This window comes from Lissotriton vulgaris, chromosome 11 (assembly GCF_964263255.1).
Source record: "Lissotriton vulgaris chromosome 11, aLisVul1.2, whole genome shotgun sequence".
In the NCBI taxonomy this organism is placed as follows: Eukaryota; Metazoa; Chordata; class Amphibia; order Caudata; family Salamandridae; genus Lissotriton; species Lissotriton vulgaris.
The window spans coordinates 120,406,425-120,650,484 of NC_141699.1; the positions used below are offsets into that span (position 1 = coordinate 120,406,425).

The following is a 244,060-nucleotide window of genomic DNA, read 5'->3' on the forward strand; positions in this document are numbered from 1 at the left end:
TTTCCTGCCGATAAAAGCGGCGATAATATATCGCCTGTCCTTGATAATATGCCCCTAAGTTAGGCAAGTGTTGAGCAAGGTAGTTATTTAGCTCTGGAATATTGGGTGCGGTAGCGATATTGTGGCATCCAGTTAGGTTAGTTCGGACCGCTGGCTGCAGGCTGAAATCTTGTAAGGACTTCTCCCTTAATAGATACAGTGAGTCTTCAATTTCTATAAGTCCTTGGTTTATGATTTCATTGTTGATAGCAGCCCGTGCCGACGTTGTCCGGGTATGAATTGCTGCTGGCCAGTAGTATATTGTTTTGTAGGATTTCGTTTTGATAGCATTTCTTATCTGTGACAGGCCTGTGAAACGCTCCGATTCATAGTGCACTGCTGATGCACTTAAGAGTGCGCGTTCAGTAGTGTGTGAACTCGAGTTTCCCTACTTTATATTTCTTTGCAATATTATATAGCGCAAACTCGACAACATGGCATGAGCACAATTTACATTACAGAAGAACACATTCATTTGTGGTAGGCACGGGGAGACAAAGCGATTTGCCTGGAATCACAGGATGTTGAGCTGATGCCGAGATTCGAACGTAGCTCCCCAGCTCTAAAGTTCGCAATTCTAGAACTTGTGGCGGGAGGTGTGTCTAAAAGTGTATGTTGGCGCTGGCCATCAATGAGAGAGACCTGTGCATTTTTCAAATGGGTGGTGAAAAAATATGAGTATGTTGCTGGAGATGTGGGCCGGCGTGCCACCAATGTACTTACCGGGGGAGGGTAAACACCGATTATTCCGCAACTTTATTTCCGCATACCATCACTCCGCATACTTTCATTACGAAAGTACCATGACTCCGCAATGCCATTATAACGCATGGCATTACATTTTATATGCTTTTACTACGCATACATTTACAACGAAATTCGTTGTAAATGCATGAATGGTAAAAGCATGTTTTTTTTAAATGTTTGGATAAGGTAAGTATGGGTATAGGGGTATATGTTTTGGGGTACTGAGGTATATGTTTTGGGGTGTTTGGGTATTTTAAGGGTTCAGATATAGTTTTGGGTTTTGGGGTACAGAGGTAGTTTTAGGGTTTAGGGATAGGTATGGGTTTTGGGGTACAGGGGTATTTTAAGGGTTCAGGGCTAGGTTTGGGTTTTGGGGTACAGGGGTATTTTTAGGGTTCAGGGCTAGGTTTGGGTTTTGGGGTACAGGGGTATTTAAGGGTTCAGATATAGTTTGGGGTTTTGGGGTATAGGGGCTTTTTTAGGGTTCAGGGGTAGGTTTGGTTTTGGGGTACAGGGGTATTTTAAGGGTTCAGGGCTAGGTTTGGGTTTTGGGGTACAGGGGTATTTTTAGGGTTCAGGGATAGGTTTGGGTTTTGGGGTACAGAGGTATTTTAGGGTTCATGGGTAGGTGTGGGTTTTGGGGTATTTTTGGGGTTCAGGGCTAGGTTTGGGTTTTGGGGTACAGGGGTATTTTTAGGGTGCAGGGGTAGGTTTGGGTTTTGGGGTACAGGGGTATTTTAAGGGTTCAGGGCTAGGTTTGTGTTTTGGTGTACAGGGGTATTTTAGGGTTCAGGGGTAGGTTTTGGTTTTGGGGTACAGTGGTATTTTTAGGGTTCAGGGCTAGGTTTGGGTATTGGGGTACAGGGGTATTTTTAGGGTTCAGGGGTGGGTTTGGGTTTTGAGGTACAGGGGTATTTATAGGGTTCAGGGCTAGGTTTATGTTTTGGGGTATTGGGGTATTATTAGGGTTTAGGGATAGGTTTGGGTTTTGGGGTACAGTGGTATTTTTAGGGTTCAGGGCTAGGTTTGGGTATTGGGGTACAGGGGTATTTTTAGGGTTCAGGGGTAGGTTTGGGTTTTGAGGTACAGGGGTATTTATAGGGTTCAGGGCTAGGTTTATGTTTTGGGGTATTGGGGTATTATTAGGTTTTAGGGCTAGGTTTGTGTTTTGGTGTACAGGGGTATTTTAGGGTTCAGGGGTAGGTTTGGGTTTTGGGGTACAGTGGTATTTCTAGGGTTCAGGGCTAGGTTTGGGTATTGGGGTACAGGGGTATTTTTAGGGTTCAGGGGTGGGTTTGGGTTTTGAGGTACAGGGGTATTTATAGGGTTCAGGGCTAGGTTTATGTTTTGGGGTATTGGGGTATTATTAGGGTTTAGGGATAGGTTTGGGTTTTGGGGTACAGTGGTATTTTTAGGGTTCAGGGCTAGGTTTGGGTATTGGGGTACAGGGGTATTTTTAGGGTTCAGGGGTAGGTTTGGGTTTTGAGGTACAGGGGTATTTATAGGGTTCAGGGCTAGGTTTATGTTTTGGGGTATTGGGGTATTATTAGGTTTTAGGGATAGGTTTGGGTTTTGGGGTACGGGGTATATTTATAGGGTTAAGATGGGTTAGTGTTTAAGGGTGTTGGGGTATTTTAAGGAGTAAGGGTGGGTTATGATCAAGGGGTGCAGTGGTATTTAAAGGGAGCAGGGTGGGATTAGCACACAATATGAGACATGGCATGAAGGATGGAACGTACCACACGCCCCCAGTGTTTGTCACGCACCCAGCACATGCCCACAGCACAACGCAGACACGCCCACAAGGGACTACTTTGCTGGCATGGTTCTTTTACCTTTTAAATGTATATGGTGGGCGTCTGTATTGCCTATGTCCTTCTGCTGCAACTGCCCTTTCGAACGCTGTATTGGGTGTTGTGATTGGTGCTGTGGTTCCTGAGATTACCCGCCTCAAAGGTTTGGGTCTCTCTTTATATTATTAGTACTAGCGGCCCGTCCCGACGTTGTCCCGGTAAACAAAGGCTAGGCAGCAATAGTTTTCGTATCATTGTACATTCGTCCCACATGAGAAGAGACACATTTTGAAGCAGTGTCCCCAAAGGTCCATTTTTCCGAATAGAGCATATTGAATCCCTTTCAAGGGAAACTGTTAGAGGCAGTTCAAAGGTAGGATGTGCTGTTTTCCCAGCTGTTAGCAAAGTGGCAGCTATTCCAGATGAAGCAACAGCTAGAACCGAATTCCCAGAAGATCGAACTTTGGCAAGTATGAGGTTGATTAGGTAAGTCTTTCCTGTGCCACCGGGGGCGTCTATGAACAATAGTTTGCCTTGCTTCTTTTCAACACTATCAACTATGGTGTTGTAGGCGAGTTGTTGATCGGGAACTAAGGGGCATATTATCAAGCCTGTGCGCTAAAATTATCGCCGCTTTATCGGCCGAAAACGGCCGATAAAGCGGCGATAATGGGCTTGATAATATGCTCTATGGAATTCCAATCTAAGCACATGTTAGATGTGAAGACATCTAACATGGGCTTCGATTGGAATTCCACAGAGCATATTATCAAGCCCATTATCGCCGCTTTATCGGCCGTTTTCGGGCGATAATTTTAGCGCTCAGGCTTGATAATATGCCCCTAGGTTAGGCAAGTGTTGAGCAAGGTAGTTATTTAGCTCTGGAATATTGTGTGCGGTAGCGATATTGTGGTATCCAGTTAGGTTAGTTCGGACCGCTGGCGGCAGGCTGAAATCTTGTAAGGACTTCTCGCTTAATAGATACAGTGAGTCTTCAATTTCTATAAGTCCTTGGTTTATGATTTCATTGTTGATAGCAGCCCGTGCCGACGTTGTCCGGGTATGAATTGCTGCAGGCCAGTAGTATAATGTTTTGTAGGATTTCGTTTTGATAGCATTTCTTATCTGTGACAGGCCTGTGAAACGCTTCAATTCACAGTGCACTGCTGATGCACTTAAGAGTACGCGTTCAGTAGTGTGTGAACTCGAGTTTCCCTACTTTATATTTCTTTGCAATATTATATAGCGCAAACTCGACAACATGGCATGAGCACAATTTACATTACAGAAGAACACATTCATTTGTGGTAGGCATGGGGAGACAAAGCGATTTGCCTGGAATCACAGGATGTTGAGCTGATGCCGAGATTCGAACGTAGCTCCCCAGCTCTAAAGTTCGCAATTCTAGAACTTGTGGCGGGAGGTGTGTCTAAAAGTGTATGTTGGTGCTGGCCATCAATGAGAAAGACCTGTGCATTTTTCAAATGGGTGGTGAAAAAATATGAGTATGCTGCTGGAGATGTGGGCCGCCGTGCCACCAATGTACTTGTTGGGGGAGGGTAAACACCGATTATTCCGCAACTTTCTTTCCGCATACCATCACTCCGCATACTTTCATTACGAAAGTACCATGACTCCGCAATGCCATTATAACGCATGGCATTACATTTTACATGCTTTTACTACGCATACATTTACAACGAAATTCATTGTAAATGCATGAATGGTAAAAGCATGTTTTTTTTAATGTTTGGATAAGGTAAGTATGGGTATAGGGGTATATGTTTTGGGGTACTGAGGTATATGTTTTGGGGTGTTTGGGTATTTTAAGGGTTCAGATATAGTTTTGGGTTATGGGGTACAGGGGTAGATTCAGGGTTTAGGGATAGGTATGAGTTTTGGGGTACAGGAGTATTTTTAGGGTTCAGGGGTAGGTTTGGGTTTTGGGGTACAGGGATATTTTAAGGGTTCAGGGGTAGGTTTGGGTTTTGGGGTACAGGGGTATTTTTAGGGTTCAGGGCTAGGTTTGGGTTTTGGGGTACAGGGGTATTTTAAGGGTTCAGATATAGTTTTGGGTTTTGGGGTATAGGGCTATTTTTAGGGTTCAGGGGTAGGTTTGGGTTTTGAGGTATGGGGGTATTTTAAGGGTTCAGGGCTAGGTTTGGGTTTTGGGGTACAGGGGTATTTTTAGGGTTCAGGGCTAGGTTTGGGTTTTGGGGTACAGGGGTATTTTAGGGTTCAGGGTAGGTTTTGGTTTTGGGGTACAGGGGTATTTTTAGGGTTCAGGGGTAAGTTTGGGTTTTGGGGTACAGGGGTATTTTAAGGGTTCAGGGCTAGGTTTGTGTTTTGGGGTACAGGGGTATTTTAGGGTTCAGGGGTAGGTTTGTGTATTGGGGTACAGTGGTATTTTTTTAGGGTTCAGGGCTAGGTTTGGGTTTTGGGGTACAGGGGTATTTTTAGGGTTCAGGGCTAGGTTTGGGTTTTGAGGTACAGGGGTATTTATAGGGTTTAGGGATAGGTTTGGGTTTTGAGGTACAGGGTATATTTATAGGGTTAAGATGGGTTAGTGTTTAAGGGTGTTGGGGTATTTTAAGGAGTAACAGCCTGATTCATGTAGGCAATAGCGCTCGGAAAAGGGCCAGATTCTGAGAATCTGCAGCCTGATTCATGAAGTGAAATTGCGCCCGCAATCGCTGCGAAAACGCAAATGCGGGCGCAATTTCCGTAATCGGCATTCAACAACAAAATAGCGAATTCGCTAACACATATTTGCGAAGTCGCTAATATAATCGCAGAATCCCTGCTGCTGAGCATTAGCGATTCGGAAATTGCGACACACCACGGAATCTGCGAAAATAATAGCGAATTCGCAATAGAAAATTGCTATCGGCATTCAAGAACAATCGCAATGTGCGAAAAACCCAAACATCGCTATTTGCACGGCGCAAAATAAGGACAACTCAAAGCAGGTGGTAACCATGAAAGGCATTGAAATTTTTTTTCAAAAAACCGTTGACCTATCACCAACAGGGCCAGGCCTGACCAATCACACATAAGGACATTCAGCAGCAGCATTAGGCTTTCCACAATGCCAGGGATGTACATGGTGGTGAGGCGGCGAAGGCTACAGCGAGCAGCACGGAGGAGACGCATGAGGCAGGCAAGGATTTACCGGCTGCGGGTCACCTTGCTGGGCCAAACCAGAGAACAGATTTATGCTAAATACAGGCTGAATGGGGAAATGATCACCTGGCTGATACAAGAACTCGACCCCATCATGCAGCACCCAACAAGGCGAAACAATTCTGTGCCCACACATGTGCAGGTATTGTGCAGCCTGCACCTCCTGGCCTCCGGCAGTTTCCAGGGCATAGTAGCCGCTGCTGGGGGGATATCCCAGCCCACCATGTCACGCTGCCTCCACACTTTTGTTGACGCCATGCTCAGCCAGCTCCACCGGTACATCACATTTCCCACGAGCCAACAGGAATTGGACCTCACTAAACTACAATTTTATAATGTTGCCCATTTACCCCATGTCCTCAGCTGCATAGACTGTACCCACGTCGCCATCTGCCCACCAGCTGGCACGGAGTATATGTACCGCAACAGAAAGTGCTACCACTCCCTCAACATACAGATGGTCTGCAATGCCAAGAGCATCATCACTGACATTGTGGCCCAGTACCCAGGGAGTACCCATGACTCCTTCATCTTCAGGCACAGCGGACTCCACACACGACTGATCAGGGGAGAGTTTGGGGAAGGACACCTACTTGGTAAGTACACTTTGCCGACAATGTCACATTGCTATGAAGTAACTGCGCTGCACAGGCAATCAACATCTGCTCCTCTCATTCAGGTGACAGTGGCTACGCCCTACGGGAATACCTCCTGACCCCTTACCTCAACCCTGCCACACCTCAGCAACGGCGCTACAATGTTGCGCACATCCGGACAAGGAACTGTATTGAAAGGACATTTGGCCTGCTCAAGAGCAGGTTCCGTATACTGCACAAGACAGGTGGGGCCATGTATTACAGTCCTGCAGCGTGCTGCCGCATTGTGGCTGTCTGTGCAATGCTTCATAACATTGCTACCAAGCGGCGGATACCAGTTGACATCTCAGGCAGTGAATCTGAGGGGGACGACCGGCCACCAGCAAATGCGCACCATGCACGCGGGGAGAACCCAGCTGAAGGCCACAGACGTCGCAACCACATCACAGATAACTATTTCTAGCCCACCCCCTTCCCCCACCCCACATATCACAATTGCATGCTAAATATAATGATAACACAAGGCAAATGTATGCTTCAAAATAAATGTATTTCTTTGATTCACAACAGAAAAGGGACATGGAAATAACTATTTACAAAAAAAAGTACAGTATTCCAGCATACTGCATGTTATTTTGCTTGGCAGGCTTATCCTCAGCCTGTGCCTGTGTCCCTGACACAATGTCAATGCTGCTTCCTGCGCACATTTCCCAGCCGCCTTTGTGGCTCCTCATCCTCATCCTGGGCAGATGGACCAGGCGTAGCCCTGGTGCTGCGCCTAGGTGGGGGGGCCTGCGTGGCAGAGTTGCTGCTCACGCTGGAGGCAGCCTCACTCCCATCGTCTCCCCCAACGACAGCCGGTACCACAGGTTGGAGCAGTGGGACCACGGCGGTGGTCAGGTGCTCCAGCACTCGGGTGATCTCTTCGCAGCACTGGACCAGCTGGTGCTGCTGGGTCATTGAGCGTCGGGAGAGCTGTGTGGTGGCATTGGCTGCCACATAATTGGAGCGACTATAGGTTGCCATCTGGCTCACCAGATGGTGGTGGCGCCTGCGTGCAGCACTGCGCTGCTTCCCCAGCGCAGCAGTGTTGGCCTCCATAGCCACCGCCATGCGCTCAATGGCCGCCGTCATGCGGTCCACCCGCTGGCCCACTCCTGCCACATTGCGGCCGATCTTCTGCAGCTGGAGCTGGATGGCTCCTTGCTGCTGCGACTGCCTCTGGTGGAGACGGAGCATTCGCCTCTCCACGGACATGCAGGCATGGAGATGCCCTTTGCCCCTCCTGCTCTTTTGCCGCTGTGCTGCGGATGTGGCTGGGCCAGATCTTGGAGGACGAGCTGCAGGTGTTGTGGCAGCTGGCGTCGCAGGTGCGGCAGGCACTGGAGGCACATTGGTGGGGGGCCTGACCTTGGCTGGCGGTGGTCCTGCAGATTTTGCTGCAGGTAAGGTGGTGGGCCTGGCTGCTGGTGTTGCCGCAGCGGCAGGGGATGGTGGCAGGGTGGCGGGTAGGGATACCTCCTCCTGGGCCTCCTCGACGATCACCAGCCTCTCACTGTCACTGCTATCGTCTGCACCTGTGAGGGTAAGTGGATACTCATTAGGTGCATGTGACTGTCAGACGTGCAGATGTTACATGCATGCTGGGTGACATTCCCTGGATGGCTGTGGATATGTGCGCTTAGGAACCTTTCAGGCCGCATAGTGGTACAACTACATTGTGGACATACTACGGGGCAGATTTATGAAGGGCTTGCGCCACGTTTACGCCGCTGTTGCGTGACGCAACGGCACGGAAACGTGGCGCATCCCTGCGCCCTATTTACAACGTGACGCATCTAGGAGATGCGTCACGTTGTACAGCACTGCGCCATGAGGAGGCGTTCCTGCGCAGGGGGGGCGTTCCTGCGCAGGAACGTCTCCTGAAAGTGGCTGAGTGAAATCTATAAGATTTCACTCAGTCACTTTCAGGGCAATGCTGCGTCAAAACCCTGCGCCTGCTTGAAGCAGGCGTAAGGCTTGAGGCAGCATTGAAAGAATAGGCCCCCCCAGAGCATTGCTGGAGCTGCGTCGCGCTTGCGACGCAACTCCAGCAATGCGCCACATTTCCGGCACAGATGCGTCACGCATCTGTGCCGTTTTTGCCCCATGGTGCGCCGCATCATAAATGCGGCGCACCATGGGTGGCGTAGCTGTGGCGCACTGTGGCGCATGTTAACTGGCGCATCCCTCGGGATGCGCCAGTTAACATAAATCTGCCCCTACGTCTCCCACAATGCACAACATAGGCATGATTAAGGGCCAATGAGTGAGCCTATTTGGGCAGGGACGGTCATAAGGGACAGGGTCGCAGTCGCATGCCACTTACCTTGGGTGTTGTGGGTTGGGCGGGAGGAGTCCAGGGTGGTCACACCAACACAGGCCTCCGTCTCAAGGGTGTCCTCAATCCTGTCCTCCAGGGGGGTGTTGGGTGGGACAGTCGGTCCACCACCTCCGGTGCCTGAAGACTCTCCGAGACGCGCCGCCACCTTCTCCTTGGCACGCCCTCGGAGGTCGTACCAGCGCTTCTTTATCTCTTCCACCGACCTTGCCGCAACGCCAACTGCGTTCACGCTGGAGGCAATCCCGACCCAGATCCTCCTCTTCTCTTGTTCGGGGACCCTCCTTGAGTTTGCACCGAACAGCTGGGCGTGGTGGGCCACCACCCCTTCAATGAGATTCTCCAACTCCGACTCGGAGAATTTCAGCTTGCGCTTTCGGCTAGCGCTGTTGCTGGGGCCGGGCAGTGGTTCTTCAGCCATGGCGGGCGCAATTTCTGCCGGGTCGGGAGTCGCTATCGGCGGTTTGGCGGCTGCTTTCCGTCGTGTCGAGTCGGATGTTTGCGTCACTGTGGTGTTTGCAGGTGGGATTTGGCAGCTTCCTGGTTGTGATGTCATCACGGTGCTCGGAATGCGTAATCCCGTATTTCCAGATCCCGCGATAATGCGACACGCAATCCCGATCGCACGGGATTGCGAGTCGCTATCCCGTGCGATCGGGATTGCGTGTCGCAATCCCGATCGCTGGTGGGCGGAAATTGCGATTTTTCTGCGTTTTTTGTAGGTCGCTAACGGCTTTTGCGCCCGCGTGCGAGTCGCTATTTTTTCCCAGAAAAATACATGAATGCCGCTTTGCGTTTTCTCAATAGCGAGTCGCTATTATTCGCTATTAGGGACACGCAAAACGGCCCGTACATGAATCAGGCTGCTGGCCCTTTGCGAGTGCGATTTTTGCATTTGGTATTCATGATACCAAATGCAAAAATCGCTATTTAAGAAGTCGCAAATATGCGAGGAATAGCATTTAAGGAATCTCTATTAGAGATTCCTCAAATGCTATTCATGACACATCCTGAAATTGCGATTTAGCACTTTTGGGGCCGCTATTTACCGAGAGGTCAGACCTGTCGGTAAATAGCAGAAACTCAGAAAAATGCTTTTAAAAGCATTTTTCTAAGTTGCATGTTGCACACACACATGTCCTTTGGACATGTGTGTGCGCAACACCTGTCCAAATGTGCATTTTAGGGGTGCTACAGGGCGTCCTTTGGACACCCCTGGCACCCTTTCAGTCGCTATCTCATTTGCGAGTAGCAAATTGCTACTCGCAAATAAGGGATACTCCCCATTCATTCCTATGGGCCTCTTGGCCCATAGGAATGAATGGGGAGTATTTGCGAGTAGCAAATTGCTACTCGCAAATAAAGAACATGTAGGAATCGCTATTTTATTAGCAATTCCTACATGAATGCCGTTTTGCGTGTCCTCAATAGCGAGTCGCTATGATTCGCTATTAGGGACACGCAAAACGGATTGTACATGAATCAGGCTGTAAGGGTGGGTTATGATCATGGGGTGCAGGGGTATTTAAAGGGAGTAGGGTGGGATTAGCACACAATATGAGACATGGCATGAAGGGTGGAACGTACCACACGCCCCCAGTGTTTGTCACGCCCCCAGCACACGCCCACAGCACAACGCAGACAAGCCCACTAGTGGCTACTTTGCTGGAACAGTTCTTTTACCTTTTAAATGTATATGGTGGGCATCTGTATAGCCTATGTCCTTCTGCTGCAACTGCCCTTTCCAACGCTGTATTGTGTGTTGTGATTGGTGCTGTGGTTCCTGAGATTACCCGCCTCAAAGGTTTGGGCTCTCTCTTTATATTATTAGTATGGATGGATACAGTGCTTCATGGTGCAAGGATTAACAGATCTATCAGAAATTCTGACACATGTGTTGGCACAAAAGTGACGCATTGCTGGAGTTGCTCATGAAAGTGAAGCAAAAAGCCATGAGTCATTCCAAACGCTTGGTCTGTGCAGGCATAGGGATTTTGCCGCAGTGAAGGCTTAAAGTGACGCATCGAAATCTTGTATATTTCAGTGCGTGAGTTCTACAAGGTTTTTTTTCGTGGAATCGCCCACCCTGCATACATTATGCCTGACACAAGTATAATGTGATGCAGGGCTTTATAATGTGACGCATCTCCCTATATGCGTCACATTGTAAAAGGGCCGCAACATTTACGCCGCAGCTGCGTCACAATACGGATTTTTATATGTGCCCTGTAACTGGCTGTGTGTACGTTGCGTGTCTCCGTCTGCATGCAGCATACAAATTTTCCCGGATCATATAGCCCAGTTGGGCTGATGCAGCCACGCAAGAGCTCTTTGCGTGACCTCATTGTCACCGATTCAAATCAGGGAGGATCCACGCAGCCTTTCATGGCTCTCAGGTGAAAAAATGGGCCCTAGGGCAAGGAAGGAAATAGGACCCCTTATTCATGTTTGAAATATAAAATACCGCAATAATCGGGGTTCAGTGGGTCCAGCAGGTCTGTGGGCGCCAGTGCCACTGCACCTGCTGCAACAATGGAAGCTACGCCCCTGTCATACAGCTGGGTAACATCAATTACTCAGTGACACAAAGAGCATTAAAAAACTACACTTTACATAATGTTAAACGACAAAAACAACAGCTTTGTCAGTTCTTGTTCTGTTTCAAGCACTCCATACAATCTGTATGAACCCTCTCTGTATTTCCCTACTGATAACAAATGCCTTTGCTTCCAGAAATAAACTTTCTAGATGGTTTGTGTACATTTGAATGGGAGATGAGACCTCGAAAGAGCCCTGCTCTGCGCCGGACTGCGAGTCACGTCAGAGAGCGAAACAAAGCCTGTACTATGGCCTGTACCTACCCGGGGGAACTCGGGGAGCGAAGGTGAGAGCAAAGAGGAAGAAATACAAGAATTATGAAAACTGATCAAGGAGAAAAAATCCCTAAATTACTGCCGTATTTAAAAAGCTGAGAAAACAAAATGAACGTAAAGAGTAAACTGAAGCCAAATAAAGCCACAGTTTTTCCTTGTCACAGAGAACAATTATGCAAATAAATCATATTGAAAAATAAACTATCCTATTTTTTTATTACATATTCTCCAGTCTCCAAAAAGACTTTAAAAAATTGTCATTTCAACTATATTTTAAGTCTCTATGACAGGGTATTGGGAAAAGTTTTCAACAAACAATAATTGCACCAGGGTTCAACCTCATTGGCTACGATACTGCCACTACGCAAAGATAAACAATTTAGTCTGAATTTCATGCCCACTCGCCCTACTACCTCATGTTACAAAGAACATGAACCCTTTTCAAAAGATTTTATCTGTTTATGCATAACTACACCTCCACTGCTTCTGACAGGCAATGTAAGACATATGTTGGCGTTGTTTTACTAATTTCCATCAGCTCTCTGCCCCAAACCGTCACTAGCAACAGGCAGAGAATTCTGGGAAATCGTATGCTAAATAGCTCTTCAGGTAAGCAGCACCCTCCCTAGTTATGGATTTGATGCTCAGACAGATATCCCTTCACACAAAGATGAGATCTAGGCTGCTAGCCATGGGTTGTGGAAAATATAAGAAGCACAAATTCATAATAGAATCCTCATAGGGCCCACTGTCTTCAAATGTTTACTAGAGGAGGAACAGCAATAATTTAAAGGAAAATAAATTATAGCTACATTTTTCCATTTTCCATACTGCAAGTCTGCCATTTCATGGCACTACATAGTTGCATTTGCTGCATTTCATTTTTAGCTTTAGGAGGTACAATATACTGGTTTCCTGGTTTTCAAAACATTTTAGGGGAAGATTCACAAGGATCTGACGCATCTGCATAGATGCATACTTTTCCTTGAGTCAGTGCTGAATATCCTTGTGCCACTATGGATGTGCTGTATTTACAATACAGTGCTCCATGGTGCAAGGATTAACAGATGCATCAGAAATTCTGACACATGTGTTGGTACAAAAGTGGCGCATTGCTGAAGTTGATCATGAAAGTGAAGCAAAAAGCCATGAGTCATTCCAAACGCTTGGTCTGTGCAGGCGTAGGGATTTTGCCGCAGTGAAGGCATAAAGTGACGCAGTGAAATCTTGTAGATTTCAGTGCGTGAGTTCTACAAGGCTTTTTTCGTGGAATCGCCCACCCTGCATACATTATGCCTGACGCAGGTATAATGTGATGCAGGGCTTTATAATGTGACGCATCTCCCTAGATGCGTCATATTGTAAAAGGGCCGCAACATTTACGCCGCAGCTGCGTCACAATAAAGATTTTTAAATGTGCCCTGTAAATGGCTGTGTGTACGTTGTGTGTCTCCGTCTGCATGCAGCATACAAATTTTCCCGGATCATGTAGCCCAGTTGGGCTGATGCAGCCACGCAAGAGCTCTTTGCGTGACCTCATTGTCACTGATTCAAATCAGGGAGGATCACGCAGCCTTTCATGGGTCTCAGGTGAAAAAATGGGCCCTAGTGCGAGGAAGGAAATAGGCCCCCTTTTTCATGTTTGAAATAAAAATAGCGCAATAATCGGAGTTCAGTGGGTCCCGGAGGTCTGTGGGCACCAGTGCCACTGCACCTGCTGCAACAATGGAAGCTACGCCCCTGTCATACAGCTGGGTAACATCAATTACTCAGTGACACAAAGAGCATTAAAAAATACACTTTACATAATGTTAAATGACAAAAACAACGGCTTTGTCAGTTCTTGTTCTTTTTTAAGCACACCATACAATCTGTATGAACACTCTCCGCATTTTCCTACTGATAACAAATGCCTTTGCTCCCAGAAGTAAACTTTCTAGGTGGTTTGTGTAAATTTGAATCGGAGATGAGACCTCGAAAGAGCCCAGCCCTGCGCCGGACTGCAAGTCACCTCAAGGAGCGGAAACAAAGCCCGTACTCTGGCCATCACCTACCCGAGCGAATCCGGGGAGCGAAGGTGAGAACAAAGAGGAAGAAATACGAGAATTATGAAAACTGATCAAGGAGAAAAAATCCCTAAATTACTGCCGTATTTAAAAGCTGAGAAAACAAAAAGAACGTAAAGACTAAACTGAAGCCAAATAAAGTCACAGTTCTCTCCTTGTCAAAGATAACAATTATGCAAGTAAATCGTATTGAAAAATAGACTATCTTATTTTTTTATTACATATTCTCCAGTCTCAGAAGAGACTGTCAAAAACTGTCATTTCAACTATATTTCAAGTCTCCATGACAGGGTATTGTGAAAAGTTTTCAATAAACAATAATCACGCCTGGGTTCAACCTCATTGGCTACAATACTGCCACTGCGCTAAGCTAAACAATTTAGTGTGAATTTCATGCCCACTTGCCCTAGTACCTCATGTTACAAAGAACATGAACCCTTTTCAAAAGATTTTATCTGTTTATGCATAACTACACCTCCACTGCTTCTGACAGGCAATGTAAGACACATGTTGGCGTTGTTTTACTAATTTCCATCAGCTCTCTGCCCCAAACTGTCGCTAGCAACAGGCAGAGAATTCTGGGAAATCGTATGCTAAATAGCTCTTCAGGTAAGCAGCACCCTCCCTAGTTATGGATTTGATGCTCAGACAGATATCCCTTCACACAAAGATGAGATCTAGGCTGCTAGCCATGGGTTGTGGAAAATATAAGAAGCACAAATTCATAATAGCATCCTCATAGGGCCCACTGTCTTCAAATGTTTACTAGAGGAGGAACAGCAATATTTTAAAGGAAAATAAATCATAGCTACATTTTTCCATTTTCCATACTGCAAGTCTGCCATTTCATTGCACTACATAGTTGCATTTGCTGCATTTCATTTTTAGCTTTAGGGGGTACAATATACTGGTTTCCTGGTTTTCAAAACATTCTAGGGGAAGATTCACAAGGATCTGACGCATCTGCATAGATGCATACTTTTCCTTCCGTCAGTGCTGAATGTCCTTGTGCCACTATGGATGTGCTATATTTACAATACAGTGCTCCATGGTGCAAGGATTAACAGATGCACCAGAAATTCTGACACATGTGTTGGCACAAAAGTGACGCATTGCTGAAGTTGATCATGAAAGTGAAGCAAAAAGCCATGAGTCATTCCAAACGCTTGGTCTGTGCAGGCGTAGGGATTTTGCTGCAGTAAAGGCGTAAAGTGACGCAGTGAAATCTTGTAGATTTCAGTGCGTGAGTTCTACAAGGCTTTTTTTCGTGGAAACGCCCACCCTGCATACATTATGCCTGACGCAGGTATAATGTGATGCAGGGCTTTATAATGTGACGCATCTCCCTAGATGCGTCACATTGTAAAAGGGGCGCAACATTTACGCCGCAGCTGCGCCACAATACAGATTTTTATATGTGCCCTGTAAATGGCTGTGTGTACGTTGTGTGTCTCCGCCGGCATGCAGCATACAAATTTTCCCGGATCATGTAGCCCAGTTGGGCTGATGCAGCCACGCAAGAGCTCTTTGCGTGACCTCATTGTCACCGATTCAAATCAGGGAGGATCCACGCAGCCTTTCATGGCTCTCAGGTGAAAAAATGGGCCCTAGGGCAAGGAAGGAAATAGGACCCCTTATTCATGTTTGAAATATAAAATATCGCAATAATTGGGGTTCAGTGGGTCCCGCAGGTTTGTGGGCGCCAGTGCCACTGCACCTGCTGCAACAATGGAAGCTACGCCCCTGTCATACAGCTGGGTAACATCAATTACTCAGTGACACAAAGAGCATTAAAAAATACACTTTACATAATGTTAAATGACAAAAACAACAGCTTTGTCAGTTCTTGTTCTGTTTCAAGCACTCCATACAATCTATATGAACCCTCTCCGCATTTTCCTACTGATAACAAATGCCTTTGCTCCCAGAAATAAACTTTCTAGGTGGTTTGTGTACATTTGAATGGGAGATGAGACCTCGAAAGAGCCCAGCTCTGCGACGGACTGCGAGTCAACTCAGAGAGCGGAAACAAAGCCCGTACTCTGGCCATCAACTACCCGAGCGAATCCGGGGATCGAAGGTGAGAACAAAGAGGAAGAAATACAAGAATTATGAAAACTGATCAAGGAGAAAAAATCCCTAAGTTACTGCCGTATTTAAAAAGCTGAGAAAACGAAAAGAATGTAAAGAGTAAACTGAAGCAAAATAAAGTCACAGTTTTCTCCTTGTCACAGATAACAATTATGCAAGTAAATCACATTGAAAAATAAACTATCTTATTTTTTTATTACATATTCTCCAGTCTCCGAAAAGACTGTCAAAAATTATCATTTCAACTATATTTCAAGTCTCCATGACGGGGTATTGGGTAAAGTTTTCAATAAGCAATAATCGCGCCTCGGTTAAACCTCATTGGCTACAATACTGCCACTGCGCAAAGCAAACCAACTATAGTGTGAATTTCATGCCCACTCGCCCTAGTACCTCATGTTACAAAGAACATGAACCCTTTTCAAAAGATTTTATCTGTTTATGCATAACTACACCTCCACTGCTTCTGACAGGCAATGTAAGACATATGTTGGCGTTGTTTTATTAATTTCCATCAGCTCTCTGCCCCAAACCGTCGCTAGCCACACGCAGAGAATTCTGGGAAATTGTACGCTAAATAGCTCTTCAGGTAAGCAGCACCCTCCCTAGTTATAGATTTGATGCTCAGACAGATATCCCTTCACACAAAGATGAGATCTAGGCTGCTAGCCATGGGTTGTGGAAAATATAAGAAGCACAAATTCATAATAGCATCCTCATAGGGCCCACTGTCTTCAAATGTTTACTAGAGGAGGAACAGCAATAATTTAAAGGAAAATAAATCATAGCTACATTTTTCCATTTTCCATACTGCAAGTCTGCCATTTCAATGCACTACATAGTTGCATTTGCTGCATTTCATTTTTAGCTTTAGGGGGTACAATATACTGGTTTCCTGGTTTTCAAAACATTCTAGGGGAAGATTCACAAGGATCTGACGCATCTGCATAGATGCATACTTTTCCTTGCGTCAGTGCTGAATGTCCTTGTGCCACTGTGGATGTGCTGTATTTACAATACAGTGCTCCATGGTGCTAGGATTAACAGATGCATCAGAAATTCTGACACATGTGTTGGCACAAAAGTGACGCATTGCTGAAGTTGATCATGAAAGTGAAGAAAAAAGCCATGAGTCATTCCAAACGCTTGGTCTGTGCAGGCGTAGGGATTTTGCCGCAGTGAAGGCGTAAAGTGACGCAGTAAAATCTTGTAGATTTCAGTGCGTGAGTTCTACAAGGCTTTTTTTCGTGGAAACGCCCACCCTGCATACATTATGCCTGACGCAGGTATAATGTGATGCAGGGCTTTATAATGTGACGCATCTCCCTAGATGCGTCACATTGTAAAAGGGCCGCAACATTTACGACGCAGCTGCGCCGCAATACAGATGTTTTATATGTGCCCTGTAAATGGCTGTGTGTACGTTGTGTGTCTCCGTCGGCATGCAGCATACAAATTTTCCCGGATCATGTAGCCCAGTTGGGCTGATGCAGCCACGCAAGAGCTCTTTGCGTGACCTCATTGTCACCTATTCAAATCAGGGAGGATCCACGCAGCCTTTCATGGCTCTCAGGTGAAAAAATGGGCCCCAGGGCAAGGAAGGAAATAGGACCCCTTATTCATGTTTGAAATATAAAATACCGCAATAATCGGGGTTCAGTGGGTCCCGCAGGTCTGTGGGCGCCAGTGCCACTGCACCTGCTGCAACAATGGAAGCTACGCCCCTGTCATACAGCTGGGTAACATCAATTACTCAGTGACACAAAGAGCATTAAAAAATACACTTTACATAATGTTAAATGACAAAAACAACAGCTTTGTCAGTTCTTGTTCTGTTTCAAGCACTCCATACAATCTGTATGAACCCTCTCCGCATTTTCCTACTGATAACAAATGCCTTTGCTCCCAGAAATAAACTTTCTAGGTGGTTTGTGTACATTTGAATGGGAGATGAGACCTCGAAAGAGCCCAGCTCTGCGACGGACTGCGAGTCAACTCAGAGAGCGGAAACGAAGCCCGTACTCTGGCCATCAACTACCCGAGCGAATCCGGGGATCAAAGGTGAGAACAAAGAGGAAGAAATACAAGAATTATGAAAACTGATCAAGGAGAAAAAATCCCTAAGTTACTGCCGTATTTAAAAAGCTGAGAAAACAAAAGGAACGTAAAGAGTAAACTGAAGCCAAATAAAGTCACAGTTTTCTCCTTGTCACAGATAACAATTATGCAAGTAAATCGCATTGAAAAATAAACTATCTTATTTTTTTATTACATATTCTCCAGTCTCCGAAGAGACTGTCAAAAATTGTCATTTCAACTATATTTCAAATCTCCATAACGGGGTATTGGGTAAAGTTTTCAATAAGCAATAATCACGCCTCGGTTAAACCTCATTGGCTACGATACTGCCACTGCGCAAAGCTAACCAATTATAGTGTGAATTTCATGCCCACTCGCCCTAGTACCTCATGTTACAAAGAACATGAACCCTTTTCAAAAGATTTTATCTGTTTATGCATAACTACACCTCCACTGCTTCTGACAGGCAATGTAAAACATATGTTGGCGTTGTTTTACTAATTTCCATCAGCTCTCTGCCCCAAACTGTCGCTAGCCACACACAGAGAATTCTGGGAAATTGTATGCTAAATAGCTCTTCAGGTAAGCAGCACCCTCCCTAGTTATGGATTTGATGCTCAGACAGATATCCCTTCACACAAAGATGAGATCTAGGCTGCTAGCCATGGGTTGTGGAAAATATAAGAAGCACAAATTCATAATAGCATCCCCATAGGGCCCACTGTCTTCAAATGTTTACTAGAGGAGGAACAGCAATAATTTAAAGAAAAATAAATCATAGCTACATTTTTCCATTTTCCATACTGCAAGTCTGCCATTTCATTGCACTATATAGTTGCATTTGCTGCATTTCATTTTTAGCTTTAGGGGGTACAATATACTGGTTTCCTGGTTTTCAAAACATTCTAGGGGAAGATTCACAAGGATCTGACGCATCTGCATAGATGCATACTTTTCCTTGCGTCAGTGCTGAATGTCCTTGTGCCACTATGGATGTGCTGTATTTACAATACAGTGCTCCATGGTGCAAGGATTAACAGATGCATCCAAAATTCTGACACATGTGTTGGCACAAAAGTGACGCATTGCTGAAGTTGATCATGAAAGTGAAGCAAAAAGCCATGAGTCATTCCAAACGCTTGGTCTGTGCAGGCGTAGGGATTTTGCCGCAGTGAAGGCGTAAAGTGACGCAGTGAAATCTTGTAGATTTCAGTGCGTGAGTTCTACAAGGCTTTTTTTCGTGGAAACGCCCACCCTGCATACATTATGCCTGACGCAGTATAATGTGATGCAGGGCTTTATAATGTGACGCATCTCCCTAGATGCGTCACATTGTAAAAGGGCCGCAACATTTACGCCGCAGCTGCGCCACAATACAGATTTTTATATGTGCCCTGTAAATGGCTGTGTGTACGTTGTGTGTCTCCGTCGGCATGCAGCATACAAATTTTCCCGGATGATGTAGCCCAGTTGGGCTGATGCAGCCACGCAAGAGCTCTTTGCGTGACCTCATTGTCACCGATTCAAATCAGGGAGGATCCACGCAGCCTTTCATGGCTCTCAGGTGAAAAAATGGGCCCTAGGGCAAGGAAGGAAATAGGACCCCTTATTCATGTTTGAAATATAAAATACCGCAATAATCGGGGTTCAGTGGGTCCCGCAGGTCTGTGGGCGCCAGTGCCACTGCACCTGCTGCAACAATGGAAGCTACGCCCCTGTCATACAGCTGGGTAACATCAATTACTCAGTGACACAAAGAGCATTAAAAAATACACTTTACATAATGTTAAATGACAAAAACAACAGCTTTGTCAGTTCTTGTTCTGTTTCAAGCACTCCATACAATCTGTATGAACCCTCTCCGCATTTTCTTACTGATAACAAACGCCTTTGCTCCCAGAAATAAACTTTCTAGGTGGTTTGTGTACATTTGAATGGGAGATGAGACCTCGAAAGAGCCCATCCCTGCGCCGGACTGCGAGTCACCTCAGAGAGCGGAAACAAAGCCCGTACTCTGGCCATCACCTACCCGAGCGAATCCGGGGAGCGAAGGTGAGAACAAAGAGGAAGAAATACAAGAATTATGAAAACTGATCAAGGAGAAAAAATCCCTAAGTTACTGCCGTATTTAAAAAGCTGAGAAAACAAAAAGAACGTAAAGAGTAAACTGAAGCCAAATAAAGTCACAGTTTTCTCCTTGTCACAGATAACAATTATGCAAGTAAATCGCATTGAAAAATAAACTATCTTATTTTTTTATTACACATTCTCCACTCTCCGAAGAGACTGTCAAAAATTGTCATTTCAACTATATTTCAAGTCTCCATGACGGGGTATTGGGTAAAGTTTTCAATAAGCAATAATCGTGCCTCGGTTAAACCTCATTGGCTACGATACTGCCACTGCGCAAAGCTAACCAATTATAGTGTGAATTTCATGCCCACTCACCCTAGTACCTCATGTTACAAAGAACATGAACCCTTTTCAAAAGATTTTATCTATTTATGCATAACTACACCTCCACTGCTTCTGACAGGCAATGTAAGACATATGTTGGCGTTGTTTTACTAATTTCCATCAGCTCTCTGCCCCAAACCGTCGCTAGCCACACGCAGAGAATTCTGGGAAATTGTATGCTAAATAGCTCTTCAGGTAAGCAGCACCCTCCCTAGTTATGGATTTGATGCTCAGACAGATATCCCTTCACACAAAGATGAGATCTAGGCTGCTAGCCATGGGTTGTGGAAAATATAAGAAGCACAAATTCATAATAGCATCCTCATAGGGCCCACTGTCTTCAAATGTTTACTAGAGGAGGAACAGCAATAATTTAAAGGAAAATAAATCATAGCTACATTTTTCCATTTTCCATACTGCAAGTCTGCCATTTCATTGCACTATATAGTTGCATTTGCTGCATTTCATTTTTAGCTTTAGGGGGTACAATATACTGGTTTCCTGGTTTTCAAAACATTCTAGGGGAAGATTCACAAGGATCTGACGCATCTGCATAGATGCATACTTTTCCTTGCGTCAGTGCTGAATGTCCTTGTGCCACTATGGATGTGCTGTATTTACAATACAGTGCTCCATGGTGCAAGGATTAACAGATGCATCCAAAATTCTGACACATGTGTTGGCACAAAAGTGACGCATTGCTGAAGTTGATCATGAAAGTGAAGCAAAAAGCCATGAGTCATTCCAAACGCTTGGTCTGTGCAGGCGTAGGGATTTTGCCGCAGTGAAGGCGTAAAGTGACGCAGTGAAATCTTGTAGATTTCAGTGCGTGAGTTCTACAAGGCTTTTTTTCGTGGAAACGCCCACCCTGCATACATTATGCCTGACGCAGTATAATGTGATGCAGGGCTTTATAATGTGACGCATCTCCCTAGATGCGTCACATTGTAAAAGGGCCGCAACATTTACGCCGCAGCTGCGCCACAATACAGATTTTTATATGTGCCCTGTAAATGGCTGTGTGTACGTTGTGTGTCTCCGTCGGCATGCAGCATACAAATTTTCCCGGATGATGTAGCCCAGTTGGGCTGATGCAGCCACGCAAGAGCTCTTTGCGTGACCTCATTGTCACCGATTCAAATCAGGGAGGATCCACGCAGCCTTTCATGGCTCTCAGGTGAAAAAATGGGCCCTAGGGCAAGGAAGGAAATAGGACCCCTTATTCATGTTTGAAATATAAAATACCGCAATAATCGGGGTTCAGTGGGTCCCGCAGGTCTGTGGGCGCCAGTGCCACTGCACCTGCTGCAACAATGGAAGCTACGCCCCTGTCATACAGCTGGGTAACATCAATTACTCAGTGACACAAAGAGCATTAAAAAATACACTTTACATAATGTTAAATGACAAAAACAACAGCTTTGTCAGTTCTTGTTCTGTTTCAAGCACTCCATACAATCTGTATGAACCCTCTCCGCATTTTCTTACTGATAACAAACGCCTTTGCTCCCAGAAAAAAACTTTCTAGGTGGTTTGTGTACATTTGAATGGGAGATGAGACCTCGAAAGAGCCCATCCCTGCCCTGGACTGCGAGTCACCTCAGAGAGCGGAAACAAAGCCCGTACTCTGGCCATCACCTACCCGAGCGAATCCGGGGAGCGAAGGTGAGAACAAAGAGGAAGAAATACAAGAATTATGAAAACTGATCAAGGAGAAAAAATCCCTAAGTTACTGCCGTATTTAAAAAGCTGAGAAAACAAAAAGAACGTAAAGAGTAAACTGAAGCCAAATAAAGTCACAGTTTTCTCCTTGTCACAGATATTAATTATGCAAGTAAATCACATTGAAAAATAAACTATCTTATTTTTTTATTACATATTCTCCAGTCTCCGAAGAGACTATCAAAAATTGTCATTTCAACTATATTTCAAGTCTCCATGACGGGGTATTGGGTAAAGTTTTCAATAAGCAATAATGGCGCCTCGGTTAAACCTCATTGGCTACGATACAGCCACTGCGCAAAGCTAGCCAATTATAGTGTGAATTTCATGCCCACTCGCCCTAGTACCTCATGTTACAAAGAACATGAAACCTTTTCAAAAGATTTTATCTATTTATGCATAACTACACCTCCACTGCTTCTGACAGGCAATGTAAGACATATGTTGGCGTTGTTTTACTAATTTCCATCAGCTCTCTGCCCCAAACCGTCGCTAGCCACACGCAGAGAATTCTGGGAAATTGTATGCTAAATAGCTCTTCAGGTAAGCAGCACCCTCCCTAGGTATGGATTTGATGCTCAGACAGATATCCCTTCACACAAAGATGAGATCTAGGCTGCTAGCCATGGGTTGTGGAAAATATAAGAAGTACAAATTCATGATAGCATCCTCATAGGGCCCACTGTCTTCAAATGTTTACTAGAGGAGGAACAGCAATAATTTAAAGGAAAATAAATCATAGCTACATTTTTCCATTTTCCATACTGCAAGTCTGCCATTTCATTGCACTACATAGTTGCATTTGCTGCATTTCATTTTTATCTTTAGGGGGTACAATATACTGGTTTCCTGGTTTTCAAAACATTCTAGGGGAAGATTCACAAGGATCTGACGCATCTGCATAGATGCATGCTTTTCCTTGCGTCAGTGCTGAATGTCCTTGTGCCACTATGGATGTGCTGTATTTACAATACAGTGCTCCATGGTGCAAGGATTAACAGATGCATCAAAAATTCTGACACATGTGTTGGCACAAAAGTGACGCATTGCTGAAGTTGATCATGAAAGTGAAGCAAAAAGCCATGAGTCATTCCAAACGCTTGGTCTGTGCAGGCGTAGGGATTTTGCCGCAGTGAAGGCGTAAAGTGACGCATTGAAATCTTGTAGATTTCAGTGCGTGAGTTCTACAAGGCTTTTTTTCGTGGAAACGCCCACCCTGCATACATTATGCCTGACGCAGGTATAATGTGATGCAGGGCTTTATAATGTGACGCATCTCACTAGATGTGTCACATTGTAAAAGGGCCGCAACATTTACGCCGCAGCTGCGCCACAATACAGATTTTTATATGTGCCCTGTAAATGGCTGTGTGTACGTTGTGTGTCTCCGTCGGCATGCAGCATACAAATTTTCCCGGATCATGTAGCCCAGTTGGGCTGATGCAGCCACGCAAGAGCTCTTTGCGTGACCTCATTGTCACCGATTCAAATCAGGGAGGATCCACGCCGCCTTTCATGGCTCTCAAGTGAAAAAATGGGCCCTAGGGCAAGGAAGAAAATAGGACCCCTTAATCATGTTTGAAATATAAAATACCGCAATAATCGGGGTTCAGTGGGTCCCGCAGGTCTGTGGGCGCCAGTGCCACTGCACCTGCTGCAACAATGGAAGCTACGCCCCTGTCATACAGCTGGGTAACATCAATTACTCAGTGACACAAAGAGCATTAAAAAATACACTTTACATAATGTTAAATGACAAAAACAACAGCTTTGTCAGTTCTTGTTCTGTTTCAAGCACTCCATACAATCTGTATGAACCCTCTCCGCATTTTCCTACTGATAACAAACGCCTTTGCTCCCAGAAATAAACTTTCTAGGTGGTTTGTGTACATTTGAATGGGAGATGAGACCTCGAAAGAGCCCAGCCCTGCAACGGACTGCGAGTCAACTCAGAGAGCGGAAACAAAGCCCGTACTCTGGCCATCAACTACCCGAGCGAATCCGGGGATCGAAGGTGAGAACAAAGAGGAAGAAATACAAGAATTATGAAAACTGATCAAGGAGAAAAAATCCCTAAGTTACTGCCGTATTTAAAAAGCTGAGAAAACAAAAAGAACGTAAAGAGTAAACTGAAGCCAAATAAAGTCACAGTTTTCTCCTTGTCACAGATAACAATTATGCAAGTAAATCGCATTGAAAAATAAACTATCTTATTTTTTTATTACACATTCTCCACTCTCCGAAAAGACTGTCAAAAATTGTCATTTCAACTATATTTCAAGTCTCCATGACGGGGTATTGGGTAAAGTTTTCAATAAGCAATAATCCCGCCTCAGTTAAACCTCATTGGCTACGATACTGCCACTGCGCAAAGCTAACCGATTATAGTGTGAATTTCATGCCCACTCACCCTAGTACCTCATGTTACAAAGAACATGAACCCTTTTCAAAAGATTTTATCTATTTATGCATAACTACACCTCCACTGCTTCTGACAGGCAATGTAAGACATATGTTGGCGTTGTTTTACTAATTTCCATCAGCTCTCTGCCCCAAACCGTCGCTAGCCACACGCAGAGAATTCTGGGAAATTGTATGCTAAATAGCTCTTCAGGTAAACAGCACCCTCCCTAGTTATGGATTTGATGCTCAGACAGATATCCCTTCACACAAAGATGAGATCTAGGCTGCTAGCCATGGGTTGTGGAAAATATAAGAAGCACAAATTCATAATAGCATCCTCATAGGGCCCACTGTCTTCAAATGTTTACTAGAGGAGGAACAGCAATAATTTAAAGGAAAATAAATCATAGCTACATTTTTCCATTTTCCATACTGCAAGTCTGCCATTTCATTGCACTACATAGTTGCATTTGCTGCATTTCATTTTTATCTTTAGGGGGTACAATATACTGGTTTCCTGGTTTTCAAAACATTCTAGGGGAAGATTCACAAGGATCTGACGCATCTGCATAGATGCATGCTTTTCCTTGCGTCAGTGCTGAATGTCCTTGTGCCACTATGGATGTGCTGTATTTACAATACAGTGCTCCATGGTGCAAGGATTAACAGATGCATCAAAAATTCTGACACATGTATTGGCACAAAAGTGACGCATTGCTGAAGTTGATCATGAAAGTGAAGCAAAAAGCCATGAGTCATTCCAAACGCTTGGTCTGTGCAGGCGTAGGGATTTTGCCACAGTGAAGGCGTAAAGTGACGCATTGAAATCTTGTAGATTTCAGTGCGTGAGTTCTACAAGGCTTTTTTTCGTGGAAACGCCAACCCTGCATACATTATGCCTGACACAGGTATAATGTGATGCAGGGCTTTATAATGTGACGCATCTCCCTAGATGCGTCACATTGTAAAAGGGCCGCAACATTTACGCCGCAGCTGCGCCACAATACAGATTTTTCTATGTGCCCTGTAAATGGCTGTGTGTACGTTGTGTGTCTCCGTCGGCATGCAGTATACAAATTTTCCCGGATCATGTAGCCCAGTTGGGCTGAGGCAGCCACGCAAGAGCTCTTTGCGTGACCTCATTGTCACCGATTCAAATCAGGGAGGATCCACGCAGCCTTTCATGGCTCTCAGGTGAAAAAATGGGCCCTAGGGCAAGGAAGGAAATAGGACCCCTTATTCATGTTTGAAATATAAAATACCGCAATAATCGGGGTTCAGTGGGTCCCGCAGGTCTATGGGTGCCAGTGCCACTGCACCTGCTGCAACAATGGAAGCTACGCCCCTGTCATACAGCTGGGTAACATCAATTACTCAGTGACACAAAGAGCATTAAAAAATACACTTTACATAATGTTAAATGACAAAAACAACAGCTTTGTCAGTTCTTGTTCTGTTTCAAGCACTCCATACAATCTGTATGAACCCTCTCCGCATTTTCCTACTGATAACAAACGCCTTTGCTCCCAGAAATAAACTTTCTAGGTGGTTTGTGTACATTTGAATGGGAGATGAGACCTCGAAAGAGCCCAGCTCTGCAACGGACTGCGAGTCAACTCAGAGAGCGGAAACAAAGCCCGTACTCTGGCCATCAACTACCCGAGCGAATCCGGGGATCGAAGCTGAGAACAAAGAGGAAGAAATACAAGAATTATGAAAACTGATCAAGGAGAAAAAATCCCTAAATTACTGCCGTATTTAAAAAGCTGAGAAAACAAAAAGAACGTAAAGAGTAAACTGAAGCCAAATAAAGTCACAGTTTTTTCCTTGTCACAGATAACAATTATGCAAGTAAATCGCATTGAAAAATAAACTATCTTATTTTTTTATTACATATTCTCCAGTCTCCGAAGAGACTGTCAAAAATTGTCATTTCAACTATATTTCAAGTCTCCATGACGGGGTATTGGGTAAAGTTTTCAATAAGCAATAATCGCTCCTCGGTTAAACCTCATTGGCTACGATACTGCCACTGCGCAAAGCTAACCAATTATAGTGTGAATTTCATGCCCACTCGCCCTAGTACCTCATGTTACAAAGAATTTGAACCCTTTTCAAAAGATTTTATCTGTTTATGCATAACTACACCTCCACTGCTTCTGACAGGCAATGTAAGACATATGTTGGCGTTGTTTTACTAATTTCCATCAGCTCTCTGCCCCAAACCGTCGCTAGCCACACGCAGAGAATTCTGGGAAATTGTATGCTAAATAGCTCTTCAGGTAAGCAGCACCCTCCCTAGTTATGGATTTGATGCTCAGACAGATATCCCTTCAGACAAAGATGAGATCTAGGCTGCTAGCCATGGGTTGTGGAAAATATAAGAAGCACAAATTCATAATAGCATCCTCATAGGGCCCACTGTCTTCAAATGTATACTAGAGGAGGACCAGCAATAATTTAAAGGAAAATAAATCATAGCTACATTTTTCCATTTTCCATACTGCAAGTCTGCCATTTCATTGCACTATATAGTTGCATTTGCTGCATTTCATTTTTAGCTTTAGGGGGTACAATATACTGGTTTCCTGGTTTTCAAAACATTCTAGGTAAAGATTCACAAGGATCTGACGCATCTGCATAGATGCATACTTTTCCTTGCGTCAGTGCTGAATGTCCTTGTGCCACTATGGATGTGCTGTATTTACAATACAGTGCTCCATGGTGCAAGGATTAACAGATGCATCCAAAATTCTGACACATGTTTTGGCACAAAAGTGACGCATTGCTGAAGTTGATCATGAAAGTGAAGCAAAAAGCCATGAGTCATTCCAAACGCTTGGTCTGTGCAGGCGTAGGGATTTTGCCGCAGTGAAGGCGTAAAGTGACGCAGTGAAATCTTGTAGATTTCAGTGCGTGAGTTCTACAAGGCTTTTTTTCGTGGAAACGCCCACCCTGCATACATTATGCCTGACGCAGGTATAATGTGATGCAGGGCTTTATAATGTGACGCATCTCTCTAGATGCGTCACATTGTAAAAGGGCCGCAACATTTACGACGCAGCTGCGCCGCAATACAGATGTTTTATATGTGCCCTGTAAATGGCTGTGTGTACGTTGTGTGTCTCCGTCGGCATGCAGCATACAAATTTTCCCGGATGATGTAGCCCAGTTGGGCTGATGCAGCCACGCAAGAGCTCTTTGCGTGACCTCATTGTCACCGATTCAAATCAGGGAGGATCCACGCAGCCTTTCATGGCTCTCAGGTGAAAAAATGGGCCCTAGGGCAAGGAAGGAAATAGGACCCCTTATTCATGTTTGAAATATAAAATACCGCAATAATCGGGGTTCAGTGGGTCCCGCAGGTCTGTGGGCGCCAGTGCCACTGCACCTGCTGCAACAATGGAAGCTACGCCCCTGTCATACAGCTGGGTAACATCAATTACTCAGTGACACAAGGAGCATTAAAAAACTACACTTTACATAATGTTTAATGACAAAAACAACAGCTTTGTCAGTTCTTGTTCTGTTTCAAGCACTCCATACAATCTGTATGAACCCTCTCGGCATTTTCTTACTCATAACAGACGCCTTTGCTCCCAGAAATAAACTTTCTAGGTGGTTTGTGTACATTTGAATGGGAGATGAGACCTCGAAAGAGCCCAGCTCTGCAACGGACTGCGAGTCAACTCAGAGAGCGGAAACAAAGCCCGTAATCTGGCCATCAACTACCCGAGCTAAACCTGGGATCGAAGGTGAGAACAAAGAGGAAGAAATACAAGAATTATGAAAACTGATCAAGAAGAAAAAATCCCTAAGTTACTGCCGTATTTAAAAAGCTGACGAAACAAAAAGAACATAAAGAGTAAACTGAAGCCAAATAAAGTCACAGTTTTCTCCTTGTCACAGATAACAATTATGCAAGTAAATCGCATTGAAAAATAAACTATCTTATTTTTTTATTACATATTCTCCAGTCTCCGAAGAGACTGTCAAAAATTGTCATTTCAACTATATTTCAAGTCTCCATGACGGGGTATTGGGTAAAGTTTTCAATAAGCAATAATCACACCTGGGTTAAACCTCATTGGCTACAATACTGCCACTGCGCAAAGCTAACCAATTATAGTGTGAATTTCATGCCCACTCGCCCTAGTACCTCATGTTACAAAGAACATGAACCCTTTTCAAAAGATTTTATCTATTTATGCATAACTACACCTCCACTGCTTCTGACAGGCAATGTAAGACATATGTTGGCGTTGTTTTACTAATTTCCATCAGCTCTCTGCCCCAAACCGTCGCTAGCCACACGCAGAGAATTCTGGGAAATTGTATGCTAAATAGGTCTTCAGGTAAGCAGCACCCTCCCTAGGTATGGATTTGATGCTCAGACAGATATCCCTCCACACAAAGATGAGATCTAGGCTGCTAGCCATGGGTTGTGGAAAATATAAGAAGCACAAATTCATAATAGCATCCTCATAGGGCCCACTGTCTTCAAATGTTTACTAGAGGAAGAACAGCAATAATTTAAAGGAAAATAAATCATAGCTACATTTCTCCATTTTCCATACTGCAAGTCTGCCATTTCATTGCACTACATAGTTGCATTTGCTGCATTTCATTTTTAGCTTTAGGGGGTACAATATACTGGTTTCGTGGTTTTCAAAACATTCTAGGGGAAGATTCACAAGGATCTGACGCATCTGCATAGATGCATATTTTTCCTTGCGTCAGTGCTGAATGTCCTTGTGCCACTATGGATGTGCTGTATTTACAATACAGTGCTCCATGGTGCAAGGATTAACAGATGCATCAGAAATTCTGACACATGTGTTGGCACAAAAGTGACGCATTGCTGAAGTTGATCATGAAAGTGAAGCAAAAAGCCATGAGTCATTCCAAACGCTTGGTCTGTGCAGGCGTAGGGATTTTGCCGCAGTGAAGGCGTAAAGTGACGCACTGAAATCTTGTAGATTTCAGTGCGTGAGTTCTACAAGGCTTTTTTTCGTGGAAACGCCCACCCTGCATACATTATGCCTGACGCAGGTATAATGTGATGCAGGGCTTTATAATGTGACGCATCTCCCTAGATGCGTCACATTGTAAAAGGGCCGCAACATTTACGCCGCAGCTGCGCCACAATACAGATTTTTATATGTGCCCTGTAAATGGCTGTGTGTACGTTGTGTGTCTCCGTCGGCATGCAGCATACAAATTTTCCCGGATCATGTAGCCCAGTTGGGCTGATGCAGCCACGCAAGAGCTCTTTGCGTGACCTCACTGTCACCGATTCAAATCAGGGAGGATCCACGCAGCCTTTCATGGCTCTCAGGTGAAAAAATGGGCCCTAGGGCAAGGAAGGAAATAGGACCCCTTATTCATGTTTGAAATATAAAATACCGCAATAATCGGGGTTCAGTGGGTCCCGCAGGTCTGTGGGCGCCAGTGCCACTGCACCGCTGCAACAATGGAAGCTACGCCCCTGTCATACAGCTGGGTAACATCAATTACTCAGTGACACAAAGAGCATTAAAAATACACTTTACATAATGTTAAATGACAAAAACAACAGCTTTGTCACTTCTTGTTCTGTTTCAAGCACTCCATACAATCTGTATGAACCCTCTCCGCATTTTCCTACTGATAACAAACGCCTTTGCTCCCAGAAATAAACTTTCTAGGTGGTTTGTGTACATTTGAATGGGAGATGAGACCTCGAAAGAGCCCAGCTCTGCAACAGACTGCGAGTCAACTCAGAGAGCGGAAACAAAGCCCGTACTCTGGCCATCAACTACCCGAGCGAATCCGGGGATCGAAGGTGAGAACAAAGAGGAAGAAATACAAGAATTATGAAAACTGATCAAGTAGAAAAAATCCCTAAGTTACTGCCGTATTTAAAAAGCTGAGAAAACAAAAAGAACGTAAAGAGTAAACTGAAGCCAAATAAAGTCACAGTTTTCTCCTTGTCACAGATAACAATTATGCAAGTAAATCGCATTGAAAAATAATCTATCTTACTTTTTTATTACAAATTCTCCAGTCTCCGAAGAGACTGTCAAAAATTGTCATTTCAACTATATTTCAAGTCTCCATGACGGGGTATTGGGTAAAGTTTTTAATAAGCAATAATCGCGCCTCGGTTAAACCTCATTGGCTACAATACTGCCACTGCGCAAAGCTAACCAAGTATAGTGTGAATTTCATGCCCACTCGCCCTAGTACCTCATGTTACAAAGAACATGAACCCTTTTCAAAAGATTTTATCTGTTTATGCATAACTACACCTCCACTGCTTCTGACAGGCAATGTAAGACATATGTTGGCGTTGTTTTACTAATTTCCATCAGGTCTCTGCCCCAAACCGTCGCTAGCCACACGCAGAGAATTCTGGGAAATTGTATGCTAAATAGCTCTTCAGGTAAGCAGCACCCTCCCTAGGTATGGATTTGATGCTCAGACAGATATCCCTTCACACAAAGATGAGATCTAGGCTGCTAGCCATGGGTTGTGGAAAATATAAGAAGTACAAATTCATAATAGCATCCTTATAGGCCCCACTGTCTTCAAATGTTTACTAGAGGAGGAACAGCAATAATTTAAAGGAAAATAAATCATAGCTACATTTTTCCATTTTCCATACTGCAAGTCTGCCATTTCATTGCACTACATAGTTGCATTTGCTGCATTTCATTTTTAGCTTTAGGGGGAACAATATACTGGTTTTCTGGTTTTCAAAACATTCTAGGGGAAGATTCACAAGGATCTGACGCATCTGCATAGATGCATGCTTTTCCTTGCGTCAGTGCTGAATGTCCTTGTGCCACTATGGATGTGCTGTATTTACAATACAGTGCTCCATGGTGCAAGGATTAACAGATGCATCAAAAATTCTGATACATGTGTTGGCACAAAAGTGACGCATTGCTGAAGTTGATCATGAAAGTGAAGCAAAAAGCCATGAGTCATTCCAAACGCTTGGTCTGTGCAGGCGTAGGGATTTTGCCGCAGTGAAGGCGTAAAGTGACGCATTGAAATCTTGTAGATTTCAGTGCGTGAGTTCTACAAGGCTTTTTTTCGTGGAAACGCCCACCCTGCATACATTATGCCTGACGCAGGTATAATGTGATGCAGGGCTTTATAATGTGACGCATCTCCCTAGATGCGTCACATTGTAAAAGGGCCGCAACATTTACGCCGCAGCTGCGCCACAATACAGATTTTTATATGTGCCCTGTAAATGGCTGTGTGTACGTTGTGTGTCTCCGTCGGCATGCAGCATACAAATTTTCCCGGATCATGTAGCCCAGTTGGGCAGATGCAGCCACGCAAGAGCTCTTTGCGTGACCTCATTGTCACCGATTCAAATCAGGGAGGATCCACGCAGCCTTTCATGGCTCTCAGGTGAAAAAATGGGCCCTAGGGCAAGGAAGGAAATAGGACCCCTTATTCATGTTTGAAATATAAAATACCGCAATAATCGGGGTTCAGTGGGTCCCGCAGGTCTGTGGGCGCCAGTGCCACTGCACCTGCTGCAACAATGGAAGCTACGCCCCTGTCATACAGCTGGGTAACATCAATTACTCAGTGACAAAAAGAGCATTAAAAATACACTTTACATAATGTTAAATGACAAAAACAACAGCTTTGTCAGTTCTTGTTCTGTTTCAAGCACTCCATACAATCTGTATGAACCCTCTCCACATTTTCCTACTGATAACAAACGCCTTTGCTCCCAGAAATAAACTTTCTAGGTGGTTTGTGTACATTTGAATGGGAGATGAGACCTCGAAGGAGCCCAGCCCTGCAACGGACAGCGATTCAACTCAGAGAGCAGAAACAAAGCCCGTACTCTGGCCATCAACTACCCGAGCGAATCCGGGGATCGAAGGTGAGAACAAAGAGGAAGAAATACAAGAATTATGAAAACTGATCAAGGAGAAAAAATCCCTAAGTTACTGCCGTATTTAAAAAGCTGAGAAAACAAAAAGAACGTAAAGAGTAAACTGAAGCCAAATAAAGTCACAGTTTTCTCCTTGTCACAGATAACAATTATGCAAGTAAATCGCATTGAAAAATAAACTATCTTATTTTTTTATTACATATTCTCCAGTCTCCGAAGAGACTGTCAAAAATTGTCATTTCAACTATATTTCAAGTCTCCATGACGGGGTATTGAGTAAAGTTTTCAATAAGCAATAATCGCGCCTTGGTTAAACCTCATTGTCTACGATACTGCCACTGCGCAAAGCTAACCAATTATAGTGTGAATTTCATGCTCACTCGCCCTAGTACCTCATGTTACAAAGAACATGAACCCTTTTCAAAAGATTTTATCTATTTATGCATAACTACACCTCCACTGCTTCTGACAGGCAATGTAAGACATATGTTGGCGTTGTTTTACTAATTTCCATCAGCTTTCTGCCCCAAACCGTCGCTAGCCACACACAGAGAATTCTGGGAAATTGTATGCTAAATAGCTCTTCAGGTAAGCAGCACCCTCCCTAGTTATGGATTTGATGCTCAGACAGATATCCCTTCACACAAAGATGAGATCTAGGCTGCTAGCCATGGGTTGTGGAAAATATAAGAAGCACAAATTCATAATAGCATCCTCATAGGGCCCACTGTCTTCAAATGTTTACTAGAGGAGGAACAGCAATAATTTAAAGGAAAATAAATCATAGCTACATTTTTCCATTTTCCATACTGCAAGTCTGCCATTTCATTGCACTATATAGTTGCATTTGCTGCATTTCATTTTTAGCTTTAGGGGGTACAATATACTGGTTTCCTGGTTTTCAAAACATTCTAGGGGAAGATTCACAAGGATCTGACGCATCTGCATAGATGCATGCTTTTCCTTGCGTCAGTGCTGAATGTCCTTGTGCCACTATGGATGTGCTGTATTTACAATACAGTGCTCCATGGTGCAAGGATTAACAGATGCATCAAAAATTCTGACACATGTGTTGGCACAAAAGTGACGCATTGCTGAAGTTGATCATGAAAGTGAAGCAAAAAGCCATGAGTCATTCCAAACGCTTGGTCTGTGCAGGCGTAGGGATTTTGCCGCAGTGAAGGCGTAAAGTGACGCATTGAAATCTTGTAGATTTCAGTGCGTGAGTTCTACAAGGCTTTTTTTCGTGGAAACGCCCACCCTGCATACATTATGCCTGACGCAGGTATAATGTGATGCAGGGCTTTATAATGTGACGCATCTCCCTAGATGCGTCACATTGTAAAAGGGCCGCAACATTTACGCCGCAGCTGCGCCACAATACAGATTTTTATATGTGCCCTGTAAATGGCTGTGTGTACGTTGTGTGTCTCCGTCGGCATGCAGCTTACAAATTTTCCCGGATCATGTAGCCCAGTTGGGCTGAGGCAGCCACGCAAGAGCTCTTTGCGTGACCTCATTGTCACCGATTCAAATCAGGGAGGATCCACACAGCCTTTCATGGCTCTCAGGTGAAAAAATGGGCCCTAGGGCAAGGAAGGAAATAGGACCCCTTATTCATGTTTGAAATATAAAATACCGCAATAATCGGGGTTCAGTGGGTCCCGCAGGTCTGTGGGCGCCAGTGCCACTGCACCTGCTGCAACAATGGAAGCTACGCCCCTGTCATACAGCTGGGTAACATCAATTACTCAGTGACACAAAGAGCATTAAAAAATACACTTTACATAATGTTAAATGACAAAAACAACAGCTTTGTCAGTTCTTGTTCTGTTTCAAGCACTCCATACAATCTGTATGAACCCTCTCCGCATTTTCCTACTGATAACAAACGCCTTTGCTCCCAGAAATAAACTTTCTAGGTGGTTTGTGTACATTTGAATGGGAGATGAGACCTCGAAAGAGCCCAGCTCTGCAACGGACTGCGAGTCAACTCAGAGTGCGGAAACAAAGCCCGTACTCTGGCCATCAACTACCCGAGCGAATCCGGGGATCGAAGGTGAGAACAAAGAGGAAGAAATACAAGAATTATGAAAACTGATCAAGAAGAAAAAATCCCTAAGTTACTGCCGTATTTAAAAAGCTGAGAAAACAAAAAGAACGTAAAGAGTAAACTGAAGCCAAATAAAGTCACAGTTTTTTCCTTGTCACAGATAACAATTATGCAAGTAAATCGCATTGAAAAATAAACTATCTTATTTTTTTATTACATATTCTCCAGTCTCCGAAGAGACTGTCAAAAATTGTCATTTCAACTATATTTCAAGTCTCCATGACGGGGTATTGGGTAAAGTTTTCAATAAGCAATAATCGCGCCTCGGTTAAACCTCATTGGCTACGATACTGCCACTGCGCAAAGCTAACCAATTATAGTGTGAATTTCATGCCCACTCGCCCTAGTACCTCATGTTACAAAGAACTTGAACCCTTTTCAAAAGATTTTATCTGTTTATGCATAACTACACCTCCATTGCTTCTGACAGGCAATGTAAGACATATGTTGGCGTTGTTTTACTAATTTCCATCAGCTCTCTGCCCCAAACCGTCGCTAGCCACACGCAGAGAATTCTGGGAAATTGTATGCTAAATAGCTCTTCAGGTAAGCAGCACCCTCCCTAGTTATGGATTTGATGCTCAGACAGATATCCCTTCACACAAAGATGAGATCTAGGCTGCTAGCCATGGGTTGTGAAAAATATAAGAAGCACAAATTCATAATAGCATCCTCATAGGGCCCACTGTCTTCAAATGTATACTAGAGGAGGAACAGCAATAATTTAAAGGAAAATAAATCATAGCTACATTTTTCCATTTTCCATACTGCAAGTCTGCCATTTCATTGCACTATATAGTTGCATTTGCTGCATTTCATTTTTAGCTTTAGGGGGTACAATATACTGGTTTCCTGGTTTTCAAAACATTCTAGGGGAAGATTCACAAGGATCTGACGCATCTGCATAGATGCATACTTTTCCTTGCGTCAGTGCTGAATGTCCTTGTGCCACTATGGATGTGCTGTATTTACAATACAGTGCTCCATGGTGCAAGGATTAACAGATGCATCCAAAATTCTGACACATGTGTTGGCACAAAAGTGACGCATTCCTGAAGTTGATCATGAAAGTGAAGCAAAAAGCCATGAGTCATTCCAAATGCTTGGTCTGTGCAGGCGTAGGGATTTTGCCGCAGTGAAGGCGTAAAGTGACGCAGTGAAATCTTGTAGATTTCAGTGCGTGAGTTCTACAAGGCTTTTTTTCGTGGAAACGCCCACCCTGCATACATTATGCCTGACGCAGGTATAATGTGATGCAGGGCTTTATAATGTGACGCATCTCCCTAGATGCGTCACATTGTAAAAGGGCCGCAACATTTACGCCGCAGCTGCGCCACAATACAGATTTTTATATGTGCCCTGTAAATGGCTGTGTGTACGTTGTGTGTCTCCGTCGGCATGCAGCATACAAATTTTCCCGGATCATGTAGCCCAGTTGGGCTGAGGCAGCCACGCAAGAGCTCTTTGCGTGACCTCATTGTCACCGATTCAAATCAGGGAGGATCCACGCAGCCTTTCATGGCTCTCAGGTGAAAAAATGGGCCCTAGGGCAAGGAAGGACATAGGACCCCTTATTCATGTTTGAAATATAAAATACCGCAATAATCGGGGTTCAGTGGGTCCCGCAGGTCTGTGGGTGCCAGTGCCACTGCACCTGCTGCAACAATGGAAGCTACGCCCCTGTCATACAGCTGGGTAACATCAATTACTCAGTGACACAAAGAGCATTAAAAAATACACTTTACATAATGTTAAATGACAAAAACAACAGCTTTGTCAGTTCTTGTTCTGTTACAAGCACTCCATACAATCTGTATGAACCCTCTCCGCATTTTCCTACTGATAACAAACGCCTTTGCTCCCAGAAATAAACTTTCTAGGTGGTTTGTGTACATTTGAATGGGAGATGAGACCTCGAAAGAGCCCAGCTCTGCAACGGACTGCGAGTCAACTCAGAGTGCGGAAACAAAGCCCGTACTCTGGCCATCAACTACCCGAGCGAATCCGGGGATCGAAGGTGAGAACAAAGAGGAAGAAATACAAGAATTATGAAAACTGATCAAGGAGAAAAAATCCCTAAGTTACTGCCGTATTTAAAAAGCTGAGAAAACAAAAAGAACGTAAAGAGTAAACTGAAGCCAAATAAAGTCACAGTTTTTTCCTTGTCACAGATAACAATTATGCAAGTAAATCGCATTGAAAAATAAACTAACTTATTTTTTTATTACATATTCTCCAGTCTCCGAAGAGACTGTCAAAAATTGTCATTTCAACTATATTTCAAGTCTCCATGACGGGGTATTGGGTAAAGTTTTCAATAAGCAATAATCGCGCCTCGGTTAAACCTCATTGGCTACGATACTGCCACTGCGCAAAGCTAACCAATTATAGTGTGAATTTCATGCCCACTCGCCCTAGTACCTCATGTTACCAAGAACTTGAACCCTTTTCAAAAGATTTTATCTGTTTATGCATAACTACACCTCCACTGCTTCTGACAGGCAATGTAAGACATATGTTGGCGTTGTTTTACTAATTTCCATCAGCTCTCTGCCCCAAACCGTCGCTAGCCACACGCAGAGAATTCTGGGAAATTGTATGCTAAATAGCTCTTCAGGTAAGCAGCACCCTCCCTAGTTATGGATTTGATGCTCAGACAGATATCCCTTCACACAAAGATGAGATCTAGGCTGCTAGCCATGGGTTGGGGAAAATATAAGAAGCACAAATTCACAATAGCATCCTCATAGGGCCCACTGTCTTCAAATGTATACTAGAGGAGGAACAGCAATAATTTAAAGTAAAATAAATCATAGCTACATTTTTCCCTTTTCCATACTGCAAGTCTGCCATTTCATTGCACTATATAGTTGCATTTGCTGCATTTCATTTTTAGCTTTAGGGGGTACAATATACTGGTTTCCCGGTTTTCAAAACATTCTAGGGGAAGATTCACAAGGATCTGACGCATCTGCATAGATGCATACTTTTCCTTGCGTCAGTGCTGATTGTCCTTGTGCCACTATGGATGTGCTGTATTTACAATACAGTGCTCCATGGTGCAAGGATTAACAGATGCATCCAAAATTCTGACACATGTGTTGGCACAAAAGTGACGCATTGCTGAAGTTGATCATGAAAGTGAAGCAAAAAGCCATGAGTCATTCCAAACGCTTGGTCTGTGCAGGCGTAGGGATTTTGCCGCAGTGAAGGCGTAAAGTGACGCAGTGAAATCTTGTAGATTTCAGTGCGTGAGTTCTACAAGGCTTTTTTTCGTGGAAACGCCCACCCTGCATACATTATGCCTGACGCAGGTATAATGTGATGCAGGGCTTTATAATGTGACGCATCTCCCTAGATGCGTCACATTGTAAAAGGGCCGCAACATTTACGCCGCAGCTGCGCCACAATACAGATTGTTATATGTGCCCTGTAAATGGCTGTGTGTACGTTGTGTGTCTCCGTCGGCATGCAGCATACAAATTTTCCCGGATCATGTAGCCCAGTTGGGCTGATGCAGCCACGCAAGAGCTCTTTGCGTGACATCATTGTCACCGATTCAAATCAGGGAGGATCCACGCAGCCTTTCATGGCTCTCAGGTAAAAAAATGGGCCCTAGGGCAAGGAAGGAAATAGGACCCCTTATTCATGTTTGAAATATAAAATACCGCAATAATCGGGGTTCAGTGGGTCCCGCAGGTCTGTGGGCGCCAGTGCCACTGCACCTGCTGCAACAATGGAAGCTACGCCCCTGTCATACAGCTGGGTAACATCAATTACTCAGTGACACAAAGAGCATTAAAAAATACACTTTACATAATGTTAAATGACAAAAACAACAGCTTTGTCAGTTCTTGTTCTGTTTCAAGCACTCCATACAATCTGTATGAACCCTCTCCGCATTTTCTTACTGATAACAAACGCCTTTGCTCCCAGAAATAAACTTTCTAGGTGGTTTGTGTACATTTGAATGGGAGATGAGACCTCGAAAGAGCCCAGCTCTGCAACGGACTGCGAGTCAACTCAGAGAGCGGAAACAAAGCCCGTAATCTGGCCATCAACTACCCGAGCGAAACCGGGGATCGAAGGTGAGAACAAAGAGGAAGAAATACAAGAATTATGAAACCTGATCAAGAAGAAAAAATCCCTAAGTTACTGCCGTATTTAAAAAGCTGACGAAACAAAAAGAACATAAAGAGTAAATTGAAGCCAAATAAAGTCACAGCTTTCTCCTTATCACAGATAACAATTATGCAAGTAAATCGCATTGAAAAATAAACTATCTTAATTTTTTATTACATATTCTCCAGTCTCCGAAGAGACTGTCAAAAATTGTCATTTCAACTATATTTCAAGTCTCCATGACAGGGTATTGGGTAAAGTTTTCAATAAGCAATAATCTCGCCTCGGTTAAACCTCATTGGCTACGATACTGCCACTGCGCAAAGCTAACCAATTATAGTGTGAATTTAATGCCCACTCGCCCTAGTACCTCATGTTACAAAGAACATGAACCCTTTTCAAAAGATTTTATCTATTTATGCATAACTACACCTCCACTGCTTCTGACAGGCAATGTAAGACATATGTTGGCATTGTTTTACTAATTTCCATCAGCTCTCTGCCCCAAACCGTCGCTAGCCACACGCAGAGAATTCTGGGAAATTGTATGCTAAATAGCTCTTCAGGTAAGCAGCACCCTCCATAGGTATGGATTTGATGCTCAGACAGATATCCCTTCACACAAAGATGAGATCTATGCTGCTAGCCATGGGTTGTGGAAAATATAAGAAGCACAAATTCATAATAGCATCCTCATAGGGCCCACTGTCTTCAAATGTTTACTAGAGGAGGAACAGCAATAATTTAAAGGAAAATAAATCATAGCTACATTTTTCCATTTTCCATACTGCAAGTCTGCCATTACATTGCACTACATAGTTGCATTTGCTGCATTTCATTTTTAGCTTTAGGGGGTACAATATACTGGTTTCGTGGTTTTCAAAACATTCTAGGGGAAGATTCACAAGGATCTGACGCATCTGCATAGATGCATATTTTTCCTTGCGTCAGTGCTGAATGTCCTTGTGCCACTATGGATGTGCTGTATTTACAATACAGTGCTCCATGGTGCAAGGATTAACAGATGCATCAGAAATTCTGACACATGTGTTGGCACAAAAGTGACGCATTGCTGAAGTTGATCATGAAAGTGAAGCAAAAAGCCATGAGTCATTCCAAACGCTTGGTCTGTGCAGGCGTAGGGATTTTGCCGCAGTGAAGGCGTAAAGTGACGCACTGAAATCTTGTAGATTTCAGTGCGTGAGTTCTACAAGGCTTTTTTTCGTGGAAACGCCCACCCTGCATACATTATGCCTGACGCAGGTATAATGTGATGCAGGGCTTTATAATGTGACGCATCTCCCTAGATGCGTCACATTGTAAAAGGGCCGCAACATTTACGCTGCAGCTGCGCCACAATACAGATTTTTATATGTGCCCTGTAAATGGCTGTGTGTACGTTGTGTGTCTCCGTCGGCATGCAGCATACAAATTTTCCCGGATCATGTAGCCCAGTTGGGCTGATGCAGCCACGCAAGAGCTCTTTGCGTGACCTCATTGTCACCGATTCAAATCAGGGAGGATCCACGCAGCCTTTCATGGCTCTCAGGTGAAAAAATGGGTCCTAGGGCAAGGAAGGAAATAGGACCCCTTATTCATGTTTGAAATATAAAATACCGCAATAATCGGGGTTCAGTGGGTCCCGCAGGTCTGTCAGCGCCAGTGCCACTGCACCTGCTGCATCAATGGAAGCTACGCCCCTGTCATACAGCTGGGTAACATCAATTACTCAGTGACACAAAGAGCATTAAAAAATACACTTTACATAATGTTAAATGACAAAAACAACAGCTTTGTCAGTTCTTGTTCTGTTTCAAGCACTCCATACAATCTGTATGAACCCTCTCCGCATTTTCCTACTGATAACAAACGCCTTTGCTCCCAGAAATAAACTTTCTAGGTGGTTTGTGTACATTTGAATGGGAGATGAGACCTCGAAAGAGCCCAGCCCTGCAACGGACTGCGAGTCAACTCAGAGAGCGGAAACAAAGCCCGTACTCTGGCCATCAACTACCCGAGCGAATCCGGGGATCGAAGGTGAGAACAAAGAGGAAGAAATACAAGAATTATGAAAACTGATCAAGGAGAAAAAATCCCTAAGTTACTGCCGTATTTAAAAAGCTGAGAAAACAAAAAGAACGTAAAGAGTAAACTGAAGCCGAATAAAGTCACAGTTTTCTCCTTGTCACAGATATTAATTATGCAAGTAAATCGCATTGAAAAAAAAACTATCTTATTTTTTTATTACATATTCTCCAGTCTCTGAAGAGACTATCAAAAATTGTCATTTCAACTATATTTCAAGTCTCCATGACGGGGTATTGGGTAAAGTTTTCAATAAGCAATAATCGCGCCTCGGTTAAACCTCATTGGCTACAATACTGCCACTGCGCAAAGCTAACCAATTATAGTGTGAATTTCATGCCCACTCGCCCTAGTACCTCATGTTACAAAGAACTTGAACCCTTTTCAAAAGATTTTATCTATTTATGCATAACTACACCTCCACTGCTTCTGACAGGCAATGTAAGACATATGTTGGCGTTGTTTTACTAATTTCCATCAGCTCTCTGCCCCAAACCGTCGCTAGCCACACGCAGAGAATTCTGGGAAATTGTATGCTAAATAGCTCTTCAGGTAAGCAGCACCCTCCCTAGGTATGGATTTGATGCTCAGACAGATATCCCTTCACACAAAGATGAGATCTATGCTGCTAGCCATGGGTTGTGGAAAATATAAGAAGCACAAATTCACAATAGCATCCTCATAGGGCCCACTGTCTTCAAATGTATACTAGAGGAGGAACAGCAATAATTTAAAGTAAAATGAATCATAGCTACATTTTTCCATTTTCCATACTGCAAGTCTGCCATTTCATTGCACTATATAGTTGCATTTGCTGCATTTCATTTTTAGCTTTAGGGGGTACAATATACTGGTTTCGTGGTTTTCAAAACATTCTAGGGGAAGATTCACAAGGATCTGACGCATCTGCATAGATGCATATTTTTCCTTGCGTCAGTGCTGAATGTCCTTGTGCCACTATGGATGTGCTGTATTTACAATACAGTGCTCCATGGTGCAAGGATTAACAGATGCATCAGAAATTCTGACACATGTGTTGGCACAAAAGTGACGCATTGCTGAAGTTGATCATGAAAGTGAAGCAAAAAGCCATGAGTCATTCCAAACGCTTGGTCTGTGCAGGCGTAGGGATTTTGCCGCAGTGAAGGCGTAAAGTGACGCACTGAAATCTTGTAGATTTCAGTGCGTGAGTTCTACAAGGCTTTTTTTCGTGGAAACGCCCACCCTGCATACATTATGCCTGACGCAGGTATAATGTGATGCAGGGCTTTATAATGTGACGCATCTCCCTAGATGCGTCACATTGTAAAAGGGCCGCAACATTTACGCCGCAGCTGCGCCACAATACAGATTTTTATATGTGCCCTGTAAATGGCTGTGTGTACGTTGTGTGTCTCCGTCGGCATGCAGCATACAAATTTTCCCGGATCATGTAGCCCCGTTGGGCTGATGCAGCCACGCAAGAGCTCTTTGCGTGACCTCATTGTCACCGATTCAAATCAGGGAGGATCCACGCAGCCTTTCATGGCTCTCAGGTGAAAAAATGGGTCCTAGGGCAAGGAAGGAAATAGGACCCCTTATTCATGTTTGAAATATAAAATACCGCAATAATCGGGGTTCAGTGGGTCCCGCAGGTCTGTCAGCGCCAGTGCCACTGCACCTGCTGCATCAATGGAAGCTACGCCCCTGTCATACAGCTGGGTAACATCAATTACTCAGTGACACAAAGAGCATTAAAACAACCACTTTACATAATGTTAAATGACAAAAACAACAGCTTTGTCAGTTCTTGTTCTGTTTCAAGCACTCCATACAATCTGTATGAACCCTCTCCGCATTTTCCTACTGATAACAAACGCCTTTGCTCCCAGAAATAAACTTTCTAGGTGGTTTGTGTACATTTGAATGGGAGATGAGACCTCGAAAGAGCCCAGCTCTGCAACGGACTGCGAGTCAACTCAGAGAGCGGAAACAAAGCCCGTACTCTGGCCATCAACTACCCGAGCGAATCCGGGGATCGAAGGTGAGAACAAAGAGGAAGAAATACAAGAATTATGAAAACTGATCAAGGAGAAAAAATCCCTAAGTTACTGCCGTATTTAAAAAGCTGAGAAAACAAAAAGAACGTAAAGAGTAAACTGAAGCCAAATAAAGCCACAGTTTTTTCCTTGTCACAGATAACAATTATGCAAGTAAATCGCATTGAAAAATAAACGATCTTATTTTTTTATTACATATTCTCCAGTCTCCGAAGAGACTGTCAAAAATTGTCATTTCAACTATATTTCAAGTCTCCATGACGGGGTATTGGGTAAAGTTTTCAATAAGCAATAATCGCTCCTCGGTTAAACCTCATTGGCTACGATACTGCCACTGCGCAAAGCTAACCAATTATAGTGTGAATTTCATGCCCACTCGCCCTAGTACCTCATGTTACAAAGAACTTGAACCCTTTTCAAAAGATTTTATCTGTTTATGCATAACTACACCTCCACTGCTTCTGACAGGCAATGTAAGACATATGTTGGCGTTGTTTTACTAATTTCCATCAGCTCTCTGCCCCAAACCGTCGCTAGCCACACGCAGAGAATTCTGGGAAATTGTATGCTAAATAGCTCTTCAGGTAAGCAGCACCCTCCCTAGTTATGGATTTGATGCTCAGACAGATATCCCTTCAGACAAAGATGAGATCTAGGCTGCTAGCCATGGGTTGTGGAAAATATAAGAAGCACAAATTCATAATAGCATCCTCATAGGGCCCACTGTCTTCAAATGTATACTAGAGGAGGAACAGCAATAATTTAAAGGAAAATAAATCATAGCTACATTTTTCCATTTTCCATACTGCAAGTCTGCCATTTCATTGCACTACATAGTTGCATTTGCTGCATTTCATTTTTAGCTTTAGGGGGTACAATATACTGGTTTCGTGGTTTTCAAAACATTCTAGGGGAAGATTCACAAGGATCTGACGCATCTGCATAGATGCATATTTTTCCTTGCGTCAGTGCTGAATGTCCTTGTGCCACTATGGATGTGCTGTATTTACAATACAGTGCTCCATGGTGCAAGGATTAACAGATGCATCAGAAATTCTGACACATGTGTTGGCACAAAAGTGACGCATTGCTGAAGTTGATCATGAAAGTGAAGCAAAAAGCCATGAGTCATTCCAAACGCTTGGTCTGTGCAGGCGTAGGGATTTTGCCGCAGTGAAGGCGTAAAGTGACGCACTGAAATCTTGTAGATTTCAGTGCGTGAGTTCTACAAGGCTTTTTTTCGTGGAAACGCCCACCCTGCATACATTATGCCTGACGCAGGTATAATGTGATGCAGGGCTTTATAATGTGACGCATCTCCCTAGATGCGTCACATTGTAAAAGGGCCGCAACATTTACGCCGCAGCTGCGCCACAATACAGATTTTTATATGTGCCCTGTAAATGGCTGTGTGTACGTTGTGTGTCTCCGTCGGCATGCAGCATACAAATTTTCCCGGATCATGTAGCCCAGTTGGGCTGATGCAGCCACGCAAGAGCTCTTTGTGTGACCTCATTGTCACCGATTCAAATCAGGGAGGATCCACGCAGCCTTTCATGGCTCTCAGGTGAAAAAATGGGCCCTAGGGCAAGGAAGGAAATAGGACCCCTTATTCATGTTTGAAATATAAAATACCGCAATAATCGGGGTTCAGTGGGTCCCGCAGGTCTGTGGGCGCCAGTGCCACTGCACCGCTGCAACAATGGAAGCTACGCCCCTGTCATACAGCTGGGTAACATCAATTACTCAGTGACACAAAGAGCATTAAAAATACACTTTACATAATGTTAAATGACAAAAACAACAGCTTTGTCACTTCTTGTTCTGTTTCAAGCACTCCATACAATCTGTATGAACCCTCTCCGCATTTTCCTACTGATAACAAACGCCTTTGCTCCCAGAAATAAACTTTCTAGGTGGTTTGTGTACATTTGAATGGGAGATGAGACCTCGAAAGAGCCCAGCTCTGCAACAGACTGCGAGTCAACTCAGAGAGCGGAAACAAAGCCCGTACTCTGGCCATCAACTACCCGAGCGAATCCGGGGATCGAAGGTGAGAACAAAGAGGAAGAAATACAAGAATTATGAAAACTGATCAAGTAGAAAAAATCCCTAAGTTACTGCCGTATTTAAAAAGCTGAGAAAACAAAAAGAACGTAAAGAGTAAACTGAAGCCAAATAAAGTCACAGTTTTCTCCTTGTCACAGATAACAATTATGCAAGTAAATCACATTGAAAAATAAACTATCTTATTTTTTTATTACATATTCTCCAGTCTCCGAAGAGACTGTCAAAAATTGTCATTTCAACTATATTTCAAGTCTCCATGACGGGGTATTGGGTAAAGTTTTCAATAAGCAATAATCGCGCCTCGGTTAAACCTCATTGGCTACGATACTGCCACTGCGCAAAGCTAACCAAGTATAGTGTGAATTTCATGCCCACTCGCCCTAGTACCTCATGTTACAAAGAACATGAACCCTTTTCAAAAGATTTTATCTGTTTATGCATAACTACACCTCCACTGCTTCTGACAGGCAATGTAAGACATATGTTGGCGTTGTTTTACTAATTTCCATCAGGTCTCTGCCCCAAACCGTCGCTAGCCACACGCAGAGAATTCTGGGAAATTGTATGCTAAATAGCTCTTCAGGTAAGCAGCACCCTCCCTAGGTATGGATTTGATGCTCAGACAGATATCCCTTCACACAAAGATGAGATCTAGGCTGCTAGCCATGGGTTGTGGAAAATATAAGAAGTACAAATTCATAATAGCATCCTTATAGGGCCCACTGTCTTCAAATGTTTACTAGAGGAGGAACAGCAATAATTTAAAGGAAAATAAATCATAGCTACATTTTTCCATTTTCCATACTGCAAGTCTGCCATTTCATTGCACTACATAGTTGCATTTGCTGCATTTCATTTTTAGCTTTAGGGGGTACAATATACTGGTTTTCTGGTTTTCAAAACATTCTAGGGGAAGATTCACAAGGATCTGACGCATCTGCATAGATGCATGCTTTTCCTTGCGTCAGTGCTGAATGTCCTTGTGCCACTATGGATGTGCTGTATTTACAATACAGTGCTCCATGGTGCAAGGATTAACAGATGCATAAAAAATTCTGACACATGTGTTGGCACAAAAGTGACGCATTGCTGAAGTTGATCATGAAAGTGAAGCAAAAAGCCATGCGTCATTCCAAACGCTTGGTCTGTGCAGGCGTAGGGATTTTGCCGCAGTGAAGGCGTAAAGTGACGCATTGAAATCTTGTAGATTTCAGTGCGTGAGTTCTACAAGGCTTTTTTTCGTGGAAACGCCCACCCTGCATACATTATGCCTGACGCAGGTATAATGTGATGCAGGGCTTTATAATGTGACGCATCTCCATAGATGCGTCACATTGTAAAAGGGCCGCAACATTTACGCCGCAGCTGCGCCACAATACAGATTTTTATATGTGCCCTGTAAATGGCTGTGTGTACGTTGTGTGTCTCCGTCGGCATGCAGCATACAAATTTTCCCGGATCATGTAGCCCAGTTGGGCAGATGCAGCCACGCAAGAGCTCTTTGCGTGACCTCATTGTCACCGATTCGAATCAGGGAGGATCCACGCAGCCTTTCATGGCTCTCAGGTGAAAAAATGGGCCCTAGGGCAAGGAAGGAAATAGGACCCCTTATTCATGTTTGAAATATAAAATACCGCAATAATCGGGGTTCAGTGGGTCCCGCAGGTCTGTGGGCGCCAGTGCCACTGCACCTGCTGCAACAATGGAAGCTACGCCCCTGTCATACAGCTGGGTAACATCAATTACTCAGTGACAAAAAGAGCAATAAAAATACACTTTACATAATGTTAAATGACAAAAACAACAGCTTTGTCAGTTCTTGTTCTGTTTCAAGCACTCCATACAATCTGTATGAACCCTCTCCACGTTTTCCTACTGATAACAAACGCCTTTGCTCCCAGAAATAAGCTTTCTAGGTGGTTTGTGTACATTTGAATGGGAGATGAGACCTCGAAGGAGCCCAGCCCTGCAACGGACAGCGATTCAACTCAGAGAGCGGAAACAAAGCCCGTACTCTGGCCATCAACTACCCGAGCGAATCCGGGGATCGAAGGTGAGAACAAAGAGGAAGAAATACAAGAATTATGAAAACTGATCAAGGAGAAAAAATCCCTAAGTTACTGCCGTATTTAAAAAGCTGAGAAAACAAAAAGAACGTAAAGAGTAAACTGAAGCCAAATAAAGTCACAGTTTTCTCCTTGTCACAGATAACAATTATGCAAGTAAATCGCATTGAAAAATAAACTATCTTATTTTTTTATTACATATTCTCCAGTCTCCGAAGAGACTGTCAAAAATTGTCATTTCAACTATATTTCAAGTCTCCATGACGGGGTATTGGGTAAAGTTTTCAATAAGCAATAATCGCGCCTCGGTTAAACCTCATTGGCTACGATACTGCCACTGCGCAAAGCTAACCAATTATAGTGTGAATTTCATGCCCACTCGCCCTAGTACCTCATGTTACAAAGAACATGAACCCTTTTCAAAAGATTTTATCTATTTATGCATAACTACACCTCCACTGCTTCTGACAGGCAATGTAAGACATATGTTTGCGTTGTTTTACTAATTTCCATCAGCTCTCTGCCCCAAACCGTCGCTAGCCACACGCAGAGAATTCTGGGAAATTGTATGCTAAATAGCTCTTCAGGTAAGCAGCACCCTCCCTAGGTATGGATTTGATGCTCAGACAGATATCCCTTCACACAAAGATGAGATCTAGGCTGCTAGCCATGGGTTGTGGAAAATATAAGAAGCACAAATTCATAATAGCATCCTCATAGGGCCCACTGTCTTCAAATGTTTACTAGAGGAGGAACAGCAATAATTTAAAGGAAAATAAATAATAGCTATATTTTTCCATTTTCCATACTGCAAGTCTGCCATTTCATTGCACTACATAGTTGCATTTGCTGCATTTCATTTTTAGCTTTAGGGGGTACAATATACTGGTTTCGTGGTTTTCAAAACATTCTAGGGGAAGATTCACAAGGATCTGACGCATCTGCATAGATGCATATTTTTCCTTGCGTCAGTGCTGAATGTCCTTGTGCCACTATGGATGTGCTGTATTTACAATACAGTGCTCCATGGTGCAAGGATTAACAGATGCATCAGAAATTCTGACACATGTGTTGGCACAAAAGTGACGCATTGCTGAAGTTGATCATGAAAGTGAAGCAAAAAGCCATGCGTCATTCCAAACGCTTGGTCTGTGCAGGCGTAGGGATTTTGCCGCAGTGAAGGCGTAAAGTGACGCATTGAAATCTTGTAGATTTCAGTGCGTGAGTTCTACAAGGCTTTTTTTCGTGGAAACGCCCACCCTGCATACATTATGCCTGACGCAGGTATAATGTGATGCAGGGCTTTATAATGTGACGCATCTCCCTAGATGCGTCACATTGTAAAAGGGCCGCAACATTTACGCCGCAGCTGCGCCACAATACAGATTTTTATATGTGCCCTGTAAATGGCTGTGTGTACGTTGTGTGTCTCCGTCGGCATGCAGCATACAAATTTTCCCAGATCATGTAGCCCAGTTGGGCTGATGCAGCCACGCAAGAGCTCTTTGCGTGACCTCATTGTCACCGATTCAAATCAGGGAGGATCCACGCAGCCTTTCATGGCTCTCAGGTGAAAAAATGGGCCCTAGGGCAAGGAAGGAAATAGGACCCCTTATTCATGTTTGAAATATAAAATACCGCAATAATCAGGGTTCAGTGGGTCCCGCAGGTCTGTGGGCGCCAGTGCCACTGCACCTGCTGCAACAATGGAAGCTACGCCCCTGTCATACAGCTGGGTAACATCAATTACTCAGTGACAAAAAGAGCATTAAAAATACACTTTACATAATGTTAAATGACAAAAACAACAGCTTTGTCAGTTCTTGTTCTGTTTCAAGCACTCCATACAATCTGTATGAACCCTCTCCACATTTTCCTACTGATAACAAACGCCTTTGCTCCCAGAAATAAACTTTCTAGGTGGTTTGTGTACATTTGAATGGGAGATGAGACCTCGAAGGAGCCCAGCCCTGCAACGGACAGCGATTCAACTCAGAGAGCGGAAACAAAGCCCGTACTCTGGCCATCAACTACCCGAGCGAATCCGGGGATCGAAGGTGAGAACAAAGAGGAAGAAATACAAGAATTATGAAAACTGATCAAGGAGAAAAAATCCCTAAGTTACTGCCGTATTTAAAAAGCTGAGAAAACAAAAAGAACGTAAAGAGTAAACTGAAGCCAAATAAAGTCACAGTTTTCTCCTTGTCACAGATAACAATTATACAAGTAAATCGCATTGAAAAATAAACTATCTTATTTTTTTATTACATATTCTCCAGTCTCCGAAGAGACTGTCAAAAATTGTCATTTCAACTATATTTCAAGTCTCCATGACGGGGTATTGGGTAAAGTTTTCAATAAGCAATAATCGCGCCTCGGTTAAACCTCATTGGCTACGATACTGCCACTGCGCAAAGCTAACCAATTATAGTGTGAATTTCATGCCCACTCGCCCTAGTACCTCATGTTACAAAGAACATGAACCCTTTTCAATAGATTTTATCTATTTATGCATAACTACACCTCCACTGCTTCTGACAGGCAATGTAAGACATATGTTTGCGTTGTTTTACTAATTTCCATCAGCTCTCTGCCCCAAACCGTCGCTAGCCACACGCAGAGAATTCTGGGAAATTGTATGCTAAATAGCTCTTCAGGTAAGCAGCACCCTCCCTAGGTATGGATTTGATGCTCAGACAGATATCCCTTCACACAAAGATGAGATCTAGGCTGCTAGCCATGGGTTGTGGAAAATATAAGAAGCACAAATTCATAATAGCATCCTCATAGGGCCCACTGTCTTCAAATGTTTACTAGAAGAGGAACAGCAATAATTTAAAGGAAAATAAATCATAGCTACATTTTTCCATTTTCCATACTGCAAGTCTGCCATTTCATTGCACTATATAGTTGCATTTGCTGCATTTCATTTTTAGCTTTAGGGGGTACAATATACTGGTTTCCTGGTTTTCAAAACATTCTAGGGGAAGATTCACAAGGATCTGATGCATCTGCATAGATGCATACTTTTCCTTGCGTCAGTGCTGAATGTCCTTGTGCCACTATGGATGTGCTGTATTTACAATACAGTGCTCCATGGTGCAAGGATTAACAGATGCATCAGAAATTCTGACACATGTGTTGGCACAAAAGTGACGCATTGCTGAAGTTGATCATGAAAGTGAAGCAAAAAGCCATGAGTCATTCCAAACGCTTGGTCTGTGCAGGCGTAGGGATTTTGCCGCAGTGAAGGCGTAAAGTGACGCACTGAAATCTTGTAGATTTCAGTGTGTGAGTTCTACAAGGCTATTTTTCGTGGAAACGCCCACCCTGCATACATTATGCCTGACGCAGGTATAATGTGATGCAGGGCTTTATAATGTGACGCATCTCCCTAGATGTGTCACATTGTAAAAGGGCCGCAACATTTACGCCGCAGCTGCGCCACAATACAGATTTTTATATGTGCCCTGTAAATGGCTGTGTGTACGTTGTGTGTCTCCGTCGGCATGCAGCATACAAATTTTCCCAGATCATGTAGCCCAGTTGGGCTGATGCAGCCACGCAAGAGCTCTTTGCGTGACCTCATTGTCACCGATTCAAATCAGGGAGGATCCACGCAACCTTTCATGGCTCTCAGGTGAAAAAATGGGCCCTAGGGCAAGGAAGGAAATAGGACCCCTTATTCATGTTTGAAATATAAAATACAGCAATAATCGGGGTTCAGTGGGTCCCGCAGGTCTGTGGGCGCCAGTGCAACTGCACCTGCTGCAACAATGGAAGCTACGCCCCTGTCATACAGCTGGGTAACATCAATTACTCAGTGACACAAAGAGCATTAAAAATACACTTTACATAATGTTAAATGACAAAAACAACAGCTTTGTCACTTCTTGTTCTGTTTCAAGCACTCCATACAATCTGTATGAACCCTCTCCGCATTTTCCTACTGATAACAAACGCCTTTGCTCCCAGAAATTAACTTTCTAGGTGGTTTGTGTACATTTGAATGGGAGATGAGACCTCGAAAGAGCCCAGCTCTGCAACGGACTGCGAGTCAACTCAGAGTGCGGAAACAAAGCCCATACTCTGGCCATCAACTACCCGAGCGAATCCGGGGATCGAAGGTGAGAACAAAGAGGAAGAAATACAAGAATTATGAAAACTGATCAAGGAGAAAAAATCCCTAAGTTACTGCCGTATTTAAAAAGCTGAGAAAACAAAAAGAACGTAAAGAGTAAACTGAAGCCAAATAAAGTCACAGTTTTTTCCTTGTCACAGATAACAATTATGAGAGTAAATCGCATTGAAAAATAAACTATCTTATTTTTTTATTACATATTCTCCAGTCTCCGAAGAGACTGTCAAAAATTGTCATTTCAACTATATTTCAAGTCTCCATGACGGGGTATTGGGTAAAGTTTTCAATAAGCAATAATCGCGCCTCGGTTAAACCTCATTGGCTACGATAATGCCACTGCGCAAAGCTAACCAATTATAGTGTGAATTTCATGCCCACTCGCCCTAGTACCTCATGTTACAAAGAACATGAACCCTTTTCAAAAGATTTTATCTATTTATGCATAACTACACCTCCACTGCTTCTGACAGGCAATGTAAGACATATGTTGGCGTTGTTTTACTAATTTCCATCAGCTCTCTGCCCCAAACCGTCGCTAGCCACACGCAGAGAATTCTGGGAAATTGTATGCTAAATAGCTCTTCAGGTAAGCAGCACCCTCCCTAGGTATGGATTTGATGCTCAGACAGATATCCCTTCACACAAAGATGAGATCTAGGCTGCTAGCCATGGATTGTGGAAAATATAAGAAGCACAAATTCATAATAGCATCCTCATAGGGCCCACTGTCTTCAAATGTTTACTAGAGGAGGAACAGCAATAATTTAAAGGAAAATAAATCATAGCTACATTTTTCCATTTTCCATACTGCAAGTCTGCCATTTCATTGCACTACATAGTTGCATTTGCTGCATTTCATTTTTAGCTTTAGGGGGTACAATATACTGGTTTCGTGGTTTTCAAAACATTCTAGGGGAAGATTCACAAGGATCTGACGCATCTGCATAGATGCATATTTTTCCTTGCGTCAGTGCTGAATGTCCTTGTGCCACTATGGATGTGCTGTATTTACAATACAGTGCTCCATGGTGCAAGGATTAACAGATGCATCAGAAATTCTGACACATGTGTTGGCACAAAAGTGACGCATTGCTGAAGTTGATCATGAAAGTGAAGCAAAAAGCCATGAGTCATTCCAAACGCTTGGTCTGTGCAGGCGTAGGGATTTTGCCGCAGTGAAGGCGTAAAGTGACGCACTGAAATCTTGTAGATTTCAGTGCGTGAGTTCTACAAGGCTTTTTTTCGTGGAAACGCCCACCCTGCATACATTATGCCTGACGCAGGTATAATGTGATGCAGGGCTTTATAATGTGACGCATCTCCCTAGATGCGTCACATTGTAAAAGGGCCGCAACATTTACGCCGCAGCTGCGCCACAATACAGATTTTTATATGTGCCCTGTAAATGGCTGTGTGTACGTTGTGTGTCTCCGTCGGCATGCAGCATACAAATTTTCCCGGATCATGTAGCCCAGTTGGGCTGATGCAGCCACGCAAGAGCTCTTTGCGTGACCTCATTGTCACCGATTCAAATCAGGGAGGATCCACGCAGCCTTTCATGGCTCTCAGGTGAAAAAAATGGGCCCTAGGGCAAGGAAGGAAATAGGACCCCTTATTCATGTTTGAAATATAAAATACCGCAGTAATCGGGGTTCAGTGGGTCCCGCAGGTCTGTGGGCGCCAGTGCCACTGCACCGCTGCAACAATGGAAGCTACGCCCCTGTCATACAGCTGGGTAACATCAATTACTCAGTGACACAAAGAGCATTAAAAATACACTTTACATAATGTTAAATGACAAAAACAACAGCTTTGTCACTTCTTGTTCTGTTTCAAGCACTCCATACAATCTGTATGAACCCTCTCCGCATTTTCCTACTGATAACAAACGCCTTTGCTCCCAGAAATAAACTTTCTAGGTGGTTTGTGTACATTTGAATGGGAGATGAGACCTCGAAAGAGCCCAGCTCTGCAACAGACTGCGAGTCAACTCAGAGAGCGGAAACAAAGCCCGTACTCTGGCCATCAACTACCCGAGCGAATCCGGGGATCGAAGGTGAGAACAAAGAGGAAGAAATACAAGAATTATGAAAACTGATCAAGTAGAATAAATCCCTAAGTTACTGCCGTATTTAAAAAGCTGAGAAAACAAAAAGAACGTAAAGAGTAAACTGAAGCCAAATAAAGTCACAGTTTTCTCCTTGTCACAGATAACAATTATGCAAGTAAATCGCATTGAAATTTAACTATCTTATTTTTTTATTACATATTCTCCAGTCTCCGAAGAGACTGTCCAAAATTGTCATTTCAACTATATTTCAAGTCTCCATGACGGGGTATTGAGTAAAGTTTTCAATAAGCAATAATTGCGCCTCGGTTAAACCTCATTGGCTACGATACTGCCACTGCGCAAAGCTAACCAAGTATAGTGTGAATTTCATGCCCACTCGCCCTAGTACCTCATGTTACAAAGAACATGAACCCTTTTCAAAAGATTTTATCTGTTTATGTATAACTACACCTCCACTGCTTCTGACAGGCAATGTAAGACATATGTTGGCGTTGTTTTACTAATTTTCATCAGGTCTCTGCCCCAAACCGTCGCTAGCCACACGCAGAGAATTCTGGGAAATTGTATGCTAAATAGCTCTTCAGGTAAGCAGCACCCTCCCTAGGTATGGATTTGATGCTCAGACAGATATCCCTTCACACAAAGATGAGATCTAGGCTGCTAGCCATGGGTTGTGGAAAATATAAGAAGTACAAATTCATAATAGCATCCTTATAGGGCCCACTGTCTTCAAATGTTTACTAGAGGAGGAACAGCAATAATTTAAAGGAAAATAAATCATAGCTACATTTTTCCATTTTCCATACTGCAAGTCTGCCATTTCATTGCACTACATAGTTGCATTTGCTGCATTTCATTTTTAGCTTTAGGGGGTACAATATACTGGTTTTCTGGTTTTCAAAACATTCTAGGGGAAGATTCACAAGGATCTGACGCATCTGCATAGATGCATGCTTTTCCTTGCGTCAGTGCTGAATGTCCTTGTGCCACTATGGATGTGCTGTATTTACAATACAGTGCTCCATGGTGCAAGGATTAACAGATGCATCAAAAATTCTGACACATGTGTTGGCACAAAAGTGACGCATTGCTGAAGTTGATCATGAAAGTGAAGCAAAAAGCCATGCGTCATTCCAAACGCTTGGTCTGTGCAGGCGTAGGGATTTTGCCGCAGTGAAGGCGTAAAGTGACGCATTGAAATCTTGTAGATTTCAGTGCGTGAGTTCTACAAGGCTTTTTTTCGTGGAAACGCCCACCCTGCATACATTATGCCTGACGCAGGTATAATGTGATGCAGGGCTTTATAATGTGACGCATCTCCCTAGATGCGTCACATTGTAAAAGGGCCGCAACATTTACGCCGCAGCTGCGCCACAATACAGATTTTTATATGTGCCCTGTAAATGGCTGTGTGTACGTTGTGTGTCTCCGTCGGCATGCAGCATACAATTTTTCCCGGATCATGTAGCCCAGTTGGGCAGATGCAGCCACGCAAGAGCTCTTTGCGTGACCTCATTGTCACCGATTCAAATCAGGGAGGATCCACGCAGCCTTTCATGGCTCTCAGGTGAAAAAATGGGCCCTAGGGCAAGGAAGGAAATAGGACCCCTTATTCATGTTTGAAATATAAAATACCGCAATAATCGGGGTTCAGTGGGTCCCGCAGGTCTGTGGGCGCCAGTGCCACTGCACCTGCTGCAACAATGGAAGCTACGCCCCTGTCATACAGCTGGGTAACATCAATTACTCAGTGACAAAAAGAGCATTAAAAATACACTTTACATAATGTTAAATGACAAAAACAACAGCTTTGTCAGTTCTTGTTCTGTTTCAAGCACTCCATACAATCTGTATGAACCCTCTCCACATTTTCCTACTGATAACAAACGCCTTTGCTCCCAGAAATAAACTTTCTAGGTGGTTTGTGTACATTTGAATGGGAGATGAGACCTCGAAGGAGCCCAGCCCTGCAACGGACAGCGATTCAACTCAGAGAGCGGAAACAAAGCCCGTACTCTGGCAATCAACTACCCGAGCGAATCCGGGGATCGAAGGTGAGAACAAAGAGGAAGAAATACAAGAATTATGAAAACTGATCAAGGAGAAAAAATCCCTAAGTTACTGCCGTATTTAAAAAGCTGAGAAAACAAAAAGAACGTAAAGAGTAAACTGAAGCCAAATAAAGTCACAGTTTTCTCCTTGTCACAGATAACAATTATACAAGTAAATCGCATTGAAAAATAAACTATCTTATTTTTTTATTACATATTCTCCAGTCTCCGAAGAGACTGTCAAAAATTGTCATTTCAACTATATTTCAAGTCTCCATGACGGGGTATTGGGTAAAGTTTTCAATAAGCAATAATTGCACCTCGGTTAAACCTCATTGGCTACGATACTGCCACTGCGCAAAGCTAACCAATTATAGTGTGAATTTCATGCCCACTCGCCCTAGTACCTCATGTTACAAAGACCATGAACCCTTTTCAAAAGATTTTATCTATTTATGCATAACTACACCTCCACTGCTTCTGACAGGCAATGTAAGACACATGTTTGCGTTGTTTTAGTAATTTCCATCAGCTCTCTGCCCCAAACCGTCGCTAGCCACACGCAGAGAATTCTGGGAAATTGTATGCTAAATAGCTCTTCAGGTAAGCAGCACCCTCCCTAGGTATGGATTTGATGCTCAGACAGATATCCCTTCACACAAAGATGAGATCTAGGCTGCTAGCCATGGGTTGTGGAAAATATAAGAAGCACAAATTCATAATAGCATCCTCATAGGGCCCACTGTCTTCAAATGTTTACTAGAGGAGGAACAGCAATAATTTAAAGGAAAATAAATAATAGCTACATTTTTCCATTTTCCATACTGCAAGTCTGCCATTTCATTGCACTACATAGTTGCATTTGCTGCATTTCATTTTTAGCTTTAGGGGGTACAATATACTGGTTTCGTGGTTTTCAAAACATTCTAGGGGAAGATTCACAAGGATCTGACGCATCTGCATAGATGCATATTTTTCCTTGCGTCAGTGCTGAATGTCCTTGTGCCACTATGGATATGCTGTATTTACAATACAGTGCTCCATGGTGCAAGGATTAACAGATGCATCAAAAATTCTGACACATGTGTTGGCACAAAAGTGACGCATTGCTGAAGTTGATCATGAAAGTGAAGCAAAAAGCCATGAGTCATTCCAAACGCTTGGTCTGTGCAGGCGTAGGGATTTTGCCGCAGTGAAGGCGTAAAGTGACGCATTGAAATCTTGTAGATTTCAGTGCGTGAGTTCTACAAGGCTTTTTTTCGTGGAAACGCCCACCCTGCATACATTATGCCTGACGCAGGTATAATGTGATGCAGGGCTTTATAATGTGACGCATCTCCCTAGATGCGTCACATTGTAAAAGGGCCGCAACATTTACGCCGCAGCTGCGCCACAATACAGATTTTTATATGTGCCCTGTAAATGGCTGTGTGTACGTTGTGTGTCTCCGTCGGCATGCAGCATACAAATTTTCCTGGATCATGTAGCCCAGTTGGGCTGAGGCAGCCACGCAAGAGCTCTTTGCGTGACCTCATTGTCACCGATTCAAATCAGGGAGGATCCACGCAGCCTTTCATGGCTCTCAGGTGAAAAAATGGGCCCTAGGGCAAGGAAGGAAATAGGACCCCTTATTCATGTTTGAAATATAAAATACCGCAATAATCGGGGTTCAGTGGGTCCCGCAGGTCTGTGGGCGCCAGTGCCACTGCACCTGCTGCAACAATGGAAGCTATGCCCCTGTCATACAGCTGGGTAACATCAATTACTCAGTGACACAAAGAGCATTAAAAAATACACTTTACATAATGTTAAATGACAAAAACAACAGCTTTGTCAGTTCTTGTTCTGTTTCAAGCACTCCATACAATCTGTATGAACCCTCTCCGCATTTTCCTACTGATAACAAACGCCTTTGCTCCCAGAAATAAACTTTCTAGGTGGTTTGTGTACATTTGAATGGGAGATGAGACCTCGAAAGAGCCCAGCTCTGCAACGGACTGCGAGTCAACTCAGAGTGCGGAAACAAAGCCCGTACTCTGGCCATCAACTACCCGAGCGAATCCGGGGATCGAAGGTGAGAACAAAGAGGAAGAAATACAAGAATTATGAAAACTGATCAAGGAGAAAAAATCCCTAAGTTACTGCCGTATTTAAAAAGCTGAGAAAACAAAAAGAACGTAAAGAGTAAACTGAAGCCAAATAGAGTCACAGTTTTTTCCTTGTCACAGATAACAATTATGCAAGTAAATCGCATTGAAAAATAAACTATCTTATTTTTTTATTACATAATCTCCAGTCTCCGAAGAGACTGTCAAAAATTGTCATTTCAACTATATTTCAAGTCTCCATGACGGGGTATTGAGTAAAGTTTTCAATAAGCAATAATCGCGCCTCGGTTAAACCTCATTGGCTACGATACTGCCACTGCGCAAAGCTAACCAATTATAGTGTGAATTTCATGCCCACTCGCCCTAGTACCTCATGTTACAAAGAACTTGAACCCTTTTCAAAAGATTTTATCTGTTTATGCATAACTACACCTCCATTGCTTCTGACAGGCAATGTAAGACATATGTTGGCGTTGTTTTACTAATTTCCATCAGCTCTCTGCCCCAAACCGTCGCTAGCCACACGCAGAGAATTCTGGGAAATTGTATGCTAAATAGCTCTTCAGGTAAGCAGCACCCTCCCTAGTTATGGATTTGATGCTCAGACAGATATCCCTTCACACAAAGATGAGATCTAGGCTGCTAGCCATGGGTTGTGGAAAATATAAGAAGCACAAATTCATAATAGCATCCTCATAGGGCCCACTGTCTTCAAATGTATACTAGAGGAGGAACAGCAATAATTTAAAGGAAAATAAATCATAGCTACATTTTTCCATTTTCCATACTGCAAGTCTGCCATTTCATTGCACTACATAGTTGCATTTGCTGCATTTCATTTTTAGCTTTAGGGGGTACAATATACTGGTTTCGTGGTTTTCAAAACATTCTAGGGGAAGATTCACAAGGATCTGACGCATCTGCATAGATGCATATTTTTCCTTGCGTCAGTGCTGAATGTCCTTGTGCCACTATGGATGTGCTGTATTTACAATACAGTGCTCCATGGTGCAAGGATTAACAGATGCATCCAAAATTCTGACACATGTGTTGGCACAAAAGTGACGCATTGCTGAAGTTGATCATGAAAGTGAAGCAAAAAGCCATGAGTCATTCCAAACGCTTGGTCTGTGCAGGCGTAGGGATTTTGCCGCAGTGAAGGCGTAAAGTGACGCAGTGAAATCTTGTAGATTTCAGTGCGTGAGTTCTACAAGGCTTTTTTTCGTGGAAACGCCCACCCTGCATACATTATGCTGACGCAGGTATAATGTGATGCAGGGCTTTATAATGTGACGCATCTCCCTAGATGCGTCACATTGTAAAAGGGCCGCAACATTTACGCCGCAGCTGCGCCACAATACAGATTTTTATATGTGCCCTGTAAATGGCTGTGTGTACGTTGTGTGTCTCCGTCGGCATGCAGCATACAAATTTTCCCGGATCATGTAGCCCAGTTGGGCTGAGGCAGCCACGCAAGAGCTCTTTGAGTGACCTCATTGTCACCGATTCAAATCAGGGAGGATCCACGCAGCCTTTCATGGCTCTCAGGTGAAAAAATGGGCCCTAGGGCAAGGAAGGAAATAGGACCCCTTATTCATGTTTGAAATATAAAATACCGCAATAATCGGGGTTCAGTGGGTCCCGCAGGTCTGTGGGCGCCAGTGCCACTGCACCTGCTGCAACAATGGAAGCTACGCCCCTGTCATACAGCTGGGTAACATCAATTACTCAGTGACACAAAGAGCATTAAAAAATACACTTTACATAATGTTAAATGACAAAAACAACAGCTTTGTCAGTTCTTGTTCTGTTACAAGCACTCCATACAATCTGTATGAACCCTCTCCGCATTTTCCTACTGATAACAAACGCCTTTGCTCCCAGAAATAAACTTTCTAGATGGTTTGTGTACATTTGAATGGGAGATGAGACCTCGAAAGAGCCCAGCTCTGCAACGGACTGCGAGTCAACTCAGAGTGCGGAACCAAAGCCCGTACTCTGGCCATCAACTACCCGAGCGAATCCGGGGATCGAAGGTGAGAACAAAGAGGAAGAAATACAAGAATTATGAAAACTGATCAAGGAGAAAAAATCCCTAAGTTACTGCCGTATTTAAAAAGCTGAGAAAACAAAAAGAACGTAAAGAGTAAACTGAAGCCAAATAAAGTCACAGTTTTTTCCTTGTCACAGATAACAATTATGCAAGTAAATCACATTGAAAAATAAACTATCTTATTTTTTTATTACATATTCTCCAGTCTCCGAAGAGACTGTCAAAAATTGTCATTTCAACTATATTTCAAGTCTCCATGACGGGGTATTGGGTAAAGTTTTCAATAAGCAATAATCGCGCCTCGGTTAAACCTCATTGGCTACGATACTGCCACTGCGCAAAGCTAACCAATTATAGTGTGAATTTCATGCCCACTCGCCCTAGTACCTCATGTTACAAAGAACATGAACCCTTTTCAAAAGATTTTATCTATTTATGCATAACTACACCTCCACTGCTTCTGACAGGCAATGTAAGACATATGTTGGCGTTGTTTTACTAATTTCCATCAGCTCTCTGCCCCAAACCGTCGCTAGCCACACGCAGAGAATTCTGGGAAATTGTATGCTAAATAGCTCTTCAGGTAAGCAGCACCCTCCCTAGGGCCCTCATTTATGAAGGCCTTGCGCCACTGGTGCGTCACTTTTTCCCATTATAAAAGTGACGCACCGGCGGCGCAAGACCTTCATAAATAAGGCCCTAGGTATGGATTTGATGCTCAGACAGATATCCCTTCACACAAAGATGAGATCTAGGCTGCTAGCCATGGGTTGTGGAAAATATAAGAAGTACAAATTCATAATAGCATCCTTATAGGGCCCACTGTCTTCAAATGTTTACTAGAGGAGGAACAGCAATAATTTAAAGGAAAATAAATCATAGCTACATTTTTCCATTTTCCATACTGCAAGTCTGCCATTTCATTGCACTACATAGTTGCATTTGCTGCATTTCATTTTTAGCTTTAGGGGGTACAATATACTGGTTTTCTGGTTTTCAAAACATTCTAGGGGAAGATTCACAAGGATCTGACGCATCTGCATAGATGCATGCTTTTCCTTGCGTCAGTGCTGAATGTCCTTGTGCCACTATGGATGTGCTGTATTTACAATACAGTGCTCCATGGTGCAAGGATTAACAGATGCATCAAAAATTCTGACACATGTGTTGGCACAAAAGTGACGCATTGCTGAAGTTGATCATGAAAGTGAAGCAAAAAGCCATGAGTCATTCCAAACGCTTGGTCTGTGCAGGCGTAGGGATTTTGCCGCAGTGAAGGCGTAAAGTGACGCATTGAAATCTTGTAGATTTCAGTGCGTGAGTTCTACAAGGCTTTTTTTCATGGAAACGCCCACCCTGCATACATTATGCCTGACGCAGGTATAATGTGATGCAGGGCTTTATAATGTGACGCATCTCCCTAGATGCGTCACATTGTAAAAGGGCCGCAACATTTACGCCGCAGCTGCGCCACAATACAGATTTTTATATGTGCCCTGTAAATGGCTGTGTGTACGTTGTGTGTCTCCGTCGGCATGCAGCATACAAATTTTCCCGGATCATGTAGCCCAGTTGGGCAGATGCAGCCACGCAAGAGCTCTTTGCGTGACCTCATTGTCACCGATTCAAATCAGGGAGGATCCACGCAGCCTTTCATGGCTCTCAGGCGAAAAAATGGGCCCTAGGGCAAGGAAGGAAATAGGACCCCTTATTCATGTTTGAAATATAAAATACCGCAATAATCGGGGTTCAGTGGGTCCCGCAGGTCTGTGGGCGCCAGTGCCACTGCACCTGCTGCAACAATGGAAGCTACGCCCCTGTCATACAGCTGGGTAACATCAATTACTCAGTGACACGAAGAGCATTAAAAATACACTTTACATAATGTTAAATGACAAAAACAACAGCTTTGTCAGTTCTTGTTCTGTTTCAAGCACTCCATACAATCTGTATGAACCCTCTCCGCATTTTCCTACTGATAACAAACGCCTTTGCTCCCAGAAATAAACTTTCTAGGTGGTTTGTGTACATTTGAATGGGAGATGAGACCTCGAAAGAGCCCAGCCCTGCAACGGACTGCGAGTCAACTCAGAGAGCGGAAGCAAAGCCCGTACTCTGGCCATCAACTACCCGAGCGAATCCGGGGATCGAAGGTGAGAACAAAGAGGAAGAAATACAAGAATTATGAAAACTGATCAAGGAGAAAAAATCACTAAGTTACTGCCGTATTTAAAAAGCTGAGAAAACAAAAAGAACGTAAAGAGTAAACTGAAGCCAAATAAAGTCACAGTTTTCTTCTTGTCACAGATAACAATTATGCAAGTAAATCGCATTAAAAAATAAACTATCTTATTTTTTTATTACACATTCTCCAGTCTCCGAAGAGACTGTCAAAAATTGTCATTTCAACTATATTTCAAGTCTCCATGACGGGGTATTGGGTAAAGTTTTCAATAAGCAATAATCGCGCCTCGGTTAAACCTCATTGGCTACGATACTGCCACTGCGCAAAGCTAACCAATTATAGTGTGAATTTCATGCCCACTCGCCCTAGTACCTCATGTTACAAAGAACATGAACCCTTTTCAAAAGATTTTATCTATTTATGCATAACTACACCTCCACTGCTTCTGACAGGCAATGTAAGACATATGTTGGCGTTGTTTTACTAATTTCCATCAGCTTTCTGCCCCAAACCGTCGCTAGCCACACGCAGAGAATTCTGGGAAATTGTATGCTAAATAGCTCTTCAGGTAAGCAGCACCCTCCCTAGGTATGGATTTGATGCTCAGACAGATATCCCTTCACACAAAGATGAGATCTAGGCTGCTAGCCATGGGTTGTGGAAAATATAAGAAGCACAAATTCATAATAGCATCCTCATAGGGCCCACTGTCTTCAAATGTTTACTAGAGGAGGAACAGCAATAATTTAAAGGAAAATAAATCATAGCTACATTTTTCCATTTTCCATACTGCAAGTCTGCCATTTCATTGCATTACATAGTTGCATTTGCTGCATTTCATTTTTAGCTTTAGGGGGTACAATATACTGGTTTCCTGGTTTTCAAAACATTCTAGGGGAAGATTCACAAGGATCTGACGCATCTGCATAGATGCATGCTTTTCCTTGCGTCAGTGCTGAATGTCCTTGTGCCACTATGGATGTGCTGTATTTACAATACAGTGCTCCATGGTGCAAGGATTAACAGATGCATCAAAAATTCTGAGACATGTGTTGGCACAAAAGTGACGCATTGCTGAAGTTGATCATGAAAGTGAAGCAAAAAGCCATGAGTCATTCCAAACGCTTGGTCTGTGCAGGCGTAGGGATTTTGCCGCAGTGAAGGCGTAAAGTGACGCATTGAAATCTTGTAGATTTCAGTGCGTGAGTTCTACAAGGCTTTTTTTCGTGGAAACGCCCACCCTGCATACATTATGCCTGACGCAGGTATAATGTGATGCAGGGCTTTATAATGTGACGCATCTCCCTAGATGCGTCACATTGTAAAAGGGCCGCAACATTTACGCCGCAGCTGCGCCACAATACAGATTTTTATATGTGCCCTGTAAAAGGCTGTGTGTACGTTGTGTGTCTCCGTTGGCATGCAGCATACAAATTTTCCCGGATCATGTAGCCCAGTTGGGCTGAGGCAGCCACGCAAGAGCTCTTTGCGTGACCTCATTGTCACCGATTCAAATCAGGGAGGATCCACGCAGCCTTTCATGGCTCTCAGGTGAAAAAATGGGCCCTAGGGCAAGGAAGGAAATAGGACCCCTTATTCATGTTTGAAATATAAAATACCGCAATAATCGGGGTTCAGTGGGTCCCGCAGGTCTGTGGGCGCCAGTGCCACTGCACCTGCTGCAACAATGGAAGCTACGCCCCTGTCATACAGCTGGGTAACATCAATTACTCAGTGACACAAAGAGCATTAAAAAATACACTTTACATATTGTTAAATGACAAAAACAACAGCTTTGTCAGTTCTTGTTCTGTTTCAAGCACTCCATACAATCTGTATGAACCCTCTCCGCATTTTCCTACTGATAACAAACGCCTTTGCTCCCAGAAATAAACTTTCTAGGTGGTTTGTGTACATTTGAATGGGAGATGAGACCTTCAAAGAGTCCAGCTCTGCAACGGACTGCGAGTCAACTCAGAGTGCGGAAACAAAGCCCGTACTGTGGCCATCAACTACCCGAGCGAATCCAGGGATCGAAGGTGAGAACAAAGAGGAAGAAATACAAGAATTATGAAAACTGATCAAGGAGAAAAAATCCCTAAGTTACTGCCGTATTTAAAAAGCTGAGAAAACAAAAAGAACGTAAAGAGTAAACTGAAGCCAAATAAAGTCACAGTTTTTTCCTTGTCACAGATAACAATTATGCAAGTAAATCACATTGAAAAATAAACTATCTTATTTTTTTATTACATATTCTCCAGTCTCCGAAGAGACTGTCAAAAATTGTCATTTCAACTATATTTCAAGTCTCCATGACGGGGTATTGGGTAAAGTTTTCAATTAGCAATAATCGCGCCTCGGTTAAACCTCATTGGCTACGATACTGCCACTGCGCAAAGCTAACCAATTATAGTGTGAATTTCATGCCCACTCGCCCTAGTACCTCATGTTACAAAGAACTTGAACCCTTTTGAAAAGATTTTATCTGTTTATGCATAACTACACCTCCATTGCTTCTGACAGGCAATGTAAGACATATGTTGGCGTTGTTTTACTAATTTCCATCAGCTCTCTGCCCCAAACCGTCGCTAGCCACACGCAGAGAATTCTGGGAAATTGTATGCTAAATAGCTCTTCAGGTAAGCAGCACCCTCCCTAGTTATGGATTTGATGCTCAGACAGATATCCCTTCACACAAAGATGAGATCTAGGCTGCTAGCCATGGGTTGTGGAAAATATAAGAAGCACAAATTCATAATAGCATCCTCATAGGGCCCACTGTCTTCAAATGTATACTAGAGGAGGAACAGCAATAATTTAAAGGAAAATAAATCATAGCTACATTTTTCCATTTTCCATACTGCAAGTCCGCCATTTCATTGCACTATATAGTTGCATTTGCTGCATTTCATTTTTAGCTTTAGGGGGTACAATATACTGGTTTCCTGGTTTTCAAAACATTCTAGGGGAAGATTCACAAGGATCTGACGCATCTGCATAGATGCATACTTTTCCTTGCGTCAGTGCTGAATGTCCTTGTGCCACTATGGATGTGCTGTATTTACAATACAGTGCTCCATGGTGCAAGGATTAACAGATGCATCCAAAATTCTGACACATGTGTTGGCTCAAAAGTGACGCATTGCTGAAGTTGATCATGAAAGTGAAGCAAAAAGCCATGAGTCATTCCAAACGCTTGGTCTGTGCAGGCGTAGGGATTTTGCCGCAGTGAAGGCGTAAAGTGACGCAGTGAAATCTTGTAGATTTCAGTGCGTGAGTTCTACAAGGCTTTTTTTCGTGGAAACGCCCACCCTGCATACATTATGCCTGACGCAGGTATAATGTGATGCAGGGCTTTATAATGTGACGCATCTCCCTAGATGCGTCACATTGTAAAAGGGCCGCAACATTTACGCCGCAGCTGCGCCACAATACAGATTTTTATATGTGCCCTGTAAATGGCTGTGTGTACGTTGTGTGTCTCCGTCGGCATGCAGCATACAAATTTTCCCGGATCATGTAGCCCAGTTGGGCTGAGGCAGCCACGCAAGAGCTCTTTGCGTGACCTCATTGTCACCGATTCAAATCAGGGAGGATCCACGCAGCCTTTCATGGCTCTCAGGTGAAAAAATGGGCCCTAGGGCAAGGAAGGAAATAGGACCCCTTATTCATGTTTGAAATATAAAATACCGCAATAATCGGGGTTCAGTGGGTCCCGCAGGTCTGTGGGCGCCAGTGCCACTGCACCTGCTGCAACAATGGAAGCTACGCCCCTGTCATACAGCTGGGTAACATCAATTACTCAGTGACACAAAGAGCATTAAAAAATACACTTTACATAATGTTAAATGACAAAAACAACAGCTTTGTCAGTTCTTGTTCTGTTTCAAGCACTCCATACAATCTGTATGAACCCTCTCCGCATTTTCCTACTGATAACAAACGCCTTTGCTCCCAGAAATAAACTTTCTAGGTGGTTTGTGTACATTTGAATGGGAGATGAGACCTCGAAAGAGCCCAGCCCTGCAACGGACTGCGAGTCAACTCAGAGAGCGGAAGCAAAGCCCGTACTCTGGCCATCAACGACCCGAGCGAATCCGGGGATCGAAGGTGAGAACAAAGAGGAAGAAATACAAGAATTATGAAAACTGATCAAGGAGAAAAAATCCCTAAGTTACTGCCGTATTTAAAAAGCTGAGAAAACAAAAAGAACGTAAAGAGTAAACTGAAGCCAAATAAAGTCACAGTTTTCTCCTTGTCACAGATAACAATTATGCAAGTAAATCGCATTGAAAAATAAACTATCTTATTTTTTTATTACACATTCTCCAGTCTCCGAAGAGACTGTCAAAAATTGTCATTTCAACTATATTTCAAGTCTCCATGACGGGGTATTGGGTAAAGTTTCCAATAAGCAATAATCGCGCCTCGGTTAAACCTCATTGGCTACGATACTGCCACTGCGCAAAGCTAACCAATTATAGTGTGAATTTCATGCCCACTCGCCCTAGTACCTCATGTTACAAAGAACATGAACCCTTTTCAAAAGATTTTATCTATTTATGCATAACTACACCTCCACTGCTTCTGACAGGCAATGTAAGACATATGTCGGCGTTGTTTTACTAATTTCCATCAGCTTTCTGCCCCAAACCGTCGCTAGCCACACGCAGAGAATTCTGGGAAATTGTATGCTAAATAGCTCTTCAGGTAAGCAGCACCCTCCCTAGGTATGGATTTGATGCTCAGACAGATATCCCTTCACACAAAGATGAGATCTATGCTGCTAGCCATGGGTTGTGGAAAATATAAGAAGCACAAATTCATAATAGCATCCTCATAGGGCCCACTGTCTTCAAATGTTTACTAGAGGAGGAACAGCAATAATTTAAAGGAAAATAAATCATAGCTACATTTTTCCATTTTCCATACTGCAAGTCTGCCATTTCATTGCACTACATAGTTGCATTTGCTGCATTTCATTTTTAGCTTTAGGGGGTACAATATACTGGTTTCGTGGTTTTCAAAACATTCTAGGGGAAGATTCACAAGGATCTGACGCATCTGCATAGATGCATGCTTTTCCTTGCATCAGTGCTGAATGTCCTTGTGCCACTATGGATGTGCTGTATTTACAATACAGTGCTCCATGGTGCAAGGATTAACAGATGCATCCAAAATTCTGACACATGTGTTGGCACAAAATTGACGCATTGCTGAAGTTGATCATGAAAGTGAAGCAAAAAGCCATGAGTCATTCCAAACGCTTGGTCTGTGCAGGCGTAGGGATTTTGCCGCAGTGAAGGCGTAAAGTGACGCACTGAAATCTTGTAGATTTCAGTGCGTGAGTTCTACAAGGCTTTTTTTCGTGGAAACGCCCACCCTGCATACATTATGCCTGACGCAGGTATAATGTGATGCAGGGCTTTATAATGTGACGCATCTCCCTAGATGCGTCACATTGTAAAAGGGCCGCAACATTTACGCCGCAGCTGCGCCACAATACAGATTTTTATATGTGCCCTGTAAATGGCTGTGTGTACGTTGTGTGTCTCCGTCGGCATGCAGCATACAAATTTTCCCGGATCATGTAGCCCAGTTGGGCTGAGGCAGCCACGCAAGAGCTCTTTGAGTGACCTCATTGTCACCGATTCAAATCAGGGAGGATCCACGCAGCCTTTCATGGCTCTCAGGTGAAAAAATGGGCCCTAGGGCAAGGAAGGAAATAGGACCCCTTATTCATGTTTGAAATATAAAATACCGCAATAATCGGGGTTCAGTGGGTCCCGCAGGTCTGTGGGCGCCAGTGCCACTGCACCTGCTGCAACAATGGAAGCTACGCCCCTGTCATACAGCTGGGTAACATCAATTACTCAGTGACACAAAGAGCATTAAAAAATACACTTTACATAATGTTAAATGACAAAAACAACAGCTTTGTCAGTTCTTGTTCTGTTACAAGCACTCCATGCAATCTGTATGAACCCTCTCCGCATTTTCCTACTGATAACAAACGCCTTTGCTCCCAGAAATAAACTTTCTAGGTGGTTTGTGTACATTTGAATGGGAGATGAGACCTCGAAAGAGCCCAGCTCTGCAACGGACTGCGAGTCAACTCAGAGTGCGGAACCAAAGCCCGTACTCTGGCCATCAACTACCCGAGCGAATCCGGGGATCGAAGGTGAGAACAAAGAGAAAGAAATACAAGAATTATGAAAACTGATCAAGGAGAAAAAATCCCTAAGTTACTGCCGTATTTAAAAAGCTGAGAAAACAAAAAGAACGTAAAGAGTAAACTGAAGCCAAATAAAGTCACAGTTTTTTCCTTGTCACAGATAACAATTATGCAAGTAAATCGCATTGAAAAATAAACTATCTTATTTTTTTATTACATATTCTCCAGGCTCCGAAGAGACTGTCAAAAATTGTCATTTCAACTATATTTCAAGTCTCCATGACGGGGTATTGGGTAAAGTTTTCAATAAGCAATAATCGCGCCTCGGTTAAACCTCATTGGCTACGATACTGCCACTGCGCAAAGCTAACCAATCATAGTGTGAATTTCATGCCCACTCGCCCTAGTACCTCATGTTACAAAGAACATGAACCCTTTTCAAAAGATTTTATCTATTTATGCATAACTACACCTCCACTGCTTCTGACAGGCAATGTAAGACATATGTTGGCATTGTTTTACTAATTTCCATCAGCTCTCTGCCCCAAACCGTCGCTAGCCACACGCAGAGAATTCTGGGAAATTGTATGCTAAATAGCTCTTCAGGTAAGCAGCACCCTCCCTAGGTATGGATTTGATGCTCAGACAGATATCCCTTCACACAAAGATGAGATCTAGGCTGCTAGCCATGGGTTGTGGAAAATATACGAAGCACAAATTCATAATAGCATCCTCATAGGGCCCACTGTCTTCAAATGTTTACTAGAGGAGGAACAGCAATAATTTAAAGGAAAATAAATCATAGCTACATTTTTCCATTTTCCATACTGCAAGTCTGCCATTTCATTGCACTACATAGTTGCATTTGCTGCATTTCATTTTTAGCTTTAGGGGGTACAATATACTGGTTTCGTGGTTTTCAAAACATTCTAGGGGAAGATTCACAAGGATCTGACGCATCTGCATAGATGCATATTTTTCCTTGCGTCAGTGCTGAATGTCCTTCTGCCACTATGGATGTGCTGTATTTACAATACAGTGCTCCATGGTGCAAGGATTAACAGATGCATCAGAAATTCTGACACATGTGTTGGCACAAAAGTGACGCATTGCTGAAGTTGATCATGAAAGTGAAGCAAAAAGCCATGAGTCATTCCAAACGCTTGGTCTGTGCAGGCGTAGGGATTTTGCCGCAGTGAAGGCGTAAAGTGACGCACTGAAATCTTGTAGATTTCAGTGCGTGAGTTCTACAAGGCTTTTTTTCGTGGAAACGCCCACCCTGCATACATTATGCCTGACGCAGGTATAATGTGATGCAGGGCTTTATAATGTGACGCATCTCCCTAGATGCGTCACATTGTAAAAGGGCCGCAACATTTACGCCGCAGCTGCGCCACAATACAGATTTTTATATGTGCCCTGTAAATGGCTGTGTGTACGTTGTGTGTCTCCGTCGGCATGCAGCATACAAATTTTCCCGGATCATGTAGCCCAGTTGGGCTGATGCAGCCACGCAAGAGCTCTTTGCGTGACCTCATTGTCACCGATTCAAATCAGGGAGGATCCACGCAGCCTTTCATGGCTCTCAGGTGAAAAAATGGGCCCTAGGGCAAGGAAGGAAATAGGACCCCTTATTCATGTTTGAAATATAAAATACCGCAATAATCGGGGTTCAGTGGGTCCCGCAGGTCTGTGGGCGCCAGTGCCACTGCACCGCTGCAACAATGGAAGCTACGCCCCTGTCATACAGCTGGGTAACATCAATTACTCAGTGACACAAAGAGCATTAAAAATACACTTTACATAATGTTAAATGACAAAAACAACAGCTTTGTCACTTCTTGTTCTGTTTCAAGCACTCCATACAATCTGTATGAACCCTCTCCGCATTTTCCTACTGATAACAAACGCCTTTGCTCCCAGAAATAAACTTTCTAAGTGGTTTGTGTACATTTGAATGGGAGATGAGACCTCGAAAGAGCCCAGCTCTGCAACAGACTGCGAGTCAACTCAGAGAGCGGAAACAAAGCCCGTACTCTGGCCATCAACTACCCGAGCGAATCCGGGGATCGAAGGTGAGAACAAAGAGGAAGAAATACAAGAATTATGAAAACTGATCAAGTAGAAAAAATCCCTAAGTTACTGCCGTATTTAAAAAGCTGAGAAAACAAAAAGAACGTAAAGAGTAAACTGAAGCCAAATAAAGTCACAGTTTTCTCCTTGTCACAGATAACAATTATGCAAGTAAATCGCATTGAAAAATAAACTATCTTATTTTTTATTACATATTCTCCAGTCTCCGAAGAGACTGTCAAATATTGTCATTTCAACTATATTTCAAGTCTCCATGACGGGGTATTGGGTAAAGTTTTCAATAAGCAATAATCGCGCCTCGGTTAAACCTCATTGACTACGAAACTGCGACTGCGCAAAGCTAACCAAGTATAGTGTGAATTTCATGCCCACTCGCCCTAGTACCTCATGTTACAAAGAACATGAACCCTTTTCAAAAGATTTTATCTGTTTATGCATAACTACACCTCCACTGCTTCTGACAGGCAATGTAAGACATATGTTGGCGTTGTTTTACTAATTTCCATCAGGTCTCTGCCCCAAACCGTCGCTAGCCACACGCAGAGAATTCTGGGAAATTGTATGCTAAATAGCTCTTCTGGTAAGCAGCACCCTCCCTAGGGCCCTCATTTATGAAGGCCTTGCGCCACTGGTGCTTCACTTTTTCCCATTATAAAAGTGACGCACCGGCGGCGCAAGACCTTCATAAATAAGGCCCTAGGTATGGATTTGATGCTCAGACAGATATCCCTTCACACAAAGATGAGATCTAGGCTGCTAGCCATGGGTTGTGGAAAATATAAGAAGCACAAATTCATAATAGCATCCTCACAGGGCCCACTGTCTTCAAATGTTTACTAGAGGAGGAACAGCAATAATTTAAAGGAAAATAAATCATAGCTACATTTTTCCATTTTCCATACTGCAAGTCTGCCATTTCATTGCACTACATAGTTGCATTTGCTGCATTTCATTTTTAGCTTTAGGGGGTACAATATACTGGTTTCCTGGTTTTCAAAACATTCTAGGGGAAGATTCACAAGGATCTGACGCATCTGCATAGATGCATGCTTTTCCTTGCGTCAGTGCTGAATGTCCTTGTGCCACTATGGATGTGCTGTATTTACAATACAGTGCTCCATGGTGCAAGGATTAACAGATGCATCAAAAATTCTGAGACATGTGTTGGCACAAAAGTGACGCATTGCTGAAGTTGATCATGAAAGTGAAGCAAAAAGCCATGAGTCATTCCAAACGCTTGGTCTGTGCAGGCGTAGGGATTTTGCCGCAGTGAAGGCGTAAAGTGACGCATTGAAATCTTGTAGATTTCAGTGCGTGAGTTCTACAAGGCTTTTTTTCGTGGAAACGCCCACCCTGCATACATTATGCCTGACGCAGGTATAATGTGATGCAGGGCTTTATAATGTGACGCATCTCCCTAGATGCGTCACATTGTAAAAGGGCCGCAACATTTACGCCGCAGCTGCGCCACAATACAGATTTTTATATGTGCCCTGTAAATGGCTGTGTGTACGTTGTGTGTCTCCGTTGGCATGCAGCATACAAATTTTCCCGGATCATGTAGCCCAGTTGGGCTGAGGCAGCCACGCAAGAGCTCTTTGCGTGACCTCATTGTCACCGATTCAAATCAGGGAGGATCCACGCAGCCTTTCATGGCTCTCAGGTGAAAAAATGGGCCCTAGGGCAAGGAAGGAAATAGGACCCCTTATTCATGTTTGAAATATAAAATACCGCAATAATCGGGGTTCAGTGGGTCCCGCAGGTCTGTGGGCGCCAGTGCCACTGCACCTGCTGCAACAATGGAAGCTACGCCCCTGTCATACAGCTGGGTAACATCAATTACTCAGTGACACAAAGAGCATTAAAAAATACACTTTACATATTGTTAAATGACAAAAACAACAGCTTTGTCAGTTCTTGTTCTGTTTCAAGCACTCCATACAATCTGTATGAACCCTCTCCGCATTTTCCTACTGATAACAAACGCCTTTGCTCCCAGAAATAAACTTTCTAGGTGGTTTGTGTACATTTGAATGGGAGATGAGACCTTCAAAGAGTCCAGCTCTGCAACGGACTGCGAGTCAACTCAGAGTGCGGAAACAAAGCCCGTACTGTGGCCATCAACTACCCGAGCGAATCCAGGGATCGAAGGTGAGAACAAAGAGGAAGAAATACAAGAATTATGAAAACTGATCAAGGAGAAAAAATCACTAAGTTACTGCCGTATTTAAAAAGCTGAGAAAACAAAAAGAACGTAAAGAGTAAACTGAAGCCAAATAAAGTCACAGTTTTTTCCTTGTCACAGATAACAATTATGCAAGTAAATCACATTGAAAAATAAACTATCTTATTTTTTTATTACATATTCTCCAGTCTCCGAAGAGACTGTCAAAAATTGTCATTTCAACTATATTTCAAGTCTCCATGACGGGGTATTGGGTAAAGTTTTCAATAAGCAATAATCGCGCCTCGGTTAAACCTCATTGGCTACGATACTGCCACTGCGCAAAGCTAACCAATTATAGTGTGAATTTCATGCCCACTCGCCCTAGTACCTCATGTTACAAAGAACTTGAACCCTTTTGAAAAGATTTTATCTGTTTATGCATAACTACACCTCCATTGCTTCTGACAGGCAATGTAAGACATATGTTGGCGTTGTTTTACTAATTTCCATCAGCTCTCTGCCCCAAACCGTCGCTAGCCACACGCAGAGAATTCTGGGAAATTGTATGCTAAATAGCTCTTCAGGTAAGCAGCACCCTCCCTAGTTATGGATTTGATGCTCAGACAGATATCCCTTCACACAAAGATGAGATCTAGGCTGCTAGCCATGGGTTGTGGAAAATATAAGAAGCACAAATTCATAATAGCATCCTCATAGGGCCCACTGTCTTCAAATGTATACTAGAGGAGGAACAGCAATAATTTAAAGGAAAATAAATCATAGCTACATTTTTCCATTTTCCATACTGCAAGTCCGCCATTTCATTGCACTATATAGTTGCATTTGCTGCATTTCATTTTTAGCTTTAGGGGGTACAATATACTGGTTTCCTGGTTTTCAAAACATTCTAGGGGAAGATTCACAAGGATCTGACGCATCTGCATAGATGCATACTTTTCCTTGCGTCAGTGCTGAATGTCCTTGTGCCACTATGGATGTGCTGTATTTACAATACAGTGCTCCATGGTGCAAGGATTAACAGATGCATCCAAAATTCTGACAGATGTGTTGGCTCAAAAGTGACGCATTGCTGAAGTTGATCATGAAAGTGAAGCAAAAAGCCATGAGTCATTCCAAACGCTTGGTCTGTGCAGGCGTAGGGATTTTGCCGCAGTGAAGGCGTAAAGTGACGCAGTGAAATCTTGTAGATTTCAGTGCGTGAGTTCTACAAGGCTTTTTTTCGTGGAAACGCCCACCCTGCATACATTATGCCTGACGCAGGTATAATGTGATGCAGGGCTTTATAATGTGACGCATCTCCCTAGATGCGTCACATTGTAAAAGGGCCGCAACATTTACGCCGCAGCTGCGCCACAATACAGATTTTTATATGTGCCCTGTAAATGGCTGTGTGTACGTTGTGTGTCTCCGTCGGCATGCAGCATACAAATTTTCCCGGATCATGTAGCCCAGTTGGGCTGAGGCAGCCACGCAAGAGCTCTTTGCGTGACCTCATTGTCACCGATTCAAATCAGGGAGGATCCACGCAGCCTTTCATGGCTCTCAGGTGAAAAAATGGGCCCTAGGGCAAGGAAGGAAATAGGACCCCTTATTCATGTTTGAAATATAAAATACCGCAATAATCGGGGTTCAGTGGGTCCCGCAGGTCTGTGGGCGCCAGTGCCACTGCACCTGCTGCAACAATGGAAGCTACGCCCCTGTCATACAGCTGGGTAACATCAATTACTCAGTGACACAAAGAGCATTAAAAAATACACTTTACATAATGTTAAATGACAAAAACAACAGCTTTGTCAGTTCTTGTTCTGTTTCAAGCACTCCATACAATCTGTATGAACCCTCTCCGCATTTTCCTACTGATAACAAACGCCTTTGCTCCCAGAAATAAACTTTCTAGGTGGTTTGTGTACATTTGAATGGGAGATGAGACCTCGAAAGAGCCCAGCCCTGCAACGGACTGCGAGTCAACTCAGAGAGCGGAAGCAAAGCCCGTACTCTGGCCATCAACGACCCGAGCGAATCCGGGGATCGAAGGTGAGAACAAAGAGGAAGAAATACAAGAATTATGAAAACTGATCAAGGAGAAAAAATCCCTAAGTTACTGCCGTATTTAAAAAGCTGAGAAAACAAAAAGAACGTAAAGAGTAAACTGAAGCCAAATAAAGTCACAGTTTTCTCCTTGTCACAGATAACAATTATGCAAGTAAATCGCATTGAAAAATAAACTATCTTATTTTTTTATTACACATTCTCCAGTCTCCGAAGAGACTGTCAAAAATTGTCATTTCAACTATATTTCAAGTCTCCATGACGGGGTATTGGGTAAAGTTTCCAATAAGCAATAATCGCGCCTCGGTTAAACCTCATTGGCTACGATACTGCCACTGCGCAAAGCTAACCAATTATAGTGTGAATTTCATGCCCACTCGCCCTAGTACCTCATGTTACAAAGAACATGAACCCTTTTCAAAAGATTTTATCTATTTATGCATAACTACACCTCCACTGCTTCTGACAGGCAATGTAAGACATATGTTGGCGTTGTTTTACTAATTTCCATCAGCTTTCTGCCCCAAACCGTCGCTAGCCACACGCAGAGAATTCTGGGAAATTGTATGCTAAATAGCTCTTCAGGTAAGCAGCACCCTCCCTAGGTATGGATTTGATGCTCAGACAGATATCCCTTCACACAAAGATGAGATCTATGCTGCTAGCCATGGGTTGTGGAAAATATAAGAAGCACAAATTCATAATAGCATCCTCATAGGGCCCACTGTCTTCAAATGTTTACTAGAGGAGGAACAGCAATAATTTAAAGGAAAATAAATCATAGCTACATTTTTCCATTTTCCATACTGCAAGTCTGCCATTTCATTGCACTACATAGTTGCATTTGCTGCATTTCATTTTTAGCTTTAGGGGGTACAATATACTGGTTTTGTGGTTTTCAAAACATTCTAGGGGAAGATTCACAAGGATCTGACGCATCTGCATAGATGCATGCTTTTCCTTGCGTCAGTGCTGAATGTCCTTGTGCCACTATGGATGTGCTGTATTTACAATACAGTGCTCCATGGTGCAAGGATTAACAGATGCATCCAAAATTCTGACACATGTGTTGGCACAAAATTGACGCATTGCTGAAGTTGATCATGAAAGTGAAGCAAAAAGCCATGAGTCATTCCAAACGCTTGGTCTGTGCAGGCGTAGGGATTTTGCCGCAGTGAAGGCGTAAAGTGACGCACTGAAATCTTGTAGATTTCAGTGCGTGAGTTCTACAAGGCTTTTTTTCGTGGAAACGCCCACCCTGCATACATTATGCCTGACGCAGGTATAATGTGATGCAGGGCTTTATAATGTGACGCATCTCCCTAGATGCGTCACATTGTAAAAGGGCCGCAACATTTACGCCGCAGCTGCGCCACAATACAGATTTTTATATGTGCCCTGTAAATGGCTGTGTGTACGTTGTGTGTCTCCGTCGGCATGCAGCATACAAATTTTCCCGGATCATGTAGCCCAGTTGGGCTGATGCAGCCACGCAAGAGCTCTTTGCGTGACCTCATTGTCACCGATTCAAATCAGGGAGGATCCACACAGCCTTTCATGGCTCTCAGGGGAAAAAATGGGTCCTAGGGCAAGGAAGGAAATAGGACCCCTTATTCATGTTTGAAATATAAAATACCGCAATAATCGGGGTTCAGTGGGTCCCGCAGGTCTGTGGGCGCCAGTGCCACTGCACCTGCTGCAACAATGGAAGCTACGCCCCTGTCATACAGCTGGGTAACATCAATTACTCAGTGACACAAAGAGCATTAAAAAATACACTTTACATAATGTTAAATGACAAAAACAACAGCTTTGTCAGTTCTTGTTCTGTTTCAAGCACTCCATACAATCTGTATGAACCCTCTCCGCATTTTCTTACTGATAACAAACGCCTTTGCTCCCAGAAATAAACTTTCTAGGTGGTTTGTGTACATTTGAATGGGAGATGAGACCTCGAAAGAGCCCAGCTCTGCAACGGACTGCGAGTCAACTCAGAGAGCGGAAACAAAGCCCGTAATCTGGCCATCAACTACCCGAGCGAAACCGGGGATCGAAGGTGAGAACAAAGAGGAAGAAATACAAGAATTATGAAAACTGATCAAGAAGAAAAAATCCCTAAGTTACTGCCGTATTTAAAAAGCTGACGAAACAAAAAGAACATAAAGAGTAAACTGAAGCCAAATAAAGTCACAGTTTTCTCCTTGTCACAGATAACAATTATGCAAGTAAATCGCATTGAAAAATAAACTATCTTATTTTTTTATTTCATATTCTCCAGTCTCCGAAGAGACTGTCAAAAATTGTCATTTCAACTATATTTCAAGTCTCCATGACAGGGTATTGGGTAAAGTTTTCAATAAGCAAAAATCGCGCCTCGGTTAAACCTCATTGGCTACGATACTGCCACTGCGCAAAGCTAACCAATTATAGTGTGAATTTCATGCCCACTCGCCCTAGTACCTCATGTTACAAAGAACATGAACCCTTTTCAAAAGATTTTATCTATTTATGCATAACTACACCTCCACTGCTTCTGACAGGCAATGTAAGACATATGTTGGCGTTGTTTTACTAATTTCCATCAGCTCTCTGCCCCAAACCGTTGCTAGCCACACGCAGAGAATTCTGGGAAATTGTATGCTAAATAGCTCTTCAGGTAAGCAGCACCCTCCCTAGGTATGGAGTTGATGCTCAGACAGATATCCCTTCACACAAAGATGAGATCTAGGCTGCTAGCCATGGGTTGTGGAAAATATAAGAAGCACAAATTCATAATAGCATCCTCATAGGGCCCACTGTCTTCAAATGATTACTAGAGGAGGAACAGCAATAATTTAAAGGAAAATAAATCATAGCTAAATTTTTCCATTTTCCATACTGCAAGTCTGGCATTTCATTGCACTATATAGTTGCATTTGCTGCATTTCATTTTTAGCTTTAGGGGGTACAATATACTGGTTTCCTGGTTTTCAAAACATTCTAGGGGAAGATTCACAAGGATCTGACGCATCTGCATAGATGCATACTTTTCCTTGCGTCAGTGCTGAATGTCCTTGTGCCACTATGGATGTGCTGTATTTACAATACAGTGCTCCATGGTGCAAGGATTAACAGATGCATCCAAAATTCTGACACATGTGTTGGCACAAAAGTGACGCATTGCTGAAGTTGATCATGAAAGTGAAGCAAAAAGCCATGAGTCATTCCAAACGCTTGGTCTGTGCAGGCGTAGGGATTTTGCCGCAGTGAAGGCGTAAAGTGACGCAGTGAAATCTTGTAGATTTCAGTGCGTGAGTTCTACAAGGCTTTTGTTCGTGGAAACGCCCACCCTGCATACATTATGCCTGACGCAGGTATAATGTGATGCAGGGCTTTATAATGTGACGCATCTCCCTAGATGCGTCACATTGTAAAAGGGCCGCAACATTTACGCCGCAGCTGCGCCACAATACAGATTTTTATATGTGCCCTGTAAATGGCTGTGTGTACGTTGTGTGTCTCCGTCGGCATGCAGCATACAAATTTTCCCGGATCATGTAGCCCAGTTGGGCTGATGCAGCCACGCAAGAGCTCTTTGCGTGACCTCATTGTCACCGATTCAAATCAGGGAGGATCCACGCAGCCTTTCATGGCTCTCAGGTGAAAAAATGGGTCCTAGGGCAAGGAAGGAAATAGGACCCCTTATTCATGTTTGAAATATAAAATACCGCAATAATCGGGGTTCAGTGGGTCCCGCAGGTCTGTGGGCGCCAGTGCCACTGCACCTGCTGCAACAATGGAAGCTACGCCCCTGTCATACAGCTGGGTAACATCAATTACTCAGTGACACAAAGAGCATTAAAAAATACACTTTACATAATGTTAAATGACAAAAACAACAGCTTTGTCAGTTCTTGTTCTGTTTCAAGCACTCCATACAATCTGTATGAACCCTCTCCGCATTTTCCTACTGATAACAAACGCCTTTGCTCCCAGAAATAAACTTTCTAGGTGGTTTGTGTACATTTGAATGGGAGATGAGACCTCGAAAGAGCCCAGCTCTGCAACGGACTGCGAGTCAACTCAGAGTGCGGAAACAAAGCCCGTACTCTGGCCATCAACTACCCGAGCGAATCTGGGGATCGAAGGTGAGAACAAAGAGGAAGAAATACAAGAATTATGAAAACTGATCAAGGAGAAAAAATCCCTAAGTTACTGCCGTATTTAAAAAGCTGAGAAAACAAAAAGAACGTAAAGAGTAAACTGAAGCCAAATAAAGTCACAGTTTTTTCCTTGTCACAGATAACAATTATGCAAGTAAATCGCATTGAAAAATAAACTATCTTATTTTTTTATTACATATTCTCCAGTCTCCAAAGAGACTGTGAAAAATTGTCATTTCAACTATATTTCAAGTCTCCATGACGGGGTATTGGGTAAAGTTTTCAATAAGCAATAATCGCGCCTCGGTTAAACCTCATTGGCTACGATACTGCCACTGCGCAAAGCTAACCAATTATAGTGTGAATTTCATGCCCACTCGCCCTAGTACCTCATGTTACAAAGAACATGAACCCTTTTCAAAAGATTTTATCTGTTTATGCATAACTACACCTCCACTGCTTCTGACAGGCAATGTAAGACATATGTTGGCGTTGTTTTACTAATTTCCATCAGGTCTCTGCCCCAAACCGTCGCTAGCCACACGCAGAGAATTCTGGGAAATTGTATGCTAAATAGCTCTTCAGGTAAGCAGCACCCTCCCTAGGTATGGATTTGATGCTCAGACAGATATCCCTTCACACAAAGATGAGATCTAGGCTGCTAGCCATGGGTTGTGGAAAATATAAGAAGTACAAATTCATAATAGCATCCTTATAGGGCCCACTGTCTTCAAATGTTTACTAGAGGAGGAACAGCAATAATTTAAAGGAAAATAAATCATAGCTACATTTTTCCATTTTCCATACTGCAAGTCTGCCATTTCATTGCACTACATAGTTGCATTTGCTGCATTTCATTTTTAGCTTTAGGGGGTACAATATACTGGTTTTCTGGTTTTCAAAACATTCTAGGGGAAGATTCACAAGGATCTGACGCATCTGCATAGATGCATGCTTTTCCTTGCGTCAGTGCTGAATGTCCTTGTGCCACTATGGATGTGCTGTATTTACAATACAGTGCTCCATGGTGCAAGGATTAACAGATGCATCAAAAATTCTGACACATGTGTTGGCACAAAAGTGACGCATTGCTGAAGTTGATCATGAAAGTGAAGCAAAAAGCCATGAGTCATTCCAAACGCTTGGTCTGTGCAGGCGTAGGGATTTTGCCGCAGTGAAGGCGTAAAGTGACGCATTGAAATCTTGTAGATTTCAGTGCGTGAGTTCTACAAGGCTTTTTTTCATGGAAACGCCCACCCTGCATACATTATGCCTGACGCAGGTATAATGTGATGCAGGGCTTTATAATGTGACGCATCTCCCTAGATGCGTCACATTGTAAAAGGGCCGCAACATTTACGCCGCAGCTGCGCCACAATACAGATTTTTATATGTGCCCTGTAAATGGCTGTGTGTACGTTGTGTGTCTCCGTCGGCATGCAGCATACAAATTTTCCCGGATCATGTAGCCCAGTTGGGCAGATGCAGCCACGCAAGAGCTCTTTGCGTGACCTCATTGTCACCGATTCAAATCAGGGAGGATCCACGCAGCCTTTCATGGCTCTCAGGTGAAAAAATGGGCCCTAGGGCAAGGAAGGAAATAGGACCCCTTATTCATGTTTGAAATATAAAATACCGCAATAATCGGGGTTCAGTGGGTCCCGCAGGTCTGTGGGCGCCAGTGCCACTGCACCTGCTGCAACAATGGAAGCTACGCCCCTGTCATACAGCTGGGTAACATCAATTACTCAGTGACACAAAGAGCATTAAAAAATACACTTTATAATGTTAAATGACAAAAACAACAGCTTTGTCAGTTCTTGTTCTGTTTCAAGCACTCCATACAATCTGTATGAACCCTCTCCGCATTTTCCTACTGATAACAAACGCCTTTGCTCCCAGAAATAAACTTTCTAGGTGGTTTGTGTACATTTGAATGGGAGATGAGACCTCGAAAGAGCCCAGCCCTGCAACGGACTGCGAGTCAACTGAGAGAGCGGAAACAAAGCCCGTACTCTGGCCATCAACTACCCGAGCGAATCCGGGGATCGAAGGTGAGAACAAAGAGGAAGAAATACAAGAATTATGAAAACTGATCAAGGAGAAAAAATCCCTAAGTTACTGCCGTATTTAAAAAGCTGAGAAAACAAAAAGAACGTAAAGAGTAAACTGAAGCAAAATAAAGTCACAGTTTTCTCCTTGTCACAGATAACAATTATGCAAGTAAATCGCATTAAAAAATAAACTATCTTATTTTTTTATTACACATTCTCCAGTCTCCGAAGAGACTGTCAAAAATTGTCATTTCAACTTTATTTCAAGTCTCCATGACGGGGTATTGGGTAAAGTTTTCAATAAGCAATAATCGCGCCTCCGTTGAACCTCATTGGCTACGATACTGCCACTGCGCAAAGCTAACCAATTATAGTGTGAATTTCATGCCCACTCGCCCTAGTACCTCATGTTACAAAGAACATGAACCCTTTTCAAAAGATTTTATCTATTTATGCATAACTACACCTCCACTGCTTCTGACAGGCAATGTAAGACATATGTTGGCGTTGTTTTACTAATTTCCATCAGCTTTCTGCCCCAAACCGTCGCTAGCCACACGCAGAGAATTCTGGGAAATTGTATGCTAAATAGCTCTTCAGGTAAGCAGCACCCTCCCTAGGTATGGATTTGATGCTCAGACAGATATCCCTTCACACAAAGATGAGATCTAGGCTGCTAGCCATGGGTTGTGGAAAATATAAGAAGCACAAATTCATAATAGCATCCTCACAGGGCCCACTGTCTTCAAATGTTTACTAGAGGAGGAACAGCAATAATTTAAAGGAAAATAAATCATAGCTACATTTTTCCATTTTCCATACTGCAAGTCTGCCATTTCATTGCACTACATAGTTGCATTTGCTGCATTTCATTTTTAGCTTTAGGGGGTACAATATACTGGTTTCCTGGTTTTCAAAACATTCTAGGGGAAGATTCACAAGGATCTGACGCATCTGCATAGATGCATGCTTTTCCTTGCGTCAGTGCTGAATGTCCTTGTGCCACTATGGATGTGCTGTATTTACAATACAGTGCTCCATGGTGCAAGGATTAACAGATGCATCAAAAATTCTGAGACATGTGTTGGCACAAAAGTGACGCATTGCTGAAGTTGATCATGAAAGTGAAGCAAAAAGCCATGAGTCATTCCAAACGCTTGGTCTGTGCAGGCGTAGGGATTTTGCCGCAGTGAAGGCGTAAAGTGACGCATTGAAATCTTGTAGATTTCAGTGCGTGAGTTCTACAAGGCTTTTTTTCGTGGTAACGCCCACCCTGCATACATTATGCCTGACGCAGGTATAATGTGATGCAGGGCTTTATAATGTGACGCATCTCCCTAGATGCGTCACATTGTAAAAGGGCCGCAACATTTACGCCGCAGCTGCGCCACAATACAGATTTTTATATGTGCCCTGTAAATGGCTGTGTGTACGTTGTGTGTCTCCGTCGGCATGCAGCATACAAATTTTCCCGGATCATGTAGCCCAGTTGGGCTGAGGCAGCCACGCAAGAGCTCTTTGCGTGACCTCATTGTCACCGATTCAAATCAGGGAGGATCCACGCAGCCTTTCATGGCTCTCAGGTGAAAAAATGGGCCCTAGGGCAAGGAAGGAAATAGGACCCCTTATTCATGTTTGAAATATAAAATACCGCAATAATCGGGGTTCAGTGGGTCCCGCAGGTCTGTGGGCGCCAGTGCCACTGCACCTGCTGCAACAATGGAAGCTACGCCCCTGTCATACAGCTGGGTAACATCAATTACTCAGTGACACAAAGAGCATTAAAAAATACACTTTACATATTGTTAAATGACAAAAACAACAGCTTTGTCAGTTCTTGTTCTGTTTCAAGCACTCCATACAATCTGTATGAACCCTCTCCGCATTTTCCTACTGATAACAAACGCCTTTGCTCCCAGAAATAAACTTTCTAGGTGGTTTGTGTACATTTGAATGGGAGATGAGACCTTCAAAGAGCCCAGCTCTGCAACGGACTGCGAGTCAACTCAGAGTGCGGAAACAAAGCCCGTACTGTGGCCATCAACTACCCGAGCGAATCCAGGGATCGAAGGTGAGAACAAAGAGGAAGAAATACAAGAATTATGAAAACTGATCAAGGAGAAAAAATCCCTAAGTTACTGCCGTATTTAAAAAGCTGAGAAAACAAAAAGAACGTAAAGAGTAAACTGAAGCCAAATAAAGTCACAGTTTTTTCCTTGTCACAGATAACAATTATGCAAGTAAATCACATTAAAAATAAACTATCTTATTTTTTTATTACATATTCTCCAGTCTCCGAAGAGACTGTCAAAAATTGTCATTTCAACTATATTTCAAGTCTCCATGACGGGGTATTGGGTAAAGTTTTCAATAAGCAATAATCGCGCCTCGGTTAAACCTCATTGGCTACAATACTGCCACTGCGCAAAGCTAACCAATTATAGTGTGAATTTCATGCCCACTCGCCCTAGTACCTCATGTTACAAAGAACATGAACCCTTTTCAAAAGATTTTATCTATTTATGCATAACTACACCTCCACTGCTTCTGACAGGCAATGTAAGACATATGTTGGCGTTGTTTTACTAATTTCCATCAGCTTTCTGCCCCAAACCGTCGCTAGCCACACGCAGAGAATTCTGGGAAATTGTATGCTAAATAGCTCTTCAGGTAAGCAGCACCCTCCCTAGGTATGGATTTGATGCTCAGACAGATATCCCTTCACACAAAGATGAGATCTATGCTGCTAGCTATGGGTTGTGGAAAATATAAGAAGCACAAATTCATAATAGCATCCTCATAGGGCCCACTGTCTTCAAATGTTTACTAGAGGAGGAACAGCAATAATTTAAAGGAAAATAAATCATAGCTACATTTTTCCATTTTCCATACTGCAAGTCTGCCATTTCATTGCACTACATAGTTGCATTTGCTGCATTTCATTTTTAGCTTTAGGGGGTACAATATACTGGTTTCGTGGTTTTCAAAACATTCTAGGGGAAGATTCACAAGGATCTGACGCATCTGCATAGATGCATGCTTTTCCTTGCGTCAGTGCTGAATGTCCTTGTGCCACTATGGATGTGCTGTATTTACAATACAGTGCTCCATGGTGCAAGGATTAACAGATGCATCCAAAATTCTGACACATGTGTTGGCACAAAAGTGACGCATTGCTGAAGTTGATCATGAAAGTGAAGCAAAAAGCCATGAGTCATTCCAAACGCTTGGTCTGTGCAGGCGTAGGGATTTTGCCGCAGTGAAGGCGTAAAGTGACGCACTGAAATCTTGTAGATTTCAGTGCGTGAGTTCTACAAGGCTTTTTTTCGTGGAAACGCCCACCCTGCATACATTATGCCTGACGCAGGTATAATGTGATGCAGGGCTTTATAATGTGACGCATCTCCCTAGATGCGTCACATTGTAAAAGGGCCGCAACATTTACGCCGCAGCTGCGCCACAATACAGATTTTTATATGTGCCCTGTAAATGGCTGTGTGTACGTTGTGTGTCTCCGTCGGCATGCAGCATACAAATTTTCCCGGATCATGTAGCCCAGTTGGGCTGATGCAGCCACGCAAGAGCTCTTTGCGTGACCTCATTGTCACCGATTCAAATCAGGGAGGATCCACGCAGCCTTTCATGGCTCTCAGGTGAAAAAATGGGTCCTAGGGCAAGGAAGGAAATAGGACCCCTTATTCATGTTTGAAATATAAAATACCGCAATAATCGGGGTTCAGTGGGTCCCGCAGGTCTGTGGGCGCCAGTGCCACTGCACCTGCTGCAACAATGGAAGCTACGCCCCTGTCATACAGCTGGGTAACATCAATTACTCAGTGACACAAAGAGCATTAAAAAATACACTTTACATAATGTTAAATGACAAAAACAACAGCTTTGTCAGTTCTTGTTCTGTTTCAAGCACTCCATACAATCTGTATGAACCCTCTCCGCATTTTCTTACTGATAACAAACGCCTTTGCTCCCAGAAATAAACTTTCTAGGTGGTTTGTGTACATTTGAATGGGAGATGAGACCTCGAAAGAGCCCAGCTCTGCAACGGACTGCGAGTCAACTCAGAGAGCGGAAACAAAGCCCGTAATCTGGCCATCAACTACCCGAGCGAAACCGGGGATCGAAGGTGAGAACAAAGAGGAAGAAATACAAGAATTATGAAAACTGATCAAGAAGAAAAAATCCCTAAGTTACTGCCGTATTTAAAAAGCTGACGAAACAAAAAGAACATAAAGAGTAAACTGAAGCCAAATAAAGTCACAGTTTTCTCATTGTCACAGATAACAATTATGCAAGTAAATCGCATTGAAAAATAAACTATCTTATTTTTTTATTTCATATTCTCCAGTCTCCGAAGAGACTGTCAAAAATTGTCATTTCAACTATATTTCAAGTCTCCATGACAGGGTATTGGGTAAAGTTTTCAATAAGCAAAAATCGCGCCTCGGTTAAACCTCATTGGCTACGATACTGCCACTGCGCAAAGCTAACCAATTATAGTGTGAATTTCATGCCCACTCGCCCTAGTACCTCATGTTACAAAGAACATGAACCCTTTTCAAAAGATTTTATCTATTTATGCATAACTACACCTCCACTGCTTCTGACAGGCAATGTAAGACATATGTTGGCGTTGTTTTACTAATTTCCATCAGCTCTCTGCCCCAAACCGTTGCTAGCCACACGCAGAGAATTCTGGGAAATTGTATGCTAAATAGCTCTTCAGGTAAGCAGCACCCTCCCTAGGTATGGATTTGATGCTCAGACAGATATCCCTTCACACAAAGATGAGATCTAGGCTGCTAGCCATGGGTTGTGGAAAATATAAGAAGTACAAATTCATAATAGCATCCTTATAGGGCCCACTGTCTTCAAATGTTTACTAGAGGAGGAACAGCAATAATTTAAAGGAAAATAAATCATAGCTACATTTTTCCATTTTCCATACTGCAAGTCTGCCATTTCATTGCACTACATAGTTGCATTTGCTGCATTTCATTTTTAGCTTTAGGGGGTACAATATACTGGTTTTCTGGTTTTCAAAACATTCTAGGGGAAGATTCACAAGGATCTGACGCATCTGCATAGATGCATGCTTTTCCTTGCGTCAGTGCTGAATGTCCTTGTGCCACTATGGATGTGCTGTATTTACAATACAGTGCTCCATGGTGCAAGGATTAACAGATGCATCAAAAATTCTGACACATGTGTTGGCACAAAAGTGACGCATTGCTGAAGTTGATCATGAAAGTGAAGCAAAAAGCCATGAGTCATTCCAAACGCTTGGTCTGTCCAGGCGTAGGGATTTTGCCGCAGTGAAGGCGTAAAGTGACGCATTGAAATCTTGTAGATTTCAGTGCGTGAGTTCTACAAGGCTTTTTTTCATGGAAACGCCCACCCTGCATACATTATGCCTGACGCAGGTATAATGTGATGCAGGGCTTTATTATGTGACGCATCTCCCTAGATGCGTCACATTGTAAAAGGGCCGCAACATTTACGCCGCAGCTGCGCCACAATACAGATTTTTATATGTGCCCTGTAAATGGCTGTGTGTACGTTGTGTGTCTCCGTCGGCATGCAGCATACAAATTTTCCCGGATCATGTAGCCCAGTTGGGCAGATGCAGCCACGCAAGAGCTCTTTGCGTGACCTCATTGTCACCGATTCAAATCAGGGAGGATCCACGCAGCCTTTCATGGCTCTCAGGTGAAAAAATGGGCCCTAGGGCAAGGAAGGAAATAGGACCCCTTATTCATGTTTGAAATATAAAATACCGCAATAATCGGGGTTCAGTGGGTCCCGCAGGTCTGTGGGCGCCAGTGCCACTGCACCTGCTGCAACAATGGAAGCTACGCCCCTGTCATACAGCTGGGTAACATCAATTACTCAGTGACACAAAGAGCATTAAAAAATACACTTTACATAATGTTAAATGACAAAAACAACAGCTTTGTCAGTTCTTGTTCTGTTTCAAGCACTCCATACAATCTGTATGAACCCTCTCCGCATTTTCCTACTGATAACAAACGCCTTTGCTCCCAGAAATAAACTTTCTAGGTGGTTTGTGTACATTTGAATGGGAGATGAGACCTCGAAAGAGCCCAGCCCTGCAACGGACTGCGAGTCAACTCAGAGAGCGGAAGCAAAGCCCGTACTCTGGCCATCAACTACCCGAGCGAATCCGGGGATCGAAGGTGAGAACAAAGAGGAAGAAATACAAGAATTATGAAAACTGATCAAGGAGAAAAAATCCCTAAGTTACTGCCGTATTTAAAAAGCTGAGAAAACAAAAAGAACGTAAAGAGTAAACTGAAGCAAAATAAAGTCACAGTTTTCTCCTTGTCACAGATAACAATTATGCAAGTAAATTGCATTAAAAAATAAACTATCTTATTTTTTTATTACACATTCTCCAGTCTCCGAAGAGACTGTCAAAAATTGTCATTTCAACTTTATTTCAAGTCTCCATGACAGGGTATTGGGTAAAGTTTTCAATAAGCAATAATCGCGCCTCCGTTAAACCTCATTGGCTACAATACTGCCACTGCGCAAAGCTAACCAATTATAGTGTGAATTTCATGCCCACTCGCCCTAGTACCTCATGTTACAAAGAACATGAACCCTTTTCAAAAGATTTTATCTATTTATGCATAACTACACCTCCACTGCTTCTGACAGGCAATGTAAGACATATGTTGGCGTTGTTTTACTAATTTCCATCAGCTTTCTGCCCCAAACCGTCGCTAGCCACACGCAGAGAATTCTGGGAAATTGTATGCTAAATAGCTCTTCAGGTAAGCAGCACCCTCCCTAGGTATGGATTTGATGCTCAGACAGATATCCCTTCACACAAAGATGAGATCTAGGCTGCTAGCCATGGGTTGTGGAAAATATAAGAAGCACAAATTCATAATAGCATCCTCACAGGGCCCACTGTCTTCAAATGTTTACTAGAGGAGGAACAGCAATAATTTAAAGGAAAATAAATCATAGCTACATTTTTCCATTTTCCATACTGCAAGTCTGCCATTTCATTGCACTACATAGTTGCATTTGCTGCATTTCATTTTTAGCTTTAGGGGGTACAATATACTGGTTTCCTGGTTTTCAAAACATTCTAGGGGAAGATTCACAAGGATCTGACGCATCTGCATAGATGCATGCTTTTCCTTGCGTCAGTGCTGAATGTCCTTGTGCCACTATGGATGTGCTGTATTTACAATACAGTGCTCCATGGTGCAAGGATTAACAGATGCATCAAAAATTCTGAGACATGTGTTGGCACAAAAGTGACGCATTGCTGAAGTTGATCATGAAAGTGAAGCAAAAAGCCATGAGTCATTCCAAACGCTTGGTCTGTGCAGGCGTAGGGATTTTGCCGCAGTGAAGGCGTAAAGTGACGCATTGAAATCTTGTAGATTTCAGTGCGTGAGTTCTACAAGGCTTTTTTTCGTGGAAACGCCCACCCTGCATACATTATGCCTGACGCAGGTATAATGTGATGCAGGGCTTTATAATGTGACGCATCTCCCTAGATGCGTCACATTGTAAAAGGGCCGCAACATTTACGCCGCAGCTGCGCCACAATACATATTTTTATATGTGCCCTGTAAATGGCTGTGTGTACGTTGTGTGTCTCCGTCGGCATGCAGCATACAAATTTTCCCGGATCATGTAGCCCAGTTGGGCTGAGGCAGCCACGCAAGAGCTCTTTGCGTGACCTCATTGTCACCGATTCAAATCAGGGAGGATCCACGCAGCCTTTCATGGCTCTCAGGTGAAAAAATGGGCCCTAGGGCAAGGAAGGAAATAGGACCCCTTATTCATGTTTGAAATATAAAATACCGCAATAATCGGGGTTCAGTGGGTCCCGCAGGTCTGTGGGCGCCAGTGCCACTGCACCTGCTGCAACAATGGAAGCTACGCCCCTGTCATACAGCTGGGTAACATCAATTACTCAGTGACACAAAGAGCATTAAAAAATACACTTTACATATTGTTAAATGACAAAAACAACAGCTTTGTCAGTTCTTGTTCTGTTTCAAGCACTCCATACAATCTGTATGAACCCTCTCCGCATTTTCCTACTGATAACAAACGCCTTTGCTCCCAGAAATAAACTTTCTAGGTGGTTTGTGTACATTTGAATGGGAGATGAGACCTCGAAAGAGCCCAGCTCTGCAACGGACTGCGAGTCAACTCAGAGAGCGGAAACAAAGCCCGTAATCTGGCCATCAACTACCCGAGCGAAACCGGGGATCGAAGGTGAGAACAAAGAGGAAGAAATACAAGAATTATGAAAACTGATCAAGGAGAAAAAATCCCTAAGTTACTGCCGTATTTAAAAAGCTGAGAAAACAAAAAGAACGTAAAGAGTAAACTGAAGCCAAATAAAGTCACAGTTTTTTCCTTGTCACAGATAACAATTATGCAAGTAAATCGCATTGAAAAATAAACTATCTTATTTTTTTATTACATATTCTCCAGTCTCCGAAGAGACTGTCAAAAATTGTTATTTCAACTATATTTCAAGTCTCCATGACGGGGTATTGGGTAAAGTTTTCAATAAGCAATAATCGCGCCTCGGTTAAACCTCATTGGCTACAATACTGCCACTGCGCAAAGCTAACCAATTATCGTGTGCATTTCATGCCCACTCGCCCTAGTACCTCATGTTACAAAGAACTTGAACCCTTTTCAAAAGATTTTATCTGTTTATGCATAACTACACCTCCACTGCTTCTGACAGGCAATGTAAGACATATGTTGGCGTTGTTTTACTAATTTCCATCAGCTCTCTGCCCCAAACCGTCGCTAGCCACACGCAGAGAATTCTGGGAAATTGTATGCTAAATAGCTCTTCAGGTAAGCAGCACCCTCCCTAGTTATGGATTTGATGCTCAGACAGATATCCCTTCACACAAAGATGAGATCTAGGCTGCTAGCCATGGGTTGTGGAAAATATAAGAAGCACAAATTCATAATAGCATCCTCATAGGGCCCACTGTCTTCAAATGTATACTAGAGGAGGAACAGCAATAATTTAAAGGAAAATAAATCATAGCTACATTTTTCCATTTTCCATACTGCAAGTCCGCCATTTCATTGCACTATATAGTTGCATTTGCTGCATTTCATTTTTAGCTTTAGGGGGTACAATATACTGGTTTCCTGGTTTTCAAAACATTCTAGGGGAAGATTCACAAGGATCTGACGCATCTGCATAGATGCATACTTTTCCTTGCGTCAGTGCTGAATGTCCTTGTGCCACTATGGATGTGCTGTATTTACAATACAGTGCTCCATGGTGCAAGGATTAACAGATGCATCCAAAATTCTGACACATGTGTTGGCACAAAAGTGACGCATTGCTGAAGTTGATCATGAAAGTGAAGCAAAAAGCCATGAGTCATTCCAAACGCTTGGTCTGTGCAGGCGTAGGGATTTTGCCGCAGTGAAGGCGTAAAGTGACGCAGTGAAATCTTGTAGATTTCAGTGCGTGAGTTCTACAAGGCTTTTTTTCGTGGAAACGCCCACCCTGCATACATTATGCCTGACGCAGGTATAATGTGATGCAGGGCTTTATAATGTGACGCATCTCCCTAGATGCGTCACATTGTAAAAGGGCCGCAACATTTACGCCGCAGCTGCGCCACAATACAGATTTTTATATGTGCCCTGTAAATGGCTGTGTGTACGTTGTGTGTCTCCGTCGGCATGCAGCATACAAATTTTCCCGGATCATGTAGCCCAGTTGGGCTGATGCAGCCACGCAAGAGCTCTTTGCGTGACCTCATTGTCACCGATTCAAATCAGGGAGGATCCACGCAGCCTTTCATGGCTCTCAGGTGAAAAAATGGGTCCTAGGGCAAGGAAGGAAATAGGACCCCTTATTCATGTTTGAAATATAAAATACCGCAATAATCGGGGTTCAGTGGGTCCCGCAGGTCTGTGGGCGCCAGTGCCACTGCACCTGCTGCAACAATGGAAGCTACGCCCCTGTCATACAGCTGGGTAACATCAATTACTCAGTGACACAAAGAGCATTAAAAAATACACTTTACATAATGTTAAATGACAAAAACAACAGCTTTGTCAGTTCTTGTTCTGTTTCAAGCACTCCATACAATCTGTATGAACCCTCTCCGCATTTTCTTACTGATAACAAACGCCTTTGCTCCCAGAAATAAACTTTCTAGGTGGTTTGTGTACATTTGAATGGGAGATGAGACCTCGAAAGAGCCCAGCTCTGCAACGGACTGCGAGTCAACTCAGAGAGCGGAAACAAAGCCCGTAATCTGGCCATCAACTACCCGAGCGAAACCGGGGATCGAAGGTGAGAACAAAGAGGAAGAAATACAAGAATTATGAAAACTGATCAAGGAGAAAAAATCCCTAAGTTACTGCCGTATTTAAAAAGCTGAGAAAACAAAAAGAACGTAAAGAGTAAACTGAAGCCAAATAAAGTCACAGTTTTTTCCTTGTCACAGATAACAATTATGCAAGTAAATCGCATTGAAAAATAAACTATCTTATTTTTTTATTACATATTCTCCAGACTCCGAAGAGACTGTCAAAAATTGTTATTTCAACTATATTTCAAGTCTCCATGACGGGGTATTGGGTAAAGTTTTCAATAAGCAATAATCGCGCCTCGGTTAAACCTCATTGGCTACAATACTGCCACTGCGCAAAGCTAACCAATTATCGTGTGCATTTCATGCCCACTCGCCCTAGTACCTCATGTTACAAAGAACTTGAACCCTTTTCAAAAGATTTTATCTGTTTATGCATAACTACACCTCCACTGCTTCTGACAGGCAATGTAAGACATATGTTGGCGTTGTTTTACTAATTTCCATCAGCTCTCTGCCCCAAACCGTCGCTAGCCACACGCAGAGAATTCTGGGAAATTGTATGCTAAATAGCTCTTCAGGTAAGCAGCACCCTCCCTAGTTATGGATTTGATGCTCAGACAGATATCCCTTCACACAAAGATGAGATCTAGGCTGCTAGCCATGGGTTGTGGAAAATATAAGAAGCACAAATTCATAATAGCATCCTCATAGGGCCCACTGTCTTCAAATGTATACTAGAGGAGGAACAGCAATAATTTAAAGGAAAATAAATCATAGCTACATTTTTCCATTTTCCATACTGCAAGTCTGGCATTTCATTGCACTATATAGTTGCATTTGCTGCATTTCATTTTTAGCTTTAGGGGGTACAATATACTGGTTTCCTGGTTTTCAAAACATTCTAGGGGAAGATTCACAAGGATCTGACGCATCTGCATAGATGCATACTTTTCCTTGCGTCAGTGCTGAATGTCCTTGTGCCACTATGGATGTGCTGTATTTACAATACAGTGCTCCATGGTGCAAGGATTAACAGATGCATCCAAAATTCTGACACATGTGTTGGCACAAAAGTGACGCATTGCTGAAGTTGATCATGAAAGTGAAGCAAAAAGCCATGAGTCATTCCAAACGCTTGGTCTGTGCAGGCGTAGGGATTTTGCCGCAGTGAAGGCGTAAAGTGACGCAGTGAAATCTTGTAGATTTCAGTGCGTGAGTTCTACAAGGCTTTTTTTCGTGGAAACGCCCACCCTGCATACATTATGCCTGACGCAGGTATAATGTGATGCAGGGCTTTATAATGTGACGCATCTCCCTAGATGCGTCACATTGTAAAAGGGCCGCAACATTTACGCCGCAGCTGCGCCACAATACAGATTTTTATATGTGCCCTGTAAATGGCTGTGTGTACGTTGTGTGTCTCCGTCGGCATGCAGCATACAAATTTTCCTGGATCATGTAGCCCAGTTGGGCTGATGCAGCCACGCAAGAGCTCTTTGCGTGACCTCATTGTCACCGATTCAAATCAGGGAGGATCCACGCAACCTTTCATGGCTCTCAGGTGAAAAAATGGGTCCTAGGGCAAGGAAGGAAATAGGACCCCTTATTCATGTTTGAAATATAAAATACCGCAATAATCGGGGTTCAGTGGGTCCCGCAGGTCTGTGGGCGCCAGTGCCACTGCACCTGCTGCAACAATGGAAGCTACGCCCCTGTCATACAGCTGGGTAACATCAATTACTCAGTGACACAAAGAGCATTAAAAAATACACTTTACATAATGTTAAATGACAAAAACAACAGCTTTGTCAGTTCTTGTTCTGTTTCAAGCACTCCATACAATCTGTATGAACCCTCTCCGCATTTTCCTACTGATAACAAACGCCTTTGCTCCCAGAAATAAACTTTCTAGGTGGTTTGTGTACATTTGAATGGGAGATGAGACCTCGAAAGAGCCCAGCTCTGCAACGGACTGCGAGTCAACTCAGAGTGCGGAAACAAAGCCCGTACTCTGGCCATCAACTACCCGAGCGAATCTGGGGATCGAAGGTGAGAACAAAGAGGAAGAAATACAAGAATTATGAAAACTGATCAAGGAGAAAAAATCCCTAAGTTACTGCCGTATTTAAAAAGCTGAGAAAACAAAAAGAACGTAAAGAGTAAACTGAAGCCAAATAAAGTCACAGTTTTTTCCTTGTCACAGATAACAATTATGCAAGTAAATCGCATTGAAAAATAAACTATCTTATTTTTTTATTACATATTCTCCAGTCTCCGAAGAGACTGTGAAAAATTGTCATTTCAACTATATTTCAAGTCTCCATGACGGGGTATTGGGTAAAGTTTTCAATAAGCAATAATCGCGCCTCGGTTAAACCTCATTGGCTACGATACTGCCACTGCGCAAAGCTAACCAATTATAGTGTGAATTTCATGCCCACTCGCCCTAGTACCTCATGTTACCAAGAACTTGAACCCTTTTCAAAAGATTGTATCTGTTTATGCATAACTACACCTCCACTGCTTCTGACAGGCAATGTAAGACATATGTTGGCGTTGTTTTACTAATTTCCATCAGCTCTCTGCCCCAAACCGTCGCGAGCCACACGCAGAGAATTCTGGGAAATTGTATGCTAAATAGCTCTTCAGGTAAGCAGCACCCTCCCTAGTTATGGATTTGATGCTCAGACAGATATCCCTTCACACAAAGATGAGATCTAGGCTGCTAGCCATGGGTTGTGGAAAATATAAGAAGCACAAATTCACAATAGCATCCTCATAGGGCCCACTGTCTTCAAATGTATACTAGAGGAGGAACAGCAATAATTTAAAGTAAAATAAATCATAGCTACATTTTTCCATTTTCCATACTGCAAGTCTGCCATTTCATTGCACTATATAGTTGCATTTGCTGCATTTCATTTTTAGCTTTAGGGGGTACAATATACTGGTTTCCCGGTTTTCAAAACATTCTAGGGGAAGATTCACAAGGATCTGACGCATCTGCATAGATGCATACTTTTCCTTGCGTCAGTGCTGAATGTCCTTGTGCCACTATGGATGTGCTGTATTTACAATACAGTGCTCCATGGTGCAAGGATTAACAGATGCATCAGAAATTCTGACACATGTGTTGGCACAAAAGTGACGCATTGCTGAAGTTGATCATGAAAGTGAAGCAAAAAGCCATGAGTCATTCCAAACGCTTGGTCTGTGCAGGCGTAGGGATTTTGCCGCAGTGAAGGCGTAAAGTGACGCACTGAAATCTTGTAGATTTCAGTGCGTGAGTTCTACAAGGCTTTTTTTCGTGGAAACGCCCACCCTGCATACATTATGCCTGACGCAGGTATAATGTGATGCAGGGCTTTATAATGTGACGCATCTCCCTAGATGCGTCACATTGTAAAAGGGCCGCAACATTTACGCCGCAGCTGCGCCACAATACAGATTTTTATATGTGCCCTGTAAATGGCTGTGTGTACGTTGTGTGTCTCCGTCGGCATGCAGCATACACATTTTCCCGGATCATGTAGCCCAGTTGGGCTGATGCAGCCACGCAAGAGCTCTTTGCGTGACCTCATTGTCACCGATTCAAATCAGGGAGGATCCACGCAGCCTTTCATGGCTCTCAGGTGAAAAAATGGGTCCTAGGGCAAGGAAGGAAATAGGACCCCTTATTCATGTTTGAAATATAAAATACCGCAATAATCGGGGTTCAGTGGGTCCCGCAGGTCTGTGGGCGCCAGTGCCACTGCACCTGCTGCAACAATGGAAGCTACGCCCCTGTCATACAGCTGGGTAACATCAATTACTCAGTGACACAAAGAGCATTAAAAAATACACTTTACATAATGTTAAATGACAAAAACAACAGCTTTGTCAGTTCTTGTTCTGTTTCAAGCACTCCATACAATCTGTATGAACCCTCTCCGCATTTTCTTACTGATAACAAACGCCTTTGCTCCCAGAAATAAACTTTCTAGGTGGTTTGTGTACATTTGAATGGGAGATGAGACCTCGAAAGAGCCCAGCTCTGCAACGGACTGCGAGTCAACTCAGAGAGCGGAAACAAAGCCCGTAATCTGGCCATCAACTACCCGAGCGAAACCGGGGATCGAAGGTGAGAACAAAGAGGAAGAAATACAAGAATTATGAAAACTGATCAAGAAGAAAAAATCCCTAAGTTACTGCTGTATTTAAAAAGCTGACGAAACAAAAAGAACATAAAGAGTAAACTGAAGCCAAATAAAGTCACAGTTTTCTCCTTGTCACAGATAACAATTATGCAAGTAAATCGCATTGAAAATTAAACTATCTTATTTTTTTATTTCATATTCTCCAGTCTCCGAAGAGACTGTCAAAAATTGTCATTTCAACTATATTTCAAGTCTCCATGACGGGGTATTGGGTAAAGTTTTCAATAAGCAAAAATCGCGCCTCGGTTAAACCTCATTGGCTACGATACTGCCACTGCGCAAAGCTAACCAATTATAGTGTGAATTTCATGCCCACTCGCCCTAGTACCCCATGTTACAAAGAACATGAACCCTTTTCAAAAGATGTTATCTGTTTATGCATAACTACACCTCCACTGCTTCTGACAGGCAATGTAAGACATATGTTGGCGTTGTTTTACTAATTTCCATCAGCTCTCTGCCCCAAACCGTCGCTAGCCACACGCAGAGAATTCTGGGAAATTGTATGCTAAATAGCTCTTCAGGTAAGCAGCACCCTCCCTAGGTATGGATTTGATGCTCAGACAGATATCCCTTCACACAAAGATGAGATCTAGGCTGCTAGCCATGGGTTGTGGAAAATATAAGAAGCACAAATTCATAATAGCATCCTCATAGGGCCCACTGTCTTCAAATGTTTACTAGAGGAGGAACAGCAATAATTTAAAGGAAAATAAATCATAGCTACATTTTTCCATTTTCCATACTGCAAGTCTGCCATTTCATTGCACTACATAGTTGCATTTGCTGCATTTCGTTTTTAGCTTTAGGGGGTACAATATACTGGTTTCCTGGTTTTCAAAACATTCTAGGGGAAGATTCACAAGGATCTGACGCATCTGCATAGATGCATACTTTTCCTTGCGTCAGTGCTGAATGTCCTTGTGCCACTATGGATGTGCTGTATTTACAATACAGTGCTCCATGGTGCAAGGATTAACAGATGCATCAGAAATTCTGACACATGTGTTGGCACAAAAGTGACGCATTGCTGAAGTTGATCATGAAAGTGAAGCAAAAAGCCATGAGTCATTCCAAACGCTTGGTCTGTGCAGGCGTAGGGATTTTGCCGCAGTGAAGGCGTAAAGTGACGCAGTGAAATCTTGTAGATTTCAGTGCGTGAGTTCTACAAGGCTTTTTTTCGTGGAAACGCCCACCCTGCATACATTATGCCTGACGCAGGTATAATGTGATGCAGGGCTTTATAATGTGACGCATCTCCCTAGATGCGTCACATTGTAAAAGGGCCGCAACATTTACGCCGCAGCTGCGCCACAATACAGATTTTTATATGTGCCCTGTAAATGGCTGTGTGTACGTTGTGTGTCTCCGTCGGCATGCAGCATACAAATTTTCCTGGATCATGTAGCCCAGTTGGGCTGATGCAGCCACGCAAGAGCTCTTTGCGTGACCTCATTGTCACCGATTCGAATCAGGGAGGATCCACGCAGCCTTTCATGGCTCTCAGGTGAAAAAATGGGCCCTAGGGCAAGGAAGGAAATAGGACCCCTTATTCATGTTTGAAATATAAAATACCGCAATAATCGGGGTTCAGTGGGTCCCGCAGGTCTGTGGGCGCCAGTGCCACTGCACCTGCTGCAACAATGGAAGCTACGCCCCTGTCATACAGCTGGGTAACATCAATTACTCAGTGACACAAAGAGCATTAAAAATACACTTTACATAATGTTAAATGACAAAAACAACAGCTTTGTCAGTTCTTGTTCTGTTTCAAGCACTCCATACAATCTGTATGAACCCTCTCCGCATTTTCCTACTGATAACAAACGCCTTTTCTCCCAGAAATAAACTTTCTAGGTGGTTTGTGTACATTTGAATGGGAGATGAGACCTCGAAAGAGCCCAGCTCTGCAACGGACTGCGAGTCAACTCAGAGAGCGGAAACAAAGCCCGTACTCTGGCCATCAACTACCCGAGCGAATCCGGGGATCGAAGGTGAGAACAAAGAGGAAGAAATACAAGAATTATGAAAACTGATCAAGGAGAAAAAATCCCTAAGTTACTGCCGTATTTAAAAAGCTGAGAAAACAAAAAGAACGTAAAGAGTAAACTGAAGCCAAATAAAGTCACAGTTTTTTCCTTGTCACAGATAACAATTATGCAAGTAAATCGCATTGAAAAATAAACTATCTTATTTTTTTATTACATATTCTCCAGTCTCCGAAGAGACTGTCAAAAATTTGTCATTTCAACTATATTTCAAGTCTCCATGACGGGGTATTGGGTAAAGTTTTCAATAAGCAATAATCACGCCTCGGTTAAACCTCATTGGCTACAATACTGCCACTGCGCAAAGCTAACCAATTATAGTGTGAATTTCATGCCCACTCGCCCTAGTACCTCATGTTACAAAGAACTTGAACCCTTTTTCAAAAGATTTTATCTGTTTATGCATAACTACACCTCCACTGCTTCTGACAGGCAATGTAAGACATATGTTGGCGTTGTTTTACTAATTTCCATCAGCTCTCTGCCCCAAACCGTCGCTAGCCACACGCAGAGAATTCTGGGAAATTGTATGCTAAATAGCTCTTCAGGTAAGCAGCACCCTCCCTAGTTATGGATTTGATGCTCAGACAGATATCCCTTCACACAAAGATGAGATCTAGGCTGCTAGCCATGGGTTGTGGAAAATATAAGAAGCACAAATTCATAATAGCATCCTCATAGGGCCCACTGTCTTCAAATGTATACTAGAGGAGGAACAGCAATAATTTAAAGGAAAATAAATCATAGCTACATTTTTCCATTTTCCATACTGCAAGTCTGGCATTTCATTGCACTATATAGTTGCATTTGCTGCATTTCATTTTTAGCTTTAGGGGGTACAATATACTGGTTTCCTGGTTTTCAAAACATTCTAGGGGAAGATTCACAAGGATCTGACGCATCTGCATAGATGCATACTTTTCCTTGCGTCAGTGCTGAATGTCCTTGTGCCACTATGGATGTGCTGTATTTACAATACAGTGCTCCATGGTGCAAGGATTAACAGATGCATCCAAAATTCTGACACATGTGTTGGCACAAAAGTGACGCATTGCTCAAGTTGATCATGAAAGTGAAGCAAAAAGCCATGAGTCATTCCAAACGCTTGGTCTGTGCAGGCGTAGGGATTTTGCCGCAGTGAAGGCGTAAAGTGACGCAGTGAAATCTTGTAGATTTCAGTGCGTGAGTTCTACAAGGCTTTTTTTCGTGGAAACGCCCACCCTGCATACATTATACCTGACGCAGGTATAATGTGATGCAGGGCTTTATAATGTGACGCATCTCCCTAGATGCGTCACATTGTAAAAGGGCCGCAACATTTACGCCGCAGCTGCGCCACAATACAGATTTTTATATGTGCCCTGTAAATGTTTGTGTGTACGTTGTGTGTCTCCGTCGGCATGCAGCATACAAATTTTCCCGGATCATGTAGCCCAGTTGGGCTGATGCAGCCACGCAAGAGCTCTTTGTGTGACCTCATTGTCACCGATTCAAATCAGGGAGGATCCACGCAGCCTTTCATGGCTCTCAGGTGAAAAAATGGGCCCTAGGGCAAGGAAGGAAATAGGACCCTTAATTCATGTTTGAAATATAAAATACCACAATAATCGGGGTTCAGTGGGTCCCGCAGGTCTGTGGGCGCCAGTGCCACTGCACCTGCTGCAACAATGGAAGCTACGCCCCTGTCATACAGCTGGGTAACATCAATTACTCAGTGACACAAAGAGCATTAAAAAATACACTTTACATAATGTTAAATGACAAAAACAACAGCTTTGTCAGTTCTTGTTCTGTTTCAAGCACTCCATACAATCTGTATGAACCCTCTCCGCATTTTCCTACTGATAACAAACGCCTTTGCTCCCAGAAATAAACTTTCTAGGTGGTTTGTGTACATTTGAATGGGAGATGAGACCTCGAAAGAGCCCAGCTCTGCAACGGACTGCGAGTCAACTCAGAGAGCGGAAACAAAGCCCGTACTCTGGCCATCAACTACCCGAGCGAATCCGGGGATCGAAGGTGAGAACAAAGAGGAAGAAATACAAGAATTATGAAAACTGATCAAGGAGAAAAAATCCCTAAGTTACTGCCGTATTTAAAAAGCTGAGAAAACAAAAAGAACGTAAAGAGTAAACTGAAGCCAAATAAAGTCACAGTTTTTTCCTTGTCACAGATGACAATTATGCAAGTAAATCGCATTGAAAAATAAACTATCTTATTTTTTTATTACATATTCTCCAGTCTCCGAAGAGACTGTCAAAAATTGTCATTTCAACTATATTTCAAGTCTCCATGACGGGGTATTGGGTAAAGTTTTCAATAAGCAATAATCGCGCGTCGGTTAAACCTCATTGGCTACAATACTGCCACTGCGCAAAGCTAACCAATTATAGTGTGAATTTCATGCCCACTCGCCCTAGTAACTCATGTTACAAAGAACTTGAACCCTTTTCAAAAGATTTTATCTGTTTATGCATAACTACACCTCCACTGCTTCTGACAGGCAATGTAAGACATATGTTGGCGTTGTTTTACTAATTTCCATCAGCTCTCTGCCCCAAACCGTCGCTAGCCACACGCAGAGAATTCTGGGAAATTGTATGCTAAATAGCTCTTCAGGTAAGCAGCACCCTCCCTAGGTATGGATTTGATGCTCAGACAGATATCCCTTCACACAAAGATGAGATCTAGGCTGCTAGCCAGGGGTTGTGGAAAATATAAGAAGCACAAATTCATAATAGCATCCTCATAGGGCCCACTGTCTTCAAATGTTTACTAGAGGAGGAACAGCAATAATTTAAAGGAAAATAAATCATAGCTACATTTTTCCATTTTCCATACTGCAAGTCTGCCATTTCATTGCACTACATAGTTGCATTTGCTGCATTTCGTTTTTAGCTTTAGGGGGTACAATATACTGGTTTCCTGGTTTTCAAAACATTCTAGGGGAAGATTCACAAGGATCTGACGCATCTGCATAGATGCATATTTTTCCTTGCGTCAGTGCTGAATGTCCTTGTGCCACTATGGATGTGCTGTATTTACAATACAGTGCTCCATGGTGCAAGGATTAACAGATGCATCAGAAATTCTGACACATGTGTTGGCACAAAAGTGACGCATTGCTGAAGTTGATCATGAAAGTGAAGCAAAAAGCCATGAGTCATTCCAAACGCTTGGTCTGTGCAGGCGTAGGGATTTTGCCGCAGTGAAGGCGTAAAGTGACACAGTGAAATCTTGTAGATTTCAGTGCGTGAGTTCTACAAGGCTTTTTTTCGTGGAAACGCCCACCCTGCATACATTATGCCTGACGCAGGTATAATGTGATGCAGGGCTTTATAATGTGACGCATCTCCCTAGATGCGTCACATTGTAAAAGGGCCGCAACATTTACGCCGCAGCTGCGCCACAATACAGATTTTTATATGTGCCCTGTAAATGGCTATGTGTACGTTGTGTGTCTCCGTCGGCATGCATCATACAAATTTTCCCGGATCATGTAGCCCAGTTGGGCTGATGCAGCCACGCAAGAGCTCTTTGCGTGACCTCATTGTCACCAATTCAAATCAGGGAGGATCCACGCAGCCTTTCATGGCTCTCAGGTGAAAAAATGGGCCCTAGGGCAAGGAAGGAAATAGGACCCCTTATTCATGTTTGAAATATAAAATACCGCAATAATCGGGGTTCAGTGGGTCCCGCAGGTCTGTGGGCGCCAGTGCCACTGCACCTGCTGCAACAATGGAAGCTACGCCCCTGTCATACAGCTGTGTAACATCAATTACTCAGTGACACAAAGAGCATTAAAAATACACTTTACATAATGTTAAATGACAAAAACAACAGCTTTGTCAGTTCTTGTTCTTTTTCAAGCACTCCATACAATCTGTATGAACCCTCTCCGCATTTTCCTACTGATAACAAACGCCTTTGCTCCCAGAAATAAACTTTCTAGGTGGTTTGTGTACATTTGAATGGGAGATGAGACCTCGAAAGAGCCCAGCCCTGCAACGGACTGCGAGTCAACCCAGAGAGCGGAAACAAAGCCAGTACTCTGGCCATCAACTACCCGAGCGAATCCGGGGATCGAAGGTGAGAACAAAGAGGAAGAAATACAAGAATTATGAAAACTGATCAAGGAGAAAAAATCCATAAGTTACTGCCGTATTTAAAAAGCCGAGAAAACAAAAAGAACGTAAAGAGTAAACTGAAGCCAAATAAAGTCACAGTTTTCTCCTTGTCACAGATAACAATTATGCAAGTAAATCGCATTGAAAAATAAACTATCTTATTTTTTTATTACATATTCTCCAGTCTCCGAAGAGACTGTCAAATATTGTCATTTCAACTATATTTCAAGTCTCCATGACGGGGTATTGGGTAAAGTTTTCAATAAGCAATAATCGCGCCTCGGTTAAAACTCATTGGCTACGATACTGCCACTGCGCAAAGCTAACCAATTATAGTGTGAATTTCATGCCCACTCGCCCTAGTACCTCATGTTACAAAGAACATGAACCCTTTTCAAAAGATTTTATCTATTTATGCATAACTACACCTCCACTGCTTCTGACAGGCAATGTAAGACATATGTTGGCGTTGTTTTACTAATTTCCATCAGCTCTCTGCCCCAAACCGTCGCTAGCCACACGCAGAGAATTCTGGGAAATTGTATGCTAAATAGCTCTTCAGGTAAGCAGCACCCTCCCTAGGTATGGATTTGATGCTCAGACAGATATCCCTTCACACAAAGATGAGATTTAGGCTGCTAGCCATGGGTTGTGGAAAATATAAGAAGCACAAATTCATAATAGCATCCTCATAAAGCCCACTGACTGCAAATGTTTACTAGAGGAGGAACAGCAATAATTTAAAGGAAAATAAATCATAGCTACATTTTTCCATTTTCCATACTGCAAGTCTGGCATTTCATTGCACTATATAGTTGCATTTGCTGCATTTCATTTTTAGCTTTAGGGGGTACAATATACTGGTTTCCTGGTTTTCAAAACATTCTAGGGCAAGATTCACAAGGATCTGACGCATCTGCATAGATGCATACTTTTCCTTGCGTCAGTGCTGAATGTCCTTGTGCCACTATGGATGTGCTGTATTTACAATACAGTGCTCCATGGTGCAAGGATTAACAGATGCATCCAAAATTCTGACACATGTGTTGGCACAAAAGTGACGCATTGCTGAAGTTGTTCATGAAAGTGAAGCAAAAAGCCATGAGTCATTCCAAACGCTTGGTCTGTGCAGGCGTAGGGATTTTGCCGCAGTGAAGGCGTAAAGTGACGCAGTGAAATCTTGTAGATTTCAGTGCGTGAGTTCTACAAGGCTTTTTTTCGTGGAAACGCCCACCCTGCATACATTATGCCTGACGCAGGTATAATGTGATGCAGGGCTTTATAATGTGACGCATCTCCCTAGATGCGTCACATTGTAAAAGTGCCGCAACATTTACGCCGCAGCTGCGCCACAATACAGATTTTTATATGTGCCCTGTAAATGGCTGTGTGTACGTTGTGTGTCTCCGTCGGCATGCAGCATACAAATTTTCCCTGATCATGTAGCCCAGTTGGGCTGATGCAGCCACGCAAGAGCTCTTTGCGTGACCTCATTGTCACCGATTCAAATCAGGGAGGATCCACGCAGCCTTTCATGGCTCTCAGGTGAAAAAATGGGCCCTAGGGCAAGGAAGGAAATAGGACCCCTTATTCATGTTTGAAATATAAAATACCACAATAATCGGGGTTCAGTGGGTCCCGCAGGTCTGTGGGCGCCAGTGCCACTGCACCTGCTGCAACAATGGAAGCTACGCCCCTGTCATACAGCTGGGTAACATCAATTACTCAGTGACACAAAGAGCATTAAAAATACACTTTACATAATGTTAAATGACAAAAACAACAGCTTTGTCAGTTCTTGTTCTGTTTCAAGCACTCCATACAATCTGTATGAACCCTCTCCGCATTTTCCTACTGATAACAAACGCCTTTTCTCCCAGAAATAAACTTTCTAGGTGGTTTGTGTACATTTGAATGGGAGATGAGACCTCGAAAGAGCCCAGCTCTGCAACGGACTGCGAGTCAACTCAGAGAGCGGAAACAAAGCCCATACTCTGGCCATCAACTACCCGAGCGAATCCGGGGATCGAAGGTGAGAACAAAGAGGAAGAAATACAAGAATTATGAAAACTGATCAAGGAGAAAAAATCCCTAAGTTACTGCCGTATTTAAAAAGCTGAGAAAACAAAAAGAACGTAAAGAGTAAACTGAAGCCAAATAAAGTCACAGTTTTCTCCTTGTCACAGATAACAATTATGCAAGTAAATCGCATTGAAAAATAAACTATCTTATTTTTTTATTACATATACTCCAGTCTCCGAATAGACTGTCAAAAATTGTCATTTCAACTATATTTCAAGTCTCCATGACGGGGTATTGGGTAAAGTTTTCAATAAGCAACAATCGCGTCTCGGTTAAACCTCATTGGCTACGATACTGCCACTGCGCAAAGCTAACCAAGTATAGTGTGAATTTCATGCCCACTCGCCCTAGTACCTCATGTTACAAAGAACCTGAACCCTTTTCAAAAGATTTTATCTGTTTATGCATAACTACACCTCCACTGCTTCTGACAGGCAATGTAAGACATATGTTGGCGTTGTTTTACTAATTTCCATCAGCTCTCTGCCCCAAACCGTCGCTATCCACACGCAGAGAATTCTGGGAAATTGTATGCTAAATAGCTCTTCAGGTAAGCAGCACCCTCCCTAGTTATGGATTTGATTCTCAGACAGATATCCCTTCACACAAAGATGAGATCTAGGCTGCTAGCCATGGGTTGTAGAAAATATAAGAAGCACAAATTCATAATAGCATCCTCATAGGGCCCACTGTCTTCAAATGTATACTAGAGGAGGAACAGCAATAATTTAAAGGAAAATAAATCATAGCTACATTTTTCCATTTTCCATACTGCAAGTCTGCCATTTCATTGCACTATATAGTTGCATTTGCTGCATTTCATTTTTAGCTTTAGGGGGTACAATATACTGGTTTCCTGGTTTTCAAAACATTCTAGGGGAAGATTCACAAGGATCTGACGCATCTGCATAGATGCATACTTTTCCTTGCGTCAGTGCTGAATGTCCTTGTGCCACTATGGATGTGCTGTATTTACAATACAGTGCTCCATGGTGCAAGGATTAACAGATGCATCCAAAATTCTGACACATGTGTTGGCACAAAAGTGACGCATTGCTGAAGTTGATCATGAAAGTGAAGCAAAAAGCCATGAGTCATTCCAAACGCTTGGTCTGTGCAGGCGTAGGGATTTTGCCGCAGTGAAGGCGTAAAGTGACGCAGTGAAATCTTGTAGATTTCAGTGCGTGAGTTCTACAAGGCTTTTTTTCGTGGAAACGCCCACCCTGCATACATTATGCCTGACGCAGGTATAATGTGATGCAGGGCTTTATAATGTGACGCATCTCCCTAGATGCGTCACATTGTAAAAGGGCCGCAACATTTACGCCGCAGCTGCGCCACAATACAGATTTTTATATGTGCCCTGTAAATTGCTGTGTGTACGTTGTGTGTCTCCGTCGGCATGCAGCATACAAATTTTCCCGGATCATGTAGCCCAGTTGGGCTGATGCAGCCACGCAAGAGCTCTTTGCGTGACCTCATTGTCACCGATTCAAATCAGGGAGGATCCACGCAGCCTTTCATGGCTCTCAGGTGAAAAAATGGGCCCTAGGGCAAGGAAGGAAATAGGACCCCTTATTCATGTTTGAAATATAAAATACCGCAATAATCGGGGTTCAGTGGGTCCCGCAGGTCTGTGGGCGCCAGTGCCACTGCACCTGCTGCAACAATGGAAGCTACGCCCCTGTCATACAGCTGGGTAACATCAATTACTCAGTGACACAAAGAGCATTAAAAAATACACTTTACATAATGTTAAATGACAAAAACAACAGCTTTGTCAGTTCTTGTTCTGTTTCAAGCACTCCATACAATCTGTATGAACCCTCTTCGCATTTTCCTACTGATAACAAACGCCTTTGCTCCCAGAAATAAACTTTCTAGGTGGTTTGTGTACATTTGAATGGGAGATGAGACCTCGAAAGAGCCCAGCTCTGCAACGGACTGCGAGTCAACTCAGAGAGCGGAAACAAAGCCCGTAATCTGGCCATCAACTACCCGAGCGAAACCGGGGATCGAAGGTGAGAACAAAGAGGAAGAATGGAAAGGGGCGACCATTCGGTCCCCCCGAACGTATGGTGGAGTACCACGATCCCCCCGGGAAGCCATCTTGGGCGGGAGGCGAGCCTCGGCTGGTATGCCCGAAGCGGCGTAGCCGGGGCGCGCCTTTTTCCCGCCCTGGAGTGGGCTGGCCTAGACACTGACGCGGCCGGCCACGCCCTTGGGGCAGGCCGGGGCGGGTTTACGCCCGCCCTGAAGACGGATAAAAGGAGCAACAAGCCAAGAAAGCATCCTCTTGTTCCTGTGCTCTGAAGCTGCACCTCCTCGCTGCACGTGAGCTCAAGACGGAACGAAGAGCCAATTTTGAGTGTTGTAATCTTTCTTGTTTGTTTTACAGATACTCGGTTTGGAGAATGCCCAAGAAAGCGGGAAAGCGAATGACTACCGAACAGATGCTGCGTGTTCTTATGAAAGAGGTGACCGACCTAAAGAGGCGAATGGCGGATAAAGACGAGGAAGGGGGACCGAAACGTCCTTTGGCAGGAGCAGCTCCGGGAGGAAAAGGCAAGAGGCCCAGAAGGGGAGCAGCTGGGGGAGACATCCCGGTTCCCTGTACCCCACTCGAAAAACCAACTCCGGCGCCGGAAGAGGGGAATCCGATTCCCGTGGTGGTCACCCCCGCGTCCGGGGAGGATATGCCGCCCGAGCTGGCAGCACAATTAGCAGCGTGGTTGGGTAAAGGTAGCAAGGGCGCCACGGCTGACGACGCGCAGGTATTGATGAAGCAACTGCGTGAAACAAGGGAAGCGGCTGCGGCAGTAGAGAAGCCACCTGGAACAGGTCCAGTCGCAGATACAGCTTCCGGTTCAGGTAAGCGGCCATTGCCGATTGCAAGGGATGAGTCTGCACCCTCACGAAGGGAAAAGTTGGGTCAACATGTCCCTCTGGCTATTAAAGAGAAGATATGGGCAGATGAGTATATAAACATCTTCTCGTTGCTTACCGATCATTATGAGATGGAGCATGTTAAGAGCCAGAAGGAGCTCATGCATCCGAGTGTTTGGCGCGCAAAGATGGCCGCCTTTAAGGTAAATGAAAACATTGGCACTTGGGGCAGAGCATGGGGGATTTTTACATCCATCATGGGTGAACGTAGGCCCGAATTGCTGTCCGAATTGCCGATTTATCAGTCACGGATCATGGGGTATTCTGTATCACACGAGGGCAATCAATGGTTCTGTTACGATAATATCTTCAGAAAAGCGAAAGAACATGATAAAAACTTAACTTGGGATTGTTATGATTCTGTGTCTTGGTCCAAAGAAGAAGATACTGGTATGTTGAAGTTGCCATTGGTAGGGAGTAGCGTGGGTGAATCCTCCCGCCAATATGCTGGGACGCCCTTTCGATCAGGTACGAGTAACGACAACCATTCGAGGCCGATCGGCAACTCAGGTAAAAGGGGGATTTGTTGGAACTTTAACAGGGGAAAATGTACGAGGCCCCAGGGGTCTTGCAAATTTAGGCACGAATGTGGTGGGTGTGGGCAAGCATCCCATCCTGAGTCCATGTGCAGAGCCAAAACGGGTGATAACGGGGGTAGAGGAGGCGCCAAACAGGTCTGATATAGTCCGAGGGGCGCCTTTACCTACTCCGATTGATACCATGGCAATGATTCCCTGGCTCAGCGAATACCCGGATCACGCTTCCGCTGGGGTGTTGCGGAACGGGTTTTCATATGGTTTCCGCATCCCAGTGGGGGAGTTTCAGGGTATAGCGAAATGTAAGAACCAAATATCGGTCTTGCAACATACGACCGTGGTACAGGAAAAGATCGGGAAAGAGGTTACTCGAGGTCGAGTCGCTGGTCCATTTAATGTGCCACCAGTTGCTAACTTTGTTTGTTCCCCTTTAGGGGTGGTCCCCAAGAAGGACCCGGGTGAGTTTCGGCTGATACATAATCTATCAGCCCCACGTGGTCTTTCCGTAAACGATGCGATAGACCCGGAAGTGTGTTCGGTGCGGTACGCATCCTTCGATGAGGCCGTAGCCATATTGAATCGCCTGGGGCCCGGTGCGCTGATGGCAAAATCTGATATCGAGTCAGCGTTCCGGTTGCTCCCGGTACATCCAGACGACCAGCGTCTCCTTGGTTTCATGTTTCAGGGTCACTATTACATGGATCGGTGTATGCCGATGGGGTGCTCTATATCTTGTGCCTATTTTGAAAAGTTCAGTTGTTTCCTGCAATGGGTCTTCACAAAGAAGACGGGGTTTCAACATGTTATGCATTATCTCGATGACTTTTTGTTTCTGGGGGCAGCCGGGGATCCGGCATGTGGACAGGCTTTGACTGAATTTTGTGTCTTGATGAATCAGTTTGGCGTGCCATTGGCACCAGGTAAGACTGTGGGTCCCTCGACTTGCCTCGAGTTTCTGGGGATCGAGCTCGACTCTGAAGAAGGTTGTTTTCGTTTACCAGGAGACAAAGTGTTGAGATTCAGGGCATGCCTGCAAACGTGTATAAGTGAGTCTAAGGTTAAACTACATCAATTACAACAATTGGTGGGACAGTTGAATTTTGCCCTAAGAGTAATACCGATGGCCCGCCCCTTCTCCCGCTCGATCGCTCAAGCCATGATCGGCCTGAAGGAGGGTCATCATCGCACGAGGCTCTCGGCTGAGGTTCGCCAGGACATGCGCATTTGGTTGGCATTTCTGGCGGAGTTCAATGGTCGGATTGTCTGGAATAAACCGGCGGTGTCCTCCGAAGAGCTGGGGCTGTGGACAGATTCGGCTGGGAGCATTGGTTTTGGTGCCATATTCGGCACACAATGGTCGGCTCAAAAATGGCCGGTATGGTGGCATGAGTGTGGGCTGACCAGTAACATTGCCTTTCTTGAACTTTTTCCCATTCTGGTGGCCCTGAAAACTTGGCCTGAGGGATTCAGAGATCACTCTGTGGTGTTTTGGTCCGATAACATGACCGTGGTTGAGTGTATCAATAGCCAGGCAGCACGATGCAAATGGATGCTGAGATTGCTCAAAGAAATTGGGTTATTGTGTTTGCAATTAAACGTGTTATTTAGGGCAAGACATGTGCCGGGGGTAATGAATCAAGCAGCTGATGCGCTTTCTTGTTTCCGTATGCAGGCCTTCTGGGGTTTTCTGCCCACAGCGGACCCGGTGGCGGCACCCTTTCCCGAAGCTCTCTGGTCTCTCGGTGCCCCGAACTACAGAACCTCGTGGGAGAGAGTTTAGCACCCCGGACAAGGAAGGCATATGAAGGGGCGTTCCGAGCCTATTGGGCCTTTTTGGGGACTGCTAGGGGAGAGCTTTGGGGCCAGGAAGAGCTAGTAGTAAAATTTTTGTTGTCTTTACATCAGGCAGGCAAATCAGTGGCTACGGCCCAGAGGCATCGGGCCGCCATTTCCTTCATGGCAAGGGCTCATGGGATCCAGGACCCGTCTGCGTCTTTTGTTGTGCAAAAAGCGCTACGGGGGTGGCAACGCCTTGAGGGTCGCAGAGTAGATGAAAGGCGCCCGATAGGTTTGGATAGGTTGGCCCTGTTATTATCCATACTCCCTGCAACGTGTTCATCCCGGTATGAAACAGTGTTATTCCGAGCCGCTTTTACGCTGGCATTCCATGGGGCTATGCGGGTAAGCAAACTAGTGGCAAGGAACAAGCAGGATGTGATGGGGGGACTGTGCCGAGAGCACGTTCAGGTCAGAGGGGGGACAATGACTGTCTCGTTCGTCAGGTCCAAGACCGATCAGGGTGCGATGGGTGACTGCATAATTATACAAGGGATTCCCGGGTCCTCCATGTGCCCGGTGAGTTGTGTAGAGGAGTATTTAGCACAAAGGGTGGCATCATGGGGGGGGACTTTGTTGAGACACGCTGACGCCACCCCACTGACGAGGTTTCAGTTTCAGCGGGTGCTTGCGATGTCGATTGCCGCTGCGGGCTTGAACCCGGGCGAGTTTGGGACCCATTCCTTTCAGATAGGGGCTGCTACAGAGGCTACAGCCAGGGGTCTGAATGTCGAACAAGTTAAACGTGTGGGGCGTTGGTCCTCCAACTGTTATAAAAGGTATGTGCGGTTGCACATGTTGTGAAGCTGTAATGATGTACTCACGCTTCTTGTTTTTGTTTGGTTTCAGTTGCGCAAGCCTACGAGGCGGGGCGGACTATGCAGTCGACCCAACACCGGGCCAGCGGTCAGACATCACCGGCTGTGAAAGAGGAGGTGTGGGTCGTGGGCCACTCATACGTGAGGCGTGCCGCGGACGTATTCAAAGCAGGTGACATGATTCACGTGGCTGGGGAATACGGGTACAGTGTGTCCTTCTACGGAAGGGGCGGACTCTGTATTGACCAGTGTCAATCATTTTTCGAGGGTTTGCTAGGGCGGATGAGGTCACCGCCGTCTATAGTCATAGTACATCTTGGGGGCAATGATTTGGTCACTACTGGTAGACGACTTCTTCTTGAGGCGATGCTTTCCACTGTAAGTTGGTTGGCGAGGAGAGTTCCAGGGTGCACGATTGCATGGTCCCATATGATCCCACGAAAAGTATGGCGGGGGGCTATTTCTGTTTCTGCTCTGAATCATTCAGTAAGAAAAATTAATAACAAAGTGAGTAGATTGTTCCGTTCCAATACACTGCATTCTATTTCGCATGGTTGTATTACTGGTGACAGTATGTATTTGGGGGATGGTGTTCACTTGTCCCGGGTGGGGAACGAGTTACTCATAGGAGACTTGATAGCTTGGCTAAAGACTTTAAGACATGACCTTTAGGTAGGAGTTTTGTGGGGGTCCGGATAGCCGGTCAACTATCCGGCCTGTGGCGGTAAGGTCATGATCGGTGAGCACTAATTGGAAGATCCCTATGAGTGGGCGTCACCCATTGCGGATGGGAGCGCTCGAGGGAGGTGGCCATTGGCCCCTCAACGGGGAGGCGGTCCCTTCTAAGGATGGGCCGCCGAAAGGAAAGGAAAGGCGGTCAAGGCCCCTTCCTGGGTAGGAGGGGCTACAGCCCCCTCCTGGGGAATTTCCCGGGGCCAGGACATCTGCGACGGCAGATGTGGTAAAGTTGTGTGGGGTTTGGGGAGGGGTCTACGCTACCTTCTAGATACCTCACACGAGTCCTCGGACGACCTTTAAGTGGCGTCGAGTTTATTGGGGCCCCCGTCAAGTCAAGGGAAATTGGTAGTTGCACTTGAGGTACACCTCTGTGCGGTCGCCCCTCACAAGTGAGGGGGATATGTCTGGTTTAGGGATCTTGACACCGGTTACGACCTTGCCGTTGGCCCTTAAACGTTAGGATGTACAATTTCAAATTGCAAGTTAATATTTTGTAGGATGTTAGTTCGGCTAGGAGAACCTTTGTATTAGAGAATATGTTAAGGTTAGCCAAACATCGCAATGTGGTAATGAAATTGTACATAATATGAAACTGTTATTTTAATGTTTTAATTTTGTTTCATATTTTAATAAATACGGCCGGGAGGGTCACTCCCTCCGTCTTCCAAAAGTTCAGAACTGTTTCCGGTTTCCCATCCTTGGGGATTGTGTTGAGAGGGGGTGGCGGGTATCTCAGCCATAATACAAGAATTATGAAAACTGATCAAGAAGAAAAAATCCCTAAGTTACTGCCGTATTTAAAAAGCTGACGAAACAAAAAGAACATAAAGAGTAAACTGAAGCCAAATAAAGTCACAGTTTTCTCCTTGTCACAGATAACAATTATGCAAGTAAATCACATTGAAAAATAAACTATCTTATTTTTTTATTACATATTCTCCAGTCTCCGAAGAGACTGTCAAAAATTGTCAGTTCAACTATATTTCAAGTCTCCATGACGGGGTATTGGGTAAAGTTTTCAATAAGCAAAAATCGCGCCTCGGTTAAACCTCATTGGCTACGATACTGCCACTGCGCAAAGCTAACCAATTATAGTGTGAATTTCATGCCCACTCGCCCTAGTACCTCATGTTACAAAGAACATGAACCCTTTTCAAAAGATTTTATCTATTTATGCATAACTACACCTCCACTGCTTCTGACAGGCAATGTAAGACATATGTTGGCGTTGTTTTACTAATTTCCATCAGCTCTCTGCCCCAAACCGTCGCTAGCCACACGCAGAGAATTCTGGGAAATTGTATGCTAAATAGCTCTTCAGGTAAGCAGCACCCTCTCTAGGGGCCTTATTTATGAAGGCCTTGCGCCACCGGTGCGTCACTTTTTCCCATGTTAAAAGTGACGCAGCGGCGGCGCAAGGCCTTCATAAATAAGGCCCTAGGTATGGATTTGATGCTCAGACAGATATCCCTTCACACAAAGATGAGATCTAGGCTGCTAGCCATGGGTTGTGGAAAATATAAGAAGCACAAATTCATAATAGCATCCTCATAGGGCCCACTGTCTTCAAATGTTTACTAGAGGAGGAACAGCAATAATTTAAAGGAAAATAAATCATAGCTACATTTTTCCATTTTCCATACTGCAAGTCTGCCATTTCATTGCACTACATAGTTGCATTTGCTGCATTTCATTTTTAGCTTTAGGGGGTACAATATACTGGTTTCCTGGTTTTCAAAACATTCTAGGGGAAGATTCACAAGGATCTGACGCATCTGCATAGATGCATGCTTTTCCTTGCGTCAGTGCTGAATGTCCTTGTGCCACTATGGATGTGCTGTATTTACAATACAGTGCTCCATGGTGCAAGGATTAACAGATGCATCAAAAATTCTGACACATGCGTTGGCACAAAAGTGACGCATTGCTGAAGTTGATCATGAAAGTGAAGCAAAAAGCCATGAGTCATTCCAAACGCTTGGTCTGTGCAGGCGTAGGGATTTTGCCGCAGTGAAGGCGTAAAGTGACGCAGTGAAATCTTGTAGATTTCAGTGCGTGAGTTCTACAAGGCTTTTTTTCGTGGAAACGCCCACCCTGCATACATTATGCCTGACGCAGGTATAATGTGATGCAGGGCTTTATAATGTGACGCATCTCCCTAGATGCGTCACATTGTAAAAGGGCCGCAACATTTACGCCGCAGCTGCGCCACAATACAGATTTTTATATGTGCCCTGTAAATGGCTGTGTGTACGTTGTGTGTCTCCGTCGGCATGCAGCATACAAATTTTCCCGGATCATGTAGCCCAGTTGGGCTGATGCAGCCACGCAAGAGCTCTTTGCGTGACCTCATTGTCACCGATTCAAATCAGGGAGGATCCACGCAGCCTTTCATGGCTCTCAGGTGAAAAAATGGGTCCTAGGGCAAGGAAGGAAATAGGACCCCTTATTCATGTTTGAAATATAAAATACCGCAATAATCGGGGTTCAGTGGGTCCCGCAGGTCTGTGGGCGCCAGTGCCACTGCACCTGCTGCAACAATGGAAGCTACGCCCCTGTCATACAGCTGGGTAACATCAATTACTCAGTGACACAAAGAGCATTAAAAAATACACTTTACATAATGTTAAATGACAAAAACAACAGCTTTGTCAGTTCTTGTTCTGTTTCAAGCACTCCATACAATCTGTATGAACCCTCTCCGCATTTTCTTACTGATAACAAACGCCTTTGCTCCCAGAAATAAACTTTCTAGGTGGTTTGTGTACATTTGAATGGGAGATGAGACCTCGAAAGAGCCCAGCTCTGCAACGGACTGCGAGTCAACTCAGAGAGCGGAAACAAAGCCCGTAATCTGGCCATCAACTACCCGAGCGAAGCCGGGGATCGAAGGTGAGAACAAAGAGGAAGAAATACAAGAATTATGAAAACTGATCAAGGAGAAAAAATCCATAAGTTACTGCCGTATTTAAAAAGCCGAAAAAACAAAAAGAACGTAAAGAGTAAATTGAAGCCAAATAAAGTCACAGTTTTTTCCTTGTCACAGATAACAATTATGTAAGTAAATCGCATTGAAAAATAAACTATCTTATTTTTTAATTACATATTCTCCAGTCTCCGAAGAGACTGTCAAAAATTGTCATTTCAACTATATTTCAAGTCTCCATGACGAGGTATTGGGTAAAGTTTTCAATAAGCAATAATCGCGCCTCGGTTAAAACTCATAGGCTACGATACTGCCACTGCGCAAAGCTAACCAATTATAGTGTGAATTTCATGCCCACTCGCCCTAGTACCTCATGTTACAAAGAACATGAACCCTTTTCAAAAGATTTTATCTGTTTATGCATAACTACACCTCCACTGCTTCTGACAGGCAATGTAAGACATATGTTGGCGTTGTTTTACTAATTTCCATCAGCTCTCTGCCCCAAACCGTCGCTAGCCACACGCAGAGAATTCTGGGAAATTGTATGCTAAATAGCTCTTCAGGTAAGCAGCACCCTCCCTAGGTATGGATTTGATGCTCAGACAGATATCCCTTCACACAAAGATGAGATCTAGGCTGCTAGCCATGGGTTGTGGAAAATATAAGAAGCACAAATTCATAATAGCATCCTCATAGGGCCCACTGACTTCTAATGTTTACTAGAGGAGGAACAGCAATAATTTAAAGGAAAATAAATCATAGCTACATTTTTCCATTTTCCATACTGCAAGTCTGTCATTTCATTGCACTATATAGTTGCATTTGCTGCATTTCATTTTTAGCTTTAGGGGGTACAATATACTGGTTTCCTGGTTTTCAAAACATTCTAGGGGAAGATTCACAAGGATCTGACGCATCTGCATAGATGCATACTTTTCCTTGCGTCAGTGCTGAATGTCCTTGTGCCACTATGGATGTGCTGTATTTACAATACAGTGCTCCATGGTGCAAGGATTAACAGATGCATCCGAAATTCTGACACATGTGTTGGCACAAAAGTGACGCATTGCTGAAGTTGATCATGAAAGTGAAGCAAAAAGCCATGAGTCATTCCAAACGCTTGGTCTGTGCAGGCGTAGGGATTTTGCCGCAGTGAAGGCGTAAAGTGACGCAGCGAAATCTTGTAGATTTCAGTGCGTGAGTTCTACAAGGCTTTTTTTCGTGGAAACGCCCACCCTGCATACATTATGCCTGACGCAGGTATAATGTGATGCAGGGCTTTATAATGTGACGCATCTCCCTAGATGCTTCACATTGTAAAAGTGCCGCAACATTTACGCCGCAGCTGCGCCACAATACAGATTTTTATATGTGCCCTGTAAATGGCTGTGTGTACGTTGTGTGTCTCCGTCGGCATGCAGCATACAAATTTTCCCTGATCATGTAGCCCAGTTGGGCTGATGCAGCCACGCAAGAGCTCTTTGCGTGACCTCATTGTCACCGATTCAAATCAGGGAGGATCCACGCAGCCTTTCATGGCTCTCAGGTGAAAAAATGGGCCCTAGGGCAAGGAAGGAAATAGGACCCCTTATTCATGTTTGAAATATAAAATACCGCAATAATCGGGGTTCAGTGGGTCCCGCAGGTCTGTGGGCGCCAGTGCCACTGCACCTGCTGCAACAATGGAAGCTACGCCCCTGTCATACAGCTGGGTAACATCAATTACTCAGTGACACAAAGAGCATTAAAAATACACTTTACATAATGTTAAATGACAAAAACAACAGCTTTGTCAGTTCTTGTTCTGTTTCAAGCACTCCATACAATCTGTATGAACCCTCTCCGCATTTTCCTACTGATAACAAACGCCTTTTCTCCCAGAAATAAACTTTCTAGGTGGTTTGTGTACATTTGAATGGGAGATGAGACCTCGAAAGAGCCCAGCTCTGCAACGGACTGCGAGTCAACTCAGAGAGCGGAAACAAAGCCCATACTCTGGCCATCAACTACCCGAGCGAATCCGGGGATCGAAGGTGAGAACAAAGAGGAAGAAATACAAGAATTATGAAAACTGATCAAGGAGAAAAAATCCCTAAGTTACTGCCGTATTTAAAAAGCTGGGAAAACAAAAAGAACGTAAAGAGTAAACTGAAGCCAAATAAAGTCACAGTTTTCTCCTTGTCACAGATAACAATTTTGCAAGTAAATCGCATTGAAAAATAAACTATCTTATTTTTTTATTACATATTCTCCAGTCTCCGAATAGACTGTCAAAAATTGTCATTTCATCTATATTTCAAGTCTCCATGATGGGGTATTGGGTAAAGTTTTCAATAAGCAATAATCGCGCCTCGGTTAAACCTCATTGGCTACGATACTGCCACTGCGCAAAGCTAACCAAGTATAGTGTGAATTTCATGCCCACTCGCCCTAGTACCTCATGTTACAAAGAACCTGAACCCTTTTCAAAAGATTTTATCTGTTTATGCATAACTACACCTCCACTGCTTCTGACAGGCAATGTAAGACATATGTTGGCGTTGTTTTACTAATTTCCATCAGCTCTCTGCCCCAAACCGTCGCTATCCACACGCAGAGAATTCTGGGAAATTGTATGCTAAATAGCTCTTCAGGTAAGCAGCACCCTCCCTAGTTATGGATTTGATTCTCAGACAGATATCCCTTCACACAAAGATGAGATCTAGGCTGCTAGCCATGGGTTGTGGAAAATATAAGAAGCACAAATTCATAATAGCATCCTCATAGGGCCCACTGTCTTCAAATGTATACTAGAGGAGGAACAGCAAAAATTTAAAGGAAAATAAATCATAGCTACATTTTTCCATTTTCCATACTGCAAGTCTGCCATTTCATTGCACTATATAGTTGCATTTGCTGCATTTCATTTTTAGCTTTAGGGGGTACAATATACTGGTTTCCTGGTTTTCAAAACATTCTAGGGGAAGATTCACAAGGATCTGACGCATCTGCATAGATGCATACTTTTCCTTGCGTCAGTGCTGAATGTCCTTGTGCCACTATGGATGTGCTGTATTTACAATACAGTGCTCCATGGTGCAAGGATTAACAGATGCATCCAAAATTCTGACACATGTGTTGGCACAAAAGTGACGCATTGCTGAAGTTGATCATGAAAGTGAAGCAAAAAGCCATGAGTCATTCCAAACGCTTGGTCTGTGCAGGCGTAGGGATTTTGCCGCAGTGAAGGCGTAAAGTGACGCAGTGAAATCTTGTAGATTTCAGTGCGTGAGTTCTACAAGGCTTTTTTTTGTGGAAACGCCCACCCTGCATACATTATGCCTGACGCAGGTATAATGTGATGCAGGGCTTTATAATGTGACGCATCTCCCTAGATGCGTCACATTGTAAAAGGGCCGCAACATTTACGCCGCAGCTGCGCCACAATACAGATTTTTATATGTGCCCTGTAAATGGCTGTGTGTACGTTGTGTGTCTCCGTCGGCATGCAGCATACAAATTTTCCCGGATCATGTAGCCCAGTTGGGCTGATGCAGCCACGCAAGAGCTCTTTGCGTGACCTCATTGTCACCGATTCAAATCAGGGAGGATCCACGCAGCCTTTCATGGCTCTCAGGTGAAAAAATGGGCCCTAGGGCAAGGAAGGAAATAGGACCCCTTATTCATGTTTGAAATATAAAATACCGCAATAATCGGGGTTCAGTGGGTCCCGCAGGTCTGTGGGCGCCAGTGCCACTGCACCTGCTGCAACAATGGAAGCTACGCCCCTGTCATACAGCTGGGTAACATCAATTACTCAGTGACACAAAGAGCATTAAAAAATACACTTTACATAATGTTAAATGACAAAAACAACAGCTTTGTCAGTTCTTGTTCTGTTTCAAGCACTCCATACAATCTGTATGAACCCTCTCCGCATTTTCTTACTGATAACAAACGCCTTTGCTCCCAGAAATAAACTTTCTAGGTGGTTTGTGTACATTTGAATGGGAGATGAGACCTCGAAAGAGCCCAGCTCTGCAACGGACTGCGAGTCAACTCAGAGAGCGGAAACAAAGCCCGTAATCTGGCCATCAACTACCCGAGCGAAACCGGGGATCGAAGGTGAGAACAAAGAGGAAGAAATACAAGAATTATGAAAACTGATCAAGAAGAAAAAATCCCTAAGTTACTGCCGTATTTAAAATGCTGACGAAACAAAAAGAACATAAAGAGTAAACTGAAGCCAAATAAAGTCACAGTTTTCTCCTTGTCACAGATAACAATTATGCAAGTAAATCGCATTGAAAAATAAACTATCTTATTTTTTTATTACATATTCTCCAGTCTCCGAATAGACTGTCAAAAATTGTCATTTCATCTATATTTCAAGTCTCCATGACGGGGTATTGGGTAAAGTTTTCAATAAGCAATAATCGTGCCTCGGTTAAACCTCATTGGCTACGATACTGCCACTGCGCAAAGCTAACCAAGTATAGTGTGAATTTCATGCCCACTCGCCCTAGTACCTCATGTTACAAAGAACCTGAACCCTTTTCAAAAGATTTTATCTGTTTATGCATAACTACACCTCCACTGCTTCTGACAGGCAATGTAAGACATATGTTGGCGTTGTTTTACTAATTTCCATCAGCTCTCTGCCCCAAACCGTCGCTATCCACACGCAGAGAATTCTGGGAAATTGTATGCTAAATAGCTCTTCAGGTAAGCAGCACCCTCCCTAGTTATGGATTTGATTCTCAGACAGATATCCCTTCACACAAAGATGAGATCTAGGCTGCTAGCCATGGGTTGTGGAAAATATAAGAAGCACAAATTCATAATAGCATCCTCATAGGGCCCACTGTCTTCAAATGTATACTAGAGGAGGAACAGCAAAAATTTAAAGGAAAATAAATCATAGCTACATTTTTCCATTTTCCATACTGCAAGTCTGCCATTTCATTGCACTATATAGTTGCATTTGCTGCATTTCATTTTTAGCTTTAGGGGGTACAATATACTGGTTTCCTGGTTTTCAAAACATTCTAGGGGAAGATTCACAAGGATCTGACGCATCTGCATAGATGCATACTTTTCCTTGCGTCAGTGCTGAATGTCCTTGTGCCACTATGGATGTGCTGTATTTACAATACAGTGCTCCATGGTGCAAGGATTAACAGATGCATCCAAAATTCTGACACATGTGTTGGCACAAAAGTGACGCATTGCTGAAGTTGATCATGAAAGTGAAGCAAAAAGCCATGAGTCATTCCAAACGCTTGGTCTGTGCAGGCGTAGGGATTTTGCCGCAGTGAAGGCGTAAAGTGACGCAGTGAAATCTTGTAGATTTCAGTGCGTGAGTTCTACAAGGCTTTTTTTTGTGGAAACGCCCACCCTGCATACATTATGCCTGACGCAGGTATAATGTGATGCAGGGCTTTATAATGTGACGCATCTCCCTAGATGCGTCACATTGTAAAAGGGCCGCAACATTTACGCCGCAGCTGCGCCACAATACAGATTTTTATATGTGCCCTGTAAATGGCTGTGTGTACGTTGTGTGTCTCCGTCGGCATGCAGCATACAAATTTTCCCGGATCATGTAGCCCAGTTGGGCTGATGCAGCCACGCAAGAGCTCTTTGCGAGACCTCATTGTCACCGATTCAAATCAGGGAGGATCCACGCAGCCTTTCATGGCTCTCAGGTGAAAAAATGGGCCCTAGGGCAAGGAAGGAAATAGGACCCCTTATTCATGTTTGAAATATAAAATACCGCAATAATCGGGGTTCAGTGGGTCCCGCAGGTCTGTGGGCGCCAGTGCCACTGCACCTGCTGCAACAATGGAAGCTACGCCCCTGTCATACAGCTGGGTAACATAAATTACTCAGTGACACAAAGAGCATTAAAAAATACACTTTACATAATGTTAAATGACAAAAACAACAGCTTTGTCAGTTCTTGTTCTGTTTCAAGCACTCCATACAATCTGTATGAACCCTCTCCGCATTTTCTTACTGATAACAAACGCCTTTGCTCCCAGAAATAAACTTTCTAGGTGGTTTGTGTACATTTGAATGGGAGATGAGACCTCGAAAGAGCCCAGCTCTGCAACGGACTGGGAGTCAACTCAGAGAGCGGAAACAAAGCCCGTAATCTGGCCATCAACTACCCGAGCGAAACCGGGGATCGAAGGTGAGAACAAAGAGGAAGAAATACAAGAATTATGAAAACTGATCAAGAAGAAAAAATCCCTAAGTTACTGCCGTATTTAAAATGCTGACGAAACAAAAAGAACATAAAGAGTAAACTGAAGCCAAATAAAGTCACAGTTTTCTCCTTGTCACAGATAACAATTATGCAAGTAAATCGCATTGAAAAATAAACTATCTTATTTTTTTATTACATATTCTCCAGTCTCCGAAGAGACTGTCAAAAATTGTCATTTCAACTATATTTCAAGTCTCCATGACGGGGTATTGGGTAAAGTTTTCAATAAGCAATAATCGTGCCTCGGTTAAACCTCATTGGCTACGATACTGCCACTGCGCAAAGCTAACCAATTAAAGTGTGAATTTCATGCCCACTTGCCCTAGTACCTCATGTTACAAAGAACATGAACCCTTTTCAAAAGATTTTATCTATTTATGCATAACTACACCTCCACTGCTTCTGACAGGCAATGTAAGACATATGTTGGCGTTGTTTTACTAATTTCCATCAGCTCTCTGCCCCAAACCGTCGCTAGCCACACGCAGAGAATTCTGGGAAATTGTATGCTAAATAGCTCTTCAGGTAAGCAGCACCCTCCCTAGGTATGGATTTGATGCTCAGACAGATATCCCTTCACACAAAGATGAGATCTAGGCTGCTAGCCATGGGTTGTGGAAAATATAAGAAGCACAAATTCATAATAGCATCCTCATAGGGCCCACTGTCTTCAAATGTTTACTAGAGGAGGAACAGCAATAATTTAAAGGAAAATAAATCATAGCTACATTTTTCCATTTTCCATACTGCAAGTCTGCCATTTCATTGCACTATATAGTTGCATTTGCTGCATTTCATTTTTAGCTTTAAGGGGTACAATATACTGGTTTCCTGGTTTTCAAAACATTCTAGGGGAAGATTCACAAGGATCTGACGCATCTGCATAGATGCATACTTTTCCTTGCGTCAGTGCTGAATGTCCTTGTGCCACTATGGATGTGCTGTATTTACAATACAGTGCTCCATGGTGCAAGGATTAACAGATGCATCCAAAATTCTGACACATGTGTTGGCACAAAAGTGACGCATTGCTGAAGTTGATCATGAAAGTGAAGCAAAAAGCCATGAGTCATTCCAAACGCTTGGTCTGTGCAGGCGTAGGGATTTTGCCGCAGTGAAGGCGTAAAGTGACGCAGTGAAATCTTGTAGATTTCAGTGCGTGAGTTCTACAAGGCTTTTTTTCGCGGAAACGCCCACCCTGCATACATTATGCCTGACGCAGGTATAATGTGATGCAGGGCTTTATAATGTGACGCATCTCCGTAGATGCGTCACATTGTAAAAGGGCCGCAACATTTACGCCACAGCTGCGCCACAATACAGATTTTTATATGTGCCCTGTAAATGGCTGTGTGTAAGTTGTGTGTCTCCGTCGGCATGCAGCATACACATTTTCCCGGATCATATAGCCCAGTTGGGCTGAGGCAGCCACACAAGAGCTCTTTGCGTGACCTCATTGTCACCGATTCAAATCAGGGAGGATCCACGCAGCCTTTCATGGCTCTCAGGTGAAAAAATGGGCCCTAGGGCAAGGAAGGAAATAGGACCCCTTATTCATGTTTGAAATATAAAATACCGCAATAATCGGGGTTCAGTGGGTCCCGCAGGTCTGTGGGCGCCAGTGCCACTGCACCTGCTGCAACAATGGAAGCTACGCCCCTGTCATACAGCTGGGTAACATCAATTACTCAGTGACACAAAGAGCATTAAAAAATACACTTTACATAATGTTAAATGACAAAAACAACAGCTTTGTCAGTTCTTGTTCTGTTTCAAGCACTCCATACAATCTGTATGAACCCTCTCTGCATTTTCTTACTGATAACAAATGCCTTTGCTCCCAGAAATAAACTTTCTAGGTGGTTTGTGTACATTTGAATGGGAGATGAGACCTCGAAAGAGCCCAGCTCTGCAACGGACTGCGAGTCAACTCAGAGAGCGGAAACAAAGCCCGTAATCTGGCCATCAACTACCCGAGCGAAACCGGGGATCGAAGGTGAGAACAAAGAGGAAGAAATACAAGAATTATGAAAACAGATCAAGAAGAAAAAATCCCTAAGTTACTGCCGTATTTAAAAAGCTGACGAAACAAAAAGAACATAAAGAGTAAACTGAAGCCAAATAAAGTCACAGTTTTCTCCTTGTCACAGATAACAATTATGCAAGTAAATCGCATTGAAAAATAAACTATCTTATTTTTTTATTACATATTCTCCAGTCTCCGAAGAGACTGTCAAAAATTGTCATTTCAACTATATTTCAAGTCTCCATGACGGGGTATTGGGTAAAGTTTTCAATAAGCAAAAATCGCGCCTCGGTTAAACCTCATTGGCTAGGATACTGCCACTGCGCAAAGCTAACCAATTATAGTGTGAATTTCATGCCCACTCGCCCTAGTACTTCATGTTACAAAGAACATGAACCCTTTTCAAAAGATTTTATCTATTTATGCATAACTACACCTCCACTGCTTCTGACAGGCAATGTAAGACATATGTTGGCGTTGTTTTACTAATTTCTATCAGCTCTCTGCCCCAAACCGTCGCTAGCCACACGCAGAGAATTCTGGGAAATTGTATGCTAAATAGCTCTTCAGGTAAGCAGCACCCTCCCTAGTTATGAATTTGATGCTCAGACAGATATCCCTTCACACAAAGATGAGATCTAGGCTGCTAGCCATGGGTTGTGGAAAATATAAGAAGTACAAATTCATGATAGCATCCTCATAGGGCCCACTGTCTTCAAATGTATACTAGAGGAGGAACAGCAATAATTTAAAGGAAAATAAATCATAGCTACATTTTTCCATTTTCCATACTGCAAGTCTGCCATTTAATTGCACTATATAGTTGCATTTGCTGCATTTCATTTTTAGCTTTAGGGGGTACAATATACTGGTTTCCTGGTTTTCAAAACATTCTAGGGGAAGATTCACAAGGATCTGACGCATCTGCATAGATGCATACTTTTCCTTGCGTCAGTGCTGAATGTCCTTGTGCCACTATGGATGTGCTGTATTTACAATACAGTGCTCCATGGTGCAAGGATTAACAGATGCATCCAAAATTCTGACACATGTGTTGGCACAAAAGTGACGCATTGCTGAAGTTGATCATGAAAGTGAAGCAAAAAGCCATGAGTCATTCCAAACGCTTGGTCTGTGCAGGCGTAGGGATTTTGCCGCAGTGAAGGTGTAAAGTGACGCAGTGAAATCTTGTAGATTTCAGTGCGTGAGTTCTACAAGGCTTTTTTTCGTGGAAACGCCCACCCTGCATACATTATGCCTGACGCAGGTATAATGTGATGCAGGGCTTTATAATGTGACGCATCTCCCTAGATGCGTCACATTGTAAAAGGGCCGCAACATTTACGCCGCAGCTGCGCCACAATACAGATTTTTATATGTGCCCTGTAAATGGCTGTGTGTACGTTGTGTGTCTCCGTCGGCATGCAGCATACAAATTTTCCCGGATCATGTAGCCCAGTTGGGCTGATGCAGCCACGCAAGAGCTCTTTGCGTGACCTCATTGTCACCGATTCAAATCAGGGAGGATCCACGCAGCCTTTCATGGCTCTCAGGTGAAAAAATGGGCCCTAGGGCAAGGAAGGAAATAGGACCCCTTATTCATGTTTGAAATATAAAATACCGCAATATTCGGGGTTCAGTGGGTCCCGCAGGTCTGTGGGCGCCAGTGCCACTGCACCTGCTGCAACAATGGAAGCTACGCCCCTGTCATACAGCTGGGTAACATCAATTACTCAGTGATACAAAGAGCATTAAAAAATACACTTTACATAATGTTAAATGACAAAAACAACAGCTTTGTCAGTTCTTGTTCTGTTTCAAGCACTCCATACAATCTGTATGAACCCTCTCCGCATTTTCTTACTGATAACAAACGCCTTTGCTCCCAGAAATAAACTTTCTAGGTGCTTTGTGTACATTTGAATGGGAGATGAGACCTCGAAAGAGCCCAGCTCTGCAACGGACTGCGAGTCAACTCAGAGAGCGGAAACAAAGCCCGTAATCTGGCCATCAACTACCCGAGCGAAACCGGGGATCGAAGGTGAGAACAAAGAGGAAGAAATACAAGAATTATGAAAACTGATCAAGGAGAAAAAATCCCTAAGTTACTGCCGTATTTAAAAAGCTGACGAAACAAAAAGAACATAAAGAGTAAACTGAAGCCAAATAAAGTCACAGTTTTCTCCTTGTCACAGATAACAATTATGCAAGTAAATTGCATTGAAAAATAAACTATCTTATATTTTTATTACATATTATCCAGTCTCCGAAGAGACTGTCAAAAATTGTCATTTCAACTATATTTCAAGTCTCCATGACGGGGTATTGGGTAAAGTTTTCAATAAACAATAATCGCGCCTCGGTTAAACCTCATTGGCTACGATACTGCCACAGCGCAGAGCTAACCAATTATAGTGTGAATTTCATGCCCACTCGCCCTAGTACCTCATGTTACAAAGAACATGAACCCTTTTCAAAAGATTTTATCTATTTATGCATAACTACACCTCCACTGCTTCTGACAGGCAATGTAAGACATATGTTGGCGTTGTTTTACTAATTTCCATCAGCTCTCTGCCCCAAACCGTCGCTAGCCACACGCAGAGAATTCTGGGAAATTGTATGCTAAATAGCTCTTCAGGTAAGCAGCACCCTCCCTAGGTATGGATTTGATGCTCAGACAGATATCCCTTCACACAAAGATGAGATCTAGGCTGCTAGCCATGGGTTGTGGAAAATATAAGAAGTACAAATTCATGATAGCATCCTCATAGGGCCCACTGTCTTCAAATGTATACTAGAGGAGGAACAGCAATAATTTAAAGGAAAATAAATCATAGCTACATTTTTCCATTTTCCATACTGCAAGTCTGCCATTTCATTGCACTATATAGTTGCATTTGCTGCATTTCATTTTTAGCTTTAGGGGGTACAATATACTGGTTTCCTGGTTTTCAAAACATTCTAGGGGAAGATTCACAAGGATCTGACGCATCTGCATAGATGCATACTTTTCCTTGCGTCAGTGCTGAATGTCCTTGTGCCACTATGGATGTGCTGTATTTACAATACAGTGCTCCATGGTGCAAGGATTAACAGATGCATCCAAAATTCTGACACATGTGTTGGCACAAAAGTGACGCATTGCTGAAGTTGATCATGAAAGTGAAGCAAAAAGCCACGAGTCATTCCAAACGCTTGGTCTGTGCAGGCGTAGGGATTTTGCCGCAGTGAAGGTGTAAAGTGACGCAGTGAAATCTTGTAGATTTCAGTGCGTGAGTTCTACAAGGCTTTTTTTCGTGGAAACGCCCACCCTGCATACATTATGCCTGACGCAGGTATAATGTGATGCAGGGCTTTATAATGTGACGCATCTCCCTAGATGCGTCACATTGTAAAAGGGCCGCAACATTTACGCCGCAGCTGCGCCACAATACAGATTTTTATATGTGCCCTGTAAATGGCTGTGTGTACGTTGTGTGTCTCCGTCGGCATGCAGCATACAAATTTTCCCGGATCATGTAGCCCAGTTGGGCTGATGCAGCCACGCAAGAGCTCTTTGCGTGACCTCATTGTCACCGATTCAAATCAGGGAGGATCCACGCAGCCTTTCATGGCTCTCAGGTGAAAAAATGGGCCCTAGGGCAAGGAAGGAAATAGGACCCCTTATTCATGTTTGAAATATAAAATACCGCAATAATCGGGGTTCAGTGGGTCCCGCAGGTCTGTGGGCGCCAGTGCCACTGCACCTGCTGCAACAATGGAAGCTACGCCCCTGTCATACAGCTGGGTAACATCAATTACTCAGTGATACAAAGAGCATTAAAAAATACACTTTACATAATGTTAAATGACAAAAACAACAGCTTTGTCAGTTCTTGTTCTGTTTCAAGCACTCCATACAATCTGTATGAACCCTCTCCGCATTTTCTTACTGATAACAAACGCCTTTGCTCCCAGAAATAAACTTTCTAGGTGCTTTGTGTACATTTGAATGGGAGATGAGACCTCGAAAGAGCCCAGCTCTGCAACGGACTGCGAGTCAACTCAGAGAGCGGAAACAAAGCCCGTAATCTGGCCATCAACTACCCGAGCGAAACCGGGGATCGAAGGTGAGAACAAAGAGGAAGAAATACAAGAATTATGAAAACTGATCAAGGAGAAAAAATCCCTAAGTTACTGCCGTATTTAAAAAGCTGACGAAACAAAAAGAACATAAAGAGTAAACTGAAGCCAAATAAAGTCACAGTTTTCTCCTTGTCACAGATAACAATTATGCAAGTAAATTGCATTGAAAAATAAACTATCTTATATTTTTATTACATATTCTCCAGTCTCCGAAGAGACTGTCAAAAATTGTCATTTCAACTATATTTCAAGTCTCCATGACGGGGTATTGGGTAAAGTTTTCAATAAGCAATAATCGCGCCTCGGTTAAACCTCATTGGTTACGATACTGCCACTGCGCAGAGCTAACCAATTATAGTGTGAATTTCATGCCCACTCGCCCTAGTACCTCATGTTACAAAGAACATGAACCCTTTTCAAAAGATTTTATCTATTTATGCATAACTACACCTCCACTGCTTCTGACAGGCAATGTAAGACATATGTTGGCGTTGTTTTACTAATTTCCATCAGCTCTCTGCCCCAAACCGTCGCTAGCCACACGCAGAGAATTCTGGGAAATTGTATGCTAAATAGCTCTTCAGGTAAGCAGCACCCTCCCTAGGTATGGATTTGATGCTCAGACAGATATCCCTTCACACAAAGATGAGATCTAGGCTGCTAGCCATGGGTTGTGGAAAATATAAGAAGCACAAATTCATAATAGCATCCTCATAGGGCCCACTGTCTTCAAATGTTTACTAGAGGAGGAACAGCAATAATTTAAAGGAAAATAAATCATAGCTACATTTTTCCATTTTCCATACTGCAAGTCTGCCATTTCATTGCACTACATAGTTGCATTTGCTGCATTTCATTTTTAGCTTTAGGGGGTACAATATACTGGTTTCCTGGTTTTCAAAACATTCTAGGGGAAGATTCACAAGGATCTGACGCATCTGCATAGATGCATATTTTTCCTTGCGTCAGTGCTGAATGTCCTTGTGCCACTATGGATGTGCTGTATTTACAATACAGTGCTCCATGGTGCAAGGATTAACAGATGCATCAGAAATTCTGACACATGTGTTGGCACAAAAGTGACGCATTGCTGAAGTTGATCATGAAAGTGAAGCAAAAAGCCATGAGTCATTCCAAACGCTTGGTCTGTGCAGGCGTAGGGATTTTGCCGCAGTGAAGGCGTAAAGTGACGCACTGAAATCTTGTAGATTTCAGTGCGTGAGTTCTACAAGGCTTTTTTCGTGGAAACGCCCACCCTGCATACATTATGCCTGACGCAGGTATAATGTGATGCAGGGCTTTATAATGTGACGCATCTCCCTAGATGCGTCACATTGTAAAAGGGCCGCAACATTTACGCCGCAGCTGCGCCACAATACAGATTTTTATATGTGCCCTGTAAATGGCTGTGTGTACGTTGTGTGTCTCCGTCGGCATGCAGCATACAAATTTTCCTGGATCATGTAGCCCAGTTGGGCTGATGCAGCCACGCAAGAGCTCTTTGCGTGACCTCATTGTCACCGATTCAAATCAGGGAGGATCCACGCAGCCTTTCATGGCTCTCAGGTGAAAAAATGGGCCCTAGGGCAAGGAAGGAAATAGGACCCCTTATTCATGTTTGAAATATAAAATACCGCAATAATCGGGGTTCAGTGGGTCCCGCAGGTCTGTGGGCGCCAGTGCCACTGCACCTGCTGCAACAATGGAAGCTACGCCCCTGTCATACAGCTGGGTAACATCAATTACTCAGTGACACAAAGAGCATTAAAAAATACACTTTACATAATGTTAAATGACAAAAACAACAGCTTTGTCAGTTCTTGTTCTGTTTCAAGCACTCCATACAATCTGTATGAACCCTCTCCGCATTTTCCTACTGATAACAAACGCCTTTGCTCCCAGAAATAAACTTTCTAGGTGGTTTGTGTACATTTGAATGGGAGATGAGACCTCGAAAGAGCCCAGCCCTGCAACGGACTGCGAGTCAACTCAGAGAGCGGAAACAAAGCCCGTACTCTGGCCATCAACTACCAGAGCGAATCCGGGGATCGAAGGTGAGAACAAAGAGGAAGAAATACAAGAATTATGAAAACTGATCAAGGAGAAAAAATCCCTAAGTTACTGCCGTATTTAAAAAGCTGAGAAAACAAAAAGAACGTAAAGAGTAAACTGAAGCCAAAAAAAGTCACAGTTTTCTCCTTGTCACAGATAACAATTATGCAAGTAAATCGCATTGAAAAATAAACTATCTTATTTTTTTATTACATATTCTCCAGTCTCCGAAGAGACTGTCAAAAATTGTCATTTCAACTATATTTAAAGTCTCCATGACGGGGTATTGGGTAAAGTTTTCAATAAGCAATAATCGCACCTCGGTTAAACCTCATTGGCTACGATACTGCCACTGCGCAAAGCTAACCAATTATAGTGTGAATTTCATGCCCGCTCGCCCTAGTACCTCATGTTACAAAGAACTTGAACCCTTTTCAAAAGATTTTATCTGTTTATGCATAACTACACCTCCACTGCTTCTGACAGGCAATGTAAGACATATGTTGGCGTTGTTTTACTAATTTCCATCAGCTCTCTGCCCCAAACCGTCGCTAGCCACACGCAGAGAATTCTGGGAAATTGTATGCTAAATAGCTCTTCAGGTAAGCAGCACCCTCCCTAGGTATGGATTTGATGCTCAGACAGATATCCCTTCACACAAAGATGAGATCTAGGCTGCTAGCCATGGGTTGTGGAAAATATAAGAAGCACAAATTCATAATAGCATCCTCATAGGGCCCACTGTCTTCAAATGTTTACTAGAGGAGGAACAGCAATAATTTAAAGGAAAATAAATCATAGCTACATTTTTCCATTTTCCATACTGCAAGTCTGCCATTTCATTGCACTACATAGTTGCATTTGCTGCATTTCATTTTTAGCTTTAGGGGGTACAATATACTGGTTTCCTGGTTTTCAAAACATTCTAGGGGAAGATTCACAAGGATCTGACGCATCTGCATAGATGCATATTTTTCCTTGCGTCAGTGCTGAATGTCCTTGTGCCACTATGGATGTGCTGTATTTACAATACAGTGCTCCATGGTGCAAGGATTAACAGATGCATCAGAAATTCTGACACATGTGTTGGCACAAAAGTGACGCATTGCTGAAGTTGATCATGAAAGTGAAGCAAAAAGCCATGAGTCATTCCAAACGCTTGGTCTGTGCAGGCGTAGGGATTTTGCCGCAGTGAAGGCGTAAAGTGACGCACTGAAATCTTGTAGATTTCAGTGCGTGAGTTCTACAAGGCTTTTTTCGTGGAAACGCCCACCCTGCATACATTATGCCTGACGCAGGTATAATGTGATGCAGGGCTTTATAATGTGACGCATCTCCCTAGATGCGTCACATTGTAAAAGGGCCGCAACATTTACGCCGCAGCTGCGCCACAATACAGATTTTTATATGTGCCCTGTAAATGGCTGTGTGTACGTTGTGTGTCTCCGTCGGCATGCAGCATACAAATTTTCCTGGATCATGTAGCCCAGTTGGGCTGATGCAGCCACGCAAGAGCTCTTTGCGTGACCTCATTGTCACCGATTCAAATCAGGGAGGATCCACGCAGCCTTTCATGGCTCTCAGGTGAAAAAATGGGCCCTAGGGCAAGGAAGGAAATAGGACCCCTTATTCATGTTTGAAATATAAAATACCGCAATAATCGGGGTTCAGTGGGTCCCGCAGGTCTGTGGGCGCCAGTGCCACTGCACCTGCTGCAACAATGGAAGCTACGCCCCTGTCATACAGCTGGGTAACATCAATTACTCAGTGACACAAAGAGCATTAAAAAATACACTTTACATAATGTTAAATGACAAAAACAACAGCTTTGTCAGTTCTTGTTCTGTTTCAAGCACTCCATACAATCTGTATGAACCCTCTCCGCATTTTCCTACTGATAACAAACGCCTTTGCTCCCAGAAATAAACTTTCTAGGTGGTTTGTGTACATTTGAATGGGAGATGAGACCTCGAAAGAGCCCAGCCCTGCAACGGACTGCGAGTCAACTCAGAGAGCGGAAACAAAGCCCGTACTCTGGCCATCAACTACCAGAGCGAATCCGGGGATCGAAGGTGAGAACAAAGAGGAAGAAATACAAGAATTATGAAAACTGATCAAGGAGAAAAAATCCCTAAGTTACTGCCGTATTTAAAAAGCTGAGAAAACAAAAAGAACGTGAAGAGTAAACTGAAGCCAAAAAAAGTCACAGTTTTCTCCTTGTCACAGATAACAATTATGCAAGTAAATCGCATTGAAAAATAAACTATCTTATTTTTTTATTACATATTCTCCAGTCTCCGAAGAGACTGTCAAAAATTGTCATTTCAACTATATTTAAAGTCTCCATGACGGGGTATTGGGTAAAGTTTTCAATAAGCAATAATCGCACCTCGGTTAAACCTCATTGGCTACGATACTGCCACTGCGCAAAGCTAACCAATTATAGTGTGAATTTCATGCCCGCTCGCCCTAGTACCTCATGTTACAAAGAACTTGAACCCTTTTCAAAAGATTTTATCTGTTTATGCATAACTACACCTCCACTGCTTCTGACAGGCAATGTAAGACATATGTTGGCGTTGTTTTACTAATTTCCATCAGCTCTCTGCCCCAAACCGTCGCTAGCCACACGCAGAGAATTCTGGGAAATTGTATGCTAAATAGCTCTTCAGGTAAGCAGCACCCTCCCTAGTTATGGATTTGATGCTCAGACAGATATCCCTTCACACAAAGATGAGATCTAGGCTGCTAGCCATGGGTTGTGGAATATATAAGAAGCACAAATTCATAATAGCATCCTCATAGGGCCCACTGTCTTCAAATGTATACTAGAGGAGGAACAGCAATAATTTAAAGGAAAATAAATCATAGCTACATTTTTCCATTTTCCATACTGCAAGTCTGCCATTTCATTGCACTATATAGTTGCATTTGCTGCATTTCATTTTTAGCTTTAGGGGGTACAATATACTGGTTTCCTGGTTTTCAAAACATTCTAGGGGAAGATTCACAAGGATCTGACGCATCTGCATAGATGCATATTTTTCCTTGCGTCAGTGCTGAATGTCCTTGTGCCACTATGGATGTGCTGTATTTACAATACAGTGCTCCATGGTGCAAGGATTAACAGATGCATCAGAAATTCTGACACATGTGTTGGCACAAAAGTGACGCATTGCTGAAGTTGATCATGAAAGTGAAGCAAAAAGCCATGAGTCATTCCAAACGCTTGGTCTTTGCAGGCGTAGGGATTTTGCCGCAGTGAAGGCCTAAAGTGACGCAGTGAAATCTTGTAGATTTCAGTGCGTGAGTTCTACAAGGCTTTTTTTCGTGGAAACGCCCACCCTGCATACATTATGCCTGACGCAGGTATAATGTGATGCAGGGCTTTATAATGTGACGCATCTCCCTAGATGCGTCACATTGTAAAAGGGCCGCAACATTTACGCCACAGCTGCGCCACAATACAGATTTTTATATGTGCCCTGTAAATGGCTGTGTGTATGTTGTGTGTCTCCGTCGGCATGCAGCATACAAATTTTCCCGGATCATGTAGCCCAGTTGGGCTGATGCAGCCACGCAAGAGCTCTTTGCATGACCTCATTGTCACCGATTCAAATCAGGGAGGATCCACGCAGCCTTTCATGGCTCTCAGGTGAAAAAATGGGCCCTAGGGCAAGGAAGGAAATAGGACCCCTTATTCATGTTTGAAATATAAAATACCGCAATAATCGGGGTTCAGTGGGTCCCGCAGGTCTGTGGGCGCCAGTGCCACTGCAGCTGCTGCAACAATGGAAGCTACGCCCCTGTCATACAGCTGGGTAACATCAATTACTCAGTGACACAAAGAGCATTAAAAATACACTTTACATAATGTTAAATGACAAAAACAACAGCTTTGTCAGTTCTTGTTCTGTTTCAAGCACTCCATACAATCTGTATGAACCCTCTCCGCATTTTCCTACTGATAACAAACGCCTTTGCTCCCAGAAATAAACTTTCTAGGTGGTTTGTGTACATTTGAATGGGAGATGAGACCTCGAAAGAGCCCAGCTCTGCAACGGACTGCGAGTCAACTCAGAGAGCGGAAACAAAGCCCGTACTCTGGCCATCAACTACCCGAGCGAATCCGGGGATCGAAGGTGAGAACAAAGAGGAAGAAATACAAGAATTATGAAAACTGATCAAGGAGAAAAAATCCCTAAGTTACTGCCGTATTTAAAAAGCTGAGAAAACAAAAAGAACGTAAAGAGTAAACTGAAGCCAAATAAAGTCACAGTTTTTTCCTTGTCACAGATAACAATTATGCAAGTAAATCGCATTGAAAAATAAACTATCTTATTTTTTTATTACATATTCTCCAGTCTCCGAAGAGACTGTCAAAAATTGTCATTTCAACTATATTTCAAGTCTCCATGACGGGGTATTGGGTAAAGTTTTCAATAAGCAATAATCGCACCTCGGTTAAACCTCATTGGCTACGATACTGCCACTGCGCAAAGCTAACCAATTATAGTGTGAATTTCATGCCCGCTCGCCCTAGTACCTCATGTTACAAAGAACTTGAACCCTTTTCAAAAGATTTTATCTGTTTATGCATAACTACACCTCCACTGCTTCTGACAGGCAATGTAAGACATATGTTGGCGTTGTTTTACTAATTTCCATCAGCTCTCTGCCCCAAACCGTCGCTAGCCACACGCAGAGAATTCTGGGAAATTGTATGCTAAATAGCTCTTCAGGTAAGCAGCACCCTCCCTAGTTATGGATTTGATGCTCAGACAGATATCCCTTCACACAAAGATGAGATCTAGGCTGCTAGCCATGGGTTGTGGAAAATATAAGAAGCACAAATTCATAATAGCATCCTCATAGGGCCCACTGTCTTCAAATGTATACTAGAGGAGGAACAGCAATAATTTAAAGGAAAATAAATCATAGCTACATTTTTCCATTTTCCATACTGCAAGTCTGCCATTTCATTGCACTATATAGTTGCATTTGCTGCATTTCATTTTTAGCTTTAGGGGGTACAATATACTGGTTTCCTGGTTTTCAAAACATTCTAGGGGAAGATTCACAAGGATCTGACGCATCTGCATAGATGCATACTTTTCCTTGCGTCAGTGCTGAATGTCCTTGTGCCACTATGGATGTGCTGTATTTACAATACAGTGCTCCATGGTGCAAGGATTAACAGATGCATCCAAAAATCTGACACATGTGTTGGCACAAAAGTGACGCATTGCTGAAGTTGATCATGAAAGTGAAGCAAAAAGCCATGAGTCATTCCAAACGCTTGGTCTGTGCAGGCGTAGGGATTTTGCCGCAGTGAAGGCGTAAAGTGACGCAGTGAAATCTTGTAGATTTCAGTGCGTGAGTTCTACAAGGCTTTTTTTCGTGGAAACGCCCACCCTGCATACATTATGCCTGACGCAGGTATAATGTGATGCAGGGCTTTATAATGTGACGCATCTCCCTAGATGCGTCACATTGTAAAAGGGCCGCAACATTTACGCCGCAGCTGCGCCACAATACAGATTTTTATATGTGCCCTGTAAATGGCTGTGTGTACGTTGTGTGTCTCCGTCGGCATGCAGCATACAAATTTTCCCGGATCATGTAGCCCAGTTGGGCTGATGCAGCCAAGCAAGAGCTCTTTGCGTGACCTCATTGTCACCGATTCAAATCAGGGAGGATCCACGCAGCCTTTCATGGCTCTCAGGTGAAAAAATGGGCCCTAGGGCAAGGAAGGAAATAGGACCCCTTATTCATGTTTGAAATATAAAATACCGCAATAATCGGGGTTCAGTGGGTCCCGCAGGTTTGTGGGTGCCAGTGCCACTGCACCTGCTGCAACAATGGAAGCTACGCCCCTGTCATACAGCTGGGTAACATCAATTACTCAGTGACAAAAAGAGCATTAAAAAATACACTTTACATAATGTTAAATGACAAAAACAACAGCTTTGTCAGTTCTTGTTCTGTTTCAAGCACTCCATACAATCTGTATGAACCCTCTCCGCATTTTCTTACTGATAACAAACGCCTTTGCTCCCAGAAATAAACTTTCTAGGTGGTTTGTGTACATTTGAATGGGAGATGAGACCTCGAAAGAGCCCAGCTCTGCAACGGACTGCGAGTCAACTCAGAGAGCGGAAACAAAGCCCGTAATCTGGCCATCAACTACCCGAGCGAAACCGGGGATCGAAGGTGAGAACAAAGAGGAAGAAATACAAGAATTATGAAAACTGATCAAGAAGAAAAAATCCCTAAGTTACTGCCGTATTTAAAAAGCTGACGAAACAAAAAGAACATAAAGAGTAAACTGAAGCCAAATAAAGTCACAGTTTTCTCCTTGTCACAGATAACAATTATGCAAGTAAATCGCATTGAAAAATAAACTATCTTATTTTTTTATTACATATTCTCCAGTCTCCGAAGAGACTGTCAAAAATTGTCATTTCAACTATATTTCAAGTCTCCATGACGGGGTATTGGGTAAAGTTTTCAATAAGCAATAATCGCGCCTCGGTTAAACCTCATTGGCTACGATACTGCCACTGCGCAAAGCTAACCAATTACAGTGTGAATTTCATGCCCGCTCGCCCTAGTACCTCATGTTACAAAGAACTTGAACCCTTTTCAAAAGATTTTATCTGTTTATGCATAACTACACCTCCACTGCTTCTGACAGGCAATGTAAGACATATGTTGGCGTTGTTTTACTAATTTCCATCAGCTCTCTGCCCCAAACCGTCGCTAGCCACACGCAGAGAATTCTGGGAAATTGTATGCTAAATAGCTCTTCAGGTAAGCAGCACCCTCCCTAGTTATGGATTTGATGCTCAGACAGATATCCCTTCACACAAAGATGAGATCTAGGCTGCTAGCCATGGGTTGTGGAATATATAAGAAGCACAAATTCATAATAGCATCCTCATAGGGCCCACTGTCTTCAAATGTATACTAGAGGAGGAACAGCAATAATTTAAAGGAAAATAAATCATAGCTACATTTTTCCATTTTCCATACTGCAAGTCTGCCATTTCATTGCACTATATAGTTGCATTTGCTGCATTTCATTTTTAGCTTTAGGGGGTACAATATACTTGTTTCCTGGTTTTCAAAACATTCTAGGGGAAGATTCACAAGGATCTGACGCATCTGCATAGATGCATATTTTTCCTTGCGTCAGTGCTGAATGTCCTTGTGCCACTATGGATGTGCTGTATTTACAATACAGTGCTCCATGGTGCAAGGATTAACAGATGCATCAGAAATTCTGACACATGTGTTGGCACAAAAGTGACGCATTGCTGAAGTTGATCATGAAAGTGAAGCAAAAAGCCATGAGTCATTCCAAACGCTTGGTCTTTGCAGGCGTAGGGATTTTGCCGCAGTGAAGGCCTAAAGTGACGCAGTGAAATCTTGTAGATTTCAGTGCGTGAGTTCTACAAGGCTTTTTTTCGTGGAAACGCCCACCCTGCATACATTATGCCTGACGCAGGTATAATGTGATGCAGGGCTTTATAATGTGACGCATCTCCCTAGATGCGTCACATTGTAAAAGGGCCGCAACATTTACGCCACAGCTGCGCCACAATACAGATTTTTATATGTGCCCTGTAAATGGCTGTGTGTATGTTGTGTGTCTCCGTCGGCATGCAGCATACAAATTTTCCCGGATCATGTAGCCCAGTTGGGCTGATGCAGCCACGCAAGAGCTCTTTGCATGACCTCATTGTCACCGATTCAAATCAGGGAGGATCCACGCAGCCTTTCATGGCTCTCAGGTGAAAAAATGGGCCCTAGGGCAAGGAAGGAAATAGGACCCCTTATTCATGTTTGAAATATAAAATACCGCAATAATCGGGGTTCAGTGGGTCCCGCAGGTCTGTGGGCGCCAGTGCCACTGCAGCTGCTGCAACAATGGAAGCTACGCCCCTGTCATACAGCTGGGTAACATCAATTACTCAGTGACACAAAGAGCATTAAAAATACACTTTACATAATGTTAAATGACAAAAACAACAGCTTTGTCAGTTCTTGTTCTGTTTCAAGCACTCCATACAATCTGTATGAACCCTCTCCGCATTTTCCTACTGATAACAAACGCCTTTGCTCCCAGAAATAAACTTTCTAGGTGGTTTGTGTACATTTGAATGGGAGATGAGACCTCGAAAGAGCCCAGCTCTGCAACGGACTGCGAGTCAACTCAGAGAGCGGAAACAAAGCCCGTACTCTGGCCATCAACTACCCGAGCGAATCCGGGGATCGAAGGTGAGAACAAAGAGGAAGAAATACAAGAATTATGAAAACTGATCAAGGAGAAAAAATCCCTAAGTTACTGCCGTATTTAAAAAGCTGAGAAAACAAAAAGAACGTAAAGAGTAAACTGAAGCCAAATAAAGTCACAGTTTTTTCCTTGTCACAGATAACAATTATGCAAGTAAATCGCATTGAAAAATAAACTATCTTATTTTTTTATTACATATTCTCCAGTCTCCGAAGAGACTGTCAAAAATTGTCATTTCAACTATATTTCAAGTCTCCATGACGGGGTATTGGGTAAAGTTTTCAATAAGCAATAATCGCACCTCGGTTAAACCTCATTGGCTACGATACTGCCACTGCGCAAAGCTAACCAATTATAGTGTGAATTTCATGCCCGCTCGCCCTAGTACCTCATGTTACAAAGAACTTGAACCCTTTTCAAAAGATTTTATCTGTTTATGCATAACTACACCTCCACTGCTTCTGACAGGCAATGTAAGACATATGTTGGCGTTGTTTTACTAATTTCCATCAGCTCTCTGCCCCAAACCGTCGCTAGCCACACGCAGAGAATTCTGGGAAATTGTATGCTAAATAGCTCTTCAGGTAAGCAGCACCCTCCCTAGTTATGGATTTGATGCTCAGACAGATATCCCTTCACACAAAGATGAGATCTAGGCTGCTAGCCATGGGTTGTGGAAAATATAAGAAGCACAAATTCATAATAGCATCCTCATAGGGCCCACTGTCTTCAAATGTATACTAGAGGAGGAACAGCAATAATTTAAAGGAAAATAAATCATAGCTACATTTTTCCATTTTCCATACTGCAAGTCTGCCATTTCATTGCACTATATAGTTGCATTTGCTGCATTTCATTTTTAGCTTTAGGGGGTACAATATACTGGTTTCCTGGTTTTCAAAACATTCTAGGGGAAGATTCACAAGGATCTGACGCATCTGCATAGATGCATACTTTTCCTTGCGTCAGTGCTGAATGTCCTTGTGCCACTATGGATGTGCTGTATTTACAATACAGTGCTCCATGGTGCAAGGATTAACAGATGCATCCAAAAATCTGACACATGTGTTGGCACAAAAGTGACGCATTGCTGAAGTTGATCATGAAAGTGAAGCAAAAAGCCATGAGTCATTCCAAACGCTTGGTCTGTGCAGGCGTAGGGATTTTGCCGCAGTGAAGGCGTAAAGTGACGCAGTGAAATCTTGTAGATTTCAGTGCGTGAGTTCTACAAGGCTTTTTTTCGTGGAAACGCCCACCCTGCATACATTATGCCTGACGCAGGTATAATGTGATGCAGGGCTTTATAATGTGACGCATCTCCCTAGATGCGTCACATTGTAAAAGGGCCGCAACATTTACGCCGCAGCTGCGCCACAATACAGATTTTTATATGTGCCCTGTAAATGGCTGTGTGTACGTTGTGTGTCTCCGTCGGCATGCAGCATACAAATTTTCCCGGATCATGTAGCCCAGTTGGGCTGATGCAGCCAAGCAAGAGCTCTTTGCGTGACCTCATTGTCACCGATTCAAATCAGGGAGGATCCACGCAGCCTTTCATGGCTCTCAGGTGAAAAAATGGGCCCTAGGGCAAGGAAGGAAATAGGACCCCTTATTCATGTTTGAAATATAAAATACCGCAATAATCGGGGTTCAGTGGGTCCCGCAGGTTTGTGGGTGCCAGTGCCACTGCACCTGCTGCAACAATGGAAGCTACGCCCCTGTCATACAGCTGGGTAACATCAATTACTCAGTGACAAAAAGAGCATTAAAAAATACACTTTACATAATGTTAAATGACAAAAACAACAGCTTTGTCAGTTCTTGTTCTGTTTCAAGCACTCCATACAATCTGTATGAACCCTCTCCGCATTTTCTTACTGATAACAAACGCCTTTGCTCCCAGAAATAAACTTTCTAGGTGGTTTGTGTACATTTGAATGGGAGATGAGACCTCGAAAGAGCCCAGCTCTGCAACGGACTGCGAGTCAACTCAGAGAGCGGAAACAAAGCCCGTAATCTGGCCATCAACTACCCGAGCGAAACCGGGGATCGAAGGTGAGAACAAAGAGGAAGAAATACAAGAATTATGAAAACTGATCAAGAAGAAAAAATCCCTAAGTTACTGCCGTATTTAAAAAGCTGACGAAACAAAAAGAACATAAAGAGTAAACTGAAGCCAAATAAAGTCACAGTTTTCTCCTTGTCACAGATAACAATTATGCAAGTAAATCGCATTGAAAAATAAACTATCTTATTTTTTTATTACATATTCTCCAGTCTCCGAAGAGACTGTCAAAAATTGTCATTTCAACTATATTTCAAGTCTCCATGACGGGGTATTGGGTAAAGTTTTCAATAAGCAATAATCGCGCCTCGGTTAAACCTCATTGGCTACGATACTGCCACTGCGCAAAGCTAACCAATTACAGTGTGAATTTCATGCCCACTCGCCCTAGTACCTCATGTTACAACGAACATGAACCCTTTTAAAAAGATTTTATCTATTTATGCATAACTACACCTCCACTGCTTCTGACAGGCAATGTAAGACATATGTTGGCGTTGTTTTACTAATTTCCATCAGCTCTCTGCCCCAAACCGTCGCTAGCCACACGCAGAGAATTCTGGGAAATTGTATGCTAAATAGCTCTTCAGGTAAGCAGCACCCTCCCTAGTTATGGATTTGATGCTCAGACAGATATCCCTTCACACAAAGATGAGATCGAGGCTGCTAGCCATGGGTTGTGGAAAATAAAAGAAGCACAAATTCATAATAGCATCCTCATAGGGCCCACTGTCTTCAAATGTATACTAGAGGAGGAACAGCAATAATTTAAAGGAAAATAAATCATAGCTACATTTTTCCATTTTCCATACTGCAAGTCTGCCATTTCATTGCACTATATAGTTGCATTTGCTGCATTTCATTTTTAGCTTTAGGGGGTACAATATACTGGTTTCCTGGTTTTCAAAACATTCTAGGGGAAGATTCACAAGGATCTGACGCATCTGCATAGATGCATACTTTTCCTTGCGTCAGTGCTGAATGTCCTTGTGCCACTATGGATGTGCTGTATTTACAATACAGTGCTCCATGGTGCAAGGATTAACAGATGCATCAAAAATTCTGACACATGTGTTGGCACAAAAGTGACACATTGCTGAAGTTGATCATGAAAGTGAAGCAAAAAGCCATGAGTCATTCCAAACGCTTGGTCTGTGCAGGCGTAGGGATTTTGCCGCAGTGAAGGCGTAAAGTGACGCAGTGAAATCTTGTAGATTTCAGTGCGTGAGTTCTACAAGGCTTTTTTTCGTGGAAACGCCCACCCTGCATACATTATGCCTGACGCAGGTATAATGTGATGCAGGGCTTTAGAATGTGACGCATCTCCGTAGATGCATCACATTGTAAAAGGGCCGCAACATTTACGCCACAGCTGCGCCACAATACAGATTTTTATATGTGCCCTGTAAATGGCTGTGTGTAAGTTGTGTGTCTCCGTCGGCATGCAGCATACAAATTTTCCCGGATCATATAGCCCAGTTGGGCTGAGGCAGCCACACAAGAGCTCTTTGCGTGACCTCATTGTCACCGATTCAAATCAGGGAGGATCCACGCAGCCTTTCATGGTTCTCAGGTGAAAAAATGGGCCCTAGGGCAAGGAAGGAAATAGGACCCCTTATTCATGTTTGAAATATAAAATACCGCAATAATCGGGGTTCAGTGGGTCCCGCAGGTCTGTGGGCGCCAGTGCCACTGCACCTGCTGCAACAATGGAAGCTACGCCCCTGTCATACAGCTGGGTAACATCAATTACTCAGTGACACAAAGAGCATTAAAAAATACACTTTACATAATGTTAAATGACAAAAACAACAGCTTTGTCAGTTCTTGTTCTGTTTCAAGCACTCCATACAATCTGTATGAACCCTCTCTGCATTTTCTTACTGATAACAAATGCCTTTGCTCCCAGAAATAAACTTTCTAGGTGGTTTGTGTACATTTGAATGGGAGATGAGACCTCGAAAGAGCCCAGCTCTGCAACGGACTGCGAGTCAACTCAGAGAGCGGAAACAAAGCCCGTAATCTGGCCATCAACTACCCGAGCGAAACCGGGGATCGAAGGTGAGAACAAAGAGGAAGAAATACAAGAATTATGAAAACTGATCAAGAAGAAAAAATCCCTGTTACTGCCGTATTTAAAAAGCTGACGAAACAAAAAGAACATAAAGAGTAAACTGAAGCCAAATAAAGTCACAGTTTTCTCCTTGTCACAGATAACAATTATGCAAGTAAATCGCATTGAAAAATAAACTATCTTATTTTTTTATTACATATTCTCCAGTCTCCGAAGAGACTGTCAAAAATTGTCATTTCAACTATATTTCAAGTCTCCATGACGGGGTATTGGGTAAAGTTTTCAATAAGCAAAAATCGCGCCTCGGTTAAACCTTATTGGCTAGGATACTGCCACTGCGCAAAGCTAACCAATTATAGTGTGAATTTCATGCCCACTCGCCTTAGTACCTCATGTTACAAAGAACATGAACCCTTTTCAAAAGATTTTATCTATTTATGCATAACTACACCTCCACTGCTTCTGACAGGCAATGTAAGACATATGTTGGCGTTGTTTTACTAATTTCCATCAGCTCTCTGCCCCAAACCGTCGCTAGCCACACGCAGAGAATTCTGGGAAATTGTATGCTAAATAGCTCTTCAGGTAAGCAGCACCCTCCCTAGTTATGAATTTGATGCTCAGACAGATATCCCTTCACACAAAGATGAGATCTAGGCTGCTAGCCATGGGTTGTGGAAAATATAAGAAGTACAAATTCATGATAGCATCCTCATAGGGCCCACTGTCTTCAAATGTATACTAGAGGAGGAACAGCAATAATTTAAAGGAAAATAAATCATAGCTACATTTTTCCATTTTCCATACTGCAAGTCTGCCATTTCATTGCACTATATAGTTGCATTTGCTGCATTTCATTTTTAGCTTTAGGGGGTACAATATACTGGTTTCCTGGTTTTCAAAACATTCTAGGGGAAGATTCACAAGGATCTGACGCATCTGCATAGATGCATACTTTTCCTTGCGTCAGTGCTGAATGTCCTTGCGCCACTATGGATGTGCTGTATTTACAATACAGTGCTCCATGGTGCAAGGATTAACAGATGCATCCAAAATTCTGACACATGTGTTGGCACAAAAGTGACGCATTGCTGAAGTTGATCATGAAAGTGAAGCAAAAAGCCATGAGTCATTCCAAACGCTTGGTCTGTGCAGGCGTAGGGATTTTGCCGCAGTGAAGGTGTAAAGTGACGCAGTGAAATCTTGTAGATTTCAGTGCGTGAGTTCTACAAGGCTTTTTTTCGTGGAAACGCCCACCCTGCATACATTATGCCTGACGCAGGTATAATGTGATGCAGGGCTTTATAATGTTTCGCATCTCCCTAGATGCGTCACATTGTAAAAGGGCCGCAACATTTACGCCGCAGCTGCGCCACAATACAGATTTTTATATGTGCCCTGTAAATGGCTGTGTGTACGTTGTGTGTCTCCGTCGGCATGCAGCATACAAATTTTCCCGGATCATGTAGCCCAGTTGGGCTGATGCAGCCACGCAAGAGCTCTTTGCGTGACCTCATTGTCACCGATTCAAATCAGGGAGGATCCACGCAGCCTTTCATGGCTCTCAGGTGAAAAAATGGGCCCTAGGGCAAGGAAGGAAATAGGACCCCTTATTCATGTTTGAAATATAAAATACCGCAATAATCGGGGTTCAGTGGGTCCCGCAGGTCTGTGGGCGCCAGTGCCACTGCACCTGCTGCAACAATGGAAGCTACGCCCCTGTCATACAGCTGGGTAACATCAATTACTCAGTGACACAAAGAGCATTAAAAAATACACTTTACATAATGTTAAATGACAAAAACAACAGCTTTGTCAGTTCTTGTTCTGTTTCAAGCACTCCATACAATCTGTATGAACCCTCTCCGCATTTTCTTACTGATAACAAACGCCTTTGCTCCCAGAAATAAACTTTCTAGGTGCTTTGTGTACATTTGAATGGGAGATGAGACCTCGAAAGAGCCCAGCTCTGCAACGGACTGCGAGTCAACTCAGAGAGCGGAAACAAAGCCCGTAATCTGGCCATCAACTACCCGAGCGAAACCGGGGATCGAAGGTGAGAACAAAGAGGAAGAAATACAAGAATTATGAAAACTGATCAAGAAGAAAAAATCCCTAAGTTACTGTCGTATTTAAAAAGCTGACGAAACAAAAAGAACATAAAGAGTAAACTGAAGCCAAATAAAGTCACAGTTTTCTCCTTGTCACAGATAACAATTATGCAAGTAAATTGCATTGAAAAATAAACTATCTTATATTTTTATTACATATTCTCCAGTCTCCGAAGAGACTGTCAAAAATTGTCATTTCAACTATATTTCAAGTCTCCATGACGGGGTATTGGGTAAAGTTTTCAATAAGCAATAATCGCGCCTCGGTTAAACCTCATTGGCTACGATACTGCCACTGCGCAGAGCTAACCAATTATAGTGTGAATTTCATGCCCACTCGCCCTAGTACCTCATGTTACAAAGAACATGAACCCTTTTCAAAAGATTTTATCTATTTATGCATAACTACACCTCCACTGCTTCTGACAGGCAATGTAAGACATATGTTGGCATTGTTTTACTAATTTCCATCAGCTCACTGCCCCAAACCGTCGCTAGCCACACGCAGAGAATTCTGGGAAATTGTATGCTAAATAGCTCTTGAGGTAAGCAGCACCCTCCCTAGGTATGGATTTGATGCTCAGACAGATATCCCTTCACACAAAGATGAGATCTAGGCTGCTAGCCATGGGTTGTGGAAAATATAAGAAGCACAAATTCATAATAGCATCCTCATAGGGCCCAGTGTCTTCAAATGTTTACTAGAGGAGGAACAGCAATAATTTAAAGGAAAATAAATCATAGCTACATGTTTCCATTTTCCATACTGCAAGTCTGCCATTTCATTGCACTACATAGTTGCATTTGCTGCATTTCATTTTTAGCTTTAGGGGGTACAATATACTGGTTTCCTGGTTTTCAAAACATTCTAGGGGAAGATTCACAAGGATCTGACGCATCTGCATAGATGCATATTTTTCCTTGCGTCAGTGCTGAATGTCCTTGTGCCACTATGGATGTGCTGTATTTACAATACAGTGCTCCATGGTGCAAGGATTAACAGATGCATCAGAAATTCTGACACATGTGTTGGCACAAAAGTGACGCATTGCTGAAGTTGATCATGAAAGTGAAGCAAAAAGCCATGAGTCATTCCAAACGCTTGGTCTGTGCAGGCGTAGGGATTTTGCCGCAGTGAAGGCGTAAAGTGACGCACTGAAATCTTGTAGATTTCAGTGCGTGAGTTCTACAAGGCTTTTTTCGTGGAAACGCCCACCCTGCATACATTATGCCTGATGCAGGTATAATGTGATGCAGGGCTTTATAATGTGACGCATCTCCCTAGATGCGTCACATTGTAAAAGGGCCGCAACATTTACGCCGCAGCTGCGCCACAATACAGATTTTTATATGTGCCCTGTAAATGGCTGTGTGTACGTTGTGTGTCTCCGTCGGCATGCAGCATACAAATTTTCCCGGATCATGTAGCCCAGTTGGGCTGATGCAGCCACGCAAGAGCTCTTTGCGTGACCTCATTGTCACCGATTCAAATCAGGGAGGATCCACGCAGCCTTTCATGGCTCTCAGGTGAAAAAATGGGCCCTAGGGCAAGGAAGGAAATAGGACCCCTTATTCATGTTTGAAATATAAAATACCGCAATAATCGGGGTTCAGTGGGTCCCGCAGGTCTGTGGGCGCCAGTGCCACTGCACCTGCTGCAACAATGGAAGCTACGCCCCTGTCATACAGCTGGGTAACATCAATTACTCAGTGACACAAAGAGCATTAAAAAATACACTTTACATAATGTTAAATGACAAAAACAACAGCTTTGTCAGTTCTTGTTCTGTTTCAAGCACTCCATACAATCTGTATGAACCCTCTCCGCATTTTCCTACTGATAACAAACGCCTTTGCTCCCAGAAATAAACTTTCTAGGTGGTTTGTGTACATTTGAATGGGAGATGAGACCTCGAAAGAGCCCAGCCCTGCAACGGACTGCGAGTCAACTCAGAGAGCGGAAACAAAGCCCGTACTCTGGCCATCAACTACCAGAGCGAATCCGGGGATCGAAGGTGAGAACAAAGAGGAAGAAATACAAGAATTATGAAAACTGATCAAGGAGAAAAAATCCATAAGTTACTGCCGTATTTGAAAAGCCGAGAAAACAAAAAGAACGTAAAGAGTAAACTGAAGCCAAATAAAGTCACAATTTTCTCCTTGTCACAGATAACAATTATGCAAGTAAACCGCATTGAAAAATAAACTATCTTATTTTTTTATTACATATTCGCTAGTCTCCGAAGAGACTGTCAAAAATTGTCATTTCAACTATATTTCAAGTCTCCATGACGGGGTATTGGGTAAAGTTTTCAATAAGCAATAATCGTGCCTCGGTTAAACCTCATTGGCTACGATACTGCCACTGCGCAAAGCTAACCAATTATAGTGTGAATTTCATGCCCACTCGCCCTAGTACCTCATGTTACAAAGAACATGAACCCTTTTCAAAAGATTTTAACTATTTATGCATAACTACACCTCCACTGCTTCTGACAGGCAATGTAAGACATATGTTGGCGTTGTTTTACTAATTTCCATCAGCTCTCTGCCCCAAACCGTCGCTAGCCACACGCAGAGAATTCTGGGAAATTGTATGCTAAATAGCTCTTCAGGTAAGCAGCACCCTCCCTAGTTATGGATTTGATGCTCAGACAGATATCCCTTCACACAAAGATGAGATCTAGGCTGCTAGCCATGGGTTGTGGAAAATATAAGAAGCACAAATTCATAATAGCATCCTCATAGGGCCCACTGTCTTCAAATGTATACTAGAGGAGGAACAGCAATAATTTAAAGGAAAATAAATCATAGCTACATTTTTCCATTTTCCATACTGCAAGTCTGCCATTTCATTGCACTATATAGTTGCATTTGCTGCATTTCATTTTTAGCTTTAGGGGGTACAATATACTGGTTTCCTGGTTTTCAAAACATTCTAGTGGAAGATTCAGAAGGATCTGACGCATCTGCATAGATGCATACTTTTCCTTGCGTCAGTGCTGAATGTCCTTGTGCCACTATGGATGTGCTGTATTTACAATACAGTGCTCCATGGTGCAAGGATTAACAGATACATCCAAAATTCTGACACATGTGTTGGCACAAAAGTGACGCATTGCTGAAGTTGATCATGAAAGTGAAGCAAAAAGCCATGAGTCATTCCAAACGCTTGGTCTGTGCAGGCGTAGGGATTTTGCCGCAGTGAAGGCGTAAAGTGACGGAGTGAAATCTTGTAGATTTCAGTGCGTGAGTTCTACAAGGCTTTTTTTCGTGGAAACGCCCACCCTGCATACATTATGCCTGACGCAGGTATAATGTGATGCAGGGCTTTATAATGTGACGCATCTCCCTAGATGCGTCACATTGTAAAAGGGCCGCAACATTTACGCCGCAGCTGCGCCACAATACAGATTTTTATATGTGCCCTGTAAATGGCTGTGTGTACGTTGTGTGTCTCCGTCGGCATGCAGCATACAAATTTTCCCGGATCATGTAGCCCAGTTGGGCAGATGCAGCCAAGCAAGAGCTCTTTGCGTGACCTCATTGTCACCGATTCAAATCAGGGAGGATCCACGCAGCCTTTCATGGCTCTCAGGTGAAAAAATGGGCCCTAGGGCAAGGAAGGAAATAGGACCCCTTATTCATGTTTGAAATATAAAATACCGCAATAATCGGGGTTCAGTGGGTCCCGCAGGTCTGTGGGCGCCAGTGCCACTGCACCTGCTGCAACAATGGAAGCTACGCCCCTGTCATACAGCTGGGTAACATCAATTACTCAGTGACACAAAGAGCATTAAAAAATACACTTTACATAATGTTAAATGACAAAAACAACAGCTTTGTCAGTTCTTGTTCTTTTTCAAGCACTCCATACAATCTGTATGAACCCTCTCCGCATTTTCCTACTGATAACAAACGCCTTTGCTCCCAGAAATAAACTTTCTAGGTGGTTTGTGTACATTTGAATGGGAGATGAGACCTCGAAAGAGCCCAGCCCTGCAACGGACTGCGAGTCAACCCAGAGAGCGGAAACAAAGCCAGTACTCTGGCCATCAACTACCCGAGCGAATCCGGGGATCGAAGGTGAGAACAAAGAGGAAGAAATACAAGAATTATGAAAACTAATCAAGGAGAAAAAATCCATAAGTTACTGCCGTATTTAAAAAGCCGAGAAAACAAAAAGAACGTAAAGAGTAAACTGAAGCCAAATAAAGTCACAGTTTTCTCCTTGTCACAGATAACAATTATGCAAGTAAATCGCATTGAAAAATAAATTATCTTATTTTTTTATTACATATTCTCCAGTCTCCGAAGAGACTGTCGAAAATTGTCATTTCAACTATATTTCAAGTCTCCATGACGGGATATTGGGTAAAGTTTTCAATAAGCAATAATCGCACCTCGGTTAAACCTCATTGGCTACGATACTGCCACTGCGCAAAGCTCACCAATTATAGTGTGAATTTCATGCCCGCTCGCCCTAGTACCTCATGTTACAAAGAACTTGAACCCTTTTCAAAAGATTTTATCTGTTTATGCATAACTACACCTCCACTGCTTCTGACAGGCAATGTAAGACATATGTTGGCGTTGTTTTACTAATTTCCATCAGCTCTCTGCCCCAAACCGTCGCTAGCCACACGCAGAGAATTCTGGGAAATTGTATGCTAAATAGCTCTTCAGGTAAGCAGCACCCTCCCTAGTTATGGATTTGATGCTCAGACAGATATCCCTTCACACAAAGATGAGATCTAGGCTGCTAGCCATCGGTTGTGGAAAATATAAGAAGCACAAATTCATAATAGCATCCTCATAGGGCCCACTGTCTTCAAATGTATACTAGAGGAGGAACAGCAATAATTTAAAGGAAAATAAATCATAGCTACATTTTTCCATTTTCCATACTGCAAGTCTGCCATTTCATTGCACTATATAGTTGCATTTGCTGCATTTCGTTTTCAGCTTTAGGGGGTACAATATACTGGTTTCCTGGTTTTCAAAACATTCTAGGGGAAGATTCACAAGGATCTGACGCATCTGCATAGATGCATACTTTTCCTTGCGTCAGTGCTGAATGTCCTTGTGCCACTATGGATGTGCTGTATTTACAATACAGTGCTCCATGGTGCAAGGATTAACAGATGCATCAAAAATTCTGACACATGTGTTGGCACAAAAGTGACGCATTGCTGAAGTTGATCATGAAAGTGAAGCAAAAAGCCATGAGTCATTCCAAACGCTTGGTCTGTGCAGGCGTAGGGATTTTGCCGCAGTGAAGGCGTAAAGTGACGCAGTGAAATCTTGTAGATTTCAGTGCGTGAGTTCTACAAGGCTTTTTTTCGTGGAAACGCCCACCCTGCATACATTATGCCTGACGCAGGTATAATGTGATGCAGGGCTTTATAATGTGACGCATCTCCCTAGATGCGTCACATTGTAAAAGGGCCGCAACATTTACGCCGCAGCTGCGCCACAATACAGATTTTTATATGTGCCCTGTAAATGGCTGTGTGTACGTTGTGTGTCTCCGTCGGCATGCAGCATACAAATTTTCCCGGATCATGTAGCCCAGTTGGGCTGATGCAGCCACGCAAGAGCTCTTTGCGTGACCTCATTGTCACCGATTCAAATCAGGGAGGACCCACGCAGCCTTTCATGGCTCTCAGGTGAAAAAATGGGCCCTAGGGCAAGGAAGGAAATAGGACCCCTTATTCATGTTTGAAATATAAAATACCGCAATAATCGGGGTTCAGTGGGTCCTGCAGGTCTGTGGGCGCCAGTGCCACTGCACCTGCTGCAACAATGGAAGCTACGCCCCTGTCATACAGCTGGGTAACATCAATTACTCAGTGACAAAAAGAGCATTAAAAATACACTTTACATAATGTTAAATGACAAAAACAACAGCTTTGTCAGTTCTTGTTCTGTTTCAAGCACTCCATACAATCTGTATGAACCCTCTCCGCATTTTCCTACTGATAACAAACGCCTTTGCTCCCAGAAATAAACTTTCTAGGTGGTTTGTGTACATTTGAATGGGAGATGAGACCTCGAAAGAGCCCAGCCCTGCAACGGACTGCGAGTCAACTCAGAGAGCGGAAACAAAGCCCGTACTCTGGCCATCAATACCCGAGCGAATCCGGGGATCGAAGGTGAGAACAAAGAGGAAGAAATACAAGAATTATGAAAACTGATCAAGGAGAAATAATCCCTAAGTTACTGCCGTATTTAAAAAGCTGAGAAAACAAAAAGAACGTAAAGAGTAAACTGAAGCCAAATAAAGTCACAGTTTTTTCCTTGTCACAGATAACAATTATGCAAGTAAATCGCATTGAAAAATAAACTATCTTATTTTTTTATTACATATTCTCCAGTCTCCGAAGAGACTGTCAAAAATTGTCATTTCAACTATATTTCAAGTCTCCATGACTGGGTATTGGGTAAAGTTTTCAATAAGCAATAATCGCGCCTCTGTTAAACCTCATTGGCTACGATACTGCCACTGCGCAAAGCTAACCAATTATAGTGTGAATTTCATGCCCACTCGCCCTAGTACCTCATGTTACAAAGAACTTGAACCCTTTTCAAAAGATTTTATCTGTTTATGCATAACTACACCTCCACTGCTTCTGACAGGCAATGTAAGACATATGTTGGCGTTGTTTTACTAATTTCCATCAGCTCTCTGCCCCAAACCGTCGCTAGCCACACGCAGAGAATTCTGGGAAATTGTATGCTAAATAGCTCTTCAGGTAAGCAGCACCCTCCCTAGTTATGGATTTGATGCTCAGACAGATATCCCTTCACACAAAGATGAGATCTAGGCTGCTAGCCATGGGTTGTGGAAAATATAAGAAGCACAAATTCATAATAGCATCCTCATAGGGCCCACTGTCTTCAAATGTATACTAGAGGAGGAACAGCAATAATTTAAAGGAAAATAAATCATAGCTACATTTTTCCATTTTCCATACTGCAAGTCTGCCATTTCATTGCACTATATAGTTGCATTTGCTGCATTTCATTTTTAGCTTTAGGGGGTACAATATACTGGTTTCCTGGTTTTCAAAACATTCTAGGGGAAGATTCACAAGGATCTGACGCATCTGCATAGATGCATACTTTTCCTTGCGTCAGTGCTGAATGTCCTTGTGCCACTATGGATGTGCTGTATTTACAATACAGTGCTCCATGGTGCAAGGATTAACAGATGCATCCAAAATTCTGACACATGTGTTGGCACAAAAGTGACGCATTGCTGAAGTTGATCATGAAAGTGAAGCAAAAAGCCATGAGTCATTCCAAACGCTTGGTCTGTGCAGGCGTAGGGATTTTGCCGCAGTGAAGGCGTAAAGTGACGCAGTGAAATCTTGTAGATTTCAGTGCGTGAGTTCTACAAGGCTTTTTTTCGTGGAAACCCCCACCCTGCATACATTATGCCTGACGCAGGTATAATGTGATGCAGGGCTTTATAATGTGACGCATCTCCCTAGATGCGTCACATTGTAAAAGGGCCGCAACATTTACGCCGCAGCTGCGCCACAATACAGATTTTTATATGTGCCCTGTAAATGGCTGTGTGTACGTTGTGTGTCTCCGTCGGCATGCAGCATACAAATTTTCCCGGATCATGTAGCCCAGTTGGGCTGATGCAGCCACGCAAGAGCTCTTTGCGTGACCTCATTGTCACCGATTCAAATCAGGGAGGATCCACGCAGCCTTTCATGGCTCTCAGGTGAAAAAATGGGCCCTAGGGCAAGGAAGGAAATAGGACCCCTTATTCATGTTTGAAATATAAAATACCGCAATAATCGGGGTTCAGTGGGTCCCGCAGGTCTGTGGGCGCCAGTGCCACTGCACCTGCTGCAACAATGGAAGCTACGCCCCTGTCATACAGCTGGGTAACATCAATTACTCAGTGACAAAAAGAGCATTAAAAATACACTTTACATAATGTTAAATGACAAAAACAACAGCTTTGTCAGTTCTTGTTCTGTTTCAAGCACTCCATACAATCTGTATGAACCCTCTCCGCATTTTCCTACTGATAACAAACGCCTTTGCTCCCAGAAATAAACTTTCTAGGTGGTTTGTGTACATTTGAATGGGAGATGAGACCTCGAAAGAGCCCAGCTCTGCAACGGACTGCGAGTCAACTCAGAGAGCGGAAACAAAGCCCGTACTCTGGCCATCAACTACCCGAGCGAATCCGGGGATAGAAGGTGAGAACAAAGAGAAAGAAATACAAGAATTATGAAAACTGATCAAGGAGAAAAAATCCATAAGTTACTGCCGTATTTAAAAAGCCGAGAAAACAAAAAGAACGTAAAGAGTAAACTGAAGCCAAATAAAGTCACAGTTTTCTCCTTGTCACAGATAACAATTATGCAAGTAAATCGCATTGAAAAATAAACTATCTTATTTTTTTATTACATATTCTCCAGTCTCCGAAGAGACTGTCAAAAATTGTCATTTCAACTATATTTCAAGTCTCCATGACGGGGTATTGGGTAAAGTTTTCAATAAGCAATAATCACGCCTCGGTTAAACCTCATTGGCTACGATACTGCCACTGCGCAAAGCTAACCAAGTATAGTGTGAATTTCATGCCCACTCGCCCTAGTACCTCATGTTACAAAGAACATGAACCCTTTTCAAAAGATTTTATCTGTTTATGCATAACTACACCTCCACTGCTTCTGACAGGCAATGTAAGACATATGTTGGCGTTGTTTTACTAATTTCCATCAGCTCTCTGCCCCAAACTGTCGCTAGCCACACGCAGAGAATTCTGGGAAATTGTATGCTAAATAGCTCTTCAGGTAAGCAGCACCCTCCCTAGTTATGGATTTGATGCTCAGACAGATATCCCTTCACACAAAGATGAGATCTAGGCTGCTAGCCATGGGTTGTGGAAAATATAAGAAGCACAAATTCATAATAGCATCCTCATAGGGCCCACTGTCTTCAAATGTATACTAGAGGAGGAACAGCAATAATTTAAAGGAAAATAAATCATAGCTACATTTTTCCATTTTCTATACTGCAAGTCTGCCATTTCATTGCACTATATAGTTGCATTTGCTGCATTTCATTTTTAGCTTTAGGGGGTACAATATACTGGTTCCCTGGTTTTCAAAACATTGTAGGGGAAGATTCACAAGGATCTGACGCATCTGCATAGATGCATACTTTTCCTTGCGTCAGTGCTGAATGTCCTTGTGCCACTATGGATGTGCTGTATTTACAATACAGTGCTCCATGGTGCAAGGATTAACAGATGCATCAAAATTTCTGACACATGTGTTGGCACAAAAGTGACGCATTGCTGAAGTTGATCATGAAAGTGAAGCAAAAAGCCATGAGTCATTCCAAACGCTTGGTCTGTGCAGGCGTAGGGATTTTGCCGCAGTGAAGGCGTAAAGTGACGCAGTGAAATCTTGTAGATTTCAGTGCGTGAGTTCTACAAGGCTTTTTTTGGTGGAAACGCCCACCCTACATACATTATGCCTGACGCAGGTATAATGTGATGCAGGGCTTTATAATGTGACGCATCTCCCTAGATGCGTCACATTGTAAAGGGGCCGCAACATTTACGCCGCTGCTGCGCCACAATACAGATTTTTATATGTGCCCTGTAAATGGCTGTGTGTACGTTGTGTGTCTCCGTCGGCATGCAGCATACAAATTTTCCCGGATCATGTAGCCCAGTTGGGCAGATGCAGCCACGCAAGAGCTCTTTGCGTGACCTCATTGTCACCGATTCAAATCAGGGAGGATCCACGCAGCCTTTCATGGCTCTCAGGTGAAAAAATGGGCCCTAGGGCAAGGAAGGAAATAGGACCCCTTATTCATGTTTGAAATATAAAATACCGCAATAATCGGGGTTCAGTAGGTCCCACAGGTCTGTGGGCGCCAGTGCCACTGCACCTGCTGCAACAATGGAAGCTACGCCCCTGTCATACAGCTGGGTAACATCAATTACTCAGTGACACAAAGAGCATTAAAAAACACACTTTACATAATGTTAAATGACAAAAACAACAGCTTTGTCAGTTCTTGTTCTGTTTCAAGCACTCCATACAATCTGTATGAACCCTCTCCGCATTTTCCTACTGATAACAAACGCCTTTGCTCCCAGAAATAAACTTTCTAGGTGGTTTGTGTACAATTGAATGGGAGATGAGACCTCGAAAGAGCCCAGCTCTGCAACGGACTGCGAGTCAACTCAGAGAGCGGAAACAAAGCCCGTACTCTGGCCATCAACTACCCGAGCGAATCCGGGGATCGAAGGTGAGAACAAAGAGGAAGAAATACAAGAATTATGAAAACTGATCAAGGAGAAAAAGTCCCTAAGTTACTGCCGTATTTAAAAAGCCAAGAAAACAAAAAGAACGTAAAGAGTAAACTGAAGCCAAATAAAGTCACAGTTTTCTCCTTGTCACAGATAACAATTATGCAAGTAAATCGCATTGAAAAATAAACTATCTTAGTTTTTTATTACATATTCTCCAGTCTCCGAAGAGACTGTCAAAAATTGTCATTTCAACTATATTTCAAATCTCCATGACGGGGTATTGGGTAAAGTTTTCAATAAGCAATAATCGCGCCTCGGTTAAACCTCATTGGCTACGATACTGCCACTGCGCAAAGCTAACCAATTATAGTGTGAATTTCATGCCCACTCGCCCTAGTACCTCATGTTACAACGAACATGAACCCTTTTCAAAAGATTTTATCTATTTATGCATAACTACACCTCCACTGCTTCTGACAGGCAATGTAAGACATATGTTGGCGTTGTTTTACTAATTTCCATCAGCTCTCTGCCCCAAACCGTCGCTAGCCACACGCAGAGAATTCTGGGAAATTGTATGCTAAATAGCTCTTCAGGTAAGCAGCACCCTCCCTAGGTATGGATTTGATGCTCAGACAGATATCCCTTCACACAAATATGAGATCTAGGCTGCTAGCCATGGGTTGTGGAAAATAAAAGAAGCACAAATTCATAATAGCATCCTCCTAGGGCCCACTGTCTTCAAATGTATACTAGAGGAGGAACCGCAATAATTTAAAGGAAAATAAATCATAGCTACATTTTTCCATTTTCCATACTGCAAGTCTGCCATTTCATTGCACTATATAGTTGCATTTGCTGCATTTCATTTTTAGCTTTAGGGGGTACAATATACTGGTTTCCTGGTTTTCAAAACATTCTAGGGGAAGATTCACAAGGATCTGACGCATCTGCATAGATGCATACTTTTCCTTGCGTCAGTGCTGAATGTCCTTGTGCCACTATGGATGTGCTGTATTTACAATACAGTGCTCCATGGTGCAAGGATTAACAGATGCATCCAAAATTCTGACACATGTGTTGGCACAAAAGTGACGCATTGCTGAAGTTGATCATGAAAGTGAAGCAAAAAGCCATGAGTCATTCCAAACGCTTGGTCTGTGCAGGCGTAGGGATTTTGCCGCAGTGAAGGCATAAAGTGACGCAGTGAAATCTTGTAGATTTCAGTGCGTGAGTTCTACAAGGCTTTTTTTCGTGGAAACGCCCACCCTGCATACATTATGCCTGACGCAGGTATAATGTGATGCAGGGCTTTATAATGTGACGCATCTCCGTAGATGCGTCACATTGTAAAAGGGCCGCAACATTTACGCCGCAGCTGCGCCACAATACAGATTTTTATATGTGCCCTGTAAATGGCTGTGTGTACGTTGTGTGTCTCCGTCGGCATGCAGCATACAAATTTTCCCGGATCATGTAGCCCAGTTGGGCTGATGCAGCCACGCAAGAGCTCTTTGCGTGACCTCATTGTCACCGATTCAAATCAGGGAGGATCCACGCAGCCTTTCATGGCTCTCAGGTGAAAAAATGGGCCCTAGGGCAAGGAAGGAAATAGGACCCCTTATTCATGTTTGAAATATAAAATACCGCAATAATCGGGGTTCAGTGGGTCCCGCAGGTCTGTGGGCGCCAGTGCCACTGCACCTGCTGCAACAATGGAAGCTACGCCCCTGTCATACAGCTGGGTAACATCAATTACTCAGTGACAAAAAGAGCATTAAAAATACACTTTACATAATGTTAAATGACAAAAACAACAGCTTTGTCAGTTCTTGTTCTGTTTCAAGCACTCCATACAATCTGTATGAACCCTCTCCGCATTTTCCTACTGATAACAAACGCCTTTGCTCCCAGAAATAAACTTTCTAGGTGGTTTGTGTACATTTGAATGGGAGATGAGACCTCGAAAGAGCCCAGCTCTGCAACGGACTGCGAGTCAACTCAGAGAGCGGAAACAAAGCCCGTACTCTGGCCATCAACTACCCGAGCGAATCCGGGGATCGAAGGTGAGAACAAAGAGGAAGAAATACAAGAATTATGAAAACTGATCAAGGAGAAAAAATCCATAAGTTACTGCCGTATTTAAAAATCCGAGAAAACAAAAAGAACGTAAAGAGTAAACTGAAGCCAAATAAAGTCACAGTTTTCTCCAAGTCACAGATAACAATTATGCAAGTAAATCGCATTGAAAAATAAACTATCTTATTTTTTTATTACATATTCTCCAGTCTCCGAAGAGACTGTCAAAAATTGTCATTTCAACTATATTTCAAGTCTCCATGACGGGGTATTGGGTAAAGTTTTCAATAAGCAATAATCGCGCCTCGGTTAAACCTCATTGGCTACGATACTGCCACTGCGCAAAGCTAACCAAGTATAGTGTGAATTTCATGCCCACTCGCCCTAGTACCTCATGTTACAAAGAACATGAACCCTTTTCAAAAGATTTTATCTGTTTATGCATAACTACACCTCCACTGCTTCTGACAGGCAATGTAAGACATATGTTGGCGTTGTTTTACTAATTTCCATCAGCTCTCTGCCCCAAACTGTCGCTAGCCACACGCAGAGAATTCTGGGAAATTGTATGCTAAATAGCTCTTCAGGTAAGCAGCACCCTCCCTAGTTATGGATTTGATGCTCAGACAGATATCCCTTCACACAAAAATGAGATCTAGGCTGCTAGCCATGGGTTGTGGAAAATATAAGAAGCACAAATTCATAATAGCATCCTCATAGGGCCCACTGTCTTCAAATGTATACTAGAGGAGGAACAGCAATAATTTAAAGTAAAATAATTCATAGCTACATTTTTCCATTTTCTATACTGCAAGTCTGCCATTTCATTGCACTATATAGTTGCATTTGCTGCATTTCATTTTTAGCTTTAGGGGGTACAATATACTGGTTCCCTGGTTTTCAAAACATTGTAGGGGAAGATTCACAAGGATCTGACGCATCTGCATAGATGCATACTTTTCCTTGCGTCAGTGCTGAATGTCCTTGTGCCACTATGGATGTGCTGTATTTACAATACAGTGCTCCATGGTGCAAGGATTAACAGATGCATCAAAAATTCTGACAAATGTGTTGGCACAAAAGTGACGCATTGCTGAAGTTGATCATGAAAGTGAAGCAAAAAGCCATGAGTCATTCCAAACGCTTGGTCTGTGCAGGCGTAGGGATTTTGCCGCAGTGAAGGCGTAAAGTGACGCAGTGAAATCTTGTAGATTTCAGTGCGTGAGTTCTACAAGGCTTTTTTTGGTGGAAACGCCCACCCTGCATACATTATGCCTGACGCAGGTATAATGTGATGCAGGGCTTTATAATGTGACGCATCTCCCTAGATGCGTCACATTGTAAAAGGGCCGCAACATTTACGCCCCTGCTGCGCCACAATACAGATTTTTATATGTGCCCTGTAAATGGCTGTGTGTACGTTGTGTGTCTCCGTCGGCATGCAGCATACAAATTTTCCCGGATCATGTAGCCCAGTTGGGCAGATGCAGCCACGCAAGAGCTCTTTGCGTGACCTCATTGTCACCGATTCAAATCAGGGAGGATCCACGCAGCCTTTCATGGCTCTCAGGTGAAAAAATGGGCCCTAGGGCAAGGAAGGAAATAGGACCCCTTATTCATGTTTGAAATATAAAATACCGCAATAATCGGGGTTCAGTAGGTCCCACAGGTCTGTGGGCGCCAGTGCCACTGCACCTGCTGCAACAATGGAAGCTACGCCCCTGTCATACAGCTGGGTAACATCAATTACTCAGTGACACAAAGAGCATTAAAAAACACACTTTACATAATGTTAAATGACAAAAACAACAGCTTTGTCAGTTCTTGTTCTGTTTCAAGCACTCCATACAATCTGTATGAACCCTCTCCGCATTTTCCTACTGATAACAAACGCCTTTGCTCCCAGAAATAAACTTTCTAGGTGGTTTGTGTACAATTGAATAAGAGATGAGACCTCGAAAGAGCCCAGCTCTGCAACGGACTGCGAGTCAACTCAGAGAGCGGAAACAAAGCCCGTACTCTGGCCATCAACTACCCGAGCGAATCCGGGGATCGAAGGTGAGAACAAAGAGGAAGAAATACAAGAATTATGAAAACTGATCAAGGAGAAAAAATCCCTAAGTTACTGCCGTATTTAAAAAGCCAAGAAAACAAAAAGAACGTAAAGAGTAAACTGAAGCCAAATAAAGTCACAGTTTTCTCCTTGTCACAGATAACAATTATGCAAGTAAATCGCATTGAAAAATAAACTATCTTAGTTTTTTATTACATATTCTCCAGTCTCAGAAGAGACTGTCAAAAATTGTCATTTCAACTATATTTCAAATCTCCATGACGGGGTATTGGGTAAAGTTTTCAATAAGCAATAATCGCGCCTCGGTTAAACCTCATTGGCTACGATACTGCCACTGCGCAAAGCTAACCAATTATAGTGTGAATTTCATGCCCACTCGCCCTAGTACCTCATGTTACAACGAACATGAAGCCTTTTCAAAAGATTTTATCTATTTATGCATAACTACACCTCCACTGCTTCTGACAGGCAATGTAAGACATATGTTGGCGTTGCTTTACTAATTTCCATCAGCTCTCTGCCCCAAACCGTCGCTAGCCACACGCAGAGAATTCTGGGAAATTGTATGCTAAATAGCTCTTCAGGTAAGCAGCACCCTCCCTAGGTATGGATTTGATGCTCAGACAGATATCCCTTCACACAAATATGAGATCTAGGCTGCTAGCCATGGGTTGTGGAAAATAAAAGAAGCACAAATTCATAATAGCATCCTCCTAGGGCCCACTGTCTTCAAATGTATACTAGAGGAGGAACCGCAATAATTTAAAGGAAAATAAATCATAGCTACATTTTTCCATTTTCCATACTGCAAGTCTGCCATTTCATTGCACTATATAGTTGCATTTGCTGCATTTCATTTTTAGCTTTAGGGGGTACAATATACTGGTTTCCTGGTTTTCAAAACATTCTAGGGGAAGATTCACAAGGATCTGACGCATCTGCATAGATGCATACTTTTCCTTGCGTCAGTGCTGAATGTCCTTGTGCCACTATGGATGTGCTGTATTTACAATACAGTGCTCCATGGTGCAAGGATTAACAGATGCATCCAAAATTCTGACACATGTGTTGGCACAAAAGTGACGCATTGCTGAAGTTGATCATGAAAGTGAAGCAAAAAGCCATGAGTCATTCCAAACGCTTGGTCTGTGCAGGCGTAGGGATTTTGCCGCAGTGAAGGCATAAAGTGACGCAGTGAAATCTTGTAGATTTCAGTGCGTGAGTTCTACAAGGCTTTTTTTCGTGGAAACGCCCACCCTGCATACATTATGCCTGACGCAGGTATAATGTGATGCAGGGCTTTATAATGTGACGCATCTCCGTAGATGCGTCACATTGTAAAAGGGCCGCAACATTTACGCCGCAGCTGCGCCACAATACAGATTTTTATATGTGCCCTGTAAATGGCTGTGTGTACGTTGTGTGTCTCCGTCGGCATGCAGCATACAAATTTTCCCGGATCATGTAGCCCAGTTGGGCTGATGCAGCCACGCAAGAGCTCTTTGCGTGACCTCATTGTCACCGATTCAAATCAGGGAGGATCCACGCAGCCTTTCATGGCTCTCAGGTGAAAAAATGGGCCCTAGGGCAAGGAAGGAAATAGGACCCCTTATTCATGTTTGAAATATAAAATACCGCAATAATCGGGGTTCAGTGGGTCCCGCAGGTCTGTGGGCGCCAGTGCCACTGCACCTGCTGCAACAATGGAAGCTACGCCCCTGTCATACAGCTGGGTAACATCAATTACTCAGTGACAAAAAGAGCATTAAAAATACACTTTACATAATGTTAAATGACAAAAACAACAGCTTTGTCAGTTCTTGTTCTGTTTCAAGCACTCCATACAATCTGTATGAACCCTCTCCGCATTTTCCTACTGATAACAAACGCCTTTGCTCCCAGAAATAAACTTTCTAGGTGGTTTGTGTACATTTGAATGGGAGATGAGACCTCGAAAGAGCCCAGCTCTGCAACGGACTGCGAGTCAACTCAGAGAGCGGAAACAAAGCCCGTACTCTGGCCATCAACTACCCGAGCGAATCCGGGGATCGAAGGTGAGAACAAAGAGGAAGAAATACAAGAATTATGAAAACTGATCAAGGAGAAAAAATCCATAAGTTACTGCCGTATTTAAAAAGCCGAGAAAACAAAAAGAACGTAAAGAGTAAACTGAAGCCAAATAAAGTCACAGTTTTCTCCTTGTCACAGATAACAATTATGCAAGTAAATCGCATTGAAAAATAAACTATCTTATTTTTTTATTACATATTCTCCAGTCTCCGAAGAGACTGTCAAAAATTGTCATTTCAACTATATTTCAAGTCTCCATGACGGGGTATTGGGTAAAGTTTTCAATAAGCAATAATCGCGCCTCGGTTAAACCTCATTGGCTACGATACTGCCACTGCGCAAAGCTAACCAAGTATAGTGTGAATTTCATGCCCACTCGCCCTAGTACCTCATGTTACAAAGAACATGAACCCTTTTCAAAAGATTTTATCTGTTTATGCATAACTACACCTCCACTGCTTCTGACAGGCAATGTAAGACATATGTTGGCGTTGTTTTACTAATTTCCATCAGCTCTCTGCCCCAAACTGTCGCTAGCCACACGCAGAGAATTCTGGGAAATTGTATGCTAAATAGCTCTTCAGGTAAGCAGCACCCTCCCTAGTTATGGATTTGATGCTCAGACAGATATCCCTTCACACAAAAATGAGATCTAGGCTGCTAGCCATGGGTTGTGGAAAATATAAGAAGCACAAATTCATAATAGCATCCTCATAGGGCCCACTGTCTTCAAATGTATACTAGAGGAGGAACAGCAATAATTTAAAGGAAAATAAATCATAGCTACATTTTTCCATTTTCTATACTGCAAGTCTGCCATTTCATTGCACTATATAGTTGCATTTGCTGCATTTCATTTTTAGCTTTAGGGGGTACAATATACTGGTTCCCTGGTTTTCAAAACATTGTAGGGGAAGATTCACAAGGATCTGACGCATCTGCATAGATGCATACTTTTCCTTGCGTCAGTGCTGAATGTCCTTGTGCCACTATGGATGTGCTGTATTTACAATACAGTGCTCCATGGTGCAAGGATTAACAGATGCATCAAAAATTCTGACAAATGTGTTGGCACAAAAGTGACGCATTGCTGAAGTTGATCATGAAAGTGAAGCAAAAAGCCATGAGTCATTCCAAACGCTTGGTCTGTGCAGGCGTAGGGATTTTGCCGCAGTGAAGGCGTAAAGTGACGCAGTGAAATCTTGTAGATTTCAGTGCGTGAGTTCTACAAGGCTTTTTTTGGTGGAAACGCCCACCCTGCATACATTATGCCTGACGCAGGTATAATGTGATGCAGGGCTTTATAATGTGACGCATCTCCCTAGATGCGTCACATTGTAAAAGGGCCGCAACATTTACGCCGCTGCTGCGCCACAATACAGATTTTTATATGTGCCCTGTAAATGGCTGTGTGTACGTTGTGTGTCTCCGTCGGCATGCAGCATACAAATTTTCCCGGATCATGTAGCCCAAGTGGGCAGATGCAGCCACGCAAGAGCTCTTTGCGTGACCTCATTGTCACCGATTCAAATCAGGGAGGATCCACGCAGCCTTTCATGGCTCTCAGGTGAAAAAATGGGCCCTAGGGCAAGGAAGGAAATAGGACCCCTTATTCATGTTTGAAATATAAAATACCGCAATAATCGGGGTTCAGTAGGTCCCACAGGTCTGTGGGCGCCAGTGCCACTGCACCTGCTGCAACAATGGAAGCTACGCCCCTGTCATACAGCTGGGTAACATCAATTACTCAGTGACACAAAGAGCATTAAAAAACACACTTTACATAATGTTAAATGACAAAAACAACAGCTTTGTCAGTTCTTGTTCTGTTTCAAGCACTCCATACAATCTGTATGAACCCTCTCCGCATTTTCCTACTGATAACAAACGCCTTTGCTCCCAGAAATAAACTTTCTAGGTGGTTTGTGTACAATTGAATAAGAGATGAGACCTCGAAAGAGCCCAGCTCTGCAACGGACTGCGAGTCAACTCAGAGAGCGGAAACAAAGCCCGTACTCTGGCCATCAACTACCCGAGCGAATCCGGGGATCGAAGGTGAGAACAAAGAGGAAGAAATACAAGAATTATGAAAACTGATAAAGGAGAAAAAATCCCTAAGTTACTGCCGTATTTAAAAAGCCAAGAAAACAAAAAGAACGTAAAGAGTAAACTGAAGCCAAATAAAGTCACAGTTTTCTCCTTGTCACAGATAACAATTATGCAAGTAAATCGCATTGAAAAATAAACTATCTTAGTTTTTTATTACATATTCTCCAGTCTCAGAAGAGACTGTCAAAAATTGTCATTTCAACTATATTTCAAATCTCCATGACGGGGTATTGGGTAAAGTTTTCAATAAGCAATAATCGCGCCTCGGTTAAACCTCATTGGCTACGATACTGCCACTGCGCAAAGCTAACCAATTATAGTGTGAATTTCATGCCCACTCGCCCTAGTACCTCATGTTACAACGAACATGAACCCTTTTCAAAAGATTTTATCTATTTATGCATAACTACACCTCCACTGCTTCTGACAGGCAATGTAAGACATATGTTGGCGTTGCTTTACTAATTTCCATCAGCTCTCTGCCCCAAACCGTCGCTAGCCACACGCAGAGAATTCTGGGAAATTGTATGCTAAATAGCTCTTCAGGTAAGCAGCACCCTCCCTAGGTATGGATTTGATGCTCAGACAGATATCCCTTCACACAAATATGAGATCTAGGCTGCTAGCCATGGGTTGTGGAAAATAAAAGAAGCACAAATTCATAATAGCATCCTCATAGGGCCCACTGTCTTCAAATGTATACTAGAGGAGGAACCGCAATATTTTAAAGGAAAATAAATCATAGCTACATTTTTCCATTTTCCATACTGCAAGTCTGCCATTTCATTGCACTATATAGTTGCATTTGCTGCATTTCATTTTTAGCTTTAGGGGGTACAATATACTGGTTTCCTGGTTTTCAAAACATTCTAGGGGAAGATTCACAAGGATCTGACGCATCTGCATAGATGCATACTTTTCCTTGCGTCAGTGCTGAATGTCCTTGTGCCACTATGGATGTGCTGTATTTACAATACAGTGCTCCATGGTGCAAGGATTAACAGATGCATCCAAAATTCTGACACATGTGTTGGCACAAAAGTGACGCATTGCTGAAGTTGATCATGAAAGTGAAGCAAAAAGCCATGAGTCATTCCAAACGCTTGGTCTGTGCAGGCGTAGGGATTTTGCCGCAGTGAAGGCGTAAAGTGACGCAGTGAAATCTTGTAGATTTCAGTGCGTGAGTTCTACAAGGCTTTTTTTCGTGGAAACGCCCACCCTGCATACATTATGCCTGACGCAGGTATAATGTGATGCAGGGCTTTATAATGTGACGCATCTCCGTAGATGCGTCACATTGTAAAAGGGCCGCAACATTTACGCCGCAGCTGCGCCACAATACAGATTTTTATATGTGCCCTGTAAATGGCTGTGTGTACGTTGTGTGTCTCCGTCGGCATGCAGCATACAAATTTTCCCGGATCATGTAGCCCAGTTGGGCTGATGCAGCCACGCAAGAGCTCTTTGCGTGACCTCATTGTCACCGATTCAAATCAGGGAGGATCCACGCAGCCTTTCATGGCTCTCAGGTGAAAAAATGGGCCCTAGGGCAAGGAAGGAAATAGGACCCCTTATTCATGTTTGAAATATAAAATACCGCAATAATCGGGGTTCAGTGGGTCCCGCAGGTCTGTGGGCGCCAGTGCCACTGCACCTGCTGCAACAATGGAAGCTACGCCCCTGTCATACAGCTGGGTAACATCAATTACTCAGTGACAAAAAGAGCATTAAAAATACACTTTACATAATGTTAAATGACAAAAACAACAGCTTTGTCAGTTCTTGTTCTGTTTCAAGCACTCCATACAATCTGTATAAACCCTCTCCGCATTTTCCTACTTATAACAAACGCCTTTGCTCCCAGAAATAAACTTTCTAGGTGGTTTGTGTACATTTGAATGGGAGATGAGACCTCGAAAGAGCCCAGCTCTGCAACGGACTGCGAGTCAACTCAGAGAGCGGAAACAAAGCCCGTACTCTGGCCATCAACTACCCGAGCGAATCCGGGGATCGAAGGTGAGAACAAAGAGGAAGAAATACAAGAATTATGAAAACTGATCAAGGAGAAAAAATCCATAAGTTACTGCCGTATTTAAAAAGCCGAGAAAACAAAAAGAACGTAAAGAGTAAACTGAAGCCAAATAAAGTCACAGTTTTCTCCTTGTCACAGATAACAATTATGCAAGTAAATCGCATTGAAAAATAAACTATCTTATTTTTTTATTACATATTCTCCAGTCTCCGAAGAGACTGTCAAAAATTGTCATTTCAACTATATTTCAAGTCTCCATGACGGGGTATTGGGTAAAGTTTTCAATAAACAATAATCGCGCCTCGGTTAAACCTCATTGGCTACGATACTGCCACTGCGCAAAGCTAACCAAGTATAGTGTGAATTTCATGCCCACTCGCCCTAGTACCTCATGTTACAAAGAACATGAACCCTTTTCAAAAGATTTTATCTGTTTATGCATAACTACACCTCCACTGCTTCTGACAGGCAATGTAAGACATATGTTGGCGTTGTTTTACTAATTTCCATCAGCTCTCTGCCCCAAACTGTCGCTAGCCACACGCAGAGAATTCTGGGAAATTGTATGCTAAATAGCTCTTCAGGTAAGCAGCACCCTCCCTAGGTATGGATTTGATGCTCAGACAGATATCCCTTCACACAAAGATGAGATCTAGGCTGCTAGCCATGGGTTGTGGAAAATATAAGAAGCACAAATTCATAATAGCATCCTCATAGGGCCCACTGTCTTCAAATGTATACTAGAGGAGGAACAGCAATAATTTAAAGGAAAATAAATCATAGCTACATTTTTCCATTTTCTATACTGCAAGTCTGCCATTTCATTGCACTATATAGTTGCATTTGCTGCATTTCATTTTTAGCTTTAGGGGGTACAATATACTGGTTCCCTGGTTTTCAAAACATTCTAGGGGAAGATTCACAAGGATCTGACGCATCTGCATAGATGCATACTTTTCCTTGCGTCAGTGCTGAATGTCCTTGTGCCACTATGGATGTGCTGTATTTACAATACAGTGCTCCATGGTGCAAGGATTAACAGATGCATCAAAAATTCTGACACATGTGTTGGCACAAAAGTGACGCATTGCTGAAGTTGATCATGAAAGTGAAGCAAAAAGCCATGAGTCATTCCAAACGCTTGGTCTGTGCAGGCGTAGGGATTTTGCCGCAGTGAAGGCGTAAAGTGACGCAGTGAAATCTTGTAGATTTCAGTGCGTGAGTTCTACAAGGCTTTTTTTCGTGGAAACGCCCACCCTGCATACATTATGCCTGACGCAGGTATAATGTGATGCAGGGTTTTATAATGTGACGCATCTCCCTAGATGCGTCACATTGTAAAAGGGCCGCAACATTTACGCCGCAGCTGCGCCACAATACAGATTTTTATATGTGCCCTGTAAATGGCTGTGTGTACGTTGTGTGTCTCCGTCGGCATGCAGCATACAAATTTTCCCGGATCATGTAGCCCAGTTGGGCAGATGCAGCCACGCAAGAGCTCTTTGCGTGACCTCATTGTCACCGATTCAAATCAGGGAGGATCCACGCAGCCTTTCATGGCTCTCAGGTGAAAAAATGGGCCCTAGGGCAAGGAAGGAAATAGGACCCCTTATTCATGTTTGAAATATAAAATACCGCAATAATCGGGGTTCGGTGGGTCCCGCAGGTCTGTGGGCGCCAGTGCCACTGCACCTGCTGCAACAATGGAAGCTACGCCCCTGTCATACAGCTGGGTAACATCAATTACTCAGTGACAAAAAGAGCATTAAAAATACACTTTACATAATGTTAAATGACAAAAACAACAGCTTTGTCAGTTCTTGTTCTGTTTCAAGCACTCCATACAATCTGTATGAACCCTCTCCGCATTTTCCTACTGATAACAAACGCCTTTGCTACCAGAAATAAACTTTCTAGGTGGTTTGTGTACATTTGAATGGGAGATGAGACCTCGAAAGAGCCCAGCTCTGCAACGGACTGCGAGTCAACTCAGAGAGCGGAAACAAAGCCCGTACTCTGGCCATCAACTACCCGAGCGAATCCAGGGATCGAAGGTGAGAACAAAGAGGAAGAAATACAAGAATTATGAAAACTGATCAAGGAGAAAAAATCCCTAAGTTACTGCCGTATTTAAAAAGCTGAGAAAACAAAAAGAACGTACAGCCTGATTCATGTACGGGCCGTTTTGCGTGGCCCTAATAGCGAATCATAGCGACTCGCTATTGAGGACACGCAAAACGGCATTCATGTAGGAATTGCTAAATCAATAGCGATTCCTACATGTTCTCTATTTGCGAGTAGCAATTTGCTACTCGCAAAAAAAGGAATTTCTCCCCATTCAATCCTATGGGCCAAAAGGCCCATAGGAATGAATGGGGAGTATCCCTTATTTGCGAGTAGCAATTTGCTACTCGCAAATCAGATAGCGATTTTAAGGGTGCCAGGGGTGTCCAAAGGACACCCTGTAGCACCCTTAAAATGCACATTTGAACAGGTGTTGCGCACACAAATGTCCAAAGGACATGTGTGTGTGCAACATGCAACTTAGAAAAATGCTTTTAAAAGCATTTTTCTATGTTTTTGCTATTTACCGAGAGGTCTGACCTCTCGGTAAATAGCGGCCCAATTTTGCTAAATCGCAATTTTTGCAAGTGTCATGAATAGCATTTAAGGAATCTCTAATAGAGATTCCTTAAATGCTAATCCTCGCATATTTGCTAATTCCTCATTAGCGATTTTAGCATTTGGGATTGTGAATCCCAAATGACAAAATTGCACTCGCAAAAGGCAAGATTCTGAGAATCTTGCCCTTTGCGAGTGCAATTTTGCTGCATGAATCAGGCGGGTAAAGAGTAAACTGAAGCCAAATAAAGTCACAGTTTTCTCCTTGTCACAGATAACAATTATGCAAGTAAATCGCATTGAAAAATAAACTATCTTATTTTTTTATTACATATTCTCCAGTCTCCGAAGAGACTGTCAAAAATTGTCATTTCAACTATATTTCAAGTCTCCATGACAGGGTATTGGGTAAAGTTTTCAATAAACAATAATCGCGCCTCGGTTAAACCTCATTGGCTACGATACTGCCACTGCGCAAAGCTAACCAAGTATAGTGTGAATTTCATGCCCACTCGCCCTAGTACCTCATGTTACAAAGAACATGAACCCTTTTCAAAAGATTTTATCTGTTTATGCATAACTACACCTCCACTGCTTCTGACAGGCAATGTAAGACATATGTTGGCGTTGTTTTACTAATTTCCATCAGCTCTCTGCCCCACACTGTCGCTAGCCACACGCAGAGAATTCTGGGAAATTGTATGCTAAATAGCTCTTCAGGTAAGCAGCACCCTCCCTAGTTATGGATTTGATGCTCAGACAGATATCCCTTCACACAAAGATGAGATCTAGGCTGCTAGCCATGGGTTGTGGAAAATATAAGAAGCACAAATTCATAATAGCATCCTCATAGGGCCCACTGTCTTCAAATGTATACTAGAGGAGGAACAGCAATAATTTAAAGGAAAATAAATCATAGCTACATTTTTCCATTTTCTATACTGCAAGTCTGCCATTTCATTGCACTATATAGTTGCATTTGCTGCATTTCATTTTTAGCTTTAAGGGGTACAATATACTGGTTCCCTGGTTTTCAAAACATTCTAGGGGAAGATTCACAAGGATCTGACGCATCTGCATAGATGCATACTTTTCCTTGCGTCAGTGCTGAATGTCCTTGTGCCACTATGGATGTGCTGTATTTACAATACAGTGCTCCATGGTGCAAGGATTAACAGATGCATCAAAAATTCTGACACATGTGTTGGCACAAAAGTGACGCATTGCTGAAGTTGATCATGAAAGTGAAGCAAAAAGCCATGAGTCATTCCAAACGCTTGGTCTGTGCAGGCGTAGGGATTTTGCTGCAGTGAAGGCGTAAAGTGACGCAGTGAAATCTTGTAGATTTCAGTGCGTGAGATCTACAAGGCTTTTTTTTGTGGAAACGCCCACCCTGCATACATTATGCCTGACGCAGGTATAATGTGATGCAGGGCTTTATAATGTGACGCATCTCCCTAGATGCGTCACATTGTAAAAGGGCCGCAACATTTACGCCGCAGCTGCGCCACAATACAGATTTTTATATGTGCCCTGTAAATGGCTGTGTGTACGTTGTGTGTCTCCGTCGGCATGCAGCATACAAATTATCCCGGATCATGTAGCCCAGTTGGGCAGATGCAGCCACGCAAGAGCTCTTTGCGTGACCTCATTGTCACCGATTCAAATCAGGGAGGATCCACGCAGCCTTTCATGGCTCTCAGGTGAAAAAATGGGCCCTAGGGCAAGGAAGGAAATAGGACCCCTCATTCATGTTTGAAATATAAAATACCGCAATATTCGGGGTTCAGTGGGTCCCACAGGTCTGTGGGCGCCAGTGCCACTGCACCTGCTGCAACAATGGAAGCTACGCCCCTGTCATACAGCTGGGTAACATCAATTACTCAGTGACACAAAGAGCATTAAAAAATACACTTTACATAATGTTAAATGACAAAAACAACAGCTTTGTCAGTTCTTGTTCTGTTTCAAGCACTCCATACAATCTGTATGAACCCTCTCCGCATTTTCCTACTGATAACAAATGCCTTTGCTCCCAGAAATAAACTTTCTAGGTGGTTTGTGTACATTTGAATGGGAGATGAGACCTCGAAAGAGCCCAGCCCTGCAACGGACTGCGAGTCAACTCAGAGAGCGGAAACAAAGCCCGTACTCTGGCCATCAACTACCCAAGCGAATCCGGGGATAGAAGGTGAGAACAAAGAGAAAGAAATACAAGAATTATGAAAACTGATCAAGGAGAAAAAATCCATAAGTTACTGCCGTATTTAAAAAGCCGAGAAAACAAAAAGAACGTAAAGAGTAAACTGAAGCCAAATAAAGTCACAGTTTTCTCCTTGTCACAGATAACAATTATGCAAGTAAATCGCATTGAAAAATAAACTATCTTATTTTTTTATTACATATTCTCCAGTCTCCGAAGAGACTGTCAAAAATTGTCATTTCAACTATATTTCAAGTCTCCATGACGGGGTATTGGGTAAAGTTTTCAATAAGCAATAATCGCGCCTCGGTTAAACCTCATTGGCTACGATACTGCCACTGCGCAAAGCTAACCAAGTATAGTGTGAATTTCATGCCCACTCGCCCTAGTACCTCATGTTACAAAGAACATGAACCCTTTTCAAAAGATTTTATCTGTTTATGCATAACTACACCTCCACTGCTTCTGACAGGCAATGTAAGACATATGTTGGCGTTGTTTTACTAATTTCCATCAGCTCTCTGCCCCAAACTGTCGCTAGCCACACGCAGAGAATTCTGGGAAATTGTATGCTGAATAGCTCTTCAGGTAAGCAGCACCCTCCCTAGTTATGGATGTGATGCTCAGACAGATATCCCTTCACACAAAGATGAGATCTAGGCTGCTAGCCATGGGTTGTGGAAAATATAAGAAGCACAAATTCATAATAGCATCCTCATAGGGCCCACTGTCTTCAAATGTATACTAGAGGAGGAACAGCAATAATTTAAAGGAAAATAAATCATAGCTACATTTTTCCATTTTCTATACTGCAAGTCTGCCATTTCATTGCACTATATAGTTGCATTTGCTGCATTTCATTTTTAGCTTTAGGGGGTACAATATACTGGTTTCCTGGTTTTCAAAACATTGTAGGGGAAGATTCACAAGGATCTGACGCATCTGCATAGATGCATACTTTTCCTTGCGTCAGTGCTGAATGTCCTTGTGCCACTATGGATGTGCTGTATTTACAATACAGTGCTCCATGGTGCAAGGATTAACAGATGCATCAAAAATTCTGACACATGTGTTGGCACAAAAGTGACTCATTGCTGAAGTTGATCATGAAAGTGAAGCAAAAAGCCATGAGTCATTCCAAACGCTTGGTCTGTGCAGGCGTAGGGATTTTGCCGCAGTGAAGGCGTAAAGTGACGCAGGGAAATCTTGTAGATTTCAGTGCGTGAGTTCTACAAGGCTTTTTTTCGTGGAAACGCCCACCCTGCATACATTATGCCTGACGCAGGTATAATGTGATGCAGGGTTTTATAATGTGACGCATCTCCCTAGATGCGTCACATTGTAAAAGGGCCGCAACATTTACGCCGCAGCTGCGCCACAATACAGATTTTTATATGTGCCCTGTAAATGGCTGTGTGTACGTTGTGTGTCTCCGTCGGCATGCAGCATACAAATTTTCCCGGATCATGTAGCCCAGTTGGGCAGATGCAGCCACGCAAGAGCTCTTTGCGTGACCTCATTGTCACCGATTCAAATCAGGGAGGATCCACGCAGCCTTTCATGGCTCTCAGGTGAAAAAATGGGCCCTAGGGCAAGGAAGGAAATAGGACCCCTTATTCATGTTTGAAATATAAAATACCGCAATAATCGGGGTTCAGTAGGTCCCACAGGTCTGTGGGCGCCAGTGCCACTGCACCTGCTGCAACAATGGAAGCTACGCCCCTGTCATACAGCTGGGTAACATCAATTACTCAGTGACACAAAGAGCATTAAAAAATACACTTTACATAATGTTAAATGACAAAAACAACAGCTTTGTCAGTTCTTGTTCTGTTTCAAGCACTCCATACAATCTGTATGAACCCTCTCCGCATTTTCCTACTTATAACAAACGCCTTTGCTCCCAGAAATAAACTTTCTAGGTGGTTTGTGTACATTTGAATGGGAGATGAGACCTCGAAAGAGCCCAGCCCTGCAACGGACTGCGAGTCAACTCAGAGAGCGGAAACAAAGCCCGTACTCTGGCCATCAACTACCCGAGCGAATCCGGGGATCGAAGGTGAGAACAAAGAGGAAGAAATACAAGAATTATGAATACTGATCAAGGAGAAATAATCCCTAAGTTACTGCCGTATTTAAAAAGCTGAGAAAACAAAAAGAACGTAAAGAGTAAACTGAAGCCAAATAAAGTCACAGTTTTTTCCTTGTCACAGATAACAATTATGCAAGTAAATCGCATTGAAAAATAAACTATCTTATTTTTTTATTACATATTCTCCAGTCTCCGAAGAGACTGTCAAAAATTGTCATTTCAACTATATTTCAAGTCTCCATGACGGGGTATTGGGTAAAGTTTTCAATAAGCAATAATCGCGCCTCGGTTAAACCTCATTGGCTACGATACTGCCACTGCGCAAAGCTAACCAATTATAGTGTGAATTTCATGCCCACTCGCCCTAGTACCTCATGTTACAAAGAACTTGAACCCTTTTCAAAAGATTTTATCTGTTTATGCATAACTACACCTCCACTGCTTCTGACAGGCAATGTAAGACATATGTTGGCGTTGTTTTACTAATTTCCATCAGCTCTCTGCCCCAAACCGTCGCTAGCCACACGCAGAGAATTCTGGGAAATTGCATGCTAAATAGCTCTTCAGGTAAGCAGCACCCTCCCTAGTTATGGATTTGATGCTCAGACAGATATCCCTTCACACAAAGGTGAGATCTAGGCTGCTAGCCATGGGTTGTGGAAAATATAAGAAGCACAAATTCATAATAGCATCCTCATAGGGCCCACTGTCTTCAAATGTATACTAGAGGAGGAACAGCAATAATTTAAAGGAAAATAAATCATAGCTACATTTTTCCATTTTCCATACTGCAAGTCTGCCATTTCATTGCACTATATAGTTGCATTTGCTGCATTTCATTTTTAGCTTTAGGGGGTACAATATACTGGTTCCCTGGTTTTCAAAACATTCTAGGGGAAGATTCACAAGGATCTGACGCATCTGCATAGATGCATACTTTTCCTTGCGTCAGTGCTGAATGTCCTTGTGCCACTATGGATGTGCTGTATTTACAATACAGTGCTCCATGGTGCAAGGATTAACAGATGCATCCAAAATTCTGACACATGTGTTGGCACAAAAGTGACGCATTGCTGAAGTTGATCATGAAAGTGAAGCAAAAAGCCATGAGTCATTCCAAACGCTTGGTCTGTGCAGGCGTAGGGATTTTGCCGCAGTGAAGGCGTAAAGTGACGCAGTGAAATCTTGTAGATTTCAGTGCGTGAGTTCTACAAGGCTTTTTTTCGTGGAAACGCCCACCCTGCATACATTATGCCTGACGCAGGTATAATGTGATGCAGGGTTTTATAATGTGACGCATCTCCCTAGATGCGTCACATTGTAAAAGGGCCGCAACATTTACGCCGCAGCTGCGCCACAATACAGATTTTTATATGTGCCCTGTAAATGGCTGTGTGTACGTTGTGTGTCTCCGTCGGCATGCAGCATACAAATTTTCCCGGATCATGTAGCCCAGTTGGGCAGATGCAGCCACGCAAGAGCTCTTTGCGTGACCTCATTGTCACCGATTCAAATCAGGGAGGATCCACGCAGCCTTTCATGGCTCTCAGGTGAAAAAATGGGCCCTAGGGCAAGGAAGGAAATAGGACCCCTTATTCATGTTTGAAATATAAAATACCGCAATAATCGGGGTTCGGTGGGTCCCGCAGGTCTGTGGGCGCCAGTGCCACTGCACCTGCTGCAACAATGGAAGCTACGCCCCTGTCATACAGCTGGGTAACATCAATTACTCAGTGACAAAAAGAGCATTAAAAATACACTTTACATAATGTTAAATGACAAAAACAACAGCTTTGTCAGTTCTTGTTCTGTTTCAAGCACTCCATACAATCTGTATGAACCCTCTCCGCATTTTCCTACTGATAACAAACGCCTTTGCTACCAGAAATAAACTTTCTAGGTGGTTTGTGTACATTTGAATGGGAGATGAGACCTCGAAAGAGCCCAGCTCTGCAACGGACTGCGAGTCAACTCAGAGAGCGGAAACAAAGCCCGTACTCTGGCCATCAACTACCCGAGCGAATCCAGGGATCGAAGGTGAGAACAAAGAGGAAGAAATACAAGAATTATGAAAACTGATCAAGGAGAAAAAATCCCTAAGTTACTGCCGTATTTAAAAAGCTGAGAAAACAAAAAGAACGTACAGCCTGATTCATGTACGGGCCGTTTTGCGTGGCCCTAATAGCGAATCATAGCGACTCGCTATTGAGGACACGCAAAACGGCATTCATGTAGGAATTGCTAAATCAATAGCGATTCCTACATGTTCTCTATTTGCGAGTAGCAATTTGCTACTCGCAAAAAAAGGAATTTCTCCCCATTCAATCCTATGGGCCAAAAGGCCCATAGGAATGAATGGGGAGTATCCCTTATTTGCGAGTAGCAATTTGCTACTCGCAAATCAGATAGCGATTTTAAGGGTGCCAGGGGTGTCCAAAGGACACCCTGTAGCACCCTTAAAATGCACATTTGAACAGGTGTTGCGCACACACATGTCCAAAGGACATGTGTGTGTGCAACATGCAACTTAGAAAAATGCTTTTAAAAGCATTTTTCTATGTTTTTGCTATTTACCGAGAGGTCTGACCTCTCGGTAAATAGCGGCCCAATTTTGCTAAATCGCAATTTTTGCAAGTGTCATGAATAGCATTTAAGGAATCTCTAATAGAGATTCCTTAAATGCTAATCCTCGCATATTTGCTAATTCCTCATTAGCGATTTTAGCATTTGGGATTGTGAATCCCAAATGACAAAATTGCACTCGCAAAAGGCAAGATTCTGAGAATCTTGCCCTTTGCGAGTGCAATTTTGCTGCATGAATCAGGCGGGTAAAGAGTAAACTGAAGCCAAATAAAGTCACAGTTTTCTCCTTGTCACAGATAACAATTATGCAAGTAAATCGCATTGAAAAATAAACTATCTTATTTTTTTATTACATATTCTCCAGTCTCCGAAGAGACTGTCAAAAATTGTCATTTCAACTATATTTCAAGTCTCCATGACAGGGTATTGGGTAAAGTTTTCAATAAACAATAATCGCGCCTCGGTTAAACCTCATTGGCTACGATACTGCCACTGCGCAAAGCTAACCAAGTATAGTGTGAATTTCATGCCCACTCGCCCTAGTACCTCATGTTACAAAGAACATGAACCCTTTTCAAAAGATTTTATCTGTTTATGCATAACTACACCTCCACTGCTTCTGACAGGCAATGTAAGACATATGTTGGCGTTGTTTTACTAATTTCCATCAGCTCTCTGCCCCACACTGTCGCTAGCCACACGCAGAGAATTCTGGGAAATTGTATGCTAAATAGCTCTTCAGGTAAGCAGCACCCTCCCTAGTTATGGATTTGATGCTCAGACAGATATCCCTTCACACAAAGATGAGATCTAGGCTGCTAGCCATGGGTTGTGGAAAATATAAGAAGCACAAATTCATAATAGCATCCTCATAGGGCCCACTGTCTTCAAATGTATACTAGAGGAGGAACAGCAATAATTTAAAGGAAAATAAATCATAGCTACATTTTTCCATTTTCTATACTGCAAGTCTGCCATTTCATTGCACTATATAGTTGCATTTGCTGCATTTCATTTTTAGCTTTAAGGGGTACAATATACTGGTTCCCTGGTTTTCAAAACATTCTAGGGGAAGATTCACAAGGATCTGACGCATCTGCATAGATGCATACTTTTCCTTGCGTCAGTGCTGAATGTCCTTGTGCCACTATGGATGTGCTGTATTTACAATACAGTGCTCCATGGTGCAAGGATTAACAGATGCATCAAAAATTCTGACACATGTGTTGGCACAAAAGTGACGCATTGCTGAAGTTGATCATGAAAGTGAAGCAAAAAGCCATGAGTCATTCCAAACGCTTGGTCTGTGCAGGCGTAGGGATTTTGCCGCAGTGAAGGCGTAAAGTGACGCAGTGAAATCTTGTAGATTTCAGTGCGTGAGATCTACAAGGCTTTTTTTTGTGGAAACGCCCACCCTGCATACATTATGCCTGACGCAGGTATAATGTGATGCAGGGCTTTATAATGTGACGCATCTCCCTAGATGCGTCACATTGTAAAAGGGCCGCAACATTTACGCCGCAGCTGCGCCACAATACAGATTTTTATATGTGCCCTGTAAATGGCTGTGTGTACGTTGTGTGTCTCCGTCGGCATGCAGCATACAAATTATCCCGGATCATGTAGCCCAGTTGGGCAGATGCAGCCACGCAAGAGCTCTTTGCGTGACCTCATTGTCACCGATTCAAATCAGGGAGGATCCACGCAGCCTTTCATGGCTCTCAGGTGAAAAAATGGGCCCTAGGGCAAGGAAGGAAATAGGACCCCTCATTCATGTTTGAAATATAAAATACCGCAATATTCGGGGTTCAGTGGGTCCCACAGGTCTGTGGGCGCCAGTGCCACTGCACCTGCTGCAACAATGGAAGCTACGCCCCTGTCATACAGCTGGGTAACATCAATTACTCAGTGACACAAAGAGCATTAAAAAATACACTTTACATAATGTTAAATGACAAAAACAACAGCTTTGTCAGTTCTTGTTCTGTTTCAAGCACTCCATACAATCTGTATGAACCCTCTCCGCATTTTCCTACTGATAACAAACGCCTTTGCTCCCAGAAATAAACTTTCTAGGTGGTTTGTGTACATTTGAATGGGAGATGAGACCTCGAAAGAGCCCAGCCCTGCAACGGACTGCGAGTCAACTCAGAGAGCGGAAACAAAGCCCGTACTCTGGCCATCAACTACCCAAGCGAATCCGGGGATAGAAGGTGAGAACAAAGAGAAAGAAATACAAGAATTATGAAAACTGATCAAGGAGAAAAAATCCATAAGTTACTGCCGTATTTAAAAAGCCGAGAAAACAAAAAGAACGTAAAGAGTAAACTGAAGCCAAATAAAGTCACAGTTTTCTCCTTGTCACAGATAACAATTATGCAAGTAAATCGCATTGAAAAATAAACTATCTTATTTTTTTATTACATATTCTCCAGTCTCCGAAGAGACTGTCAAAAATTGTCATTTCAACTATATTTCAAGTCTCCATGACGGGGTATTGGGTAAAGTTTTCAATAAGCAATAATCGCGCCTCGGTTAAACCTCATTGGCTACGATACTGCCACTGCGCAAAGCTAACCAAGTATAGTGTGAATTTCATGCCCACTCGCCCTAGTACCTCATGTTACAAAGAACATGAACCCTTTTCAAAAGATTGTATCTGTTTATGCATAACTACACCTCCACTGCTTCTGACAGGCAATGTAAGACATATGTTGGCGTTGTTTTACTAATTTCCATCAGCTCTCTGCCCCAAACTGTCGCTAGCCACACGCAGAGAATTCTGGGAAATTGTATGCTAAATAGCTCTTCAGGTAAGCAGCACCCTCCCTAGTTATGGATGTGATGCTCAGACAGATATCCCTTCACACAAAGATGAGATCTAGGCTGCTAGCCATGGGTTGTGGAAAATATAAGAAGCACAAATTCATAATAGCATCCTCATAGGGCCCACTGTCTTCAAATGTATACTAGAGGAGGAACAGCAATAATTTAAAGGAAAATAAATCATAGCTACATTTTTCCATTTTCTATACTGCAAGTCTGCCATTTCATTGCACTATATAGTTGCATTTGCTGCATTTCATTTTTAGCTTTAGGGGGTACAATATACTGGTTTCCTGGTTTTCAAAACATTGTAGGGGAAGATTCACAAGGATCTGACGCATCTGCATAGATGCATACTTTTCCTTGCGTCAGTGCTGAATGTCCTTGTGCCACTATGGATGTGCTGTATTTACAATACAGTGCTCCATGGTGCAAGGATTAACAGATGCATCAAAAATTCTGACACATGTGTTGGCACAAAAGTGACTCATTGCTGAAGTTGATCATGAAAGTGAAGCAAAAAGCCATGAGTCATTCCAAACGCTTGGTCTGTGCAGGCGTAGGGATTTTGCCGCAGTGAAGGCGTAAAGTGACGCAGGGAAATCTTGTAGATTTCAGTGCGTGAGTTCTACAAGGCTTTTTTTCGTGGAAACGCCCACCCTGCATACATTATGCCTGACGCAGGTATAATGTGATGCAGGGTTTTATAATGTGACGCATCTCCCTAGATGCGTCACATTGTAAAAGGGCCGCAACATTTACGCCGCAGCTGCGCCACAATACAGATTTTTATATGTGCCCTGTAAATGGCTGTGTGTACGTTGTGTGTCTCCGTCGGCATGCAGCATACAAATTTTCCCGGATCATGTAGCCCAGTTGGGCAGATGCAGCCACGCAAGAGCTCTTTGCGTGACCTCATTGTCACCGATTCAAATCAGGGAGGATCCACGCAGCCTTTCATGGCTCTCAGGTGAAAAAATGGGCCCTAGGGCAAGGAAGGAAATAGGACCCCTTATTCATGTTTGAAATATAAAATACCGCAATAATCGGGGTTCAGTAGGTCCCACAGGTCTGTGGGCGCCAGTGCCACTGCACCTGCTGCAACAATGGAAGCTACGCCCCTGTCATACAGCTGGGTAACATCAATTACTCAGTGACACAAAGAGCATTAAAAAATACACTTTACATAATGTTAAATGACAAAAACAACAGCTTTGTCAGTTCTTGTTCTGTTTCAAGCACTCCATACAATCTGTATGAACCCTCTCCGCATTTTCCTACTTATAACAAACGCCTTTGCTCCCAGAAATAAACTTTCTAGGTGGTTTGTGTACATTTGAATGGGAGATGAGACCTCGAAAGAGCCCAGCCCTGCAACGGACTGCGAGTCAACTCAGAGAGCGGAAACAAAGCCCGTACTCTGGCCATCAACTACCCGAGCGAATCCGGGGATCGAAGGTGAGAACAAAGAGGAAGAAATACAAGAATTATGAATACTGATCAAGGAGAAATAATCCCTAAGTTACTGCCGTATTTAAAAAGCTGAGAAAACAAAAAGAACGTAAAGAGTAAACTGAAGCCAAATAAAGTCACAGTTTTTTCCTTGTCACAGATAACAATTATGCAAGTAAATCGCATTGAAAAATAAACTATCTTATTTTTTTATTACATATTCTCCAGTCTCCGAAGAGACTGTCAAAAATTGTCATTTCAACTATATTTCAAGTCTCCATGACGGGGTATTGGGTAAAGTTTTCAATAAGCAATAATCGCGCCTCGGTTAAACCTCATTGGCTACGATACTGCCACTGCGCAAAGCTAACCAATTATAGTGTGAATTTCATGCCCACTCGCCCTAGTACCTCATGTTACAAAGAACTTGAACCCTTTTCAAAAGATTTTATCTGTTTATGCATAACTACACCTCCACTGCTTCTGACAGGCAATGTAAGACATATGTTGGCGTTGTTTTACTAATTTCCATCAGCTCTCTGCCCCAAACCGTCGCTAGCCACACGCAGAGAATTCTGGGAAATTGCATGCTAAATAGCTCTTCAGGTAAGCAGCACCCTCCCTAGTTATGGATTTGATGCTCAGACAGATATCCCTTCACACAAAGGTGAGATCTAGGCTGCTAGCCATGGGTTGTGGAAAATATAAGAAGCACAAATTCATAATAGCATCCTCATAGGGCCCACTGTCTTCAAATGTATACTAGAGGAGGAACAGCAATAATTTAAAGGAAAATAAATCATAGCTACATTTTTCCATTTTCCATACTGCAAGTCTGCCATTTCATTGCACTATATAGTTGCATTTGCTGCATTTCATTTTTAGCTTTAGGGGGTACAATATACTGGTTTCCTGGTTTTCAAAACATTCTAGGGGAAGATTCACAAGGATCTGACGCATCTGCATAGATGCATACTTTTCCTTGCGTCAGTGCTGAATGTCCTTGTGCCACTATGGATGTGCTGTATTTACAATACAGTGCTCCATGGTGCAAGGATTAACAGATGCATCCAAAATTCTGACACATGTGTTGGCACAAAAGTGACGCATTGCTGAAGTTGATCATGAAAGTGAAGCAAAAAGCCATGAGTCATTCCAAACGCTTGGTCTGTGCAGGCGTAGGGATTTTGCCGCAGTGAAGGCGTAAAGTGACGCAGTGAAATCTTGTAGATTTCAGTGCGTGAGTTCTACAAGGCTTTTTTTCGTGGAAACGCCCACCCTGCATACATTATGCCTGACGCAGGTATAATGTGATGCAGGGCTTTATAATGTGACGCATCTCCCTAGATGCGTCACATTGTAAAAGGGCCGCAACATTTACGCCGCAGCTGCGCCACAATACAGATTTTTATATGTGCCCTGTAAATGGCTGTGTGTACGTTGTGTGTCTCCGTCGGCATGCAGCATACAAATTTTCCCGGATCATGTAGCCCAGTTGGGCTGATGCAGCCACGCAAGAGCTCTTTGCGTGACCTCATTGTCACCGATTCAAATCAGGGAGGATCCACGCAGCCTTTCATGGCTCTCAGGTGAAAAAATGGGCCCTAGGGCAAGGAAGGAAATAGGACCCCTTATTCATGTTTGAAATATAAAATACCGCAATAATCGGGGTTCGGTGGGTCCCGCAGGTCTGTGGGCGCCAGTGCCACTGCACCTGCTGCAACAATGGAAGCTACGCCCCTGTCATACAGCTGGGTAACATCAATTACTCAGTGACAAAAAGAGCATTAAAAATACACTTTACATAATGTTAAATGACAAAAACAACAGCTTTGTCAGTTCTTGTTCTGTTTCAAGCACTCCATACAATCTGTATGAACCCTCTCCGCATTTTCCTACTGATAACAAACGCCTTTGCTACCAGAAATAAACTTTCTAGGTGGTTTGTGTACATTTGAATGGGAGATGAGACCTCGAAAGAGCCCAGCTCTGCAACGGACTGCGAGTCAACTCAGAGAGCGGAAACAAAGCCCGTACTCTGGCCATCAACTACCCGAGCGAATGCAGGGATCGAAGGTGAGAACAAAGAGGAAGAAATACAAGAATTATGAAAACTGATCAAGGAGAAAAAATCCCTAAGTTACTGCCGTATTTAAAAAGCCAAGAAAACAAAAAGAACGTAAAGAGTAAACTGAAGCCAAATAAAGTCACAGTTTTCTCCTTGTCACAGATAACAATTATGCAAGTAAATCGCATTGAAAAATAAACTATCTTAGTTTTTTATTACATATTCTCCAGTCTCCGAAGAGACTGTCAAAAATTGTCATTTCAACTATATTTCAAATCTCCATGACGGGGTATTGGGTAAAGTTTTCAATAAGCAATAATCGCGCCTCGGTTAAACCTCATTGGCTACGATACTGCCACTGCGCAAAGCTAACCAATTATAGTGTGAATTTCATGCCCACTCGCCCTAGTACCTCATGTTACAACGAACATGAACCCTTTTCAAAAGATTTTATCTATTTATGCATAACTACACCTCCACTGCTTCTGACAGGCAATGTAAGACATATGTTGGCGTTGTTTTACTAATTTCCATCAGCTCTCTGCCCCAAACCGTCGCTAGCCACACGCAGAGAATTCTGGGAAATTGTATGCTAAATAGCTCTTCAGGTAAGCAGCACCCTCCCTAGGTATGGATTTGATGCTCAGACAGATATCCCTTGTAATAAGAAACAATGTCCCACTAGGTATCACTAATAAAGACAGTTCAAAATTATGCATACAGTACGTATTGCAAGAAAGGAACACCAGGGAGTCTCAGTACATTTTGTGAGAGGGTTATTAATCACCAATTGCATTAGACACGGGAAGCACAGTTAAGGCAGCACTGTACATGAAAAAAACATCATGAAGCAACCCAAATAACACTTGGTGAAAATGTGATGACGCAGTGATAGTGACGACGCAAGTGAAAGTGAAAAGCAGCGTGGTCGGCGCAAAGTGATAAAAACACTCAAATAAAGGCTTTCACATTAAATATATACAATTAGACATGTTGAATTTGAGATAGTGATAAGCCTATTGGTAGTGCGCCGTGAAATCGCGCTGTTGTTGTCGACGGCGTTTCGATCCTCTATGATTCGGGATCCTCTTCAGGACAGGGTTGGCGTTGAATTAAGGTGCTGCATGGGAAAATAATTAATATTAGGAGAGCGGGCAAGAAGCGGAGGCTAAAAAGGAACGTGGAAGTGTGCCGAGTGATCTGGCGCTTTACAGTTAACATGAAGTTTAAAAAAAGGGGGGGGGGCGGGGGGGGGGTTTAAAAGGAAGGATCAATTGGTGTGGCCAGTGGGGGATGGCATGCCATTATTGGTGCTTAAGGAAGGTGAGACTGGAGTGGAGGTGGGGCGGGGGGAGAGGAGGGGAAGGGGGGGGGGGGGGTTGGGGGGGGGGGAAAGGGCAAGGGTTAAGTTAGACCAACCTGAAAGATTAGGTACACTAACTGGATCCAGTGGTGGGTAGTGGGTCCGGGGCCTCGTACACATTTAATGAGTGTAGTTTCAGGTAATGGTCACAGCGCCTGAAATTGAGAAGGGGATGCATCGATCGGTCTATGCGTTTAAACCAACAGTTAGGTGAGGGTACAAATTGTGCCTAATGCCGCCGAGTTACGGTCGATATAGCAGGTACCTGAATCGCTGGATGCAGAGCGTTGCAGGTTAGGAATCAAGCGATCACGCTGGGCGATTAGACATTCGATTCCGTCTAGGTGGAGTGCCTAAAGGGGGGAAATGCGAAGAGCGATTAGGTGCTATGGTATACGGTCCGGAGCGGCGGTCACACTGGTAGCGCGTGTTCCACCAGGCAAGGGGTAGTTAGTTACCTGGGTAAGTCAGGCAGCGGTTGCCGATTAGATCTAGGCAGTAGCGTCCCGTGCAGAGTAGCGGGTAGACTACCGGTCGTGAACCAAACCAGGAAGTAACCGATCCGGAGGGGGCGGGGCTGCAGGGAGGGAGGGGGCGGGACGGGGTGGGAAACAGGAGTGGTAGTACCGCCCATCGGCTAAGGCTGTTCGTGGGCGCAGGAAAACGTGGCGAAGGTATTGCATATATTACACCGTTGCAATTACAATTAGATGAATATTTACAACTTACATCAGAGTGAATATATGACCAAACTAAAATAGCAGGGTAACAGTAAAAATCATGTAACGAGCCAAATCACAATCTAAACATTAGGCATGTACTCGGTGAGCTTGAAAGTTCAGAGTATGGCAGAATTCTAGTGTAGGAGGTTAGGGAGATTTATACAGGTATTAGTAGTTTCACAGGGGTCGTAGTAATAGTGGGGACTGGGGAAGGAGACATTCATGAACTTGTAAAGGGGTTCAGGTGATGACTGTGCTGCTCCATTCATCAAGGGTGTTCAGACCCCTATTTACGGAGTCTGTGAGTGAGATCCATTTGCATTCAGCTCGATTTAGGAGTGCGTTTATATTGCCACCTCTGGTTGGAAGTGTGAGATGTTCAATTACTTGCCACCTAATATCAGTGTCCCGGTGGCCTTTTTCAATGAAGTGTGAAACAAGGGGGGCTGACAGCACTTGGCAGTTGACTCGGCTCTTATGTTGGATAATGCGCTGTTTCACCATTTGTGTGGTCTGGCCAATGTAAAGTAGGTCGCAGGGACAGCGGATTGCATAAATCACATTAGTGGTTTTGCAGTTAGTATGACATGTAAGTTCGTATCTTTTCTCATTGTACAGAAACTCTTTGGTGTTAGTAGTGAGTTCGCAAACACTGCAGCTTTGGCACTTGAAATGTCCAAGGATTGGGGGCAAGCCCCAGGAGGAGGTGATAGTGTTCTGGTTTCTGGTTGTTTCCGGCCAGGTAATCGCACGTACCAGATGATTCGCAATATTGTTACTGCGTTGGTATGAGAACAAAGGTGGGTCTCGGAATTGTTCTTCGCATCTTAACACCGTCCAGTTTTTCTTAATGATGGAACTCACTTTGTTGCTGTCTGGTCCAAATGTCGACACAAAGGGAATCCTTGTCATAGGTTCTCTGGTTTTGGGTATTAGTAAGTTTTCACGATGGAAGTACCAGGCACGTTTTTTAGCTCTGGTAACCAATCTACGAGGGTAGCCTCTATGTACAAGTTTGTTCATCAGGATGTCTGCTTCGCGAAAGTAGTCTTTCTTCCATTTACAGTTGCGCCTGATACATAAAAATTGACCAAAGGGCAATCCGTCTTTGAGCCTCTTGGGTGATGGCTTGAGTAGTGGAGCAGGGTGTTCCGTTCTGTAGGTTTTCGGTAGAGGCTGGTCCCCAATTTTCCATCCTCGGCATGTATAATCACATCTAGGAATGGTAGGTCGTTAACTTTGGATTCACTGGTGAAGTTTAGAATGTTCTTGACTGTTATTGAGCCACTCAATGAAAAGTGTTAAATCATCGGAAGAACCATGCCAGAGGAGAAGGATGTCGTCAATGTAGCGACGCCAAAGCCCCACATGTTGGAGGTGGGGATTGATTGGGTTAAGGAATAATGATTGCTCCAGATTATGTACATAGAGAATCGCAAAGTTGGGTGCAAAGCAAGCGCCCATTGAGACTCCTTTGACTTGTAAATAGTAAGTATCGCGATACAAAAAGTAGTTGTTTTGTAGGGCAATTCGAAGTAAGTCCATGATAAATTCTGTTGGGAGTCTCGCGGGTAGTGGTCTGGTTAGTAGTAGGTCCTGAATGACTTGGAGGCCTTCTCTGTGAGGGATGTTTGTATACAATGATTCTATGTCCAGACTGACCATGAGTTGAGCGGTAGTATCGAATTCTTTGTTCTCTATAGTTGTGATGAGATCCATAGTATCTCGTATATAGGTGTCGGTTAACGGTACAAATTCTTTTATGATGGCATCGATGAATTTGCCCAAGGGTTCAAGGATTGACCCGCAACCGGAAACAATAGGTCGACCCGGGGGATTGGTGGTATTCTTGTGAATTTTGGGCAGGACGTATAGGACGGGTGTCCTAGGATGAGAGTTGTTAAGAAAGGCATGTTCTTTTTTGGTAATGATGCCAAGTTCTCTGGCTGAGGATGTTGTCCTGAGTATTTTCGATTTGATGTCTTGCAAAGGGTCTTTTGTGAGAGGTCGGTAATGTTCCAAGTTGCACAGTTGTCGTTTGATTTCAGTGTCATATTGATCAATGTCCATTATGACAATTCCTCCGCCTTTATCGGCAGGCTTAATGATAATTTGGTTATTGTTTCTAAGAGACTGCAGAGCATTCTTTTCTGTTAGGGGTAAGTTATAGGGGGTGAATTTTGAAGAGGTTTTGAGGTCCAGCACTTCCTTCATAACCAGTTTCTCAAAGGTCAGGATTTCCGGTGACATTTGATTGGTGGGAGGGTTGAAGGTAGAAGGAGGTCGGAATATGGATTGATTCTGGTAATTGGACTCAGTTTTATCCGCAAAGAAATGTTTAAGTCGTATCCTTCTAAAGAATTTAAGTAGGTCAGCTTGGAGATTGAGGAAGTTCGTACGTTCCGTGGGGACAAAGGACAGTCCCCTGGACAGTAAACGTGTTTCATCAGATGTCATAATGTGTTTAGACAGGTTGAATATAGGGATGGTAAGGTCCACGTCCTGGGCTGCACTTTCAGTGTTTATTGTTGTTGCCCCCATTGATAGAACCTGTTCCGAGTCCGTCGTTCTCCTGGGACTTGTGGTTGGTATTGCCGGTTCCTTGTTTGGCGATTTTGTGGAGGGGGTTGGCCGCGGCCGCGGCCCCTGCCTAAAAAACCGGGTGGCAAGAGGGGTTGGGGCCTGTTGCTGGAGGTGGAGGCTCCTGGATCTAGTTCTTCTGCTGATGTGTTGGATGAGTCAGAGAAAGTGACTCTTTGGTTGTTCCGGAATCTACCCCAGTTCTGTGACCTTGGTGGATTATATGGAGTGTTGAAGAACTCCTCGTTTAGGTAGGGGTAAGTATTTTCCACTTTGTAGAATTTAATATCCTTCTCTATTTTGTTTACTTTTTTGTTGGTTTCAAAGGTGCAGAAGGTTTCAATTGTTTTATTAATTTTCTCAAGGAGACTTTTTGCATCGGCCAGTGAGTCGTCTGCTGCGATGAGTTTTTCAAGTTCCTCAATTTCTTGAAGCTCCAAGCGGCTATGTTCTACGGCGGTGTCAATTCCTAGAACCATCCAATGGCGTGAGCATGTGGTGGCGAGGTGGCTGAAACTAGATCTGAATTTTGGATCTTGAGTGAAGATAGCAGGGACGTTCCTTATTTGTAAGCCTACCGGTATGACACCCGATCTTAGGTAATCTGTAAGCATTCGTGCATGGAGATCCGTGCGTATTTGCTTTTTCTTTAGTTTTTCAAGTTTGTCAAGTAAAACTTTGGAGGAATTAGGGGTGGAAGTGGTCGAGGTAGAAGCAGCAGAGCCTGAAAGGAGTGATGGCCCTGTAAGCTTCGACTGAATGTACTCTTCTGAGTAAGTAAGAGACTCCTTGGACATAGTGTGTATCTAAAAACTACTACACAACTAAAGGCTTGAATGAATAAAGCACATATAGTTAGTACCATATGGTACTACTCTCGCAGCTCAGCAGCTGCTCACTAATGAGTGAAAAAAACAGGAGTATAACCCATAGACCAAAATGGGACTGGGTACGTAAATTGTAATAAGAAACAATGTCCCACTAGGTATCACTAATAAAGACAGTTCAAAATTATGCATACAGTACGTATTGCAAGAAAGGAACACCAGGGAGTCTCAGTACATTTTGTGAGAGGGTTATTAATCACCAATTGCATTAGACACGGGAAGCACAGTTAAGGCAGCACTGTACATGAAAAAAACATCATGAAGCAACCCAAATAACACTTGGTGAAAATGTGATGACGCAGTGATAGTGACGACGCAAGTGAAAGTGAAAAGCAGCGTGGTCGGCGCAAAGTGATAAAAACACTCAAATAAAGGCTTTCACATTAAATATATACAATTAGACATGTTGAATTTGAGATAGTGATAAGCCTATTGGTAGTGCGCCGTGAAATCGCGCTGTTGTTGTCGACGGCGTTTCGATCCTCTATGATTCGGGATCCTCTTCAGGACAGGGTTGGCGTTGAATTAAGGTGCTGCATGGGAAAATAATTAATATTAGGAGAGCGGGCAAGAAGCGGAGGCTAAAAAGGAACGTGGAAGTGTGCCGAGTGATCTGGCGCTTTACAGTTAACATGAAGTTTAAAAAAAGGGGGGTGTCATACCGGTAGGCTTACAAATAAGGAACGTCCCTGCTATCTTCACTCAAGATCCAAAATTCAGATCTAGTTTCAGCCACCTCGCCACCACATGCTCACGCCATTGGATGGTTCTAGGAATTGACACCGCCGTAGAACATAGCCGCTTGGAGCTTCAAGAAATTGAGGAACTTGAAAAACTCATCGCAGCAGACGACTCACTGGCCGATGCAAAAAGTCTCCTTGAGAAAATTAATAAAACAATTGAAACCTTCTGCACCTTTGAAACCAACAAAAAAGTAAACAAAATAGAGAAGGATATTAAATTCTACAAAGTGGAAAATACTTACCCCTACCTAAACGAGGAGTTCTTCAACACTCCATATAATCCACCAAGGTCACAGAACTGGGGTAGATTCCGGAACAACCAAAGAGTCACTTTCTCTGACTCATCCAACACATCAGCAGAAGAACTAGATCCAGGAGCCTCCACCTCCAGCAACAGGCCCCAACCCCTCTTGCCACCCGGTTTTTTAGGCAGGGGCCGCGGCCGCGGCCAACCCCCTCCACAAAATCGCCAAACAAGGAACCGGCAATACCAACCACAAGTCCCAGGAGAACGACGGACTCGGAACAGGTTCTATCAATGGGGGCAACAACAATAAACACTGAAAGTGCAGCCCAGGACGTGGACCTTACCATCCCTATTTTCAACCTGTCTAAACACATTATGACATCTGATGAAACACGTTTACTGTCCAGGGGACTGTCCTTTGTCCCCACGGAACGTACGAACTTCCTCAATCTCCAAGCTGACCTACTTAAATTCTTTAGAAGGATACGACTTAAACATTTATTTGCGGATAAAACTGAGTCCAATTACCAGAATCAATCCATATTCCGACCTCCTTCTACCTTCAACCCTCCCACCAATCAAATGTCACCGGAAATCCTGACCTTTGAGAAACTGGTTATGAAGGAAGTGCTGGACCTCAAAACCTCTTCAAAATTCACCCCCTATAACTTACCCCTAACAGAAAAGAATGCTCTGCAGTCTCTTAGAAACAATAACCAAATTATCATTAAGCCTGCCGATAAAGGCGGAGGAATTGTCAAAATGGACATTGATCAATATGACACTGAAATCAAACGACAACTGTGCAACTTGGAACATTACCGACCTCTCACAAAAGAACCTTTGCAAGACATCAAATCGAAAATACTCAGGACAACATCCTCAGCCAGAGAACTTGGCATCATTACCAAAAAAGAACATGCCTTTCTTAACAACTCTCATCCTAGGACACCCGTCCTATACGTCCTGCCCAAAATTCACAAGAATACCACCAATCCCCCGGGTCGACCTATTGTTTCCGGTTGCGGGTCAATCCTTGAACCCTTGGGCAAATTCATCGATGCCATCATAAAAGAATTTGTACCGTTAACCGACACCTATATACGAGATACTATGGATCTCATCACAACTATAGAGAACAAAGAATTCGATACTACCGCTCAACTCATGGTCAGTCTGGACATAGAATCATTGTATACAAACATCCCTCACAGAGAAGGCCTCCAAGTCATTCAGGACCTACTACTAACCAGACCACTACCCGCGAGACTCCCAACAGAATTTATCATGGACTTACTTCGAATTGCCCTACAAAACAACTACTTTTTGTATCGCGATACTTACTATTTACAAGTCAAAGGAGTCTCAATGGGCGCTTGCTTTGCACCCAACTTTGCGATTCTCTATGTACATAATCTGGAGCAATCATTATTCCTTAACCCAATCAATCCCCACCTCCAACATGTGGGGCTTTGGCGTCGCTACATTGACGACATCCTTCTCCTCTGGCATGGTTCTTCCGATGATTTAACACTTTTCATTGAGTGGCTCAATAACAGTCAAGAACATCTAAACTTCACCAGTGAATCCAAAGTTAACGACCTACCATTCCTAGATGTGATTATACATGCCGAGGATGGAAAATTGGGGACCAGCCTCTACCGAAAACCTACAGAACGGAACACCCTGCTCCACTACTCAAGCCATCACCCAAGAGGACTCAAAGACGGATTGCCCTTTGGTCAATTTTTATGTATCAGGCGCAACTGTAAATGGAAGAAAGACTACTTTCGCGAAGCAGACATCCTGATGAACAAACTTGTACATAGAGGCTACCCTCGTAGATTGGTTACCAGAGCTAAAAAACGTGCCTGGTACTTCCATCGTGAAAACTTACTAATACCCAAAACCAGAGAACCTATGACAAGGATTCCCTTTGTGTCGACATTTGGACCAGACAGCAACAAAGTGAGTTCCATCATTAAGAAAAACTGGACGGTGTTAAGATGCGAAGAACAATTCCGAGACCCACCTTTGTTCTCATACCAACGCAGTAACAATATTGCGAATCATCTGGTACGTGCGATTACCTGGCCGGAAACAACCAGAAACCAGAACACTATCACCTCCTCCTGGGGCTTGCCCCCAATCCTTGGACATTTCAAGTGCCAAAGCTGCAGTGTTTGCGAACTCACTACTAACACCAAAGAGTTTCTGTACAATGAGAAAAGATACGAACTTACATGTCATACTAACTGCAAAACCACTAATGTGATTTATGCAATCCGCTGTCCCTGCGACCTACTTTACATTGGCCTGACCACACAAATGGTGAAACAGCGCATTATCCAACATAAGAGCCGAGTCAACTGCCAAGTGCTGTCAGCCCCCCTTGTTTCACACTTCATTGAAAAAGGCCACCGGGACACTGATATTAGGTGGCAAGTAATTGAACATCTCACACTTCCAACCAGAGGTGGCAATATAAACGCACTCCTAAATCGAGCTGAATGCAAATGGATCTCACTCACAGACTCCGTAAATAGGGGTCTGAACACCCTTGATGAATGGAGCAGCACAGTCATCACCTGAACCCCTTTACAAGTTCATGAATGTCTCCTTCCCCAGTCCCCACTATTACTACGACCCCTGTGAAACTACTAATACCTGTATAAATCTCCCTAACCTCCTACACTAGAATTCTGCCATACTCTGAACTTTCAAGCTCACCGAGTACATGCCTAATGTTTAGATTGTGATTTGGCTCGTTACATGATTTTTACTGTTACCCTGCTATTTTAGTTTGGTCATATATTCACTCTGATGTAAGTTGTAAATATTCATCTAATTGTAATTGCAACGGTGTAATATATGCAATACCTTCGCCACGTTTTCCTGCGCCCACGAACAGCCTTAGCCGATGGGCGGTACTACCACTCCTGTTTCCCACCCCGTCCCGCCCCCTCCCTCCCTGCAGCCCCGCCCCCTCCGGATCGGTTACTTCCTGGTTTGGTTCACGACCGGTAGTCTACCCGCTACTCTGCACGGGACGCTACTGCCTAGATCTAATCGGCAACCGCTGCCTGACTTACCCAGGTAACTAACTACCCCTTGCCTGGTGGAACACGCGCTACCAGTGTGACCGCCGCTCCGGACCGTATACCATAGCACCTAATCGCTCTTCGCATTTCCCCCCTTTAGGCACTCCACCTAGACGGAATCGAATGTCTAATCGCCCAGCGTGATCGCTTGATTCCTAACCTGCAACGCTCTGCTTCCAGCGATTCAGGTACCTGCTATACCGACCGTAACTCGGCGGCATTAGGCACAATTTGTACCCTCACCTAACTGTTGGTTTAAACGCATAGACCGATCGATGCATCCCCTTCTCAATTTCAGGCGCTGTGACCATTACCTGAAACTACACTCATTAAATGTGTACGAGGCCCCGGACCCACTACCCACCACTGGATCCAGTTAGTGTACCTAATCTTTCAGGTTGGTCTAACTTAACCCTTGCCCTTTTCCCCCCCCCCAAACCCCCCCCCCCCTTCCCCTCCTCTGCCCCCGCCCCACCTCCACTCCAGTCTCACCTTCCTTAAGCACCAATAATGGCATGCCATCCCCCACTGGCCACACCAATTGATCCTTCCTTTTAAACCCCCCCCCCCGCCCCCCCCCCCCTTTTTTAAACTTCATGTTAACTGTAAAGCGCCAGATCACTCGGCACACTTCCACGTTCCTTTTTAGCCTCCGCTTCTTGCCCGCTCTCCTAATATTAATTATTTTCCCATGCAGCACCTTAATTCAACGCCAACCCTGTCCTGAAGAGGATCCCGAATCATAGAGGATCGAAACGCCGTCGACAACAACAGCGCGATTTCACGGCGCACTACCAATAGGCTTATCACTATCTCAAATTCAACATGTCTAATTGTATATATTTAATGTGAAAGCCTTTATTTGAGTGTTTTTATCACTTTGCGCCGACCACGCTGCTTTTCACTTTCACTTGCGTCGTCACTATCACTGCGTCATCACATTTTCACCAAGTGTTATTTGGGTTGCTTCATGATGTTTTTTTCATGTACAGTGCTGCCTTAACTGTGCTTCCCGTGTCTAATGCAATTGGTGATTAATAACCCTCTCACAAAATGTACTGAGACTCCCTGGTGTTCCTTTCTTGCAATACGTACTGTATGCATAATTTTGAACTGTCTTTATTAGTGATACCTAGTGGGACATTGTTTCTTATTACAATTTACGTACCCAGTCCCATTTTGGTCTATGGGTTATACTCCTGTTTTTTTCACTCAGACAGATATCCCTTCACACAAATATGAGATCTAGGCTGCTAGCCATGGGTTGTGGAAAATAAAAGAAGCACAAATTCATAATAGCATCCTCCTAGGGCCCACTGTCTTCAAATGTATACTAGAGGAGGAACAGCAATAATTTAAAGGAAAATAAATCATAGCTACATTTTTCCATTTTCCATACTGCAAGTCTGCCATTTCATTGCACTATATAGTTGCATTTGCTGCATTTCATTTTTAGCTTTAGGGGGTACAATATACTGGTTTCCTGGTTTTCAAAACATTCTAGGGGAAGATTCACAAGGATCTGACGCATCTGCATAGATGCATACTTTTCCTTGCGTCAGTGCTGAATGTCCTTGTGCCACTATGGATGTGCTGTATTTACAATACAGTGCTCCATGGTGCAAGGATTAACAGATGCATCCAAAATTCTGACACATGCATTGGCACAAAAGTGACGCATTGCTGAAGTTGATCATGAAAGTGAAGCAAAAAGCCATGAGTCATTCCAAACGCTTGGTCTGTGCAGGCGTAGGGATTTTGCCGCAGTGAAGGCGTAAAGTGACGCAGTGAAATCTTGTAGATTTCAGTGCGTGAGTTCTACAAGGCTTTTTTTCGTGGAAACGCCCACCCTGCATACATTATGCCTGACGCAGGTATAATGTGATGCAGGGCTTTATAATGTGACGCATCTCCGTAGATGCGTCACATTGTAAAAGGGCCGCAACATTTACGCCGCAGCTGCGCCACAATACAGATTTTTATATGTGCCCTGTAAATGGCTGTGTGTACGTTGTGTGTCTCCGTCGGCATGCAGCATACAAATTTTCCCGGATCATGTAGCCCAGTTGGGCTGATGCAGCCACGCAAGAGCTCTTTGCGTGACCTCACTGTCACCGATTCAAATCAGGGAGGATCCACGCAGCCTTTCATGGCTCTCAGGTGAAAAAATGGGCCCTAGGGCAAGGAAGGAAATAGGACCCCTTATTCATGTTTGAAATATAAAATACCGCAATAATCGGGGTTCAGTAGGTCCCACAGGTCTGTGGGCGCCAGTGCCACTGCACCTGCTGCAACAATGGAAGCTACGCCCCTGTCATACAGCTGGGTAACATCAATTACTCAGTGACACAAAGAGCATTAAAAAATACACTTTACATAATGTTAAATGACAAAAACAACAGCTTTGTCAGTTCTTGTTCTGTTTCAAGCACTCCATACAATCTGTATGAACCCTCTCCGCATTTTCCTACTTATAACAAACGCCTTTGCTCCCAGAAATAAACTTTCTAGGTGGTTTGTGTACATTTGAATGGGAGATGAGACCTCGAAAGAGCCCAGCTCTGCAACGGACTGCAAGTCAACTCAGAGAGCGGAAACAAAGCCCGTACTCTGGCCATCAACTACCGGAGCGAATCCGGGGATCGAAGGTGAGAACAAAGAGGAAGAAATACAAGAATTATGAAAACTGATCAAGGAGAAAAAATCCCTAAGTTACTGCCGTATTTAAAAAGCTGAGAAAACAAAAAGAACGTAAAGAGTAAACTGAAGCCAAATAAAGTCACAGTTTTCTCCTTGTCACAGATAACAATTATGCAAGTAAATCGCATTGAAAAATAAACTATCTTATTTTTTTATTACATATTCTCCAGTCTCTGAAGAGACTATCAAAAATTGTCATTTCAACTATATTTCAAGTCTCCATGACGGGGTATTGGGTAAAGTTTTCAATAAGCAATAATCGCGCCTCGGTTAAACCTCATTGGCTACGATACTGCCACTGCGCAAAGCTAACCAATTATAGTGTGAATTTCATGCCCACTCGCCCTAGTACCTCATGTTACAAAGAACATGAACCCTTTTCAAAAGATTTTATCTATTTATGCATAACTACACCTCCACTGCTTCTGACAGGCAATGTAAGACATATGTTGGCGTTGTTTTACTAATTTCCATCAGCTCTCTGCCCCAAACCGTCGCTAGCCACACGCAGAGAATTCTTGGAAATTGTATGCTAAATAGCTCTTCAGGTAAGCAGCACCCTCCCTAGGTATGGATTTGATGCTCAGACAGATATCCCTTCACACAAATATGAGATCTAGGCTGCTAGCCATGGGTTGTGGAAAATAAAAGAAGCACAAATTCATAATAGCATCCTCCTAGGGCCCACTGTCTTCAAATGTATACTAGAGGAGGAACAGCAATAATTTAAAGGAAAATAAATCATAGCTACATTTTTCCATTTTCCATACTGCAAGTCTGCCATTTCATTGCACTATATGGTTGCATTTGCTGCATTTCATTTTTAGCATTAGGGGGTACAATATACTGGTTTCCTGGTTTTCAAAACATTTTAGGGGAAGATTCACAAGGATCTGACGCATCTGCATAGATGCATACTTTTCCTTGCGTCAGTGCTGAATGTCCTTGTGCCACTATGGATGTGCTGTATTTACAATACAGTGCTCCATGGTGCAAGGATTAACAGATGCATCCAAAATTCTGACACATGTGTTGGCACAAAAGTGACGCATTGCTGAAGTTGATCATGAAAGTGAAGCAAAAAGCCATGAGTCATTCCAAACGCTTGGTCTGTGCAGGCGTAGGGATTTTGCCGCAGTGAAGGCGTAAAGTGACGCAGTGAAATCTTGCAGATTTCAGTGCGTGAGTTCTACAAGGCTTTTTTTCGTGGAAACGCCCACCCTGCATACATTATGCCTGACGCAGGTATAATTTGATGCAGGGCTTTATAATGTGACGCATCTCCCTAGATGCGTCACATTGTAAAAGGGCCGCAACATTTACGCCGCAGCTGCGCCACAATACAGATTTTTATATGTGCCCTGTAAATGGCTGTGTGTACGTTGTGTGTCTCCGTCGGCATGCAGCATACAAATTTTCCCGGATCATGTAGCCCAGTTGGGCTGATGCAGCCATGCAAGAGCTCTTTGCGTGACCTCATTGTCACCGATTCAAATCAGGGAGGATCCACGCAGCCTTTCATGGCTCTCAGGTGAAAAAATGGGCCCTAGGGCAAGGAAGGAAATAGGACCCCTTATTCATGTTTGAAATATAAAATACCGCAATAATCGGGGTTCAGTGGGTCCCGCAGGTCTGTGGGCGCCAGTGCCACTGCACCTGCTGCAACAATGGAAGCTACGCCCCTGTCATACAGCTGGGTAACATCAATTACTCAGTGACAAAAAGAGCATTAAAAATACACTTTACATAATGTTAAATGACAAAAACAACAGCTTTGTCAGTTCTTGTTCTGTTTCAAGCACTCCATACAATCTGTATGAACCCTCTCCGCATTTTCCTACTGATAACAAACGCCTTTGCTCCCAGAAATAAACTTTCTAGGTGGTTTGTGTACATTTGAATGGGAGATGAGACCTCGAAAGAGCCCAGCTCTGCAACGGACTGCGAGTCAACTCAGAGAGCGGAAACAAAGCCCGTACTCTGGCCATCAACTACCTGAGCGAATCCGGGGATCGAAGGTGAGAACAAAGAGGAAGAAATACAAGAATTATGAAAACTGATCAAGGAGAAAAAATCCCTAAGTTACTGCCGTATTTAAAAAGCTGAGAAAACAAAAAGAACGTAAAGAGTAAACTGAAGCCAAATAAAGTCACAGTTTTCTCCTTGTCACAGATAACAATTATGCAAGTAAATCGCATTGAAAAATAAACTATCTTATTTTTTTATTACATATTTTCCAGTCTCCGAAGAGACTATCAAAAATTGTCATTTCAACTATATTTCAAGTCTCCATGACGGGGTATTGGGTAAAGTTTTCAATAAGCAATAATCGCGCCTCGGTTAAACCTCATTGGCTACGATACTGCCACTGCGCAAAGCTAACCAATTATAGTGTGAATTTCATGCCCACTCGCCCTAGTACCTCATGTTACAAAGAACATGAACCCTTTTCAAAAGATTTTATCTATTTATGCATAACTACACCTCCACTGCTTCTGACAGGCAATGTAAGACATATGTTGGCGTTGTTTTACTAATTTCCATCAGCTCTCTGCCCCAAACCGTCGCTAGCCACACGCAGAGAATTCTGGGAAATTGTATGCTAAATAGCTCTTCAGGTAAGCAGCACCCTCCCTAGGTATGGATTTGATGCTCAGACAGATATCCCTTCACACAAAGATGAGATCTAGGCTGCTAGCCATGGGTTGTGGAAAATATAAGAAGCACAAATTCATAATAGCATCCTCATAGGGCCCACTGTCTTCAAATGTTTACTAGAGGAGGAACAGCAATAATTTAAAGGAAAATAAATCATAGCTACATTTTTCCATTTTCCATACTGCAAGTCTGCCATTTCATTGCACTACATAGTTGCATTTGCTGCATTTCATTTTTAGCTTTAGGGGGTACAATATACTGGTTTCCTGGTTTTCAAAACATTCTAGGGGAAGATTCACAAGGATCTGACGCATCTGCATAGATGCATATTTTTCCTTGCGTCAGTGCTGAATGTCCTTGTGCCACTATGGATGTGCTGTATTTACAATACAGTGCTCCATGGTGCAAGGATTAACAGATGCATCAGAGAATCTGACACATGTGTTGGCACAAAAGTGACGCATTGCTGAAGTTGATCATGAAAGTGAAGCAAAAAGCCATGAGTCATTCCAAACGCTTGGTCTGTGCAGGCCTAGGGATTTTGCCGCAGTGAAGGCGTAAAGTGACGCAGTGAAATCTTGTAGATTTCAGTGCGTGAGTTCTACAAGGCTTTTTTTCGTGGAAGCGCCCACCCTGCATACATTATGCCTGACGCAGGTATAATGTGATGCAGGGCTTTATAATGTGACGCATCTCCCTAGATGCGTCACATTGTAAAAGGGCCGCAACATTTATGCCGCAGCTGCGCCACAATACAGATTTTTATATGTGCCCTGTAAATGGCTGTGTGTACGTTGTGTGTCTCCGTCGGCATGCAGCAAACAAATTTTCCCGGATCATGTAGCCCAGTTGGGCTGATGCAGCCACGCAAGAGCTCTTTGCGTGACCTCATTGTCACCGATTCAAATCAGGGAGGATCCACGCAGCCTTTCATGGCTCTCAGGTGAAAAAATGGGCCCTAGGGCAAGGAAGGAAATAGGACCCCTTATTCATGTTTGAAATATAAAATACCGCAATAATCGGGGTTCAGTGGGTCCCGCAGGTCTGTGGGCGCCAGTGCCACTGCACCTGCTGCAACATTGGAAGCTACGCCCCTGTCATACAGCTGGGTAACATCAATTACTCAGTGACAAAAAGAGCATTAAAAATACACTTTACATAATGTTAAATGACAAAAACAACAGCTTTGTCAGTTCTTGTTCTGTTTCAAGCACTCCATACAATCTGTATGAACCCTCTCCGCATTTTCCTACTGATAACAAACGCCTTTGCTCCCAGAAATAAACTTTCTAGGTGGTTTGTGTACATTTGAATGGGAGATGAGACCTCGAAAGAGCCCAGCTCTGCAACGGACTGCGAGTCAACTCAGAGAGCGGAAATAAAGCCCGTACTCTGGCCATCAACTACCCGAGCGAATCCGGGGATCGAAGGTGAGAACAAAGAGGAAGAAATACAAGAATTATGAAAACTGATCAAGGAGAAAAAATCCCTAAGTTACTGCCGTATTTAAAAAGCTGAGAAAACAAAAAGAACGTAAAGAGTAAACTGAAGCCAAATAAAGTCACAGTTTTCTCCTTGTCACAGATAACAATTATGCAAGTAAATCGCATTGAAAAATAAAGGGGCATATTATCAAGCCTGTGCGCTAAAATTATCGCCGCTTTATCGGCCGAAAACGGCCGATAAAGCGGCGATAATGGGCTTGATAATATGCTCTGTGGAATTCTTATCGAAGCACATGTTAGATGTGAAGACATCTAACATGGGCTTCGATTGGAATTCCACAGAGCATATTATCAAGCCCATTATCGCCGCTTTATCGGCCGTTTTCGGCCGATAAAGCGGCGATAATTTTAGCGCACAGGCTTGATAATATGCCCCAAACTATCTTATTTTTTTATTACATATTCTCCAGTCTCCGAAGAGACTGTCAAAAATTGTCATTTCAACTATATTTCAAGTCTCCATGACGAGGTATTGGGTAAAGTTTTCAATAAGCAATAATCGCGCCTCGGTTAAACCTCATTGGCTACGATACTGCCACTGCGCAAAGCTAACCAAATATAGTGTGAATTTCATGCCCACTCGCCCTAGTACCTCATGTTACAAAGAACATGAACCCTTTTCAAAAGATTTTATCTATTTATGCATAACTACACCTCCACTGCTTCTGACAGGCAATGTAAGACATATGTTGGCGTTGTTTTACTAATTTCCATCAGCTCTCTGCCCCAAACCGTCGCTAGCCACACGCAGAGAATTCTGGGAAATTGTATGCTAAATAGCTCTTCAGGTAAGCAGCACCCTCCCTAGGTATGGATTTGATGCTCAGACAGATATCCCTTCAGACAAAGATGAGATCCATGCTGCTAGCCATGGGTTGTGGAAAATATAAGAAGCACAAATTCATAATAGCATCCTCATAGGGCCCACTGTCTTCAAATGTTTACTAGAGGAGGAACAGCAATAATTTAAAGGAAAATAAATCATAGCTACATTTTTCCATTTTCCATACTGCAAGTCTGCCATTTCATTGCACTACATAGTTGCATTTGCTGCATTTCATCATTTTTAGCTTTAGGGGGTACAATATACTGGTTTCCTGGTTTTCAAAACATTCTAGAGGAAGATTCACAAGGATCTGACGCATCTGCATAAATGCATATTTTTCCTTGCGTCAGTGCTGAATGTCCTTGTGCCACTATGGATGTGCTGTATTTACAATACAGTGCTCCATGGTGCAAGGATTAACAGATGCATCAGAAATTCTGACACGTGTTGGCACAAAAGTGACGCATTGCTGAAGTTGATCATGAAAGTGAAGCAAAAAGCCATGAGTCATTCCAAACGCTTGGTCTGTGCAGGCGTAGGGATTTTGCCGCAGTGAAGGCGTAAAGTGACGCAGTGAAATCTTGTAGATTTCAGTGCGTGAGTTCTACAAGGCTTTTTTTCGTGGAAACGCCCACCCTGCATACATTATGCCTGACGCAGGTATAATGTGATGCAGGGCTTTATAATGTGACGCATCTCCCTAGATGCGTCACATTGTAAAAGGGCCGCAACATTTACGCCGCAGCTGCGCCACAATACAGATTTTTATATGTGCCCTGTAAATGGCTGTGTGTACGTTGTGTGTCTCCGTCGGCATGCAGCAAACAAATTTTCCCGGATCATGTAGCCCAGTTGGGCTGATGCAGCCACGCAAGAGCTCTTTGCGTGACCTCATTGTCACCGATTCAAATCAGGGAGGATCCACGCAGCCTTTCATGGCTCTCAGGTGAAAAAATGGGCCCTAGGGCAAGGAAGGAAATAGGACCCCTTATTCATGTTTGAAATATAAAATACCGCAATAATCGGGGTTCAGTGGGTCCCGCAGGTCTGTGGGCGCCAGTGCCACTGCACCTGCTGCAACATTGGAAGCTACGCCCCTGTCATACAGCTGGGTAACATCAATTACTCAGTGACAAAAAGAGCATTAAAAATACACTTTACATAATGTTAAATGACAAAAACAACAGCTTTGTCAGTTCTTGTTCTGTTTCAAGCACTCCATACAATCTGTATGAACCCTCTCCGCATTTTCCTACTGATAACAAACGCCTTTGCTCCCAGAAATAAACTTTCTAGGTGGTTTGTGTACATTTGAATGGGAGATGAGACCTCGAAAGAGCCCAGCTCTGCAACGGACTGCGAGTCAACTCAGAGAGCGGAAATAAAGCCCGTACTCTGGCCATCAACTACCCGAGCGAATCCGGGGATCGAAGGTGAGAACAAAGAGGAAGAAATACAAGAATTATGAAAACTGATCAAGGAGAAAAAATCCCTAAGTTACTGCCGTATTTAAAAAGCTGAGAAAACAAAAAGAACGTAAAGAGTAAACTGAAGCCAAATAAAGTCACAGTTTTCTCCTTGTCACAGATAACAATTATGCAAGTAAATCGCATTGAAAAATAAAGGGGCATATTATCAAGCCTGTGCGCTAAAATTATCGCCGCTTTATCGGCCGAAAACGGCCGATAAAGCGGCGATAATGGGCTTGATAATATGCTCTGTGGAATTCTTATCGAAGCACATGTTAGATGTGAAGACATCTAACATGGGCTTCGATTGGAATTCCACAGAGCATATTATCAAGCCCATTATCGCCGCTTTATCGGCCGTTTTCGGCCGATAAAGCGGCGATAATTTTAGCGCACAGGCTTGATAATATGCCCCAAACTATCTTATTTTTTTATTACATATTCTCCAGTCTCCGAAGAGACTGTCAAAAATTGTCATTTCAACTATATTTCAAGTCTCCATGACGGGGTATTGGGTAAAGTTTTCAATAAGCAATAATCGCGCCTCGGTTAAACCTCATTGGCTACGATACTGCCACTGCGCAAAGCTAACCAAATATAGTGTGAATTTCATGCCCACTCGCCCTAGTACCTCATGTTACAAAGAACATGAACCCTTTTCAAAAGATTTTATCTATTTATGCATAACTACACCTCCACTGCTTCTGACAGGCAATGTAAGACATATGTTGGCGTTGTTTTACTAATTTCCATCAGCTCTCTGCCCCAAACCGTCGCTAGCCACACGCAGAGAATTCTGGGAAATTGTATGCTAAATAGCTCTTCAGGTAAGCAGCACCCTCCCTAGGTATGGATTTGATGCTCAGACAGATATCCCTTCAGACAAAGATGAGATCCATGCTGCTAGCCATGGGTTGTGGAAAATATAAGAAGCACAAATTCATAATAGCATCCTCATAGGGCCCACTGTCTTCAAATGTTTACTAGAGGAGGAACAGCAATAATTTAAAGGAAAATAAATCATAGCTACATTTTTCCATTTTCCATACTGCAAGTCTGCCATTTCATTGCACTACATAGTTGCATTTGCTGCATTTCATCATTTTTAGCTTTAGGGGGTACAATATACTGGTTTCCTGGTTTTCAAAACATTCTAGAGGAAGATTCACAAGGATCTGACGCATCTGCATAAATGCATATTTTTCCTTGCGTCAGTGCTGAATGTCCTTGTGCCACTATGGATGTGCTGTATTTACAATACAGTGCTCCATGGTGCAAGGATTAACAGATGCATCAGAAATTCTGACACGTGTTGGCACAAAAGTGACGCATTGCTGAAGTTGATCATGAAAGTGAAGCAAAAAGCCATGAGTCATTCCAAACGCTTGGTCTGTGCAGGCGTAGGGATTTTGCCGCAGTGAAGGCGTAAAGTGACGCAGTGAAATCTTGTAGATTTCAGTGCGTGAGTTCTACAAGGCTTTTTTTCGTGGAAACGCCCACCCTGCATACATTATGCCTGACGCAGGTATAATGTGATGCAGGGCTTTATAATGTGACGCATCTCCCTAGATGCGTCACATTGTAAAAGGGCCGCAACATTTATGCCGCAGCTGCGCCACAATACAGATTTTTATATGTGCCCTGTAAATGGCTGTGTGTACGTTGTGTGTCTCCGTCGGCATGCAGCATACAAATTTTCCCGGATCATGTAGCCCAGTTGGGCTGATGCAGCCACGCAAGAGCTCTTTGCGTGACCTCATTGTCACCGATTCAAATCAGGGAGGATCCACGCAGCCTTTCATGGCTCTCAGGTGAAAAAATGGGCCCTAGGGCAAGGAAGGAAATAGGACCCCTTATTCATGTTTGAAAAATAAAATACCGCAATAATCGGGGTTCAGTGGGTCCCGCAGGTCTGTGGGCGCCAGTGCCACTGCACCTGCTGCAACAATGGAAGCTACGCCCCTGTCATACAGCTGGGTAACATCAATTACTCAGTGACAAAAAGAGCATTAAAAATACACTTTACATAATGTTAAATGACAAAAACAACAGCTTTGTCAGTTCTTGTTCTGTTTCAAGCACTCCATACAATCTGTATGAACCCTCTCCGCATTTTCCTACTGATAACAAACGCCTTTGCTCCCAGAAATAAACTTTCTAGGTGGTTTGTGTACATTTGAATGGGAGATGAGACCTCGAAAGAGCCCAGCTCTGCAACGGACTGCGAGTCAACTCAGAGAGCGGAAACAAAGCCCGTACTCTGGCCATCAACTACCCGAGCGAATCCGGGGATCGAAGGTGAGAACAAAGAGGAAGAAATACAAGAATTATGAAAACTGATCAAGGAGAAAAAATCCCTAAGTTACTGCCGTATTTAAAAAGCTGAGAAAACAAAAAGAACGTAAAGAGTAAACTGAAGCCAAATAAAGTCACAGTTTTCTCCTTGTCACAGATAACAATTATGCAAGTAAACCACATTGAAAAATAAACTATCTTATTTTTTTATTACATATTCTCCAGTCTCCAAAAAGACTGTCAAAAATTGTCATTTCAACTATATTTCAAGTCTCCATGACGGGGTATTGGGTAAAGTTTTCAATAAGCAATAATCGCGCCTCGGTTAAACCTCATTGGCTACAATACTGCCACTGCGCAAAGCTAACCAAGTATAGTGTGAATTTCATGCCCACTCGCCCTAGTACCTCATGTTACAAAGAACATGAACCCTTTTCAAAAGATTTTATCTGTTTATGCATAACTACACCTCCACTGCTTCTGACAGGCAATGTAAGACATATGTTGGCGTTGTTTTACTAATTTCCATCAGCTCTCTGCCCCAAACTGTCGCTAGCCACACGCAGAGAATTCTGGGAAATTGTATGCTAAATAGCTCTTCAGGTAAGCAGCACCCTCCCTAGTTATGGATTTGATGCTCAGACAGATATCCCTTCACACAAAGATGAGATCTAGGCTGCTAGCCATGGGTTGTGGAAAATATAAGAAGCACAAATTCATAATAGCATCATCATAGGGCCCACTGTCTTCAAATGTATACTAGAGGAGGAACAGCAATAATTTTAAGGGAAAATAAATCATAGCTACATTTTTCCATTTTCTATACTGCAAGTCTGCCATTTCATTGCACTATATAGTTGCATTTGCTGCATTTCATTTTTAGCTTTAGGGGGTACAATATACTGGTTTCCTGGTTTTCAAAACATTCTAGGGGAAGATTCACAAGGATCTGACGCATCTGCATTGATGCATATTTTTCCTTGCGTCAGTGCTGAATGTCCTTGTGCCACTATGGATGTGCTGTATTTACAATACAGTGCTCCATGGTGCAAGGATTAACAGATGCATCCAAAATTCTGACACATGTGTTGGTACAAAAGTGACGCATTGCTGAAGTTGATCATGAAAGTGAAGCAAAAAGCCATGAGTCATTCCAAACGCTTGGTCTGTGCAGGCGTAGGGATTTTGCCACAGTGAAGGCGTAAAGTGACGCAGTGAAATCTTGTAGATTTCAGTGCGTGAGTTCTACAAGGCTTTTTTTCGTGGAAACGCCCACCCTGCATACATTATGCCTGACGCAGGTATAATGTGATGCAGGGCTTTATAATGTGACGCATCTCCCTAGATGCGTCACATTGTAAAAGGGCCGCAACATTTACGCCGCAGCTGCGCCACAATACAGATTTTTATATGTGCCCTGTAAATGGCTGTGTGTACGTTGTATGTCTCCGTCGGCATGCAGCATACAAATTTTCCCGGATAATGTAGCCCAGTTGGGCTGATGCAGCCACGCAAGAGCTCTTTGCGTGACCTCATTGTCACCGATTCAAATCAGGGAGGATCCACGCAGCCTTTCATGGCTCTCAGGTAAAAAAATGGGCCCTAGGGCAAGGAAGGAAATAGGACCCCTTATTCATGTTTGAAATATAAAATACCGCAATAATCGGGGTTCAGTGGGTCCCGCAGGTCTGTGGGCGCCAGTGCCACTGCACCTGCTGCAACAATGGAAGCTACGCCCCTGTCATACAGCTGGGTAACATCAATTACTCAGTGACAAAAAGAGTATTAAAAATACACTTTACATAATGTTAAATGACAAAAACAACAGCTTTGTCAGTTCTTGTTCTGTTTCAAGCACTCCATACAATCTGTATGAACCCTCTCCGCATTTTCCTACTGATAACAAACGCCTTTGCTCCCAGAAATAAACTTTCTAGGTGGTTTGTGTACATTTGAATGGGAGATGAGACCTCGAAAGAGCCCAGCTCTGCAACGGACTGCGAGTCAACTCAGAGAGCGGAAACAAAGCCCGTACTCTGGCCATCAACTACCCGAGCGAATTCGGGGATCGAAGGTGAGAACAAAGAGGAAGAAATACAAGAATTATGAAAACTGATCAAGGAGAAAAAATCCCTAAGTTACTGCCGTATTTAAAAAGCTGAGAAAACAAAAAGAATGTAAAGAGTAAACTGAAGCCAAATAAAGTCACAGTTTTCTCCATGTCACAGATAACAATTATGCAAGTAAATCGCATTGAAAAATAAACTATCTTATTTTTTTATTACATATTCTCCAGTCTCCGAAGAGACTGTAAAAAATTGTCATTTCAACTATATTTCAAGTCTCCATGACGGGGTATTGGGTAAAGTTTTCAATAATCAATAATCGCGCCTCGGTTAAACCTCATTGGCTACGATACTGCCACTGCGCAAAGCTAACCAATTATAGTGTGAATTTCATGCCCACTCGCCCTAGTACCTCATGTTACAAAGAACATGAACCCTTTTCAAAAGATTTTATCTGTTTATGCATAACTACACCTCCACTGCTTCTGACACTCAATGTAAGACATATGTTGGCGTTGTTTTACTAATTTCCATCAGCTCTCTGCCCCAAACCGTCGCTAGCCACACGCAGAGAATTCTGGGAAATTGTATGCTAAATAGCTCTTCAGGTAAGCAGCACCCTCCCTAGGTATGGATTTGATGCTCAGACAGATATCCCTTCACACAAAGATGAGATCTAGGCTGCTAGCCATGGGTTGTGGAAAATATAAGAAGCACAAATTCATAATAGCATCCTCATAGGGCCCACTGTCTTCAAATGTTTACTAGAGGAGGAACAGCAATAATTTAAAAGGAAAATAAATCATAGCTACATTTTTCCATTTTCCATACTGCAAGTCTGCCATTTCATTGCACTACATAGTTGCATTTGCTGCATTTCATTTTTAGCTTTAGGGGGTACAATATACAGGTTTCCTGGTTTTCAAAACATTCTAGGGGAAGATTCACAAGGATCTGACGCATCTGCATAGATGCATATTTTTCCTTGCGTCAGTGCTGAATGTCCTTGTGCCACTATGGATGTGCTGTATTTACAATACAGTGCTCCATGGTGCAAGGATTAACAGATGCATCAGAAATTCTGACACGTGTTGGCACAAAAGTGAAGCATTGCTGAAGTTGATCATGAAAGTGAAGCAAAAAGCCATGAGTCATTCCAAACGCTTGGTCTGTGAAGGGCGTAGGGATTTTGCCGCAGTGAAGGCGTAAAGTGACGCAGTGAAATCTTGTAGATTTCAGTGCGTGAGTTCTACAAGGCTTTTTTTCGTGGAAACGCCCACCCTGCATACATTATGCCTGACGCAGGTATAATGTGATGCAGGGCTTTATAATGTGACGCATCTCCCTAGATGCGTCACATTGTAAAAGGGCCGCAACATTTACGCCGCAGCTGCGCCACAATACAGATTTTTATATGTGCCCTGTAAATGGCTGTGTGTACGTTGTGTGTCTCCGTCGGCATGCAGCATACAAATTTTCCCGGATCATGTAGCCCAGTTGGGCTGATGCAGCCACGCAAGAGCTCTTTGCGTGACCTCATTGTCACCGATTCAAATCAGGGAGGATCCACGCAGCCTTTCATGGCTCTCAGGTGAAAAAATGGGCCCTAGGGCAAGGAAGGAAATAGGACCCCTTATTCATGTTTGAAATATAAAATACCGCAATAATCGGGGTTCAGTGGGTCCCGCAGGTCTGTGGGCGCCAGTGCCACTGCACCTGCTGCAACAATGGAAGCTACGCCCCTGTCATACAGCTGGGTAACATCAATTACTCAGTGACAAAAAGAGCATTAAAAATACACTTTACATAATGTTAAATGACAAAAACAACAGCTTTGTCAGTTCTTGTTCTGTTTCAAGCACTCCATACAATCTGTATGAACCCTCTCCGCATTTTCCTACTGATAACAAACGCCTTTGCTCCCAGAAATAAACTTTCTAGGTGGTTTGTGTACATTTGAATGGGAGATGAGACCTCGAAAGAGCCCAGCTCTGCAACGGACTGCGAGTCAACTCAGAGAGCGGAAACAAAGCCCGTACTCTGGCCATCAACTACCCGAGCGAATCCGGGGATCGAAGGTGAGAACAAAGAGGAAGAAATACAAGAATTATGAAAACTGATCAAGGAGAAAAAATCCCTAAGTTACTGCCGTATTTAAAAAGCTGAGAAAACAAAAAGAACTTAAAGAGTAAACTGAAGCCAAATAAAGTCACAGTTTTCTCCTTGTCACAGATAACAATTATGCAAGTAAATCGCATTGAAAAATAAACTATCTTATTTTTTTATTACATATTCTCCAGTCTCCGAAGAGACTGTCAAAAATTGTCATTTCAACTATATTTCAAGTCTCCATGACGGGGTATTGGGTAAAGTTTTCAATAAGCAATAATCGCGCCTCGGTTAAACCTCATTGGCTACGATACTGCCACTGCACAAAGCTAACCAAGTATAGTGTGAATTTCATGCCCACTCGCCCTAGTACCTCATGTTACAAAGAACATGAACCCTTTTCAAAAGATTTTATCTATTTATGCATAACTACACCTCCACTGCTTCTGACAGGCAATGTAAGACATATGTTGGCGTTGTTTTACTAATTTCCATCAGCTCTCTGCCCCAAACCGTCGCTAGCCACACGCAGAGAATTCTGGGAAATTGTATGCTAAATAGCTCTTCAGGTAAGCAGCACCCTCCCTAGGTATGGATTTGATGCTCAGACAGATATCCCTTCACACAAAGATGAGATCTAGGCTGATAGCCATGGGTTCTGGAAAATATAAGAAGCACAAATTCATAATAGCATCCTCATAGGGCCCACTGTCTTCAAATGTTTACTAGAGGAGGAACAGCAATAATTTAAAGGAAAATAAATCATAGCTACATTTTTCCATTTTCCATACTGCAAGTCTGCCATTTCATTGCACTACATAGTTGCATTTGCTGCATTTCATTTTTAGCTTTAGGGGGTACAATATACTGGTTTCCTGGTTTTCAAAACATTCTAGGGGAAGATTCACAAGGATCTGACGCATCTGCATAGATGCATATTTTTCCTTGCGTCAGTGCTGAATGTCCTTGTGCCACTATGGATGTGCTGTATTTACAATACAGTGCTCCATGGTGCAAGGATTAACAGATGCATCAGAAATTCTGACACATGTGTTGGCACAAAAGTGACGCATTGCTGAAGTTGATCATGAAAGTGAAGCAAAAAGCCATGAGTCATTCCAAACGCTTGGTCTGTGCAGGCGTAGGGATTTTGCCGCAGTGAAGGCGTAAAGTGACGCAGTGAAATCTTGTAGATTTCAGTGCGTGAGTTCTACAAGGCTTTTTTTCGTGGAAACGCCCACCCTGCATCCATTATGCCTGACGCAGGTATAATGTGATGCAGGGCTTTATAATGTGACGCATCTCCCTAGATGCGTCACATTGTAAAAGGGCCGCAACATTTACGCCGCAGCTGCGCCACAATACAGATTTTTATATGTGCCCTGTAAATGGCTGTGTGTACGTTGTGTGTCTCCGTCGGCATGCAGCATACAAATTTTCCCGGATCATGTAGCCCAGTTGGGCTGATGCAGCCACGCAAGAGCTCTTTGCGTGACCTCATTGTCACCGATTCAAATCAGGGAGGATCCACGCAGCCTTTCATGGCTCTCAGGTGAAAAAATGGGCCCTAGGGCAAGGAAGGAAATAGGACCCCTTATTCATGTTTGAAATATAAAATACCGCAATAATCGGGGTTCAGTGGGTCCCGCAGGTCTGTGGGCGCCAGTGCCACTGCACCTGCTGCAACAATGGAAGCTACGCCCCTGTCATACAGCTGGGTAACATCAATTACTCAGTGACAAAAAGAGCATTAAAAATACACTTTACATAATGTTAAATGACAAAAACAACAGCTTTGTCAGTTCTTGTTCTGTTTCAAGCACTCCATACAATCTGTATGAACCCTCTCCGCATTTTCCTACTGATAACAAACGCCTTTGCTCCCAGAAATAAACTTTCTAGGTTGTTTGTGTACATTTGAATGGGAGACGAGACCTCGAAAGAGCCCAGCTCTGCAACGGACTGCGAGTCAACTCAGAGAGCGGAAACAAAGCCCGTACTCTGGCCATCAACTACCCGAGCGAATCCGGGGATCGAAGGTGAGAACAAAGAGGAAGAAATACAAGAATTATGAAAACTGATCAAGGAGAAAAAATCCCTAAGTTACTGCCGTATTTAAAAAGCTGAGAAAACAAAAAGAACGTAAAGAGTAAACTGAAGCCAAATAAAGTCACAGTTTTCTCCATGTCACAGATAACAATTATGCAAGTAAATCGCATTGAAAAATAAACTATCTTATTTTTTTATTACATCTTCTCCAGTCTCCGAAGAGACTGTCAAAAATTGTCATTTCAACTATATTTCAAGTCTCCATGACGGGGTATTGGGTAAAGTTTTCAATAAGCAATAATCGCGCCTCGGTTAAACCTCATTGGCTACGATACTGCCATTGCGCAAAGCTAACCAAGTATAGTGTGAATTTCATGCCCACTCGCCCTAGTACCTCATGTTACAAAGAACATGAACCCTTTTCAAAAGATTTTATCTGTTTATGCATAACTACACCTCCACTGCTTCTGACAGGCAATGTAAGACATATGTTGGCGTTGTTTTACTAATTTCCATCAGCTCTCTGCCCCAAACTGTCGCTAGCCACACGCAGAGAATTCTGGGAAATTGTATGCTAAATAGCTCTTCAGGTAAGCAGCACCCTCCCTAGTTATGGATTTGATGCTCAGACAGATATCCCTTCACACAAAGATGAGATCTAGGCTGCTAGCCATGGGTTGTGGAAAATATAAGAAGCACAAATTCATAATAGCATCCTCATAGGGCCCACTGTCTTCAAATGTATACTAGAGGAGGAACAGCAATATTTTAAAGGAAAATAAATCATAGCTACATTTTTCCATTTTCTATACTGCAAGTCTGCCATTTCATTGCACTATATAGTTGCATTTGCTGCATTTCATTTTTAGCTTTAGGGGGTACAATATACTGGTTTCCTGGTTTTCAAAACATTCTAGGGGAAGATTCACAAGGATCTGACGCATCTGCATAGATGCATATTTTTCCTTGCGTCAGTGCTGAATGTCCTTGTGCCACTATGGATGTGCTGTATTTACAATACAGTGCTCCATGGTGCAAGGATTAACAGATGCATCCAAAATTCTGACACATGTGTTGGCACAAAAGTGACGCATTGCTGAAGTTGATCATGAAAGTGAAGCAAAAAGCCATGAGTCATTCCAAACGCTTGGTCTGTGCAGGCGTAGGGATTTTGCCGCAGTGAAGGCGTAAAGTGACGCAGTGAAATCTTGTAGATTTCAGTGCGTGAGTTCTACAAGTCTTTTTTTCGTGGAAACGCCCACCCTGCATACATTATGCCTGACGCAGGTATCATGTGATTCAGGGCTTTATAATGTGACGCATCTCCCTAGATGCGTCACATTGTAAAAGGGCCGCAACATTTACGCCGCAGCTGCGCCACAATACAGATTTTTATATGTGCCCTGTAAATGGCTGTGTGTACGTTGTGTGTCTCCGTCGGCATGCAGCATACAAATTTTCCCGGATCATGTAGCCCAGTTGGGCTGATGCAGCCACGCAAGAGCTCTTTGCGTGACCTCATTGTCACCGATTCAAATCAGGGAGGATCCACGCAGCCTTTCATGGCTCTCAGGTGAAAAAATGGGCCCTAGGGCAAGGAAGGAAATAGGACCCCTTATTCATGTTTGAAATATAAAATACCGCAATAATCGGGGTTCAGTGGGTCCCGCAGGTCTGTGGGCGCCAGTGCCACTGCACCTGCTGCAACAATGGAAGCTACGCCCCTGTCATACAGCTGGGTAACATCAATTACTCAGTGACAAAAAGAGCATTAAAAATACACTTTACATAATGTTAAATGACAAAAACAACAGCTTTGTCAGTTCTTGTTCTGTTTCAAGCACTCCATACAATCTGTATGAACCCTCTCCGCATTTTCCTACTGATAACAAACGCCTTTGCTCCCAGAAATAAACTTTCTAGGTTGTTTGTGTACATTTGAATGGGAGACGAGACCTCGAAAGAGCCCAGCTCTGCAACGGACTGCGGGTCAACTCAGAGAGCGGAAACAAAGCCCGTACTCTGGCCATCAACTACCCGAGCGAATCCGGGGATCGAAGGTGAGAACAAAGAGGAAGAAATACAAGAATTATGAAAACTGATCAAGGAGAAAAAATCCCTAAGTTACTGCCGTATTTAAAAAGCTGAGAAAACAAAAAGAACGTAAAGAGTAAACTGAAGCCAAATAAAGTCACAGTTTTCTCCTTGTCACAGATAACAATTATGCAAGTAAATCGCATTGAAAAATAAACTATCTTATTTTTTTATTACATCTTCTCCAGTCTCCGAAGAGACTGTCAAAAATTGTCATTTCAACTATATTTCAAGTCTCCATGACGGGGTATTGGGTAAAGTTTTCAATAAGCAATAATCGCGCCTCGGTTAAACCTCATTGGCTACGATACTGCCACTGCGCAAAGCTAACCAATTATAGTGTGAATTTCATGCCCACTCGCCCTAGTACCTCATGTTACAAAGAACATGAACCCTTTTCAAAAGATTTTATCTATTTATGCATAACTACACCTCCACTGCTTCTGACAGGCAATGTAAGACATATGTTGGCGTTGTTTTACTAATTTCCATCAGCTCTCTGCCCCAAACCGTCGCTAGCCACACGCAGAGAATTCTGGGAAATTGTATGCTAAATAGCTCTTCAGGTAAGCAGCACCCTCCCTAGGTAAGGATTTGATGCTCAGACAGATATCCCTTTACACAAAGATGAGATCTAGGCTGATAGCCATGGGTTGTGGAAAATATAAGAAGCACAAATTCATAATAGCATCCTCATAGGGCCCACTGTCTTCAAATGTTTACTAGAGGAGGAACAGCAATAATTTAAAGGAAAATAAATCATAGCTACATTTTTCCATTTTCCATACTGCAAGTCTGCCATTTCATTGCACTACATAGTTGCATTTGCTGCATTTCATTTTTAGCTTTAGGGGGTACAATATACTGGTTTCCTGGTTTTCAAAACATTCTAGGGGAAGATTCACAAGGATCTGACGCATCTGCATAGATGCATATTTTTCCTTGCGTCAGTGCTGAATGTCCTTGTGCCACTATGGATGTGCTGTATTTACAATACAGTGCTCCATGGTGCAAGGATTAACAGATGCATCAGAAATTCTGACACATGTGTTGGCACAAAAGTGACGCATTGCTGAAGTTGATCATGAAAGTGAAGCAAAAAGCCATGAGTCATTCCAAACGCTTGGTCTGTGCAGGCGTAGGGATTTTGCCGCAGTGAAGGCGTAAAGTGACGCAGTGAAATCTTGTAGATTTCAGTGCGTGAGTTCTACAAGGCTTTTTTTCGTGGAAACGCCCACCCTGCATACATTATGCCTGACGCAGGTATAATGTGATGCAGGGCTTTATAATGTGACGCATCTCCCTAGATGCGTCACATTGTAAAAGGGCCGCAACATTTACGCCGCAGCTGCGCCACAATACAGATTTTTATATGTGCCCTGTAAATGGCTGTGTGTACGTTGTGTGTCTCCGTCGGCATGCAGCATACAAATTTTCCCGGATCATGTAGCCCAGTTGGGCTGATGCAGCCACGCAAGAGCTCTTTGCGTGACCTCATTGTCACCGATTCAAATCAGGGAGGATCCACGCAGCCTTTCATGGCTCTCAGGTGAAAAAATGGGCCCTAGGGCAAGGAAGGAAATAGGACCCCTTATTCATGTTTGAAATATAAAATACCGCAATAATCGGGGTTCAGTGGGTCCCGCAGGTCTGTGGGCGCCAGTGCCACTGCACCTGCTGCAACAATGGAAGCTACGCCCCTGTCATACAGCTGGGTAACATCAATTACTCAGTGACAAAAAGAGCATTAAAAATACACTTTACATAATGTTAAATGACAAAAACAACAGCTTTGTCAGTTCTTGTTCTGTTTCAAGCACTCCATACAATCTGTATGAACCCTCTCCGCATTTTCCTACTGATAACAAACGCCTTTGCTCCCAGAAATAAACTTTCTAGGTGGTTTGTGTACATTTGAATGGGAGATGAGACCTCGAAAGAGCCCAGCTCTGCAACGGACTGCAAGTCAACTCAGAGAGCGGAAACAAAGCCCGTACTCTGGCCATCAACTACCCGAGCGAATCCGGGGATCGAAGGTGAGAACAAAGAGGAAGAAATACAAGAATTATGAAAACTGATCAAGGAGAAAAAATCCCTAAGTTACTGCCGTATTTAAAAAGCTGAGAAAACAAAAAGAACGTAAAGAGTAAACTGAAGCCAAATAAAGTCACAGTTTTCTCCTTGTCACAGATAACAATTATGCAAGTAAATCGCATTGAAAAATAAACTATCTTATTTTTCTATTACATATTCTCCAGTCTCCGAAGAGACTGTCAAAAATTGTCATTTCAACTATATTTCAAGTCTCCATGACGGGGTATTGGGTAAAGTTTTCAATAAGCAATAATCGCGCCTCGGTTAAACCTCATTGGCTACGATACTGCCACTGCGCAAAGCTAACCAATTATAGTGTGAATTTCATGCCCACTCGCCCTAGTACCTCATGTTACAAAGAACATGAACCCTTTTCAAAAGATTTTATCTATTTATGCATAACTACACCTCCACTGCTTCTGACAGGCAATGTAAGACATATGTTGGCGTTGTTTTACTAATTTCCATCAGCTCTCTGCCCCAAACCGTCGCTAGCCACACGCAGAGAATTCTGGGAAATTGTATGCTAAATAGCTCTTCAGGTAAGCAGCACCCTCCCTAGGTATGGATTTGATGCTCAGACAGATATCCCTTCACACAAAGATGAGATCTAGGCTGCTAGCCATGGGTTGTGGAAAATATAAGAAGCACAAATTCATAATAGCATCCTCATAGGGCCCACTGTCTTCAAATGTTTACTAGAGGAGGAACAGCAATAATTTAAAGGAAAATAAATCATAGCTACATTTTTCCATTTTCCATACTGCAAGTCTGCCATTTCATTGCACTACATAGTTGCATTTGCTGCATTTCATTTTTAGCTTTAGGGGGTACAATATACTGGTTTCCTGGTTTTCAAAACATTCTAGGGGAAGATTCACAAGGATCTGACGCATCTGCATAGATGCATATTTTTCCTTGCGTCAGTGCTGAATGTCCTTGTGCCACTATGGATGTGCTGTATTTACAATACAGTGCTCCATGGTGCAAGGATTAACAGATGCATCAGAAATTCTGACACGTGTTGGCACAAAAGTGACGCATTGCTGAAGTTGATCATGAAAGTGAAGCAAAAAGCCATGAGTCATTCCAAACGCTTGGTCTGTGCAGGCGTAGGGATTTTGCCGCAGTGAAGGCGTAAAGTGACGCAGTGAAATCTTGTAGATTTCAGTGCGTGAGTTCTACAAGGCTTTTTTTCGTGGAAACGCCCACCCTGCATACATTATGCCTGACGCAGGTATAATGTGATGCAGGGCTTTATAATGTGACGCATCTCCCTAGATGCGTCACATTGTAAAAGGGCCGCAACATTTGTGCCGCAGCTGCGCCACAATACAGATTTTTATATGTGCCCTGTAAATGGCTGTGTGTACGTTGTGTGTCTCCGTCGGCATGCAGCATACAAATTTTCCCGGATCATGTAGCCCAGTTGGGCTGATGCAGCTACGCAAGAGCTCTTTGCGTGACCTCATTGTCACCGATTCAAATCAGGGAGGATCCACGCAGCCTTTCATGGCTCTCAGGTGAAAAAATGGGCCCTAGGGCAAGGAAGGAAATAGGACCCCTTATTCATGTTTGAAATATAAAATACCGCAATAATCGGGGTTCAGTGGTCCCGCAGGTCTGTGGGCGCCAGTGCCACTGCACCTGCTGCAACAATGGAAGCTACGCCCCTGTCATACAGCTGGGTAACATCAATTACTCAGTGACAAAAAGAGCATTAAAAATACACTTTACATAATGTTAAATGACAAAAACAACAGCTTTGTCAGTTCTTGTTCTGTTTCAAGCACTCCATACAATCTGTATGAACCCTCTCCGCATTTTCCTACTGATAACAAACGCCTTTGCTCCCACAAATAAACTTTCTAGGTGGTTTGTGTACATTTGAATGGGAGATGAGACCTCAAAAGAGCCCAGCTCTGCAACGGACTGCGAGTCAACTCAGAGAGCGGAAACAAAGCCCGTACTCTGGCCATCAACTACCCGAGCGAATCCGGGGATCGAAGGTGAGAACAAAGAGGAAGAAATACAAGAATTATGAAAACTGATCAAGGAGAAAAAATCCCTAAGTTACTGCCGTATTTAAAAAGCTGGGAAAACAAAAAGAACGTAAAGAGTAAACTGAAGCCAAATAAAGTCACTGTTTTCTCCTTGTCACAGATAACAATTATGCAAGTAAATCGCATTGAAAAATAAACTATCTTATTTTTTTATTACATATTCTCCAGTCTCCGAAGAGACTGTCAAAAATTGTCATTTCAACTATATTTCAAGTCTCCATGACGAGGTATTGGGTAAAGTTTTCAATAAGCAATAATCGCGCCTCGGTTAAACCTCATTGGCTACAATACTGCCACTGCGCAAAGCTAACCAATTATAGTGTAAATTTCATGCCCACTCGCCTTAGTACCTCATGTTACAAAGAACTTGAACCCTTTTCAAAAGATTTTATCTGTTTATGCATAACTACACCTCCACTGCTTCTGACAGGCAATGTAAGACATATGTTGGCGTTGTTTTACTAATTTCCATCAGCTCTCTGCCCCAAACCGTCGCTAGCCACACGCAGAGAATTCTGGGAAATTGTATGCTAAATAGCTCTTCAGGTAAGCAGCACCCTCCCTAGTTATGGATTTGATGCTCAGACAGATATCCCTTCACACAAAGATGAGATCTAGGCTGCTAGCCATGGGTTGTGGAAAATATAAGAAGCACAAATTCATAATAGCATCCTCATAGGGCCCACTGTCTTCAAATGTATACTAGAGGAGGAACAGCAATAATTTAAAGGAAAATAAATCATAGCTACATTTTTCCATTTTCCATACTGCAAGTCTGCCATTTCATTGCACTATATAGTTGCATTTGCTGCATTTCATTTTTAGCTTTAGGGGGTACAATATACTGGTTTCCTGGTTTTCAAAACATTCTAGGGGAAGATTCACAAGGATCTGACGCATCTGCATAGATGCATACTTTTCCTTGCGTCAGTGCTGAATGTCCTTGTGCCACTATGGATGTGCTGTATTTACAATACAGTGCTCCATGGTGCAAGGATTAACAGATGCATCCAAAATTCTGACACATGTGTTGGCACAAAAGTGACGCATTGCTGAAGTTGATCATGAAAGTGAAGCAAAAAGCCATGAGTCATTCCAAACGCTTGGTCTGTGCAGGCGTAGGGATTTTGCCGCAGTGAAGGCGTAAAGTGACGCAGTGAAATCTTGTAGATTTCAGTGCGTGAGTTCTACAAGGCTTTTTTTCGTGGAAACGCCCACCCTGCATACATTATGCCTGACGCAGGTATAATGTGATGCAGGGCTTTATAATGTGACGCATCTCCCTAGATGCGTCACATTGTAAAAGGGCCGCAACATTTACGCCGCAGCTGCGCCACAATACAGATTTTTATATGTGCCCTGTAAATGGCTGTGTGTACGTTGTGTGTCTCCGTCGGCATGCAGCATACAAATTTTCCCGGATCATGTAGCCCAGTTGGGCTGATGCAGCCACGCAAGAGCTCTTTGCGTGACCTCATTGTCACCGATTCAAATCAGGGAGGATCCACGCAGCCTTTCATGGCTCTCAGGTGAAAAAATGGGCCCTAGGGCAAGGAAGGAAATAGGACCCCTTATTCATGTTTGAAATATAAAATACCGCAATAATCGGGGTTCAGTGGGTCCCGCAGGTCTGTGGGCGCCAGTGCCACTGCACCTGCTGCAACAATGGAAGCTACGCCCCTGTCATACAGCTGGGTAACATCAATTACTCAGTGACAAAAAGAGCATTAAAAATACACTTTACATAATGTTAAATGACAAAAACAACAGCTTTGTCAGTTCTTGTTCTGTTTCAAGCACTCCATACAATCTGTATGAACCCTCTCCGCATTTTCCTACTGATAACAAACGCCTTTGCTCCCAGAAATAAACTTTCTAGGTGGTTTGTGTACATTTGAATGGGAGATGAGACCTCGAAAGAGCCCAGCTCTGCAACGGACTGCAAGTCAACTCAGAGAGCGGAAACAAAGCCCGTACTCTGGCCATCAACTACCCGAGCGAATCCGGGGATCGAAGGTGAGAACAAAGAGGAAGAAATACAAGAATTATGAAAACTGATCAAGGAGAAAAAATCCCTAAGTTACTGCCGTATTTAAAAAGCTGAGAAAACAAAAAGAACGTAAAGAGTAAACTGAAGCCAAATAAAGTCACAGTTTTCTCCTTGTCACAGATAACAATTATGCAAGTAAATCGCATTGAAAAATAAACTATCTTATTTTTCTATTACATATTCTCCAGTCTCCGAAGAGACTGTCAAAAATTGTCATTTCAACTATATTTCAAGTCTCCATGACGGGGTATTGGGTAAAGTTTTCAATAAGCAATAATCGCGCCTCGGTTAAACCTCATTGGCTACGATACTGCCACTGCGCAAAGCTAACCAATTATAGTGTGAATTTCATGCCCACTCGCCCTAGTACCTCATGTTACAAAGAACATGAACCCTTTTCAAAAGATTTTATCTATTTATGCATAACTACACCTCCACTGCTTCTGACAGGCAATGTAAGACATATGTTGGCGTTGTTTTACTAATTTCCATCAGCTCTCTGCCCCAAACCGTCGCTAGCCACACGCAGAGAATTCTGGGAAATTGTATGCTAAATAGCTCTTCAGGTAAGCAGCACCCTCCCTAGGTATGGATTTGATGCTCAGACAGATATCCCTTCACACAAAGATGAGATCTAGGCTGCTAGCCATGGGTTGTGGAAAATATAAGAAGCACAAATTCATAATAGCATCCTCATAGGGCCCACTGTCTTCAAATGTTTACTAGAGGAGGAACAGCAATAATTTAAAGGAAAATAAATCATAGCTACATTTTTCCATTTTCCATACTGCAAGTCTGCCATTTCATTGCACTACATAGTTGCATTTGCTGCATTTCATTTTTAGCTTTAGGGGGTACAATATACTGGTTTCCTGGTTTTCAAAACATTCTAGGGGAAGATTCACAAGGATCTGACGCATCTGCATAGATGCATATTTTTCCTTGCGTCAGTGCTGAATGTCCTTGTGCCACTATGGATGTGCTGTATTTACAATACAGTGCTCCATGGTGCAAGGATTAACAGATGCATCAGAAATTCTGACACGTGTTGGCACAAAAGTGACGCATTGCTGAAGTTGATCATGAAAGTGAAGCAAAAAGCCATGAGTCATTCCAAACGCTTGGTCTGTGCAGGCGTAGGGATTTTGCCGCAGTGAAGGCGTAAAGTGACGCAGTGAAATCTTGTAGATTTCAGTGCGTGAGTTCTACAAGGCTTTTTTTCATGGAAACGCCCACCCTGCATACATTATGCCTGACGCAGGTATAATGTGATGCAGGGCTTTATAATGTGACGCATCTCCCTAGATGCGTCACATTGTAAAAGGGCCGCAACATTTGTGCCGCAGCTGCGCCACAATACAGATTTTTATATGTGCCCTGTAAATGGCTGTGTGTACGTTGTGTGTCTCCGTCGGCATGCAGCATACAAATTTTCCCGGATCATGTAGCCCAGTTGGGCTGATGCAGCTACGCAAGAGCTCTTTGCGTGACCTCATTGTCACCGATTCAAATCAGGGAGGATCCACGCAGCCTTTCATGGCTCTCAGGTGAAAAAATGGGCCCTAGGGCAAGGAAGGAAATAGGACCCCTTATTCATGTTTGAAATATAAAATACCGCAATAATCGGGGTTCAGTGGGTCCCGCAGGTCTGTGGGCGCCAGTGCCACTGCACCTGCTGCAACAATGGAAGCTACGCCCCTGTCATACAGCTGGGTAACATCAATTACTCAGTGACAAAAAGAGCATTAAAAATACACTTTACATAATGTTAAATGACAAAAACAACAGCTTTGTCAGTTCTTGTTCTGTTTCAAGCACTCCATACAATCTGTATGAACCCTCTCCGCATTTTCCTACTGATAACAAACGCCTTTGCTCCCACAAATAAACTTTCTAGGTGGTTTGTGTACATTTGAATGGGAGATGAGACCTCAAAAGAGCCCAGCTCTGCAACGGACTGCGAGTCAACTCAGAGAGCGGAAACAAAGCCCGTACTCTGGCCATCAACTACCCGAGCGAATCCGGGGATCGAAGGTGAGAACAAAGAGGAAGAAATACAAGAATTATGAAAACTGATCAAGGAGAAAAAATCCCTAAGTTACTGCCGTATTTAAAAAGCTGAGAAAACAAAAAGAACGTAAAGAGTAAACTGAAGCCAAATAAAGTCACTGTTTTCTCCTTGTCACAGATAACAATTATGCAAGTAAATCGCATTGAAAAATAAACTATCTTATTTTTTTATTACATATTCTCCAGTCTCCGAAGAGACTGTCAAAAATTGTCATTTCAACTATATTTCAAGTCTCCATGACGAGGTATTGGGTAAAGTTTTCAATAAGCAATAATCGCGCCTCGGTTAAACCTCATTGGCTACAATACTGCCACTGCGCAAAGCTAACCAATTATAGTGTAAATTTCATGCCCACTCGCCCTAGTACCTCATGTTACAAAGAACTTGAACCCTTTTCAAAAGATTTTATCTGTTTATGCATAACTACACCTCCACTGCTTCTGACAGGCAATGTAAGACATATGTTGGCGTTGTTTTACTAATTTCCATCAGCTCTCTGCCCCAAACCGTCGCTAGCCACACGCAGAGAATTCTGGGAAATTGTATGCTAAATAGCTCTTCAGGTAAGCAGCACCCTCCCTAGTTATGGATTTGATGCTCAGACAGATATCCCTTCACACAAAGATGAGATCTAGGCTGCTAGCCATGGGTTGTGGAAAATATAAGAAGCACAAATTCATAATAGCATCCTCATAGGGCCCACTGTCTTCAAATGTATACTAGAGGAGGAACAGCAATAATTTAAAGGAAAATAAATCATAGCTACATTTTTCCATTTTCCATACTGCAAGTCTGCCATTTCATTGCACTATATAGTTGCATTTGCTGCATTTCATTTTTAGCTTTAGGGGGTACAATATACTGGTTTCCTGGTTTCAAAACATTCTAGGGGAAGATTCACAAGGATCTGACGCATCTGCATAGATGCATACTTTTCCTTGCGTCAGTGCTGAATGTCCTTGTGCCACTATGGATGTGCTGTATTTACAATACAGTGCTCCATGGTGCAAGGATTAACAGATGCATCCAAAATTCTGACACATGTGTTGGCACAAAAGTGACGCATTGCTGAAGTTGATCATGAAAGTGAAGCAAAAAGCCATGAGTCATTCCAAACGCTTGGTCTGTGCAGGCGTAGGGATTTTGCCGCAGTGAAGGCGTAAAGTGACGCAGTGAAATCTTGTAGATTTCAGTGCGTGAGTTCTACAAGGCTTTTTTTCGTGGAAACGCCCACCCTGCATACATTATGCCTGACGCAGGTATAATGTGATGCAGGGCTTTATAATGTGACGCATCTCCCTAGATGCGTCACATTGTAAAAGGGCCGCAACATTTACGCCGCAGCTGCGCCACAATACAGATTTTTATATGTGCCCTGTAAATGGCTGTGTGTACGTTGTGTGTCTCCGTCGGCATGCAGCATACAAATTTTCCCGGATCATGTAGCCCAGTTGGGCTGATGCAGCCACGCAAGAGCTCTTTGCGTGACCTCATTGTCACCGATTCAAATCAGGGAGGATCCACGCAGCCTTTCATGGCTCTCAGGTGAAAAAATGGGCCCTAGGGCAAGGAAGGAAATAGGACCCCTTATTCATGTTTGAAATATAAAATACCGCAATAATCGGGGTTCAGTGGGTCCCGCAGGTCTGTGGGCGCCAGTGCCACTGCACCTGCTGCAACAATGGAAGCTACGCCCCTGTCATACAGCTGGGTAACAACAATTACTCAGTGACAAAAAGAGCATTAAAAATACACTTTACATAATGTTAAATGACAAAAACAACAGCTTTGTCAGTTCTTGTTCTGTTTCAAGCACTCCATACAATCTGTATGAACCCTCTCTGCATTTTCCTACTGATAACAAACGCCTTTGCTCCCAGAAATAAACTTTCTAGGTGGTTTGTGTACATTTGAATGGGAGATGAGACCTCGAAAGAGCCCAGCTCTGCAACGGACTGCGAGTCAACTCAGAGAGCGGAAACAAAGCCCGTACTCTGGCCATCAACTACCCGAGCGAATCCGGGGATCGAAGGTGAGAACAAAGAGGAAGAAATACAAGAATTATGAAAACTGATCAAGGAGAAAAAATCCCTAAGTTACTGCCGTATTTAAAAAGCTGAGAAAACAAAAAGAACGTAAAGAGTAAACTGAAGCCAAATAAAATCACAGTTTTCTCCTTGTCACAGATAACAATTATGCAAGTAAATCGCATTGAAAAATAAACTATCTTATTTTTTTATTACATATTCTCCAGTCTCCGAAGAGACTGTCAAAAATTGTCATTTCAACTATATTTCAAGTCTCCATGACGGGGTATTGGGTAAAGTTTTCAATAATCACGCCTCGGTTAAACCTCATTGGCTACGATACTGCCACTGCGCAAAGCTAACCAATTATAGTGTGAATTTCATGCCCACTCGCCCTAGTACCTCATGTTACAAAGAACATGAACCCTTTTCAAAAGATTTTATCTATTTATGCATAACTACACCTCCACTGCTTCTGCCAGGCAATGTAAGACATATGTTGGCGTTGTTTTACTAATTTCCATCAGCTCTCTGCCCCAAACCGTCGCTAGCCACACGCAGAGAATTCTGGGAAATTGTATGCTAAATAGCTCTTCAGGTAAGCAGCACCCTCCCTAGGTATGGATTTGATGCTCAGACAGATATCCCTTCACACAAAGATGCTGCTAGCCATGGGTTGTGGAAAATATAAGAAGCACAAATTCATAATAGCATCCTCATAGGGCCCACTGTCTTCAAATGTTTACTAGAGGAGGAACAGCAATAATTTAAAGGAAAATAAATCATAGCTACATTTTTCCATTTTCCATACTGCAAGTCTGCCATTTCATTGCACTACATAGTTGCATTTGCTGCATTTCATTTTTAGCTTTAGGGGGTACAATATACTGGTTTCCTGGTTTTCAAAACATTCTAGGGGAAGATTCACAAGGATCTGACGCATCTGCATAGATGCATATTTTTCCTTGCGTCAGTGCTGAATGTCCTTGTGCCACTATGGATGTGCTGTATTTACAATACAGTGCTCCATGGTGCAAGGATTAACAGATGCATCAGAAATTCTGACACATGTGTTGGCACAAAAGTGACGCATTGTTGAAGTTGATCATGAAAGTGAAGCAAAAAGCCATGAGTCATTCCAAACGCTTGGTCTGTGCAGGCGTAGGGATTTTGCCGCAGTGAAGGCGTAAAGTGACGCAGTGAAATCTTGTAGATTTCAGTGCGTGAGTTCTACAAGTCTTTTTTTCGTGGAAACGCCCACCCTGCATACATTATGCCTGACGCAGGTATAATGTGATGCAGGGCTTTATAATGTGACGCATCTCCCTAGATGCGTCACATTGTAAAAGGGCCGCAACATTTACGCCGCAGCTGCGCCACAATACAGATTTTTATATGTGCCCTGTAAATGGCTGTGTGTACGTTGTGTGTCTCCGTCGGCATGCAGCATACAAATTTTCCCGGATCATGTAGCCCAGTTGGGCAGATGCAGCCACGCAAGAGCTCTTTGCGTGACCTCATTGTCACCGATTCAAATCAGGGAGGATCCAGGCAGCCTTTCATGGCTCTCAGGTGAAAAAATGGGCCCTAGGGCAATGAAGGAAATAGGACCCCTTATTCATGTTTGAAATATAAAATACCGCAATAATCGGGGTTCAGTGGGTCCCACAGGTCTGTGGGCGCCAGTGCCACTGCACCTGCTGCAACAATGGAAGCTACGCCCCTGCCATACAGCTGGGTAACATCAATTACTCAGTGACACAAAGAGCATTAAAAAATACACTTTACATAATGTTAAATGACAAAAACAACAGCTTTGTCAGTTCTTGTTCTGTTTCAAGCACTCCATACAATCTGTATGAACCCTCTCCGCATTTTCCTACTGATAACAAACGCCTTTGCTCTCAGAAATAAACTTTCTAGGGGGTTTGTGTACATTTGAATGGGAGATGAGACCTCGAAAGAGCCCAGCCCTGCAACGGACTGCGAGTCAACTCAGAGAGCGGAAACAAAGCCCGTACTCTGGCCATCAACTACCCGAGCGAATCCGGGGATCGAAGGTGAGAACAAAGAGGAAGAAATACAAGAATTATGAAAACTGATCAAGGAGAAAAAATCCCTAAGTTACTGCCGTATTTAAAAAGCTGAGAAAACAAAAAGAACGTAAAGAGTAAACTGAAGCCAAATAAAGTCACAGTTTTCTCCTTGTCACAGATAACAATTATGCAAGTAAATCGCATTGAAAAATAAACTATCTTATTTTTCTATTACATATTCTCCTGTCTCCGAAGAGACTGTCAAAAATTGTCATTTCAACTATATTTCAAGTCTCCATGACGGGGTATTGGGTAAAGTTTTCAATAAGCAATAATCGCGCCTCGGTTAAACCTCATTGGCTACGATACTGCCACTGCGCAAAGCTAACCAATTATAGTGTGAATTTCATGCCCACTCGCCCTAGTACCTCATGTTACAAAGAACATGAACCCTTTTCAAAAGATTTTATCTATTTATGCATAACTACACCTCCACTGCTTCTGAAAGGCAATGTAAGACATATGTTGGCGTTGTTTTACTAATTTCCATCAGCTCTCTGCCCCAAACCGTCGCTAGCCACACGCAGAGAATTCTGGGAAATTGTATGCTAAATAGCTCTTCAGGTAAGCAGCACCCTCCCTAGTTATGGATTTGATGCTCAGACAGATATCCCTTCACACAAAGATGAGATCTAGGCTGCTAGCCATGGATTGTGGAAAATATAAGAAGCACAAATTCATAATAGCATCCTCATAGGGCCCACTGTCTTCAAATGTTTACTAGAGGAGGAACAGCAATAATTTAAAGGAAAATAAATCATAGCTACATTTTTCCATTTTCCATACTGCAAGTCTGCCATTTCATTGCACTACATAGTTGCATTTGCTGCATTTCATTTTTAGCTTAAGGGGGTACAATATACTGGTTTCCTGGTTTTCAAAACATTCTAGGGGAAGATTCACAAGGATCTGACGCATCTGCATAGATGCATATTTTTCCTTGCGTCAGAGCTGAATGTCCTTGTGCCACTATGGATGTGCTGTATTTACAATACAGTGCTCCATGGTGCAAGGATTAACAGATGCATCAGAAATTCTGACACATGTGTTGGCACAAAAGTGACGCATTGCTGAAGTTGATCATGAAAGTGAAGCAAAAAGCCATGAGTCATTCCAAATGCTTGGTCTGTGCAGGCATAGGGATTTTGCCGCAGTGAAGGCGTAAAGTGACGCAGTGAAATCTTGTAGATTTCAGTGCGTGATTTCTACAAGGCTTTTTTTCGTGGAAACGCCCACCCTGCATACATTATGCCTGACGCAGGTATAATGTGATGCAGGGCTTTATAATGTGACGCATCTCCCTAGATGCGTCACATTGTAAAAGGGCCGCAACATTTACGCCGCAGCTGCGCCACAATACAGATTTTTATATGTGCCCTGTAAATGGCTGTGTGTACGTTGTGTGTCTCCGTCGGCATGCAGCATACAAATTTTCCCGGATCATGTAGCCCAGTTGGGCTGATGCAGCCACGCAAGAGCTCTTTGCGTGACCTCATTGTCACCGATTCAAATCAGGGAGGATCCACGCAGCCTTTCATGGCTCTCAGGTGAAAAAATGGGCCCTAGGGCAAGGAAGGAAATAGGACCCCTTATTCATGTTTGAAATATAAAATACAGCAATAATCGGGGTTCAGTGGGTCCCGCAGGTCTGTGGGCGCCAGTGCCACTGCACCTGCTGCAACAATGGAAGCTACGCCCCTGTCATACAGCTGGGTAACATCAATTACTCAGTGACAAAAAGAGCATTAAAAATACACTTTACATAATGTTAAATGACAAAAACAACAGCTTTGTCAGTTCTTGTTCTGTTTCAAGCACTCCATACAATCTGTATGAACCCTCTCCGCATTTTCCTACTGATAACAAACGCCTTTGCTCCCACAAATAAACTTTCTAGGTGGTTTGTGTACATTTGAATGGGAGATGAGACCTCAAAAGAGCCCAGCTCTGCAACGGACTGCGAGTCAACTCAGAGAGCGGAAACAAAGCCCGTACTCTGGCCATCAACTACCCGAGCGAATCCGGGGATCGAAGGTGAGAACAAAGAGGAAGAAATACAAGAATTATGAAAACTGATCAAGGAGAAAAAATCCCTAAGTTACTGCCGTATTTAAAAAGCTGAGAAAACAAAAAGAACGTAAAGAGTAAACTGAAGCCAAATAAAGTCACAGTTTTCTCCTTGTCACAGATAACAATTATGCAAGTAAATCGCATTGAAAAATAAACTATCTTATTTTTTTTATTACATATTCTCCAGTCTCCGAAGAGACTGTCAAAAATTGTCATTTCAACTATATTTCAAGTCTCCATGACGAGGTATTGGGTAAAGTTTTCAATAAGCAATAATCGCGCCTCGGTTAAACCTCATTGGCTACGATACTGCCACTGCGCAAAGCTAACCAATTATAGTGTGAATTTCATGCCCACTCGCCCTAGTACCTCATGTTACAAAGAACTTGAACCCTTTTCAAAAGATTTTATCTGTTTATGCATAACTACACCTCCACTGCTTCTGACAGGCAATGTAAGACATATGTTGGCGTTGTTTTACTAATTTCCATCAGCTCTCTGCCCCAAACCGTCGCTAGCCACACGCAGAGAATTCTGGGAAATTGTATGCTAAATAGCTCTTCAGGTAAGCAGCACCCTCCCTAGTTATGGATTTGATGCTCAGACAGATATCCCTTCACACAAAGATCAGATCTAGGCTGCTAGCCATGGGTTGTGGAAAATATAAGAAGCACAAATTCATAATAGCATCCTCATAGGGCCCACTGTCTTCAAATGTATACTAGAGGAGGAACAGCAATAATTTAAAGGAAAATAAATCATAGCTACATTTTTCCATTTTCCATACTGCAAGTCTGCCATTTCATTGCACTATATAGTTGCATTTGCTGCATTTCATTTTTAGCTTTAGGGGGTACAATATACTGGTTTCCTGGTTTTCAAAACATTCTAGGGGAAGATTCACAAGGATCTGACGCATCTGCATAGATGCATACTTTTCCTTGCGTCAGTGCTGAATGTCCTTGTGCCACTATGGATGTGCTGTATTTACAATACAGTGCTCCATGGTGCAAGGATTAACAGATGCATCCAAAATTCTGACACATGTGTTGGCACAAAAGTGACGCATTGCTGAAGTTGATCATGAAAGTGAAGCAAAAAGCCATGAGTCATTCCAAACGCTTGGTCTGTGCAGGCGTAGGGATTTTGCCGCAGTGAAGGCGTAAAGTGACGCAGTGAAATCTTGTAGATTTCAGTGCGTGAGTTCTACAAGGCTTTTTTTCGTGGAAACGCCCACCCTGCATACATTATGCCTGACGCAGGTATAATGTGATGCAGGGCTTTATAATGTGACGCATCTCCCTAGATGCGTCACATTGTAAAAGGGCCGCAACATTTACGCCGCAGCTGCGCCACAATACAGATTTTTATATGTGCCCTGTAAATGGCTGTGTGTACGTTGTGTGTCTCCGTCGGCATGCAGCATACAAATTTTCCCGGATCATGTAGCCCAGTTGGGCTGATGCAGCCACGCAAGAGCTCTTTGCGTGACCTCATTGTCACCGATTCAAATCAGGGAGGATCCACGCAGCCTTTCATGGCTCTCAGGTGAAAAAATGGGCCCTAGGGCAAGGAAGGAAATAGGACCCCTTATTCATGTTTGAAATATAAAATACCACAATAATCGGGGTTCAGTGGGTCCCGCAGGTCTGTGGGCGCCAGTGCCACTGCACCTGCTGCAACAATGGAAGCTACGCCCCTGTCATACAGCTGGGTAACAACAATTACTCAGTGACAAAAAGAGCATTAAAAATACACTTTACATAATGTTAAATGACAAAAACAACAGCTTTGTCAGTTCTTGTTCTGTTTCAAGCACTCCATACAATCTGTATGAACCCTCTCCGCATTTTCCTACTGATAACAAACGCCTTTGCTCCCACAAATAAACTTTCTAGGTGGTTTGTGTACATTTGAATGGGAGATGAGACCTCAAAAGAGCCCAGCTCTGCAACGGACTGCGAGTCAACTCAGAGAGCGGAAACAAAGCCCGTACTCTGGCCATCAACTACCCGAGCGAATCCGGGGATCGAAGGTGAGAACAAAGAGGAAGAAATACAAGAATTATGAAAACTGATCAAGGAGAAAAAATCCCTAAGTTACTGCCGTATTTAAAAAGCTGAGAAAACAAAAAGAACGTAAAGAGTAAACTGAAGCCAAATAAAGTCACAGTTTTCTCCTTGTCACAGATAACAATTATGCAAGTAAATCGCATTGAAAAATAAACTATCTTATTTTTTTATTACATATTCTCCAGTCTCCGAAGAGACTGTCAAAAATTGTCATTTCAACTATATTTCAAGTCTCCATGACGAGGTATTGGGTAAAGTTTTCAATAAGCAATAATCGCGCCTCGGTTAAACCTCATTGGCTACGATACTGCCACTGCGCAAAGCTAACCAATTATAGTGTGAATTTCATGCCCACTCGCCCTAGTACCTCATGTTACAAAGAACTTGAACCCTTTTCAAAAGATTTTATCTGTTTATGCATAACTACACCTCCACTGCTTCTGACAGGCAATGTAAGACATATGTTGGCGTTGTTTTACTAATTTCCATCAGCTCTCTGCCCCAAACCGTCGCTAGCCACACGCAGAGAATTCTGGGAAATTGTATGCTAAATAGCTCTTCAGGTAAGCAGCACCCTCCCTAGTTATGGATTTGATGCTCAGACAGATATCCCTTCACACAAAGATGAGATCTAGGCTGCTAGCCATGGGTTGTGGAAAATATAAGAAGCACAAATTCATAATAGCATCCTCATAGGGCCCACTGTCTTCAAATGTATACTAGAGGAGGAACAGCAATAATTTAAAGGAAAATAAATCATAGCTACATTTTTCCATTTTCCATACTGCAAGTCTGCCATTTCATTGCACTATATAGTTGCATTTGCTGCATTTCATTTTTAGCTTTAGGGGGTACAATATACTGGTTTCCTGGTTTTCAAAACATTCTAGGGGAAGATTCACAAGGATCTGACGCATCTGCATAGATGCATACTTTTCCTTGCGTCAGTGCTGAATGTCCTTGTGCCACTATGGATGTGCTGTATTTACAATACAGTGCTCCATGGTGCAAGGATTAACAGATGCATCCAAAATTCTGACACATGTGTTGGCACAAAAGTGACGCATTGCTGAAGTTGATCATGAAAGTGAAGCAAAAAGCCATGAGTCATTCCAAACGCTTGGTCTGTGCAGGCGTAGGGATTTTGCCGCAGTGAAGGCGTAAAGTGACGCAATGAAATCTTGTAGATTTCAGTGCGTGAGTTCTACAAGGCTTTTTTTCGTGGAAACGCCCACCCTGCATACATTATGCCTGACGCAGGTATAATGTGATGCAGGGCTTTATAATGTGACGCATCTCCCTAGATGCGTCACATTGTAAAAGGGCCGCAACATTTACGCCGCAGCTGCGCCACAATACAGATTTTTATATGTGCCCTGTAAATGGCTGTGTGTACGTTGTGTGTCTCCGTCGGCATGCAGCATACAAATTTTCCCGGATCATGTAGCCCAGTTGGGCTGATGCAGCCACGCAAGAGCTCTTTGCGTGACCTCATTGTCACCGATTCAAATCAGGGAGGATCCACGCAGCCTTTCATGGCTCTCAGGTGAAAAAATGGGCCCTAGGGCAAGGAAGGAAATAGGACCCCTTATTCATGTTTGAAATATAAAATACCACAATAATCGGGGTTCAGTGGGTCCCGCAGGTCTGTGGGCGCCAGTGCCACTGCACCTGCTGCAACAATGGAAGCTACGCCCCTGTCATACAGCTGGGTAACAACAATTACTCAGTGACAAAAAGAGCATTAAAAATACACTTTACATAATGTTAAATGACAAAAACAACAGCTTTGTCAGTTCTTGTTCTGTTTCAAGCACTCCATACAATCTGTATGAACCCTCTCCGCATTTTCCTACTGATAACAAACGCCTTTGCTCCCAGAAATAAACTTTCTAGGTGGTTTGTGTACATTTGAATGGGAGATGAGACCTCGAAAGAGCCCAGCTCTGCAACGGACTGCGAGTCAACTCAGAGAGCGGAAACAAAGCCCGTACTCTGGCCATCAACTACCCGAGCGAATCCGGGGATCGAAGGTGAGAACAAAGAGGAAGAAATACAAGAATTATGAAAACTGATCAAGGAGAAAAAATCCCTAAGTTACTGCCATATTTAAAAAGCTGAGAAAACAAAAAGAACGTAAAGAGTAAACTGAAGCCAAATAAAGTCACAGTTTTCTCCTTGTCACAGATAACAATTATGCAAGTAAATCGCATTGAAAAATAAACTATCTTATTTTTTTATTACATATTCTCCAGTCTCCGAAGAGACTGTCAAAAATTGTCATTTCAACTATATTTCAAGTCTCCATGACGGGGTATTGGGTAAAGTTTTCAATAAGCAATAATCACGCCTCGGTTAAACCTCATTGGCTACGATACTGCCACTGCGCAAAGCTAACCAATTATAGTGTGAATTTCATGCCCACTCGCCCTAGTACCTCATGTTACAAAGAACATGAACCCTTTTCAAAAGATTGTATCTATTTATGCATAACTACACCTCCACTGCTTCTGACAGGCAATGTAAGACATATGTTGGCGTTGTTTTACTAATTTCCATCAGCTCTCTGCCCCAAACCGTCGCTAGCCACACGCAGAGAATTCTGGGAAATTGTATGCTAAATAGCTCTTCAGGTAAGCAGCACCCTCCCTAGGTATGGATTTGATGCTCAGACAGATATCCCTTCACACAAAGATGAGATCTAGGCTGCTAGCCATGGGTTGTGGAAAATATAAGAAGCACAAATTCATAATAGCATCCTCATAGGGCCCACTGTCTTCAAATGTATACTAGAGGAGGAACAGCAATAATTTAAAGGAAAATAAATCATAGCTACATTTTTCCATTTTCCATACTGCAAGTCTGCCATTTCATTGCACTACATAGTTGCATTTGCTGCATTTCATTTTTAGCTTTAGGGGGTACAATATACTGGTTTCCTGGTTTTCAAAACATTCTAGGGGAAGATTCACAAGGATCTGACGCATCTGCATAGCTGCATATTTTTCCTTGCGTCAGTGCTGAATGTCCTTGTGCCACTATGGATGTGCTGTATTTACAATACAGTGCTCCATGGTGCAAGGATTAACAGATGCATCAGAAATTCTGACACATGTGTTGGCACAAAAGTGACGCATTGCTGAAGTTGATCATGAAAGTGAAGCAAAAAGCCATGAGTCATTCCAAACGCTTGGTCTGTGCAGGCGTAGGGATTTTGCCGCAGTGAAGGCGTAAAGTGACGCAGTGAAATCTTGTAGATTTCAGTGCGTGAGTTCTACAAGGCTTTTTTTCGTGGAAACGCCCACCCTGCATACATTATGCCTGACGCAGGTATAATGTGATGCAGGGCTTTATAATGTGACGCATCTCCCTAGATGCGTCACATTGTAAAAGGGCCGCAACATTTACGCCGCAGCTGCGCCACAATACAGATTTTTATATGTGCCCTGTAAATGGCTGTGTGTACGTTGTGTGTCTCCGTCGGCATGCAGCATACAAATTTTCCCGGATCATGTAGCCCAGTTGGGCAGATGCAGCCACGCAAGAGCTCTTTGCGTGACCTCATTGTCACCGATTCAAATCAGGGAGGATCCAGGCAGCCTTTCATGGCTCTCAGGTGAAAAAATGGGCCCTAGGGCAATGAAGGAAATAGGACCCCTTATTCATGTTTGAAATATAAAATACCGCAATAATCGGGGTTCAGTGGGTCCCACAGGTCTGTGGGCGCCAGTGCCACTGCACCTGCTGCAACAATGGAAGCTACGCCCCTGCCATACAGCTGGGTAACATCAATTACTCAGTGACACAAAGAGCATTAAAAAATACACTTTACATAATGTTAAATGACAAAAACAACAGCTTTGTCAGTTCTTGTTCTGTTTCAAGCACTCCATACAATCTGTATGAACCCTCTCCGCATTTTCCTACTGATAACAAACGCCTTTGCTCTCAGAAATAAACTTTCTAGGTGGTTTGTGTACATTTGAATGGGAGATGAGACCTCGAAAGAGCCCAGCCCTGCAACGGACTGCGAGTCAACTCAGAGAGCGGAAACAAAGCCCGTACTCTGGCCATCAACTACCCGAGCGAATCCGGGGATCGAAGGTGAGAACAAAGAGGAAGAAATACAAGAATTATGAAAACTGATCAAGGAGAAATAATCCCTAAGTTACTGCCGTATTTAAAAAGCTGAGAAAACAAAAAGAACGTAAAGAGTAAACTGAAGCCAAATAAAGTCACAGTTTTCTCCTTGTCACAGATAACAATTATGCAAGTAAATCGCATTGAAAAATAAACTATCTTATTATTTTATTACATATTCTCCAGTCTCCGAAGAGACTGTCAAAAATTGTCATTTCAACTATATTTCAAGTCTCCATGACGGGGTATTGGGTAAAGTTTTCAATATACAATAATCGCGCCTCGATTAAACCTCATTGGCTACGATACTGCCACTGCGCAAAGCTAACCAATTATAGTGTGAATTTCATGCCCACTCGCCCTAGTACCTCATGTTACAAAGAACATGAACCCTTTTCAAAAGATTTTATCTATTTATGCTTAACTACACCTCCACTGCTTCTGACAGGCAATGTAAGACATATGTTGGCGTTGTTTTACTAATTTCCATCAGCTCTCTGCCCCAAACCGTCGCTAGCCACACGCAGAGAATTCTGGGAAATTGTATGCTAAATAGCTCTTCAGGTAAGCAGCACCCTCCCTAGTTATGGATTTGATGCTCAGACAGATATCCCTTCACACAAAGATGAGATCTAGGCTGCTAGCCATGGGTTGTGGAAAATATAAGAAGCACAAATTCATAATAGCATCCTCATAGGGCCCACTGTCTTCAAATGTATACTAGAGGAGGAACAGCAATAATTTAAAGGAAAATAAATCATAGCTACATTTTTCCATTTTCCATACTGCAAGTCTGCCATTTCATTGCACTATATAGTTGCATTTGCTGCATTTCATTTTTAGCTTTAGGGGGTACAATATACTGGTTTCCTGGTTTTCAAAACATTCTAGGGGAAGATTCACAAGGATCTGACGCATCTGCATAGATGCATACTTTTCCTTGCGTCAGTGCTGAATGTCCTTGTGCCACTATGGATGTGCTGTATTTACAATACAGTGCTCCATGGTGCAAGGATTAACAGATGCATCAGAAATTCTGACACATGTGTTGGCACAAAAGTGACTCATTGCTGAAGTTGATCATGAAAGTGAAGCAAAAAGCCATGAGTCATTCCAAACGCTTGGTCTGTGCAGGCGTAGGGATTTTGCAGCAGTGAAGGCGTAAAGTGACGCAGTGAAATCTTGTAGATTTCAGTGCGTGAGTTCTACAAGGCTTTTTTTCGTGGAAACGCCCACCCTGCATACATTATGCCTGACGCAGGTATAATGTGATGCAGGGCTTTATAATGTGACGCATCTCCCTAGATGCGTCACATTGTAAAAGGGCCGCAACATTTACGCCGCAGCTGCGCCACAATACAGATTTTTATATGTGCCCTGTAAATGGCTGTGTGTACGTTGTGTGTCTCCGTCGGCATGCAGCATACAAATTTTCCCGGATCATGTAGCCCAGTTGGGCTGATGCAGCCACGCAAGAGCTCTTTGCGTGACCTCATTGTCACCGATTCAAATCAGGGAGGATCCACGCAGCCTTTCATGGCTCTCAGGTGAAAAAATGGCCCCTAGGGCAAGGAAGGAAATAGGACCCCTTATTCATGTTTGAAATATAAAATACCGCAATAATCGGGGTTCAGTGGGTCCCGCAGGTCTGTGGGCGCCAGTGCCACTGCACCTGCTGCAACAATGGAAGCTACGCCCCTGTCATACAGCTGGGTAACATCAATTACTCAGTGACAAAAAGAGCATTAAAAATACACTTTACATAATGTTAAATGACAAAAACAACAGCTTTGTCAGTTCTTGTTCTGTTTCAAGCACTCCATACAATCTGTATGAACCCTCTCCGCATTTTCCTACTGATAACAAACGCCTTTGCTCCCAGAAATAAACTTTCTAGGTGGTTTGTGTACATTTGAATGGGAGATGAGACCTCGAAAGAGCCCAGCTCTGCAACGGACTGCGAGTCAACTCAGAGAGCGGAAACAAAGCCCGTACTCTGGCCATCAACTACCCGAGCGAATCCGGGGATCGAAGGTGAGAACAAAGAGGAAGAAATACAAGAATTATGAAAACTGATCAAGGAGAAAAAATCCCTAAGTTACTGCCGTATTTAAAAAGCTGAGAAAACAAAAAGAACGTAAAGAGTAAACTGAAGCCAAATAAAGTCACAGTTTTCTCCTTGTCACAGATAACAATTATGCAAGTAAATCGCATTGAAAAATAAACTATCTTATTTTTTTATTACATATTCTCCAGTCTCCGAAGAGACTGTCAAAAATTGTCATTTCAACTATATTTCAAGTCTCCATGACGGGGTATTGGGTAAAGTTTTCAATAAGCAATAATCACGCCTCGGTTAAACCTCATTGGCTACGATACTGCCACTGCGCAAAGCTAACCAATTATAGTGTGAATTTCATGCCCACTCGCCCTAGCACCTCATGTTACAAAGAACATGAACCCTTTTCAAAAGATTTTATCTATTTATGCATAACTACACCTCCACTGCTTCTGACAGGCAATGTAAGACATATGTTGGCGTTGTTTTACTAATTTCCATCAGCTCTCTGCCCCAAACCGTCGCTAGCCACACGCAGAGAATTCTGGGAAATTGTATGCTAAATAGCTCTTCAGGTAAGCAGCACCCTCCCTAGGTATGGATTTGATGATCAGACAGATATCCCTTCACACAAAGATGAGATCTAGGCTGCTAGCCATGGGTTGTGGAAAATATAAGAAGCACAAATTCATAATAGCATCCTCATAGGGCCCACTGTCTTCAAATGTTTACTAGAGGAGGAAATGCAATAATTTAAAGGAAAATAAATCATAGCTACATTTTTCCATTTTCCATACTGCAAGTCTGCCATTTCATTGCACTACATAGTTGCATTTGCTGCATTTCATTTTTAGCTTTAGGGGGTACAATATACTGGTTTCCTGGTTTTCAAAACATTCTAGGGGAAGATTCACAAGGATCTGACGCATCTGCATAGATGCATACTTTTCCTTGCGTCAGTGCTGAATGTCCTTGTGCCACTATGGATGTGCTGTATTTACAATACAGTGCTCCATGGTGCAAGGATTAACAGATGCATCAAAAATTCTGACACATGTGTTGGCACAAAAGTGACGCATTGCTGAAGTTGATCATGAAAGTGAAGCAAAAAGCCATGAGTCATTCCAAACGCTTGGTCTGTGCAGGCGTAGGGATTTTGCCGCAGTGAAGGCGTAAAGTGACGCAGTGAAATCTTGTAGATTTCAGTGCGTGAGTTCTACAAGGCTTTTTTCGTGGAAACGCCCACCCTGCATACATTATGCCTGACGCAGGTATAATGTGATGCAGGGCTTTATAATGTGACGCATCTCCCTAGATGCGTCACATTGTAAAAGGGCCGCAACATTTACGCCGCAGCTGCGCCACAATACAGATTTTTATATGTGCCCTGTAAATGGCTGTGTGTACGTTGTGTGTCTCCGTCGGCATGCAGCATACAAATTTTCCCGGATCATGTAGCCCAGTTGGGCTGATGCAGCCACGCAAGAGCTCTTTGCGTGACCTCATTGTCACCGATTCAAATCAGGGAGGATCCACGCAGCCTTTCATGGCTCTCAGGTGAAAAAATGGCCCCTAGGGCAAGGAAGGAAATAGGACCCCTTATTCATGTTTGAAATATAAAATACCGCAATAATCGGGGTTCAGTGGGTCCCACAGGTCTGTGGGCGCCAGTGCCACTGCACCTGCTGCAACAATGGAAGCTACGCCCCTGTCATACAGCTGGGTAACATCAATTACTCAGTGACACAAAGAGCATTAAAAAATACACTTTACATAATGTTAAATGACAAAAACAACAGCTTTGTCAGTTCTTGTTCTGTTTCAAGCACTCCATACAATCTGTATGAACCCTCTCCGCATTTTCCTACTGATAACAAACGCCTTTGCTCTCAGAAATAAACTTTCTAGGTGGTTTGTGTACATTTGAATGGGAGATGAGACCTCGAAAGAGCCCAGCCCTGCAACGGACTGCGAGTCAACTCAGAGAGCGGAAACAAAGCCCGTACTCTGGCCATCAACTACCCGAGCGAATCCGGGGATCGAAGGTGAGAACAAAGAGGAAGAAATACAAGAATTATGAAAACTGATCAAGGAGAAAAAATCCCTAAGTTACTGCCGTATTTAAAAAGCTGAGAAAACAAAAAGAACGTAAAGAGTAAACTGAAGCCAAATAAAGTCACAGTTTTCTCCTTGTCACAGATAACAATTATGCAAGTAAATCGCATTGAAAAATAAACTATCTTATTTTTTTATTACATATTCTCCAGTCTCCGAAGAGACTGTCAAAAATTGTCATTTCAACTATATTTCAAGTCTCCATGACGGGGTATTGGGTAAAGTTTTCAATAAGCAATAATCGCGCCTCGGTTAAACCTCATTGGCTACGATACTGCCACTGCGCAAAGCTAACCAATTATAGTGTGAATTTCATGCCCACTCGCCCTAGTACCTCATGTTACAAAGAACATGAACCCTTTTCAAAAGATTTTATCTATTTATGCATAACTACACCTCCACTGCTTCTGACAGGCAATGTAAGACATATGTTGGCGTTGTTTTACTAATTTCCATCAGCTCTCTGCCCCAAACCGTCGCTAGCCACACGCAGAGAATTCTGGGAAATTGTATGCTAAATAGCTCTTCAGGTAAGCAGCACCCTCCCTAGTTATGGATTTGATGCTCAGACAGATATCCTTCACACAAAGATGAGATCTAGGCTGCTAGCCATGGGTTGTGGAAAATATAAGAAGCACAAATTCATAATAGCATCCTCATAGGGCCCACTGTCTTCAAATGTTTACTAGAGGAGGAACAGCAATAATTTAAAGGAAAATAAATCATAGCTACATTTTTCCATTTTCCATACTGCAAGTCTGCCATTTCATTGCACTACATAGTTGCATTTGCTGCATTTCATTTTTAGCTTTAGGGGGTACAATATACTGGTTTCCTGGTTTTCAAAACATTCTAGGGGAAGATTCACAAGGATCTGACGCATCTGCATAGATGCATATTTTTCCTTGCGTCAGTGCTGAATGTCCTTGTGCCACTATGGATGTGCTGTATTTACAATACAGTGCTCCATGGTGCAAGGATTAACAGATGCATCAGAAATTCTGACAAATGTGTTGGCACAAAAGTGACGCATTGCTGAAGTTGATCATGAAAGTGAAGCAAAAAGCCATGAGTCATTCCAAATGATTGGTCTGTGCAGGCGTAGGGATTTTGCCGCAGTGAAGGCGTAAAGTGATGCAGTGAAATCTTGTAGATTTCAGTGCGTGATTTCTACAAGGCTTTTTTTCGTGGAAACGCCCACCCTGCATACATTATGCCTGACGCAGGTATAATGTGATGCAGGGCTTTATAATGTGACACATCTCCCTAGATGCGTCACATTGTAAAAGGGCCGCAACATTTACGCCGCAGCTGCGCCACAATACAGATTTTTATATGTGCCCTGTAAATGGCTGTGTGTACGTTGTGTGTCTCCGTCGGCATGCAGCATACAAATTTTCCCGGATCATGTAGCCCACTTGGGCTGATGCAGCCACGCAAGAGCTCTTTGCGTGACATCATTGTCACCGATGCAAATCAGGGAGGATCCACGCAGCCTTTCATGGCTCTCAGGAAAAGAAATGGCCCTAGGGCAAGGAAGGAAATAGGACCCCTTATTCATGTTTGAAATATAAAATACAGCAATAATCGGGGTTCAGTGGGTCCCGCAGGTCTGTGGGCGCCAGTGCCACTGCACCTGCTGCAACAATTGAAGCTACGCCCCTGTCATACAGCTGGGTAACATCAATTACTCAGTGACAAAAAGAGCATTAAAAATACACTTTACATAATGTTAAATGACAAAAACAACAGCTTTGTCAGTTCTTGTTCTGTTTCAAGCACTCCATACAATCTGTATGAACCCTCTCCGCATTTTCCTACTGATAACAAACGCCTTTGCTCCCACAAATAAACTTTCTAGGTGGTTTGTGTACATTTGAATGGGAGATGAGACCTCAAAAGAGCCCAGCTCTGCAACGGACTGCGAGTCAACTCAGAGAGCGGAAACAAAGCCCGTACTCTGGCCATCAACTACCCGAGCGAATCCGGGGATCGAAGGTGAGAACAAAGAGGAAGAAATACAAGAATTATGAAAACTGATCAAGGAGAAAAAATCCCTAAGTTACTGCCGTATTTAAAAAGCTGAGAAAACAAAAAGAACGTAAAGAGTAAACTGAAGCCAAATAAAGTCACAGTTTTCTCCTTGTCACAGATAACAATTATGCAAGTAAATCGCATTGAAAAATAAACTATCTTATTTTTTTATTACATATTCTCCAGTCTCCGAAGAGACTGTCAAAAATTGTCATTTCAACTATATTCCAAGTCTCCATGACGAGGTATTGGGTAAAGTTTTCAATAAGCAATAATCGCGCCTCGGTTAAACCTCATTGGCTACGATACTTCCACTGCGCAAAGCTAACCAATTATAGTGTGAATTTCATGCCCACTCGCCCTAGTACCTCATGTTACAAAGAACTTGAACCCTTTTCAAAAGATTTTATCTGTTTATGCATAACTACACCTCCACTGCTTCTGACAGGCAATGTAAGACATATGTTGGCGTTGTTTTACTAATTTCCATCAGCTCTCTGCCCCAAACCGTCGCTAGCCACACGCAGAGAATTCTGGGAAATTGTATGCTAAATAGCTCTTCAGGTAAGCAGCACCCTCCCTAGTTATGGATTTGATGCTCAGACAGATATCCCTTCACACAAAGATGAGATCTAGGCTGCTAGCCATGGGTTGTGGAAAATATAAGAAGCACAAATTCATAATAGCATCCTCATAGGGCCCACTGTCTTCAAATGTATACTAGAGGAGGAACAGCAATAATTTAAAGGAAAATAAATCATAGCTACATTTTTCCATTTTCCATACTGCAAGTCTGCCATTTCATTGCACTATATAGTTGCATTTGCTGCATTTCATTTTTAGCTTTAGGGGGTACAATATACTGGTTTCCTGGTTTTCAAAACATTCTAGGGGAAGATTCACAAGGATCTGACGCATCTGCATAGATGCATACTTTTCCTTGCGTCAGTGCTGAATGTCCTTGTGCCACTATGGATGTGCTGTATTTACAATACAGTGCTCCATGGTGCAAGGATTAACAGATGCATCCAAAATTCTGACACATGTGTTGGCACAAAAGTGACGCATTGCTGAAGTTGATCATGAAAGTGAAGCAAAAAGCCATGAGTCATTCCAAGCGCTTGGTCTGTGCAGGCGTAGGGATTTTGCCGCAGTGAAGGCGTAAAGTGACGCAGTGAAATCTTGTAGATTTCAGTGCGTGAGTTCTACAAGGCTTTTTTTCGTGGAAACGCCCACCCTGCATACATTATGCCTGACGCAGGTAGAATGTGATGCAGGGCTTTATAATGTGACGCATCTCCCTAGATGCGTCACATTGTAAAAGGGCCGCAACATTTACGCCGCAGCTGCGCCACAATACAGATTTTTATATGTGCCCTGTAAATGGCTGTGTGTACGTTGTGTGTCTCCGTCGGCATGCAGCATACAAATTTTCCCGGATCATGTAGCCCAGTTGGGCTGATGCAGCCACGCAAGAGCTCTTTGCGTGACCTCATTGTCACCGATTCAAATCAGGGAGGATCCACGCAGCCTTTCATGGCTCTCAGGTGAAAAAATGGCCCCTAGCGCAAGGAAGGAAATAGGACCCCTTATTCATGTTTGAAATATAAAATACCGCAATAATCGGGGTTCAGTGGGTCCCGCAGGTCTGTGGGCGCCAGTGCCACTGCACCTGCTGCAACAATGGAAGCTACGCCCCTGTCATACAGCTGGGTAACATCAATTACTCAGTGACAAAAAGAGCATTAAAAATACACTTTACATAATGTTAAATGACAAAAACAACAGCTTTGTCAGTTCTTGTTCTGTTTCAAGCACTCCATACAATCTGTATGAACCCTCTCCGCATTTTCCTACTGATAACAAACGCCTTTGCTCCCAGAAATAAACTTTCTAGGTGGTTTGTGTACATTTGAATGGGAGATGAGACCTCGTAAGAGCCCAGCTCTGCAACGGACTGCGAGTCAACTCAGAGAGCGGAAACAAAGCCCGTACTCTGGCCATCAACTACCCGAGCGAATCCGGGGATAGAAGGTGTGAGAAGTTGGCCTGGTATATAATGCTCACTAATTCTAGTGATCACTTTGTACCATGCCAAGCAACCCTTATGATGATGGTTGTAATTCAACCTTGTAGACCAGTTATCCTAGTGGTAACGTGGACAAAGCAGTCTTAGGCTAAACTCTGAAAGGCATGTGAAGCCAGCTGTTATACCATACACAACCCCCTTGAATACCAAATGAAAGGGACACCACACAGATATATATTGAAAATATATATTGATTTATTAACTATTAAAATCCCCTGGACTCTTTATGAGCACAGAAGCACAAGCGTTAAATCACAAGACAGTTTAAAATACACAAAAGTTGCACAATATGGATGAGCCCTAGGGGCCACCTAAACCATATACTAAATAAGTGGTATAAGAGATACCAGGAGGAAAGTGAGGAGGCCTAGGGCCTTGGGAATCGCTGGAGCTATTCGAGACTGGAGTTAACTAAGTCGGGAAAGGCCCACGGGACTCGGGTGCAGTGTTCAAAGTGCACGCACTTTACAATACAAAGTCTATGGTGCGTAAAAAGCACAAAGTTAGAAAGTTAGGAACCTTCCGAGTGACCTACGGAGCTGAAACTTAAAACACAGGCCCTTGGGATGTGTACCAGTGCAGGAGCACCGGCGGAGCTGAGTTACCTCACCCACAGGAAGCGGGTGCACAGGGTCGAAGATGTGTCGGGTTTCGTCACGCTGGTCGATGGTGCTTGGAGCTGAAGAGGCTGCAGGCGGCTCGATGAGAAGAGTTCCGGTGGATCCAAGGGTGGATCTGAAGAGTTGAAGACCTGAAAGCAGAGGGGACAGTGTTCAAAGTCACTAGCCAGTGACTGCCGTGGAACCAGAGTGGAACCAGGTGATGTCGGGTGCAAACAGGCGTTGTCGGGTAGCTTCTTTCCGCAGCCACGTGGATACCCGGGGTCGAGGACGTCCAGGAGTCGGTCACGAGCTGTCCCACGTAGGCTTCTCGCTGTTGGCGGTGTCGGCGACCTGATCGGAGCAAACAGGCCTTGGCAAATGCAAGCCACGCAGAAGTTGAAAGATGCTGTTCACTCGGACCAGCAAGGTCAGAGCGGGTGCTCCTTTTTACAGGAGCTTGGGTAGGTCTGGAGCAACCAGACCTGCTGTTTAAATCTTCGGGTTCGTCGCCAAGATGGCCGCTGGCCGCGTGGCTAGTGGCCGGGATGGCGCGTCGAGTGGCACAGTGCAAAAGGGCCCCACGCAGATCGTGGAGATGCTGGGGGGCTGATCTTCGGTGCAAGGGCTGCTCGGTGGTGGGGGTTCTCAATCCCCAAAGCACAACGTCGAGGATGCCTCAGAAGCTGCGCAGTCAGCTTTTCGGGTGTCTTTCAAGAGGTCCGGTCCCACGTCACTCGGTGCCTCCACGGGTCCCTTCTTTGCAGGGACTGTGGATCGGGCTCTGAGAGGTCTGGGAATCTGGTTCTTGTCGGGCTCTGGGCTCGGGCTCCGGCGGGAGGCGGCGGCAAAGCAGACGTCGAGTTGCTGGTTGGTACCTGTGTTCACAGGGTGGTCACTCCTTGGCCACAAGGGAGATTCTTCTTCAGTCTTCTGTGCAGCAGAATGTCGAAGTCCAGTCTTCTTCTTAGTTTTAAGTTGATTTCGGGATGATCTGCTGTGCAATGGCACTGCTCCCCCTCTTATTCCAATCTAGGGGGTGGATCACCTACTAGGTCCCTCCTCTGGGAGGAACCAGGAAGGGGGGCGGTTACACCCCCTTTCCTTTGTCCAGCTCCGCGCCAGGACTGGGGCTGGAAGGCCCCAGAACCGGTTTGGGCTGGCCTATGCACGGGGACACCTTGTGTGCCCCGGGCATGTCTGATTCTATTCAGCCCTGTCCTACCCAATACACAAAATCCTGTCTGGGGTGGTGCTCGCACCTCCCAAGGCAGGAAACCCTTTGTCCAGGCCACCATCTGCCGAGTTTCGGTCAGCAGCAGGAGGCCAGACTTGTGTCTGTGGTGGCAGCGTCCATTTTGTGAAGCTGAGGCTCTGTTTAACTTTAACCGGGGTTAAGGCTACACACATGTCGTGTCCCTCTAGAAGGGTGGAATGCTATCCCCGTCGCCAGAATTGGCGAGGGGATAGTATTCCAATTCGTATGACACCTTACTCGACATGTTTTGATAAAGCCAAACCAAAGATAGCATTTAACCGCGAGGATTATAATGCACTTAAGAGTATATGGTATGGCAATATCCCGGAACAGCTTAGGGAGTTGTTCCCGACAGCTGCAGACAGGCTCAGCTCATGCTAGAGCACCATCTCACATATTTCCAAGCACTCTGCCTCCAGGATTGATGAGGCCTTCCATAGGAGTGGCTGATAGGAACATATGTGTCCAGTTTAGGGTTAGGCACAGACATACTGTACCTAAGTAAGAGGTGGTTACACCGACTTACCCCAGCTGAGTGATCAGCCAGTTGTGTCAAATATGGAGGCCAGGCCAGGGGTGGCATAATATATGCTGCAGCCCCTGGTAGGCCGTGGATACACCTATGCCCTGGGCACCTAGGGTGCACTTATACAGGGGCTCATAAGGTGAACCAGTTCCAATTCGTAATGCACCTAAAGTGCATTGGCAGTAATTTAGAGAGAGAACAGCAGGCTGTGGGTCTGATTAGCAGGCCCACAGCCACATTAAGTCAGAAACCAGTGAAGCAAAAAGCAAAAATTTGGGGTGACCATAGGATAGCAGACCCTACTCTCCTACATAACCCCCCCCCAAACGCAGGGACATTAGACTAACCTTGACCAGTTGTGTCTTCATGTTCTAAGTGGAAGTACCTGGAGAGACCATCTGCGTTGCCATGGTCAGTCCCTGGGCGGTGCTCCACTGTAAAGTCCATCCCCTGTAGGGAAATGGACCACCTGAGTAGTTTGGGGTTTTCACCCTTCATCTGATTAAGCCATAGGAGGGGCTTATGGTCGGTCTGAATCTTGAAGTGAGTGCCAAATAAGTATGGTCTCAACTTCTTCAGGGCCCACACCACAGCAAAGGCCTCCCTCTCTATAGCTGACCAACGTTTCTCTCTGGGGGTCAGCCTTCTGCTAATGAAAGCAATGGGCTGGTCCTGGCCATCTACATTAAGCTGTGAAAGCACTGCTCCCACTCCCAACTCAGAAGCATCTGTTTGGACAATGAACTCTCTTGAGTAGTCAGGACTCTTCAGGATAGGTGCAGAGCACATGGCCTTCTTCAGGTCATCAAATGCCTTTTGACAGATTTCTGTCCACTGAACCTTTTTGGGCATCTTCTTGGATGTCAGATCATTAAGAGGAGTCACAATGGACCCATAGTTCTTAACAAACTTCCTGTAGTACCCAGTCAGGCCCAAGAAAGCTCTGACCTGAGTCTGGGTAGTTGGAGGGGACCAGTCCTTGATGGTCTGGATCTTACTCTCCAGTGGTTGAACTTGGCCTCCACCTACAAGGTGGCCCAGGTATACAACCTTGCTCTGCCCTATCTGGCACTTTGTTGCCTTGATAGTGAGGCCTGCCTTCTGCAGAGCCTCAAGCACTTCCTTCAGGTGGATCAGGTGATCCTCCCAGGTGGAGCTAAAGACAGCAATATCGTCCAGATAAGCTGCACAAAAGTCATCCAACCCAGTGAGGACTTGGTTCACCAACCTTTGGAAGGTGGCAGGTGCATTTTTCAAACCAAAGGGCATCACCACAAACTGATAATGCCCACTAGGGGTAGAAAATGCTGTCTTGGCTTTAGACTCCTCAGCTAACCTGATTTGCCAGTAGCCAGTTGTTAAGTCAAATGTGCTCAAGTATTTGGCAGAAGCCAACTTGTCAATGAGCTCATCTGCCCTTGGAATAGGGTGTGCATCTGTCCTGGTGACAGCATTGAGTCCTCTGTAATCCACACAGAACCTCATCTCTCTCTTGCCATCTTTGGTGTGAGGTTTGGGGACCAGAACCACTGGGCTAGCCCAGGGGCTCTCTGAAGGCTCAATGACACCTAATTCCAGCATCTTTTGCACCTCAGTCTTTATACAGTCCCTGACGTGGTCAGGTTGCCTGTAAATCTTGCTCTTTACAGGAAGACTGTCACCAGTGTCCACCACATGGGTACACCAGTTAGTCTGACTGGGTGTCAAGGAGAACATATGCCTGTATGCCTGTAGAACTTGTCTGCAGTCATGTTGCTGATGTTCAGTGAGGCTGCCACCTAAGGCCACACCATCAACTGAGCCATCCTCAGGGTTCTGAGTGAGCAGGTCTGGGAGAGGGTCACTCTCTTCCTCCTGTCCCTCATCTGTAGCCATGAGCAAGCCCATGTCTGCCCTGCTGACATATGCCTTCAATCTGTTCACATGGAGCACCCTGTGGGGGCTCCTGGGAGTTCCTAGGTCCACCAAGTAGGTAACCTCTCCCTTCTTTTCCAGAATTGTATGGGGTCCAGACCATTTGTCTTGGAGTGCTGCTGGGGCCACTGGCTCCAACACCCATACCTTCTGTCCAGGCTGAAATTCAACAAGGACAGCCTTTTGGTCATGCCAAGCTTTTTGTAATTCTTGGCTAGCCTCAAGGTTTTTGGATGCCTTTTCCATGTACTCTGCCATCCTGGAGCGGAGACCAAGTACATAGTCCACTATGTCCTGTTTAGGCTTTTTGAGAGGTAACTCCCATCCTTCCTTCACAAGACACAGGGGTCCTCTTACAGGGTGCCCAAACAACAATTCAAAGGGGCTGAAGCCAACCCCCTTTTGAGGGACCTCTCTGTAAGCGAACAAAAGGCAGGGCAGAAGGATGTCCCATCTTCGCCTGAGCTTTTCAGGTAATCCTTTAATCATGCCCTTTAGGGTCTTGTTAAATCTCTCAACAAGCCCATTGCATTGTGGGTGATAAGGAGTGGTGAACTTGTAGTTTACACCACATTCCTTCCACATAGCTGTCAAATACCCAGACATGAAGTTGGTACCTCTATCTGATATTACCTCCTTAGGAAACCCCACTCTGGAGAAAACTCCAAGTAAGGCCCTGGCCACAACAGGAGCTGTTGTGGTCCTAAGGGGAATTGCCTCTGGGTACCTGGTGGCATGATCCACTACCACCAGTATGAATCTGTGCCCAGATGCTGTAGGGGGATCCATTGGACCAACAATATCAATCCCCACTCTCTCAAAGGGAACCCCCACCACAGGTAGTGGTATCAGGGGGGCCTTTGTTGTTCCACCTGCTTTACCACTGGCTTGGCAGGTTTCACAGGAGCGACAAAACTCCTTGGTGTCTTCAGACATGTGAGGCCAGTGAAAGTGAGGGACAAGCCTGTCCCAAGTCTTGTTCTGGCCTAGGTGTCCTGCTAAAGGAATATCATGGGCCAAGGTGAGTAGGAAGCCCCTAAATTGCAGAGGTATAACCAACCTCCTGGTAGCACCAGGCTTGGGGTCTCTAGCCTCTGAATAAAGGAGTCCATCGTCCCAATATACTTTATGGGCACCTTGAGCATTCCCAGCAGCCTCAGCAGCAGCCTGCTGTCTGAGGGGTTCAAGAGAAGGACAGGTTAACTGAGCCTGCCCCAAGTCTGCCCTAGAAGGTCCCCCTGTCCCCAGAAACTCAACCTGATCAGGTTCAAGTTCTTCAGGGACAGTTCCTTCAGGGGTCTCAAGATCAGTTTCCTGTGAAGCCTGATCCTCACTTGTAGGCAGTTGGGAAGGCGCAGCCTTAACCCTCCTGTTCTTCTTCTTGGGAGGTACTTGGTCCATTGTTCCAGGATCCAAGACCTGAGGTTCAGAGAGGCACTTTTTGGCCTGTGACCTGGTCACAGCAAGGACATGTGATGATATCCCTAACATCTCTGCATGAGTCCTGTACTCAACTTCTGACCATAGAGAGTTCTCCAGGTCATTGCCCAACAAACATTCTACTGGGAGATCAGCACTAACCACAACTTTCTTTAGGCCAGTTACCCCTCCCCAGGAAAAGTTAACAAGTGCCACACTATGTGTAGTAGTGACATTGCTGGCATTGGTCACCAGGTAATCATCGCCTGGCATGTATTGTCCAGGGTCCACAAAGTTAGGTGTCACCATAGTGACACTGGCACATGTGTCCCTGTAAGCTTGAGCCACTTTGTTGTTAATCAACGGTGTCTGTCTGTATTTGCCCAGGTTACTGGGACTTATGTCAGGGGTCAAATCTATGTCCCCTTCACAAACCAGAACAGCCTGTGTAAGAGTTCTGACTAGGTCAGAATCTCCTTCAGTTCCCAAAGTGATTCCCACTAAACCCTTGGCTTGAGGACCAGCACTGCTAACTGTACTAGTGGGTGCAGGTGCCTTAGGGGCTGCAGTGCTGGGGGCTCCACCCTTTTTACACTCACTTGTCCAGTGAGAGGTGTTCTTACAAGTTTTACACCAGGGTTTCTTCTGACCTTCTTTCTTCTTCTTCTTGGAAGTTTGGGACCCACCCTCTGTCTCAGTTTGGGGCCCTGTTGAAGACTTCTGGTCTTTAGTTTTCTGCTCCCCACCCTTCTGGTCTGTTTTCTTCTGGTCACCACCCTGGTTCTGGTTCTGGTTCTTTTGCTTAACTCTGGTTCTTACCCATTTATCTGCCCTCTTTCCCAATTCTTGGGGAGAGGTCAAATCTGAGTCAACCAAATGTTGATGCAACTGCTGGTTCTGACAATTATTTAAAATTTGTTCTCTCATCAGCAAATTGTACAATCCTTCATAGTCTGTAACCTTGCTTCCCAGCAACCATCCCTCCAGAGCCTTAGTGGCACACTCAACAAATTCAGACCAGTCCTGAGTCTGTGTCTTCTGGGTATCTCTGAACATTAACCTGTACTGTTCAGTGGTTAAGCCTAACCCATCAATCAGAGCACTCTTCAGGACCAGGTAGTTTCTAGAATCCCCATCACTAACTGTGAGGAGTCTGTCTCGGCCTCTACCTTCAAAGGAGAGCCACAAGATTGCTGCCCACTGCTCCTGAGGGATCTGCTGTACTCTGCAGGCTCTCTCCATTGCAGTAATCCATTTATGGATGTCATCCCCAGCTTTGTAGGGGGGCACAATCTTACTCAGGTTTCTATTATCAAAAGACCTGTCTTTATCCTTGTGGATATTGCTGCCACCAGTGGGTTCTATTACCCCACTCTCTCTAGGCTGTCTTGCTCTAGCAAGTTTCTCCTTAGCCAGGGCAACCTCTAACTCTTGCCTCTGGATCCTAAGCTCAGCCTCTCTCATCTTGGCCTCATGTTCCCTTCTCTGAGGGCTAGTCATCTCCTTTCTGGAGTGACCATGAGAGCCTCTAGAGACATGGGAGGTATTGGATTCACCTGAGTGATGCCTCCTCCTCCTATGGCTCTGGTTAAGTCCACCTGAGGGTCTGAATGGGTTGTTACCTGATTCATTCCCAAGTTGACTTAAGTTAGCCTGGTTCAG

General features: G+C 43.4%; 100 non-coding genes across 100 annotated transcripts; all 100 read right to left on the bottom strand.

The window, feature by feature from the left end:
* Positions 1–11,843: 11,843 nt before the first annotated feature.
* On the bottom strand, positions 11,844–11,983 carry LOC147679116 (U4 spliceosomal RNA). Its single transcript, XR_015301887.1, has one exon. It is a non-coding gene; the product is annotated as a U4 spliceosomal RNA (small nuclear RNA).
* Positions 11,984–13,909: 1,926 nt separating this feature from the next.
* On the bottom strand, positions 13,910–14,049 carry LOC147679117 (U4 spliceosomal RNA). The gene has a single exon (XR_015301885.1). It is a non-coding gene; the product is annotated as a U4 spliceosomal RNA (small nuclear RNA).
* Positions 14,050–15,979: 1,930 nt separating this feature from the next.
* LOC147679118 (U4 spliceosomal RNA) lies at positions 15,980–16,119 on the bottom strand. Its single transcript, XR_015301829.1, has one exon. It is a non-coding gene; the product is annotated as a U4 spliceosomal RNA (small nuclear RNA).
* Positions 16,120–18,051: 1,932 nt separating this feature from the next.
* LOC147679119 (U4 spliceosomal RNA) lies at positions 18,052–18,191 on the bottom strand. Its single transcript, XR_015301796.1, has one exon. It is a non-coding gene; the product is annotated as a U4 spliceosomal RNA (small nuclear RNA).
* Positions 18,192–20,121: 1,930 nt separating this feature from the next.
* On the bottom strand, positions 20,122–20,261 carry LOC147679120 (U4 spliceosomal RNA). Its single transcript, XR_015301626.1, has one exon. It is a non-coding gene; the product is annotated as a U4 spliceosomal RNA (small nuclear RNA).
* A 1,930-nt stretch (positions 20,262–22,191) lies between these two features.
* Positions 22,192–22,331, bottom strand: LOC147679121 (U4 spliceosomal RNA). Its single transcript, XR_015301813.1, has one exon. It is a non-coding gene; the product is annotated as a U4 spliceosomal RNA (small nuclear RNA).
* A 1,931-nt stretch (positions 22,332–24,262) lies between these two features.
* On the bottom strand, positions 24,263–24,402 carry LOC147679122 (U4 spliceosomal RNA). Its single transcript, XR_015301841.1, has one exon. It is a non-coding gene; the product is annotated as a U4 spliceosomal RNA (small nuclear RNA).
* A 1,931-nt stretch (positions 24,403–26,333) lies between these two features.
* LOC147679123 (U4 spliceosomal RNA) lies at positions 26,334–26,473 on the bottom strand. Its single transcript, XR_015301776.1, has one exon. It is a non-coding gene; the product is annotated as a U4 spliceosomal RNA (small nuclear RNA).
* Positions 26,474–28,406: 1,933 nt separating this feature from the next.
* LOC147679124 (U4 spliceosomal RNA) lies at positions 28,407–28,546 on the bottom strand. The gene has a single exon (XR_015301860.1). It is a non-coding gene; the product is annotated as a U4 spliceosomal RNA (small nuclear RNA).
* Positions 28,547–30,475: 1,929 nt separating this feature from the next.
* On the bottom strand, positions 30,476–30,615 carry LOC147679125 (U4 spliceosomal RNA). The gene has a single exon (XR_015301787.1). It is a non-coding gene; the product is annotated as a U4 spliceosomal RNA (small nuclear RNA).
* Positions 30,616–32,545: 1,930 nt separating this feature from the next.
* On the bottom strand, positions 32,546–32,685 carry LOC147679126 (U4 spliceosomal RNA). The gene has a single exon (XR_015301849.1). It is a non-coding gene; the product is annotated as a U4 spliceosomal RNA (small nuclear RNA).
* Positions 32,686–34,616: 1,931 nt separating this feature from the next.
* On the bottom strand, positions 34,617–34,756 carry LOC147679127 (U4 spliceosomal RNA). Its single transcript, XR_015301636.1, has one exon. It is a non-coding gene; the product is annotated as a U4 spliceosomal RNA (small nuclear RNA).
* Positions 34,757–36,687: 1,931 nt separating this feature from the next.
* Positions 36,688–36,827, bottom strand: LOC147679128 (U4 spliceosomal RNA). The gene has a single exon (XR_015301637.1). It is a non-coding gene; the product is annotated as a U4 spliceosomal RNA (small nuclear RNA).
* Positions 36,828–38,758: 1,931 nt separating this feature from the next.
* Positions 38,759–38,898, bottom strand: LOC147679129 (U4 spliceosomal RNA). Its single transcript, XR_015301814.1, has one exon. It is a non-coding gene; the product is annotated as a U4 spliceosomal RNA (small nuclear RNA).
* Positions 38,899–40,829: 1,931 nt separating this feature from the next.
* On the bottom strand, positions 40,830–40,969 carry LOC147679130 (U4 spliceosomal RNA). The gene has a single exon (XR_015301709.1). It is a non-coding gene; the product is annotated as a U4 spliceosomal RNA (small nuclear RNA).
* Positions 40,970–42,900: 1,931 nt separating this feature from the next.
* Positions 42,901–43,040, bottom strand: LOC147679131 (U4 spliceosomal RNA). Its single transcript, XR_015301777.1, has one exon. It is a non-coding gene; the product is annotated as a U4 spliceosomal RNA (small nuclear RNA).
* A 1,929-nt stretch (positions 43,041–44,969) lies between these two features.
* LOC147679132 (U4 spliceosomal RNA) lies at positions 44,970–45,109 on the bottom strand. Its single transcript, XR_015301638.1, has one exon. It is a non-coding gene; the product is annotated as a U4 spliceosomal RNA (small nuclear RNA).
* Positions 45,110–47,039: 1,930 nt separating this feature from the next.
* Positions 47,040–47,179, bottom strand: LOC147679133 (U4 spliceosomal RNA). The gene has a single exon (XR_015301639.1). It is a non-coding gene; the product is annotated as a U4 spliceosomal RNA (small nuclear RNA).
* A 1,930-nt stretch (positions 47,180–49,109) lies between these two features.
* Positions 49,110–49,249, bottom strand: LOC147679134 (U4 spliceosomal RNA). Its single transcript, XR_015301640.1, has one exon. It is a non-coding gene; the product is annotated as a U4 spliceosomal RNA (small nuclear RNA).
* A 1,930-nt stretch (positions 49,250–51,179) lies between these two features.
* LOC147679135 (U4 spliceosomal RNA) lies at positions 51,180–51,319 on the bottom strand. The gene has a single exon (XR_015301631.1). It is a non-coding gene; the product is annotated as a U4 spliceosomal RNA (small nuclear RNA).
* Positions 51,320–53,248: 1,929 nt separating this feature from the next.
* On the bottom strand, positions 53,249–53,388 carry LOC147679136 (U4 spliceosomal RNA). Its single transcript, XR_015301838.1, has one exon. It is a non-coding gene; the product is annotated as a U4 spliceosomal RNA (small nuclear RNA).
* Positions 53,389–55,318: 1,930 nt separating this feature from the next.
* Positions 55,319–55,458, bottom strand: LOC147679137 (U4 spliceosomal RNA). Its single transcript, XR_015301810.1, has one exon. It is a non-coding gene; the product is annotated as a U4 spliceosomal RNA (small nuclear RNA).
* A 1,931-nt stretch (positions 55,459–57,389) lies between these two features.
* LOC147679138 (U4 spliceosomal RNA) lies at positions 57,390–57,529 on the bottom strand. Its single transcript, XR_015301699.1, has one exon. It is a non-coding gene; the product is annotated as a U4 spliceosomal RNA (small nuclear RNA).
* Positions 57,530–59,459: 1,930 nt separating this feature from the next.
* Positions 59,460–59,599, bottom strand: LOC147679139 (U4 spliceosomal RNA). The gene has a single exon (XR_015301642.1). It is a non-coding gene; the product is annotated as a U4 spliceosomal RNA (small nuclear RNA).
* Positions 59,600–61,629: 2,030 nt separating this feature from the next.
* Positions 61,630–61,769, bottom strand: LOC147679140 (U4 spliceosomal RNA). Its single transcript, XR_015301643.1, has one exon. It is a non-coding gene; the product is annotated as a U4 spliceosomal RNA (small nuclear RNA).
* A 1,931-nt stretch (positions 61,770–63,700) lies between these two features.
* On the bottom strand, positions 63,701–63,840 carry LOC147679141 (U4 spliceosomal RNA). The gene has a single exon (XR_015301623.1). It is a non-coding gene; the product is annotated as a U4 spliceosomal RNA (small nuclear RNA).
* A 1,931-nt stretch (positions 63,841–65,771) lies between these two features.
* On the bottom strand, positions 65,772–65,911 carry LOC147679142 (U4 spliceosomal RNA). The gene has a single exon (XR_015301739.1). It is a non-coding gene; the product is annotated as a U4 spliceosomal RNA (small nuclear RNA).
* Positions 65,912–67,842: 1,931 nt separating this feature from the next.
* On the bottom strand, positions 67,843–67,982 carry LOC147679143 (U4 spliceosomal RNA). The gene has a single exon (XR_015301743.1). It is a non-coding gene; the product is annotated as a U4 spliceosomal RNA (small nuclear RNA).
* A 1,928-nt stretch (positions 67,983–69,910) lies between these two features.
* Positions 69,911–70,050, bottom strand: LOC147679144 (U4 spliceosomal RNA). Its single transcript, XR_015301869.1, has one exon. It is a non-coding gene; the product is annotated as a U4 spliceosomal RNA (small nuclear RNA).
* Positions 70,051–72,081: 2,031 nt separating this feature from the next.
* On the bottom strand, positions 72,082–72,221 carry LOC147679145 (U4 spliceosomal RNA). Its single transcript, XR_015301644.1, has one exon. It is a non-coding gene; the product is annotated as a U4 spliceosomal RNA (small nuclear RNA).
* A 1,931-nt stretch (positions 72,222–74,152) lies between these two features.
* Positions 74,153–74,292, bottom strand: LOC147679146 (U4 spliceosomal RNA). The gene has a single exon (XR_015301741.1). It is a non-coding gene; the product is annotated as a U4 spliceosomal RNA (small nuclear RNA).
* Positions 74,293–76,223: 1,931 nt separating this feature from the next.
* On the bottom strand, positions 76,224–76,363 carry LOC147679147 (U4 spliceosomal RNA). Its single transcript, XR_015301737.1, has one exon. It is a non-coding gene; the product is annotated as a U4 spliceosomal RNA (small nuclear RNA).
* Positions 76,364–78,294: 1,931 nt separating this feature from the next.
* Positions 78,295–78,434, bottom strand: LOC147679148 (U4 spliceosomal RNA). Its single transcript, XR_015301749.1, has one exon. It is a non-coding gene; the product is annotated as a U4 spliceosomal RNA (small nuclear RNA).
* Positions 78,435–80,363: 1,929 nt separating this feature from the next.
* On the bottom strand, positions 80,364–80,503 carry LOC147679149 (U4 spliceosomal RNA). Its single transcript, XR_015301762.1, has one exon. It is a non-coding gene; the product is annotated as a U4 spliceosomal RNA (small nuclear RNA).
* Positions 80,504–82,433: 1,930 nt separating this feature from the next.
* On the bottom strand, positions 82,434–82,573 carry LOC147679150 (U4 spliceosomal RNA). The gene has a single exon (XR_015301711.1). It is a non-coding gene; the product is annotated as a U4 spliceosomal RNA (small nuclear RNA).
* A 1,931-nt stretch (positions 82,574–84,504) lies between these two features.
* LOC147679151 (U4 spliceosomal RNA) lies at positions 84,505–84,644 on the bottom strand. Its single transcript, XR_015301738.1, has one exon. It is a non-coding gene; the product is annotated as a U4 spliceosomal RNA (small nuclear RNA).
* Positions 84,645–86,575: 1,931 nt separating this feature from the next.
* LOC147679152 (U4 spliceosomal RNA) lies at positions 86,576–86,715 on the bottom strand. Its single transcript, XR_015301820.1, has one exon. It is a non-coding gene; the product is annotated as a U4 spliceosomal RNA (small nuclear RNA).
* Positions 86,716–88,646: 1,931 nt separating this feature from the next.
* Positions 88,647–88,786, bottom strand: LOC147679153 (U4 spliceosomal RNA). Its single transcript, XR_015301799.1, has one exon. It is a non-coding gene; the product is annotated as a U4 spliceosomal RNA (small nuclear RNA).
* Positions 88,787–90,717: 1,931 nt separating this feature from the next.
* Positions 90,718–90,857, bottom strand: LOC147679154 (U4 spliceosomal RNA). Its single transcript, XR_015301827.1, has one exon. It is a non-coding gene; the product is annotated as a U4 spliceosomal RNA (small nuclear RNA).
* Positions 90,858–92,788: 1,931 nt separating this feature from the next.
* LOC147679155 (U4 spliceosomal RNA) lies at positions 92,789–92,928 on the bottom strand. The gene has a single exon (XR_015301759.1). It is a non-coding gene; the product is annotated as a U4 spliceosomal RNA (small nuclear RNA).
* A 1,931-nt stretch (positions 92,929–94,859) lies between these two features.
* Positions 94,860–94,999, bottom strand: LOC147679156 (U4 spliceosomal RNA). The gene has a single exon (XR_015301695.1). It is a non-coding gene; the product is annotated as a U4 spliceosomal RNA (small nuclear RNA).
* A 1,930-nt stretch (positions 95,000–96,929) lies between these two features.
* Positions 96,930–97,070, bottom strand: LOC147679157 (U4 spliceosomal RNA). The gene has a single exon (XR_015301844.1). It is a non-coding gene; the product is annotated as a U4 spliceosomal RNA (small nuclear RNA).
* Positions 97,071–99,002: 1,932 nt separating this feature from the next.
* Positions 99,003–99,142, bottom strand: LOC147679158 (U4 spliceosomal RNA). The gene has a single exon (XR_015301825.1). It is a non-coding gene; the product is annotated as a U4 spliceosomal RNA (small nuclear RNA).
* A 1,930-nt stretch (positions 99,143–101,072) lies between these two features.
* LOC147679159 (U4 spliceosomal RNA) lies at positions 101,073–101,212 on the bottom strand. The gene has a single exon (XR_015301840.1). It is a non-coding gene; the product is annotated as a U4 spliceosomal RNA (small nuclear RNA).
* Positions 101,213–103,142: 1,930 nt separating this feature from the next.
* LOC147679160 (U4 spliceosomal RNA) lies at positions 103,143–103,282 on the bottom strand. Its single transcript, XR_015301843.1, has one exon. It is a non-coding gene; the product is annotated as a U4 spliceosomal RNA (small nuclear RNA).
* A 7,505-nt stretch (positions 103,283–110,787) lies between these two features.
* Positions 110,788–110,927, bottom strand: LOC147679161 (U4 spliceosomal RNA). The gene has a single exon (XR_015301744.1). It is a non-coding gene; the product is annotated as a U4 spliceosomal RNA (small nuclear RNA).
* Positions 110,928–112,958: 2,031 nt separating this feature from the next.
* LOC147679162 (U4 spliceosomal RNA) lies at positions 112,959–113,098 on the bottom strand. Its single transcript, XR_015301834.1, has one exon. It is a non-coding gene; the product is annotated as a U4 spliceosomal RNA (small nuclear RNA).
* A 1,930-nt stretch (positions 113,099–115,028) lies between these two features.
* Positions 115,029–115,168, bottom strand: LOC147679163 (U4 spliceosomal RNA). Its single transcript, XR_015301851.1, has one exon. It is a non-coding gene; the product is annotated as a U4 spliceosomal RNA (small nuclear RNA).
* Positions 115,169–117,099: 1,931 nt separating this feature from the next.
* Positions 117,100–117,239, bottom strand: LOC147679164 (U4 spliceosomal RNA). Its single transcript, XR_015301792.1, has one exon. It is a non-coding gene; the product is annotated as a U4 spliceosomal RNA (small nuclear RNA).
* Positions 117,240–119,170: 1,931 nt separating this feature from the next.
* Positions 119,171–119,310, bottom strand: LOC147679165 (U4 spliceosomal RNA). The gene has a single exon (XR_015301627.1). It is a non-coding gene; the product is annotated as a U4 spliceosomal RNA (small nuclear RNA).
* A 1,931-nt stretch (positions 119,311–121,241) lies between these two features.
* On the bottom strand, positions 121,242–121,381 carry LOC147679166 (U4 spliceosomal RNA). Its single transcript, XR_015301805.1, has one exon. It is a non-coding gene; the product is annotated as a U4 spliceosomal RNA (small nuclear RNA).
* A 1,931-nt stretch (positions 121,382–123,312) lies between these two features.
* LOC147679167 (U4 spliceosomal RNA) lies at positions 123,313–123,452 on the bottom strand. The gene has a single exon (XR_015301815.1). It is a non-coding gene; the product is annotated as a U4 spliceosomal RNA (small nuclear RNA).
* Positions 123,453–125,383: 1,931 nt separating this feature from the next.
* Positions 125,384–125,523, bottom strand: LOC147679168 (U4 spliceosomal RNA). The gene has a single exon (XR_015301809.1). It is a non-coding gene; the product is annotated as a U4 spliceosomal RNA (small nuclear RNA).
* Positions 125,524–127,453: 1,930 nt separating this feature from the next.
* Positions 127,454–127,593, bottom strand: LOC147679169 (U4 spliceosomal RNA). Its single transcript, XR_015301697.1, has one exon. It is a non-coding gene; the product is annotated as a U4 spliceosomal RNA (small nuclear RNA).
* Positions 127,594–129,523: 1,930 nt separating this feature from the next.
* Positions 129,524–129,663, bottom strand: LOC147679170 (U4 spliceosomal RNA). The gene has a single exon (XR_015301698.1). It is a non-coding gene; the product is annotated as a U4 spliceosomal RNA (small nuclear RNA).
* Positions 129,664–131,593: 1,930 nt separating this feature from the next.
* LOC147679171 (U4 spliceosomal RNA) lies at positions 131,594–131,733 on the bottom strand. The gene has a single exon (XR_015301714.1). It is a non-coding gene; the product is annotated as a U4 spliceosomal RNA (small nuclear RNA).
* Positions 131,734–133,664: 1,931 nt separating this feature from the next.
* On the bottom strand, positions 133,665–133,804 carry LOC147679172 (U4 spliceosomal RNA). The gene has a single exon (XR_015301645.1). It is a non-coding gene; the product is annotated as a U4 spliceosomal RNA (small nuclear RNA).
* A 1,930-nt stretch (positions 133,805–135,734) lies between these two features.
* Positions 135,735–135,874, bottom strand: LOC147679173 (U4 spliceosomal RNA). Its single transcript, XR_015301715.1, has one exon. It is a non-coding gene; the product is annotated as a U4 spliceosomal RNA (small nuclear RNA).
* Positions 135,875–137,805: 1,931 nt separating this feature from the next.
* Positions 137,806–137,945, bottom strand: LOC147679174 (U4 spliceosomal RNA). Its single transcript, XR_015301646.1, has one exon. It is a non-coding gene; the product is annotated as a U4 spliceosomal RNA (small nuclear RNA).
* Positions 137,946–139,874: 1,929 nt separating this feature from the next.
* Positions 139,875–140,014, bottom strand: LOC147679175 (U4 spliceosomal RNA). Its single transcript, XR_015301848.1, has one exon. It is a non-coding gene; the product is annotated as a U4 spliceosomal RNA (small nuclear RNA).
* A 1,931-nt stretch (positions 140,015–141,945) lies between these two features.
* On the bottom strand, positions 141,946–142,085 carry LOC147679176 (U4 spliceosomal RNA). The gene has a single exon (XR_015301731.1). It is a non-coding gene; the product is annotated as a U4 spliceosomal RNA (small nuclear RNA).
* A 1,930-nt stretch (positions 142,086–144,015) lies between these two features.
* On the bottom strand, positions 144,016–144,155 carry LOC147679177 (U4 spliceosomal RNA). Its single transcript, XR_015301628.1, has one exon. It is a non-coding gene; the product is annotated as a U4 spliceosomal RNA (small nuclear RNA).
* Positions 144,156–146,086: 1,931 nt separating this feature from the next.
* On the bottom strand, positions 146,087–146,226 carry LOC147679178 (U4 spliceosomal RNA). The gene has a single exon (XR_015301788.1). It is a non-coding gene; the product is annotated as a U4 spliceosomal RNA (small nuclear RNA).
* A 1,929-nt stretch (positions 146,227–148,155) lies between these two features.
* Positions 148,156–148,295, bottom strand: LOC147679179 (U4 spliceosomal RNA). Its single transcript, XR_015301819.1, has one exon. It is a non-coding gene; the product is annotated as a U4 spliceosomal RNA (small nuclear RNA).
* A 1,930-nt stretch (positions 148,296–150,225) lies between these two features.
* On the bottom strand, positions 150,226–150,365 carry LOC147679180 (U4 spliceosomal RNA). The gene has a single exon (XR_015301716.1). It is a non-coding gene; the product is annotated as a U4 spliceosomal RNA (small nuclear RNA).
* A 1,931-nt stretch (positions 150,366–152,296) lies between these two features.
* On the bottom strand, positions 152,297–152,436 carry LOC147679181 (U4 spliceosomal RNA). The gene has a single exon (XR_015301703.1). It is a non-coding gene; the product is annotated as a U4 spliceosomal RNA (small nuclear RNA).
* A 1,930-nt stretch (positions 152,437–154,366) lies between these two features.
* LOC147679182 (U4 spliceosomal RNA) lies at positions 154,367–154,506 on the bottom strand. The gene has a single exon (XR_015301647.1). It is a non-coding gene; the product is annotated as a U4 spliceosomal RNA (small nuclear RNA).
* A 1,931-nt stretch (positions 154,507–156,437) lies between these two features.
* LOC147679183 (U4 spliceosomal RNA) lies at positions 156,438–156,577 on the bottom strand. The gene has a single exon (XR_015301701.1). It is a non-coding gene; the product is annotated as a U4 spliceosomal RNA (small nuclear RNA).
* A 1,930-nt stretch (positions 156,578–158,507) lies between these two features.
* LOC147679184 (U4 spliceosomal RNA) lies at positions 158,508–158,647 on the bottom strand. Its single transcript, XR_015301648.1, has one exon. It is a non-coding gene; the product is annotated as a U4 spliceosomal RNA (small nuclear RNA).
* A 1,931-nt stretch (positions 158,648–160,578) lies between these two features.
* Positions 160,579–160,718, bottom strand: LOC147679185 (U4 spliceosomal RNA). The gene has a single exon (XR_015301702.1). It is a non-coding gene; the product is annotated as a U4 spliceosomal RNA (small nuclear RNA).
* Positions 160,719–162,648: 1,930 nt separating this feature from the next.
* LOC147679186 (U4 spliceosomal RNA) lies at positions 162,649–162,788 on the bottom strand. The gene has a single exon (XR_015301758.1). It is a non-coding gene; the product is annotated as a U4 spliceosomal RNA (small nuclear RNA).
* A 2,618-nt stretch (positions 162,789–165,406) lies between these two features.
* Positions 165,407–165,546, bottom strand: LOC147679187 (U4 spliceosomal RNA). The gene has a single exon (XR_015301790.1). It is a non-coding gene; the product is annotated as a U4 spliceosomal RNA (small nuclear RNA).
* A 1,931-nt stretch (positions 165,547–167,477) lies between these two features.
* LOC147679188 (U4 spliceosomal RNA) lies at positions 167,478–167,617 on the bottom strand. Its single transcript, XR_015301649.1, has one exon. It is a non-coding gene; the product is annotated as a U4 spliceosomal RNA (small nuclear RNA).
* A 1,931-nt stretch (positions 167,618–169,548) lies between these two features.
* Positions 169,549–169,688, bottom strand: LOC147679189 (U4 spliceosomal RNA). Its single transcript, XR_015301650.1, has one exon. It is a non-coding gene; the product is annotated as a U4 spliceosomal RNA (small nuclear RNA).
* Positions 169,689–172,306: 2,618 nt separating this feature from the next.
* On the bottom strand, positions 172,307–172,446 carry LOC147679190 (U4 spliceosomal RNA). The gene has a single exon (XR_015301791.1). It is a non-coding gene; the product is annotated as a U4 spliceosomal RNA (small nuclear RNA).
* A 1,931-nt stretch (positions 172,447–174,377) lies between these two features.
* Positions 174,378–174,517, bottom strand: LOC147679191 (U4 spliceosomal RNA). Its single transcript, XR_015301651.1, has one exon. It is a non-coding gene; the product is annotated as a U4 spliceosomal RNA (small nuclear RNA).
* Positions 174,518–176,448: 1,931 nt separating this feature from the next.
* Positions 176,449–176,588, bottom strand: LOC147679192 (U4 spliceosomal RNA). The gene has a single exon (XR_015301653.1). It is a non-coding gene; the product is annotated as a U4 spliceosomal RNA (small nuclear RNA).
* A 1,930-nt stretch (positions 176,589–178,518) lies between these two features.
* On the bottom strand, positions 178,519–178,658 carry LOC147679193 (U4 spliceosomal RNA). The gene has a single exon (XR_015301704.1). It is a non-coding gene; the product is annotated as a U4 spliceosomal RNA (small nuclear RNA).
* Positions 178,659–190,801: 12,143 nt separating this feature from the next.
* LOC147679194 (U4 spliceosomal RNA) lies at positions 190,802–190,941 on the bottom strand. The gene has a single exon (XR_015301630.1). It is a non-coding gene; the product is annotated as a U4 spliceosomal RNA (small nuclear RNA).
* A 1,930-nt stretch (positions 190,942–192,871) lies between these two features.
* Positions 192,872–193,011, bottom strand: LOC147679195 (U4 spliceosomal RNA). Its single transcript, XR_015301682.1, has one exon. It is a non-coding gene; the product is annotated as a U4 spliceosomal RNA (small nuclear RNA).
* A 2,193-nt stretch (positions 193,012–195,204) lies between these two features.
* Positions 195,205–195,344, bottom strand: LOC147679196 (U4 spliceosomal RNA). Its single transcript, XR_015301688.1, has one exon. It is a non-coding gene; the product is annotated as a U4 spliceosomal RNA (small nuclear RNA).
* Positions 195,345–197,538: 2,194 nt separating this feature from the next.
* Positions 197,539–197,678, bottom strand: LOC147679197 (U4 spliceosomal RNA). Its single transcript, XR_015301654.1, has one exon. It is a non-coding gene; the product is annotated as a U4 spliceosomal RNA (small nuclear RNA).
* A 1,931-nt stretch (positions 197,679–199,609) lies between these two features.
* LOC147679198 (U4 spliceosomal RNA) lies at positions 199,610–199,749 on the bottom strand. Its single transcript, XR_015301750.1, has one exon. It is a non-coding gene; the product is annotated as a U4 spliceosomal RNA (small nuclear RNA).
* Positions 199,750–201,680: 1,931 nt separating this feature from the next.
* On the bottom strand, positions 201,681–201,820 carry LOC147679199 (U4 spliceosomal RNA). The gene has a single exon (XR_015301818.1). It is a non-coding gene; the product is annotated as a U4 spliceosomal RNA (small nuclear RNA).
* Positions 201,821–203,750: 1,930 nt separating this feature from the next.
* LOC147679200 (U4 spliceosomal RNA) lies at positions 203,751–203,890 on the bottom strand. The gene has a single exon (XR_015301678.1). It is a non-coding gene; the product is annotated as a U4 spliceosomal RNA (small nuclear RNA).
* Positions 203,891–205,820: 1,930 nt separating this feature from the next.
* Positions 205,821–205,960, bottom strand: LOC147679201 (U4 spliceosomal RNA). The gene has a single exon (XR_015301700.1). It is a non-coding gene; the product is annotated as a U4 spliceosomal RNA (small nuclear RNA).
* A 1,930-nt stretch (positions 205,961–207,890) lies between these two features.
* LOC147679202 (U4 spliceosomal RNA) lies at positions 207,891–208,030 on the bottom strand. The gene has a single exon (XR_015301655.1). It is a non-coding gene; the product is annotated as a U4 spliceosomal RNA (small nuclear RNA).
* Positions 208,031–209,960: 1,930 nt separating this feature from the next.
* LOC147679203 (U4 spliceosomal RNA) lies at positions 209,961–210,100 on the bottom strand. The gene has a single exon (XR_015301656.1). It is a non-coding gene; the product is annotated as a U4 spliceosomal RNA (small nuclear RNA).
* A 1,927-nt stretch (positions 210,101–212,027) lies between these two features.
* Positions 212,028–212,167, bottom strand: LOC147679204 (U4 spliceosomal RNA). The gene has a single exon (XR_015301734.1). It is a non-coding gene; the product is annotated as a U4 spliceosomal RNA (small nuclear RNA).
* Positions 212,168–214,097: 1,930 nt separating this feature from the next.
* LOC147679205 (U4 spliceosomal RNA) lies at positions 214,098–214,237 on the bottom strand. Its single transcript, XR_015301657.1, has one exon. It is a non-coding gene; the product is annotated as a U4 spliceosomal RNA (small nuclear RNA).
* Positions 214,238–216,165: 1,928 nt separating this feature from the next.
* LOC147679206 (U4 spliceosomal RNA) lies at positions 216,166–216,305 on the bottom strand. The gene has a single exon (XR_015301735.1). It is a non-coding gene; the product is annotated as a U4 spliceosomal RNA (small nuclear RNA).
* A 1,929-nt stretch (positions 216,306–218,234) lies between these two features.
* LOC147679207 (U4 spliceosomal RNA) lies at positions 218,235–218,367 on the bottom strand. The gene has a single exon (XR_015301880.1). It is a non-coding gene; the product is annotated as a U4 spliceosomal RNA (small nuclear RNA).
* A 1,922-nt stretch (positions 218,368–220,289) lies between these two features.
* On the bottom strand, positions 220,290–220,429 carry LOC147679208 (U4 spliceosomal RNA). Its single transcript, XR_015301658.1, has one exon. It is a non-coding gene; the product is annotated as a U4 spliceosomal RNA (small nuclear RNA).
* A 1,931-nt stretch (positions 220,430–222,360) lies between these two features.
* LOC147679209 (U4 spliceosomal RNA) lies at positions 222,361–222,500 on the bottom strand. The gene has a single exon (XR_015301689.1). It is a non-coding gene; the product is annotated as a U4 spliceosomal RNA (small nuclear RNA).
* A 1,930-nt stretch (positions 222,501–224,430) lies between these two features.
* On the bottom strand, positions 224,431–224,570 carry LOC147679210 (U4 spliceosomal RNA). Its single transcript, XR_015301690.1, has one exon. It is a non-coding gene; the product is annotated as a U4 spliceosomal RNA (small nuclear RNA).
* Positions 224,571–226,500: 1,930 nt separating this feature from the next.
* LOC147679211 (U4 spliceosomal RNA) lies at positions 226,501–226,640 on the bottom strand. The gene has a single exon (XR_015301717.1). It is a non-coding gene; the product is annotated as a U4 spliceosomal RNA (small nuclear RNA).
* A 1,931-nt stretch (positions 226,641–228,571) lies between these two features.
* Positions 228,572–228,711, bottom strand: LOC147679212 (U4 spliceosomal RNA). The gene has a single exon (XR_015301859.1). It is a non-coding gene; the product is annotated as a U4 spliceosomal RNA (small nuclear RNA).
* Positions 228,712–230,641: 1,930 nt separating this feature from the next.
* Positions 230,642–230,781, bottom strand: LOC147679213 (U4 spliceosomal RNA). Its single transcript, XR_015301719.1, has one exon. It is a non-coding gene; the product is annotated as a U4 spliceosomal RNA (small nuclear RNA).
* A 1,930-nt stretch (positions 230,782–232,711) lies between these two features.
* LOC147679214 (U4 spliceosomal RNA) lies at positions 232,712–232,851 on the bottom strand. Its single transcript, XR_015301659.1, has one exon. It is a non-coding gene; the product is annotated as a U4 spliceosomal RNA (small nuclear RNA).
* A 1,928-nt stretch (positions 232,852–234,779) lies between these two features.
* LOC147679215 (U4 spliceosomal RNA) lies at positions 234,780–234,919 on the bottom strand. The gene has a single exon (XR_015301710.1). It is a non-coding gene; the product is annotated as a U4 spliceosomal RNA (small nuclear RNA).
* Between the last annotated feature and the right edge of the window lie 9,141 nt (positions 234,920–244,060).